This window comes from Delphinus delphis, chromosome 16 (assembly GCF_949987515.2).
Source record: "Delphinus delphis chromosome 16, mDelDel1.2, whole genome shotgun sequence".
Taxonomy (NCBI): Eukaryota; Metazoa; Chordata; class Mammalia; order Artiodactyla; family Delphinidae; genus Delphinus; species Delphinus delphis.
Window position 1 is genome coordinate 19057164 of NC_082698.1, and position 237306 is coordinate 19294469.

General features: G+C 44.7%; 1 protein-coding gene across 1 annotated transcript; it reads right to left on the bottom strand.

The window, feature by feature from the left end:
* Positions 1 to 5119: 5119 nt before the first annotated feature.
* On the bottom strand, positions 5120 to 221674 carry RBM20 (RNA binding motif protein 20). The gene is made up of 14 exons (XM_060033566.1): positions 221517 to 221674; positions 64922 to 66008; positions 63467 to 63528; positions 61526 to 61617; positions 60623 to 60720; positions 48790 to 48924; positions 43911 to 44042; positions 35168 to 35247; positions 32457 to 33105; positions 25737 to 25841; positions 23690 to 24350; positions 22011 to 22145; positions 9491 to 9612; positions 5120 to 5548 (listed from the first exon to the last, which is right to left on the bottom strand). Exons 1-14 carry the CDS (start codon positions 221672 to 221674, stop codon positions 5438 to 5440), a joined length of 3627 nt encoding a protein of 1208 aa, XP_059889549.1. The 3' UTR covers positions 5120 to 5437.
* Positions 221675 to 237306: the final 15632 nt, after the last annotated feature.

The window sequence follows — 237306 nt, forward strand, 5'->3', positions numbered from 1 at the left end:
GTGGCGTGCAGACAGGCTTAATAATCTGCAGGGCTAATACTGGTATTCGTGGTGGCTCATGGAGCGTGGGACAGTGTGTGACCCCAGGGTTCCCCACCAGCAGTGACAAGGCCCTGGGGAACTCCCCTGCTGCCTGTGCCTCCAGTCTCCTCAAAAGGCCTGCTGACTGCACAACGCTCTGCCCTGAGGGGGCCAGCCTATCACCAGGAGTCTTCTTAATAATCACAGTGCGTTCAGCCATTAACGAGGGTAAAGAGACCTTTGGAAGACTTTTGCCTAACCACAGTAAGTATGAATTCAACTGAAAAAAATCCTGACACATGCTCCAAACCCAGCCCCCTCCCACCACCAGCTCCCACCATCTCCATCTGCCATGGCGAGACCATAGCTCCTCCCCACTCTGTCTCCCATCTTGAAGCCTTTTCCACACTGGAGTCTTCCCTACCTTGAATGCTTTCCATTCACTTCTGTTCTGCCCTTCCCCCCAGCAAAATAAATGTCCCTTCTATTCCAGGAGCTGCTGGGGAAGTCCCCGGTTGACATCTAGGGCAGCGTTTTTTAAAAGCGCCAGCAGCGGACTCCACCTGCACTGAATCACCCAGGAGGCTTGCTGAGATGCAAATGCCTCGCCCCCAGCCCCCATGACCTAGCGTGAGGCAGAACCTCCACGCAGGAGGCAGGGAATCTGTAGTTCTAACGAGGTTCCCCAGGTGATTCAGATCCACGCAAAGCACAAAAATCAAGGGTTTGTTTTGAGTCCTTGCTGATCGCTGGAGTCCAGCTACAGCTAGACCTAGAAAATTCATGAAAGAATTTGGCTGAAAAAATCCAGGCTCCCCATGTGTTCCCAGTAGGACCTCCCAGGACATCTGGATTCCATTCTTACCTTATACCAATAAGTGGTGTTACCTTAAACAAGTCACTTCCCCTCTCTGGGCCTGTTTTCTCATCTGTAAAAGGAAGGGCCAGGACTTGGGGGTCTCTGGGGCCATCCTGCTCTAACATGTTTGGAAATCCACTTGGGTTAGGCTGCTTTGTAGGGTCAGTGTGGTGGGAAAGGAGAATGGGGAGCTGTTGAGGGTGAGCCCAGATGTCCCATGACTGGCTTGGGGGACAGTCAGCAGTTGCTGTTGATGTTCAGAGGGGCACAGAGATCTCAGGCCAGATGAGGGCCAAGGTCAGTCCCTAAGTGGCCTGGCCTGCGAGGGCCGTGGCAGAGTCAGGCTGGGGCGGTCTGGTGCCGATCCTTGGGGGAAGGAGGGAGCCTGGAGAATGGGTCTGAATGTCAGGGCTCCGGCCTGGTAGACTGGATCAGAACCTGGCTCTCAGGCCCTTAGGAACCCGAGAGAGCAAACGGGAACCCCCAGGCATGGCAAGGAACTGCAATTCAGGGAGGCCCCTGGCAGGATGCTCCATTGCACAGCTCCGGGGGGCGGGTCATCTCACAGAATACAACGTGCGTCGTGCCCCCAAGAGTTGGGCCACGTGGAGGGACGCGCTGGGACCAGGCACCAGGGTACCGCCAGCCATTCTGGATCCTGAACTTAGGGCAGCAGGACGAGCTCCAGGCCCACCCACTGCCTTGGCCTGCTAGGGCGCAGCCAGCACTTGCGGGGAAGGATGTTTCTCCACCCCTCCTGGTTGGGAACTGGAGGCCTGAGCTCAGCCCTCCCATGGCCACAATAGGTGGGTGGGGCGGGGGAGGGGTGGCAGCAGCAGGCTTGACGGGAACTTACCTCAGATGGACCAATCTGCTCCCACTAATTACAGGCAGCCCCAGTCACTCTGCCCTCTGGGGCCAGACTGCCCAGCCCCTCCCCGTTGACTCAGGAGCACTGCCAACAGGAGGGGAAGGCCCAGAGAAGGTTCCAGGCCATTCAAAGGACTTGCTAACTGGTCCCAGGAGATTGGCATTGTTTTGCTAGAAGAAATGGTTGAGAAAGAACTTAAGAACCACTGAAAATTGGAGAGTTGTTGTCCTGAGCACAGACTCCCGAAACAAAAAAGATTCAGGGCTGTGCAGCAGAGCAAGTGCTTTCACCAGCAATCATCTTAACCCTGAAACAACCAGAGAGGTGATTAATACCATTACCTGCCCTTACACCCAAGCAAGCCGGAATTCGGAAGCCACAGAGCTAACAAGTGCCCAAGCTAGGCGCTGACCACTTCACAATGATGGAACCTCCAGAAACAGCCTGACCCTGGTGTAGGACAACGAAGTTTGGCCACTAGAAGATCCGAGAGTGCTGGGTAGAAGGGCCGGGGGGTATAAGAGGCCAAGAGGTTTTTCTATCTGACCCTTCTGGGGTGGGGAACAGCAGCTCCCCACTTTCCCGCACTCAACCCTCCTGGAGGTTCACCCCTGAGAAGCTCTGATCCCCCGAGGCCTGAGTGGAACCTCTTGTGTCCTCTTTTTTCCACTCTTCAGAAACATTCTAGATTCAGAGAGGGACCAAATCCCAACTTCCGTGCTCGCTGAGCATCCCCCAGCCAAAGGTTGAGGGATCCCTGTGTGACAGAGGGCTACTCACTCAAGAGCTTTCAAATTCCCTTTATTAAAAATCTTTTTTTTTCCTTTTGTAAAAACGAACACTTGCTGTCAGTTATATAGATTGGGAAAAGTGGTGACGATTTATGGGACACTCAGCAAATTCCAATACTTTACAAATTCAAACTTAAGTGAACTAATGTTTTTCTTTTTTTCATAAGCTCAAAAGTCAAACTCTGGTCCAGTTCAAGTATAATCTAACAGATCACAGCCTCAGTGTCAAAGGAAACCCTGATACTAACAGCTGCTGCTCACAACAACATCAAATTTACCAAATTCTTTGGGAATACTCTGTGGATACACTTTATTTCAGGTGTTTACGGTAAGAGACAGTATACAGGCCTTTTGTTATGTTAACCCCGGGGTACGAATACATTTGTTGCAGCAGTTGCTCTTGAACGACCTTTTCGGGGAGACATTTTGAAATGGTTAACAAACACTGAAGAAAAGCTTTAAAAAAAAAAAAATCAGTATTTTCCTGGTTGCTTTTAATACTGCGCTGTGTATGACACACGGAATAAAAAGTGCAAATTATAGAGTGGGTGAAACTATGCCAATGGAATTGTATAAAAATAAATAAAAATAAATATATATATATACACACAAAAAAAGGATCTTAGATGATTTTTTAAACTAAAGGTTCTGATTGACCGCAAAGAGCCTCTTCTCTCTCCTTCACAGGGCCATTCTCCAGCTGTAAAATATGGGGAAGGTCAGCCTATCAGCAAGGGAGACGTTACATTACTAGGGAATTCAGCTGTTGGAACAGCCATCCAGATTTCCATGGAAACGCTGCTTGGGGGGATGAGCTGGCAGGGTCAGCTTCCACTTTGCTGGGAGAAAAGACTGCCAGCATCTCTGAAAATGCAGTTTTAGCCTTTAGGTTTTTCCCAGCAAGGTTCAGTAAAGGAGGCCAGAGAGCTGTCTCCTGACTTCCCACCAGTGGGAAGGAAGACACACAGGGTCAGAGGTTTCCGAAAAATGGAGGAGGTGGGTTTCCAGAGCACCAGGTAAAAAAAAACAGAGGAGTCAGCCCGGGGACCAGGTCTGGGCTGAGTCACCACTTTCAAACTCTACTCTCTTTGAGACACTCACCTTGCTGAGGCCCCCAGCTGCTTGATGCCAAGTTCAGGTTCCCTGCTGCCTCCAGCCTCTCCCTATACCTGTCCAAGCTGGTCTGTTTGCCTCTGGTGCTCGCCTGAACTCTTCCCTCTCACAGGTCCCCAACAGTTGTCTCCTTGCCAGCGACCACTTGCCCCAAGCCTTACACGTGATCCTCTTATGTTCTGTTTTTCCTTACTTTCTGCGCCTCAGTTCCCTCACTGATAAAACATCAGTGTCCAACTCAGATAATCTCTCTACCCTTCTGCCTTTAGTGCGGAGGACAGAATGTGCAGTATAGTCTTATCTACCATTGAAAGAAAAAAGCAAAAAATTAAAATAAAACACACAATCTCGACCCAGTCTACCTGCCTGTGGTCAGGAATAGAACAGGAACGGTCTTCCAGGGGCAGAGCTGGGGCGGCCGCCTCCGGGCAAGTGTCTCAGCTTGAGGCAATAGCACCAGGCTCCCCTCTGACCTTCTCAAGGGTTTCTCCAGGGCTGCAGCTGAGCCTCATTTTCCCCCAGCACCTTTCCCCAGACCCTTCCAATGGATGGCAGACCCTGCAGCTTTTTCTGTCTGGGGCCTGAAGCCACTGACCTTTCAGTATCGCAGAGCCTGGTGGGAAGGAGCCCTGTGCTGCATTAACATTTAATATCAAAGTCTGCACACGGGGTCAACTCTCAGATGCCCTTAACCTTCTGCCCAGTTGGAAAGGGTCCACCTACAAACACCTGGCAACCCTCAAATGCTCCGCAGTCCTGCAGTCTTCTCTCTCATTTGTGTCCCCTGCCTCCAAGAGACCATTTAAAAACCATCCCGCTATGAGGCTGCTGGGGCCCAGAGTGTAGGCTCCAAAGGGCGAGTCAAGGGCAGATGCCACTTCCTCGTTTTGGTGTCTCCCAAGCCAACCATTTACGGCTGGGAGGCCAACCTTCAACGGAAGCCCTGACCTTCTGCTGTTTTAACCGGAGGGGGAAGACGCTTCTGTTTTCATTTTTACTTAAAGTGAGTCTAGACCAAATTCAATGTCCAGAGTAGAACAAACCCTGGCATCTCCTGAAATCAAGAGGAAGGAAATACATTGGGGGGAACTTATCAGAGCTTCCAAAATGAAGGGCTCTTTTCCTCCTCAAATTTTATTCTAAGGCATGAATCTGGTGGGCTTCTAGAACGACAGAGAGGATGAAAGAGTTATGAAAATCAGGGCTTTTCAGAAAGGTGGTCCAGCTGGAGGAACTCCCAGCTTCTGCCCCACTGACTGTCTAGGGTCCCCCCCTCCAGGACTGCAGGACCCGACTCAGCTCCCCGCACACACAGGATGCCAGGCAGAGAAACGGCTCCAGGTTCACTGGCGTGGTTCTCAACCCAGGAGTCTCCGTGAAATCTTTTTTTTTTTTTGGAAGACTCAGCCTGGCTTGACCTGTCCTATCCCATCAAGAATCGGAACACTGTAAAAATCCCTGAGAAGTTGGATTTTATGAAAAGGAAATGACACTGGGCACAGAAGGAGGGGGTGGGATGGGGAGGAAGAGAGAAGCAAACTGAAAGACTGAAGGAAACAGGAGTCGACAGGGAGCGAGTGGGTGCCCCTCAGCAGACTGGACACACCGCGGTGAGGCCTCCGGCAGGCACTGCAGGGGCATCTCGTGAGTCTCTGAGGACGGACCCAGGCCACGTGGCCTGCCTGGTCTTCCTTCCTCTCTGGCCTTAGTTCCTGTCCCGGAGGGTGGGAAGGCCCCACCTCTCAGACCCTCCTCTCCCCGCTTGCAGCAGTGGCAGGGATGTCAGAGCTTTTTCCTTTCAAAGTGCGGCACGATTCCACTGTCCTCGGGCCGAGGGCTGCCTGCCCCCTCGGTCTCCATCAGGCCCTCCTGGGCCAGCTGGGACAAGTACTTCTGTGGGACAAAGACGGGGGGCAGAGAGAGTGGTGAGCTGGCGGGAGAGGAAGGGAGGTGTGCCTCGGCCCCCTCTCCTATCACCTTGCCCAGTGGGTGGGACCCCTCTTCTTCCTCCCCAGATCCTTCCAGGGCTCCAGGACCCATGCTGAGTGGTGAGCTCCGCCCCCTTTATGTTAGTTTACAAATGACCCATAGAGAAGGTAGAAAGTACAGATCCTAACCATAGCAAACACATCCACAGGCCTTATCCCAGACCAAGTGCTGTTCTAACTGTTTTTCTTCTATAAACTCATTTAATGCCCACAACAACTCTACTTGTTTTCCAGAAAGATTTCTAGTTCTAGTTCCAGATTCTCAGGCCCCATGCTAGAGAGAGAATGAATAAGCAAGTATAGGGTAGGCCCAAGAAGCTACATTTTTAAAAGATTCCAGCTGGTGTGAAGACCAAGGTTTGGGTTCCAGGCAGCACATCACGTGTAAAAGGCAGAGTGACGAGAGGGAGGCTGGAAGTGTGGGGACGGCAGCAGCTCTGTCCTATAGCGACTGTGAAAGACAAAACCGCAGCCTGATGTTGGAGACTCCAGCAGACAGGCTGGCAGGCTCAGTGTCTCGGAGGTTCCATGGTGGGGGCCTACCTCCGCCCCACCCCACAGCACTCACTGCTCCCGCTGGCCCCCAGCCCAACTCGGCGAGCCTGTCGGGCTGCTCCTGGGAGTCTGGATTCAACGCAGTGAGGTGGAACCGGAAAATGCCTGGCGCCCCAGCTGCATATCCTCTGATGGCTGGGACAGCCAAGGGCGGTGCAAAGAGCACTGGATTAAGAGTCAGCAGGGTTAAGTCCCCTGCAGTGGTCAGGTGTGTGGGCTTTGCCATCAGATGACCCCGGTTCAAATGCTACCTCTCAGCAGGCAAGTTCTCCAATATCTTCGACTGTGAAGTGTGAGTAATATAGTAACTACTGCATAAGGTTGCTGTGAAGTCCAAGAGAGGTACCATAAAGGATTGGGCACACTGCCTGGCATGGAATAAACACTCAGCAATGTTGCCCTTTATCATGAGTGGCACCAGCTGTCTGATTTGGGGAAAGTCACTCATCTTTTCCCAGCTTCAGACCCGAAACCGTTGAATGGGAGAAATGATATCTTCCTCCTTCCTCCTCCAGGGTTGATTTTGAGGGTCAGACAAGATGATGTGCTTGAGGTGACGGGGTTGACCTGCTTTCTTTAGGAGAGACAGTGGTTGGCTTTGAGTGGTGGGTGAGACTGACGGGGAGAAGGGCAGACCGTGGATCTCTCTGGGCCAGGCTGCTGATGGAGGGCCAGGTTTCTCCTCCACCTCGTCTCAGGAAAGGCATGCGGGTGGGTGTACCACCAATGGACCGAGCAGGCGTCTAGTTTTCCCATCTAGCACTGACTCCACCTGCTATTCCGATAACTCTGGTGGGTTCTCTCAGAGCATTGCCCAGCAGCGGGCACAGCCGGGATTGCAGAGAGAAAACGAAGGATACTTCTACCTTGCCTCAAAGAACAACCCAACTCCTACTTCAAGGCCTCCTGGGGATGCTAGGTTTACAAGTTGCCTGACTTAGGTGTCAGCCAGCACCTGCTACTTGGGGCTGAATTCCTCCCTTTTCACACGTGTAACACGGAGTGCGGTGCAGTAGGTGTGACTGTGTGGACAGAGACATTCTGTCAAGGCCACTTCCCAGATAGGAAGAAACCCTATCTGGGTAGCCTGCAATGGAGGCTCCCATCTTCAGGACAGGTGCGCCAGGGCAACCTGAACTGCAGTTGGCGGGCGTAAGGGGCTTAGCCAGCATCTGGATCTGACGTGCCTGGGACCACAGGAATGGTCTGCTGTGGGGAGGCGAGTCTGCCTGGGGGTTTGGCCCGGAGGCCCTGAACATAGTGCAGTCGGCTGCCCTGCAAAAAGCACAGGGTTTAGAATTCAAGGCCCTGGCAAGTCTGCACTCACTCTTCCTACCTTCCTGGTTGACCTTGAGCTGTGTGTCTCCCTGGGGGCTACACAATCCAGCCGAGAATGCCGGATGAGATCACAGGTTCTCATGTTGAAGCATCATAATCTGCTGGAAAGACTTTTTAAAATGCAGATTCTCAGGCCCCACGCTAGAGAGAGAATGAATAAGCAAGTATACGGTAGGTCCAAGAAGCTACATTTTAAAAAGATTCCAGCTGGTGTGAAGACCAAGGTTTGGGAAAATCAGGACCTGATGATCTTCAAGACCCCATCCAGCCGTGCCGTTCTAGAGGTTTAATCTTCTTGCGGGTGAGGGATGATGATGTCTTCAGGGTAGACAGCTGCCCTCGGCTGGCGCCGGGTAGCCCATTCTGAACCCTTGGCCTGGCCAAGTCACTGCCTGCCCCCAGGAGAGGCTGGGACCTGGGCCCCAGACCTCGTGGCTTCCTTGGTCATAGAAGAGCTGCTTTCCAGGGGGAAATCAAGAGGCTTAAATGACCTGAGTTTGGGCATAGCCAAGGACAGTCCCTTGCAGATGGTGACCCAGGCCATGACATGGGTCTCAGTTTGCAAGACCAGCTTAGTAGAGTGAGAAGAGGAAAGGGGTTAAGAATTAGGCAATCTGGCCCCAGGCCTAGTAACTCACCATCTACATGGCCTTGGACAAATCCAAAGCTTGGACGAATCCTTGGCTTCTCTGGGCCCCAGTTTCCTCAATTATAAAACAAGAGAACTGGCCCATATCCGAGTTTTCTTAACTGGGGTACACATTCAAATCATTTGGAGAAATTTCTCAAATTACATATTTGAGAAAGTTCTCAAATTCTACTGAACACCTGGCCTAAGTAGTATAAATACTTTTGAAACACTGTCTAGGGATTTTGGTTCACATCCCAAGAACCACCAGAGCAGCCATTCTTTAACAATTAAACTGATAATAATGCCTGCTCTGGAATTACGGCATGCTGCTACCACAAGGATGTTCTAATGTCAAGGCCTTGTGCCTCAAAAATGTAGTTTGATTCCTTGTAGTAAAAACAGGAGGTGCCTTGATATACTTACCCCTGAGTGTCTGATCTTCCATGGTTTGTATTACATTACTAATCCCCAGCTTATACCAGAAGTTATATGAAAATCACATTCTAATATGCTATATATTGTATAGGTAAATATTATAGGATATATTGCTATATCTTGTGATTTTAAGAAGTGTTTTTTCCACACATTAACAGTTCTGAAATTGAGATGCGTTTTACAGTTGATGGAGTCTCACCGTTTAATTTGTAACATGTTTTTGCTTGTTGATATCAAAAAATAGTGATGTGTCTTACCACTGATGGTACGTTAGATTAGATAAAATATGGTATATAGGGTATTTTTTACATGCCACGGTTAATATACTATGAAACGTACTTATTTTATTTTTTGCTTATCTCCTACGCTAGATGGAAGGTCCATGAGCGCAGGGATTACTGTCTGCTTTTTTCATTGTTGTCTATCCAGTGCCTAGAATAGTGCCTGGTCCATGGTATGCCTGTGATAATAGCTGCAGTATGGACGGACATTTCAATAGAACATAATAGTGGGTTTTATTCTAGCAAACAAGGATAGTGCACAGGGGAAGAGAAACATAGAGAAACATCTGCATCTGGAATATCCAGGTGAAAAGGGACCAGACCCAACCAGGGGCCAGGTGAACACTAACACGTCATTCGGTCTAGAGGGAGAGGCAGTTACAAAAAAAACCCAAGCCAAACAGAATGCTTTGTACCAAGGTGGAGACAGATGCTCTGAGAGCACGTGGGAAGCAGCTACCATACGGAGCCACCTGGTGGAGTCAGGACAGAGACAACAGGAGGAGTTTTCCATGAAACGGAAGGAGACAGCAACGCACAGAAACTGAGACCAGGGAGTACTCCCCACACCCTCCCCGGGCGCTAGGCAAGGAAGGCCGACGGTTACCTGTAAGTTCCGGTAGTGGACAGCACTGCGACAGTGGCTCATCTTTGCCATCTCCTCGCTCGTGTAGAACAGCCCACACAGTTTGCAATAAAAGCCGGTCCTGGGCACCACGAACTCCACCCCTGCAGAAGGATTGGAGGTGGACAGGTAGGCAATTAGGAAGGTGGAGGGAGGCCCCCGGCGTCCAGACAGCAGTCAGGTGGTAACAGGAGCAGTGCACTCCAGCCCTTGATTACTGTGGACTTTGGCTGGTTACCCAGTTTCTTCAGGCCTCAGTTGCCTCATTTGCAAAACAGGCAGGAAGAAAATAGCATCAACTTCATTCACAGGCTGCTGTGAATGTGAGGGATGTACTCCCTCAAGTGTGATGGAGGGCTTAGCAATTATATGCTCTGCACCTGCCTTTGGGAAGTAGGTCCAGGCTCTACTACAATCAGCCTATTTCCAGGGAAAGGAGAAGGAAGGAGGTTTCTTACATTTCCCTGGGTGGATTTTGTTTCTCCACACTGTACCCCTCTCTGCAGCTGTTGTGGCCAGGACTCTGGAAAAATGCTCTCTCTCTTTTTTTTAATAAAGTGAATGGTGTTTTTTTTTAATTTATTTAATTAATTTATTTTTGGTTGTGTTGTGTCTTCGTTGCTGCACCCGGGCTTCCTCTGGTTGCAGCGAGCGGTGGCTACTCTTCGTTGTGGTGCACAGGCTTCTCATTGCGGTGGCTTCTCTTGTTGCGGAGCACGGGCTCTAGGCGCGTGGGCTTCAGTAGTTGTGGCACGTGGGCTCAGTAGCTGTGGCTCATGGGCTCTAGAGCGCGGGCTCAGTAGTTGTGGCGCACGAGCTTAGCTGCTCTGTGGCATGTGGGATCTTTCCGGACCAGGGCTTGAACCCATGTCCCCTGCATTGGCAGGCGGATTCTTAACCACGGTGCCACCAGGGAAGTCCAAAAATGCTCTCATTTTTGTTTGCTTATTTTAGAATTATGTTCATTAAAGAAAAATTTTAAAGATAAAATTGAGGAAAAATCACCCAGAGTCATTCCAATCAAAATACTTTCTTCCACACTATCTACATAGAGAGCCTTTTTTGGGGGGAGGGGGACATTTTTAATCACACCCTAAGTGTAATCCTATCTCCTCCTTTTTTCATGTGATGATCTATCATAAACATTTTTCCATCTTTCTCCAGTCTTTACATCTGAACCATTAATTGGTAGCATTTTATTTATGATGCGTTAAATAAAAGTCCCAGGATTCTGGGAGGCGTTTTGATTCTGAGGAAGGGAAATGGTGGCCCAACAGCCAGACAAGTGACAGTGTCACAGCCCAGAGGATTCGTCTTTGAAGTGGGACGGTGGCCACTCCAGCCTCCACCAAGGTGTTTGAGCGTCACAGTTCTCCTCTTGAAGACACAGACAGCAGACTGGAAAGAGCCCAGGTCTGAGAAGGCACAGACCAGAGGCTAAGAATCTGTGTAGCCTGGGGAGAGCTGGCTGAACCCCTCCTGGGTCTCAGTTTCCTCAGGCACCTGATCGTGAAGCACCAGCTAAAGAACAGGGTGTGAGGGCCATGATGAGCAGGACCCACTGCAGCACTAAAGGAAAGGGGCTGTGGCCACTCAGGACACCCAGATCCCGCCTTCAGACTGGGGCCGCTCCCTGCGTGCTGACACACTTCAGCTGGGCTTTGCTGCTGCCCATCTGGTTGGTTCTGCTGGGGGTGGGGGAAGGTTGGAGATCTGGCCTCAAGGGGTGGCAAGGAGAGCGGGGCTGTGAGCGGCACACCAGGGCCAGAGTGGCTTCTTGCAGAGAGGGGAACAAGCCAAGGCACTACGTGTGACCACAAGCCTGGGCCTTGCTTCACTTTCCTTCTCCTGCCTCCTGACAGACAGAGCTAAGTGCACAGGAGACCCTGTCATAGAGGAGCAGCTTAGACTTGTAATAACTTTTTTTTTCCATTGCAAAAGAGCCATTTATCAGGGCCTTCCCTGGTGGTGTAGTGGTTGAGAATCTGCTTGCCAATGCAGGGGATATGGGTTCGAGCCCTGGTCTGGGAAGATCCCACATGCCGTGGAGCAACTAGGCCCGTGAGCCACAACTACTGAGCCTGCGCTCTAGAGCCTGTAAGCCACAACTACTGAGCCCACGTGCTGCAACTGCTAAAGTCCGCGTGCCTAGAGCCCATGCTCTGCAACAAGAGAAGCCACTGTAGTGAGAAGTCCGTGTGCCGCAACAAAGGGTAGCCCCCGCTCGTCGCCACTAGAGAAAGCCCACGTGCAGTAATGAAGACCCAATGCGGCCAAAAATAAATAAATAAATATAAAGTTTTTTTTTTTTAAATAAAGTTTTTAAAAAAGCATTAAAAGAATATTAGTTTCCAGACACATGTTAAACCTTTCTGCACAGGGGCCAGAAGGCCCTCCAGCCTTTCACCAGAGCCGCCTAGAGAACCCAGACTCCACGGCTGCCAGCAACTCTCCTCCCTGCCTCCACTGGCCTCTGGGGCTCGTTGGGCAGGTGGTCAGAGACGGCTCTGAGGAAGGAGAAGCTGGGGCAGGATCCCCAAACACCTGGGAACTCACCCTTGAGTAACCGGCGGTTGCACGGCCACTAGGATACCAACACTGCCTCGGGATGCCTCTGGAATGTGAGGGCCAGGGGAAGCAGCAGCGTCAAGAAAAAACTGCCACGGTCCCAGTGAGTTCTGGAGCGACCTGGTCCTCCCATTTTTCAGCCTCTACTAAGTACAATAACTAAAGCTACATCTGCCTTCTAGTAATAGCTCCTGGCACTGGTAATTACAACTCTGTCATCCCAGCAAAGCCTGGGATGGGTGGCGGGGGAGCTTGCATTTTGCAGGCAATGCCCTTTGGTTCTGGGAAGAGCAGGCCTTGGCAGGCTCACACTGGCTGGGGTCACCCAGAGCTGGCCTGAAACACATAGGGTGCCCTTCCCCACCCCCATGCCCAAGCCAGCCCCTAAGCAGCAGGACTCTGCCCCCCTCTCCTCCTCATTCTTCCCCTCTGCTCTCCACAGGGACCAAGCCTGAGTTGTTCCCCCACGCCCAGAAGTCTCTCTGCTGGGAACAGACCATGGAGGGTGAAGAGTTATGTAGCCCCAGTGAGAGGAAGCATAGTAGGTCTCAATAACTATTTCATAAATGAGTAACAATAGACAATGTGTATTAAGTACCTTCTACTGGAAGACACTGAGACCTTACCAGTACTCATTCAGCTAATCCTCAAAATAACCCTACATGGTAGGCATCTATTACCAGCCCTTATTTAGAGATGAAGAAAGCCAAGGAGAGAGGTTAAATAAGCAGCTTTTTGTCCCGCAGCCAGCTGGGATTTGAACCCAGGGAGTCAGATTCCACAGTCTGTGCTCTTAACCACTGCACCCAATTGCCTTCCCTCCACTGTGCTGCCTGAACTGGAGGAACAAGAGGGTCTCCAATTAGGAATCCTCAGTTCTGACATGAGCTTGCTGTGTGATCTTAGGTAAGAAAGTCTCTGGGCTTCAGTTTCCTCACCTGTCAAATGCAGAAAATAGTACCGTATGCCCGCTACTGAGAGGGATGAGACAATAGGTCTCAAAGCTAATCAGAGGGGAGACCTTCAAGATGCGGGAGGAGTAAGACCTGGAGATCACCTTCCTCCCCACAAATACATCTACATGTGGAACAACTCCTATAGAACACCTACTGAATGCTGGCAGAAGACCTCAGACTTCCCAAAAGGGAACAGACACCTGAGGGCGGCCTACATGCAGAGGTGGGGCCAAACCAAAGCTGAACCCCAGGTGCTGTGCGAACAAAGAAGAGAAAGGGAAATTTTTTGGTGCAGCCTCAGGAGCAGCGGATTAAATCTCCACAATCAACTTGATGAAACCCGCATCTGCGGAATACCTGAATGGACAACAAATGTTCCCAGAATTGAGGCGGTGGACTTTGGGAGCAACTGTAGACTTGGGGTTTGCTTTCTGTGTCTGATTTGTTTCTGGTTTTTATGTTCCTCTTAGTTTAGTTTTTAGTGCTTGTCATCATTGGTGGATTTGTTTATCGGTTTGGTTGCTCTCTTCTTCTTTTTTTAAAAATTATTATTTTTTTTTCCATTTTTTCTCTTTTTGTGAGTGTGTCTGTATATGTTTCTTTGTGTTGTTTTATCTGTTTAGATTTGCTCTTACCATTTGTCCTAGGGTTCTAACTGTTTGGGGTTTTTTTTTGTTGTTGTTTTCTTTTTATGAGTGTGTGTGTATATGATTCTTTGTGTGATTTTGTCTGTTTAGTTTTGCTTTTACCATTTTGTTTGGGGTTCTATCTGTTCATTTTTTTTTCTCCTATTTTTTTCTTCCTTTTATTCCGAGCTGTGTGGCTGGCAGGGTCTTGGTGCTCCAGCTGGGTGTCAGGCCTGACCTCAGAGGTGGGAGAGCCGAGCCCAGAAGATTGGACCACCAGAGACCTCCCAGCCCCATGTAATATCAATCAGCGAGAGCTCTCCCAGAGATCTCTGTCTCAACACTAAGACCCAGCTCCACCCAATGGCCAGCAAGCTCCAGTGCTGGATGCCCCATGCCAAACAACTAGCAAGACAGGAACACAACCCCCTCCATTAGCAGAGAGGCTTCCCGAAGTCATACTAAGTTTACAGACACCCCAAAACACACCACTGGACGTGGCCCTGCCCACCAGAAGGACAAGATCCAGCCCCACCCACCAGAAAACAGGCACCCGTCCCCTCCAGCAGGAAACCTACACAAGCCACTGAACCAACCTTACCCACTGGGGGCAGACACCAGAAACAATGGGAATTATGAACCTGCAGCCTGCAAAAAGAAGACCCCAAACACAGTAAGTTAAACAAAAACAGAAGACAGAGAAATATGCAGCACGTGAAGGAGCAATGTAAAAACCCACCAGACCAAACAAATGAGGAGGAAATAGGCAGTCTCCCTGAAAAAGAATTCAGAGTAATGATAGTAAAGATGATCCAAAATCTTGGGAATAGAATGGAGAAAAAACAAGAAACATTTAACAAGAACCTAGAAGAACTAAAGAGCAAACAAACAATGATGAACAACACAATAAATGAAATTAAAAATTCTCTAGAAGGAATCAATAGCAGAATAACTGAGGCAGAAGAATGAATAAGTGACCAGGAAGATAAAATAGTGGAAATAACTGCCACAGAGCAAAATAAAGAAAAAAGAATGAAAAGAATTGAGGACAGTCTTAGAGACTCTGGGACAACACTAAATGTACCAACATTCGAATAACAGGAGTCCCAGAAGAAGAAGAGAAGAGAAAGCGTCTGAGAAAATATTGAAAGAGATTATAGCTGAAAGCTTCCCTAACGTGGGAAAGGAAATAGTCAGGTCCAGGAAGCACAGAGTCCCATGCAGGATAAATCCAAGGAGAAACACATCAAGACACATATTAATCAATCTATCAAAAATTACATACAAAGAAAAATATTAAAAGCAGCAAGGGAAAAGAAACAAATAACATACAAGGGAATCCCCATAAGATTAACAGCTGATCTTTCAGCAGAAACTCTGCAAGCCAAAAGGGAGTGGCAGGACACATTTACAGTGATGAAAGGGAAAAACCTACAACCAAGATTACTCCACCCAGCAAGCATCTCACTCAGATTCAACAGAGAAATTAAAACCTTTACAGACAAGCAAAAGTTAAGAGAATTCGGCACCGCCAAACCTGATTTACAACAAATGCTAAAGGAACGTCTCCAGGCAGGAAACACAAGAGAAGGAAAAGACCTACAAAAACAAACCTAAAACAATTAAGAAAATGTTAATAAGAACATACATATCGATAATTACCTTAAATGTAAATGGATTAAATGCTCCAACCAAAAGACATAGACTGGCTGAATGGATACAAAAACAAGACCCATATATATGCTGTCTACAAGAGACCCACTTCAGACCTAGGGACATGTACAGACTGAAAGTGAGGGGATGGAAAAAGACATTCCATGCAAATGGAAATCAAAAGAAAGCTGGAGTAGCAATACTCATATCAGACAAAACAGACTTTAAAATAAAGACTATTACAAGAGACAAAGAAGGACAATACATAATGATCAAGGAATCAATCCAAGAAGAAGATATAACAATTGCAAATATTTATGCACCCAACATAGGAGCACCTCAATACATAAGGCAAATGCTAACAGCCATAAAAAGAGAAATCGACAGTAACACAGTAAGAATAGGGGACTTTAACACTTCACTTTCACCGATGGACAGATGATACAGAATGAAAATAAATAAGGAAACACAGCTTTAAATGGCACATTAGACCAGATGGACTTAATTGATATTTATAGGACATTCCATCCAAAAACAACAGAATACACTTTCCTCTCAAGTGCACATGGAACATTCTCCAGGATAGATCATATCTTGGGTTACAAATCAAGCCTTGGTAAACTTAAGAAAACTGAAATTGTATCAAGTATCTTTTCTGACTACTACACTATGACACTAGATATCAATTACAGGAAAAAAACTGTAAAAAATACAAACATATGGAGGCTGAACAATACGCTACTAAATAACCAAGAGATCACTGAAGAAATCAAAGAGGAAATCAAAAATACCTAGAAACAAATGACAATGAAAACACAACGACCCAAAATCTATGGGATACAGCAAAAGCAGTTCTAAGAGGGAAGTTTATAGCAATAAAACCTGACCTCAAGAAACAAGAAAAATCTCAAATAAACAACCTAAACTCACACCTAAAGCAATTAGAGAAAGAAGAACAAAAAACACGCCACAGTTAGCAGAAGGAAAGAAATCATAAAGATAAGATCTGAAATAAATGAAAAAGAAATGAAGGAAATGATAGCAAAGATCAATAAAACTAAAAGCTGGTTCTTTGAGAAGAAAAACAAAATTGATAAACCATTAGCCAGATTCATCAAGAAAAAAAGGGAGAAGACTCAAATCAACAGAATTAGAAATGAAAAAGAAATAACTGACACTGCAAAAATACAAAGGATCATGAGAGATTACTACAAGCAACTATATGCCAATAAAATGGACAACCTGGAAGAAATGGACAAATTCTTAGAAAAGTACAACCTTCCAAGGCTGAACCATGAAGAAATAGAAAATATGAACAGACCAATCATAAGCACTGAAATTGAAACTGTGATTAAAAATCTTCCAACAAACAAAAGCCCAGGAAGAGATGGCTTCACAGGTGAATTTTATCAAACATTTAGAGAAAAGCTAACACCCATCCTTCTCAAACTCTTCCAAAATATAGCAGAGGGAGGAACATTCTGAAACTCATTCTACGAGGTCACCATCACCCTGATACCAAAACCAGACAAATATGTCACAAAAAAAGAAAACTACAGGCCAATATCACTGATGAACATAGATGCAAAAATCCTCAACAAAATACTAGCAAACAGAATCCAACAGCACATTAAAAGGATCATATACCATGATCAAGTGGGGTTTATCCCAGGAATGCAAGGATTCTTCAATATACGCAATTCAGTCAATGTGATACACCATATTAACAAATTGAAGGATAAAAACCATATGATAATCTCAATAGATGCAGAAAAAGCTTTGGAAAAAATTCAACACACATTTATGATAAAAAATCTACAGAAAGTAGGCATAGAGAGAACCTACCTCAACATAATAAAGGCCATATATGATAAACCCACAGCCAACATCATTCTCAATGGTGAAAAATTGAAACCATTTCCACTAAGATCAGGCACAAGACAACGCTGCCTACTCTCATTGCTATTATTCAACATAGTTTTGGAAGCTTTAGCCATGGCAATCAGAGAAGAAAAAGAAATAAAAGGAATACAAATCAGAAAAGAAGAAGTAAAACTGTCACTGTTTGCAGATGACATGATACTATACATAGAGGATTCTAAAGATGCTACCAGAAAATTACTAGAGCTAATCAATGAATTTGGTAAAGTAACAAGATACAAAATTAATGCACAGAAATCTCTTACATTCGTATACACTAATGGATGAAATATCTGAAAGAGAAATTAAGGGAACACTCCCATTTACCATTGCAACAAAAGGAATAAAATACCTAGGAATAAACCTACCCAAGGAGACAAAAGTACTGTATGCAGAAAACTATAAGACACTGATGAAAGAAATTAAAGACGATACAAACAGATGGAGAGATATACCATGTTCTTGGATTGGAAGAATCCACATTGAGAAAATGACTATACTACCCAAAGCAATCTACAGACTCAATGCAATCCCTATCAAACTACCAATGGCATTTTTCACAGAACTAGAACAAAACACTTTACAATTTGTATGGAAACACAAAAGACCCTGAATAGCCAAAGCAATCCTGAGAAAGAAAAACGGACCTGGAGGAATCAGACTCCCTGACTTCAGACTATACTACAAAGCTACAGTAATCAAGACAGTATGGTACTGGCACAAAAACAGAAATATAGATAATGGAACAGGATTGAAAGCCCAGAGATAAGCCCATGCACATACGGTCACCTTATCTTTGATAAAGGAGGCAAGAATATACAATGGAGAAAAGACAGCCTCTTCAATAAGTGGTGCTGGGAAACTGGACAGCTACATGTAAAAGAATAAAATTAGAACACTCCCTAACACCATCCACAAAAATAAACTCAAAATGGATTAAAGATCTAAATGTAATGCCAGAGAGCATAAAACTCTTAGAGGATAACATAGGCAGAACACTCTATGACATAAATCACAGCAAGACCCTTTTGACCCACCTCCTAGAGAAATGGAAATAAAAGCAAAAATTAATGAATGGGACCTAATGAAACTTAAAAGCTTTTGCATAGCAAAGGAAACCATAAACGAGACAAAAAGACAACTCTCAGAATGGGCGAAAATATTTGCAAACGAAGCAACTGAGAAAGGATTAATCTCCCCAATATACAAGCAGCTCATACAGCTCAATATCAAAAAAACAAACAACCCAATCCAAAAATGGGCAGAAGACCTAAACAGACATTTCTCCAAAGAAGACATACAGATTGCCAACAAACAAATGAAAAGATGCTCAACATCACCCATCATTAGAGAAATGCAAATCAAAACTACAATGAGGTATCACCTCACACCAGTCAGAATGGCCATTGTAAAAAAATCTACAAACAATAAATGCTGGAGAGGGTGTGGAGAAAAGGGAACACTCTTGCACTGTTGGTGGGAATGTAAATTGATACAGCCACTATGGAGAACAGTATGGAGGTTCCTTAAAAAACTAAAAATAGAACTACCATAGGACTCAGCAATCCCACTACTGGGCATATACCCTGAGAAAACCATAATTAAAAAAGAGTCATGTACCACAGTGTTCACTGCAGCACTATTTACAATAGCCAGGCCATGGAAGCAACCTAAGTGTCCATCGACAGATGGATGGATAAAGAAGATGTGGCACATATATACAATGCAATATTACTCAGCCATAAAAAGAAACGAAATTGAGCTATTTGTAATGAGGTGGATAGACCTAGAGTCTGTCATACAGAGTGAAGTAAGTCAGAAAGAAAAAGACAAATACCGTATGCTAACACATATATATGGAATTTAAGGAAAAAAAGTGTCATGAAGAACCTAGGGGTAAGACAGGAATAAAGACGCAGACCTACTGGAGAACGGACTTGAGGATATGGGGAGGGGGAAGGGTGAGCTGTGACAGGGCGAGAGAGAGTCATGGACATATACACACTAACAAACGTAAGGTAGATAGCTAGTGGGAAGCAGCCACATGGCACAGGGAGATCAGCTTGGTGCTCTGTGACCACCTAGAGAGGTGGGATAAGGAGGGTGGGAGGGAGACGTAAAAGGGAGGGGTTATGGGGATATATGTATACATATAGCTGACTCACTTTGTTATACAGCAGAAACTAACATGACATTGTAAAGCAATTACACTCCGATAAAGATGTTAAAAAAAAAATCTAATCAGAGACTATGATCAAGAATAAAAGTACAATATGTAATAGCCCCCAAGCCAGAAACAACCCAAATGCCCAAGAACAGCTGAATGAATAAACAAGATGTGATCTACCCATAACCACAATGCAATACTCCTCAACAACAAATAGAAGCCAACTATCCATACATCCAACAATTTGGATGAATCTCAGAATAATTATTGAGTGAAAAAAGCCCGACAACAAGAGTACATACAGTATAATTCCCTTTACATAAAATTCTAGAATGCAAACTAATATTTAGTGACAGGAAGGAGGGCAGTGGTTCCTTGGGGACTGCGGGTGGGAGCGAGGGATTACAAAGGAGTATCAGGAAATATGGGGGGTGAGGAATATGTTCACTACGTTGGTTGTGGTGATGGTCTCACAGGTGCATACATGTGTCAAAATTCATCAAATTGTGCACCTTATGTGCACTTCATTAACATCAATTATACCTCAATAGAGCTGTGTTTTAAAAACTAAAATGAGCTACCATTTTCCTCCTAACATGTTGGTAAAGATTAAAAACTGATAAGATCCAAAGTTGGCGAGGATGTGGGGAATGAGTACTCTCACTTGAGGTAGCACTGAAAACTGGTATAATCTTTTTGGGGAGCAATTTAGTGGCAATTATGAAAATATGAAATACAAATATATATGGACATCCCCCCTCCCCTGGGCTAGGACATTATCCTCCAGAAATCCTGGTTCACACGCAAAGGTGACAGTGCGTTTGGAAGGCAACCAAGCTCAGAGGCAGCATGGCACAGGGACTCTAAGTGCTGGGGTTTGAATCCTGACTCCAGTCTGGGCTGTTCGTTAGCTCTGCAACCCTGCATCTCATTTCTTATCTGTGATCTAGGGATAAAAATATTACTTACCTCACAGGTGTTTTGAGAGTTCAATGAGAAGAATACTAGAAGTGGCACCTACATGGTAAATGGTAAAAGCCTAACTATTATAGCATTTTAATAATGGAAAAAAAAAAAAAGAAAACATAATGTTCATCAGTAGACGAACGGATCGAGAATGTATGGTACAGCTTTTAAGATGGAATATTTGCAGTGGTTAAGAAGAATGCATTCTCTATGTACTGATGTGAAGAGATCTCTAAGACCCACTGTTACGTTATAAAAGCAAATCGCACAACATCATGTGTATAGTTTGAGCCTATTTTTGTGGGAGAAGAACTATCTGTGGGTATGACAGTGGCTACCTCTGGCGAGGGGGAGAGACTGGAGGGAAGAGATACAACATTTAATATTTACTTCATATGGTTTTTTAAATTGGTTATAATAATCTTTCACACTTTTTATAATAAAAAATAAAATAAAACATGAATTATAAGGTAGCAGAATTTATTCTTAATTTTTGCCTGTGTGTGTCATACAGATTTCTAAGTTCCTAGATGCCAAGAGACTTGTGTTCCATTTTTCAGTTCCCCCTGAGTGTCTCATGGAGTGCCACGTTATCCAGGAGGGGCTGCTGACTAAGTGAGTGCATAAATGAACTGTCTGGCACCTTTTTCCTGAAAGGCAGACTTTGCAACTATTTTCCAACATTAAAAAAACCCAGGGCCTTCTGGCAATCATCTTAGTTCATTCTAAGGTCAGTGTGTATTTGCTTTTTTTAGTTTTTGTCCTGGAGCATACTGGACGCTATGCAGCAAACTCATCCTTTAAAAAAAAAGAAAGTTTGCTCTTCGAATCTGACTAAATGGCGTACTTGGAGGACTGGAAACAGAACGAAATTTTAAAAAGCAGATGAAAAGGAAAAAAGGAAACTTGATGGAAAGGGTGAGCCTCCATGTTGACTAGCCCCTCGGGGGCTAATTGACTTGTTAATAAAGGACTTGCAGTGACTGGAAAAAAAAAAACCCCAAAACATTCCTGGGTATGACTCGTTTGAGGACATGCAGTTACCCAGCATGGGAAGGACAGGGGCCCACGTCTCTTTTCAGTGCTCTTCTATCAACTATATAGGGTCTGCCCAAGACGCAGTCTATTCAGCATCTATGGCTCAGAGAAGCTGATCTCTCAAAGAGAAAACAATGCAGCGTTGTTTTGAGAAGGGCTGGGGCCAGGAGGGCAGGGAAGACCTTAGCAGAAGAGGTGCGTTTCTTTTTTTTTTAACATCTTTATTGGAGTATAATTGCTTTACAATGTTGTGTTGGTTTCTGCTGTATAACGAAGTGAGTCAGCTATTGGCCTTACGGCAGCTGCTGGCCTCTCTGCTTCCCTGGCTGAATAAGGGCTGTATGGTCAGGAATAAAGCATTTCCTGACAGGGAAAACAAGGCTCTGCTCTGGCTCCCAGGGCAGTGCCGTCTGGCCCCATGAGGTATCTGGTCTACTGTGGGAGACTGAAATTTCAAGAAACTTTAAGGCAGCACGCACATCTAGGTAATTGCATCAGACACGAAAGACAACAAAATGACAAAAAGCCCTCTCAAGCTCTTAGATGTTATTACAGGACTATCCTTTCCTGGAGCCAAATTCTCAGGAAGGACTGTGTATTTCACCCACCTAGAGGAATGCTAAGTTCACTGAACACATCCTCAGGTTCCCAGGAAGGCAAAGAAAGGGGCTGTTTCAGCTCCACTTCAGCGTATTCCAGTGACCTCACGTCCAGAGATTTCATTTCCATGTACCTGGAGTTATCTGCAAAACATGAGCCAGGGCAAAGCGGTAATGAAACACAACATGCCTCAAAGAATCCCTGCAATTGTACTCCTTGCGCTGTGTGATGGGAAACAGTCCCTTGTGCTGCTTAATAACGTGAGACTAGGCCAGGGCTGCTAATTAGAACCAAAGTGCTATAACAAAGAGCTTTTTCCGCTGCCAAAAGAATGCCACACGCAAGAAAACTTGGCAAGCAGCAGCATCAGGTCTGTGGGGGGATGGGCTGCTGCTGCCTTCGGTTGGGATGATCTATCCCCGTGTCCCCGGTTCAGTAACAACTCCATCTCTGCAGGCAGAAGAATTATCGAAGTGCAAAAATTGTGCTGATGTCCACAGAAGCACTGAGGCGGGCAGAAAAGGCAATGCCATTCCCACCCCAAGCCTGTCGAGCAGTGTTATTAAATATGAACTCCAAACACTGGCTAAGCTAATAAGCCATTAACACCAGTGCATGTCGAGACCTATACCGCAAAATACAAGGGGTTCAATCAGAGCAAGGTGAACAACACTTCGCTCCTTTATTCTTGCCTTCTGTAGACACAGCCCAGGCCTCAGTGTTTCTCTAGCAACAAGGCGGCTCACAGCAGCGTTTCCATGGAGACTCAGATCCACACAGGTGAAAAATAGCTCAGGTCAGCTTGACATGGAGGGAAGTCCAAGCCCGCCTACCAGCTCGTGCCAACCACAGAGCACTGGGTTGACATGTTTATTTTTAAGCCTTTCCTCTATATTTTCTGCCCTCGACTCTTATCCCCCTGACTTCAAACTCTGGAATGCTGCAGGCTTTCTGCAAAATGAATTTCTAGCTATTTTCATTGAGAGAAAATTGAGGACTACTCTCTCCTCCCCCACAGCCCTTGATGGATGTTTAGTTTCCACTTGGCACAGAAGACAGGGCTTAGCCTATTTTAAACTCTGTCTTTCATGATGTCACAGTGCCAGGCACAGACACACATCACCTCCACTGGAGGTGGAGGAGCTCCCGGGACAAGTCTTGCTTCACTGTCAGACGCTGGAGAAAAGTGGGTCTGAGGTGGTGAGAATGGGAACCGGCCATGCCCCTTCGTGAACCCCTCATTCTTCCCTCTGCCGGTTCCTTTCTCGGCCTCCCACGCTCCCGCCCCCTCACTCAGGCCTCACAGAAACAACGGCCTGGGTGGTCCTCGGTGGTGCAGGCAAGAGAGGCTGCTTGCCGATCCTTAGGAACCAAAGCTCCTTTGATAACTCCAAACATTTGCTAATTTAGTTGGCACAGTCCATCTGGGATCCCGTAAATTCAGAGAAGTACGTCCTATCTGAGCTTGCTTCTCAGAAACGTGTGGCCACCCATCCGACTTCCTTTACACCAATTGCCTAAAAGCTCTAACAATTTAGCCAGGCTGTTAAGCTTGCCTTCTGCACCAGCTTTCAGGCTGGCTGAAACCTTACTTCTGTTCGTTCCAGCCTGCACACGCCTCTACGCTGCTCTAGGGAAGTAGTGGTCCGATCAACCCAACCGCACAGGAGAAAAAGGAGGTAGTTACCCTGGGTCGACACTCCGTGGCAAGCCTGGCTTTGGAGGTCTGTTTCGGTGAGGGGGCTGGCTTTCTCCTCCAAGGGGCTGCCTTCACCAGCCCCATCTTCCAGGGTCCCCCTGGCCTTACAGTCATCAAGAAAGGGGCCAGGCTGCCAGGCCCTCTCCTCTGCTGGCCTGGGGGAAGACATTTGCTGGAGTGTAGGGGCCAGACGAACATCTGAGCTCTCTGCTCCCTTTGCCTGCATCTCGTAGCAATCTGAGCCCTCCAGTGCAAGGCCCGTCTCACATTCAGATGGCTTCCGCTCAACATCCAGATTTAGGCCAGGCGTTTCCACATCCACGTCACTGGGGCAGCTCACGGAAGCAGACGGCAGTTCTTTGGGCGACTCGAGGCTGATTTCCGCAGCCTCCTTACCTACGGTCTTGACTCCCTCCTTGGTGAACTCTTTGGTTAAGTCCAGGTCTAAGGTGGTTGTCACACAGGGACATATCTCTGGACAGATTGTGTCCTTCTGTTCGATGGGCACAGTTTCCTCCAGTTCTGGGATGTCCGGTTCCATGATAAAATCTTCTTCCTCCCCCACCTCGTCCACTGTAACCAGCTCCTCCATGTTCGTGGGGCACCAGCTCTCCCCCTCTGCCTCACTTCCACTTTCTGAATCTTGCTCCTGAATACAAATGAGGAATGGAGGTCAGAGGGTGGCTGAGGAATGGGTCTTGGTATTTAACCAGAAGAGGGTGCAAACCTTGACCACAGGACCCCTCAAACCAGAAAGATGCTGAGCAATCTTACTCCTACCTGGGAACATTTACTGGGTAACTAGCAGCTGTAAATCACTGTGATGAGCGATGAGAAGTCTCTCATCATTGATTTATCCCTAGGATGAGGCTCCGAACAGCACAGGAGTTGGAATAAGCCCTTAATGTTTAACCCACCAAGTGGACAAAGAATTTCCACTCCTGGTATACAGTAGGTGCTCAATGAATAGTTTTTTTCTTTTGTTTTGTTTAGGTGTTTTTTTAGTTGTGGGCAACACATTTTTATTCAGGAATGTGGCTTAGAGGTGTTTCTATATCATCGGATCTACATCTACACCTTAACTGTTAATGCCCATATAGGATTCCAATGAAAGTTACTTAGCCTGCTTCCTATTAATAGATATCAATCTCTGCTCATCCTTTTCTGATCAATTTCTGGAAATTTTATTTTTTTAATTCTGAAAAATAAATAGTTTTTGAACAAATGAATGATTGAGTTGTAAGTGCTACACACATCAACCTTCTGGAGCTATTTCCTTGCAAGTAGGGCATCACTAAATGTTAAGTGCAGCAAAGTCCCTACAAAATTCTCCCAAACAACCTCTCCCAGCAAGGGTGCAACCCTCCGTAGCCATGGCTCAAACTTGGCCCCTCCTGAAACTTTCCCCTTGCTTCCCCAGCAGCCCATGGACCCAGCAGCCAGCTTTAGGAGATCAGTTTCCCTGCCAGCGATACTCATCTCTCTGCCTCTCCTGGCCGGAAAGGCACGAAGCTGGCCACGTTCCAAGGACACTTCTTTTTGCTGTGGCAGCCCCAGCCCTGTAACTGGGTTTTTCATTTTAATTAAGTAAAATAATCTTTACAAGCACGGTAGATGTTTTGTTAATCCCAGGGTCAGGGCCTGCTGAGGTTCAGGACCCCAGCTTGAGTACCCAAAGCCCCCTTCCTCCTCCAGCCCCTCCCAAGGCAGCTGCCTATTTTGGGAGCCTGGCTCTGAAGGCTGAGTCTTTTTTGGGCACATGTTTTCTCTTATAAGCGCAGCCAAGTTACTGAAGACTGAGGCAGAGCCCAGGCATGTGGTAAAGATTTCCTCAATAAAGACTGTGCAAGGATCCCAGGCAAAGCCATTCCTCCAAGAAGTGCTGGCTTCATTCACAGACCCGCTGGTGGGGTCTCAGGCACATCCCATGCAGCAAGCAGGTCATCACCCGGCAGGATGGGGAGGCCTGTGACTTGGAGCCCAGTGGCTGTTGTGTTGATGCGGCTACACTGCCAGCATCTGGGACAAACTTTACCTTCCTCGCCTTTGTGTTCGCTGCATCAGAGGACTCTGTTTCTTTCTCCTGCCTGCCCAGATGCAGGGGGCTCTCTTCCATGCTGTCCTGTTCCTCTTTTTCAGCCTTACCAGAGGAAGAGCAGAACAAATCAAGTCAACAGTGAGAAGTAGCAGAGGGCACGCCAAGAGGAAAGCAACACTATTGAGCACAGCTAATGCTGTCGGATGTGTTTCACACACATCACTTCCTTTATCCTCACAGAACCCCTCAGAGGCAGGTGCTATTATCATCTTCATTATATAGATGGGGAAACTGAGGCTCAGAGAGGTTAAGTAACTTGTTCAAGGTCACACAAACGGAGGCACAGAAATGTCTTCACAGCTTTAGGGAGGCAGACGTCCCTGGCAAACTGGGTACTTTTTGCAGCTGTATAATCTGTAGACAGTGAGGGTGAGTAAAGGGGCCAAGGGGGAACCGACCCTGGGGTTCACAACCATCATGGTGACACCTCACCAACAGATCAGTCTTAGCCATAAAAAAAATCACCTCCAGGCCACTTATGGGTAGGAAGGGTGTTGTCACCCAATCAGGGCCCCTCTCACCTCTGTTTTGCCTTATCTCTGTCGTAGAGCTATAGCCCCAACTAGCAATCCCGCCCCGTCTTCCTTCCTCCTATTCCCTCCCTCAGATTAAGTCCCTCACACTAGTACTCATGTCTGGGAAATTGAACAACTGAAAGCAGATGTTTGCTTTGAGAATTAGGGTCTCTGACCAGCCTTGAAAACAGGGGTCAGCCAACTATAGTCCTCAAGCCAAATCTGATTCAGCTCCTCTTTTTTGTACAGTCTGCAAATTAACAATGCTTCTCATGTCTCTAAATGGCTGTATGTTAAATGCTTATATCATATTAGCTACATAATATCCTCAATTTTGCCTCGTGGCCCATATGCCTAAAATAGTTACTCTCTGGTGTTTTGTAGAAAAAGTTTGCCAATTCCCATTTCAGAAGGTTGAGGAGGACGTTCTCCCACGACAAACTCTGGCCACCAAATCAGTCACTGTTCCTGGGCATTCTTGGGAGGAAGTTGCATTTGCTCGACAATTTTGGCCGAGGTTGGCTCAAAGTAAACCACTCTCGCTCTGATTTCTTAAGAGAAGACACACCCGTCTTTGCCGACAAGGAGGCAGCCGGGGCAGGAGCTCAGGGCTGACGGGTTTAACCAGTTGTTATGGAACAGGAGAAGACGGTTTAAATCCTCGAGTCTTTGCTCTTTCCGGTGTTCAGAGCGGAAGCTCTGCTCCAGCCTTCTGAGCCGACCTGAGCTCAAAGCAGCTCCAAATGCCTTTTTAGCCCTCAGAATCCAGAGCTTCTACCAACAGGGGACCCCTTTTCTTTATTTTTGTCTTCCTGAATAAATTATCCATGGCCCTCCCTTGTCAAAATAAATAGCCCTTACCCTTCCCAGGCACTTCCGGCAGCACACGCCCAGGTCAACACAGTAAAGAGACTCCCTCCAGTTCAAGCTGGGAGAGGCAGGGACAGCCTGGCCGCCAAAAGCCCCCCCGCCAGGCGGACCTGCTCTCCCTCCCTGCAGGCAAAGGAGATAGAGCAGTGCCTTTCAGCGCACCCCTGGCCCTGGGAGCATTTCCAGGTGACAGCAGCTTACAGGGAACAGACAAATGCAACCAAGGCACTCATCCCATCCCGCCACCAAGCAGCTCAGGGAGCAATGTGTTAGGTCCCAACTGCTGCAAGCAGGGCTGCCACCACAGGGCCGGGGTTACTGCTAAACCACCTCCTAGGTGGTCTTCCACTTCTGCTCTGTAGCCCCCTCCCAAGTGTATTCTCCCCGAGGCGATGAGGAATGATGACTCCAAAATGCAAAATCTATCATATCCTCACTGCACCTTCTTGCTTGAACATTTCGTTCTCTTCCCCTTTGCTTCACCCAGTAAATACCCACCTTTCCTTTCAATCCCAGCAGCCGCACATCCTAACCAAGGAGAGCCTCTGATTCGTTACAGGCAGTGGTCCCCAACCTTTTTGGCACCAGGGACTGGTTTCGTGGAAGACAGTTTTTCCATGGACGGGGAGGGATGGGGGGGGCGGGGGATGGCTCAGGCGGTAACGCCAGTGACGGGAGCCGCAGGTGAAGCTTTGCTCGCCCGCCCGCCACTCACCTCCTGCTGTGCAGCCGGGTTCCTAACCAGAGGTTAGGGGACCCCTGCTTACCGGCACTGAGAGCACTGTATCCTCCATCTCCTTAGCACTTCACACTCACACTCGTGTACTCATTTAAGGAATTATTTGATTAGCATGCTTTTCATTAGACCATGAGCTCCATGAGATCAAGAGTCATTTTAGCTTTGGCTCACAACTGCAGCCCCAGTGCTAGGTGCTCCACGAACACTGGTCAGTACAAGAATGGAGACAGGTAGGAGAGGGTGGAGTGAATAACAAGTACACACCTGCCTCCCAGCATGCTTGGGTCTCTGTCTGGGCTTTGAACTGAACATACGTGGGTTTGCTATTTCTGTCTCCTAGGGATTGTTTATACTGGGGGCTGCATTCTGGGGACACCTGGGGCTCCATCTGGCCCACAGACATGTTTTGTTCTATACAGTTTCTAAAACGTGGGAAATTTCATACAGATACCTGCATCTGGACTTTGGTCTTGCTCTAAGAAATGGGAAATCTGACAACACAGGGCAGCTGTGCCTGAATGGCAGCCACAGAATGGAGCTGATCAGTGGCTGCCCCAGCAGACAGGTACCTCCTGCTTGGTCCACCACGGTCCCAGCTCTCCACCTTGGCTTCAATCATGCTGCCTGGCTTCCCTTCTCTAGGCACCTGGTTCTGTAAACCCTGATGCCCCTTCCAGGAAAGTGGGGGAGCGCTTCTTTCCAAGTCTCCCTATTCAGTGACTTGACTTCTTTCTTTTACCTCTGGTCTCATGGTCAGGGCTGGGCCTCATGTCTGGCTGTGGCCACCCAGAAACACTGAGCAGCGCACACACTGGCTTCCCCAGCACTGGGCACTCTCTCCAGAATCTCCCAGGGTTTCCCGTGAGCACAAGCTTGTTAAAGTCCTACAGCAGCCTTGTGATCACACCCATTTCACAAACAAGAAAACTGAGGCTGAGAAGAACAGGGTGTGACTTGGTTCTCAGATGCCAGGCCTCTACCTCCAGAGTCTGGGTTCAGTCATTCATTCCTTCAACAAATACTTATTGAATGCCCACTCTGGGCCAAACCCTAATCTAGGAGCTGGGGGCAGGGCAGTGAGCACAGCAGACAAAAATTCCTGCCCTCATGGAGGTTACATGGGGGATGGGGGTAGGGGAGGGTTGGGAGGGAGAGCAGACTCTAAATAAATAAAGACATTAGGGGATAGGTCAGAAGGAGACAGATGCCACCGAGAAAAAGAAAGCAGGGAAGGAAAAGAAGTGGGTTGGGATGTCGTGATTTTATGTGGTGGCCAAGAATAAACGTTGGAGACTGCGACAGTGAGTAGGGAGCCACATGGACTTTGGTGGGGGAGGAGCTCCCAGGCAGGGGAACATGTGCAAAGGCCCTGTGGTGGGAGGTGCCTGGTATATCATAAGAAAGGCAGGGACCCTGTCCGCAGCCCTGCTGCCTTCATTCCCCAAGTTTAGTCACTGCCTGTTCTCGGACTCCTGGAGCAACCCTGTGGGTTCTAGGTTGTTTTCAAGCTTGTGATGAGAAGTTTGAGATCAGTGAGGAAAACTCTTTGTTCTGCTGTTATTCCATCAAATGGTATTGGCTGCCTGGCTCCAAACCCACAGAAACAATCTGCTGGGGACCCCAACAAGTCCCTACTGACCCCACTCTAGGGCTATTAGAGGCGGAACCTACTAGAAGGACAGAATTGTGGGGAAACCCACGGGGCCTTTCTGGGAAGCTTTTTTTGCATCAGGGGCTCTTGGGATGGTCACAGCATGCGTCACCATGAATGAGCAATGTTGTGCAAACCAGTGAAAGTAGGGTGGGTACAACAGGAGAAGTTACCAAAGAGTCTCAGAAGTGTGGGTAGGAGGGCAAAGGGGCAGCTCCGCCCCTTTGCCATGGGGGACAGAGGGTTCCAGACTGGTGGTATGTGTATGAGGCCTTGAGGCCCTGCTAACTCTCACTCTCTTTCCTTCTTTTCTCAAGGTACTGACCCATCACCAGCCCCTTGGACACCTCCGAGCATAGACACTCTTCTTAAAAACATCCACTAGTTCACAGCTTCTCTGGATCCAGTTCAAGTACAAACAAGAGGTCCTTCATGGGCCCACCCCACCCACTTCCCTAATCTCATCTCCTGTGCTTCCCCTGCTCTGCCAGGGGAAGTTGTGGCAGACTTTGAGATGGGCAAAAAAGATTGCTGGGAGTCCTTCCAATGGAAGGCTGGGCATTTGTCTAGCACCCTTCCAGGGTACTTGATTCTATCGGAGTCCGCACCTTTCATTAGCTTGAACTGAGCTATTTCACAACTTTGTAAACTGCAGAAATGTGATAATAGTACAAATGATTCTTGTTCATAGAGATGCGAAGGAACTTTATCTGCTGGAGATGCCACTGATTCCCACAGAAGAGGCCAGTTTCACATCTATTAGCAAATTCACCTCAGCATTACTGAGTGCCTCTATATGCCTGCTCTTTGGATTCTCCTCTGAACAGCCTTTCACATCTTACTGGTTCCCTCATTAATTAATGAGTTAAACAATACCTTTGACATGTATTCATTTTATGTTTGTATGAGAGCCATGATTTTACTTCTTAAAAACATTACCCTTTAATATGCCCTAAAGGTACAGCCACGTTGAGTATCTCCAGGTTCTTCAAAACAGTCTTCCCTGTTATGAAGAACCTGGAGTATTACTCGGCCATAAAAAAGAATGAAATAACGCCATTTGCAACAACATAGATAGACCCGGGGAGAATTATGTTTAGTGAAATAAGTCAGACAGAGAAAGACAAGTACTGTATGTTATCACTTATATGTGGAATCTAAAAAATAAAATGAATGAATATAACAAAACAGAAAAGAACTCACAGATACAGAGAACAAAAGAGTAGTTACCAGTAGGGACTGGGAAGGTGGGAGGGTCAAGATAGGGGTAGGGGATTAAGGGGTATAAACTGCTATGTATAAAATAAGTAAGCAACAAGGATATATTGTAAAGCACAGGGAATACAGCCAATATTTTATAATAACTTTAAATGAAGTGTAATCTATAAAATAGCAAATCACTACGTTGTAAACCTGAAACTAATATATTATAAATCAGCAATAATAAAAGTCTTCCTTTCTCACTTTTGCCCTTGCTGCTTCCCATACTGCCTTTTTCCCCACTTTCGATGTCCAGCTCAAATGCCACCTCCTCTGTGCAGCTCTCCTTCTCTCCTGTGCAGAGCTGACTGTCCACTTGACTCCAGCAGGGGCCCCACTGTATGTAAATTATTTTTGTAGGTTAGCTTCCACCACTAGAACTTAATCTCTGCCATAACATGACTACTTCCTACTCATCTTTGAACCCCTGTGCCTAGCACACCCCCCGGCAATGCATGTAGGAATAAAGTCGTGGCCAAAGCACGGCCCTTCAGTGTTCATGGAGTTGAGGCCTGGGATTCTTATTCGGACTTAGTCATTGTCAACAGCTCCTGGGTCAGACTAGAAGATATGCATGTAGGATTTTTTTTTTTTCTTTTTGCGGTACGCGGGCCTCTCACTGTTGTGGCCTCTCCCGTTACGGAGCACAGGCTCCAGACGCACAGCTCACGGGCCCAGCTGCTCCACGGCATGTGGGATCTTCCCGGACCGGGGCACGAACCCGTGTCCCCTGCATCGGCAGGCAGACTCTCAACCACTGCGCCACCAGGGAAGCCCGCATGTAGGATTTTTTAAGTGGATTCTTTATGCAGGCCACCCCCACCTCCTCGCCAACCTCCACCATCCCACTCCTACTTAAATGCAGGCGGCTCTGGCAAGAAAGAAGCGCAAGCCAAACTAGAGTATAAACCTGGTACCCAGAGTCCTCCTTGTGACCCCCTGTGTGAACTGAAGTCGTGCAGCACGTTGTGAGCCCTGGCTGAAGCACTTGGATGAAAGGTGCCAGCCAGCTACTGAGCATTTTTATTCCAGTGGAAGGAAAACACTGTGGACTGGGTCTAGAGAAACACATCAAGCCCTGGGTGCCCAGTATCACTGAATGGGTGGTGGCTGCTTCTCCTTTACCACCTCTCATCAAAGCTCCAACACTGGTAGACGTTTTCGGCAGGAGAGAGGATGGAGCGAACCGAAGGTCTAATCTCCCCCGGCACGGTCTGTGGGTACAAACACCTCAGGGCCGTGCCACTCTAGACAAACAGACAAAATAGAAGGACTTTGCATCACGTCACCGCCTAATTTCTAGTAAAGGCAGCAGGGTGCTGTGGAGCCAGATCACCATTCCAGCTCCACCATTTCCTGACTGTGTGTCCTTGGGCAACTAACTTAAACTCTCTGTGCCTCGGTTTCCTCATCTATAGCAATGATAGTATCATTACTAGTATTACCTCATAGGCTTGCCGTGAGGATTAAATTGAGATAAAGTGTTTAGCACAGTGCCTGGTACAGAGTAAACATTCAGTAAATCTTTCATTCACTCAATAAACGTTCATCACCATTCTATTAATAGTATTCTCCCGTGGGACCTGCCTCTCCTTACCTGGCGGAAGGGATTACATTATTACCTCATTCTCTGCCATTTTGCTTTCTTTACTATCAGCTCCGTCTTGGTCTCTATCAGGTCTCTTGGTTCTGGTTTTCTCACTCTGCTTCGACTTGGTGCCCTTCGGTTCCAGCCCGTCTTCCCTGCCCGAGCCGTCAGGGGGGGCGTGTCTGCCTTCCCGCAGCCTGGCCTCATCTTTCCTCCTGGACCTCCCAGGGACATCCTGCTGCTGCTTCAGATACTTGTCCGATTTGCCCTTGGACTCTTTGCGGTAGTAGCCGTCTTCTCGGCTTTTGTATCCCGACGCGGAGTGGAGCAGGTTGGGGGACCCAGACCTCGGGTGCCTTTCTCGGTAGCCCCTCCCTCCTTCCAGCCGTTCATCTAACTCGGCCTTGTCCAGTTGCCGGGGGTACTGTTTGCGGTCATGCGCCCACGTGTCCATCCTGTCCCTCTTGTCCTCCCCGTTCTCCCTCCAGGGGACCGGGCCTCGCTCTTCCTCCCTCCTGGCGTAGGGCGAGTGCTCCCACGAGTCTCGGCCGCTGCCCCAGTCAGCCCGAGAGGGGCCTGGGGGGCTGTGAGAAGAGCTGCAAGAGGTGAAGCTCGGAGTGTGGGACCTCGGGGACAATGACCGGCTCACCGGACTTCGAGATCTCGGCCTTTCTGGGCCGTATCTGTGAGGGAGCAAAGGAGCCGTTTTAGAATCTGCACCTTCCTCAGCCTCCATCCCCAGATACACCCCGTCTCTGCAACAGACATACTGTGCGCGTGACCCCACCTGGCCATAACACGCTTCACCACAACTGCGCAGAGCGCACAGAAAGGTCCAGGAACAAGCTTTTCCTCCCTCCAGGCTTCTGGGAGGGATTTTCCCTGAGCACAGTCCTGGGGGCTTTCTGCCCCTTTACTCATTCTGCTCCTGGGAACTGGGATGAAAAATTGGCCTGTTCTGGCTCACCCCAGCTCTCTTCCTCTTGGAAATGAGCTACGCTCAGGGAGGAGGAGACTCTCCTGGTGGGCGGGGGCGGGGTGCGCCGAGTTGCCCTGGTCCAGCCTGGTAGGCAAGACTGCCTAACCCCGGGGTTCAATCAGCCGACCTCTTGACTATGAGACTGAAGCCGCCCCTCCACCTGGCCTCTACCGAAATAAAGGCCACCTATTGGGTTCCATTTTTCTAGGAAGGCATTTTGGGGTTGGAAGAATCCTTAGAGCCCTGACCTGCTCATGTATCAGATGAAGAAACAGAAACACAGAAAAAGACCCCAGCCTGTATAGGGTTCAGAGCAAGACCCCTTGGTCACCTGCACCCCGACTCTACCACAGAACTGCAGGGTCACGGTGTGGCTTCACAGTCTTTTAAAAACCCAAACAACTATAATATTAAAAACAAACAGACGAACAAAAATCCCAAACTTGAAACAGCTACATAAAAGATACACATACACACACACACACACACACACACACACACACACACACACAGGTTGTTATTAAGCAGGTCAACTGAGTCATCCACCTGACATTCTAAAAGGACAGGCAACTTTCATTTGGTTCCCAAATACAGGAAAACCACGCAGTCCTCACTGACCAGGGGACAAGAGACGTGGATCACTGGGACCAGCCTTGACCTCCACTGGGGAAGCAGCCTGGGCCGGGCCCTCTGCAGCGAGGTTAGGGTGCCATCTGCGGCAGCCCTGGGTAAGAGCCACAGAATGTGCCGGCCAGGTGCCGCTCCTGCTTTTTCCACAGTGGCCTCTGCAGGGACTGTCTCCATAGGGCAGTGACAGTGGTGAACTTGTAGCCCGGGCTTGGCAGGGTCACAACTTCAGCTGGGAGAAATGAGTTGGAAATGTGACTGCACTCGATGTTCAGAGTAAATGACTGGTCAGGTCATGGATGTTTCTACACCTACATTCAGCTCAAGAAAAATCAAGGGCTGGCTCTAAACAGAAGACACACACACCACACATACACCCACACCACACATACACACCACACACATACACCCACATATGTACCACATACACACACCACACACACTACAACACAACACACACCAAACACACACACCACACAATACAACCACACACCACACACACCAAACACAACACACTACACACACCACACGCACAATACAACCACACAACACACACCAAACACACACACCCCAAACACAACACACACACAATACAGCCACACTACACACACTAAACACACACAGAACACACCACACACAAACACACCACATACACAATACAACCACACAACACACAATACAAACACACACACACACCAAACACAACACACACACAGTACAACCACACACCAAACACACACACACACAACACACCACAAACACAGTACAACCACAACACACACCAAACACACATGCACAACACACACAACACACAGACACACTTTCAGGCTGTTTTAGCAGAGTGAACATTTGCCCTTGAGAGCTGTATATCAGCAGATCCCCTCCTATACTCCTTGACAACAAAGGAGGCGCAGCTGAGGGGAAGCTTAGCATCTTGAACTTTTCTGAGGTTTAACCTGAGCACTGGACTGGACTGATGCGTTCCATCAGGCACATGGAAATATAGGGCCCAGAGAGGCTGATGGACAGGGCAGAGGCAAGGGCAGAGCACAGAGTGACTCAAATACCCCTGAGAAAGAGAAAGGGGAGAATGTTCCAATGACGCAGAATCTGCCCTGAGACCTGAGACCGGGCCTCACCTGTCTGCTTCCCGGAACATGTCCCTCTCCCTCTGGGAATGGATGTCCTGGATGATGGCAGCCACGGCTTTCCCAGGTTTCTAGGCAAAGTCAGAGGGGTCACCATCAGACCAGAGATGGTCTTGCAAACACCAGAAGGAAGCAGCTAGGACTTGGGTTCATTGCCCTGTCCACCAAAGGGGGAAAAGTGCCTTTTTAGGGGAAGAAAAAGTTTAATCCAGAGGATGAAGAGTATGACCATAATGCTGAATGGTGGTGGGGCTGCGTGGTCCAGGGCACGTGGCATCCCTTGAGCTGGGAAGCAAGGAGCCTGAGGCTCACCACCCACATGCTGGGAAAAAGCATGTGTTAATACCCACCTCCCACCTCCTTCCAAATAAAAGCAAATATCTAAAATGTGAAAGGAAGGAAGGGAAAGAGGGCGGGAGGGAGGAAGGCATTATAACTTGGAAAGAGACTTGAAGATCACTAACATGCAGCCTCCACATTTTACACCTGAGGAAACTGAGACCCAGAGAGGTCATTGAGGCAGAGTTCTGCCTGGCACAGTTCCAGCCGCCAGCCACATTGTGTTCTACGGTGACTCCTGGGGTTGTGCTGTGTTAAGGAACACATTCAAGGTCACAGAGATCATTAGAAAATCAGGACCTGACAACAGGCATTTTAACTCCAAGGTCCCTTCTATGCCCCATGCTTCCTGCAACTCCTGACTTCAGTGCGGGGATCCACAGGGGTCATTTGGTGCTCAACGTAAATCTGCAAGGTGGGCAGCGCAGGCTGTGAGCCAGGCTTCCCAGCTGAGGAGGCCAGGCACCCAAAGGCTCTGCCCTTCCCAGAAGTTACTGTGGGATGACTGTGCCAGGACAGGACCACGCCAGCTCCCAAATCCCAACCCAAGCCCTTTCCTAAACCCACACTGGCCAAACATTAACAAAACAATAAAAAATAAATGATTAAAAAAAGAAATTCATGAGCACAGAAGGATGGAAGCATTTTCCAAAAGACTACACAAAATTCATCCAATTAAAGTGTATGGAACAGGCTGAATTTATGGTATATGAATTATATCTCAGTAATACTGAGGTTAAAAAAGACCTAAAAACCCTCAGTCTATGATGTCAACTTTTTTTTTTTTTTTTTTTGCGGTATGCGGGCCCCTCACTGTTGCGGCCTCTCCCGTTGTGGAGCACAGGCTCCGGACGCGCAGGCTCAGCGGCCATGGCTCACGGGCCCAGCCGCTCTGCGGCATGTGGGATCCTCCCGGACCGGGGCACGAACCCGCGTCCCCTGCATCGGCAGGTGGACCCTCGACCACTGCGCCACCAGGGAAGCCTGGTGATGTCAACTTTTGATAAAGAATTTTATTAAGAAACTTAATCAACTGCTCTTTTTATCCTCAATTTTTTTTCCTACGTACTTAACAAAGGATTATGAAATCTTAGAGCTACACAAATGTTAGGTACCATCAAATATCTCATTTTATAGGTGTGAAACCCAGGACCAGAGATATGAATTGAGCTCTGTGATTAGCTGGGACTAGAATTCTGTAGTCCTCTGAGTGCACAGCTGCTTATCTGTGTTATTGTTAAGATTGAAGCTCGGGCTGGGAAAACAGTTCAGGAGAGAATAAAGGAGGAGCTGCCTGTGGGTTCAGGGGAGAAGTCAGAGCTCGGACTTAGGGAAAGGATGTAAAATGTTCAAGCCAGGGAGGGATCTCTTGTCAACTCGAAATGCAAGAGGAGAGAACGTCAAAGAGAAGGAAGTGACCGCTAGCCCTGTGGTTGTGAAGAAGGAGGAGGTCAAGAAGGTAGTCAATCCCCGTTCAAGAAAAGGCCCAGGAACTGAGCACTGGTCAGGATACCCACCCGAAAGGAGCCTCACACTTTTGGCAAATGGTCCCTTTCATCTGACTGTAGCTATAAAGGTTGACCCTCTGTAAGCACATGGAAGTGTCACCTACAAGTAACAAGATCACCCAAGCCCTGCACTGTCAACTAGCACCTGAGCTGCTTAAACTGGACCAGAAGCAGAGACCGAAGGCCAAGCAACAAAAGAGCTGGGGCTGTGGGCCTGGGCGGAGAAGAAGGCTACTGCCCAGGATGCTTCCTTCCACCCCACCCGAGACCATCTGTCCTCCCACCAGCGTTGTTGGTCACCACCTGTGGGTAGAACAAGAAGGTTCACGTGGAGGTGATTCCACTGAGTGGGTCTTCCTTCTGCCTCCCCACCTTGGGCCACAAGGTGGAAGTTGCCTACTGCACCATCATGGGAGAGGCCCGCCTGGGATGGCTGGTCCGCAGGAGACCCACTGCAGCACTGCCTCCATGCGGGCCAGCTTGGGAAAGCCGGAGGGAGCCATCAGGATCCAGTGCAGGGACGTGTGATAAGATCTCCTGGCACCGGGGAGGCCACATCCCAAGTCCCAAATCTGTCCTCATCCTGCCAAGCTGGAACAGGCGAAGGCTAAAGAATGTGCCCCCAAGCTGAGTACAATGTACCATGGCGACTTTTCAGAGCACACAAATTCCCTGAGGGGGTTGGATCAGGGACTTTCTGTGGCAAAAAAGAGTCCCCAGAGTCCCCAACACTTTTCTTCTGCTCTCTGGAATCTCATATCCTCGTGACTGTTCCTTCCAGTCCAGATCCAGGAGAGCCTGGGGTGAGAGGAGGGGGCCTGGTCAGGGAGCAGCTGAGGTTCTGCCGGTTACCCAGGGGTAGCATGGGTGGTGGGGTTAAGACCTGCAGGGACGGGCAGGTCAGGCCAGGGTCAGAGCCAGAGGTGTTCTAGGAGCTCATGGTGCCTTCTGCATCTCCACCACCACAGACAGCAGCCCCTCGGACCCTTCCCCTCCGGGTGCCGCCTGATGAGGGCAGAGCAGCCAGTCAAGCACCACAGATGGAAACACCCTCTAGTGGCCCAATGTGGTCCCCTGGGGGTCAAAGAGATGCATCCAGAGTTCTTTGGGGGCTAGAAGAGCCTCTTCTGGGCTTAACTATTTCCTTGCCCCTTATTTTCCCAATCACAGAACAGCCTCCTGGGGCCATTGTCAGCCCAGCACCCCCTGAAGTTCCTTCTGTTCAGGTCACACGGCCCCAGTGAGGCAGGGAATGAGCGCTCCACGATGACTGGCTGGAGAGATGGAGGGATGGGCTGACGAGAAAGGACATGACGATCTGCAAATGCTATACGCTGGGGCTGGCGGTCACAGGCACTGTGACCCCCCTCTGAGGACCAGAGGTCAGTGTCTCTCTTTTAAGTGATAATTCCAAATTGTTGGCACTCTCTGGCCCAAACACCCTGCCAGCTGCCATCTGAGAAGGAGTCAGAAGTGGCCAAAGATTTTCAAATAACAGAATCAACTTTTCACTCTAAGAAAATCCTCCCCATCTTCCTCTTCAGGCCTGGCCTCGTTATCCTGTGGTTAAAGGTATAAAGGAGGCAGGTACAATAAAGCTGTACTCGCTGCAGAGGAGTAGAAACGGAAGAGAACGGAGTAGGCCTGCGATGATGTTTGGGGGAACCTTTTTATTGCAGAACATTTCAAACACACACAAAAGTAGACAGAATTGTATATTGAACCCCCCCCTGCCACCCACGGTGAATCCATTTCCACTGTCAACAAGCCCCCAGGGGACCATCCACAGTGCTCTTGGTCAACACATCTTGCTACTTTAGGACAAGGGTGAGCTTCCAAGCCCCATACAGTCCCAGGAAAGTGTGCCCTCAGAGGGAGGCAGATGCTGGGCCAGCATAAAGGAAGCTGCCAGAGAGTTTTGTGCCTCCGGACCCCTCCGCGGCTGTTCTACATGTCTCCAGAGTCCCAGGAAGATGCTGAAACCTTCCAGATGAGCCCTGAACTTGTCAGAGCCAGATCCTGTCCCAGCAGCCCTGACTGTTTCTGACATGAGTGTGCTTTCCAGGCTCTACATCTCTTCTCACCCGACTGCTGCCCAGAAACCCCCTCTCTGTTTCATTAAGTTGCCTCACCCCTCAAGGCCCTACTCAGGAATCTCTCCCTTCTTTACACAAGCAAGTCACACTGCCTTTTGCCACTGAACTTCTAGGAGCTCCATACGTACGCACTCAGGTTGAAATCACGAGAATTGTTTATCTCCCCAGTTTACCTCCGCCAACCCCAGCATATAGTATTTGTAGACTGTCATGTCCTTTCTCGTCAGCCCATCCCTCCATCGCTCCAGCCAGTCATCGTGGAGCGCTCATTCCACGCGGGGCCCTGTGCCACTAACGGCTGCGATCCATAACCCCATTCCCTGCCTCACCGGGGCCGTGCGACCTGAACAGAAGGAACTTCGGGGGGCGCTGGGCTGACAGGGGCCCCAGGAGGCTGTTCTGTGATTGGGAAAATAATCACAAGTGAGACGGCAAACTTTCCCCAAGTGAGGACTATTCTCATATTCATTGTAGCTCTCGGCACCACATGTTATATGGAAAAGACCCTCAATCATCATTTGCTGATTTATTCTTCCTAACCAAGAGCATCATGGACCACTCACAAGACTGCTTCCCAGGGCCAGGGACCATCTCTGTGGCCAGGAGGGCTGGCAACTTACCAGTGACACTGAAACCAGGCCCGCTGTCCCCAAACCACCTGGGAGCTTCAGTCCCACCCCAATCCACTAAATGAGAACATCTGGGCAAGAGGACTTGAAAACTCCCCTGACAGTTTTCTGATGGAGTGACTGGAACACACAGATTTAAACTATTCCAAGTTCCCTTCTGCCGGTAAGACACTGTGACTCTGGGGAAGTCTCTATAGAATAACCAATCTTGTCACGCAGGTCTGCAGGCAGGAAAACACTCACTTTTTTACTGTTCCTTCAGATTTTCTCTTTCTCATTCATTTCACACATTTGTTGGACACCTATTACGTGAAAGTTTCTGCCCCAAACGCCCTGAGGAATAAAATCTCTGCCACAAAGAGTGAGACAAGATTACTGGCATGAGGAAATATTCAAGAGAGGAGAGGAGAAAATGCCTTAAAATCTCTCCTTCTTCTCCCTCCACTTTGCCTGGTGAGCAAAAGGTAAAGTTCCAGGACACAGACCCATCAAAACGTCCCCCACCTCTGCAAGCCCTGGCGGGACCCCATGTGGTAGCCCTTTGGCCCAGAGACACATGAGGATACAGTGACACATGTGGATACAGCGCTTCGCTGTCTGCCTCCCCAGGAACCATCCTCTCTTCTGCAGCCTGCTCCCAGGACATAGCAGGTGACACAGGCCTGGCCAGTCACAGCATGGCCACAGAGACTGGCTCAGGGAAGAGCACGTGTCCAAAGCTAGCCTGATTGGAATGACTTTCAGGACTTCTGTGGGAGCTACTAGGAAAAACTCCAGCTTTCTCTTGGTGAAGGAAATGGGAGGCTGAGGCGCCAGAGCTGCTGGAATCACTGAAGCCATCGCGCCGCCTAGAGGAGAGAGCCGGGGGCTGTCAGGGGCCACCGCAGGGAGACCCCAATGACAAAGCCAAGCGAACCGAAAGCAGAGTGGAGAGAAACCAAGTCCTCATGAGAGCATTTGGGCCCTGAAAGCAGCCCTGCCTGCAGCCAGGGCTACTCCTGGTCTTTTTAGTTACATGAGTGAAAACATTCCTTTTTTTACTTTAGCCATTATGCTAAAGTTCTAGCTGATTCAGGTCAACATAGGGACCACAAGGCACATATTTCTATGTAGTGGAAACATGCCTTGAGATGCCTGCACATAGAGGCAGTGTGACTGCTTGGGAAGCAGAAAATCCTTACTAAAGGTCAGGAAAAATGTTTTCTAGCCACTCAAAGTGTGCTCTGAGGACCAGAAACAACAGCATCTCCTGGGAGCTTGTGAGAAACGCAGAATCACCACCCTGCCTCAGACCTACTGATTCAGAAATTTTAATGAGATCCATAAGTGATTTGTACGCACACTGAAGTTTGATAAGCTCTATTAGAATACCATCTCTGCTGCTTACTGACTGGATGACTGTAAGCAAATTACCTGATTTCTCTGTTTTTCACATGGACAATAGAGATTATAAAAACACAATATAGAGATGCAAATACAGTACAAAACCAAAGCAGTCCTAGGTTTTAATCATGGCTCTTCCAGTAACTATGATCTTGGGTAAGTTACTGAACTTCTATGAGGCTCAGTTTCCTCATCTGTAAAACTGAGATAATAATACCTGTCTGACAGTACTGACGCCAGGATCGCAGTAGATAATGTATTGAAGTGCTTGGCACATTACTTGACCCAGGACTCAATTAAAGGTATATATTCTTGTTATTATTGTTGTACTATTTTAATTACTGTTATTATTCACCCTACACACCTCATAGGGGAGAGTGATTGTGAGCCTCAGAGAGACCATGTATGAAAAAAAATGCTTAAAATCAAAGAACACAAGTTATAGTCCTTTACTGATCTGGAAACTGAGGTTCACAGAGGTCAAGCAATTTGCCCAAGGTCATCAAAGAGGGAAGGCATAGAGGCTAGGCTGGCCCTAGCACTCTACAATCTAGCGTAGGTCACATAGCTGTTGATGGTTCTATGTTATGTGTTCTACCTCCCCAGACTTGCTACCTCCAAATCCGTGGGGCCTGGCCCAGTTCCCACCCACAGTGAGCACTCAGAACATTTGCTGAATGCAAACTTTGACCATCTGACCTCTTTAACCCACAGTTTTGGCACCACCCCAAAGGACCTCTCTTGATAAGGGACTACAAACACCTTGGTACTTTAAGAAGGAGAGTACTGCAGTTAATCCTAATTAGAACCTTATGACAACATCTCATTTGGAGACCAAAGCTCCCCTGGGAATTCAGTACAGTAATTCAATTCTAAGCCCCAGGGCAGAATCCAGGAGAACAAGAACTTTGGGTACAGAATGGGGTGGGATCGTTGACTTGTCTGAGAAAAGCAACAGGCTTTCATGAGCTGGAAAAAAAAAGTGCCAGGTTCTGCCTGAAGCAGAACTGTTGACAAACGAACTTCAGAAGCAATAATGCAAGTAAAGCAGAATCAGGACTTTGACAACTGGTTGACATATTACCGATCTACATCTGTAGACTTGTCAGAATGCTAGTCCTAGCTAGAAACAACCACTGAGGCTTTGGCTTCTGACTTGAACCTTGAAGGCAGATTAAGAGCTGTGAGCCTTGAACAAAATGGACCCTAACTAAATATGGAATGAGCTGAAGTCAACTGGAAAATCCCATTAACTAGGACAGTAGAAAGCACAAAATAAGAAGTTAGATTTAACCACAAATGTGGCACTAAATACAATAAATCCAAACGGACTCATGGCTCCAGCCAAGAGAACTCCTGCAAACCAATAGGAAGATACAATCCAAAAGAAAAGCATGGGCAAATGGCTTAAAAAGAAATTTCCCACTGGAGAAGACCTAGATGGAATAACCAACAAACACATGAAAAACTGCTCAACCTCAATTAATATAGAAAATAAAAAATAAAATCATGATAAACCATTACACTCTCTCCAGAGAGGCAAAAATTTTAAAGTTGGACAAGACAAAGTGCTAGCAAGAAGGTGAGCTATTGAAAACTCTCAGACACTACTAGTAGGAATGCTATCATCTAGTACAGTTGAGGGTAAGCATGCCTTGTGATCCAGCAATTCTACTTCTAGTTATGTACATTCCCTGGTTATACGCACATGTACATGGGTACTGGGATAACATGTTTGAAAATGTTCATAGTAGCCGTGTCTCTAATACCCTAAAACTGGAACAACCCAAATGTCCATCAACAGTGGAATGGCTAAACAAATTTATAGTCACACAATGGAAATTTATATAACAATGAAAATAAAGATGCACCCAACATAGATGGCATAACGTTGAATGAAAGAACACAGTATGATTCCATTCACATAAAGTTCAAAAATAGGTAAAACTAAACTATAATGTTAAAAAAGGCATAGAGAGGGGGTAGAATAATAAGGAAAAGCAAGGAAATGGTTATCTCAGGGTCAGGAGAGTGGAGAGGGAGGGGTTGAGCACAAGAAGGGACTTACAAATCTTCTTGGTGCTGTCCGTGTCCTATTTCTTGACTTTGGTGGCGGTTTTGTGGGACTTATGGGAGTTCACCCATTATTACTTTTTCAACTGTGCAATACAAAATTAGTCACTTTTCTGTCTGTATGTTATACTTCACGATAAAACAAAAAAGAAGAGAATGGTAGAGCAAGCTAAAACGAAAACAAAAGCCCTGTTTGGAATTACCTCAATTCAATCCTTATTTCGGACAATGGCCAACTCAGTCATGTGCTGCATAGAAGGCTTTCTATGGGGCTTAAGACAATAAACATAGAGAGGATGGAGGAGAGAATAAAAGATCAAGGGGGCGACAGATGAAGAAAAAGTTACTGAAGACCTGTCTGGGTTTCATTCAGGGGTTTATGCTTGGAACTCTCACCTCTGAAAAGCAACCACCTTTCCCTTCTTTCTTCATCTTTCAAGACTTCTCTTAAAATCCTCCTTGGGTCCCAGGTAGGTAGTCACCTTGCCCCAAGCACCCCTTTGCATCTTGTACTTACCTCAATGAGCACTTTTCTTGCCATGTTTAATGGGTTTGCCTTTCCATGTGATATCCTCAAAGGCAGTGGGTAATTTTTGGATCTTTTCCTGTGCTCTCCTTCCCACCAGCACTTAGGCAAGTGGCTGACAAGGAGGAGACACTTAGCTGTTGCTTGTTGAATGACTGAATGAAGGAGAGAATGCTTTACCTTCAGCTGCAATTCCTTGTATCTCTTGGACATCCGAATGAGCAACTTCTCACCATTGATCATGGCAGATTTTTCTTGGTAATACTGGACCATGGCCTGGGCAGCCTCTGTGTAAGCCATCTCTAAAAAGGCCTAGGAAAGAAAGGAAGGACAGACATTGGACTTGACTTGAATGGTCTTAAAGAAAATTCTGTTCAAGGTATGACTCCATGTATATGAAGTTCAAGAATTAGGCAAAACAAACTGATGGTGGTAAAAGTTAGAGCTGAGCTTCCCTCGGGCTTGGGGGTGAGATACTGACTGGGAAGGGAAAAGAGGAAACCTTCTGGGGTTCTGGAAATGTTCTATATCTTGACCTGCATAGCAAATACATAGGTGTACACATGTAAAAAATTAATGGAGTACATTTAAGACGAGTGCATTTTAGAGTATGTGTTTTATACCTCCATAAAAAGGAAAAAATTCAGTACAAGGAAGAACTTTCTTTGATCCCATCTGTTCAAAGAGACTTATTTATTAACTTCAGCAAAAGAGCTCATTATAAGATGGCCCCTCTCCTGATCCCCCTGGTTACCAAACATTATTCTTAATTACATATGTCCATCCTGGGCTACATCATGCCACAGGAGTCCCTCTGGATGGGAGGGTCCATTAACCCACAGTTCCCCCGAGGGAAGGGGGTGTGGGGGAGTGAGTCTGCTGCACAAGTGACCTTGGGCTCATCCCTGAAAAACTTGCTATTCGGTGGTGGTGATGACAGGAGACAGACACAAGCCCTGGGTACCTGAGCTCTCAATTTCTTTGCAAAGAAAGAAATACACTAAAAAACTAGGGGGCTCCCTAGGCTTGAAGGAAGGCCATGTCTTTGTAAGATGGAGAGAGAGGAGACCCTCAGTTACGTTTCCACAGCATCTCTCCTCTTTAACTTTTCTGATAAAAACCCTTACAAAGAAATGGGTTTTCCACTCAGTCAGTGCCTACAGGGAGTTTCTAAATAGCCTGTTTTGACTGACCTGTCAGCTGACCCCAGGAGCCGCTGTGGCAGATTCGTCACTGTTATTGTCTTAGATTTGTTGGATTTGTACTATACTGATGCTGCAATGATCTGGTCCCTCAGTGTTGAAAAAGAAACATGGTTTGTGGTAAGGGAGCCCTTGCTGTGGGCCCTCATCTCCCATTTCCTTGAACTGCATGGGCTTAACAAGCTCATCCTCCCTCCTTCCCTCACATGTGCTTTTGAATTTCAGACATGCCTTTCTCCGTGCTGTCACAGTCTATGCCAGAAGCCCGGGAAACCAAAAAGTGAGGGTTCTTTTACTCTAAGATCAGGAACAAGACAAGGTTGCCCACCCTCACTGCTATTATTCAACATAGTTTTGGAAGTTTTAGCCACAGCAATCAGAGAAGAAAAAGAAATAAAAGGAATCCAAATCAGAAAAGAAGAAGTAAAACTGTCATTGTTTGCAGATAACATGATACTATACATAGAGAATCCTAAAGATGCTACCAGAAAACTACTAGAGCTAATCAATGAATTTGGTAAAGTAGCAGGATACAAAATTAATGCACAGAAGTCTCTTGCATTCCTATACACTAATGCTGAAAAATCTGAAAGACAAATTAAGGAAATACTCCCATTTACCATTGCAACAAAAAGAATAAAATACCTAGGAATAAACCTACCTAAGGAGAAAAAAGACCTGTATGCAGAAAACTATAAGACACAAATGAAAGCAATTAAAGACCATACAAACAGATGGAGAGATATACCATGTTCTTGGATTGAAAGAATCAACATTGTGAAAATGACTATACTACCCAAAGCAATCTACAGACTCAATGCAATCCCCATCAAACTACCAATGGCATTTTTCACAGAACTAGAACAAAAAATTTCACAATTTGTATGGAAAGACAAAAGACCCTGAATAGCCAAAGAAAAAGAAAAGAGAAAGAGAGAGAAAGAGAAAGAAAAACGGAGTGGGAGAAATCAGGCTCCTGGACTTCAACTATACTACAAAGCTACAGTAATCAAGATAGTATGGTACTGGCACAAAAATAGAAATATAGATCAATGGAACAGGATAGAAAGCCCAGAGATAAACCCACACGCATATGGTCACCTTATCTTTGATAAAGGAGGCAAGAGTATACAATGGAGAAAAGACAGTCTCTTCAATGAGTGGTGCTAGGAAAACTGGACAGCTACATATAAAAGAATGAAATTAGAACACTCCCTAACACCATCCACAAAAATAAACTCAAAATGGATTAAAGACCAAAATGTAAGGCCAGACACTATCAAACTCTTAGAGGCAAACATAGGCAGAACACTCTATGACATAAATCACAGCAAGATCCTTTTTGACTCACCTCCTAGAGAAATGGAAATAAAAACAAAAATAAACAAATGGGACCTAATGAAACTTAAAAGCTTTTGCACAGCAAAGGAAACCATAAACAAGACCAAAAGACAACCCTCAGAATGGGAGAAAATATTTGCAAATGAAGCAACTGACAAAGGATTAATCTTCCAAGTATACAAGCAGCTCAGGCAGCTCAATATCAAAAAAACAAACAACCCAATCCAAAAATAGGCAGAAGACCTAAATAGACATTTCTCCAAAGAAGATATACAGATTGCCAACAAACACATGAAAGGATGCTCAACACCACTAGTCATTAGAGAAATGCAAATCAAAACTACAATGAGGTATCACCTCACACCTGTCAGAATGGCCATCGTCAAAAAGTTTACAAACAATAAATGCTGGAGAGGGTGTGGAGAAAAGGGAACCCTCCTGCACTGTTGGTGGGAATGTAAATTGGTATAGCCACTATGGAGAACAGTATCGAGGTTCCTTAAAAAACTAAAAATAGAACTACCATAGGACCCAGCAATCCCACTACTGGGCATATACCCTGAGAAAACCATAATTCAAAAAGAGTCATGTACCACAGTGTTCACTGCAGCACTATTTACACTAGCCAGGACATGGAAGCAACCTAAGTGTCCATCGACAGATGAATGGATAAAGATGTGGCACATATATACAATGGAATTTTACTCAGCCATAAAAAGAAACGAAATTGAGTTATTTGTAGTGAGCTGGATGGACCTAGAGTCTGTCATACAGAGAGAAGTAAGTCAAAAAGAGAAAAACAAATACCATATGCTAACACATATATATGGAATCTAGAAAAAAAAAATGGTTCTGATGAACCTAGGGGCCGGACAGGAATAAAGACGCAGAGGTAGAGAATGGACTTGAGGACATGGGGAGGGGAAAGGGTAAGCTGGGACGAAGTGAGAGAGTAGCATTGACATATATACCAAATGTAAAAAAGATAGCTAGTGGGAAGCAGCCGCATCGCACAGGGAGATCAGCTTGGTGCTTTGTGACCACCTAGAGAGGTGGGATAGGGAGGGTGGGAGGGAGACTCAAGAAGGAGGGGATATGGGGATATATGTATATGTATGGCTGATTCACTTTGTTATACAGCAGAAACTAACACAACATTGTAAAGCAATTATACTCCAATAAAGATGTTTAAAAAATAAAAAGTCAGGGTTCTTTCAAATTCCGCCACTCAGCTTTCTAGGTGCCTCTTTTTTTTTTAAATATTCTTAAATTTTTTATTTTTATACAATTTTTAAAGGTTACTTTCCATTTAGTTATTACAAAATATTGGCTGTATTTCCCGTGTTGTACAATACATCCTTGAGCCTATTGTACACCCAATAGTTTGTACCTCCCACTTGCCCACCCCTATATTGCCCCTTCCCCTGCCCCACTTGTAACCACTAGTTTTTTCTCTATATCTGTGAGTCTGCTTCTTTTATGTTATATTCATTAGTTTCTTGTATATTTTAGATTCCACAGTATAAGTGATATCATACAGTATTTATCTTTCTCTGTCTGACTCTAAGTGCCTGTTTCTTCATGCAAACATTTTAGCACCTCAAGCTCTCACTGGTCACATGGGAATGAAACAAATTCAGTGAATCTCACTGCATTCATGTTGCAAGCTGAATTTTGGAAATTTGCCCAAAATAGAATTCTGAGAAGGAGGAATGAAGAGACTAAATGGGTAGTCTAAGCCCAGGTTGACAGAGGAAGACCACTGATGATCCAACGTGGCTTTGAGTCTCCAAAGTTCAGGCCTTAATTAAGAAAAGAATTTCTCCTATGCCTGTTCCTGATTCCTGAAGTTAAAATATTTATTAAAAATAAAGACTAAATATTGTTACTTCTGACCAGTCACTGTATAAACTACCCCCTTTGACTTTAGAAATGAAGACAAACATATTAACCCCCAAAGGTTCAGTCAATCCTCATAGGTTAAGGGTTCTTAGTTCTGTAGATTCACCAGGCATCCATTAATTCCCACCTACTCTTCTGCTCTGAGAACCAAGAACCTCAGTTGCTAACACCAAGGATCAGTGAAAATAACCTGTTCCCCGTCAGTTGTTGGCTGGCTCAAAAATCCATACCCTCAGAGATGAGAAACTCAGAAGGTAAGAAAGACAGTGGCATTAGCTCAGGGGGTGGGTAACACAGTGAAAAGACTCAAGTGCATGGATTTCTGTTTTAGGGACCTGCTAGCTTTTCTGTGATAATGAGCACCTCATTCCAAAGCACATCCTCACTTCTAGGTAACTCACAAAGGCCTGGATCCATCACAAGAAGGGTCAGGGGAAATAAGAGGAAACAAAACACCATCATCAATGAAAACCTCTGTGCTGTACCAGCAGGAGGCCAGCTGTGTATTACCCCTTTATGTTATGAACAGCTGCTTTTTAAAAAAATTATGTAGTTTCCCTCCACCAATGTGTGGTCTATCTGGTACATACCAGTGTGAAAGTGCCCAGACCTACCTGATTAGTAGACTTCATGAGGATGTAATTAGTGACCTTTCCAAAGGGCAGCCCCAGGTTAATGACGTCATTCTCCGTGCAGCTTCCCTCCGGCAGATTGCAGATGTGTACCACGCGGCCAGCACCCGTTTTCCGCTGCGCAAACGGGAACAAAGAGCAGTGGTTTGGTCTTCAAAAGACATTTCCTCCTTGCCCTCTATCTATTCTAGATGCTCCTATTGGCTATCTTCCCCCAAATAATGATCAAAAAACTATAATTTACAAAATGAATGCAGAAAAATAGTCCATTTTCAGAGATATATAAAACATTGATTTTATGCCATCTCCTTACACAAAAGATTCGTAACAATTTTAACGAGAAATCACATCCAGGGCTGTCGAAGAGATAAGGAAATGGGCATAACATATGTTGCTGGTGGGAGGTTGTGTATCTACAATCTTCTGAGAAGATACTTTAGCATGTTGAATAAAACTTAAAATATATATAGCACAGGATCCTGCCATCCCATTTTTGGAAATCTAGCCTACAGAAATAAATACACCAATATGTAAATACTTATGTACAAGGACATTTATTGCAGTTAATTTATTATAATAAATTTATAATTTATTGCAAAAAGTTTTGGAAACAGCCTGAATGTCCAAGCATAGGATAATGATTGAGTAATTGATGGTTCACACCTACAAAGGAAAACGATGTAGCCATTGAAAGAAGGTGGTAAATGAGCTGATCAGGAAAACATTTTTAAGATAAAGTAAAAACCAGGTTGCCAAGTACAGGTGTAATATGATGCTATTCTTGTAAAACAAAGCAAAAATCCAAAAAACTATAAGAAAAAGATGAAGCAAATGTAAAATTTTGATAATTATTGGAATTGGGGGATGAGTACACAGGGGTTAATTACACTTGTCTCTACTGTTCTGTATGTTTGAAATTTTTCACAATGGAAACATTTTAAGGGATATCAGCACAGACACAGAAAGGTATGGGACAATACATATCAACCTATCAGTACTGGTTATCTTCAAAGGGTAGAACTGGAAGGGAGTAAGGGGGAGATGTTTAACCTATTTCTTGTATGTCTCATATTGTTTGACTTATAATTTTTTAAAAACCCAATAAAGAAAATGAACATAGAAAGGATTTCTGAACTTAATACATATACATAGACATTCACAGCGACAACCTTTGGTCTAGGGCAGTGGTTTCCAAAACTTTTGTTAGCCTTGAAATCCTTTCTTCAAACAAAAGCTTGCCCACCAGCCCAACATATTCAACAAATAAAGAGGTGCTGCTCTAGACAAACCTTGCGATCCAACACCCTGCCACCAACCCCCATCCAGCAGTCCCAAAGGCATCTCTAAGGAACACAGTTTAGAAAGGAAGACCCGGGCCTAATCAAAGCTCCTGGAGGGAGGAAGTGTGTCTGTTTGGTCTGTGCAAACCTTAATCAGACTGGAGTCTCCAGGAGGTTCAAGAGTTAGTAGCCATAAGCCAACCCAATGTGGAAGAGAAGGATGCAATTTTCTAAACCCATACTAATAGCATAGCCCACATTTGCATAATCAATATCTTCTTTCTATGATAAAGTGAACTTCAACATCTAATTACATTTGATGTGGGTCCTACTCTGCTATAGTAATACAGTGGGAAAGTCTGAGGTCTCATCCCTAACAAGGGCTAATAATTGGGTAATTCTACCATGAAAAGCCCTCGTTTGTCTCATCTGGGCTGAGGACAGTAAGAGTCAATAAGAATTTCCTTGGATGGTTCAGCCCTGAATTGGAGAAACCCAAGTGCCCCTTGCAGACCTCCCTCTCTACTGTGTCCAGACGTCAAGCACTTTCCCAAAGGGAAACAGTCTCCAGTGTGTGGCCCAGGCCGCTCCCAGAGCATGCCCACACCTCCCTAAAGTGCAAACGGTGCTCTCCATCAGCTGGGAGACTTTGAGTACGAACCTGGCTAAGGAGGACCGAGCCCTTCTCCAGGGAAGACAGGAGGAGGGCTAAGAGGCAGGATCTTTGCCTCTCATTAGGGTGAGGGGTCACACAAAAACGCAGACCCCACTGAGCTCTCGGGCTGGGCAAAGTGGCCAGTCCTCTGAGTTCATCAACAGGAGGGCTGAGGCTGGGTGCTCTGCTGGCTCCTCTGAGCCAGGCACGTTTCTGCCCATGTGACTCTGCTGTGGCCGGCCCGGGCTCACGCGTGCTTGGACAACAGAGCAGACACGCAGGGTAGTTCTGGACCGACCCTGCTCCTTGCCTGTCCCGTTGCCTAGTGACTGGGCACGAGGGCCAGCGCCTCTCTCATTGTGTCCTCCAGCTGAAAGAGCAACTCAAGAGGCTTTTATCCAAGTGTAAGTGTAGCAAGTACTGCTGAGAGCAGAGCATGCCTCCCGAGGAATAAACACCCTCACCGCTGCTGGTCACCAAAGAACGATATGAAGTCACACTGCAGACAAGTTAGAAAGGTGCTAAAATGAGTGAGTCTAAATTAAGATTTTCATTTAAATTTTAAAAGTACATTGCAGCAACATGGATGGACCTAGAGGATTGTGACACTAAGTGAAGTAAGTCAGAGAAAGACAAATATCATATGATATCACTTATATGTGCAATCTAAAAAAAAATGATACAAATGAACTTATTTACAAAACAGAAATAGACTCAGACATAGAAAACAAATTTACGGTGACCAAAGGGGAAAGGGGGTAGGGATAAATTAGGAGTTTGGGATTAGCAGATACACACTACTATATATAAAACAAATAAACAACAAGGACCTACTATATGGCAGAGGGAACTATATTCAATATCTTGTAATAAACTATAATGGAAAAGAATCTGAAAAAGAATAGACATATATATGTATAACTGAATCATTTTGCTGTACACCTGAAACTAATACAACATGTAAATCAACTCTACTTCAATAGAAAGTTGTTTGTTTTGAAAAACTAAAAAAAAAAGTATCTATTTACATAGAAAAAAAAGTACATTTCATTGGCTCTTTTTCCTCCCAAGATTTTAATCAGCAATAGAAATTGGATTTTATTGACACCCTTGTCGTCACTTAAAATACTCATGAGATTTTTAGTAATCTTCCAATTAATCATATTAATCTGGAGTTTCTCCACTGGTGAACTGCAGATGGGTTACAGGTATGCCAAGATACTGGCCCCTTGGGGCAAAGCACCTCCAGTGGCCACAAGCAGCTTCTTCACTTTAACCAGTTCCCTTCAGCGTATCATTTTCTAAGGGACCCATGAAATGAAAATCTTGCCCATCAAAAATCTGTGCTGTGTCTGGTGTCAGGGCATGTGAGAAATCTTAACCAGTTAGAAACATTTTTTATGTGTGGTATTCTTTTGCAAATATTTGAGTTAGGGTAGTTCAGTCTACTTTCCTTTCTGTCACTGAACTAAAGTATCTTTTTGTTAAACTCAACTAGGTTCAAAATCATATTTGATTCATAAAGGGTGTGGGGTTATATGTATAATCACTCTATCCTTGAACAGTTCATATAAACATGGCTATTATTTGCCTTACATCCTATGGGAACTCTGGACGATGGGGGAGAAGGGGTGAGAGGACGCAGAATACGGTCTAGGTGGTACTCTTCTAGAGTAAAATCTGTCCACTGGGGTCACAGACGATCCTGAGTGCCTTGGAGCAGACAGCATGATGCCTTATGCTAATTCCCAACCTGGGTTCTCTAAGAAGTCCAAGTCCTGAAGGGTCTTTGAAGGTAATATATCAAGGAAGAATTGTTATTTTTGACATTTAAAAAACCGGAGTTGAGGGACTTCCCTGGCGGTCCAGTGGTTCAGACTTTGCCTTCCAATGCAGGGGGTGTGGGTTTCATCCCTGGTCAGGGAGCTAAGATCCCACATGCCCGGCGGCCAAAACACCAAAGCATAAAACAGAAGCAATATTGTAACAAATTCAATAAAGACTTTAAAAACTTTAAAAACAAACAAACAAAAGAACCTGAGTCGAGATCATACTTTGAGTTTCTTTACTGAGATGCTAATCTTGGTTAGATCCTTACCCTGATGAGAAAGTCTGTTTGGTGTGTCTGTGTTTTTCGATTCATAAAAATGGGGAGCTAGTTAATTACTCACTAATGTAAGTACTTTGGCAGATACAGTACTTTTGCCAAACATGAAATGCAGGACAGGTGCTGCTCGAGGTAGGAGTAATAACCGAAAACGGTTTGGGCTGTAAAAAGCACAAGACTTCCTGATGTAGTGAAAGAACCTGATCTTGGAAGACAGAGGGCTGGGTTTCAGTCCCAGCTCAGCGACCGATTAGGTACACGACAAGGACAAACCAGTTTTCCTTTCTGGGCCTTAGTTCCCCAGTGTCTGGAATGAGGAAGTTAGTCTATACGTCTTAAGTCCTCTCCAGATGTAAAATATCCATGCTTATGTGGCTCAAAGTTCTAAAATTCCACTCCTCTCAGAAGCCTTGCCAAGCTAAACCCTAAGATCCAGGTTAATGATAAGTTTCCCCAACTGTGTTGGGCAAAAACAGGAAGTCTGTGTTTTTCCCACTCCCTGTCCCAATGAATGTAATGTTTGTCCTCCCACTCTGTGTGCTCAGCCGTTTCAGCATGCATGCATATGTGCACAAGCACGGCCACTGTTCAGACAGGCCTGTATGTGCTGGTGCTGGTTTCATCTTTACAGGGCTGAAGATAAGCTCCAAGCAGTGAGCACCTTGCCAATGTGCTCTGCCCTGAGAAAGACTCTGCTCCCTGAATGAACGAGGGGAGTTGAGATCATATACCGAGATAAACTAAAGACACGTGGGAACGCTGCCTCTCTGAGGACAGACACACATCAGGTGTGTGCCGCCTCACGGTCTTCAGGCACCAGTGCCAGGCCAGTGGGAATATCAGACAGACCTGGGTCTGTGTCCCTGCTCCCCAGTGACTACCGTGGGCAAGTTACTGAATTTCTCCAAGCCTGAGTTTGTTTGTCTATAAACCAGGGAAAATAAACATTGATTCCACAGGACCGTTTAGAAGACAAAAATGCCACAATGTATGTAAAGTGCCTTTGTGCAAGGCCTGGCATCAGCAGGCTTCCATAAATAAATATTTGTCTCCTTCTTTCCTCCAATGGTTAAAGGATGTGCTATGATGCTCCTGGACTGGGGAAAAAAAAGTAACTGTACTGTGATTATGTAAGAGAAAGTCTGTGTTCTTAGGAAATTCATGCTGAGGTAGTTAGGAGTGAAGAGGTACCATGTCTCCAATGGTTCAGGAGAAATACGCATAGATCATTAGATGGATGGATGGATGGATGAATGGATGGATGGATGAACAGATAAAGATAGAGATGGTTGGAGAGACAGATGATAAAGAGACAGAGACAGAAGAGACACAGAGAGAGAATGATGAAGTAAATGGGCCAAAATGTAAAAACAGTAGTAAATCTAGGCAAAAGGTATATGTGGGGGGAGTGTTCCTTATACCTTTCTTGCAACTTTTCTGTAAGTCTGAATTATATTAAAATTAAAAGTTACTAAAATAAATTTTAAAAGATGTGCTCTGGGGCAGAAGAGCAGCTGGGTTTAGAGAGAATTGTGAGACCTGGTGTTGATGAGCTCCGCTAACATCCCACCTCATGGTCTGCCTGCTGAGCTCCCAGGAGGCACACATGCGACAGTGCATTTGGAACTTCCCAGTCCAAGGTCAAATCTCTAAGAGAGCTAAGGCGTCTGGGCTGTAACTGAAGCCCTCATTACTAACCTAAGGGGACAATCGTCCTTCACCAGCCCGGAGGACACTTCAGTCCGCTCGTAGACCAGCACGACCCGAATGCGCCTACGTGCAATCAGGCGCCTGGGCTGTACATTTTCACAGGCTGGGGTCACTCATTTAAAACCAGATGCTGCTCCCAATGGTTCACGCAGCCGAGTCCAAGACCTCTCAAGTCACCCACAAATCTTTTATAGATGGGTGGAAATGTGAAAAGAGCAGACTTGTGTAGGAAGATTCTGAGACCTTTCAATGCCCCCCGACGCAGGTGGGAACGGGCTTCGCAGATGAGTTCAAAGAACAGCACCAGTTCAAATAACTCACAGAGCTGCAATAAAAATGTGGCTCAGGGCAAGAGGCCTGCGGGGTGAGAGAAGTCTCTCAAAGTGCTTCTTAGAGCTTCTAAGTGCTTCTACGAAATGTAGATTCGATCTTCAGTAAACAATAAACAATTTTCTCTGCTCCAGCCTGATCTCCTTTAGATGTGACCTAATTTCCTCTGGCACACAGTCTGTGGGCCTCTGCTGGGTTTGTGCTAAACAAACCTGAGGACAGACACAGGGCAAATGTTTATTTCTCATGATGTTGATTTCGAACATACTATGCAGAGATTGAATGGGCATGAGTTCCAAAGCTATGGACCTTGGTGTAACTTGGAGGATAGAAAGATGTCTTTATTGATACTTTCAAATATTTTATAAAGTATATTACCTTTGACTTAGAGAAAATCTACTTTTATTGGTGCCGGATTGCCTACGGGTCTTGGGTGGCTCATGTGATGAGCAACTTCAACATTACTGTAAACTTTAGAGTCATGGAACCTTAAAACCAGGAGGTCATCTGGTCCACACTCATCAATGTGTATGCAGACACTGATGCCTGGGAGAAGGTAAGGAACTTAATCTGTGGGCAATGAAGTAGGGGTAGATGTGTGATAACAACTCTCACTGAAAAACCAATCAATCACAGACTTGATAAATTACGGTAAACGTACACAATAGACGGTGTTACAACATCTGAGAGTGTTTTATGTTCAGATGTGAAAAGATGTCTATAAATCAATTAAAATATGTCTTGAGAGTTTATGTTTAGTGAAAAAAAACCAAGTTGCACAACAGATGATATGGGGTAATCTGACTTTCCCCAAAATATATACTTTTAGTAAATGAACATGCACATGTCCACTAGCTAGAGATAGATAGCTATAGGCAAAGACATTTACCTTTGGCTTTCTCTGCAGAGTTAGAGTTTCTATTTTTTATATCTCTGTTACCGTTTAAAATTTTTTACATCATTTTACTGGCTTTGCAACAAGAAAAAATAATTCAGATTTGTAAAAAGAAAAGGAAAAAACCCAGAAAACAAAACCTACCCAGGTCTCCTGTTTCCCCACTCGTTGCTCTTTTCGAAAATGTACAAGGTGACCCCTGCCCAGGGGACAAGAGCGAGGACAGAGCTGGAATGGTGAGGGAGGGTGCCACATCAGTTAAGAACTCTCCATGCTCTTTGGCGGTCAGGAGACCAGAGTGCTCTGAGCCACGGACCCAGAAGGCCAAGCTGGACAGACAGATGTTCAAGAAACAGCCAGCAATCTGAGGGACAACGTATGACTTAAACCTCTGGTCTTTCAAAAACATTTCTATTTTCCTGTGCCTCAGTTTCCTTATTTATACACGTTTTCTGGTGTGCAGGGTCCTGGAGAGAAAGAAACCATAAAAACAATGTGTATCGTCCCAGGCCAGGGAGGCCCCATCTGAGGCACCAGCACTAAATAAACTCCAAGGTGGCTGTGAAAACTACAAGGCGGTTTTCCGGGGACAGCCAGCAGGCAAAGTGCATCTCAGGCAGGCGCAAGAAAACGATTTACAGCCTGAGAAGGCCCCTATGGCCCCTTCTAGAAACCTGATTACTCTGTTTATGACAACTCAGGCAGCAAAGGATAAAGTGCGTCTGCTCTGTCAAATGGCAGAAGCTTAAGTGAAAGTGAATGCTCCTCTCCCAGGACCCTGGGGCTGGAGGACCCTGGGGTTGGAGGGGACAGACACAAAGCACCCACCCTCGGCAAATGCAGCACACGACTGTCACTTCAGTGCCCCCATCTCTGTCAGAAATAAACATGGAAACAAAGGGCTTGCATTCCCACCGAGCTGAGACAAATGTAAATTCAGCCAAGCCTGGGCTTGGGGGAGGCCGTAGATGCGTCATGTGGTCATTATAGATGTCGTGGCAGTTCAGATACCCTCTGAAGCCTCAGTCATGACACGGAGCACCCTGTCACTGTGTTCCCCTGCTTAAAAACAGAGGGCTTTAGAAGGAAAAACTGCTCTTTGCTCCATAAACAATAGTGATATGACAATGGCTGAGTCCTGGCTGTTCCAGCTTTTTCTCAACGAAATGTGTTTCTGAAAAGACTCATGTAAACGGAATCAGGCAGAAAAAGCCCTGGCACTGGACTGGAACACACTCCTGGAGGAAAAGGCATCAAAGACTTTATGGGTTCTCTATAGTAGCTGGAAGGGGGGAAGTGGGAGGAATTTCACTGTCCTCCTTAAATATTTCTTTTCTGTTTGAATTTTCACAAAAAGCAGAAATATGTAAACAGAAAAAACCAACAGAATGCAAAAGGAGCTCGCTGGCCACTCGTGGAGCCCAGAAAAGCATCCTCTGGTAACACAGTAACCACCCCTTGATGTATCTACTTATCTTGGTAGGTCAGCATTTGTAGGCAGAAAAAAACCCAATAATTTTTCTGAGGAACTCTCCTGCTACTTAAAGGAGCCTCGCAGAGCATCGTAGCAGATTCATCAGCTCTTCATTTCTCGGCTCTTCTCCAGAGGTCAATATTTTTGGATTTCAGGTTTTTCCAAAGTGACATACCCACATTCGATAGCATTTGCCAGAAATGGCAACAAGAGGACCAGAAGCCGACAGAAGGATGTGAACATCTAGGCACTGATGATGCAGGGAGTGGCTGGGACAAACTGTGTCCTCATCCCCCAGATTATCCTTGGGAAGCTCACGTGACCAGCAAGGCTTCGTAGCACTTGTAACGATAAAACCAGTCAGATGAGAGCTCTTCACCTCCAATGGGTATATAGAAATGCCTCCAAATGTCGGGTTCATCTTGGGAGACACTGTCACGGTACAGGAGAATTCGGCTGCTGGGTCTGATGGCCTTTTCACCTTTTGCTCCACGGCTGCTGGCCAAAGCCTGAGAAGTCCTCATCGCCCCAGGCAGCCTCAGAGCCTGCTAAGCAGCTTGTGGAGTGGGAGTAGGGGAGGAGGGAACTTACTAATGAGAGAATCATCACGAGGGAGAGAAGTCAGAGACCCTCAGAGCTGGGTAGCAGCACTTAGCGGTTAAAAATGAGGCTTCTAGATAGAGCCGGGTTCCCTGGGTTCAAATCCCAGTGTTGCCATTTACCAGCTGTGTGACCTTAGGCAGGTTACTTAGTGTCTCTGTGCCTCAGTTTCCTCCCCTCACAGAGTTGTCTGGAGGATTAAATGAGCTAATACATACAAAAAAATGCTAAGAATGTGTTGGGCACTATGTAAATGTGCTATTATGATCATATCCGACAATTTCTGGGCTCTCCATCATCTTCCTGCTGCTGCCAGTGCTGAAAGCAAAATGTTCCTTGTGTTGCTTCTCAGGCTCAAGCCAGATGAATGCCCATCTCTAGGCGTCTGGAGGAAACTGTACTCATGAATGGTCACGTGTCAGCAGATCGCTCGTGCCTGCCCCTCACCTAAGGAAAGCCCTTCCGTGGGAGCCTCTCAGCATCTCCCGGGCTGGGGAGGGCAGATATGACTACAGGGATTCCCAGACAGATTCGCACAGGAGGAACGCTGACACTGAGACTGGCCCCAAATCACATGACCAGCGGACAGAGCTGGCCTTAGCACAGGTTCCCCACAGCAGGCTAAACAGACTCGTTACACAAAAATAGCCATTATTACTTCTTACACACTGCACGGTTCACAAAGCATTGTCACCTACATGGTCTCATTTGACCCTCACGAGGGCAGGACGATGCTGGTCTACCCTCAGACCATCGAATCAGGAGACTGTGCTCAAATGGCCACATAAGATGTTCCGAGATTAGAGGCATAATCAGAAGGATCAAAGCCAAGTGAAAACCTAACTTCAAAAGTCATTATTAGGAGAGTATTTTCCCCATTTAAGGAAATAGAGCCTCAGAGAAGTAAAGCCATTTGCCCAAGGCCTCTCAGCTGCAGGATCCGGAACTGGGACATGAACTTAGGGCCTCTTGCCTCCCTATCCACAGCAAAGGGCCTCTGGTTCACTGGTCAGTGCCGGAGGACGCAGTTGAGGCACAGACAGACACAGAGTCACCCTGCCCTTGCCTCTCCTCGCTCCCTCAGCCCCTGCCCCTTCATAAAGGGACCCAGTTGACACGGGCTCTCTTTCCCGTGCCCAGACCCCTGGCCCATCTGGCACCCAGCCCTGCCTCCCCTGTCTGGGTCACAGCCCCTTTCCGCTCAGTGCTGGGGTCTCAGAACTGGCTCCGTGGTCCACAGTGTGGGAAACAGGCCCTGGGGTAGGTGGTGCTGGAGCGGACAGCGCCCCCATGGGACACAAGGTCAAGTCATCGGGCGTCTGACTCCAAGACAAATGCCAGGTTCACTGAACCCAGCCATTCTGCTCTCCTAGGACTGACCCCAAGCTGTCACTGACGGGCCGTGGCTCTCAGCCTGAAGACTGAAGAGGGAAACCACAACATTCCTTCACACACGGGCTTGCAGACAGGGGCTCCCTCTTGAAGCACGTCTCCCCGAAACACAAATAAACAGACACAAACAAATGGAAATCTCGGCCCAGACAGGCCTCACTTCTCATCATGAACCTCTTCGCCTCCCCACTCACTCAGCCCCCAGGGTCTAAAACCTACACTTCTCTGCTTGCTCTTCCTGAGTTTTGCTCAAATGCCCCGACAGACACGTGGAAGGGACGGCACGTGGAGGCCCGCTCTGCTGAGCGCAAGAAGAAAGAGCCTGCAGCTGCTCACATCACGAATTGGAAAAATACAGGCACAGGCAAAACCACACAGACACGCGCCCTCGAGCAGGGTTCAGTCAAACACAGTTTGCTTTACAGGTGGCTCTGCGGCTCCCACCCCCTTCCCCACATTTGCCAGGGAGGAAGAGAAGCTGGGCAGCTCCTGGGGGACCAGGCTACACGCAGGGGGAAAACTGAGGTGGGGAGAGCGAGTTGTCACAATTGCTGGAAAAAGGAGGAATGAATCTTTAGAGCTTTGGGGGACGAAAGTGCCCGTTGTAGAGAGGAAGGAACACAAACACAACTAAAAACGAAGTATTGATATTATGCAGACGTCACCATTTCCCCAAGGGGTCAAAAATACCACTAGTGCACGGTCCGTACTTTTCAAACACATTTTCTCTTTCTGTTCAAGTTTCAGAATTACCCACTCACAGGAAATGGTCCACTTCAATAAAATGTCCAAGTCTTAGAAAACACACAGCACACACACACACACACACACACACACACACACACACACACACACACACATATACACACACACACACAAAACCCTCATACTTATTTTTTTCTAAACCAGTGCTGAATGCTAGAAAATCTTTGAGTGCTTTCAATTTTAAGAAATTATGTCAGCTTTTTAATCTATGTGTTTCAACACCAGCTGGACTGAATTAAACAACTCTTTTTTAAAAAAAATATTCATCCATTTATTTATTTATTTGGCTGTGCCGGGTCCCAGTTGTGGCATGTGGGATCTCCAGTTGCGGCATGCAAACTCCCAGCTGTGGCACACAGGATCCAGTTCCCTGACCAGGGACTGAACCCAGGCCCCCTGCACTGGGAGCGTGGAGCCCCAGCCTGTGGACCACCAGGGAAAACCCTGAATTAAACAACTCTTGACCTTTGCTTTCCTGCTCTGCACTAAGCCCCATCTGTGCCAGCTTCACCCCAGCCCCTTCTGTACCTCTACACCCAGGCAGAGCAGGTGATACAAATGCGTTGATGATGACAAATGACAGCGGAGAAAATGCTTCTGTACTCACATTTGTCCCTGGGGAAGCTGAAGGGAATGCGGGATTTGACTGAGTAAATGACCTCGCAGGAATGGCCGCATATGATGTTCCAAGATTTGAGGAGTAATCTAGACGGTAAATTACACAAAACTGGGTGAAAACCTAGTCATTTCCTTGACCTTCAAAAGTCATTATTTATGGATATGTGCAAGAGCAATGTTCCTCCTATTTAAAACTAAAAATGACATTTTACTAAATGTTCTTTTAAAAAATATTAAATTTAGCTTTTCTTTCTTGAAATAAATCATTCTTTTTCATAAATGTTTAAAAGTCGTAAGGCAAACATAATAAAATAACTGGTTTAAGCCCCCCAAAATAAAGTCATTATTAGGACAGAAGTGGGAAGAGAAAAGTGAAAATTCCATTTTAACACAGTGATTAGTGATTGGCATGATTATACTTCTGGGCATGCTGATAACCAGCAAAGCTTTACATCTAAAACACGTAGAAAGCACTGAGGAGGCCAGAGAGCAGGCCCAATGCATTTTAGCATCTTGGGATCTGTTTGCTTTATAGATGTGTCCACAAAGGCACATCGGGGACATTTGGTTATTAAAGATGGGGAGTAAATGTCAAACAGATAGCTAGTGGGAAGCAGCCGCATAGCACAGGGAGATCAGCTCGGTGCTGTGTGTCCCCTAGAGGGGTGGGATAGGGAGGGTGGGAGGGAGACGCAAGAGGCAGGAGATATGGGGATATATGTATATGTATAGCTGATTCACTTTGTTATACAGCAGAAACTAACACACCATTGTAAAGCAATTACACTCCAATAAAGATGTTGAAAAAATAAATAAATAAAGGTGGAGAGTAAGAAGCCTTTGGAAAACTGATTTCTGCTTCAAGCTGCTGATCTGTGCGGCCCTTTCTCACCTTCGTTCCCAGCAGGGTTATAAACGGCTGTGCTGTTGGGAGAGGCACACAGTGTTCCCTCTGCAGAACCAAGTACACACCGGACAGCGGCGCTGGAGAGGGGTGAAAAAGGGGAACCAGTTACTCAATAAGTTAAACAAAGAATTGCCATGTGACCCAGAAATTCCACTCCAAGGCTTAGACCCCAAATAGCAGAAAATAAATGTTCAAACAGAGATGTTCACAGCAGCCCTATGCATAATAACCAAAAGGTAGAAACACCCCAAATACAGATCAAAAGATGAATGGATAAACACAATGTTTATATATATATATATATAATATTATTCAGCCATTAAAAGGCTACATACGCTACAATGTGGGTGAACCTTGAAAATATTATGCTAAGTGAAAAAGTCAGTCACAAAAGGTCACATGTTATATGATTCTATTCATATTCAATGCTCAGAAGAAGCAAATCCATGAAGACAGAAAGCAGAGTAGTGGTTGCCAGGGGCGGGGGGTAGGGAGGGGGAATGGGGAGTGACTGCCTAATGGATATGTGTTTCCTCTGGGGGTGATGAAAATGTTCTGGAACTAGAGACTGGTAGTATTTGCAAAACCTTGTGAATGTGCTAAATACCATTGAACTGTGCACCTTAAAGTGGTTAACATGGTGAGTCTTATCACAATGAAACAATGGGGAGCCAGAAAAGAAATGCCTTTTTAAAATCACTTTTTAAATTGTGGTAAAATACACAGAACATAAAACGTACCATCTTAGCCATTTTTAAGTGTACGGTTCGGTGGCATTGAGTACATTCACACTGTTTGGCAACCATCGCTACCCTCCATCTTCCGAAGAACTCTTTCCCATCTTGTAAAACGGAAGCTCTGTACTACCTCCCCAGCCCCTTCTCCCCGCCCCTGGCAGCCACCCTTCTACTTTCTGTCTCTATGAATCTGACGACTCTCAGTACTTCCTGGAAGTGGAATCACACAGCATTTGTCCTTTTGTGACTGGCTTATCTCACTTAGAGTAACGTCCTCAAGGTTCACCCATGTTGTTGCCTGTGTCAGAAATTCCTTCCTTTTGAAGGCTGAATAATATCCCACTGTAAACACAGACCACATGTGTTTATCTATTTACCTGGCCTGGACATTTGGGTTGCTTCTACCTGTTGGTTACTGTAAATAAGGAAGGGAGGCCTTTTGGATGAGCTCATTTCAAAACACTTAACCCCATCCTCTGTTCTACACCCCTGGGCCCAGGCTCCTCTCTTCTGTGTGGGTATCTGGAACCCCTTCCTCACTGGTCTCCCCGAGTCTGCCTTTGCCCCCATCACCTATTCTCAGCATGGCAGCCAGGGTCCCAGTCAGTGAAGCCAGAGCACATCCCTTCTCTGCTCAGCCCTCCAGGGCTCCAGTCCCATTCAAATCAAAAGTGAAAGTCCTCTCCACAAGCCCCAGTGCTCAGGATGCAGCCCCACTACTTCCCTGGCTCCTCCCCCCAGGTACTCCGCACTGCTCACACTGATGCTGCCTGAGCATCCCTGGACCACGCCAGGGCCCTCAAACTCGCTGTTCCTTCTGCTGGGAGTGCATGTCCCCCAGACGGCCACAGTTCATTCCATGCCCTCCTGGGATGTCCTCAGTGAGGCCTTCCCATCACCAGCCCCTCTGAGTGTGCACACACACACACACACACACACACTTCCTGCCTCTGCCCTGATGCCGTTTTCTGCTTAGCGTTTAGCACCAGAGATGCTATAGAGTTCACTAGTTTATCATCTGACACTGCCCCACCCCCCTGCCATTAAGTGTAAAGCTCCTTGAGAACAGAGATTTGCTTGTTTTGTCCTCTGCTCTTTCCCCAGCAAGAACAAAGCAAGGCACACAGTAAGTGCTCAGTGAACGTGCGCTGAGTGCATGCATGAACCTGTCCTCCTGGACAGCACTTACTTTTCAGAGAAGAGCAGGCATTTCTGAGCATGGAGTTTCCCTTTTACATGCAGCTCCCAGTCCTAGGCCAGAAGGAGAGAAAAATGACCGAAGGAGAACTGAGCCCCCAGGAAGGCAGTGGATGAGTACAGATTTCCTCCTAAGGGCAGGGAGGGCAGAGTGCCCAGATGCCGGACCAGCCCTGCTGATGCCTCTCCCTCCCCTGCTCCCCTCCCATCCAGGCTCCTCCCCCGTTCCTGCCTCCCTAACCAGCCGTCACTGTCATCATCATCATCATCGGCCTCCACCTGCACATCCCATGCCTATCTTGGACAGGAGCCCAGATTCACAAGTCCGATTTTCTCTTCCCCTCTCAGGGGGCCCCTGGTCCCACCACACCTCCGATGTACTTCCATATGAGAAGCTGGCAGGTGGACTCCCAGGGAGTTGCAAAGCCTTAGAAAAGACTTGAGAGACAAAATCCTCCATCACCTCCCACGTTAGCCGGCCCCCTCCTGAGACAGGAGGTGAGAGGGTATGGTCCACCCAAGTGACAGGGATGCGTTTGCATGACATAACCCAAGCAGGGGTGAATGACACACTGTGGTGTGTTGCCCGCTAAACAAGGATTACTGTGCTCTGCAGACAAGATGAGAGACGAGAGGCCGTACAGCTCAGTGATAAGAGGCACAGGCTCTGGGAGGGTCAGACCCACGTTTGAATCTCCACTCCACCACTTTCTGGCTATGGGGCCCTGGACAAGTCATTTCATCTCTCTGGGCCTCAGTTTTTGCATCTGTAAAATGAGTATAATAATAGTATCTACCTTGGAGAGTTACTGCTGACACAGAGAAAGGGTTTAATATCTGCTAACTGCAATTATTCTTGCTTTGGAATATTTTACTGCATCATCAATACATCTTGGGGGAAAATTTATACTACCATGGACTTTTGTTTGCAGGGGCCCAAAGCACTTTACAACCACTGAAAAGGTGTAATAAGGCTCTACCTCCATTTTGCAGATGCAGAAGCTGAGGCCTCTATAACAATTTGTCTAGGTCCCACCTGAGAATTACTCCCTTGCCCAACTCAAAATTCTGCTAACACTTTCCCCCTTTTGTACTCAGTACAGTATACGTTCTCAAGGAATGTAGGCAAGGAGGCAGAGGCTAATTCCTGAGTCTCTTTTCCATAACCCAAGTGGGGTCACTTGGTGCTCCACTCACCCTCATCTCTCACCTATAACCATGGGTAAGAATCTCTTATTTGCCTTAAAGCAAGGGACTGGCCCTGATACATTTCTGAAATTCCTTCTGGTTCTAATACTTAGGCTTTTCGTCAAGGGTACCGATGGCAAAATTCTGTTACCCAGTCCCCAAATGTCACAGTTCCTTGCCCGTGAGCAGCAGGAGTTGGGCTGTGGTGGAGAGCCCACAAGGCTCCGCTGTGGCTCCCAGCCGGTCCTGGATGACTCACCTTCAGATCAAACACCTTCTTGTCGCAGATGCTACAGACGTGGGGCAGGTGGAGGGGGGTCACACCGTGAAAGTCATTCAGCTCGTGCGCCTGCAAGGGCTGCACAGACAGCATCGCCTGCTCCTCCGTGGCCCGCCGCCAGGCTCCGCTGAAACCCTGTTTGCTGTTGTTGAGCCGACCCCCAAAGGAAGGAGGGGTCCTGTCTGGGGTGGGCTCCTCGGGGTCATACAGCTCATAGGGCTGGCTGGGGGCTGGAGGCCACAGGTTGGGGACTGCTCTAAGGTCGGGCTTGCTTTGGCCAGAGAATCCATGGGGGCTCTCCCACTGGCTGTTCGGACCCTGCAGCAGCGGACCTACCTCGCCTTTCAAGCCCCCGGCCGGCTCAGCCGCAAATCCACCTGCCACCTGTGACCCTTGGGCGTTGGGTCCGTAGAAGTCCGTGGGAAAGGCGGCTTGGCCATCTTGCCCTGAGTGGCTGTAGTGCCCTTCATAGGTCACGCCGCCCGAGGTAGAGGCCGAGGCTGGCAGGAAACTGGGCTGACCATCAGTTTCAGAGCCATATGCCTGGCCCGAGTTGGCTTTACCATACTCGTAGAATCCCGCTGCAGCAGGGGCGGGCCCAGTCTTGCCGATGTCCAAGATGACTGCTGGCTGGGCAGGGGTCTGAGGCATGACCCCGCTGAAAGGGTGCATCACAATGGCATTGGGGGGCTGGCTGGGGAGACTCACAGAGGGCCCTGGGCCTCGTGTCTGACCCTGGGGCGAGAAGGCAATTGCATTAGAGGGAAACCGGGCACTGGGCATGGTTGCTGCGTGTTGGGGCACCCCGGTGTGGCCATGGGGGGAGCTGATCATGGACGGATGCCTCAACTGGTTGAAGAGAGGCTGGGACATGGCCACTTTGGAGAGGACTTGGTTCAGGACGGTGGCGGCCGCGGTGTTGTTGGTGACGGCCGTCTGTGCCAGCTTTAGCCGGTGGAGGGTGAGCTGAGCTTGCAGCTGAGCCAGCTGGAGGCTCGCGGGCGAAGGAAGCAGCGGGTTTGCGTTACTGACCGAGAACGGGGTCTTGTCCAGGAGCTTGGCGGCACTGCAGGGAGACAAAGGCCTAGATGCACAGCTGTTTTCCACCCAGGGGGACAACAGGCTGTTTGTTTGCTCATCCGTGGTCGCCCCTCCCATACAAATAAGACCCTCCCACACAGGCCCCACATGTAATCGAGTCTGCAAAAACCTATACTCATACACATCAATTAAACAATTATTCTAAAACTCCAACAGAAAAATTCTTATATGGTATAATGTTCAATCTCACTGGTAATCAAAGAGATACAAGTAAAACCATTAGAAACAAATATTTGCCTAGCGAAGTAGCAAATATATATATATACACGTATATATAACTATATAGCCATATATATATCTCACAGCACTCAGTGCTGGTGAGATAAAGCAGAATGGATACGATATCAATGATAGTCTAAACTCGTGCGACTTTGTCCAAAGGTAGTCTGGCGACATGCATTCATTACAGCCATACTCTTTGACCCAATAATTCAATTCTATAAATCTAGCCTAAGAAAATGAGCTAAAATGCAGACAAAACTTGATACCCAAAGGTGTTTAATGATACTACATTATTTAAGAGTCCAACATTGAAAGTTACAAATAACTGATAATAGTAGGGAGGGGAGTTTTAAAGTGAGTAAATTATAACATATTTATAGAATGAAATGTTCAGTAACCATTCACTACTGGTGCGTACATTTCTATTGTATCATGTAATATTTAAGACATTCAAAAAAGTGTTCCCGGGCTTCCCTGGTGGCGCAGTGGTTGGGAGTCCGCCTGCTGATGCGGGGGACACGGGTTCATGCCCTGGTCCGGGAAGATCCCACATGCCGCGGAGCGGCTGGGCCCGTGAGCCATGGCCTCTGAGCCTGTGCGTCCGGAGCCTGTGCTCCGCAACGGGAGGGGCCACAACAGTGAGAGGCCCGCGTACCGCAAAAAAAAAAAAAAAAAAAAAAAGAGTAGGTTACATAACACGTCAATATGTAGAGCAGGATCCATTTCTGTATATATATGAAGCGTATATGCATAAAATGCTAATTAGCATGCTCAGAGGATATCACGTCTATAAAAATTAAGAGGGCTTCCCTGGTGGCGCAGTGGTTGAGAGTCCGCCTGCCGATGCAGGGGACACGGGTTCATGCCCTGGTCCGGGAAGATCCCACATGCCGCGGAGCGGCTGGGCCCGTGAGCCATGGCCGCTGAGCCTGTGCGTCCAGAGCCTGTGCTCCGCGACGGGAGGGGCCACGGCAGTGAGAGGCCCGCGTAACGCAAAAAAGCCCAAAACAAACAAAAAAGTGTTCCCATCACCGAGCTTAAGACAGAAAACATGCCACCACACTAAGTCCTCCTTGGGTATCTGCTCTCCCATCCTCATCCCACACTCATCCTTGCCGGTCATAGGCTCCATTTTGAATTTGGTAAGGTCATCGTTTACAAAGGAAAGAAAAATTAGTGACACGAGAAAAATCCATAGACTCTAATGTTAAATGAAAAAAGTAGTCTTCAAAATTGCACACAGAGTGAATCGTGTGTGTATATTTCTGCCTAACACATTTTCATCCTTGTCCTCATTTCACATCCAAAAGCAACAAGAATCATGTGCCCTTCAGTTCACTCTCAAACCCAACTAGCACAGGAAAAAATCAAAAAATTACAAGTGAAGAATCTGAATTTGAGATCACAGGCAGTGGTGGGCTCTCACAGAATCTTATTTCGGGGGTGTTCTGTCTGACACGTGCCTTTCACGTGACCCCTGTTGGTTGGTTACGGTGTTTTCTAGACCAAAAATCAGGACCCGTGGACTGGAAAGGGAACAGACTTTCCCAGAAAATCTGGGACACGTGGTTACCATTGTCATGGCTCTTTTGTAAGACCCTATATTTCCTGGTCTTAAAGTCCCCTTCCGAGGAGTGGGTGCAATCAGGAAATGTGTTCGGGATGTTGATAAACTGGAATTCTCAGGACATTTTAATGGGAAGAATGGGACCGTGCAATTGAGATTGGGATTGCCATGGACAGCCCAGGCTGCACGTTCAGCATGTCTACGGCAGTGTGGGATAGAAACTGCAAAGCTGGGACACTTTAGACAAGGTGTCCACTGTCACATGCTCTGTCCCATACAAGTCTGATGACAATGAAACAAAGGAGAAGGGCCAGAGGTAGGGACAGGCGAGGGAAAAAAGGGAGGCATGTGGCATGTCACTCCTCTCCCACTTTGGGTTGGCGCATTACATTGGTCCGAGAGAATGAGGGGAGGCAGGTGGGGGAGGCAGGTGAGTGTGAGAGATTCTCACATGTACTGCGACACTGTGTGGCCAGTGCTTTGCCTATGTTATCTCATGGGATCTCGCCATTAGTCCTATGGGCTATGGGTAACCTCACCCCAGTTTTGCAGGGCAAGAACCTAAAGCTCAGAGAGATTAGGTGATCTACTTAACGAATAGCCATTGTTGGTGAGTACAGACCAGGGAGTCAAACCCCAGCCAGGCTTTGCAAAGAAGAGAAGGGGCACAAGTGGTTAAGTACACAGCTCCTCAGCCCTCCCCGAGGACTTCTTCATGGCCTGCTTCACTGTTTTGCCTGAAGTGAGTTCTCAGAACATTAGGCACACCCACATTCAAATTCAAGTACAAAACACACTTCGCAGCCAGACAAAAACGACTTTGTCTTACTCTTTCTCATTCTATGAGAGATCAAGAATTTGCTGTAAGTCATTAAAGAGACAGGACCTTCACCCAGCCGGCAGCCCTGCTGTGCTCCAAGGACAACACAGGCTGGCTGCGTTTTAAGATACTGGGGGGCTGGTTAAAGGTCGTGACAGACCTTTTCTCCTCTGGGTAGTTGTGCTGGTTGCAGCCAAGCCTTGGTGGCCCCAGTGTGGCCCGGGCACAAACCATGGCAGCAGCAGAGTTGCGAAAGTGCTAACTGTCCACGTAGGCAAGAATATGAAAGGAAAGGGAGGATGCTCTAGAGTCTGGTGATAGGTTTCTACTTGTGTAGTATTAAGTAGCTGAGCTTTGGAGGAGCAATTAAGCTTAACTCAAAACCCTGCCCACACAGTGCCAACCCTTCCTACCAGGGTTGTCCTGCAACGCAGCCTGTCCTTGCTAACAAGGCAATGATGAGGTGCCAACTTGGTTTCCATGAGAGAGTAGGACAAGGTTGGTTCCGTTTTTCCCAGAGAAGTCAACTGTGTTTTCTAAAACTGTGTTCTGGGCTGGAGGGAGCTCTTGCTGGAGTTTCCCCTTTGCCTCTGAAAGGACACGCAAGGAAGAGCCGTCTTTCCAACTAGGAGAGCCAACCTCGCTGGGTATTTGTAGGTCAGCCACGGGAAACGAGTGCTTTTCTGAGGACAGTCCAGGTTACAGAAGTTTACTCATTCACATGCAGCATGAATTAAGAAGACTGGCTAGATTTTCTTCCCAACTTCTGCTTTGCCTAGCAAATTCCTATTGTCCTTAACTTGAATCAACCTTGAATGGAAGTGATTTCACAGGAATCATCAGAGCTAGATAACTTTATGAACCAAAGACCCTTCGATAAAAAAGAAAAGGCACTTTATCCTACTTATAAAAAGCCTTAAAATTCTTAGCCTATCAGCATTAATAACTTAAAATTCAGGTGCATATAACAATCATACTTCTGAGCCAAAAATTGGGGCATGTCTACCCTAAAGGGTAGAACAGAGGTCACCCTCCTGTCTTCCTTGGTTTTTCACTGTCACATCACTGTCTTATATTGAAAATAACTGCTTATGTGCCTCTCTCCCTCCACTAAACGTAAGCTCCACCAGGGCAGGGAGCACGTCTCGGAGATTCTCGCATTTTCCGGGCACACTGCCTCGCACTTGGTGGGTACTTGGTAACCGCCACGAACAGAATGAAGAAGGAAGATAATGGATGCATTATAGGAAGGAGAATCTAAATATATGCAGAAAACAAATGGATTTTGCTGTTGTATACAGCTTACACTTCACTCAGGTACAGAGCCACCGGCCTAGGGAGCTGTCTACAATTCCCCATTCCAAAGCAAGAGTTCCAATACTTTCACTCCCTGTCCAAATCTAGGTTTTGAAATCAAATGGATAATCCCTGTGGTAGGCTGAATAATGAACACCCCCCCACAAAAAAAATATCTCTACATCCTAATCCCCAGAACCTGTGAATCTTACCTAAAATGGTAAAGGGGACTGTACAGATGTGATTAAATTAAGGATCTTGAGATGGAGAGATTATCCTGGATTATCTGAGTTGACCCAATGTAATCACAAGAATCCTTATAAAATAGAGGCAGGGGGATCAGAGTCAGAGAGAGAAGGTGTAAGGATGGAAGCAGAGTCAGAGAGGAGAAAAGATGCTATGCTGCTGGCTTGGAAGATAGGGGGAGGGGCCGTGAGCCACGGAAATGCAAGTGGTCTCTAGAAACTGGAAAAGACAAGGAAACAAAATTTCCCCTCGAGCCTCCAGAAGGAACCAGCCTTGCTGACACCCTGACTTTGGCCCCGTGAGACTGATTTCGGACTTCTGATCCCCAGAACTGTAAGAAATTTAAATTTAACTGTAAATTACTAAATTTGTGGTAACATGTTACAGAAGCAATAGGAAATTTATAAAATCCACCAAGAAAATTAGATGCAAAAGAGGCTTCCACTCAGAGAGGCAGCAGTGGGTGTGGGGACATTGGCTGGATCTTTCTGGTATGAACTCTTGCCCCCAGAGATCCTGGGGAGCACAGACCATCTGACCCAGGATCTGGACACCCTCTGGGAACTTAGCCAAGAGCCAGAAAAACCCAGAAGTCTCTTCCTTTTCCGAGTCACATTTCTCTAAGCAGCTGGAGCAATGGCACCCTGGGAGAATTACAGACCCTTAGCGATCAAGTCATCCACCCCTCTCATTAACAAAGAAAGTGACTTGCCCAAAGGCACACAGTTGGGTGGCAGTAAAACCTCAATGAAAACCCAGAGCTTTCAAACCAGCTTCTAGTGCCTGACAGAATAGCCTTGCCTCCAAAAGCCTTAAGTTCCAGAACTATCTATTTCATCACCAAATTATCATCTCCACCCATATTTCCCTGTGGTCCTCCCCTCTGTTCAGTGAGATGCTGACTACCTTCCATATGCAAGGCACTTGCTGAGCCCTGGGGAGGTGCAGAGATACAGGCCCTTTCTGGAACCCCTGTCAGCTCCAGAAGTGAGAGCAGGGATGCCCCCTTGTCTGGGGAACAGGTGGGGGGCAGGGTTCTATGCACCTGCCACATCCTCTCTTCTTCTAGGTCTTGTGCAGCAGCTCTGTTTGCAGTCATATGGTCAAACCTCATCTCTCGGCAGGAGGGAGTGCAGCCCAGTCAGGCACATGACCTGGGCATCCGGCACAGAGCTAGAATACCTACCACACAACCCCACAGAGGGCCGGTCCACATTTGCAAAAGAAACAGCACAGCCGCTCTGATCCATCCAGGCCTCCATGAGGCTCACTTCCCCCAGGGCTGAGGTTTCTTTTCCTTTCCTGAGCCGTTAATTGTAACAAAGAATTCACAGTGCAAAAAAAAAAGGAATTCACAGCGAGTAATTACATTAAAAACTTTGGTTCCCTGCTCACTTAGAAAGTTGGTTTTTTTGTTTGTTTTTTGTTTTGTTTTTCAGTTAAAGCAGAATTTCTCTCAAGAGTTTTAGAAATAAAATACAACATAAAGGAGAACGAGTTGCCTTTATAATACTGGGAGATTTAGGAGCTCCAGATGAACACTGTTTCTAATGGTTTAATCCCATAGTGTCAAATGGATGTGTGACATATTGCACCCCCTGGGACAGCCAACATCTGTCTCTAACCCTCACTCTTTGTCCCAAAGCTCTTTCACATTTTATTCTGAGTCCCCAGCAGGATGTCATGATGGATTAGTATTTGGGCACAAGAAGTGAGGCACTGTCCTTCTTCAGTTTGAGTCGGGGTGCTGGAAATTCAGCAAGAGTTTTGTGACATAATCCATCCTGTTCTGAAAGGAAGGGAGGGTACCCATGACACAGACGGGCCGCAGGGCCTCTGCTCTGAAACAGACTCCAGCAAAGGGGCCAACGGGGCTTCACGAGTTTGATTCAGCCCACAGGGACTGAGCATCTATTCTGTGCCAGGCAAAGGTGCTAGAGATGGAAAAAGAGAAATCTTCCCGAAACCACAGGGGAGACAGGTCAACACAGAGAGGATGAATGTTCCGAGGTAAGCACAAAACAGTAAGGTACATCAGGAAGTGGTTCAAGCCTCAGACATTTCACAGAAATGTAACAAGCGAAAGAAAAGGCCAACTCAAGGGCCTTCCCTGAACTCTGAGCAAAAACTTGCAAACATTCTGGGTTTATTAATCAACGTACAGATGCAAAGATGCATCAGCTGTTGGTGAAAGGCAGCAATAGGGTGAGTTGTGGTCAGAGACCCGGCTTCCGTCTGCCTGTTACTGGTTGTATGATGAGGGAAAGTCGCTTAATTTTTCCAACCCTCAGAATTTTCTCATCTATGCAAGAAGAATAGTAATGCCCACCCAATGTGACCCAGTCCTGGACAGTCAGAGCCCCTGGCCACAGTGACTGGCTCAGGAATGGACACTCCTGGATACTGCTGGAGCTGTCAAGAGAGGGACACTTGTCTTCTTGTCAGGCCACGGCCAGGTTGCTCAACTGGCAGAATTTAAGCCACCACTTAAGGATGCCTGAGAATAAAGCCCACCCAAAGACACTGGCCTGGAGACAGGGGCACAGGCCACTCCTAAATGTCTGCATAGAGATGCCTCATGCCGGCTTCCCCTGGATCTGCTTGGACTTTTCTTTCCATGAGCCAATGCATTTCCTTTATGTGCTTAATAAAAATAACAATGTAAAAAGAAAGCCAACCTCCTTGAACCACCTGCATGGAATTCAGACGGTTCCCTCCATGGCCTCACGTTGACTCAAGAGCTCCCTGTCACGCCCCAGCTCCTTCTGCAGAGCAGAATGACCATACGGACCCAGCGGCTGGAGGCGAGGGGTTACTCAGGGGACGCTCGGGCAGGTACTTTGGTGTATCTGCTGACCAGAGAGACCTGCTTCCTGGAGGTTCGGGAAACAGAACGCTCCTCCATCCTCCGTGGACTAAGGGCCCCGCACCGTGGTCACGAGGCCACGTATGAATAGGGTGCCAGGGGAGAGGCCCCGCAAGGGTGTGGGCTGCAGGACTTTCTACAGGTTTGGAGAGCCGGCTCTGGCCACACAGGTGCTCCCGTGCGAGGGGACATAATGCCTCGGCCCTCACCTGGGAGCAGTTTCTAAGCCATGCCTTTCATTCCTCAGCACCTAACAAGCCATTTTTTGTTGTACTAAGAACTGGCTTTATTATGCAAGGCATTCATTTATCCCCCAGGAGGAAAAGTTCTTTATTACAGATATGATGGTTCTCTGGTCTTCTTTCACTTGGAGGAGAGGTAAGTGTACATATTGGGCTGTGGGCTGCCCTGTACAAACCAGGGTGGGAAATCAGGCATCCTGGGTTCCAGTCGTAACTCAGCGCTTGTCAACTGAGTCACAGTGGACAACAGACCTTACCTCCCTGAGCCTCAGCGTCCTCAACTATGAAAAGAGAAGTCACAGTCTTTCCTCATTTACATTATGAGGGTTGATGCGGGATTCACTAAGGAGTTGTCAGAACGCTCTGGAAACTGTGCCGTACAGACGTAAGGACGTGGCATTGGCCGAAGATTACTGGAAAGAGAACATCTTCTGTGTGATCACAGCACACTCTTCCCTTTCAGAAAACATTCCTCTACAGAGGAAGTGATATTTGTCACTCACGTCCTCGGAGATAATCTCATTGCCACTAGGATTCAGAGTAGAAAGAGGTAAAATCGATTCAGCCATATTAATGGAATACCAAGCATACCGATGTGATTGAGCTCTGCATCACACATGGGGGGCGGGGATGGGAAGGGGCATTGCCCAGAGGCTAAGGGCACAGGTTTCAGAGTTTGTATCAACCTGGGTATGAATTCTAGTTTGCCACGTATCAGCTGGTGACTGTGGGCAAATACTTATTCTCTCTCAGCCTCAGTCCTCATTATTAAAGCAAAGATGGTTATATCTGAGCTGTAACCTAAGCTATAGGTTTGTTCTGAGAGTTAAATGACAGGGTAGGCATAAACTGTTCCACACAGCTCCTACACACAGTAATCAGTCGCTAAACCAATGCAGCAGCGAGCGGCACAACTACTAGACTTCTTACCACTGTCATTACCATTACTATTACTACCATCACCGTCATTGTAGTCATCATCAGGGCAAAGGGCAGGTGAGCTCTGCCAAGGCAGAGTGACAAATCTTCCTCAAAGACAGACAGAGATGGATGACAGAGAATACAAAGAGATGTAAACACAGAGAGAAAGGAAGTAAAAAAAAAATAGAGTGGACATGTGCTGGGAGAGGAGAGAGCAGGAGTGCGGACTGGCACTTGGGGGGACACAGAGCGTTACCACAGCTGCTTGGTGAACTGGATAAGGAGTCAACAGTAGATCTGAAGGCCATGCAATAACGCAAGGACGCAGCTGAAGTTCAGTGGTATGAATGTGTGTGGACTCACAGCAAGCTCTGCCCTGATAACGTTTGGCCATCCAGAAGCAGAAGCCAAGAACCGCAGCTCAGAGCATGGTGGCACCTACCCCAACGGGACCGGTCACATTTTCAGTAAGCACCATAACTTCCAAGATACACAATCAGGAATTTAAATTTACTTCCAGTTCAACACAGTCCCAATGAATATGCCATTTCTTCTCACATGGTAAGATACAAAATACCATCCGGGTGAGAGAGCTCATGACCAGGCAAGAGAAGGTTTTCCAGGTTTGTTCACACTTTACGGAGCAACCAAATCAAATCAAGTGCACTGGTCAGGGTCAGGGTCAGGCTCAGGCTCAGGGTCAGGCCTTTGCTGGGTCCTGCCCTTCCACTGCCTCCTGGGAGCTGAACCTCAAATCATAAATTCTCAACTCGCTGTAACACTCTTAGAAGCTAGGTCAGGATATGAACCACAGGGAACAGCCCTAAGTGTCAGGTTACAAAGATGACGATGATGATACCACAGTAATATTGGGGCTGAAGTTTACCCTGTAGCTAATTATCACAAGTGTTAAGAGCAAGAAGAGATCTCAGAGACTAGTTTAACACACTCATTCTACAGAGGAAAAAAGGGAAGCCCAAAGGACTTGCCATACCATGTGAATCACACAGCGAGATAGAGGAGAGCTGGGACTGGAAGCCAGCGCTCATCCTCGTTCCTCGGGGCTCATGCAGGCACTAGGGTGTACCGTCCCCATCAGCATGCAACAGGTGAGTCTTCTTTCTGGGAGAAGAGTGAGATCACACACGTTTTTGACAGTGCTGTCTTCCTGGTAACAAGAGAGCTCCTGGATTATCACTTGAGAGGCCTCTGTGACTAATTTTGAGATGACTGGGTTCATGCTGGCATTATCCCATGTTTGGGTTTTAGCCTGACATTATCATATGATGATTCATATCACCATGACACCTCTTGGAATGATTCATAACAGCAATGATAATCCTATCATCTCTCTTTTGTTTCATATTTTTTAGTTGGAGTCTTAGTGTTTTCACCTCATTGGCTATCTGACCTCTAGGACAACCATATGGGTAGGTAAATCAAATATGACCATTTCCAGTTTATATTAAGAAGACTGAGTGAGACCAAGAAAGGTCAGAAGAATCACCAAAGGGCATCCAGGGACTAGGCTGGGACTTGAATGAGGGTCTCTTTACCGTAAGGCCAGTTTTCTATCCTCGGTTTCCACATTCATGAAAGGGAGCTTCTAAAACCACATTCCTGTACCTACTTCCTTGGGTGCAGTTTTTTTGCTTGGGGGGGAGTTGTTTGTTTAAAGGTACTAAATATAAAGCTATTTCCTTTATTTTGTGTTTTTTTCTCCCAATTTATCATTTTCCAGCTTTATGAGTATATAATTAACATATAACATTGTACAAGTTTAAGGTACACATGTAATGATTTGATACATGTATATACTGCAAAATGATCACCACAGTAAGTTTAGCTAACACATCTAGGATGTGACGTTAAATAACACATTTGATACCAGATCACCAGCCTTTTGGTCCATTGCACTCTGTACCACTTCAATCAGTCAGAATAAGATTCTAGGAACCTGTGGGACGTGCAGTCACAAAGGGGCAGCTAGTGATTTTATAACTGACAAGAGAGGGCCTGCCTTTCCTGCCGGAGTTATTAGAAGTGCTCAAAATGTGCAAAAGAGACCTGATAATGCAGCAACTGCAGAGAAAAGAATACACATCCTGCTAGTGTCATAACAGGAAAAGACTTAAAGCAGAGAGAATTAACGTCAACTTAACCACCAAGAGCCAGATATTAGCTTTGTTTTTTCTTTTCCTTCCTTCTGTACCAATTTTCTTTCTTTAAAATATCCTTTATTTTATAAAACGATGGTATTGTAGGTGGTAATTTATTTTTCATATTCATATTTGTTTTGTTTTGAATTATAAAACTACAAAAATCTAAACAATATAACCAATACTTACTAATTAATTGCTCATCACTCCAAATTAACAAATGCTACCATTATGGGCATTTTGGGCCCAGATGTTTTTTATCAAAAAAATAAAATTATACAGATAAAGCTGATATCCTACTTTGAGACACTGCCTAATTCCACCTTCATCTCACCAATAACATCTACATATGTGTGTATATCTATTTATCTATATATCTGTCAGTTTACCCATCTATATATAGAAAAATTATAAAAGTAAGAGACTTTTTCTGTACCTGCATGAGCTCATAAAACAGCATGTAAGACTGGTTTCAGCATTTCCCTTAAAGAAACAAATGCATATTCTTCCAAGTTTCTTTTCACACACTGAAGATTGAAAGCAGTGTGGTGGAGTGAAGAAATTGGCGAGCTAGAACTCGGAAGACCCAGGCCAGGTCCCACAGCCGCCATTTACTCCCAGTGGGATTACATGTCAGTCAACTTCCCTTTTTGTGTAACATGAGAAAGCTGGATGAAAGGATCTCCAAGGCCTCTTCCACCTTTGAAATCTGATGACTCTAAAGTTTAACTTCCTCGTCTGTCAAACGGAGATAATAATGTCCACCCTGCTAGCTGTTACAAAGATCAAACATGATGTACAGGTGTTCTGCAAAGCACAGTGATGATAATAATAGCAGTTGAATAATACTGAATTATTATTATTATCATTACTTACAAATTGAACTATTTTTAAGCTCCTGGGAATGCTTTTAAAGAAACTATTGTTATACTATAATTGTTATATATATCTTGGTTCAGATAGATGTGCTGCAGTCCAGCCAGCATGAAATAATTTAATTTCTTCTAACCCTCCTTTCTTGGGCAGGCAGTTCTACACAAGGAGAGGCTCTCAACTCTGTCCGTGAAGACTAAGTGAATGAAATACTAAAAGCGCCTCGCCATAAGACGCTCTCCTCTACGAAGCATGCCACAGACAGAACCAGCTTTCACAGTAAAATGCAGCTCAGAGCCATTCGGGACTGGAGTTGGTTTGCCTGAGACACAATTCTTCAGGAAATTCATGCAGAATTTCACTCATTTTGTGCAGGCTGAAATCAAGGCGGGTGATTTCACTTCCAGGGGTTAGGAGAGATCTGTTTTCTCAGTGACATAAGATACGGTGACCTCTCAACCCACAAACTTTTCCAGGGAACATCAGGGTCTTTGGGGATGGAAAAAGAAGCTGTTTTTTTTAAGAAGCTGTTTGAAATGTATATTTAAGGGAATTCCCTGGCGGTCCAGTGTATAGGACTTGGTGCTTTCACTGCAGCACTTTCACTGCTGTGGTTCAAGTGCAATCCCTGATTGGGAACTAAGACCCTGCAAGCCGTGGGCGTGGCCAAAAAAAAAAGTTGAAATGTATATTTTTAAACTGCTATATAAGTTCTCTATGAAGCCAAATGTTAATGTTTATACAAGCAAATGAAATAATTCGGGGTTTATAGGCCACTCCAGCCCCAGGGAAGAACAATGGGCACACGAACACCTTTGCAATATACTGCTCCCTGCAGCTGGACAACCTCCCCGCTACTCTCCCTCACCTGGGTAACTACCATCCTTCAACACGCAGCTTAGATGGCACCTCCTCCAGGCAGCCTCCTCTGACTCCTGCCCCCATCCAGTGTGTGCTCGTGCCCCTTCGGTGAGCCCCCACAATGCCCCGCCGTTCTGCTAAGCCTCAGTTACACTCTAAAGCCTACCACCCTCGCTACTAATTGTCTACTCCATCACGCATCTGATGTCCTCACACCCAACGGTAATTTTGAAGGCAGAAACTACATGGCCATTTCACGTCACAGTGCCTGGTACACAGTACGTGTGTGGAGCCAATAAACACATCTATACATGTACACACCTGCTCCGTATGTGTGTGTGTGTGCAGAGATAATAGCTGTGTATCACATTCTCAATTTGTTTCCCTAGCTAAATGTGCCACGTGTACGCTGCTAAAAGGCTTTGAAGATGAAGCTCCGTGGAGAATGTAGATTAGACTCTGTCTTTGAACACTGTCAAAATTATGTAAATACCACCACCACATCAAGGATAAAATTCTAAAATATTCAACAAACAGACTTGTTGCCACATTTTTCCTTTTAACTAAGTCTGAAGAAAATGCAATTTCAGTGTGTGATCTGAGGAGATATGTGCCTAATCTACATGATTCTGAAATGAAACACATGTTCCAGGAATGGTCCCTATGTTTTCTAAACTTTATTTTCAGTAGTTTATACCACTGAGATTTTTCTGGTAAATGTACAAGGATGATTATAAAACTCAAGCCAATTTTAAATCAAAATAAAAATTTAGATTAATTTTAAAGAATTTAAGTTCTCGCTCAGTAAAGCTGGTCTTTTCCTAGAGTTGCCTGATTATTACCTGGACATATTAATCAATGTGATTTAAGCCAAATACTAGGAGTCCACATGAAACTGAAGAGGCAGTGTGGGGTATTTGGGGAGGAGGCCAGGAGAGACACTACTTTGGTTGTTAAGTAGACCCCCTTCTTAGACAGGCTCTGTCACCAATAATCGTACATCTTATTGCAGTCAGTTTACCCTGCAGACCTTAGTTTTCTCATCTGTGAAATGGGAGGGTCAGATGAGATAACATTTAAGGTTCCTTTATGCCTTGTGATTTCAGGATGGTGGGTGTTTTTCTAAAGCTGTTATTTATGGACACATGGAAAAGCAAGGATGATCTGGCCACAGTGTAGAGACAGGTTTCAGCCCGAGAGATCTGAGTTTCTAGCCTCTGTTGCTCCTCTAGTCCTGGATGACTTCAGAGGCACTTAATCTCCACTTCGATCTGTCTGTGAAATAACAAGGTGAAACCAGAACAGTGATTTTCGAGTGTTGAAAATCAGAACATCAGGAAAATCAGGGGCATCAGGAAAGTTTCAAAACACAGATGCTGAGCTCACCCCAGTCTCTATCTTAGGAGGTCTGGGTTGGGACCTGAGAATTTGCATTTCTAACAAGTCCAGGTGCTTCTGATGCTGCACTTTGAGAACCACTGAACTAGATGATCTTGAACCAGTCTTCCAACTCTAAGAGTCTATGGTGAGTTATAAGGAATTTAGTAACAGCTGTATTTTTTAGGAGCCGCCTCTATCTACTAGTTGTGCAGTACCCCAGGAAGGAGCTTCCTTTTCCATGCAAAGGAAAAATGTGATTATTCTTATACCTATCTTCCTTTAAGAGACTCAGCCCACATGTTCAACAACATTTGGCCTCCTGGAATCAAAACACTCAAGGTTCACAAACCTCAGGTAATTTAGTTGGTAGACTGATTGGCTCAGTGTCATGTTATCTTTGTTGAACAGGAAGAAAACATGCCTCCATTTACACTGAGTTCACTAACACAGAGAACAGAAGAATCAGACTGCAGAATGTCAAAAGTTCTTTAGTCAAAAGCAACATCATCATGAGAAAGTCCACCTTCCAACTCACCCTAGGCTTAAAAAAAAAAAAAGTCTTTGATAAAATCATCTATATCACTAGATTTCAATGGCACTGCAATTACTTGAGGTGTTTTTTAATGTACTGATGCCCATTTAATGTACTGGGTCCCATTTCCGGAGACTCCTTTTCACGCTAGGCATTGGAATTTTTAATAGCTACCCGGGAGACATTGTGAAACAAAGTTTGAGATTCACCAATTTCTAAAGGAATAGAATCAATCTGTTCTTCATTACTCTGATCCCCACAAGCCGTTTTTGTCACTACAAACAGCATGACCATTTGTCTTAAATTATACTTAAGAATAAACACCGAATTTTTTATATGCCCACAAAGGGTCACAAACACGGTGGGTGATCCGTCGATATTTCTTAGCTATACTGAAGTGTCTTTCACACAGTTCAAAAAATATTTTTTGTGGCAAGACTGCCCCAGAGTACATATACAGTTCCTGCTGTAGGAAGCCGGGTGAGGTTTGCTGGGGGATGACTGTTGCCTTCTAAATTATAAGCTCCTTGAAGACATCCACATCCTAAAATCTTTCAAATTCCTGAGTGTCTGTCTGGCTCAGGGCCGGGCAAATTAGAGGCACTGAACAAACACCTATTCAACTCACTTGAATTTACGACTGTCTCTAGGCCTATGGGAACAGAGACCTTAGCAGAATATGCTAAGTGATTCATCATGGAATATGAGGTATATGTTTCAGTGCATGTGCTGGGAATGTGCCCTTTTTAATTCCTTAGAGTAAATTCCTTAGAGTAAATGAGAATCTTATGGTTGGGACTTTTTAAAACACCATGTAACTATTTATTCGAGAAAGTAGATGGAAGTTTCTGGTGCCTTAAGAAACATACCTTTATGACTACAGCCAACTAAACACAGGTGCCACCCAAGGCAGAGAATATTCTATGTAGGTGACTTCTGGCTTTTGCCTCTGTTTTGCAAAGCGGTGGTCGTATGAAAGTTACTGTGGAGAGGAAACTGAAAGCAGCCACAGAGGGACAGGCCCATCTCGGTTTCACGTGCACATGCCCTTGTAGATATTTTCTCAAATCGCCACAAATTAAACCTGTGGTTCGGATCCAAGCAGATTGAGAACTGCCTTGGCTGAAGCAAAAAAAGAATGGTTAAAACCTGATGGCTGGCTTTTCACTCAAAACTGCTCTCCAGCCCTTTCCTCTGCTACCCCCATTGCTAATTAGGGGCAGCCGAGGCTTGACATGTACACAGTTCTCTATAGTAAAATTGATTATTATATTACTATGGAAAATAAGGAAGTCATTTCGTTCAAAATATCAAATTCCACAAAATCATACGTGGCAGCTGTTAGTGTACGCATGTGGGGGAGGGGTGAGTGTGTGAAAGTATTAACCTCTCCCCTTCAGTTTTCTGACATCTTGGCAAAAACGTGCAAAAAAGAAAGAAAGGAAAAAAAAAAGATTCCAACACATGGAAGGCAGAAACCAATGGCAAAGCTACACATGGATTTTTTTAAGGTTAAAAACATTCCCATGATGTAAGATACATCATACACACCATTTTACGAGAGTGTGGATTTACTTTGACACGCTTGCAAGCAGAGAACCAGCATTCCTCTCCCGAATATGTCAAAGCGACTTTTAATTGCATCAGATAAAGAAACGAGGTGAGTCACATTTGGTTGTGCTTGAGCCTGCTAACAGATCATCACATCCATGTCCAAATACGTCCCCTGAACCTCATGACAGAAGCTTATATACTTGCTTGTTTGCTTGCTTGGGGACTATTAAAATAGTTGTATTTTGAAATGTAATTTACTTAAAGATCCCTAAAGTTGCTGAAATGCATATCACGGCTCCTTCAGAGGTGCTCAGAAGCAACTTTCATGCATTCTTTTCCGGCAAAATATTCCTGCTCATGAATCCTAACACAGCACTCCCCTCCGGTTCATGAGTCTGCCTCTATACTCAACAGATACGAGACATTTCAAATGCCTTAAGGTTCATTTTCCATCATAGACAAATTCCAGCAATTAACACAAAACACCTCAACCTTAGGAAACCCCCATTATTCATAAGATTTCAGGATTTCGAAAATGTCCCCTTACATTCCCTCCGATCTGGTGATAATGCGATCTGGTGTTAATGCAATCTGTTTTCCCATAGCCGTACGACTTTTCTTTATAAAGAGTTTAGTAACCAGCATAAAAAAAGCATCTACACTTCCTTCATACTGGGATCGCTGATTTCACTGGGGTCATGAGGAGCTGTTGTAGGTCACATTTACCCTGCTGTTGTGAATCATTTATTACAACTTTTTTAAACAGGAAGGGGTGGGGATACAGGCAAATAGCATACTCATGCACAAATGCTTAGCGCCAAGAACATCGTCAGAAGTGCTGCCCGGAGTAAAGAATTAAACAAAACAAAACAAAACAAAAAACAAAAAACCCCACCAAACCCTTGATTTCCTGCTTGGGCTGGGGAAAGGTAGGATGACGTCATGCAACCTTACCTTTTGGAAAAAAGAGCAGGGCTCCTGGCATGGAGCGCTCACCTGAGGCCACTGAAGCCGGGAATCATTTTGGGTGTCGCGCATGTGCCTCCCTAGAAAATTCCAATAACATTCTACCAGCTTTCCGCATGCCAGTCATGACAAGCGTCCACTTAGACTCTCCCTCCCGAGTCTGGGAAGGGGCAGAGGAGGGGGAATATGAACGAGGGAGCTGGCGAAAGAGAAAGAGAGGTCCCAGGCACCGCGCACCCGGCTGGAAGGGCAGTCACATGCCGCCAGGAGCCATTCCTGCTGCATTACACATGCTGAGTGTAAATGGCAAACAATATCAGTCGATGTTTATGCCACATGTTCTCAGCCTCTTCACATATCAACACCCAGGCCAGCTCTATGCAGACAGGACTCCTGAGACCGCTTCGGAAGGAGGGAGTCTGGTGCTAACCATGAGTCCATCTTTAATAAAACTCCAAAGCCTTCAGTCCTGGTTTACTTTCCTATTTTTGGTGGGTGGTGGTGGTGATGGTGGTTTGTCTGTTTGTTTGTTTACTTGCTTGTTTTTGACTGTGGGTTTTCACGTGTGGCGATTTAGTCCTGAAGGTCCCCCAAAGGACCCCATAAGGACCCTTAGCGATGTAGCCACCTCAGACAGCACGGTCACACTGACTCCCAACCCACAAAACTCCTGAACAGCTGGCCCCTCTTTTTTATATTTTTCTGGAGCAGGAAGAGATGGGGTGAGGTGACCCACCGTTTCACCTTCCCAAGTAGTAACTGCAACACTTTGCAGCAGGAAAAACCGGCTGCCTTCTGCTCTAAGCAGGGGCCCTTAACTGGGGGAGAATTTCCCCCAGGGTATGCTGCAGACATTTTGTTTCAGAATTGGGGGCGCTACTGGTGTCTACTGGGCAGAGGCCAGTGGTGCTGCTAAAATCCTAAACGCTCAGGACAGACCCATAAGCAAGGATTACCAGCCCAAGATGTCAACAGTGCTGCAGCTGAGAAAATATCCTACAGCTAAGTACTTCTGAAAGTCTTGCCAAAAATATGACACCAAGAAAAAAAAAAAAAAGGAAGAAGGAAAGAAAGGAAGAGAAGAAAACAAAGCCAAGAAGCCCCTCTCTGTGAGGCACTGACTGAAGTTCATGGGTCCCGTGATGGGCTTGGCCTGACTTACAGTTTAATTACTTAGGAACTTGCTCACTTTTCTCTTCCGGAGCCATCGTTCTCCTGCCACTTTTCTTCCTCTTCTCTTTCCAAATCTCACACTGTCATACTTAATCAAACCAACTAAACCTTCACGTGATTTTCTAAGTCAAAAGCTGCTGTCTGCAGGTACCTAATTGCCAGGTTACATAGAGCAGCCATCGCCCCTTTGTGCCCTGTCCGGACCATCTGATGTTCATCTGTGATGGCCACAATCCAGTATAACACCCTCTCAAAACTATTCAGGAGGGCACACCTTTTACAGGGCAAAACCTCCCCGAAAGAGCTTAGAAAGGACTAGAAATTAAAGCTCACAACATTCTCCTATTTGACTGAGACTCCTTGCGGGGGGGTGGGGGATGGTCACCAGCATCAGGGAGGCTGCCCTCCTGTTAGGACTCAGTGTGTGACGTTCCTGCAGCCACTGAGAAGCCTGTCTGAACAAACGGCTCCCAACTGCCCACCAAAAGCCAGTCCACCGCCCACTTGCCCACTGAGCTCCTGGAGAGCCTGAGGGCTCTTTCTTCCTAATTTAGTCACAGCCCACAGGCTGCCCCAGGCACCCTGGCTCTCTGCCGCTCGCTCAGTCACAGACACCTAAAAGCGCCAGTCCCAGATCCTGACCCACGGGATCCAGCCAACCTGGCCACAGCCGCACTTCTGCTCAGGCCTTGGGCCCCTTCCATGATCTACTAGGTCTCCCCAAGGCACAAGGCTAGGCTCCAACCAACCATTGAACATTTTGCCCTACCTCTGTCTCTGTCTCATTTCATTATACTTGGGACTTTCTTAGAATAAGAGTTTACTAAAAGGCACTCCACCACACACATCTCCCGAAACCCGTATCTAAGCCTCTGCCCTCGCTTGTCCCGAAGGAGAAGCAGTGGTGTGTGGTTAAGAACGCAGGCCCTGGAGCCAGACAGCGCAGGCGGCCACAGGAAATGGGACGAGGACTGTGCCTACCTCCAGGGTTATGGAGGAAGGTGTGTGTCCAACAGCCCAGGGCCTGGGGCAATCAGCGCCGGCTGAGGATGTGCAATTGTGAGCTCCACGGCATGATACACTGATGGTGAACTTAATTATTAAGGAAAAAAGTGCCCTATACATGGCCTGGAATGCAATTCCCAGGAGAAGGAAAGTCAGTCCTTAGAATGAGCCCCTGTGATGGTGCAGTCCTAGCTCTTACCCAGAGATTAGGACACAAACCCTGGCCCCACTTGGAAATGAAGAGGCACAAACTGACCATCACAAACTGAAATGTAGTGAGCATATGTTGAGCACCTACTGTATACCAGCACTGGGCCAGGCAAGGAGGGAAGGAGGAACAAGAGGTAATACTGAGGGTGGATATGCAAGGCATTACACTACCCACACATTCTCTTGATCTTCACAAGTCTTAAAAAAATAAGATCACTATCCCCACTTTATAGGTGAGAACACTGAGGCGCCAACGACTGGGTAACTTACCCGAAGTCCCAAAGTCAGTATGTGGTGTTTTGAAAAAGGTCTGCTTGATTCCAAAGGCCTTGTCCTTCCACTAAAACACCTTCCGGTGTGCAAGGTGAGTTGTAAGTGTGAATAATAGAGTAAAATAAGATGAATGCTGCAGGTAAGGTGTGTTCCAAGTGTCATAAGAGCAGGACGGGCTCATAATTTGCGGGGCCCAGTGAAAAATGAAAATATAGGATCACTGTTCAAAAATTGTTAAGAATTTCAAGATGGCAGCAGAGGAGCGTTAAACCTTCTAAGCAAAGGGCCCTGTGTGAACCCATACCCACGAAGCCTGTCCTGAAAAGGAGGAAAGAGCTCAGAGAGGGAAGAGGAGGGGTAGGAGACTCACCATCCACCCACCTTGACGGCAGCGATTCCCAGAGCACCACAGCCCAAGGCCGTTGGCTGGACATCCAAGCCTGTCCTTGTTTTCTCGGCTAATCCTTCCTCCTGCTACAGAGCCAGCATGAACACAGCGGATGGGAAGGGTTCAGTGGTGGACCTTGGGCTGGGAGAAGCAGAAGGCAAATCTGGCCGAGATGAATGCTGCTACTTATTATGAGACTATGAGTTCCTTGAGGTGACATGATGGAAGGGGATGATTTGGCCCCCACTCCTGGGGCGACGTGCCAAAGGGGGTGGTGTAGTGACCCTCAGTGGAAGGTGGGTGAGGGGTTACACACAGTAACATAACAAGAGACACACCTGACAGGGGTATACAACCCATGGGTGAGGGATGAAGGCCGTGGAAGGTTGAGAACCGAGTGTAAGGAACTCTCACCTGGGAGGAGGGAAACGTGGGGTCTGCACCTGGCTTCAGTGTGTGACCTCCAGCCCATTACAGAGTCCTTGTGGCTCAAAACACCCAAAGTGCCAAGCACACAGGAACTTAAGGGCATACCACGTGGCCATGAAACGTGAAGTCTGCGGTCCACTTGCTATGTAATGTAAAATTAAAAACCAGTGCTGTTGGGAAAGCTAGACAGATGCATGTAACTCAATGAAGTTAGAACACTCCCTCACACCATACACAAAAATAAACTCAAAATGGCTGAAAGACTTAAATATAAGACAGGACACCATAAAACTCCTAGAAGAGAACCTAGGCAAAACATTCTCTGACATAAATCACAGCAATGTTTCTGTAGGTCAGTCTCCCAAAGATAAAAAAAAAAAAGCAAAAATACACAAATGGGACCTAATCAAACTTATAAGGTTTTGCACAGTAAAGGAAACCATATACACAATGAAATGATGACCTATGGACTGGGAGAAAATATTTGCAAATGATGCCACTAACGAGGGCTTAATTTCCAAAATAACAAGCAGCTCATACAACTCAATAACAAAAAAAACCAAACAACCCAATCAAAAATGGGCAGAAGACCTAAATAGACATTTCTCCAAAGAAGACATACAAATGGCCAACAGGCACATGAAAAGACGCTCAACATCGCTAATTATCAGAGAAATACAAATAAAAACTACAATGAGGTATCACCTGACACCAATCAGAATGGCCATCATCAGAAAGTCTACAAATAGTAAGTGCTGGAGAGAGTATGGGAAAAAAGGAACCCTCCTACACTGTTGGTGGGAATGTAAATCGGTGTAACCACTATGGAAAACAGTATGGAGGTTCCTTAAAAAACTAAAAATAGAGCTACCATATGATCCTGCAGTCCCACTCCTGGGCATATCCGGAGAAAACTCTATTCGAAAAGATACATGCACCCCAAGGTTCACAGTAGCACTATTTACAAAAGTCAAGACATGGAAGCAACCTAAGTGTCCATCAACAGATGCATGGATAAAGATGTGGTACATATATGCAATGGAATATTACTCAGTCATAAAAAAGAATGAAATAATGCCATTTGCAGGAATATGGATGGACCTAGGAATTATCATATTAAGTGAAGTCAGCCAGAGAAAGACAAGAATCATATGACATCACTTATATGTGGAATCTAAAATGTGATACAAATGAACTTATTTACAAAACAAACAGACTCACAGACATAGAAAACAAACTTATGGTTACCAAAGCGGAAAGGGCAGAGGAGAGATCTAGATAAATTAGCAGTTTGGGATTAGTAGTACAAACTACTATATGTAAAATAGATAAACAGCAAGGTCCTACTGTATAGCACAGGGAACTTGTAACAACCTATAATGGAAAAGAATATGAAAAAGAATATTTATGTATATGTATAACTGAATCACTCCGTTGTACATCAGAAATGAACACATTATAAATCAAATGTACTTCAATAAAAATAAATAAAAATTTTTTTTAATTAAAAGCCAGTGCACAAAATTGCATATATGCTATGGTTCCGGACATGTAAAAGGCAAAATAACCCTTAGGTAGGAAGAAAAAATATTAAAGAACACACCAAAATGTTAACAGGAGTGGCTGTGTTTAGATGGTAGAATCTCAGGTAACTGTTTCCTCCTTTCTCCTTTTGTAAATGTTCCAATTTTTCTCTAATAAACATGTTTATTTTTCAGGGCATAAAAGTAATTTTTTAGAGACAAATGAATTCAGTTGGGCAGATACTGCCCCATCTAGCTTATAAGGACCTTCTAATGAGTTCCTGTATATTAAGTTGTCTATCACAGCCTCTTTGCCAGAGCACACACCTCTCTCCTGGAGAACCATATGCCAGAAGGTAAGGGCAAGACACCTGGAGAAGCAAGGCATCCGCGTTTGTCCTCTCATTAAGGCCAAGCGCACAATCCAGGTGCGTTTTCACACTTGTACCGGGAAGGCACTTGTACAAAGCAGGCAGAGCAAGCAGCACGTTGCTCAGGGGTCAGCACGTTGCTCAGGGGTCAACAACGGCGCATTTTATGACCTCAGACTCCTCACTAGAGAGATCAAGGTCGCCAGCATCAAGACAGCTTCGTGGCACATGCCGCAGTTCAAAGTCCGCAGCCTCCTGCCCTTTCCCACTGCTGGCTTGGGGGTGGGGAGGGGAGCTCTGAGTTCACTGCAGACGGCCAGGCAGAACCGAGGGGAAAAGGCAGGGTCACAGCTCAACCCCCGGAAGCTGGCTTGGACCCATGGCCTCAGTCCTATGTACCTGTCAGGGTGGTACTAAGTAACTGTACCTCCTTTGGGGTGTGCAAATGCAGAGAGAGTGGTCACCAATGACTAGTCCAGGCTGGACCTGGACTAGAGACTATAGCTGGGCCTCCTCTAATCTTCAGCACGTTGACCCTGGAGCGGCCACCTCATCTCTGTTTTCAGCTGAGAATCTTGCTGGAGACGAATCTCCACCTGCACTGGAGGGGCAGAGCTGGTCCCTGCCACTCCCCGCCCCCCTCCCCCGCCCCAGCCCCGGGATAAGCCAAGAGCTGCTTGGAATAGCCCGATGCTTGCAATCGGTACAGAGGCTTCCATGGCCTAGGAGATCCCAGTGCATGTGCGGCATGTGAGAAAACCACTGCAGACGTTCCCGGAGCCTTTCTTTGTCACTCTTCTCCTCTCCTCTCCTCTTTCTTAACCCTTTCAACAGAAGTGGAAAATCACAGTGAAACTCTCTCGAAAGACCAGTTTCTCTTTATAAGCAGGGCTGACTGTGCCATCTTTAGCAACAGGGTTGGGGGAGGGGGAGCTAAGCCAGAAAAGATGGGGCCTCAGGCCCCTGGGATGAATGGAAGGCAGTAAGAAGAATGCAGAGGGACCCCTTAAAAGAGCAATAGCAGAGGTTCCAGCCTCTGGTTACAAAAAGATGCAAGGAAAGAACAAAGACAGGATTCATTCCCAGAGTGAACAAGCAAGGTCTAAGTAACAGCTACATCCTGCACAGACAAAGGCCAGCCCCAGCCCCTGAGTCGAGGAAACCAGTTAAGAGTTGTGAGTCAGACAATGTGGGAATGAGCCCTTCTTAAAGGAAACAGGTTCTTTGTTGGGCCGGGGTTTTTAATTCCCATCTGGTTAACTGTTGTTCCTCTGTGGGTTCTCCAGTGACCCACAAAACACAGGCAGGAAGCAATTTTTTTTTTTTTTTTTGCGGTACGCGGGCCTCTCACGGTTGTGGCCTCTCCCATTGCAGAGCACAGACTCCGGACGCGCAGGCTCAGCGGCCATGGCTCACGGGTCCAGCCGCTCCGCGGCATGTGGGATCTTCCCAGACCGGGGCACGAACCCGTGTCCCCTGCATCGGCAGGCGGGCTCTCAACCACTGCGCCACCAGGGAAGCCCAGGAAGCAATTTTAAGTTTTCCAGATTTGCTCTTTGAAGACTGAGCCCAGTTTCCAGACATAGATCCCATGCTGGGTTCTCAGGGGGACCATGTCCTCAGGACCTTTGCACAATCTGTTCCCGGTCCTTGAAAGTCCTTCCTCTAGATCTGCACTGTTCAAGAGGACAGCTATTAACACACGAAGCTGTTTAAGTTATTAATATTAAATACAACTTAAAACTCAGTTCCTCAGTTGTACTAGCCACATTTCAAGCATTCAATAGCCACATGGGACGAGCAGCTACCACACTGGATGGTACGTAACATCGCCAGCACTCAGAAGGTTCTACAGGACAGCACTGCTTCAGATCTTCATGTGACTGGTCCCTTCTCAACCTCAGGCTCCTGTGCTACCGTCCCCTTCCCAAAAAGGCCACCTCAGACCTGGGAACCTAAAGGACATATGGTCACTCTGTCCCCTTATCCTACCTTTGTCAATATCTGAAATTATCTTGTTTGTTTTGTGCTTTATTGCCTATCCTTCCCCTGGAATATAAGCTCCATGAGAACAGGGAGCTTACCTGCCTCTTCTGTTGCTGCCTGCCCAACGCCCGTACCTGGCACAAGCAGAAGCTCAGTAAATACTGTTGTATAAATGACTCACAGTAGGGTTTACCCCAACACTCAGGGATCAGAGAACACCAGCCACCCAACAGAGCTGCAGCTTATCTTCCAATGGGCCAAGATGACGTCCAAGCATGGGCCCATAAGAGCACCTGGGGAGACTGAGTGTTGCAGGGGTGCCCAGGTAGTAGCAGAGAAGCCCAAACCCAACCTTGTCCTGATTCTCCTCCAAGAACACTGGTTACCTTGTGTCACTGCTATCAACCCGTCAACAGCGCCCAACACACTTGCACTGTCTTCCTTCTCTGCTTTTGTAAAAGATCAAAATAACCTCTAACATAGTATTAGATACTCTCCAACAGGTGATCACTTTTCCTCCACATGTACATACAAAAGCAATGAGATTTATCCTAAGTTTAAGGAGATGATATTTTAAGACTCTGCATACTCTATGAGTGCTTTCTGATGCCTCCTCCGGGAGAAGAGAAGAAGGAAAGGGAGGAGGAGGAGGGGGAGGGAGAGGGAGGTAGAGGGAGGGGGGAGAGGAGGAGGGGGAGGTAGAGGGGGGAGAGGAGGAGGGGGAGGTAGAGGGAGTAGGTGGGGAGAGGAGGAGGGGGAGGTAGAGGGAGGGGGAGAGGAGGAGGGGGAGGTAGAGGGAGGAGAGGGAGAGAGGAGGAGGGGGAGGGAGAGGGAGGAGGGGGAGAGGAGGAGGGGGAGGGAGAGGGAGGAGGGGGAGAGGAGGAAGGGGAGGTAGAGGGAGGAGGTAGGGAGAGGAGGAGGGGGAGGTAGAGGGTCCAGTCTACTACAAGTGTGTTTTGCTATTTACATCAATTAAAATTTAAATGGCAAGAGTATTACATTCAGCAAAACATGATCCCCATGGCCAAACGCCAGAGGAGTATAAAGATATAAAAGTTGGACAACATACCACATGTCACATGTTACTGAACTTCCACAACAAGCTGAGTACAGAAGTCGCCCTTGTTTGGGATCAAAAGACTCAGCAGGACAATCAGAGGAGCAGGACATGGAAAATAGCATGTGCAATGAAAGAAGAGTAACGAGCAAACAGAAAACAAAAATAAAAGCAAGCGGAATCTGTGCTCAGAATCAAACTAGGAAGGAATTCCCATTGTCAAGGAAGTTGGCGGCTGGAAACTAACAGCCTGATGAGTGCTTGCCAAGAAAGAGAGGGGCAGCTTGGTGAAGCTTTTGAGTGTATCCTCTAATTCTTGCTGAAGAAACAAATCTGATTTTAAGCTGGTTTCTCCTTAAAGGCACATGTGGCATTTGTCTAGTGAAGTTCTACCTGCTCTCTTAGTGGCATTAATTAAAAAGTGCATCAAACTCATCTGTGTAGAACAATGCAGAACAGTGACTTTTGAGCGAGCTGGTGAAGAGAACACATCTTTCACTCCAGCCATGTTTTATTAATCAAATTCCAATATCCATTCTAAGATGATTTCCAGGAAATTGAGTCTATTGTGATGCATAAATCATGAATCAATTTTTGTTTCTTTGCGTGAAGCTTGGTGATAGGGAGCAAGATTGGTTTCCACCTTTCTCCACTTTGTCTTTTACTAAGTCTTAAAAAGAGAAGCACAGCCACCTTTATACTTGACCAAAGGACGGGCCTCCTCCAGGTGGAAAGGTCACACTCACAGATATGAACCCAGATTGGGGAGGGATGCTCACTGAAGTGTGGGGAAGGAAAAGAACCCCAGCCAGCCCGGCCAGCCAAATCAAACCTCATGAGCAATGGGATGACAAGCATCACAGGTGGCTCTCACAGTCAGCCTCAGGGGCCCCCCCTAAATCTCAGTTTCTTTCTTAGGTGACCATTCTTACTTAATTCTTTGCAAGATTTTAAGCATCCTGGGGGCAAGGATACCACAATACCCAGCATGCTGCTTTCCAGACAGTAGAAGTCCATTAAATGTTTTATGAATCAACAAATGATTTACAAGCTTTTCCTCATGTTGACTGTCATTTCAGAGGCTTCCATCCAAATCTGGGATTGGAGGACCAAGGGGTCAAAAATTCATTCCTGACATTTGGGATTTAAAGTTTTGAAAGCTTGATCCAAGACTAACTGGCCAAAGCGTGATGCTGAGCGTTGGCCAAAGACTGGACTCGCAAACCTGGCCCGGGCATATCTACTTATCCACGGCCAGAGTCAGGAGTCCACCTTCACTGTCATAGACACACGTTGCAGTGCTAAGGCATCAGGCCATGAGAGAGGAGGCTGCTGACTAATGCTGTCTCTACCATCTGAATCAAAGCCAGCTGCCCTCACAGCTGCCCCGGATTTGAAAAAGCTGGACCTTGGCCATCACAGGGCAGCTCAGGACCAGGCTGAGGTGTCAGGGAAACCAGCTAAGAGTGGTTTTCCTTTGGTGGTTATTTTTTCAAGGCAAGGATGAAACTTATTAGCCAACCAACTGAAGTTACCCCTTGAGGAAAGAACAAGTGGTGTCAAGCAAGATGAGCTCTTCAATTTCATAGTGTCACTGGAACAGTCCATCAAAGTCTCACACCTTTTTTCCCCCAAATCTACACCAGACCAGTCTTCCACAGGATGACTACTAATCTCTTAACACACACACGCACACACAAAACTTGTGGGCCCACCTTCCCTTGATCTTTTGGCACTATAAATCTCCTAAAGGTAAATACAGTGCATAATTGTACACAATAAACATATAAACATGGAACAGCTGTTTCCCACAGGGAAGACTAGGTAGGGGATTATTCAGCTAAATCCTCTGGCTGAAAAACACTCTGGATAATCACCTTTAAGCACTCAGGAGTGGAAAAGATAGTGCAGCCCTGCCAGGCCAATTTGCGGGGGAAGCTTGAACTCAAAGAAACTAGAGAATTATTTGAGTGCCCAAGTTGCTTTCACCTTGAAGACACTGGAGGGGTAAGGGTGACAGGCAACCAGGCAAGGAGTACATTCAGTGTAAAGACTTATAGGACACTTTTTCCTGCATGAAGCAGGGTCCCAGAGTACACTCTCAGAATTAGGGTAAACCTGAACTAATCTGCTACTTCCTATTCCTCCCCAACCCCACAGGCCAAGAGAAGGTTGCTCTGTACTTAAGTAGAGCAGGAGAAGGAAAAGGAAGGGGGATAAAACAATCTTGAGAAAATGTGGCCATAGACCTGTCCTCACACACACTTCACCCCAGGAATGTACAGCACACATGGGCAATGAATTTGGTTTGATGTGGTCCCCAACTTGTAGCGCCCCTAAAAGCCAGCCATAAGGAGGAAAGTACACTTATGCCAAGCCTCAGAAAATCCCCACAAATAGTTTTAAGGGCAATGACTAGCAAAACAGTTAATGATAATTGGATGCATAGGGAAATAAGGCAACATTAGTGAGAACCAGTATAAACAGCTGAGAACAGAAACACACCTGGACAGGCTTCAGATATAGACTTATTAAGTTTAAACATGCTTACCACATGAAAAAAGGAAACTACAAGTTTGCAAATATCTGCAGGGAAAAAAGCAGTAGAACGTGACTTAGCAGATCTGGAAGAGGATCAAACAAAACTTCTGGAAAGGAAAAATACAATAACAAATTAAAATTTCTATAGAAGTGTTTGGCAGCAAACTGAAAACAACAGAAGAGAGAATTATAAACCAGAGGTTAGATCAGAGGAAAATGTCCAGAATATAGCAGAGAAGAGTAAAAGTATGGAAAACAGAGAAGAGTGAGTTTACAACGTGAAGGATACAGTAAAAAGGTCCAACATACATTTCACTGGAGTCCCAGAAGAGGAAGAGAGTGAGGTCGGGCTGAGATAATTCTGAGGAGATAATAGCTAAGGATTTTCCTGAGCTATTGAAGGACACCACAGATTCAAAAGACCCACAGACTCCCAAACAGAATAAATATAAAGAAATGTACACCTAGACGCATCATGGTGACCAGCAGTCACAGCTATCAAAACCAAGATTAAAATACAGATTACCTTAAAACAAATGATGGTTAGACTGAGATGATGTCTCAACATCAAAAATGGAAGCCAGCAAAAATATACAATGGAGAAAAGACAGTCTCTTCAATAAGTGGTGCTAGGAAAACAGGACAGCTGCATGTAAAAGAATGAAATTAGAACATTCTCTAACACCATATACAAAAATAAACTCAAGATGGATTAAAGGCCTAAATGTAAGATGGATACTATAAAACTCCTAGAGGAAAACTTAGGCAGAAGAGTCTTTAACATAAATTGAAGCAATATTTTTTTGGATCTGTCTCCTAGAATAATGGAAATAAAAACAAAAATAAACAAATGGAACCTAATTAAACTTAAAAGCTTTTGCGCAGCAAAGGAAATGATAAGTGAAATGAAAAGACAACTTACAGAATGGGAGAAAATATTTTCAAATGATGCTACCAACAAGGACTTAATTTCCAAAATATACACACAGCTCATACAGCTTAATATAAAAAATAAACCCAATCAAAAAACGGGCAAAAGACCTAAATAGACATTTCTCCAAAGAAGACAAACACATGGCCAATGGACACTAGAAAAGATGCTCAACATCACTAACTTTTAGAGATATGCAAATCAAAAGTACAATGAGGTATCACCTCACACTGGTCAGAATGGCCATCATCAAAAAGTCTACAAATAATAAATGCTGGAGAGGGTATGGAAAAAAAGGAACCCTCCTACACTGTGGTGGGAATGTAAATTGGTGTAGTCACTATGGAAAACAGTATGGAGGTTCCTTAAAAAACTAAAAATAGAGCTACCATATGATCCTGCAATCCCACTCCTGTGCATATATCTAGAGAAAACTCTAATTCGAAAAGATATATGCACCCCCAATGTTCATATCATCACTATTTAAAGTAGCCAAGACATGGAAGCAAACTAAGTGTCCATCAACAGATGCATGGATAAAGATGTGGTACATATATGCAATGGAATACTACTCAGTCATAAAAAAAGAATGAAATAATGCCATATGCAGAAATATGGATGGACCTAGAAATTATCATATTAAGTGAAGTAAGTCAGCCAGAGAAAGACAAAAATCATATGATATCACTTATATGTGGAATCTTAACAAATGACATAAATGAACTCATTTGCAAAATAGAAATAGACTCACAGACATAGAAAACAAACTTATGGTTACCAAAGGGGAAAGGGGGAGGTAAATTAGGAGTTTGGGATTAACATATATACATTACTATATAAAAAACAGGTAAACAACAAGGGCCTAGTGTATAGCACAGGGGACTATATTCAATCTCTTGTAATAACCTATAATGGAAAAGAACCTGAGAAAGAACTGAATCACTTTGCTGTACACCTGAAACTAACACAACATTGTAAACTAACTATCCTTCAATTTTTTTTTAATGGTTAAAAAAAGTGGAAGCCAGAAGACAGTTGAATCATATCTTTAATGTAGAAAATAATTATCAACCTATAGTTTTATACAGTCCTGTGCAAAGATGAATAATGGCCTCCAAAGATGGTGAGGTCCTACGTAGTCCCTGGAACCTGTTGCCTTATATGGCAAAAAAGACTTTGCAGATATGATTAAATTAAGCATCCCCAGATGGGTGGATTATCCTGGATTATCTGGGGAGGCCCTCAATGCAATCACAGGTGTCACTACAAGAGAGAGGCAGAGGGAGACTCAACACAGAGGAGAAGGTGATGTGAAAGAAGGTGGAGATTTGAAGATGCTACAATGCTGGCCCTGAAGATTCGGGAAGGAGTCATGAACCGAAGTATTACAAGGAATGCAGCTCTAGAAGCTGGAAAAGGCAAGGAAACAGATTCTCCCCTAGAGCCTCTGGAAGGAGCACAGCTCTGCTAACACCTAGACTTTAGCCCAGTGACATGGGGTTCGGGTGTCTGGCCTACAGAACTATACAAGAATAAATTCTTATTGTTTTAAGTCACCACGTTTGTACAGCAGCCACAGGAAACTAATATAACTGCCAAGCCTACCCTTCCACAATGAAGGTGAAATTCAGGAGTTTTCAGGCATGTAAGACCTGAGAGAGTTCATTACCAGCAAAGGAAATTCTAAAGGTTGTACATCAGGCAGATGGAAGACTGGAAACACAAAAAAGAATGAAAAGCAAAGACAGTAACAAATGCATGAATAAATCTAATTGAACGCTGACTGTGTAGAACAATATGTTTTGCAATGTTCTTAAAAATGTACAGAATTAAAACACACAGCAATGAGAGAAAATAAGTGAGAAGGGGGTAAATGTTTTAGATTGTTCCAAGGACCTGGTATTACCCAATGGGAAATGAAAGTTTTGCTCAACTTTAAACTCCAAGTACAAATATTGTAATTTTTAGAATACAAAGAGCATATAACTTTCAAAGCAGTAGAGGGAAACACGGGTGGTAAAACTATAGAGAAAAGTAGGCATTTACCATAAAAGTGTAAGTGAGGGAGGAGGCTGGGATGGGTCAGGGCCCCTCAGAGACCCTGGGAGTCAGTAGCATCCCATTCATCGACCGGGTGATAGTTACACAGGTGTTTATTTGTCAACCTCTGCATATACGTTTTAATTATTTTTTTGGTATATACACAATATTTTACAATGGAAAATAACTGCAAACAACAATCACAGATGTATCCCTTTCAACTATACTCTATGTCCAGACTCTTCTATCCCAGCTCAGTGTTCAGCAAATCAAAACTCCATAGGTGAGTTCTCCAGGGACCATCTCATCCACCCTCCTGTCTACAGACAAGTATATTCTTATTCTACGTAGGTTACAGGTGAGCAACTGAAGTCTAATGAAGTTGAACGATTTGTCCAAGACCATAGTGATTTTACCCAGACAGTTAACTGAGAATAACTTTTACTTCTGCTTTTCAAAAACAAGCAGATTCTAGGGGCTTTCCTAGTGGCGCAGTGGTTGAGAGTCCGCCTGCCGATGCAGGGGACACGGGTTCATGCCCCGGTCCGGGAGGATCCCACATGCCGCGGAGCAGCTGGGCCCGTGAGCCATGGCCGCTGAGCCTGCGCGTCCGGAGCCTGTGCTCCACAACGGAAGAGGCCACAACAGTGAGAGGCCCGCGTACTGCAAACAAACAAACAAACAAACAAAAAGCAAGCAGGTTCTATTTTTCACTTGCCTCCCCCCAGACACATACTCCATTTGTCACAAACACATCTGAAAATTTCCCAGGGTTGTATCTGTTGCACTGAAAGAGCCCCAGAACAGAGTCTGAATCCTCTTGCCTCTAACTATTCTGCATATTTAAGAGAGACATGCTAGTGGCCAAAAACGTGAGAGCGCCTGTAATTAACAGTGCTTTTGCAAGACTCTCCCTTAATATTGATGCAACAGTGCAAGACCAGGGATTAAAAAAACAGGACACATAATCAAGCCTGGACTTGAGGTGGATTCCCAGTGAGATGCTCACCAAAAACAGCACTGCTAAAACCGCAAGTCATGCATCAAACCGAAGGAAAACAGCACCATAGTAGGTGGAAGCTGCCACTGCCCCAGACCAAGGCATTCGCTCAGGGAGGAAGTATCACACAGCCCTGGGAGAGGGGTGGGGAGAGGTGGGCAGGGAGAGTGGTGGAGAAGGAGAAGCACAAACAGTAGCAGTGGCTTAAGAAATAAATCCGGGGATTGCCCTGGTGGCGCAGTGGTTAGGACTCCGCCTGCCAATGCAGGGGACATGGGTTCGAGCCCTGGTCCAGGAAGATCCCACGTGCCGCAGAGCAACTAAACCGTGAGCCACAACTACTGAGCCCGTGTGCCACAACTACTGAATCCCGCGTGCCTAGAGCCCGTGCTCTGCAACAAGAGAAGCCGCCGCCATGAGAAGCCTGCGCACCGCAACAAAGAGTAGCCCCCGCTCGCCGCAACTAGAGAAAGCCCACACGCAGCAACTAAGAAGACTCAACACAGCCTAAATAAATAAATAAATTTAAAAAAAAAAAAGAAAGAAATCCGTACTCTTTTAAAGAAATCAATTTCATCTTAATACTAATACTTAGGGAGCAACTTCATTATTGCTAATTTTTGTGTGTGTGTGTGTGTGTGTGTGTGTGTGTGTGTGTGGTACACAGGCCCCTCACTGTTGTGGCCTCTCCCGTTGCGGAGCACAGGCTCCGGACACGCAGGCTCAGCGGCCATGGCTCACGAGCCCAGCCGCTCCGCGGCATGTGGGATCCTCCCGGACCGGGGCACGAACCTGTGTCCCCTGCATCGGCAGGCGGACTCTCAACCACTGCGCCACCAGGGAAGCCCAATTGCTAATTTTTAATTATAATCTCCTAACAGATCAAAACAACTGCCATAAAACACAAGATTTTCAACACTGGTCACTGAAAACAGGAACTTCACATTTGCCTCTGGGCAATGTCTACTTTCCCCAGGTCCCTCTCACTCTCAGCCTCTGCTATGCAAGTGCTATCCCTTCACTGAACTCGCTCAAAAAAGGACGCTCTCCTCATTGATGTCAACAAGCTAGTGATGAAGCTTAAAAGCTACAAAGTCAAATCACAGCCAGTACTTTGGGAACCACGGGTTTCAAAACGCGTGGCCGTTTTCGCTCCAATCGTTCAGGTCACAGAAAGACACAGTGGATTTGTTTTAGGGCATCTCTAGAGCCTACCCTACAAAACACTGTTGTGACGACAGAATGAAGCCTCTGAAGGATTTCTCAAACCACCTCGCAAGGAAAGAACCCAGAAGATGCAAAGAGGAGATGGCTAAATGAAGTAAAGAGTGTAAGAAACAGAGGAGAGAGAAGATAGGAGTTAGTCTGTGGCAGAAAATGAATTTCTTTAGTACTTGCAGCGGAAAGATCAAGATGAATGTAGGGAGACTGTGTGCCTACACTCCCAATCTGATCCTGCTACAACCAGCTCTCCATTTAGATCAACTGAGTCTCTTAAAATTCATTCCTGTGGCAAAGAGGGGCCATTAGAGGATGCCCTGCCTTTGCATTCTGATTTTCTTGTCATTAAGCACCCAGACGGGTTTTACAAGGACATCATGTAAAGTCTGAAGCATGTGTCCACACACAGAAATTATTTAAGATGACTGAGATCTTGGTTACACTCCCTACTGGGATTGAGAGCAGTGATAACTGTAATTATAAATACTCAGCCAGTGGAAAACTGTTCCCCATCCTCTCCCCCGCCCCCCACCTTCTTCTTGTTTGCAAAGCCCTCTCTCTCTTTGCAGGTAAAAAGGAAAGGATCCCCTACATCACTCTGGTCTCATTTGGTCAGCTCCATTTCACAGGTGAGAAAACTGAGGCTGACAGGCCAGCAGATCCATAAGTGAGAGGTAGGATTCCAAGACTCCTGTTTCTAAATGACCAGCCCATAGACAACCACCTTGATCAAAGCACTGGTACCTCCTTGGAGACCCCTGACATTCTTCCTTGCTCCACCCCACCATACCCGGGTGAATTTCTTATCTCTTTTTCAGGCTCTGACTCCAGAACAATAATGGAGACCAATTAAGCTGAGACATCCATGTCAGCAACATGCCGCTCCTATTCAGTCCCAGCTAATTAAGAATCTCTGCCACTTGATAGGGAACACACTTATCATTACAGGGCACCCAGATCCACCCTGTGGAGGAAAACAGCAAGGTCAAGGGTTTAACAGAAATCAGGCACGGCCCATGAATTAAGAGGTCAGGCAAACAGGAACTGAATGCAGTGATAATCACCTCCCTGAGCTCATACAGAACTTCTGCTTGTGAAAATGCTCTTCCCTGTGCATCTTCCTTTCCTGCTCCTCCAGCAGCTGTAACCTCTCCCAAGAAAAGAAGAAAAAATGTAAGAGCTGGTAAGGGAGAGGACATTAGCAGACTTTTGTTTTCCAGAGTGAAAAGCCCTGGAGACAGAAGGTCTTACCCATGGACACAGCTTGCTGATGGCAGTGCCAGGATCAGAGTCAGACTTTTGGGTCCAGGCAACTTCCGTAATACAACTGTACCTTCCACGTTGGTTGCCGATTTGGGTTGGGAGTTGCTATGTGTTTTCTTGAAAACAATTTTAAATACAAAAATACTTATAAATAGGTGGATAGGGAGGGTAAACTGGAAGACGGCAGTCAAAAGGTACAAACTTCCAGTTATACGGTAAATAAGTACTAGGGATGTAACGTACAACTCTGTTGTATGTTATATACGAAAGTTGTTAGAGTAAATCACAAGCAGAAGCTTTTTTTCTATTTCTTTTATTTTGCACCTATTTGAGACGATAGATGTTTACTAAACTTACTGTGACAATCATTTCATCACGTATGTAAGTCAAATCATTAGGCTGTACACCTTAAACTTATACAGTGCGGTATGTCAATTTATCTCAATAAAACTGGAAGAAAAAAAACTTTTAAACTTTATAAAAAATATTTATAAATATAATAAGTTTTATGTTCCCACCATCCAAAATTAACCAATGTTAACATTTCCTCGCTTTTTTAAAATAAATTTATTTATTTATTTATTTTTGGCTGTGTTGGGTCTTCATTTCTGTGCGAGGGCTTTCTCTAGTTGCGGCGAGTGGGGGCCACTCTTCATCGCGGTGCGCAGGCCTCTCACTGTCGCGGCCTGTCTTGTTGCGGAGCACAGGCTCCAGACGCGCAGGCTCAGTAGTTGGGGCTCACGGGCCCAGTTACTCCGCGGCATGTGGGATCCTCCCAGACCAGGGCTCGAACCCGTGTCCCCTGCATTGGCAGGTAGATTCTCAACCACTGCACCACCAGGGAAGCCCCTTGCTTTTAACATTATGGATAAAGTTGAGTTCCCTGTCTCATCTTCCCCTCTCCGTCACTGACCAGAGACAACATCTATGTGTATACTTCTAAGCCATATCCTTATACTACACATCAGTAAATAATAATACTTTAACATAGTCAAATTTATCAACCTTTTTACTTCTGAGTTGTGTGTTTTGGGTCTTTTCTAAGAAATTCTTTTTAACCCCTGAGGTCATAAAGGAATTCCCCTGGGGTTATCTTCTAACAATGACTTTTAAAGTTTTGATTTTCACATTTAGGCGTGGCCAAAATTTATCTTTGTATATGTTGTGTGATAAGGATCTAATATTTTTCTATAGAAAGCCAGTTATCTCAGCATGAGTCACTGAAGGACGCAGACTTTCCCACTGATTTATAATGCACTGCTACCCCACGCCAAGTTACAGGAATCCTTAGGTCTGGTTTTTTGCTCTCTAATCTGTTTTATTGATCTCCTTGTTCCTTTTTTTCCCAAAAAAATCAGACCTATTTATGTACCTTACTTTTCCAAAATAATTTTAGAATTGGTTTTTGTAGTTCTAAGAGAAATTCTGTTGGGATTTTTATTAGAATTGTCTTAAATGAGATGCTTTTATGCTAATAAGTTGTCCTGTCTATGAACATATCATTGTTTATTTATTTTATACTCCAATAATGTTTTACAATTTCTCCACTAAAGCCTTATATATGTCTTATTTAATTGATTCCTAGGCACCATACAGTTTAGTTGTTATTATGAATAATATCTTTTTTCCTACAGCATTTCCTATAGGTTATTGCTATACTGAAATGCTATTGCTGTTTGTATGCTGATACTGTACTTTGAAACTATGTTTACCTCTTTTGTTATATATAATGTTTTCAAAATTCTTGAATTTTGAAGGTAAGAAATCATATAATCTTCACATAACAAAAACTTTGTCTCTTATTTTCCATCCTTATGCTTCACTTACCTTTCTTGTCTTGTTGCATTGGCTAGGTCCTCCAGCACAATGCTGAACAGTGGTGATAGCTAGTATCCTTATCTTTGACTTTAGTTGGGAAGGTAACTAAGGTTACCCTAGTAAGTATGATGTTGGCCACAGGATGACAGTTGCCTTTTTTATGTTCTCAGATGGCATCTTCTCAACTAGTAAGCTCCTTCAGAGCAAGGCCTAAATGGCATACATCTTTCCACCCATTATAGCACAGTGCTTGTCACAGAGTAAGTGCACAGTAAATGTTTGCTGTTGTCTATATACATTTAAACTCTACTAATTGGTGTTTATTTTGACACTTCCTGCTTCTCTAACCCTAGTGAATGTGGTAGACACTGCAGCAACATTTGGCTAGATGGTTTTAAGATGAGTGTTCTTCGTGTGTGTGTGTGTGGGTGTGTGTGTGTGGGTGTGTGTGTACTTAACTTTATGAAGATGATAGCTTTAGTAGTGAGGCTCTGAGGGTTCATGAAGAAAACAAAGGATTCTGGTTTTTAAAAAGTGAATTCTTTCAAGGATTTGGGATTTGATTACCCGCTGGAAACTGTTTATCTGCTCGTTCCTTGTTCATCCCATATAAGAGAGGATTAATTGAAAAGACTAACTGTCCCCTGAACGGGTCACTGACTTTTTCGGATACACAAGGACCTATTCCTTTGTGTAGAGCAGCAACTCCACAGGCAGGAGGGAGCTGCCCTCACAGTTCAGTTGGAGTGATGCCACACACCTCTGGCTTCTCAGCAAAAATGCAATTCCTGGGAATGTGGCCAGCATAGTCCCCCTGAGGCTATGCCCACAAAACCACCAGGAACTCCATTCAGTCCTGATGAGAAAATGCCTATGGTGAGGAAGAGAGAAACAGAACTGCAGTCTGTGCTTCCTTCTCACGCTCAAGTTCCTGCTCCCTTTGCCGCTGGCTGAGCCATTGGCTGCGACCCCAAGTCATTTCCCCAGCGATAAGCTCACTTGCCTGACATACACGGAGGAACGTGAATGTCGGGAGATGGGATGACTTTCACCGCCACCCCAAACTCTCCTTAGCCTTGTCCAAGCAAACAGCTGGAAAGGGAAAACGGGAGTGATGCTGCACATCTGGGGTAAAATGAGAAAGACTGAAGGCAGTGACCCGCTCCTTGGCAGCAGGGTGCAAAGGCAGGAGCAGGCACAGGTGGTGAACAGAGGATCGGGCTCCTCTGCAGGCAGGGCGCCTGGGTTCAGGTCTTGACCTGACCACTTACTTGTCATATCACCATAGGCAAACTTTCAGTCTCTAAGTACCTCATCTGTAAAACGGGGACAGGCACTATGGTCCCAAGTTCAACTGCAGCATGGGCCAGGGTCAAAGGACAGTCTGCTTAGTCCCTGAAACGTCTGAAGCCCCTGAAGGAAGTTTGCACTGAGGCTAGAGATTGAAAATCCCTTAATGGTTGGCTTGAAGGACCAGGGCAAGCTGAGAAGACCGGGGATAGGTTATTAGCTGGGCTCCGCCAGAAAGACCCATAAAGCCTTCCCTCACAGTGTCATGAAAACTCCTTTATTACTTAGCAACCTGTCTCAGGATACGTCCAGCTCAATGTGGAACAAAGCAGAAATGAGAGAAGCTGAACAGCATGGCTGGACAGGGCCTCCTTCAGGATCCCCTTGGGCCCACCTTCACTTCCTTACCTCCCTCAGACCCCAGAGCCGCGCAGAGGCCAAATCCTTTTGAGTCCACCTCCACTACGAACGGCAAAGTCATCTGCTCCTCGCTGTTCCCACTGCCAAGTCACCACTCGGTATTCTTGCCTGAATGATTCTAATACCCCTTCCCATCACTCCCACTCCCAGACGGAGCTCCATAATGCCGCCACGCTGTCCTCCTAAAGAGCAGGGTGGAGCACGTCACTCCTCTGCTCAAAACCTTCAATGGCTCCTACTTGACATTGAATGAATCCAGACATTCCAGAAAGGCATTCAGCTCTGAGCTGGGTTCATCTCCCACCTTGTTTCCCTATAGGCCTCATGCGTCAGCCACCCAGGCCGTCGGCAGTTACCCAAACACACCTTTCACCCCTGAACTTGAGTGCTCTTTCCTGTATCACCAGTGTCACCACTTTGTGACAGAATGAACCAGACACACGCCTCTCTTCTCCAGCAGACAAGCACCCTTAAGGGCAGGAACTATGTTTCATTCTTCTAGTCATACCCCACAGTGCCCTTTACGTGGTGATCTTTCAGGAAGTAAAACTAAGGTTAAACAACATGGATGGCCTTTGAACACACTATGCAGAGTGAAAGAAGCCAGACACAAAAAGTACGATTCCATATAGGAAACAGCCACAGTAGGCAAATCCACAGGGACCGAAATCAGATCAGTCGTTACTAGGGGCTGAGGCAGGAGGGAGTGATTGTTAAATGGGTGCAGGGTCGCCTTTGTGGGTGATGAAAAGGTTCTGGAACTAGACAGTGGTGATGTTACACAACAGTATAACACTGAAATGTATACCTTAAAATAGCAAATGTATACCACACCCACAAAACTGAGTCTGACAGATGAAAACTCTAAAGATACATGCACTCCGATGTTCATAGCAACACTATTGACAATAGCCAAGATATGGAAGCAACCTAAGTGCCAATCAACAGATGAATGGATAAGGAAGATGTGGTATATACACACAATGGAATATTACTCAGCCATAAAAAAGAATGAAATTTTGCCATTTGCAGCAACATGGATGGACCTAGAGATTATCATACTAAGTGAAGTAAGTCAGAGAAAGACAAATATTATATGATATCACTTATATGTGGAATCTAAGAAATAATACTAATGATTTACAAAATAGAAACAGACTCACAGATAAAGAAAACAAACTTATGGTTACCAAAGGGGAAAGCCAGTGGAGAGGGATAGTAAATTAGGAGTATGGAATTAACAGATACACACTATAATATATAAAACAGATAAACAATAAGGATTTACGGTATAACACAAGGAACAATATTCAGTATCTTGTAATAACCTACGATGGAATAGAATCAGAAAAAAATATATATATATATATACACACATAACTGAATCACTTTGCTATACAACTGAAACTAACACAATATTGTAATTCGACTATACTTCAATTTTTAAAAACTGAGGCTGAAAAGATATAAATTATTCTGAGGGCACAGGGCCAGTAAATATGACTGTAAGAGGTGATTTTTAAGAGTCTAGTTTTTCACTGCAATTTTAAGAGTCAACAGACAGCTATCCTCCTACATCTCCACATCCTGCCCAAGTCCAGGGCATTCTCTCTGACGCCCCCTCTGAGTGATCCAGGCCTCAGGAGCCTCTGTTTCCAGAATCGCCCATGGTACACAGCTCAGCACAAAGGCATCACTACTCTGTGTTACTCTCTGGCGGCTTCATGCACACTGGTCTGGGTCTCCACAGCTAAACCCTGAGGTCTTTGAGGGCAGGACCCGTGGCACAGCCTTCCCACCCAGCTTACTGACCTCACTGGTGTGGCGGATACTGACAAGCATGCTGGGCACTGTTATATGTTTTCAAGGTTTTGACTTGCATTTTAACGGAAAAGTTCCCATGCTCTTTGGTCAGCAGAACCTCACAGTCTCCTTTTGCCAGTGAGTCAATCTCAGGAAATACCTTTTTGCCACAGATCTACTAAGCCAATTGCTACCTATTGTTTTCTCATTGGTGGGAAAAACAAAAGTTAACACCACTTTCTCCACTTATTCATAAAAGAAAGTTTCATTTCTCTACTTCAAACACTGGGTGAACATCACAGGCTGCGTTTTTGTAGAGCAAGCCAATAAATAAAAACATGTGAAATAATGGCTTAGAGTTTAAACATGGAAACTTCAAAACAAGTTTTATTACTTCACTTGAAAAAGTTTTTTCTCGTTTTACTCTATTTAGGAATTGGCAAGGAAAACCTAGGTTAAAGGTTAAGACTCACATGTTAGCCTTGGATCCGTCTCTTATGACCTAGGGCAAGTCCCTCACCCATCAGAGTTAGTTTTCCTATCCACAAAATGGGACTAAAAGTGCCTTCCTATGAGCCTTGGAGGAGTGTTGTAAGACACTATTAATACTCCAAATGGGAAAGTGCTTAATAAAAGGCAGAGCCCTGAATGTAGGAGGCACCCGGAACAGGACCTCAGTCCAGAGGGGAATAAGGAAGGTGAAAGCACCTCCACGTCCTTGGCTCTAGCCCCTGTGCACAGTTGGTCAGCTGGTCTAGCAGGTGCTCTGCGGAAATGGCCAGTGGATCTGAGGGGGGAGGAGAGGATGCTACTCTGGCAGAACAAGCAAAAAAATTTTTTTAAATCGAGGCTCAACTCTCTTCTCTCAAACAATAATGCAAATACGAGTAAAACACAAGCAGGTGGGGGTTATTTATAGAGAGGATTTTTTTCTCACTTTCTATTCTGAAATAATTATAGGCTTACAAGTTGCAAAAATAGCACAGAGAGGTCTCTGTCCCCATTACTCAGCTTCCCCCAGTGGTAACATCTTATGTAACTGAATTACATTATCAAAACCAGGACATGACCTTGGCTCAATACGATGAACTAGACTACAGATCTCAATCAGATGTCATCAGTTTTTGCTCACACTGTCCCTTTTTTTTTAATAGATCTTTATTGGAGTATAATTGCTTTACAATACTGTGTTAGTTTCTGTTGCACAACAAAGCAAATCAGCCATGTGCATACACACGTCCCCATATCCCTTCCCTCTTGAGCCTCCCTCCCACCCTCCTATCCCACCCCTCTAGGTCATCGCAAAGCACCGAGCTGATCTCCCTGTGCTATGCTGCTGCTTCCCACCAGCCAACTATTTTACATTCGGTAGTGTATATATGTTGATGCTACCCTTACTTCGCCCCAGCTTTGCCCTCCCACCCCAAGTCCTCAAATCCATTCTTTATGTCTACCTCATTTATTCCTGCCCTGCAACTAGGTTCATCAGTACCATTTATTTTTTTTTTTAGATTCCATATATATGTGTTTGCATACGGTATTTGTTTTTCTCTTTCTGACTTACTTCACTCTGTATGACAGACTCTATCTAGGTCCATCCACCTCACTACAAATAAGTTTACAAACAGCTATAATGGTAGAGGATAGAGAAAACACTGCTACAGAATAATTTGCAACACTGTAATGAAATCAATACAATGTAATTTTGATAGGTAGCTCATGAGTACACAATTACAAACAATATTACAAACAGTATTTCTTCGTGTTGTGCCCATTGTGATGGGATGATATTTGAAGCATCTTATTTGCTTATATTTACAGAATCTCCCATCCTAGGAGGTAAAGAGGCTTCACTGATCTTTGTTCCCACAACAGTTCTGTAAGAATAAGGAAGAGGTGGTGTTCCCTTTTCCAAAGGGGTAGCCAACACCCATCTAGGTTCTCATTCCAGGCCCCCTCTGCGATCAGCACCACCCAGCCCAATTATAGGAGTCCTCCGCTTTAAGGGCATGTCTAGGTGGAATTTGGTGCTGACCTTGAAAACTCCAGGTTGATTTAGCAATGCCGCCATCTGGTGGTCAAAGAACTAAGAAAATCGGTGATAATGGGTAGCTCTTTGTAGACCTTGAGTTACCTACTCACTTTTTAAATCTACTCCAGGAGGCTCTACTTAAGGCACTGAATATTCTAATAAGGAATGTTTTGTAATGAGAAGTTACTCTGCTGTAGATTAAACATGGCCACAAATTCTTTGAAGCCCTTTCCGTGAAGAGGTGGCATCTGTCTCTTGACTCTGGGCTGGGCTGGTGACGATGCACAGGAAGTGATGCTGCTTGACTTCCAAGCTGCTGCTTCAAGAGGCTTCAGAGCTTCCCACCTCCTTCTCTTGGAACACTGCCACTTTTTGAACAAGCCCAGGTTAGCTTCCTTAAGTATGGGACTCCACGCGCGGGGAGAGAGAGAGAGGAACGGCTATCTCAGTCATTTCTTCTAAGGTCCCAGACATGTGAATGAGGCCATCCAAGACCAGGCAGTTCCAGCCAAACCACTACCAAGTGTAGTGATGAATAAGTGCAGGCAAGACCAGCTGAAGCCAACGCAATCATGAGAAACAGTAAATTGTTCTAAGCCACTAAATTCTGGCGTGGCTTGTAAGAGAGCAACAGATGACTAACACACACTCTCAAATTTATGTTGTAAAAATATGTATTCTGAACTGTAAGCTTAAGGTTTCTTATTACTATTTTAAACTGGGTGGGGGGAGCATACATCAATATTTTCACATGATGAATCTTGACTCACACAAATTCTGAATGTTGTATATGCTTTGATTGTCTCATGCATTTTTCGGACCCTGCCATGTGTTATCATTCATTCATTCATCAAATATTAACTGAGCATGTCACAAGTAATAGCTACAGGGGAGGCATGAAAGACTTGGCATTGAATTAGATATGATGCCTACCCTTAAGGTCACGGCTATTGGAGAATACACATATACGAATGCATCATAACAGTGTGGTATGTGTTAGGTTAGAACAGAGGAGCAACTACCCGAACAGGGTAGGGAGAGGGGTGGTTGGACAGATATATTAGTCAAAACCCAATTAGGAAAAGAGAAACCACTCCAAGTATTTAGAACAAAGAGGATTTAATCCAGGGAGTCTGTTATACAGGTGAGAAGGCAAACAAAAGATGGTGGGACGGGAAGAGGTGGGTAGAGCCCTGGAAGATAGTCAGTTACTGCCAAAGATGCCACCAGCCATAGTGAAGGAAAGGCAGAAATGCCTGGGTATCTCCCTTTCTCCACCCTCCAATCTCCCACCAGTGCTTGTCACTGGTCAAACCCAGCAGGAGCCAAAGAGATGCTACCTGCAGGGATCAGCGTCCTGGGATGTGGAACACAGCACTGGAAGAACAAGGAAAGAATGCCAGCAAACAGGCTTAGGATTTGCCACACGAGGTGCTGTGGGCTAGAAAAGCTTTGCAACTGAGGAGATGATCAGATTATTTCATGCCATCCATCCATTTCTCTACCTGCCTCTCCCTCACCCCCGGAGCAGCACCAGGGTCTCTGATGATCTTTCATCCTGGTGCAATTCTAGCTCTGCCAGGAAAGATGGTCAAAGGCCACCACAGTAGAGATGACATGATTCCTTTTGTGTCTACACGGGCCCTTTTCAAAGGAGAATCTCAGTGAACACTTGAATAAGAAGCATTAAACTATGTGGGATAAAGGACAGAGTACTTGGCTGAGTCAAGATCTCAGCCAGAAGAGAAACCTTGGGGAAACATGGGCAGCTCCCTGAACGATGGCAGTCTGGGCTAAGAAGGGTTAAGGGCTCTTTTGGGTCTCACGTTCTTAGACAAACCTGGAAGAGGACCCCGAGCACCTCCACAGCCTGTGCAACTCGTGAGATCTGGGAGACACTGTGGCTTGATGGTGGACAGCGGCTACCAGGGCTGTGGGTTCAAATCCTAGCTCTGGTGCACACTATCCATGTCCTGCAGCAATCTGTTCTCTCCCCTAGCCTTTGTTTTCTTGTCTGTAAAATGGGGCAATAATTCCTGACTTACAGGGTGTTGTGAGGATGAAGTTAATCCGCTGAGCACCTGTCAGATGATCTAGGTCTGTGGCTTTCAGAGTGGGGTCCCTGGACCAAAAGCATCAGCATCACCTGGGAACTTGTTAGAACTGAAACTTCTGGGGCTCCAGCCCAGACATACTGAATCAGAAACTCTGGGGTGAGTCCAGCGATCTGTGTCTGATTCTACCCTCTAGGGATTCTGATGCCTGCTAAAGTTTGACAACAAATGATCTAGCTAGAACATAATGGACCCTCAATAAATGGTAGCTGTACTGTTACAGCTTTAAGGAATGATTTTGGAAAAGGAACATCCGGATGTATCAGCAACTGCTGGAGTCATCTGGGAGGAGCTGGAACATGAGGACACCCAAACCTTTAAGCTCCAACACCAACTGTGAGTGGGATGGGGAATCCCCCTGCCACCCCCACAGACAGGCCCCACTGCCCAGATAACCTCAGAGCCACCCTTCCCAGGTCCCAGCTGTAACAGGCCTGCCCAGGGCTGTTACTGATCCTACCTGCTCAAGATGAGATGTTCTTTCACATCCCGGAGGAGTCTGGGAATATCTCAAATCAGGGAGGGGGAAAGGGACAGAGAGGCTTTCTGAGGGAGGGAGAAGATATGAAAGAAAAAAAAAAGAAATATTCAGCCTTAATAAAGTAGAAGAACATCTGAGCAGAGAAAGATCTCAACCCAGAGATTTGGGGGGTAAGAACATTGATAGAAGAGGAAGAAGAAAAAGGGAACAAGTAGCCTAAAAGATTCATGACACCCAAAGAAAGTATAAGAGGGTGATGTGATGGCTTCAGAGGAGCAGGAAGCAACAGAGACAACATACAAGGAGTTAAAGAAAATAATGTTCCATTCCTTAATTGCCCCTTCCTTGCAGATCTTGTATTAGGAGGGTCTTATCTTCTGTGGAGAGCATTGTGATATTTGTTGTGTCACAGGTACAGCCTGATTCCACCAATTATTGTGCAATCGACACTCATGGGTGCTCAGACAACTCCACTGCCACTAGATGGGGGTATTTTGCTGAACTAGGTGGGAGACGCTGAGATAAAGGTAACTATTTTGAGATGTTCTGCAGTCACCATTTGGACTTGCCCAGGAAGAACAAAGATGACAAGGCAGAAGGTCTGTAATTGAGCAACTGCTTACAACACTGACCCCAAGAACAACAGTGAGAGAGAAGGTGCAGAAGGAAGATGCTGGCACACCAAAGAAGCAGAAAGAACCTCTCACCCCGGGCTCTCGTCGGCGCTGGGAACAGGCGAGTTTGAGGCCACTGTTCAGTGTCCCAACTGCGGCTTCTCTGGTCCACACGCCGGCCACTGTGCTTCACCACAAGACAAGCAAAGGATGGACTCACTGCCTTTGCTAGAAACAGAGCTGAGCCCCCTATGCACAGATTCCTTTCTTTTCTCGTCTTGGTACAAGTGAACGTATCTTTAGATTTCTTCCTCAACTGCTACATGTACATTTAAACTTATTTGAAATGAAATAAAGGATTGGCTCAATTCTAATGCATGGCTGACAAATTTCAGCAGGCATCAGAATCACCTGGAGGGTGCGTTAAAGCACAGTATTGCTAGCATCCACCCCAAGAGTTTGTGAGTCAGGAAGCCTGGAATAAGGTCCAAGAATTTGAATTCTATCAAGTTTCCAGGGGACGATGCTGCTGCCCCAGGACCACACTTTGAAAAAGAATGTTCTACGGTAATAGCTTCCCTCCAAGTTCTTTTACTTTATATATCAAGTCACCTTCATATTCTCATCCCATTGGTAGCCACCCCCATCATCCAGATAATAAATAAGCATCAGCCGGCTGCTTGTGAAACTACACTTTCCTGCCACTTTCTCCCCACAACAGGATGTGAGAGTCTGGAATGCCCTCCTCATGGGCTCCTGGTTAGCTGCATCAGGACCACGGGCGTCCTGCAAGCCTACCCGTGTGCCAGGCATTTGCTAAGGGACTGACAGGCGCTACTTCATTTAATCCTCCTCGGACTCCTACTTGCATTTCCTCTTAATGCATGAGGTATCTGAGACTCACAGAGGTGAAGTAACTTGCCCAAAGTCACACAGCTGGCAAGTAGAGAAGCTGGGGTTCAAACTCAGGATATGTGGCACCACGGCACCAAAGTCCCAAGATCTTGATAATTCTGTTCTATTTCCTCCACATTAAAAGGGGTCTGGTTCTCCACCTGCTCGGAGCCACCTTGTCTTCTTCCAGCTGACTTCACATCTTTGAAGTTGAGAGAGAAGGCGTCACAGTGTCTGCTAGGTTCATGCATGTTGTTGCATGCTTCAGCAGTTCGTTCCTTTTTATGAAAATCCCAGATTACAGGAGGATCTTCAAGATGGCGGGGGAGTAAGACATGGAGATCACCTTCCTCCCCACAAATACAGCAAAAATATATCTACATGTGGAACAACTCCTACAGAACACCAACTGAATGCTGGCAGAAGACCTCAGACTTCCCAAAAGGCAAGGAACCCCCCACGTACCTGGCCGTGTGTCTGACAGGGTCTTGGTGCTCCAGCCAGGTGTCAGGCCTGAGCCTCTGAGGTGGGAGAGCCAAGTTCAGGACATTGGACCACCAGAGACCTCCCAGCGCCACGTAATATCAATCAGCGAGAGATCTCCCAGAGATCTCTGTCTCAACACTAAGACCCAGCTCCACTCAACAACCAGCAAGCTCCAGTGCTGGACACCCCATGCCAAACAACTAGCAAGACAAGAACAGAACCTCACCCATTGGCAGAGAGGCTGCCTATAATCATAATAAGGTCACAGACACCCCAAAACACATCACCAGACGCACTCCTGCCCACCAGAAAGAAAAGATCCAGCCTCATCCACCAGAACACAGGCACCAGTCCCCTCTACCAGGCAACCTACACAACCCACTGAACCAACCTTACCCACTTGGGGCAGACATCAAAAACAATGGGAACTACGAACATGCAGCCTGCGAAAAGGAAACCCCAAACACAGTAAGTTAAGCAAAATGAGAAGACAGAGAAATATGCAGCACATAAAGGAGCAAGGTAAAAACCCACCAGACCAAACAAATGAAGAGGAAATAGGCAGTCTACCTGAAAAAGAATTCAGAGTAATGATAGTAAAGATGATCTAAAATCTTGGGAATAGAATGGAGAAAGTACAAGAAACATTTAACAAGGACCTAGAAGAACTAAAGAACAAACAAACAAAGATGAACAGCACAATAAATGAAATTTAAAATTCTCTAGAAGGAATCAATAGCAGAATAACTGAGGCAGAACAAATGGATAAGTGACCTGGAAGATAAAATAGTGGAAATAACTACTGCAGAGCAGACTAAAGAAAAAAGAATGAAAAGAATTGAGGACAGTCTCAGACCTCTGGGACAACATTAAACACACCAACATTCCAATTATAGGAGTCCCAGAAGATGAAGAGAAAAAGAAAGGGACTGAGAAAATATTTCAAGAGATTATAGTTGAAAACTTCCCTAATATGGGAAAGGAAATAGTCAAGTCCAGGAAGCACAGAGAGTTCCATACAGCATAAATCCAAGGAGAAACACGCCAAGACACATATTAATCAACCGATCAAAAATTAAATACAGGGCTTCCCTGGTATTGCAGTGGTTGAGAGTCTGCCTGCCGACGCAGGGGACGCAGGTTCGTGCCCCGGTCCGGGAAGATCCCACATGCCGCAGAGTGGCTAGGCCCGTGAGCCGTGGCTGCTGAGCCTGCGCATCTGGAGACTGTGCTCCACAACGGGAGAGGCCACAACAGTGAGAGGCCCATGTACCGCAAATAAATAAATAAATACAAAGAAAAAATATTAAAAGCAGCAAGGGAAAAGCAACAAATAACATACAAGGGACAGATAGCCTCATCCACCAGAGGGCAGACAGCAGAAGCAAGAAGAACTACAATCCTGCAGCCTGTGGAACTAAAACCACATTCACAGGAAGACAAACAAGACGAAAAGGCAGAGGGCTATGGACCAGATGAAGGAACAAGATAAAACCCCAGAAAAACAATGAAATGAAGTGGAGATAGGAAACCTTCCAGAAAAAGAATTCAGAATAATGATAGTGAAGATGATCCAGGACCTCAGAAAAAGAATGGAGGCAAAGACCGAGAAGATGCAAGAAATGTTTAACAAAGACCTAGAAGAATTAAAGAACCAACAAACAGAGATGAACAATACAATAACTGAAATGAAAACTACACTAGAAGGAATCAATAGCAGAATAACTGAGGCAGAAGAATGGATAAGTGACCTGGAAGACAGAATGGTGGAATTCACTGCTGCAGAACAGAATAAAGAAAAAAGAATGAAAAGAAATGAAGAAAGCCTAAGAGACCTCTGGGAAAACATGAAACGCAACAATATTCACATCATAGGGATCCCAGAAGAAGAAGAGAGAGAGAAAGGACCCGAGAAAATATTGGAAGAGATTATAGTCGAAAACTTCCCTAACATGGGAAAGGAAATAGCCACCCAGGTCCAGGAAGCACAGCGAGTCCCATACAGGATAAATCCAAGTAGAAACATGCTGAGACAAATAGTAATCAAATTGGAAAAAATTAAAGACAAAAAAAATCATTGAAAGCAGCAAGGGAAAAATGACAAATAACATACAAGGGAACTCCCATGAGGTTAACAGCTGATTTCTTGGCAGATACTCTACAAGCCAGAAGGGAGTGGAATGACATATTTAAAGTGATGAAAGGGAAGAACCCACAACCAAGATTACTCTACCTGGCAAGGATCTCATTCAGATTTGATGGAGAAATCAAAAGCTTTACAGACAAGCAAAAGCTAAGAGAATTCAGCACCACCAAACCAGCTCTACAACAAATGCTAAAGGAACTTCTCTAAGTGGGAGACATAAGAGAAGAAAAGGACCTACAAAAACAAAAACAAAACAATTAAGAAAATGGTAATAGGAACACACATATTGATAATTACCTTAAACATAAATGGATTAAATGCTCCAACCAAAAGACACAGGCTTGCTGAATAGATACAAAAACAAGACCCATATATATGCTGTCTAAAAGAGACCCACTTCAGACCTAGGGGCACATACAGACTGAAAGTGAGGGGATGGAAAAAGATATTCCATGAAAATGGAAATCAAAAGAAAGCTGGAGTAGCAATACTCATGTCAGATAAAATAGATTAAATTAAAGAATGTTACAAGAGACAAGGAAGGACACTATATAATGATCAAGGGATCAATCCAAGAAGAAGATATAACAAGGGCTTCCCTGGTGGCGCAGTGGTTGAGAGTCCGCCTGCCGATGCAGGGGACACAGGTTCGTGCCCCGGTCCAGGAGGATCCCACATGTCATGGAGCGGCTGCACCCATGGGCCATGGCCGCTGAGCCTGTGCGTCCAGAGCCTGTTGCTCCGCAATGGGAGAGGCCACAACAGTGAGAGGCCCACGTACCGCAAAACAAAAAACAAAAAACAAAAAAACAAACAAAAAGAAGATATAACAACTATAAATATATATGCACCCAACATAGGAGCACATCAATACATAAGGCAACTGGTAACAGCTAAAGAAGAGAAAATCGACAGTAACACAGTAATAGTGGGGGACTTTAACACCTCACTAACACCAATGGACAGATCATCCAAACAGAAAATTACTAAGGAAACACAAGCTTTAAATGACACAATAGACCAGACAGATTTAATTGATATTTATAGGACATTCCATCCAAAAAGAGCAGATTACACTTTCTTCTTAAGTGTGCATGGAACATTCTCCAGGATAGATCACATCTTGGGTCACAAATCAAGCCTCAGTAAATTTAAGAAAATTGAAATCATATCAAGCATCTTTTCTGAACACAACGCTATGAGATTAGAAATCAATTACAGGGAAAAAAACGTAAAAAACACAAACACATGTAGGCTAAACAATAAACTACTAAATAACCAAGAGATCAGTGAAGAAATCAAAGAGGAAATCAAAAAATACCTAGAGACAAATGACAAAGAAAACACGACGATCCAAAACCTATGGGATGCAGCAAAAGCAGGTCTAAGAGGGAAGTTTATAGCAATACAATCCTACCTCAAGAAACAACAAACATCTCAAATAAACAATCTTTGTTTCTACTGCAATCTAACCTTACACCTAAAGGAAACAGAGAAACAAGAACAAACAAAACCCAAAGTTAGCAGAAGGAAAGAAATCACAAAGATCCATAAAACTGAAAGCTGGTTCTTTTTTTAAAAAATTTTATTTATATATCTATTTATTTATTTATTTATTTTTGGCTGCGTTGGGTCTTCGTTGTTGTGCACGGGCTTTCTCTAGTTGCGGCGAGCGGGGGCTACTCTTCGTTGCAGTGCGCAGGCTTCTCATTGCAGTGGCTTCTCTTGTTGCAGAGCATGGGGTCTAGGCGCACGGGCTTCAGTAGTTGTGGCACGTGGGCTCAGTAGTTGTGGCTCGCAGGCTCTACACTGCAGGCTCAGTAGTTGTGGCCCACGGGCTTAGTTGCTCCACGGCATGTAGGATCTTCCCGGAGCTGGGCTCGAACCCGTGTCCCCTGCATTGGCAGGCGGATTCTTAACCACTGTGCTACCAGGGAAGCCCCCTAAAAGCTGGTTCTTTGAGAAGATAAACAAAATTGATAAACCATTAGCCAGACTCAGCAAGAAAAAAAGGGAGAAGACTCAAATCAACAGAATTAGAAATGAAAAAGGAGAAGTAACAACTGATGCTGCAGAAATACAAAGGCTCATGAGAGATTACTACAAGCAACTATATGCCAATAAAATGGACAACCTGGAAGAAATGGACAAATTCTTAGAAAAGCACCGAAACTGAACCAGGAAGAAATAGAAAATATAAACAGACCAATAATAAGCACTGAAATTGAAACTGTGATTAAAAATCTTCCAACTAACGAAAGCCCAGGACCAGGTAGCTTCACAGGCGGATTCTATCAAACATTTAGAGAAGAGCTAACACCTATCCTTCTCAAACTCTTCCAAAATATAGCAGAGGGAGGAACTTTCCAAAACTCATTCTACGAGGCCACCATCACCCTGATACCAAAACCAGACAAATATGTCACAAAAAAATAAAACTACAGGCCAATATCACTGATGCACATAGAGGCAAAACCTCAACAAAATACTAGCAAACAGAATCTGACAGCACATTAAATGGATCATACACCATGATCAAGTGCAGTTTATCTCATGAATGCAAGGATTCATCAATATACGCAAACCAATCAATGTGATACACCATATTAACAAATTGAAGGAAAAAATCCATATGATAATTTCAATAGATGCAGAAAAAGCTTTGGGCAAAATCCAACACCCATTTATGATAAAAACTCTACAGAAAGTAGGCATAGAGGCAACTTACCTCAACATAATAAAGGCCATATATGACAAACCCACAGCCAACATTGTTCTCAATGGTGAAAAACTGAAACCATTTCTACTAAGATCAGGCACAAGACAAGGCTGCCCACTCTCATTGCTATTATTCAACATAGTTTTGCAAGTTTTAGCCACAGCAATCAGAGAAGAAAAAGAAATAAAAAGAATCCAAATCAGAAAAGAAGTAAAACTGTCACTGTTTGCAGATGACATGATACTATACATAGAGAATCCTAAAGATGCTACCAGAGAAGTTCTAGAGCTAATCAGTGAATTTGGTAAAGTAGCAGAACACAAAATCAATGCACAGAAGTCTCTTGCATTCCTATACACTAATGATGAAAAATCTGAAAGACAAATTAAGGAAACACTCCCATTTACCAATGCAACAAAAAGAATAAAATACCTAGGAATAAACCTACCTAAGGAGACAAAAGACCTGTATGCAGAAAACTATAAGACACTGATGAAAGAAATTAAAGACGATACAAACAGATGGAGAGATATACCATGTTCTTGGATTGGAAGAATCAACATTGTGAAAATGACTATACTACCCAAAGCAATCTACAAATTCAAAGCAATCCCTATCAAACTACCAATGGCATTTTTCACAGAACTAGAACAAAAAATTGCACAATTTGTATGGAAACACAAAAGACCCCGAATAGCCAAAGCAATCTTGAGAACGAAAGAAGGAACGGGAGGAATCAGGCTCCCTGACTTCAGACTCTACTACAAAGCTACAGTCATCAAGACGGTATGGTACTGGCACAAAAACAGAAAGATAGATCAATGGAACAGGATAGAAAGTCCAGAGATAAACCCATGCACATATGGACACCTTATCTTTGATAAAGGTGGCAGTAATGTACAATGGAGAAAGGACAGCCTCTTCAATAAGTGGTGCTGGGAAAACTGGACAGGTACATGTAAAAGTATGAGATTAGATCACTCCCTAACACCATACACAAAAATAAACTCAAAATGGATTAAAGACCTAAATGTAAGGCCAGAAACTATCAAACTCTTAGAGGAAAACATAGGCAGAACACTCTATGACATAAATCAAAGCAAGATCCTTTCTGACCCACCTCCTAGAGTAATGGAAATAAAAACAAAAATAAACAAATGGGACCTAATGAAACTTCAAAGCTTTTGCACAGCAAAGGAAACCATAAACAAGACCAAAAGACAACCCTCAGAATGGGAGAAAATATTTGCAAATGAAGCAACCGACAAAGGATTAATCACCAAAATTTACAAGCAGCTCATGCAGCTCAATAACAAGAAAACAAACAACCCAATCCAAAAATGGGCAGAAGACCTAAATAGACATTTCTCCAAAGAAGATATACAGAGTGCCAACAAACACATGAAAGAATGCTCAACATCATTAATCATTAGAGAAATGCAAATCAAAACTACAATGAGATATCATCTCACACCAGTCAGAATGGCCATCATCAAAAAATCTAGAAACAATAAATGCTGGAGAGGGTGTGGAGAAAAGGGAACACTCTTGCACTGCTGGTGGGAATGTGAATTGGTTCAGCCACTATGGAGAACAGTATGGAGGTTCCTTAAAAAACTACAAATAGAACTACCATATGACCCAGCAATCCCACTACTGGGCATATACCCTGAGAAAACCAAAATTCAAAAAGAGTCATGTACCAAAATGTTCATTGCAGCTCTATTTACAATAGCCCGGAGGTGGAAACAACCTAAGTGCCTGTCATCGGATGAATGGATAAAGAAGATGTGGCACATATATACAATGGAATATTACTCAGCCATAAAAAGAAACGAAATTGAGCTATTTGTAATGAGGTGGATAGACGTAGAGTCTGTCATACAGAGTGAAGTAAGTCAGAAAGAAAAAGACAAATACCGTATGCTAACACATATATATGGAATTTAAGAAAACAATGTCATGAAGAACCTAGGGGTAAAGCAGGAATAAAGACGCAGACCTCTTAGAGAACGGACTTGAGGTTATGGGGAGGGGGAAGGGTGAGCTGTGACAGGGCGAGAGAGAGTCATGGGCATATACACACTAACAAACGCAGTAAGGTAGATAGCTAGTGGGAAGCAGCCGCATGGCACAGGGATATTGGCTCGGTGCTTTGTGACAGCCTGGAGGGGTGGGATGGGGAGGGTGGGAGGGAGGGAGACGCAACAGGGAAGACATATGGGAACATATGTTTATGTATGACTGATTCACTTTGTTATAAAGCAGAAACTAACACACCATTGTAAAGAAATTATACCCCAATAAAGATGTTAAAAAAAAAAAAAAAAAAAACAACCCAATCCAAAAATGGGCAGAAGACCTAAACAGACATTTCTCCAAAGAAGATATACAGATTGCCAACAAACAAATGAAAAGATGCTCAACATCACCAATCATTAGGGAAATGCAAATCAAAACTACAATGAGGTATCACCTCACACTGGTCAGAATGGCCATCACCAAAAAAATCTACAAACAATAAATCCTGGAGAGGGTGTTGGGAAAAAGGAACCCTCTTGCACTGTTGGTGGGAATGTAAATTGATACAGCCACTATGGAAAACAGTACGGAGGTTCCTTAAAAAACTAAAAACAGAACTACCATATGACCCAGCAGTCCCACTACTGGGCATATACCCTGAGAAAACCATAACTCAAAAAGAGTCATGTACCACAGTGTTCATTGCAGCTCTATTTACAATAGCCAGGACATGGGAGCAACCTAAGTGTCCATCGACAGATGAATGGATAAAGAAGATGTGGCACATATATACAATGGAATATTACTCCGCCATAAAAAGAAATGAAATTGGGGCTTCCCTGGTGGCGCAGTGGTTGAGAGTCCGCCTGCCGATGCAGGGAACATGGGTTCGTGCCCCGGTCCGGGAAGATCCCACATGCCGCGGAGCGGCTAGGCCCGTGAGCCGTGGCCGCTGAGCCTGCGCGTCCAGAGCCTGTGCTCCACAACGGGAGAGGCCACAACAGTGAGACGCACGCGTACCGCAAAAAAAAAAAAAAAAAAGGAAATGAAATTGAGTTATTTGTAGTGAGGTGGGTGGACCTAGAGTCTATCATACAGAGTGAGGTAAGTCAGAAAGAGAGAAACAAATACCGTATGCTAACAGATATATAAGGAATCTTAAAAAAAAAAAAAAAGGTTCTGAAGAACCTAGGGGCAGGACAGGAATAAAGAGCAGACATAGAGAATGGACTTGAGGACACGGGGAGGGGGAAGGGTAAGCTGGGATGAAGTGAGAGAGTGGCACGGAATTATATATACTACCAAATGTAAAATAGATAGCTAGTGGATAGCTATGTATAGCTCAGTGCTTTGTAACCACCTAGTGGGGTGGGAGGGAGATGCAAGAGGCAGGGGATAGGAGGATACACGTATACGTGTAGCTGATTCACTTTGTTGTACAGCAGAAACTAACACAGCAATGTAAAGCAATTATACTTCAATAAAGATGTTGAAAAAAAAGAAATCCCAGATTAGAGCCACAATAACCTTGTAACATCTTTATGTAGATATCAACCTCCAAACTTGTATATCTACATATATGCATAAATAAATAAATATGTGTGTATAAAAAAAGGGGAGTCTGGAGCCCCCAGTGGCAGACATTTGGATGACTGACAAATCTCTCTGGGGACGAGAAGTTGATTTCTTCCAGCAAGGAACACCTAAGGAAAATATAACAAAGGGACAATGCAGGCACTGAGTGTGTCTGTGTGTGTGCCTGTGTGTGTCTGTGTGTGTCTGTGCGTGTGTGTGTAAACTCTGGGTCAGCAGGCTGTAAAAAAGTGGGAAGTGGGCTGTAAGAAAGCTGACCAGAGTTCGAAACCCAGTTAGTTCATGAATACTCTCACACCCTTGGGCAAGCCGCTTAACCTCTCTGTGCCTTGGTATAATGATCTATAAAATGGGATTCTTTTTCCCCATTGGAGGTTAAGAGAATGAAGTGAGATAATGTATGTGAAAGTTTCTATTTAGCTCATAAGCCATTAAAAATCTTTTTCTGGTAAAATACACATAACATAAAATTTACCACGTTATCATAAACCTTTCAAAAATAGTTTTTAAAATTCAGTTTGTCTTAGCTCCCCAAACAAAGCAGTGATTAAATCATGAGGTTCTCAGAACCTCTCGCAGGCCTGAGCTGCTCTGAGAGGGATGGCTTGTGTCAGCAAGGAAGTGTCCAGAACCTCATGTGACAGCCCAGGCCTGTTCCCAGCTAACAGGTCTTTCCTTGGATCTGGGGGATCCAAGCCCCCCAGAAAGCAGATCTTCCATGGGGGGAGATGGAGGCAAAGAATGTGGTTGAAGAAGATGGAAATGAATGTTTTTGTGTTTCTGGTATCAGCCCTGCGCTCAATAATCAGAGGAGTCTCTGCTTTCTGCACATGCAGCTTGGGGCAGGGGGTGGTAACACATTAACAGAGCCTCCCAGCTACCACCAGGTGCTTTTAAAACAGAAAATGCTAAGAAGAGTTACTAAAATATAGTTACTGGACCAGCTGTGCCTGAGCAGTGGAAGACTACAGTACTTGGATTTCGGTCTAAAGTTGGGGTTCATTTTCTTTCAATATGTCCTTTGTAAAAGAAAGAAATAGTTGTGAGAAACTAGAACTTTTATACAAGGAAGTTTGTGGATGAAGGAAAAACGCTAGTTCAGCTTCTTTCCTTTTTTTTTTTTTTTGCCTTAACAGATCCAGAAAAAGTCCAGATGAGTATACTGCAAAGGAACTGGCCCAGGCCACACCCTCTAGACAAAGGTCCAGGGGTTCACCTTGCTAAGGTTCCAGACTTCAGTTGCTCAAGCAGCAACGCTATCTATGTCCTCTGTCTTGGAGCTTGTATATGGGGTACCTGGGGAAGGGTCTCCAGGCTGGGAGCTAAGGAAGGAACGGCTCAGGAAGCTAATGAAAGGCCAAGGTCTCCCCTCTCCCCAGCCCCTGATCTGGGCGAAGGTGGTGCAGAAGGCTTCTCTGACGACGAAGAGCAGATGGAAGAGTCCAACTGGCAGCAGTGGACACCCACTGGCAGAATCTCAGAACATGAGGACAGGAAGGGACTTTGGAGCTGCTCCTTGGTCTATATGGTCAACCAAAATGGACAGGCGTTCTCTAGGTGGCTCCAGGGTCCAGGCAGCACCTGGTGTCCCAACTTTCCATCCACTGGTTTTTCCTCTACATTCCCCTGCCTCCCTTGAATCAGGCAAAGACAACTTTAGCCACTTCTGGGCTCTGCCCTGGAGGAGTGGCTGATCTGGGGGGAGGCAGGTCTGTAAACTGACCATTCCCACAGCAGTGGGCATCTAGAGGAGCAGGAGCCTGGAAGAGGGTCCCCACTGGATGCTCCTGGGGAGAGAGCAGGGAACATGGGCTTTTAGTCCAGGAGGGCTCCCTAGAGGAGGTAAGGTCTGAGCTGAGGCTTGGTGAAAGAGTAGGACAAAGACAGGCAAGAAGCAGGGTTTGGGCATCTGGGGAAAGGAAGGGAAGTAAGGGGGGAGTAGGTGGACAGTGCAGGCACGGGGTGCAGCACCTGCACAGCTGCAGGGAATTGAAAACAATTTCAGCCTGCTGCAGAGCTGTGAGTCGGCGAATGCCAGGGGGTGGGGTGGGGGTGGGTGGGCAGTCCTGCTGAAGAGATGGATTCATGAAATATTTAGGACAAAAAGCTGGCAGAACTTGGACGTGGAGGAGTGGGGTAGAGGGAAAGAGATAAAGAGATAAAGGAAGGAGTCCAGGATGACTTGTAGAGCTCTGGCCTTCTGAGTTGGCGGTGGTATCGTGTGGAATAGGAGGACAGGGGCCAAGAGCATGATGAGCTCAAGTTCAGACACGTGAAGTTTTTGGTGCCAGGGGACATAAGGTGGAAATGGCTGCAGGCCCCTGGATGCCCAAATCACAAGCTCAGGAAGATCACAGAGCCCATGTTTCCTTAATATTTGTGCTTTCCGTGGTACCTGACAGTGTACAGTTTCTTCTCATTTGTATCCACTCTAAGGTAACTTAAATACCTGTGCTATACGATCTAGCAAATCCACTTCTGGGTATATACCCAAAGGAAATGAAAACAGGACAGTGAAGAGATAGCTGCACTCCAATGCTGACTGCACCATTATTCATAAATAGCCAAGATAAGGAAACAACCTAAGTACCTATCAACGGATGAATGGTTAAAGGTGCGGTGTGTGTATATATATACATATATTATATATTATATATATGTGTGTGTGTGTGTGTGTGTGTGTGTATATATATATATATAATGAAATATTTTTCAGCCATAATAAGAAAAACGATATGCCCTTTGTGACAACATGGATGGACCTTGAGCACACTATGTTAATGAGCACATTATGTTAAGTCAGACAGAGAAAAGTGAGTACGGTGTGATATCACTTATATGTGAATCTAAAGAAGCCCAACATAAAAACAGAGTAAAATGGTGGTCGGGGTTGAGGGCTAGGACAGATGCTGTTTAAAGGTACAAACTTACAATGAGTAGTAAATACGCTCTAGAGATCTAATAAGCAGAACGGTGAATACGGACAACGATACTGTATTATAAGCATCAAACGTGCTAAGAGACTAGAGCTTGATGATTCTAATCACTAAAAAGAAAGGATAATTATGTAACTTGATAGAGGTGCTAATTATCACTACAATGGTCATCATATTACAATATATAAATGCAACATATTAACAAGTTGTACACCTTAGATTTACACAATGTTATATGTCCAATATATTTCAATTAAAAAATTATTTTAATGTGTGTGCTTTTCAGCTTATTCACAGGAGCCTCTGGCATGGGGAGGGGTGGAAGAGGCCCCAGATGAAAAATGGTGTGGAAGGCAAAGACAAAGAATGCACTGAGGGGGATGGGAGACACTGGAGAAGCAAGACGAGCCGGAGGACGGGCCGGGGAGCTGCTGAGGGAAGCACAGCCTACCCAGAGGAGGAAGTTAAGGAAAGCCCAGCTGAATACCACAGAATCAAAGGAAAAGACAGGTGCAGATAGTAAGGGAGAGAAGGACCTGGACTTCAGATATGAGAGCCACGTTACCCAAGACAGAAGCTCCCAACACGGGGACCACAGAGGATCCAGCTGGCTTCTGAGTCCTCTCTCTGAACTCACAAGAGCTAAAGTGCATGTCCTGTGCATCTGCTGAGCACCATCTGCTGGGTTCACTGTGTTACAGGTTTTCACACGAATAAGGATATCATACCTGCTGCTGTTCTCCTGAGTAAGGTGAGGAAACCAAATCATCTTAGCCCAGGAAGGAGCTCCCCCGTCCATTCCCAGTGGAGGTCAGGTTGGCCACAAATTGCCCTCCAACACTCCCCACCGAGTCCCATGGGAGAGGAAGCTGTGGAGGGGAGAGGAGGGAGGGTGGGCTCCATCTCTCTGGCAGATGCTTATCCTGGCTCTGCAGAAGGCAGCCTCCACCCTGGGTTCCCACCAGCCCCCCTGCAGCCTTCCTCTCCAGCTGGACCTTGGCCGACCTCCTCTCCCCAGACCCCACCCTCACCCATGAAACACTCACACCGGCTGGTACCAAGTCAGGGGCCCGGGTCTGCCTGGCCCATTCGGGTTTGGCTGGCTCAAAAACACCCAAGCTCAGAAAAAACATTCATGTTCTCTCCAGCACACAAGCCTGGTGACCTACACTGGGCAATTCCATCAGAGACAAAAGCATCCTCACCTTCCAAGGTCAACACTATTCCACGCCAAGACCATCAAACACACACCCAAGCAACAGATTTTTACAAAATCCTGAACAGCAATCTTTCCAGAACTCTGAGGCGAGCAGCCCTGGGGCCGCCGACCAGACTTCCTTCCTTGGCCCCAGCATTGACTGCAAACCTTGTCTCAGCTCAGCATTTGGCCGGAAATGCCAAGCTGCTTTAGCGCCCAAGTTCCCAGACAAGCCTGCATTGCTGAGGATCAGGGGAGGCTGGAGCAGGCCTGGGCACTGGAGCAGGGAGCAGTGGAGGACAGCCCAGCCTGGGCTGAGAACAGCAAGAACAGGTGGGGCCACTGGGTGAGGTTTCCTTGTTGCTATGAGGGGTGCATTTGCAAAGCCCCGTAACGTGACGGCCAAGAGAGCCGCCCACCAGTCCTCAGGCCAGAGTCTTGACCTACCTCTGCAATCTCGGTTCATCTTCGTAACAATCCTGCCAGTGGGGATTACTTTGCCTTTTACAGACCAAAGGTGGCCTAAACCATACCTCCAGGAAGTCACCCCCTGAAGTTTAAACGGACGCCAATGTTCTTTCCTCTACTCTGCCTTCCCACACAGATGGGTCCTCTGAGTTCTATCTGGAAGGCTTTCTAATTTCTTCCCTACTTTCTTTCTTCCTTATGCATATACATAAGCACTGTTTCCTAATGTAAAGTTGTCTGAGATGTTAAGAAATCAGGCAGTTCAACAAAACACCCCTATTCTGAGAGAAGACTGTGGATGAATGCAGCATCACAAGGATGGGAATTTTGTGTTTTCTCCACTTCGGAATGTCTGGTGTCCAAGACAGCGCCCAGCACATACCGACATGGAGAAGGCAAAAAGGCACCCAATCAACGTTTGCTGAACAAACACCCTCCTAGATTGCAGATTCTTGCAAAGATACCATGGCTCCTGGTCAATCCCCTTCCTGAAAACAAGGCAAGGTTTAAAGCACCCTCAGCTGGGCTAAAGCAGCCACACGCCAGCCTAACTCAGACGTGTGCAGACACCAGTCCTCATGAGGCCAGCCTACACTCAACAAACAGAAAGACGTCTATCTGACTTCCCCTATCTGGCTTCCCTTGTCCAGCCAGAAAGGCCCCCCGCAACAGTGGGATCCTGGGAGGACACTGACAAGCCCCACCCCCTTTCAGTTATGTGTCAGCTCCTGAAGGATTCTAAGCGGTTGTGGAAAACTTCAAACACTTCCCACTAATTCTGCAGCAAATGGGCTCTGCCCACCCAGTCAGTGCTGGGCTCCCAACACAGGTCTCCTGAGTCCCCTGGGGAAATGACAGATAGATGGGCCCCTCACATCTCACAAAGTCCCTGAGCCAGATTCCCTGTAGGGCTGCTGTGGTTGAAGACCCTGCAACACCACTTATTTCCTTTAGCAGAAGAGCAGCCTGATTGCTCTGAACCCCCTGAAACTGAGCAAGCTGCCCTGGCCCCCACATTATTTCTGCTGACCTGCAGGAAAACCACACCTAAGGGGCTGGGCCACCCGTCAGCTTGGGAACGGCCCCCAGATAGGACTAAACTAAGGTCCTGGTCTCAGGCAGCTTGCAACTAGTGTGAAGACCAAGACAATTTTTAAATTGGTTTACAAATGTTTTAAATTTAATGAAAACTTTAAAAAATATATTTTAAAATAATGTTAAATTTTTAATAAAATAAAATAATGTTTAATTTTTTATTGTGAAATAATAAATGTACAATAAACTACATAAAAGGCACTAATTTTGTTAACATGTATATACATCTAACCACCATGCAGATCAGGATATATAAAATAGTTCCAGTACCTCAAAAGATTCTCTCACATATCTCCCTCCTGCTTTAAACCTCCCCAACAAGGTAACCATTTTTCTAATGTCAGGTATTAGTTTTGCCTGACTGTGAACTTCATATCACTAGGCTTATGTCATACATATTGAGTCTGGCTTCTTTCATTTAACGTATCTGTGAGATTCATTCATATTAAGTGTGTGCCAGTAGTCTGTTCTTTTACATTTCTGAGTGATATTCCATCATATAAATATACTACAATTTCTTTATCCATTTGCCAGTTGATGGAAACAACTAAGTTGCTTCCCAAATGGAACTATTATGAATAAAGTTGCCATAAACATTCTTGCACAAGGCTTTTTGTGGATGTATGTACTCAGTGCTCTCGATACATAACTAGCAATAGACTGACATGGTTATAGGGTAGCTATATATTTAACTTCAGTAGACATTGCCTGTGTCCCTAAATGGTTGTATCATTTTACCTTCCCACAGCAGTGTATGAGAGTTCCAGCTGCATGGTTGAGTATTTCATTCCTTTTTTCTGGCCAAATAATATTTCACTGTGTGGACAGATTGCATCGTTTATGCATTCATCAATTGATATTTATTTGAGTTGTTTCTGCTATTACTATGAATAATGCTGCTATGAACAATCATGTACAAGTTTTTATGTGGACATATGTTTTCATTTTGCTTGGGATATACCTAGGAGTGGACTTCGCTGGGCCGTATGGTAAATCTGTGAGGAACTGCCAGACTGTTTTCCAAAGTGGCTGCACCATTTTTTACCATCTCACCACCAATGAATGATGGTTCCAATTTCTCCACATCCTCACCAACGGTTGGTATTGTCAGTCTTTCTAAATTTCAGTCATTCTGGTGGGTGTTTAGTAATATCTTATATACGACTGTAATTTGCATTTTCCGATAAGCACCTTTTCATATTCTATACTTTCCAGCTCCCCTTATGCCCTACACAGAGGAGCTAATACCCATCCACCCCACTGAGAATCACTAGACAAGAATATCTGCCTGGTTTTAATTCCTACAGGCTCTACTATAAAAGTGGGGGTTGTTTCATTAATCAGAATTTATGTTAAAATACAAACAGATTGTTTTCAAAACCTCCCTTAGGAAATTCAGCTAATCACCCATCCAAAGAAATGTTCCAACACTGCTTCTGTCCCCAGTCACAACAGTAGTTGTTAGCAATAGGAAAGGGGCAAATAAGCATGAGTGGGAGTAATCAGGGAAGGCTTCCGGTGGAAGTAACCTCACCTGGGACTTGAACAGGTTAAATGAATAAACAGGGACACATTCTATGCAAGGGAACATTGTGAAGGAAGGCAGAAAGTGGACTCTGGGAATGCTGGGGCCAGGAAGGAGCCTCGCTTTGGCAGGAATGCTGCAGAGGGGGTGTGGGACCAGGTAAAGTGGAAGGGGTTTATCAATGTGAGATCTGTAAAGACATTTTCATGTCGCAGGTGCAGCTAGGTTTTAGGATGGGAGTCAGTTGCCTTTTTTATGGGGAACGTGCCAGAACAAAACACACAAACAAAGTCCAGTGGGAGAGGTAAGAAACAGAAGAAAGACGAAAAATGCCTTGATTACGTCCACACGGCGACACATAAAACCCACACAGACCTAAAAGGGTCATTAGCCAACACCCGGTCCAGATAAGTCGGGCCCAAGAGAGGTCATCCAGTTGGCTGATGGTCCCTTCTGAGAGCTGCCATTCTTATACTCAGAGCTGCCAGCCCAGCCTCATCTTGTTTCAGAGGAGGACAAACAAACAGAAGAATAAGGGGAGAGGTCCTCATGGCTCCTACAGGATCACGTGACTGCCTACTCAAACACCTCAATGGCTTCCCGTTGCTCTCAGAAAAACACAAAGGCCTGCAACCCCCATGCCCGCCCCAATCTCAGCCTTACTCTCTCTCTACCACCTAATCCCAGCTCTGTGCTCTGGCCATCCCGGCACTCCTTCAGCTTCAGGAATGTGGCCCACACGCTCTCCCAAATGCTTGGAAAGCTTCTCTCATCCCCAGCTTACTCCTCTTCAATTTTCAAATCCCAGCTGGTGTCAATTCTTTAGGGAAGGCTTCCCTTACATACCACTCCTTGTCTGAGTCCAGATCTATTTCCCATGTTGTACGTTCTCTTGGAATCCTGCTTCCTTCCCCTTTAACACTCATCTCTGTTGGGATTACACCACCTCGTCTTGGTGTATTTGATTAATGTCTGCACAAGAGCAGAAGCCGCATCAGTTTCTGCTCATTACCACATCCCAGTGTCCTGCACAGGGCCTGCCACATGAACGAACGAATGAATGAATGACCACAGAGAGTCTAGTGATGGGCAAGACCTGGTCACCTAGTAAGACACCCAAAGACCCAGCAATTCTACAACCTGGCAGAAACGTGTACATATGTTCTCCAAAAGGCATGTACAAAAAATGTTCATGACCACATGATTCGTAACAGCCAGAAATTAGGACAGCCTAAATATCCGTGAACAATAAAATAAATAAATAGATTGCGGGTATGTTCATTCAATGGGATACTATACCACAGCGAAAATTCACAAAGTAACTGCTTACAACATGATGCATGGCACAAACGTAACACTGAGCAAAAGAAAGTCAGACACAAAAGAGGACATACAATATAATTCCAATTATGTGAAATTCAAAATCAGGCAAACTAAACTATGGTCAGAATGGTCAAAATTGTAATGACCTTTGGAGGGAAAGGGGCAAAGGGGCTTCTGGGGTGCTGGCAATGTTCTGTTTCTTGATCTGGGTGTGGGATTTTCAGGATGTGTTCATTGCATGAAATCTATCGAATTTACTTACTATTTCTGTAGGTATGTTATACTTGCAGTAAAAAGCTTACCGAAAAAAATGGAAGGACAACTCCTTCATTAGTTGGGGCTGGATCTCAACAAGCCAAGAGGGTGTTTGAGCCGTTTCGGAGCACAGCCTCCAGGGCTGCTGGTGTGTTCCTATGCTCCCAGCACATGTGGGTACTTGCAGACACCATGCTCCTCTCTGTTTCTGTCATCTAGGTTGGCCCTTCCTTTTTTTTTTTTTTTAAGATGGGGGGAAAATGTTTAAACTTGCTTTCCCAAGAAAGACAAAATAGAAACAGGATTATTCTTGAATGACCTAATCCAAAAATGTATGAAATTTAATGCAAAAAATAAAACACAACACTTTCTCCTATACAGCTGTAAATGCGTTGACAAACACAAATGGTGTGTGATTGGGAAAGGAGCAAGTAATGGAATTCAGTGTGAACTGGGTATATTTTGTGCAAACCGCATGGTAGAGAAGCAAGCAAGCGACAGACTGTAATCTGGGCAAGTGGACTTCAATCTCATTAATTTTTGTAAAAACTGCATTATGATCTTCTTGGTAAACTTCGTCCCAAATCCTATGGCTAAAAAGAAGTTGTGACTTTGTGATCCTAAATGCATGTTATTTAGTATTTGCTGCCCAAAGATTGAGTTTCATCCTCTCTGGGTCTGAAAGTGTGAATGTTTTGTGCAAATGCATTTGTGCTCTAACGCAGACCAGCTGGCATGGGGAAGGGACAGGTTTGCCCACGGCCCAGTTAATCAGCAGTTAGGACAAAGGGGAGGAAATAGTGTTTCCTCATAGCTGTGATACTGTGATTTATAATAAGAAATATATATTGGGTCTTTACCCAGTTTCTGGCACAGAGCTCCTAAAACTCTTGGAATTCCCTGAAGAAGCCTTGTAATGAAGAAGCCTATGTAATGAAGCCTTGATCCAAAAAGGATAGGGTTTGGAGAGCTTCCAGGCTGGTGAACACACAGAGATTCAGTGAAAGTGGCGGCCTGGAAAGGGCATGGAAGCTCCGCAATCTTTCCCTGTACCTTGCTCTATGCATCTCTTCCATCAGGTCTGTGAGCTGCTGGAGCTAATTAATCAAACCCAAGGAGGGGGTTGCTGGAACCTCCAATCTATAGCCAGTTGGTTAGAAGCACAGGTGACAACATGGCATCTAAAGGTGGATGACATTGTGAGGGGACAGTCTTGTGGGACTAAGCCCTTCACCTGTGGGATCTGACACTATCTCCAAGTACAAAGTGTCAGAATTGAGTTGAAATTGTAAGGCACCCAGCTGGTACCAGAGAACCATACACGCACAGACACCTATTGTGCTGAACCTTTAACAGCCTAAGCTTGTGGTTAAATTCCTAAGTCTTTCACTCCCTGGGCTGAATGCTCAAGCCATGAAATTGGCAATCCTAGGCAATCATGCCAAACTCCTACTAAGATGCATGTTAATCAGCAACTTTGCTTATATACCTTTTGTATGTGGGTCAGTGTCCTGGGTTCTATATATGGTAGCAGGTGTTTAGAAGGCATAAAATCTAGAGACAATGGCAGACTGGGGGGCAGACAGGCACTCTCATACCTTGGATAGTTATTTTTATCAAACTAGAGAAGCATATCCCTTCCACCCAGTAATCCTACTTATAGAAATATATCCTCCAAGTAGACGCATACAAAAATGCATGTGCTAGCATGCTCACTGCAGCCCTGTCAACAGCAAAATATTAGAAACCTAAATCAACAGGGACTCTGCAAATAAATTACGGTAACTCCTACAGTGGAACACATTCAATCAAGACAAAAGCACAATGTGCCCACAGGCAAATTCTTCAGAGACATATTGTTAAAGCAAAGTGAAATAAGGTGGCTAAATAGTGTGCATATGTTACTTTTTGCATAAAAAAGATATGCATGCAGATACATGTTTTTATAAGTAGAGAAGAATATCTCTAGAAAGAGACCCAAGAAACCAAAGAGGGGAAACAGAGAAATGAACAATGTCTCAGAAAGAAGGAAGATTTACTGATTACTATTTATACCTTTGCACCATTTGCATTTTTATCATACGTATGCAAGTTTTTCAAATAATACATTTAGTTTAGTTTTATTCACTGGAAAAATATACATAACAGAAAACAGAAACTTGATTTTTGCCCAAATCAATATGACCCAAATAATAACTTAGATACACAGCTTGTGAGGAGACATAAAAGCAAGTGGAGTTATCTGGGGTATTTGGGGATGACTCCAGAAGTAAGTCAGGGGCCAGAGGGATACAACAAAATGAGATGCCCCTCCCTCCCCAAAATATATAATAAATCTCTGAAATGTTTTATACCTTTGGTCTGCCTGTGAAAGAGCTCAACCCACTTTCCCTCCTGGCCTCAGGTATCTTGGTGTTATTATTATATTCATTAAATATACATTTCTCTAGGAACTAGTTAAGATCACACGTTTAAAGCCAGACGGGCTCGGGTTGAAATCCTGGTTTGGCCCCTTACTCGTCATGTGTCATCAGGCAGATGACCCTTTCTGTTTCCTCATCTGTAAAGTGCAGACAGTAACACTTCCTTGTAGGGTCCTCTGTGAAGGTTAAATGAGGTTTTGGAGGTAAACTTGGTTAGCCCAGTGCCCTGATCACCAGGGCAAAGTGAGCGCTTAGTAAATGGTAGGGAGTGATCACCGTCACTTTCCCCATTTTGCCTCTCACTGAACCAGCCACTCGTGAGGACAGTGGCGGTTAAAATGGAAGCATGCCTGGCTTCCAACGTTTTTCCATTTGGCTTTCCAGTGAGGTAGGCAGGTGGAGTCTGAGCGCTGTCCCAGGGGCCTCGTAAGAGGTAAGGAGCATCACTGCGCCAACCCCATCAAGGAGCCCCTGAGGCAGTTGGGCACCCAGTTCTGACACTCAAGCTTCAGAGAGGCAGGAAGGGACAACTGTGCCCTGCCATGGATGTGTCTCAAGGGCCACCTGAGGCCAGCCCGATGCCCACAGGGCAGACAGCCTGGCCTGGACTTCCCTCGCTATAATGGCTGAGCTGGGCTGAGCAGGGGCCACTGTGGGGAAGATGATGACAGAGCTACCTGAGAGGTGTGCGGGCACACGCATAACCTCATCCCATCCTCTCAGTAACTCTCTTTTACAAATGAGAAAATGTCCACCATTAAGATTAAGAGCACTACTCACCTCAGTGGGTTGGGGTCTAGGTATATTTAGGACCTGCTTGAAATGGAAATATGAGGGAATTTTTATACAGGATCCATGCCAAAGTTTTAACATCTTGGCCTATAGGATAAAATGAATTCACCCACAGGACTGAATAAAGTAAGCTAGAACGTAAAAAAAATTTTTAAATCTCCATACTTTGGTTTATTTTAGAAAACAGTTTTCTTACATGTATGTAAACTGGCTTTAAGGAAGAAGATTACACTGGTAAATATTTTAAAGAATCGAGATTAATACAAAGTTTAGGGAATTAATGGAATGTAGTATCTGCTGAAAATGTCCTCTATTGAGGTGCATTCCCTCCTATTTGAGGAGTTGTCAATTTGGGGTTTATTTCTCTCCCTTTAGCTTTCAATTTCTTCCCATACTTTTTGCCCCAACAACTGTCTTCCCACCAACAGTGCACAAGGGTTCCCTATTCTCTGCATCCTAGCCAACACTTGTCTCTTGTCCTTTTTTTTTTTTTTTTTTTTTTGTGGTACGCGGACCTCTCACTGTTGTGGCCTCTCCCCATGCGGAGCACAGGCTTAGGACACGCAGGCTCAGCGGCCATGGCTCACGGGCCCAGCCGCTCCATGGCATGTGGGATCTTCCCGGACCGGGGCACAAACCCGTGTCCCCCGCATCGGGCAGTCAGACTCTCAACCACTGCACCACCAGGGAAGCACTCTCTTGTCCTTTTTTTTTTTTTTTTTTTTTGGTACGCGGGCCTCTCACCGCCGCGGCCCCTCCCATTGCGGAGCACAGGCTCCGGACGCACAGGCCCAGCAGCCATGGCCCACGGGCCCAGCCGCCCCGCGGCATGCGGGATCCTCCCGGACCGGGGCACGAACCCGCGCCCCCCGCCTCGGCAGGTGGACTCCCAACCACTGCGCCACCAGGGAAGCCCCTCTCTTGTCTTTTTGATGGCAGCCATTCTAACAGGTGTGAGGTGATAGCTCATTGTGGTTTTGATTTGCATTTCACTGATTAGTGAATGTTCAGCATCTTTTCATGTACCTGTTGGCCATCTGTATGCTTTGTTTGGAAAAATGTCTATTCAGGTCCTCTGCCCGTTTTTAGATCGTATTATTTGGGTTTTGTTTGTTTGTTTTTGTTTTGTATTTTATTTTTTTTGCTATTGAGTTGTATGAGTTCTTTATGTATTTTGGATATCAACCCCTTATCAGATACATAATTTGCAAATATTTTCTCCCATTTCACAGGCTGCCTTTTCATTTTGTTGATTGTTTCTTTTGCTGTGCAGAAGTTTTAGTTTGATGTAGTTCCAATTGTTGATTTTTGCTTTTGCTGCTTGTGCTTTTGGTGTCATATCCAAAAATCATTGCCAAGACCAATGTCAAGGAGATTTTTCCCTTTTTTATGGTTCGAGGTCTTACATTTGTCCTTTGTCAATTACAAGTTATTTTTTGTGAGAGGTGTAAGATAGGTGTCCAATTTCATTTTTTTGCATGTGAGTATCCAGTTTTCCCAGCGCTATTTATTGAAGAGACTATTCTTTCCCCATTGAGTATCCTTGGCTTCCTTGCCAAATATTAGTTGACTGTGTGTGTGGATTTATTTCTGGGCTCTAGATTCTGTTCCATTGGTCTACGTATCTGTTTTCGTGCTGGCATTATATTGTGCTGATTGCTACAGTTCTGTAACATAGTTGGAAACCAGGAAGTATGATGCCTCCAGCTTTGTTCTTCTTTCTCCAGATTGCTTTGGCTCTTTGGGGTCTTTTGTGGTGCCACACACATTTTCGGATTGTTTTCCTATTATTGTGAAAAGTGCCATTGGAATTTCGATAGGGATTACCTTGAATGTGTAGATCACTTTGGGTAGTATGGATATTTTAACAATTATTCTGATCCATGAGCACAGACTCTTTTCCCATTTATTTGTGTCTTCCTCAGTTGTTTTCATCAGTGCCTCATAGTTTTCAGTGTACAGATCTTTTGCTTACTTGGTTAAATTTATTCCTACGTATTTAATCGTTTTTTTGTTTGATTTTTCGTTTTTTTTAACATCTTTATTGGAGTATAATTGCTTTACAGTGGTGTGTTAGTTTCTGCTTTATACCAAAGTGAATCAGTTATACATATACATGTGTTCCCATATCTCTTCCCTGTTGCGTCTCCCTCCCTCCCATCCTCCCTATCCCACCCCTCTAGGTGGTCACAAAGCACCGAGCTCATCTCCCTGTGCTATGCGGCTGCTTCCCACTAGCTATTTTACATTTGGTAGTGTATATATGTCAATGTCACTCTCTCACTTCGTCCCAGCTTACCCCTCCCCCTCCCCGTGTCCTCAAGTCCATTCTCTATGTCTGCCTCTTTATTCCTGTCCTGCCCCTAGGTTCTTTAGAACCTTTTTTTTTCTTAGATTCCATATATATGTGTTAGCATATGGTATTTGTTTTTCTTTTTCTGACTTACTTCACATTGTATGACAGGCTCTAGGTCCATCCACCTCATTACAAATAACTCAATTTCGTTTCTTTTTATGGCTGAGTAATATTCCATTGTATATATGTGCCACATCTTCTTTATCCATTCATCTGTCGATGGACACTTAGGTTGCTTCCATGTCCTGGCTATTGTAAATAGAGCTGCAATGAACATTGTGGTACATGACTCTTTTTGAATTATGGTTTTCTCACGGTATATGCCCAGTAGTGGGATTGCTGGGTAGTTAAAATGTAAAATTTGGTGCAGATGCAAATCCAGTTTTAATGGGGGGAAAGATTAAACAGAGGGAATCATTCCCAATGACACCTGAAGTTCAAAAAATACTCAAAACCATACCTGAAAGTAAATTACTTAAAAATTACAAATATGGTATATATATAACTGATTCATTTTGTTGTAAAGCAGAAACTAACACACCACTGTAAAGCAATTATACTCCAATAAAGATGTTAAAAAAAATTACAAATATGTATGAGCTCCTTGAGCCAAGTCTTGAGTTCATTTCTAAACTGATAAGGCAGTATCTCTGGCCCCAATTTTCCCTGTTTCAGTCTCTTCTCCCTTCCTCTTTCTTCTCCCACAATCTCACCATCCTTTTTGCTCAATATCTCGAGTAGGTCAGCATCAAAGGAAACACAAATCAATTTCTTCAAGGACACAGATGAGACCTTCTTATCACACTCTATGACATTATAAAACCTAAATCCATCAAGAAGAGATTTTTGAGTTAGCATGCTTCTTTCAAGTTCTTGCCCAAAGACCAATAATTCAAGACAGAATGAAGACTTTCAGTAAACCATGAAAATGATCACTTCATCCAACAGAACGAAGGGGTTGGTTTTAGTTTTATGAAAAAAGGGAAGGAATGAATCTAGTGAATGTGGTTTAACAGACAGTTCCAGGTACACTGAAAAGACAAGGAAGACAGGTATGGCTAAATATCACACCCACACAAGCTGCTTAGCTGAAGTCACATGGGAGACTGCTTTTTTGAGAAAGCATTCCAGAAGGGAAAACCAAATTACTGAGAATAAAATATGCCCATTACCTTGCTTTAGAGGCAATAATCTTTAATGGGAGAGTGAAGGTAGCTGAGCGAGCAGTTCTTGGTCATTCTTGGGCATCAGGTGGCCAGAAAGTGCTGAGTCACGAAATTGTGGGCAAAGCGTAGCCAGAGCAAAGCCAATATTTCTATGGCTAAACAGAAACCCCAGACAAGATCCCCAGGGATCATACAAGGGGCTGCACCCCTGATTTTCCATGACCTTAATCAAGGCGCACACACCAAAGAGCTTGCCATGCATGGGTACCTCTACTCATAGTAACCACAAATCACAGTGTTTGCCTCCTCAGTGTATCTGGAGATGTTTTGCCCAGAGGCTGCTTCCTCCAAAAGACACCCACCTGGGTAGACATTTGGAAGCCACATGGACAATCCTCTCGTCCGTACACCTGGCTCTGTGCTTTGTGGTTTCATTTCGTAGTTCTGCTCATCCCTACACAAGAAGCATCCCCAGCAAGAAGTGAAGGATGTGAGGGGGTCACCGATTCGGCCCTAGAAGAAATGTCAGGGTGGGACAGGGATGGATAGAATTGAGACACCATGACCCAGCTGTGGAGCTAAAAGGCTGGAAAGAGGCCCCAAGAATGGCTTCAAAAAGAACTCCATTTGCTGCGAGCAAATGGCCTGGTCAAGGCACATCTCATGGACAGGCAGTCAGCAGAAAGGGGGATGAAACTTCGGTCTTTGATGGTAGCAGTAGTAGCAGTAGCAGTGGTGGCAAGTTTCGGAGCAAATAACATTTGGGTGAATAGTTGTGGAATTCTCTGATCTTAAGAAAGTACATCTGATTCAACCTTTATTAGTAATAACGTATTAGAAGTCACAAAAACCAAATCTCTGCACATGAGTAAGTACCTCCTGATACTGCTGGATTTTGCAGGTGATTGAGAACCCCAGGGAACCCTCAGGCTTCCCTGCCACTTTGGATAGAAATGCACTCTGGGGTTGTTATTGTAGAGTGACATTGTTTATTCCCCAAACTAGTATGGATGACACTACAGTTCCTCTATCAACATCATCATCCCTTAACCATTACCATCATCGTTATGCTCATAATTGCTTTGTGAGAAGAGTAAATTTGCATTATTTTACTGAGACATTATCGGGTATTGACATTTTAAAGACTTAAAACAGTGAAGACAATAACATAATATCTTACTATAATAAATTGGCCCTTTATTTATGTTGTTTCAAAAAACAAAAAAAACCTCCATTTGCCAAAAAGGCATTGTTTGTCAAGGGTGCATCGCTTTAGAGCCTTACCAGCTTCCCTATTGCTGTATTTTTAAGTGGTGATGATGCTAAGACAGAGACAGGAAGGGAGCAAAGAATCTTGACTGAGGTAGGATATCCAGCAGGGATTCTGGTACCCACAGAAATTGATTCCATAAAGGAAGTACTGACTTAAAGGAAGTCTTCTGAGCCTGATGAATAGACCTGATAATACAGGGAACTGAGATTGGTCATCACTGATTTCAGGCCAGATCCTGCTGCCTGGGAAGGTTTACTAGGGCTTCCTGGGGTCTGTTATAGGGAACTAGGTACTGCGGGGGAAAGGACTGCTGATGGTTCCAAGGGTGAGAGATTTCCAGCAAGGTCCTCAAGTCTCCTAGGCTCAGAAGGCCAGGTTCCCACCCTTACCACCAGCTCAGTCTTCTTGGGGCAAGAAAAAGAGCAAGCCTCTGCCACAGAATTTCTGCTCCAGAATCCAACAATGGGGTGTCAGCAACCGGCAAGGACAGACTCAGTGTCAGGGATTCACACTCAGCCCAGAAGGCCCCTGGGCCCCAGGATGGGAAAACTGGCATTTGGGAAATAAAAGAAATTTAGAGAATGATTTCAGAACCTACCAAAGAATGAACCCCAACTCTTGGGGACAAACAGGGGACTGAATGTGCCCTTGAAAACCCAATGTTACCTTTGTCAGAAGTCGGTGGCCAAATGACATTGCTTATACCTGGTGAAGAAATGAAAGCTTCCCCCAAATTCTTAACAGAAATCTGAGAGAGGAGACTAAGGGCAGAGATGCCTGTCAACACAAGAAATGCTTCTTGCAGAAGCAAGTACAGACTAACGGTGGGTCAGGGAAAGAGAGTCTGCGCTAACTGCCCAAAAAGCAAAGGCAGGGAAGAATAGGAAAAGGCAGACATAACAACCATTAAAGAGATAAGCAAACAAAACTGCAATATAGAAATGCTGGAGGCTGCTGCGTAAAAGAAATACCCTGGAGAAAAGACAGAAAGGGGAGGAAAAGACCGTCAGAATCAGAAATAAAGCGTGATTATGAACTCATCAAAAGTGGCCGTTATTTGAGATACACTGTCCTTTTAGAAAAAACTAGGTGGGAAGCTTAAGACAAGAAATGGCTCTCGAGGTGATGAAGGTAAACCCATGGGGTGAGATCCATCTTCTGTGAGATTAAAAGGCATCTAATGCCAAGTGCATTGAGTGAGCATTCACTGGATGAAAGAAGACCAGGTTTATACCTCAAATCTTACATTTTGCAAATTCAGCTGAAGAGAACACTATACTCAGTATGAAACTACAGAAAATTCCTGCAGAAGCCCAAACCCTAAGGAAAGCAATTTGAGGCGGACAAAGAAAGGTAGCTTTTGCCTTTGGAAGCCATTCGACCATAAAGATTTCTATCTTCATTAGCACATTCTCCGAAAAGTCTAAGTTGAGTCAGCCTAGACAACAAAACGAAGGGGGAAAAAGGTACTCTCTACAGGGACCTCCCTGGCGGTCCAGTGGTTAAGACTTTGCCTGCCAATGCAGGGGGTATGGGTTCAATCCCTGGTTGGGGAGCTAAGATCCCACATGCCTTGAGGCCAAAAAAACAAAACACAAAACAGAAGCAATATTGTAACAAATTCAATAAAGACTTAAAAAAAATGGTCCACATCAAAAAAAGATCTATAAAAAAAAAGATATTACCTACAAATGTGTAAGATACAGGGCTGCTGAAATATCATTTTAAGGATCAGGATGGTAGCACATATAAAAATGAAAGAACTGTAACTAAAGCAGATTTATAAATTCAGCTAAAAAGCCCGGACTCCTGGATTTTTCAGAAAGATATGGGATATGACAAAGGAAATCTGTGGCCTCGTGAACAAGTGTAAGATAATATGGAGGGGACATCACTGCTCTAACTGAAATTCCAAACACGCTTTCAACTTTTCCCCTCATCCATCATCCATCCCATCCTTTCATTGTTAGCCGAGAAATCAAATGAGATGCCTCCTCTTCCTTCTTTCATTCTCTCAAGGAAAGGAATAAAGCAGGGAGACTAGCAGCTCCTTGGCTGGCTTGCCTGTGTTGTGTCTGAGTTTGAGGACAGGCATGGGGAAGGCGAGAGGAAAGCAGGAAGGAGCCTGGCTATTTTCCAACAGGGTTAGTAACCAGCTCCCGAATATTGAGAACTGGCCGCACTCAGAGTAACTGAGAGGATGATGACCTTTCATACCAAGAAAGGATAAAACAAAACAACTGCATGCCTAAAACTTACCTTAGTCATTGAATGAAATACTAGGAGACTTAGAGACCACTCAACACAAAGCGCGTACGCTACACGTTGAAGAACAGATCTAGCACGCTGGTTTACTAGGACAGTACGGGGTGACTACGCCTACGTGCCCACCCTAAGCAGGAGGGGGGTGCAGGGGGAAGGCAGGTGGCACTTCAAGTACAAGTGTGCGGAGGGAGGAAGAAACCAAAAAGGACGCCTCCCTTCTTTCCTCCTGTTTTCCCTGCCTGCCGGCCTCTGACACATGATTTTGCCCTTGCATTGCTGTTAAATAGGAAGAAGAGAGAAGAAAGGGGAAGCAGGCACTGAGCACAGGGTCCCAGGGCTCTTTGTCCTGGCTCAGGAAACTGAGAAGGACTGGAGGGGGGCATCTCCATCCCACTGTGACGAGCTTTGGAGGGGAGGACATGGTGACATGGCCCGAGGGCCAGCCACAGGCCGGACGCTCTGTCCATTTTACAGATGAAGCTCTGAGCAGCTTAGAGCTTATTCAAAGCGCAGATGTACCAGCACAGCCAGAAGGGAACCCCAGCTTGTCTGAATCCAAAGTCGGCACAGCACTGCCGCCCCTTCCGAGGCTGGAGAAGGAGCGCTCAGGACCAAGCTATGTTCATTCTGCCAGCGGACTTGCAGAAGGGGTGGAGGTGTTAACGGAGTTAAGACACCCAGGGTAGGGAGTGGGGTGGACAAGCCAGGATTCACGAGGTTATAATTGGGAGCCTTCAATTTGGATGTTCTTAAATCTTTGTGGAGGCTTTGCCTGGGCGCTGCTATGTGAACGCACAACGGGGAGGACACCAGTGGTAGGAAACCATGTCAAATGCGGTACAAGCAACCACCTAGCTGCTGTCTCCCATCCAGGAAGCTGCTCCTCCCGGGCAGCATGCAGAGCTAAGAGCCAGCACAGGCGAGCACCTGGCATTTGGGGCTCCTCGAAAAGGAAAGGAAATGATGATAACATTCCCCAGAGAGAGGAGGTCAGCAGAGCATTCCAACCTCCTACATGGGGTGCAGTCCCCCTAGGGCTGTGGGCACTGCAGCCAGGGCGCCAAGGCCAATGTCTCCCAAATGGGAATCAAGCCCTGGAGCCTGGAAGAGATGCCCCCTGCCCCGGCCATTATGACTGCAGCACATCACGATGGATCTGGGAGATCACATCCCAGCTTCCTCCCGCGAGGGGCTCAGAGCCTAGCAGAAGAGATAGATATTAATCAAACTGTCAAAGAAATGTGAAACTGTGACTGGATAAATGTTTCAAAGGAAAGTGTAAAATGTCGGGGTGTGAGCCTCCACTGGGGTCAGAGTTGGGCGAGGAGGAGGCAGTGGAGTTTCCCAGGAGAGAGGAGAGGCCAGGTGCCTGGAGCTGAAGGTAGACACACCTGGTAGCAGGACGGAGGTTTGGGAGCAACAAATATTGTTTCACAGACTATTTAGCTAATTACCTGGTAATTATCTAAAAAGGAGGAATGACTGTGCCATGAGCTGCCTTCTTTGTTTTCAAGGTAACTTCTCATACTGAATTCCTTACGCACTTAGCAAAACACTTAAGTTATTCCTGTCATTGTGACAGTAGCAATAATAGTGCCAAGTGTTACTGTGAGTACCGATGTTCCACCTCAGCTACCAGTATTATGAGTCTAGCCTTTACCTGCTTGCCCTCACGTGATTCTGACAACAATCCTACTGGGCAGGGGAGCAATGAAGGAATCTGCCCAAGATCACGCAGCCTGGGTGTGGCAGGGACCAGATCTGAACCCAGGCCCACCTGGTTTGCAGCCGTGCACATGAACCAGAGAGGCACTACTTTGGGGATTGGCAGGAGAAGCTGATAGATACCCCAGCCTCCTACCCTTGTCCCTACGGTCTGTCCTGAGTCCTGGAAACTCAGCAAGCCTCCTATGACCTCACTGCGTCACCTGTAAAATCAGGATAATAACACCTATCTACCCACCTCGTCAGGTTATTGTGAGGCTCAAACAAGCACAGGTGAACCTCACAGGTTCAAAGCACCAAGTGAACAAGAGGCCTGATTATTTGGCAAAAACATACCCCATATTAACTTCAAATAGGCAAGGTGAATGACACCCTCGCAAGACCACAGACACAATCAAAGAGAAGGGAGAAAGAAGGAGAATTGAGGCCACGCCCCCTCACCTTGACCCTGAGGCATAAAAATGAGAGCCAACAGCAATTTGCTGAAGTCTACCCCATAGCAGGCACTGTCTCTGTGTAGTGAAGAATCAAGCTTTGGGCTTTCCTGGTGGCGCAGTGGTTGAGAGTCCGCCTGCCGATGCAGGGGACACGGGTTCGTGCCCCGGTCCGGGAAGATCCCACATGCCGCGGAGCGGCTGGGCCCATGAGCCATGGCCCCTGAGCCTGCGCGTCCAGAGCCTGTGCTCCACAACGGGAGAGGCCACACAAAGAGAGGGCTGGCCTTCATCTTGCTCTTGGTTCTGAGAGGCAAACTTTAAGCCCTTGCATTGTCCTGCTTAATAAAAGTGTCTGTTACCTGGGCGCCCGGGGCCTCACCGGCCAGTCTAACAACGTGACTTATGGTGGGGGCTCTGGCCCATATGGTATCAGCTTGACCTTCAAGAGGCTGGAGACTTGAGGTCAGCCTCGCAGGCGGACGACTGTGTCTACAGCGGGAGACGACAATCAGAAGCTCTGCGCATGGAATTTTCCTGGACTCTGCCCTGTGTTTCTCTTCCTTTGGCTTATTTTAATCTGTAAACTTTCAACATAACTGTAATTATCACAGCTTCCAGTAAGTTCTGTAAGTCTTTCTAATGAATTATTGTACCTGAGGGTAGTCTTGGGCTCCGCGGAATTTGCAGCTGGTGTCAGAAGTGAGGGTAGGGTCTTGGCAACCTCCGAACTTTCGAGTCCCTCTGCATTGTCATTTCATTCGCACATAAACCCAAAGAAGTAGGTGTTATCATTCCCACCTCACAGACAAGGAAACTGCGTAGCTGAGAGAGGCCATCACTTGCCCACAATCCCATATCCAGCAGGTGGGGGACCTGGGATTAATCACTAAGCTGCAGCATTAGTGAAACTCTCACCTGGGCACGAGTGGTCCTGCCGCCACCTGCCAGACCACATCTCAGGCTACCGCGAGAGCTGCAGACCCATGAATAGAGGGCCTCTCTTTGAACAGCAGGCCACACCGTGGGAGGATAAGGGGAGAACTTAGAAAGTGTTTTAGTAGGAAAAATAAAATACTATGCTGTTTATAGATGCTGGGTGGTATTGTGACCTTACCATTGCAACCTTGAGACATGCCACCTAGGACAGAGACACCACAGCAGCCCTGAAACCCAAACCTCAGCCCTTTCATGGTCAGAGTCACACCAGCCCTGGGAAGCAGGAGTCTGGACAGAGTGATGCAATGCCTCCCAGGACAGGACATTCCACCAAGAGGCCGGTCGAGGGGCTGTGTCAGGGGAGCAGAGAGGAGGGAGTGCGGAGGGAGGACTCCGGCAGGAGGGGGGCAGATAGGGTGGCCAACGGTGGCACCAACGCCTGCCAGCATGGGGAGGGGCAGGAAGGAGGCTGCACACACAGCAGATTCCCCCCCAGCACCGAGACCAAGCTGTGCCTGTCAATCCTGCCCCCGCGTCTCAGGAAGCCTGGCATGGCCAATGCCCTTGGCCTCCCACGTACACGCCACCCCAGCTCTGTGCCATACAATCAGGTTGACAAGAGCAGTAGATTTAACACTGTCCCCTCCAAAAACAGTTCTGTGGGCTCTGCAGCCCCCAAAATACACAACCAAGCAGGATGTCATACCTAAAATCCAGATTTATGCGCTTTGTATATATTCTTTTTAAAAGTCTGCTCCTATGCCATTGTCTTCTACTTTATTTTATACATGTATACAAGGACAGAAGAAAAACCTGGTCAATCAGATTACCCTGCTTTTGCTTTATCCTTGGGGTTCAAGAATCTACAATAAGTAATATCTCGTCATAAGGAACATTTAGAAAATGGTATTTTGAAGAAGAAAGCTTTCTGACAAAGAAATAACTGGGCATCAGTATTCTAAATAACAGTAATATGAATTATCATCTGGGATCTTAAAAACACCCTTCAGGAAATAAGCTCTGAAACAGGTGTTAACCTCATGGGGGTCCGTGGATGGGTTTCAAGATATGCATGAAAGCCATGCAACTGAAATTGTCTGCAAAATCACATGGGTGTGTGCCCCAGAGTAATTTTTCTGAGGTGAAAGTCCAAAGTTTTCATCATCTCTTTAAAGGGATCTCTGACCCCAAAATGTAAGCGCTACTAGCACATTCAGCGCTGACACATCCTTGGTCTCATTTGCTCTCAAGACATCCCTGTGAATTAAACAGGGAAAGAATGGGCAGGAGGGAAAGGGCAGTGAGGGTCCAAGTTCACAAGGTTATGTCTGTCACTTTATCAGCAGCTCAGGACCTCTTTATCACAGCGGTGGTCCACAGACGTTTCTCCAAACCAAAGACTTAACACTTCTTGAAAACAGAGACTGGGCCTCAGTCACCAAACACCCAGCACATGCTAGGTGTGCGATCAAGGGCCGACAGGTCAGGCTCCTGGTGGTGGGGAGAAGCCGGGCACAGCCATACTAAACCAGGCGCACGCACACAGCGTGCCGGATAAATGCTTTTCTGTGACCATGGTGATCCTGCCTTCCTTGCCTGCTGCTCTGACTCCTCACACGCAGCAAAAATATCTGCTTTGGCTACAGAAAAACAATGTACCCTCTCTCAGTCTCCATATTGCTGCCCGCAGGGCGACAATATGACCCAGCATACCAGTGGCGGCAGGGACGTCACCAGGCATTCATTGCAGGGCAAATATTTGGGAGGAAGAGCCCAAGAGTCAATGGAAGGATGCTGCGCAGCCTGAATACTGACCACTCTCTCCACTCACAACGGTAAAGTGAGTCAATGATCGAATGACCCAACAATCTGTCTTCTGCCCTAGAAACAGAACTGAGGACATCCTGACAAAGCACCCCTGCAGAGCAGCAAGGAAACACCTTCACACTCCCTCCCCTTCAACAGAGAAGTGGTGACGGGCTGTAAAGCCACCTCGGTGCTACAGCTCCCAGCTTTGAGCTGTTCCAGCTGGAGCAGCCTGCAACCCGTGGGAACAACTTACACGCCACAATTTCCTTCTGGGTATGAAAATGTTTAGGAATGAGACAGCAGTGATGGATGTAGAACTTGGTGAATATACAAAAAAAAAAAAAAGAAAACACTGAACGGCAAACTTTAAAAGGGCGAATTTTATAGTATAGCGTGTGACATGTATTCCAGTAGAGCTGTTACCAACTGTAGGGTACCCACCTCCTACCTCCCAGGGTTGCTGGGAGAATTACCGAGCCTGTTGCTGCATCACCCCTGGAACCCGGGTCCAGGGGCTCCTTTGTCAACAGTACTCAAGGTGGAATTAGTACTAAAACCCTGTGCTCCAGGCTCCCTGCGGAGCAAAGTGAAGGATACACAGGGGTAAGAGGATTGGTACTGGGACAGGTTCTGAGATTGTGGGTGGTGGTGAAAAAACAACACCTTAGCTTTATATGTAATGTTTTATATTTTAAAGCAGAATATATTCACATACTACTTGAGTAATTAATTTTTTTTTTTTTTGCGGTACGCGGGCCTCTCACTGTTGTGGCCTCTCCCATTGCGGAGCACGGGCTCCGGATGCGCAGGCTCAGTGGCCATGGCTCACGGGCCCAGCCACTCCGCGCAGCATGTGGGATCCTCCCGGACCGGGGCACGAACCCGCGTCCCCTGCATAGTCAGGCAGACTCTCAACCACTGCGCCACCAGGGAAGCCCAAAATTAAATTTTAAAATGCCCGCTACTATACTTAAAATACCTTTTTCTATTAATCATTTCAAATCGTCTGTCCTAACAGTCATTTAAGCACTAATAGCAACTAAGAGCCAGGAAGGCTCTACGGAGGAAACACTGCCACCGAAAGAAATACAACTAAATTCATTGCTCCGAACTACTGACAACAGTCCTCCCCAGCCACCAAAACTAACCAAAGGCAGAGAAGAGGAATCGGTCAGAGGTAGAGGCAGGAACAGGTGCCCAGTGGGAAGCCCTCCCCTCCCCAAATGGGAGGGTAGACGAGACTCTGCCCGCCACATGCCTCATTCTGACATCTGAGGTCTTGGGATGCATGAACTGAGAAGGTGTGGGAGATCCAAATACCTGGCTACATTAAAATGTCTCATGAGAAGCAGGGAGACGCTTTCACAAGCAAAACCAGAGTCAGATGCCACAGGGTGTTTTTGAAGATGACACCAATTAGGGAGGCTGCTGAAGAGCTTGCTGATTTGCCGTTTGGTCATGTGGGCGGGCATGGTCTGGGCAGCGATGATTTACTGCTGGGAGGACTCTGCCTGCACAGACCCAAACATGGGCAGACACACGCAAACACCAACCCCTTCTGTCCCAACCGAGCCTACCTGAGCCCAGAGCCCGCGGGAAATGGCGTTACCAAGAGCAAGCGTTCCCATAGCCTGCATCCCCCAGCTGACCGATGAGAAGGCAGCCAAGCTTCTAACAGCAGCCTTGGCCCTCATCAGGAAGAGCCCAGGTTGGACATGTTCATTCAGCAAATAAGTGAGGGACTTGGATATGCCAGGCATTGCTCTGTGTGCTGGAGACTCATTCGACAGGAAACAAAATCTCTCTTCTCATGGAAGTTACATTGCAGTACAGAAAAATTGATAAATGCATAATGTGTCAGGCATTGGTAAACGATAAGAGAAAAACCGAAAATGGAAAAAGGGCCTCTGGATAAGGTGACAGTTGAGCAGATGCCCGCATGAAACAAGGGAGTGAGCGCAGCAGGCATCCGGAAGGAGAGGGCTCCGGACAGCAGGCACAAAGGCCCTGGGGCACCGGAGGAAGAGCAAGACACCCAGTGGAGAGTGTCAGAGAGAAGACAGGAATGAAAGAAGAGGACCGTAGGTAAAAACCATGGAGGGCCTCCAGGCAAGACCTCTGGATTCTATTCTGAGTCACCTGGGGAGGGGCTGGAGGGTTTTCAGCAGAGGAAGGAAGTGACTGGACTTGCATTTTAAATGGTCCCTCTGGCTGCTACTGGAGAGCAGACTGCAGGGGGAGAGGATGGGAAGGACACCGCCGTGTCTGGGTAAGAGGCCATGGTGGCCTGGCCCCGGTGGTGGCAGAGGAGGTGGTGAGAAGTGGTAGGTTCTGACTGTGTTTTAAGGTAAAGCTAATGGGATCCGCTGATGGATTGGATGTGGGGGAGAAAGATGAAAGTCCGAGATGACTTTAAGGTCTGGGGTCTGAGAATATGTTTGAGTCTCAAAGTTAGGGTGCAATCTGTGCACTAAGAGAGCGGACATGAGAAGAGTTTTGCTTTCTGAGGATAGCAAGTGAGGTCTTGGGTACTCCCTGGAAGCAGCTAGTCACCCACTAGTGGCAGGATGGACACAGGATTCCCAAACATTGTGCCCAAACTCCGTGGCATCAGAGAAACAACTCTGACAACACCATTATGAAGAAAGGAGGCTTCAATGCAGTGCTTGGAAAAGTAGGAGGTCGGAGGGGGAGACAGGAGCCTTTGCACATTATCTCATTCAACCCTCAGGAGGTACATATGTCTTCATCTATAGATGACGATGACAGTGCTGGATGAAATATCTGAAGTTTTAAAAAATACCCATAGGAGAAACTGTTTGTAATCCGGGATAGGAAAGGCCTTCCCAAGCAAGATGCAAAACTCTGAAGCCATAAAGAAAAAGATTGACAAATTTGAATTCATAAAAATGTAACAGGTCTGCCTGATCAAAGGTAAAAAAAAAAAAAAAGACGAAACTTAAGGCTACATACACATACCCAATAGACAAAAACAAACACAAACTCAAACCCATTTGTAAACAAAACTAAAAACAATACCTATGAGAAAATATTTACAACGTCAATAACATAGGGTTGGTTATCTATAATATGCAAAGAATTTATTCAAATCAATAAGAAAAAGACAAAGAACCACATTTTGAACAAGCAAAAACTATGGATATCAACTAACACAAAGGAGAAATTCAGAACTTCTGTGAAAGGATGCTCACCTTGCCAGCATTCAGAGGAATTCACGAGAGCAAGGACCTCATGTTTTCACTTTGGAGATTAGGAAAACGGAAGGGTTCTCAGCTTCAGTGTTGGGAAGGGGGTGGGAAACACTCTACTCTGAGTAATCAGTCTTCCCTTTTAGTAACATGATTTGGCAGAATCTGTCCAAACATTTCACGAGTATGTCCTATGACTCAGCCATTTTACTAGAAGGCTCTACCTACAGATATATCTCCGTATGTATGCAAGAAAACACACCAAATTATTCACTGCAGCAGTGCTGTAACAGAAAGAAAAAGGCATGACAGTAATAATTAAATGTCCATCGACATGGGATTATTTAAGCAAATTATCCATGCTATCAAATACAATGAAATCTTTTAAAAAGAATGAAGCAGAACTATGCGTAGTAGCATTAAAGACTTCCTAAAAAAGCTGAAAAAAGTTACAGAACAATATACATAGTGTGTTACTCTACATGTTAAAAAATAAAACACAAAGTATATGTGTGTGCATACATGTATACGGATGTAAATGCAAAGAAAAAAGGCTAGAAGTATATACCCCAAACTGTTCCCAGCAGTTAGACTTTGGGAGAGGGGGCTCATATCAGGCAGGGGTGGGGAAGAACGGAGCCCCCCACTTATTACTCAATGCCTCTAAGGAAACACTAAGTTGTTTGAATGTTTCTAATTAGGAATTCATACTGCTTATACATTTGTTTAAAAACTAGAGGATGATGATACTTGTTCAAACTCTTTTAACTGCACATAACAGAAACCCAGCACAAAGTCACTGAAACAAAAAGAGGAGGTGATGGAACTTGGGAAGCTGGAGTAGCACCGACCCCAGGCCCGCTTCGTGCAGGGGCTGAGACAGCGTGGCCAAGCCTCTATCTCCTGCCCCAGCTCTCAATCTCCTCCTCTCAGCTCCTCATCATCCTCAGAGGATAACACCACGTGACAAACAAGTGGGCTGCCTAAGCCCCAGACACACATCCTCTCTGCAGAGCAGCCCTAGTGCAAAAGGAACTGTTTCTCTCCATCGATAAGTCCCAGGGGAAACTTGACAACGGAGTACTTTGGGTCACCAGCCCACTCCAGTGAGTGAGGAAGCCCCTCTTCCAGATTCCATGATTGACAGCCCCCAGGACCATGTGGAATGAATGGGTGAGGCATGTCCCCAAAGGAACCCCAACCAGAGGAAGTGTGACAGGCAGACCAAGCAACAGACAACACGATCCACGACAGACTAGAAATGAACAAGATCTGAAATTACTGCCCAATGTTGCACAGCTAGTCAATGGCCAAGGGACGCCACTCTCAGAAAGCCCTGTGTGTGTGAAGGGGATGCTGGGAGCTTGTCATCCAAGAACTCAAGCAAACCCATCACATTCCTTAAACTTCCCTCAAGATTATTACCCTTAGAACAAAATGAAATTTGTACAGATAGAATTTTGCTGGAAAAAGAGAAGTGAAGGGCGAGAGAGGGCAGTAGAATATTTATGAGCTAGGAGGGAAAAAGATGAGATGGGTCCCAAAATTCTTTGAAAGAATAGTAAAGTATGAGGGTGTAGTGAATTAAACATAAAGACCACCTCACCAACTTCATCATTTATTAAACACTGCGTTTTGCATTGCAGAAGTAGCTGTGTAAAGAGAATGGAGCAGGTATATCACTGCTCTGTCTCCAGAAGCTTGCACTGAAGATGGTCACACGGATGCACGTGACCATCACGGGATACCCAGACAAGATAAGCATGACATCAGTATAGCCAACCAGCTTTTCTTCATACAGAATCCAAATGCAAAAGGAAGAAAGCCCAGCCAACAGACAATTTCAAATACACTTACAGGAAGGATAACAGGCACAGTTGCAAATTCAAGTTTTCCATATTGTTTAATCCTTTTACTCCCATACTCCAGACATTTATTTAACAGATATTTGCTTACTCAAATACTCACTGCCTTCTGAAATCCTGACCCCTTTCATGCTTCATTCTAAATTAGGACATAATCTACTTCTTGTATTATGGAACCAACCAGATTACCCCAAACCCAAACCACACTCTTTCAGTGGTGGTTGAACGTATAAAGGTAAACAAGGCATTTTTTAATTACGTTGGCTGCCACGTAATTAAGATTGGTTTCACCCAGGCCTGGAGAGCAAGAGAAGCCAGCACTCTGGTGTCCAGGCGTGTGGTGATGCTGCAGTGCCTGCCCTTGTTCCATGGTAGGAAATGAGGTCAAACCTTGCCTTGGATCAAGGGATCTGGGCCTGCTCTAACCACCCTCCTCTCTGTTAGTAGGAAAGATACCATCACACAGAGGATGCCTAAACTACTTGTTACTAGTCTTTTCCAAACTGGGCAATTAGCAATGTATACTTCATTCTTCTTACTTCTTCTTACTTACTTACCCTTTTGCAAATCGTACAATATATTAAATATATTATATTTTAAATATAATAATATATTTAATGTATTTAATATATTTAGCAATATATTAAATATATTTAATTTTTAAAATCCCTTATCAATATCATAATTACTCAGATTAAGGTACTAAATTATTAAATAACTATTCCGGCCCTTAAGTATGCAAAGTATCACAAGAGACCCAGAGAGGTTGAAGGCCTGGTCCTTGTTCTTTAGTGACTTATCCTCATCAGGGTTATAATCTAATTTAAAATATGAGTGGAGAAGACTCAGGATATCATCCCAGCCATGTCCCTCACTTAACAGGGAGGGAAACTGAGGCCCAGAATGGTTGACTAATAACCAACAGCAGCTATAATGCTAACACTGCATGTTACTCTGTGTCGGAGACTTGCTTAGGATGGCGCAGCAGGACTGAGGCCCAGCCTGGGACCCAAGTGTCCAGACTGCTTGGCCGGGACTACTCCTATGTACCTACAAATCCGCTTCTGTGCCTCTGCCCTGTTAGTCCAGCCTCTATGTCCACTACTTACCTTTTGTGATTCTCATATTGAAAGTCCCAAAGAACAGAGAAGAAAAAAGCAAGAACTGAGATAGTGGGCAGAACAAAAGAAGATCACAGGAGGTAGCCCAGAGGAACCGAGGCACTCAAAGAGGACGAAAGAAACACTCAAAATAGGGAAGCCGAAGTGCAGATGACCAAAATGACTGGAAATCATTTTAAGATACTCTACAGAGAGTATGATAGATGTACTAATAGATGTGCTGGGGAATTACAGAAAAGCCAAAAAACTGTTTCTGCCAAAGAGAAACATATATTTGAGTCCAGGTGATAAAGTATACACCTATGACATAACAGAAGAGTAATTTATTGGGGCCTCCAGAACAATTTATTAGCCTCAATCAATAAAGGCTGAAAAATTCTAAAAAGTCTTCTCATGCCATGACTGGACTATTATAGTAGCTGCTCAATTGCAGTAGCCTTTAGTTTAAAAGGACTCGGCTCTGTTCACAATTACTACAACTACTACGACTACACACACACACACACACACACACACACACACACACACACACACACACACACACCGACCTCATCTGTGGTCTCTGGCCTCAGGGACACTGACAAAAGCCTCCCTCCCAAGCCACTCCTCTAGAGGAACCTTGGGAAATCTGGATGCACCCTTCCAGGGGTGACATCTCACGACAGCATGTGGGCGCCTCCTTGTTTCTCAAGCAATGTCAGTCCCACAGACTGTGGCCCCAATGTCACCTGCCCGCCTCCACATTCTAGGGTCTGGGGCTCATGTTGGACCTGTCCTGGAGGTGGGGGACCTGTCCTATCCCTGCTTCTCCCCCTGGGCCAGGAGCCCAGGGCAGGTAGCAGTTCCTGAGGAAGCAGATATCCAACTGCGAAGCCAGCCTCTTGGGTGCCTGGTCTCCATGAGAGACTTTGGGAAAAGGAAGCCCTGCCCCTTCTCCCCCAAACCCAGAGAGGGAGGGAGGGGCCAGCCTCTCTTGAAGAAAACCTGCACTGCCCCAAATGTGAGCTTCTCTCTCCCTCCTCAGCCCTCTCCCTATTGGTGAAGTAGGCTCCAATGGGGCTGGGGGCTTGGCTGGGAGGCAGAGAACTGAAAGTGGAAAGCACCTCTCAGGAGCCCCCATATTCAGTTACTCTCTAAACTCAGAACCAGAGGTGCTGTGAAATGGGGATAAAAACACTATTTACCTCGTGGGGTTGTTGTGAGGATTAAGTGAGTGAAATGGCAAGTGCTTAGGCCAGTGCCGAGCACACAGTAAAAAAGCACAGCATGGACCAAAGCATTTCTGCCCACAGACAAAAAAATAAAAGATGACCCCAGGGCAGAACTTCCCTTTAGCAAAGGAACTGGACAGAGGCTGCCTGGAGTGGGGGTTATCCCAGACTGGCCTGGTGTCTGGTCCAGTGTTCCCAGCACGCCCGCAGGGTTGCCCTCTCGCAGGCAGGCGTCCAGCAGAAGAACGACCCTGGTTACCCCCTAGTGCTTTTACTCTCAACCCGCCTGCCAATGCAGGGGACACGGGTTCGAGCCCTGGTCCGGGAAGATTCCACAGGCTGCGGAGCAACTAAGAAGTGTTCGCGTTATTGTCCTCCTCACTGGAGTCCTGGCTACATTTCCAGACTATTGGGGGAAAATATCCTGCTCAGCTTGACCACCAACCTGCTGTGCTAAAAGCCACCGCAAATACAAAGCACAGTGTTCAATACGGTCACAGCCCAACTGTTGGTATCTGCTTTCACTCATCAGCACAAGTGTTAGTGCTAGAGTGATGGCAGATGTTACTAAGGGTCAAACAGCATCATTAACAGATGGGTCAAATTCTGTAGTTTTCACACGTCCTGCTTTTTAGCAATGAACACTTTCCTCATGTGAAATAGTAGGTGGAAGACTAAAATATAATGCTGATGTGATTGAAGGAGTTCTGGGAAATGTGAGGGGCAAGAACCTAGAGGGGACTCTTACCCTACCCGGTCCCTTTGCAGCAGCCCCCAGGGCTCCAGGGGACACAAGGTAAAAAAACAAACTAGCTGAATGGATCGAACATGACATTCTCTTAACCTCAGATGGGTTTTCATTCTGCTCTACTTTGAGCCTTGTAATTTTTGAAATTATAATTTATCTTTAAAAGGCACAGCAAAATATCCATTGGCAGTTGAATGGGTAAAGAAGATGTGGCACATATATACAATAGAATATTACTCAGCCATAAAAAGCAACGGAATTGAGTTATTTGTAGTGAGGTGGAGGGACCTAGAGTCTGTCATACAGAGTGAAGTAAGCCAGAAAGAAAAAAAACAATTACCATATTCGAACACATATATATGGAATCTAAAAAAAAAAAATGGTACTGATGAACCTAGTTGCAGGGCAGGAATAAAGACACAGAAAATGGACTTGAGGACATGGGTTGGGAGGTCAAACCTGGGGCGAAGTGAGAGTAGCATCGACATATATACACTACCCAAATGTAAAATAGTTGGCTGGTGGGAAGCAGCAGCATAGCACAGGGAGATCGACTTGGTGCTTTGTGATGACCTAGAGGGGTGGGAGGGAGGCTCAAGAGGGAGGGGATATGGGGACATGTATATGCATACGGCTGATTCACTTTGTTGTGCAACAGAAACTAACACAGTCTTGTGAAGCAATTATACTCCAATAAAGATCTATTTTTTAAAAAATCAAAAATAGAGAAATTAAAAAAAGAAAAGCACAGCATAGGGCTTCCCTGGTGGCGCAGTGGTTAAGAATCCACCTGCCAATGCAGGAGACATGGGTTCGAGCCCTGGTCCGGGAAGATTCCACAGGCCGCAGAGCAACTAAGCCTGTGCGCCACAGCTACTGAACCTGCGCTCTAGAGCCCATGAGCCACAACTCCTGAGCCCACATGCCACAACTACTGAAGCTCACGTGCCTAGAGCCCGTGCTCTGCAACAAGAGAAGCCACAGCAGTGAGAAGCCCGTGCACCACAACGAAGAGTAGCCCCCACTCACTGCAACTAGAGAAAGCCCGCGCGCAGCAATGAAGACCCAACGCAGCCAAAAATAAATAAATGAATAAAATAAATGTATTTAAAAAAAAATCACAGCATAGACCAAAGCATTTCTGCCCACAAACAAAAAATAAAAGATGACCCCGGGGCAGAACTTCCCTTTAGCAAAGGGACTGGACAGAGGCTGGCTGCTGGAGCGGGGGTTATCCCAGACTGGCCTGGTGTCTGGTCCAGTGTTCCCAGCACGCCTGCAGGGCTGCTCTCTCGCAGGAAGGCGTCCAGCAGAAGAACGACCCCCGGTTACCCCCTTGTTCTTTTACTCTCAACCCGGCATTTAATTCCTGGCCATTTCACATGCAGCAGGAGGGCTTTAGGGGTGTCACCATGCATAGCAGTGGGGTGAGATGTCAACAAGAATTTTGAAGCCAAAGCTGTTTATCTCACACTGAATCTGACCACACATCAGAAGAAGGACAGCCCTGCCCTGGTACAAAGGCCAGCTGCAGCTCTGGCCAAAAGCAATGCATTTCTGACCTGCTATTAAACTGTGAGAGGAGCATTTAAAACAAGAAAAACACATACAAGACTATAGTTGATACACACACACACACACACACACACACACACAAGAAAAACCAAGAAACACAAGAGTTGATAGCCAAGGACTGAAAATGAAATAAGATTCCATCAGTGCCTCATGTAAAATTGGATACCAGGTCCAGATTATCCCCAAGTTTACTAACACGCACTGAACATTTCTGCCAAAACAGTACCACTCGCTCTCAGCCACACTCAATCCAAGCCACCTTTTGACCCCTGCTAACATTTCTGTAACTTCTGGGACTGCCCTGCAGGAATGGGGACCCCAGCACCCCAACTCTGCCAGGCTGCCTGCCAGAATCAAAAGGAGCTGTTCTTCTTTTTAAAGCTACAACGAATGAATCCGGTTGGGTTTTTTTTAGCTTTATCGTTTCTCCCCCCTTCCCACATTACAAAAATAATTCCTGCTGGTCGTAGAAACTCGAATTTGAGCCATAAAACAGAGAAAGTGAAAATCCTCTGAAATCTCAGCCTCCAGAAACAGCCACTATTAATAATTCGAGAAACAAGAGTGTCCACTTTTTTTAATCTAGCAAAAATATACGGAACCTACATATTTTAATAGATATTAGTCAAGAAATGGGATTTTGGTTTTATATCATATAACAAAATTAAAATGTTCAAAAACACAGCCTTATCCATTACTTAGAACTTTGAAAATAGTTGAAAAGAAATATATCTAAATGAAAGGTCATTAGTCCTTTATGGTCCTGGTCCTCACAAATTCATATTTAGGGAAAAAGAGCTGGTAAACATCTGGTTAGGATTAAGGTGGAAATTCGAAAGCCCCAAACTAGTTTAAGGTGAGTTACCAGGTGGCTGAGTCATGGGACCAGCTACCTAATTTGCAGAGCTCAGTGCAAAATAAAAACGTGGGGTCCCTTGTTCAAAAATGATTAAGAATTTCCAAACAGTGACAAAGGAGCATAAAGAAGCATAGGACCCTTCTAAGCATGGGGCCCTGTGTGACTGCACATGTCACATGCCAGTGAAGCCGGCCCTGAATACGCATGTTAATTTAACCATATGATTACCAAATGTTTACTTTTCTTTGTATTTTTAAGGCTTCAGATCTATCACGTTTGCCTTTAAGACCATTCGTTCTGTTTTCTAAAAATGTTTACCATTCTTTAAAGAATGAATAAGAATAAGATGAGAATAAGGCCAGGAAGAATGTTGAAAAAAACAAAACAAAAAAACAGTATATTTTTAGCTTGACCTTGATTAAGTTATATGTTTTCTGACGTATTTTCCAGTCAAAAGGCACTGGCCATGCAGCTAACACTGGAGAAACACAAACCATTCTGGAATATCAAGTTAGCAAAAATAAAATCTTAAGCTCCATTTCACATTCAAAATTCTACATTTGAGATTATTTACAACATGAGATAATTTTCTAGGATAAATTTTGTAATATGCTTTCAGCTTTTTAAAAACAACAAGATATGTACTTCCTTTCCTATACTCCAATAAGCCATCACTAAACAGATTTCCCCTAAAAGCAAAGGAAAAGAAAACCTTATCGCTTGGCAGATTAAACTGTATAAAATTAAGAATTCTCTTTAGTCCCTTTAAAGTGCAACAGGTTCACTGTACAACGAAAAAAAATTGCTACATAAAATAGTCACCCTAGCCCCTCCCTGGGTCATTTAAAGGTATTTCCATGTTTAGCATGAGCTGGGTCCTGAATAAAAATAGCTTGATCTTTTAATACATGATAAGAATACCAAAAATTCTTTCTAAACTTCTATAAAAGGCTCACAAAAGCCACCCAAAGGCCTGGACCATATTCCTTGGCAATTATCAGTATGAGGAGGTGGCAGAGAAGGAGGGGGAAAGTAGTTTGTAAAAGGCCTCGACTATACCCAAGCCTCTTCATTTAAGAGAAACGGCTGCAGAACCTCTTCTCTCCCCAGCAAAGGAGAATCACTTGTGTTCCTGAGGGTTACCCTTCAGACAGACAAGCTGGACACACTGTCCTGACATTCCCCACCTTTCAGCCCAGGAGAGACCAGAATAGCTGTCCACACCCAAACCCGCATTCTGATGGACTCTTCTGGGAATCCCAGGGAATGTGTTCAGGCTTCTCCTGGGCTTCAATAGAGTGGCTCAACGAACACTGCTTAACCAGAACAGCGGCTTTTCCTGGGGGAACGTCAGAAACAGGACGAGAAGGGAGGCAGGTCTGTGACTGGCCGGCCCCAGCTCCCTTCTCAGGGTCCAGGGCTAGTCCCAGAGACACACAGATGTTGCCCATTCCAGATGGAGGAGGGAAGACAACTCACATTTCTTAAGAACGTACTGTGCCCCAGAGCCTACTCCAGGTGCTCTCTGCAGATTACAGTATCAATATTCACCTGCACAAAACCTTACCATTTTGCAGATAAGCAAGCTGACTATGGCTAGTAAAGTAACTTGCTCTAAGTCACAGGGCTACAAACAGGCAATGCCGGGCTTCAAGACCTGTTCAACCGAACTCGAAAAGCCCCCGCTTTTCATCAGTGCTGAAACCCAATGTGGGCCTTGCCCAGTGCAGGCCATAAGGCAGGACTTTGTCTCTAGAGAATTTAAAACAAAAACCATGAAAAGTCACCTGCTTTTCCATATCACCAAGCATCAGCAATTCTAAACAATGTCAATGAGAAGCTACTCCTCCTGGAAAGTATATTTTGCTGGCTTAAGTTCTAAAATACCCCCGCAGTTACTGCTGAGTTTGAGTAATATATTTGTAAGCTTCAAATGAGCTTATTTGTATTATTTATCCTTTGATAAACATTGTATTTACATGAAAGGTAATCTGGAGCATCCCTAGCTTTGCAGTTGGCCCCCATCCATGCAAACCAGACTCCTATTGATTTCAAAAATAAATTCATGGGCTTCCCTGGTGGCACAGTGGTTGAGAGTCTGCCTGCCGATGCAGGGGACACAGGTTCGTGCCCCGGTCTGGGAAGATCCCACATGCATCCGGAGCCTGTGCTCCGCAATGGGAGAGGCCACAACAGTGAGAGGCCCGCGTACCACAAAAAAAAATAATAATAAATAAAAAATAAATTCATAATAGGTCAGAATCTTTTGATTCCAATTCAGACACAGTCCATGTCTGCAATCCCTGCAGTACTATATATTCCTGTGTTTAAGCCGATTTAAAATAAACAGCGATAGCAGTGCTTGTAAAAACAAAGAAACAGAACTTGAGTTACTTCAATTCAGTCACACTACGGGACCACTTGGAGCTTTTGTTCATGTTTAAAATTCAAAACAGTAAAACAGCAAACTGCAAGACGTGATAATTTTGCTTGGAAGCATAAACTTTAATTCAGATGTGAAATATCTTATTAAATTTGAGTAGTATCTTTAAGCTTTAAATTATTCTTTTTCAATCTTTCACTGTTTACAAACTAAAGAAAACGATCAAGAAAATAATGACTACTGATTACATGGTTTTTACTGGAAATAATTTTGTCATTCAGAGGATAGAAATGTGAAAAATTATCTGCTCCAGATGTCAGACATGCTAGGTGAGCTTTCACTGCACTCCGTCGAACCGACCCCCCTCCACAGGATGAACCAGCGTCCTTCTAGGGCCTGGGAAAACCAGCGAGTGACCTGGACAGGAGTCCAGCCTCTTTGTCCACAACGGTGAAATGTGAAATCCAGCTGGTTTTCCAGCAATGCCATGCTTCTATTCTCTCTTGTAAGTAAAGAATGCCCTTATGAAGGAAGTTATGATTCTATAATGATCCTATCTTTGAACAAAACAAATATTTCATGCAAAATTGATGCTTTTCCTCAAATTCAAATATTTCCAAATTTTTCTCAAATACAAAAGACCATGAAATTCCTGATTTCAAGCACTGGTGGCACTGACATTGACAACCCTTTCCCAAACCTCCACTCTCTCCCCATCCTGCACCTCCCACCTCTGCACTGTCCACTGGGCTTTTCCAAACTGTCTATAGTCAGGCAGTACACAATTTTTATATTTGGGCTCTTATTTGCAACTACTCAATTCCCACACCCAAGATGAAACATCTCCTAAAGACAAGAACCAGTCACCATACCCTTGCCTGTCTCTTACACGTCTTGGATACACTGTAAAAGTCAGTGGCCCATTTTTACTTATTTAACACATACTAATACAGTGCTTACTATAAGTCAAAGAATTGAACATAAATTTATTGTTGGAGGTGCAAATTTAAATAACAAAGTGTTATACCTATTACAGTAGCAAACCTAACATATACCATACAATCCAACAACTGCACTCTTGGGCATTCCTCCCAGAGAAATGAAAACTTACATTCACACAACAACCTGTACACAAATGTTCACAGCAGCTCTACTTGTAATAGCCAAAAATTGAGAAAAGCCTAGATGTCCTTCATTGGGTGAATGGTTAAACATCTATGCCATGGAATTCTATTCAGCAAGAAAAAGGAATGAACTATTGATATACTCAAGAACTTGGGTCAGTCTCCAGGAAATTAATGCTGAGTGAATAAAGCTAATCCCAAAAGGTTGCAAACTGTATGATTCCATTTATATAACATTTTTTTCTTTTTAAGGCTGCACCACACATCTTACAGGATCTCAGTTCCCCGACCAGGAATCGAACCCATGCCCCCTTCAGTGGAAGCCTGGAGTCTTAACCACTGGACCACAAGGGAAGTCTCTAACATTCTTAAAATGACAAAATTTTAGAAATGGAGAACAGATTAGTCTTTGCCAGGGGTTGCTGGAAAAGGAGGGATGTGGGTGTAGTTACAAAAGGGCAACATGAAGAATCCTTTTGATGATGGAGCTGTTCAGTATCTTGACTGTGGTGGTACAAACATGAACCTACACATGTGATAAAACTGTACAGAACTAAATGCATACACACATACAAATGAGTACACATAACAGTGGGGAAATCTGAATAAGAGAAGTGGATTGCATCAATATTAATTTTCTGGTTGTGATATTGTATTACAGTTTTGCAAAATGTTACCATTGGGGGAAACACGATAAATGGAACATGTAACATGAGAACTCTGTATTATTTCTTACAACTGCATCTGAATTTACAATCATCTCAGAAAAGTTGTAAGCCAACAAAAATATCTCAAACTAATAAGATTTATTTATTTAACACTTATAAGGAGCTTACTAATTGCCAGGTAACATTATAAGTGCTTAAATGTTAACTCCTTGACTCCTCCTAACCACCATAGGGTGTCATGACTATTACTATTCCCATTTTACAGACAGAAAAACTAAAGTACAGAGGAGTTAAATAACTTGTCCAAAGGACACATAGCAAGTAGGTTAACTGATTGAATTGATCCCAAGGCAGGCAATTAAGATCCAAAACTCTGGGACTTCCCTAGTGGCGCAGTGGTTAAGAATCCGCCTGCCAATGCAGGGGACACGAGTTTGATCCCTGGTCTGGGAAGATCTCACATACCGCAGAGCAACTAAGCCCATGCGCACAACTACTGAAGCCTGCCTGCCTAGGGCCCGAGCTCCGCAACAAGAGAAGACACCGCAACTAGAAGCCTGCGCACCGCACGAAAAGTAGTCCCCGCTCGCAGCAACTGGAGAAAGCCTGTGCACAGCAACGAAGACCCAACACAGCCAAAAATAAATAAAAAATAAAATGTTAAAAAAAAAAAAAAAGATCCAGATCCAGAACTCTCCCCTCAGAGATATTTGCATTTCACCCTAGAAGTCTGGGGACCACCAAGCAAACTAGATCCTGAATGCTGACAGTGGCTCTTCTGGCAGATTCCCCAAATCCAGGCCGAAGGTTTGACAAATCCTTCTGACCATAAAGCCAATCATAAATTTCACATGCTGTCAACTTTAAAGGCAGTAAACAGAATGATCAGATTCTAGTGTAAAAATCTTCCACCGGGTGAGGGGATGAAAACTTTTAACACAAGAACAACTTGCCACAGAGTAAAATCTACTCTTGCCTTCGTCACTTTTGCCAGCAGAGGTTGGAAAATGGAGAGAAGTGTTGGGCACATTTGGGAGCACATTTCAGGGAAAGAGTGAGGAGCTATCAATAGCAACATGTACCTGGGAGTAGATGAAAGAGGAAAGCTGAAACAAGACCACGGGACTGAATCAAGCTCCACACACCCTGGCCCCAGCTCTCGCAGTCCTGCTGCCCTATCTCTGGCATCGTGTCTTTCCTGGCGCTCTGGGAATGGCCCTCCGTAAGCTCCCCACCTTATCAGCTTCAAGCCCACCAGCTCTTACAAATGCGAGCCAATGAGGACCCTGGCGATTGAAACCCAGAACCTATGTGGCATTCCAGAGTCGCAGGTCTATAGCAAGGCAATCTGTCTTGGAAGATTTTCAGATTATCAAGTGGGGAAAGCAGGAATGTCACGGCCTCTGTGGGTGGACATGGGGACATCCATCAAAAAGACAGCTACCATGAAACCGCAGTCTCCCTTTCCCGCTGGAGCGGCTCAGAGCTGGGGTATGTGAATGTGCATGTGGGTGTGGACATGCACGCGTGCATACAAACCAAAGTTATTTTAGCAGAGAAATCATTTCCCAAGATTCAATGCTAGAAAGGGCAAAGGGAGGGCTAGACCCAAACTTTTCAAAAGACAGACTCCCAACCAGAGGGCACTGTAACTTAACACTAATCGTGAGAGCTGTGGCTCAGAGTTCCCACTGGGTAAACGATGTGAACAGTATGTTAACCGTGGTCCAGGCTGATACGATGCACCATTCAGAAAAGAGGGAATGGGTACCAGACCTTAGGGGCCAGACTTTATTGGTTTCTAAGGCAAGGGCTCATAGCCATTCTTGGGTGAGCCTTGGCTCATCAGTTGATGAAAATTAAGCCCAACTATGAATTCTGGGCTGGAAGAAACTAGCAGAAGATAAAGTTCTCCTCAATCTGTGATTTTGAGAAAGAAGAATTGGGAATGGAGTTGGAAAGGGGCACAGGAAAACGGAGTCTCAGCTCACTCTGTCACAGATAGCCCCAAATGACTCAGATCCACGTCAGTTTTCACATTTAAACAGCATCTCCTTTGCAATAAGGATCCAAAATTTTCTGCTCCCAATTAAGAGAGAGGTAAACAAAGAGATCATTCTGTTGCCCACCCTCCATCCCCACTTCCTGCTTTGGTTGCTGGCATAAAAGTACTGTACCTGATACTTGGAATCTGTGTCAGCCACCCTGGGAAGAGGAGGCCACGGACATGAGAAGAAACACACCATTGCACACGGAGAGGTGGAGGGATGGACAGACCCTGGGGTCCCTGAAGACCCTGTTGAACCACTAAAGCAACCCTGGGCCACCTGCCTCCAGGCTTCTTGTTAAGGAGATGATAAATGTCCCTCTGGTTTAACCCAGCGTTTGTTGGGTTTTCTGTTATCAGTCAAACATTTGTTAATTGGCATAAAGCTCCCATAATGACTTTGCTCAACAACTGTATTATAGCTTCCAAAGTCACATTCCCTAACTGGCCCATGGCTGAAACTTGGATGAAACCTGTAGATCTCTCGATCCTTGTAACTAAATCTGAAGCTCCCAAGTAACAGAATGTAGCACCTATAAACCTAGTCAGCATTGTCACCTGGACATCGGGGGTTAGTGCCAAAGGCGCAACGAATAAACACAAAGACATGGAAAGGAGGGGGAAAAGGAGAGTGGAGAGTGGGGAGAAACAGGAAGGCCCAAGTATAAGGGAAGAAAGAGAGACAGGAAACAAGTGCGCTTTAAGGATGTGCATTATTGTTTTTGAGGGATGCCCTCACACTTTCAAAATCAGCACACTCTAAGTCAAAAACCACTGTGTGCCTGACCTCCATCGTCACAGAGCTCTGGAAAGGCCAGATCCCATCAGCGGAGCCCCTTGGCCACATGGTGCAGACATGTGAATGACCGATGGGCTTCTTGCACTGCCTGTGCATGACTTGGCGGGGCAAAGCATATTTTACATTAGCTTAGGTCCTGACATTCTATCATGTTCCCTGTCAAGAGACCAAGTAGTTCTTGGAACCTTGCACACCAAGCGACATATAACAGAACCCTAGCAAATGAGATGGCTATTTGCCAAGCGTCCTTAAATTAAAGGCTCCTCTTACCTCTCCCACCTCCACTGCAGTGGTCTGGCTGGCTGAGCTGGGCACAGAAGTCCACTAAAGAAAGGTCATCATCCTTTGCCAACATCTAAGGTACTTTTCAAGGAGGCAATGTTACAAGGTGTAACCTATTTGCCATTAGGTTGCCGTTAGCGATCAGTATCACCAAGTTAGGAACTAAAAGTGGGACAGAGTGAGGCACCCAGGCTCTTGATGGAGCACAGCTGGGGGTACAGCCATCAAAATGCTACTTTCCCTTTCTAGCCACTGGCTGTCTTCAGTGAACCTTGTCCTGCCACCCCCAGGGACACTCTGTCAGGCTGTAAGGGGAGAACCTCAAAGGCCACCTCACATGACACTGCTCGGAATGCCTGCAGCCTGATGGCCAGCTGGAGTGTGTGTCTCTCCATGTGTGTGTCAATGCTCTCACAAGGACAAGCGGTCCTCACAGGCCGGATTCCTACCAGGCGACTGCCAGTGAGGGCATCTCCTAGTGTTTTCCCCTCTGCCCCCTCACCCCAGGTGCTGCCATCTGCAGCCTCTTCTTTTGGGGCTCCACTTACTTTCCCAGACCATCTCCTGTATTTACTGGGCACCTTCTGTATGCTCAGAACCATGCAGGGCATTATGCAGCTATGTCAGGAATTATGAGGCAAAGCCTTTGCCCACAGGCCATGCCACCTATAGTTTAAGAAAAAAGGCCTTTCTTTTTTAATGTGAGGGAATCAATGACACAGTCCATTGTTTGGTGGTATAAGAAACACATTGATAAGGAATTCAGAGGAGGAAGATGTCCCAGGAGAAAGGGATGGTCAGCGAAGACTTCTTGGAAGAGACAGGACTTGAGCAAATGCTTGAAGGATGGGTGAGGTCCAGACAGGGAGGAAAGAGAGAGGGGGATGGTGATGACAGAAGTGGGACAGTTATAAGTCCCTGGGCTCAGGGACCAGGACACAGCCAGCATGGGTGGCACCCAAGGGGGTAGTGAGAAGTGAACTCACAAAGATGGGACATGCCACACATCTGGTGAGCTTCACCGCAAGCTAACGAACAATGCATCATCTTTCTTCCCATGAACGCCTCTGTATTCCCAACACCTGGCATGTGCCTGACTCACAGTCTGTGCTTAATAAGTGCTGATGAATCAACGAATAAAAATTATTAAGTACCCTCAGCCATGCTAGAGGCCCCAAACCAAACAATACCTAATGGCAGGGACTGCAAAGTCAAATGCCCACAGGACCAGGCAGGCAACAAGCGTAGCCAGCTAGGAGTGAGCAACGGGGGCAGTGGGAGTTACTAAAGAGGGGACACCCATCTTCTGGGGGGACAGTCCCCACCCAACTGCAGCCCAGCATCACTGCCAAGGTACGTGAGCCCTGTGTTATCAGAGCTTTTGATTGTTATGAGAAATCCCCCATTTTTTTGGCAGTAAATTTTTTTTAAAACAACTGTATAGTCCAAACAAAACATAATTTGGAGGCATATCCAGCCTGTTAGTGACCTCTGACTATCCAGGATAAAGTTTCTGTTCAAGAAGTTTATAATCTAAAAAAGTCCCCAATTAAAAAACAAAAGAAGTCCCCCACAGAAATTAACCTGTGGTGACAGAGGTGAGAATGGGGTTTCCTTTGGGATCAGGGGCCTATGCACTAGAATGAGTACAGGGAGGCTAGAAATGTCCCATATTTTGATCTGGGTGGTGGGTTATAAGAGTGAGAACACATTTAAAAATTCATCAAGCTGCAAATCAAAGAGCCGTACCCTTTACTATATGTACTTTTTAACTCGATTTAAATATAGAGTCCCCGAATCTGACTAAAGCACTCTCTAGAGTGCGATTTCGGCGGTGCCGCTCCTTCCACCCAAAGTTCCCTTCTGCCCCTCCCTCTTTGCACCCTGCTGCCACCCTGCCTATCCAATAAGAGGTGGCCCAGGCAGAACTTCTTCCAGGAAGGCTCTCCTATCCCAGGCTGGCCCAGGTCTGAGCTGGGCTCATCTGGCTACTCCCAGGCACAGCCCAGTGACTGTCATCTTCACACCCCACCCCCAGCACCTGTCACCTCCTTGTCTGCCTCCTTGGGAGCTCCCGAGGTCGTGGCGACAGAGGCTGTGTACTGTTCACTGGGGTCCAGGCCTAGCACACAATGGGCGTTCAGCAAGTGTCTGACATTATAGCTCATCCTCCATCTGGCAATCAGCAAATAGTAGGATGCCTCCCAGCTCACCCCATCTCTATTTTCCTAAAGAGACAACATAGAATCTGGAAACATGAGATCTGCAGAGAAAAGCCAGGAGACTAGCTGCATCCTGGGTGGGAAGCTGTGGGGGGTGAAGAAACACATGCATGTAAGGATTTTAAACGTGATTCTCTTGCAACCAGCTGTGGTGACTTCCTACTGAGAGAGGAAGTGGGTATGTGTAAGATTATTAAGTCACCTCTCCAGCTGAAGCACCTCTAGGCCAGGGGTGCTCAAACTTTAGCGGGCAACAGAATCTCTGGAGGGTCTGTTAACAGTAGATTACTGGGCTCACCCCAGAGATACGGATCAGTAGGTCTGGAACAGGGTCTGAGAATTTTGATTCCTAACTAGCTCCCAGGTGATGTGCTAGTGCTGTGGCCCGGGGACCTCCCTGGGAGTGGCACCAGACAAGACCACAGCTGGGAAGTGTGAAACATCACGATGCATCGGTGTTCTTTCCTTTGCACATTTAACAAACTTTCATTAAGTCTCTACCAGGAGCAAAGCCATATAAAAGATGCAGACATAATTAGAACGAGTAGCTGTCTTCTCACCTTTGGTCACCAGAAAATGGATTGCTACTCCTCTGTGCCCTTCACAAGATTTGCTGTTGAAACAGAAAATGACACCAACTTTTTTTTTTTTTCAGCCATTCCCCAATGCTCAAATGGTCTCAGGTTCAAACTCCTGACTCTGAGAATAAAGTTTTCAAGGTCCACTCCCATCAGTGAACTCATCTGCTTCTCCAAAGGTCTCCAATTAAATGAGCGATTTTCCTGGGTCTCCCTTCAATATATCACCTCCTTAATTTAATCAGAAGAGGAGATGGTTATAGTTTTTTGGACTCAGGGCTAGATGCAGGGAAGATGAATTTCCCTGGAGACCAAGCCAGCAAAGGGTCTCCGGAAGAGTCAGAGGGTAGAGGCAGTCTTCCAGCAGACAGGCAAGCACACTTCTCTGAAATAGCACCCTCTCCCTGTCTCAGGCAGGAGCCACATTCTGACATATTCAGTGACAAGTGAGTGCCTGGGCATTAAATCGAAATGGCCCACGGTATGGAATGCCCGGGCAGCATGCGGTTGGATTATTTATGCCCTCTGCACTTGTGGAAGCCGAGATTTAATTATTTATCTCGTGTTAGATTTCCAATCCTGGGCTTCCAGTCTGCAGACGAATAAAGCACCTCAGTTAAACTGCAGGGGGACTCTGGGTCACCACTCGGCAGGGGCCAGGAAACTTAGCAATTTCAGCACCCTGGGATATCATCTCACTCTCTAAGGATGTCCTCACGAAATTCGATCATGTGTGGAAGAGTTTTAAGAGTGCTTTGAAGTGACAACCCTGAAAAATTCAATTCTGTTCTCTCAATGACAATGTGACTCAGGACGTAAAGCACAATGTTTCAACCACGGACACAGTACTCTTGCTGAAATGTCTTTCCTGACGCTCTCCTGACTCGTGGTAGGAGGCCACTGGCCAGACGTACTCTGATTCCTTGGGTAGAAGGTTTTTCAAAATTGTAGGAATTCTCAAATTAAACGCCAGTCAGCTTCTCATGGACTGTGATTAAAATGCAAAACTAAGGTCTGTTCTAACAGAACGAGTTCTCTTAGCGTAAGATCCAATTCGCCGTTGTTGAAAGGCCTATGGCTTGGAAATTACTTTCTAACCCAAACCATCCCCAGCTCTTCACTTCAAGCAGAGCAACTCAGAATTCAAACCTCAACTCTTCTCCATCGGTCTGTCCCTGAATTTGTAGCTTGAATCCAATCTTCTGTTTCAGTGAAACGGTTAGATTCTCATTTTGCCATATTTCGCTCTGTGGTGACAATATCACTTTTCACATATAATTCTGGAAGGCTTCCAAGGCCCTGCACAAATTTACCTACTACTTCATCACAGTCTTCTTCCCCTTTAAGGGGCCACTCAAGCTTCCAACACAAGGGCCAACCCAGCACCAACCAAGATGACAGTGCCTGGGGATGGAGTCAGTTCATTAACAGGAACAGGACAAAAAGGTTCTAGACTTTACTGTTTGCATGGCAGAATCATCTTCTTTTTGAGGACCAACCCTGCCTTTTGGTTTTGGTTTTATCCCTTGGTTCTCCCAAGACACAGGAAGTTGCTCTTTTTGTGTGCTTCTGTGTTTTGCATCATCAGGAGAACTATGGTTACAAAAGTGTGTGGCACACAGCAGGTGCTCAGTAATTAACTCTGAACGAATGACTTTCTACCAGAAAACACCCAGCCTGAGGACCAGATGGAAGCACAGGGGAAAGTCACAAGCTCTCATGCCACACAGATGGGAGCTGCTTCTCTTGGCTCTGTCAGACCCAGTTACTGAAAAGAAACTTAAGAAATTGAAACTTGAGCCAAATATATAACTGGTTCATTCTGTTGTACCAATTAAATGGGCTAAAACAAACTACACGAAAACAGTCAGTTTATAAGAGTAAGAATAATTTTTAGTCTATTCTGATATTGTACCAAAAACTCCACAGAAACCCTGTAATCTAAACTATAAGTAATTAGTATGTTGGAAATAGTTTCATATACCCTGATAATCTTATGTATACTTTTTCACCTTTAATGAGTCACAAAACACAAAGTATTTTATTAAGTATCTGACAAAAATAGAATACACATCAACAATAATATATACAACCAAAACTCTCATATTCCTTTGGTACTTTACTTTGTAAAGAAACAACATGTCATTTAAAATGAGAGTTTCACTCAGGCAAGAAAGTAATAAATCAGACAGAAATAATCTGCCAAAAGTTCAATTTTTAAATGGTCATAACTGAGATGGACAAATACCTAGCAACATACAATTTGCCCAAACTGACCCATGAAGAAACAGAAAATCTGAGAAGACCTATAAAAAGTAGGAGATTGAATCATTAATCTAAAACCTCCCAACAAAGAAAATCCCAGGACAAAATAACTTTATTGGTGAATTCTATCAAACATTTTAAGAATTAACATCAATCTTTCTCAAATTCTTCCCAGAAAAATGATGAGGAGGGAACACTTCCTAACTCATTCAATGAGGCCAGCATATCCCTGATACCATAGCCAGACAAAGACACTACAAGAAAAGAAAACAACAGGCCAACAATATCCCTTATGAATATTGATGCAAAATCTTCAATAAAATACTAGCAAAGTAAATTCAGCGGCATAATAAAAAAACTCTGCACCATGACCAAATGGGATTTATTCCCAGAATATAAGAATGGTGCACTGTAAAACAGCATCAGTGTAATATACGGCATTAAAAATATGAAAGAAAAAAACCACATGATCACCTCAATTGATGCAGAAAAGTATTTGACAAAATTCAACACTCTTTAATGATAAAAACATTCAGTAAACTACTAACAAAAGACAACTTCCTCAACATGATAAAGGCATTTATGAAAAACCCATAGCATGGGACTTCCCTGGTGGCACAGTGGTTGGGAATCCGCGTGCCAATGCAGGGGACACAGGTTCAGGCCCTGGTCCGGGAAGATCCCACATGCCACAGAGCAACTAAGCCCATGCGCCACAACTACTGAGCCTGCACTCTAGAGCACGCAAGTCACAACTACTGAGCCCATGTGCCACAGCTACTGAAGCCCACGTACCTAGAGCCCATGCTCCACACCACCGCAATGAGAAGTCTGCGCACCGCAATGTAGAGTAGCCCCTGCTCAGCACAACTAGAGAAAGCCCACGTGCAGCAACAAAGACCCGATGCAGCGAAAAATAAATAAATAAATAAATTTATTTTAAAAAAAACCGAAAAACCCATAGCTAACATCATACTCAATGGTGAAAGGCTGAAAGCTTTTTCCCTAAGATCAGGAACAAGACAACGATGCCTGCTTTCACCATTTCTGTTTAACACAGTACTGGAAGTTCTAGTCGAAGCAATTAGGCAAGAAAAAAATGTAAGAAGCACTCTAATTGGAAAGGAAAAAGTAAAATTATTTCTGTGTGCAGAGAGTATGATCTTATATGTAGAAAATACTAAATAGTCCATGAATAAAACTGTTAATGCTAATCAACAAGTCTGCAAAGTTGCATGATACAAAACCAACAAAATCATTTGCAGTAGCAATGAACAAACCATAAAGGAAATTATTAAAATAATTCAATTTACAGTAGCATCAAAAAGAATAAGATACTTAGGAATAAACCTAACAAAGAAGGTAAAAGATTTGTACACTGAAAACTACAAAGTATTGCTGAAAGAAATTAAAGAAGACAGAAATAAATAGAAAAACATTCCATGCTCATGGATTGGAAAACTTAATAAAATTGTTAAGATGTTAATACTACCCAAAGTGATCTACAGATTCAATGCAATTTCTATCAAACTCCCAATGAAATTTTTGGTAGAAATAGAAAAATCCATCATAAAATTCATATGGAACCTCAAGGAACCTTGAATAGCAAAAACAGGGCAGACTAACACTTCCTGATTGCAAAACTTACTACAAAGCTATAGTAATCAAAATAAAACTGGCATAAGGACAGACATATATACCAAAGGAACAAAACAGAGAGTCCAGGGAAAAACTCTCACATCTATGGGGGAAAGGCCATCTTTTCAACAAATGGTGCTGGGAAAACTGGATATCCACATGAAAAAGAATGAAGTTGGACCCTTACCTTATATAACATACAAAAACTAACTCAAAATGGATCAAAGATCTAAACTTAAGAGCTAAAACTATAAAACTCTTAGAAGAAAACATAGGGGAAAGCTTCACGACATTGGATTTGTCAATGATTTTGTGGATATGACACCAAAAGCACAAGCAACAGAGAAAAAAAATGGACAGGACTCCAAAATTTAACTGTTTTGTGCACTGAAGGACATCATCAAGAGAGTGAGGAGAAAACCCACAGAATGGGAGAAAATATATGCAAATCATATATCTGATAAGTGGTTAACATGCAGAATATATAAAGAAATCCTACCATTCAACAACAAAAAAACAAGCAACCCAATTCAAAAATGGGCAAAGGACAAAGGACTTGAATAGACATTTCTCCAAAGAAGATATGTGTGTGGCCAATAAGCATATGAAAAGATTCTCAACATCATTAGTCATTATAGAAATGCACATCAAAACCATAATGAGGTATCATTTCATACCCACTAGGATGGCCATAATAAAAACAAACAAGCAAAACAGCAAGCATTTTTTGAGGATGTGGAGAAGTCAGAACCCTTGTTCATTGCTAGTGGGAATGTACGATGGTACAGCCACTGCAGAAAACAATTCAGCAATTCCTCAAAAACCTTACCATAGAACTGTCATATGATCCAGCAATTCCATTCCTAGGTATATACCCAAAAGAACTGAAAGCAGGAACCCAAACAGATGCTTTTACACCAGTGGTCATGTCAGCATTATATTCACAATAACCAAAAGATGGAAACAACCCATGTGTCCACCAACAGATGAATGGATAAACATAATACATACAATGCATGTACAATGGAATATTATCCAGCCGAAAAATGGAATGAAATTCTGACACATGCGACAATGTGGGTGAACCTTGAAAACATTATGCTAGGTAAAATAAGCCAGACACAAAAGGACAAATACTGTATGATTCCACTTATACAAGATACCTAAAATAGGCAAATTCATAGAGAAGAAAGTAGACTAGAGCTTACCAGGGGTTGGGGGAAGGAAGGAATGGAGAGTTATTGTCTAATGGATTCAAAGTTTCTATTAGGGATGATGAAAAAGTCCAGGAAATAGATAGTGTGGATAGTTATACGTTACAAACGTATATAACGCCACTGAATTGTACACTTAAAAATGGTTATGTAAAAAAAATGCTTATGTTATGTATATCTTACCACAATTAAAAAAATGGCTTGAGTGCATTTGAAATCACTCATTTCCAGGGCTGTAAAATGACTGACATCATTCAGTTTACTGAGCTGAAAACCCCTTTTCAGTATTTTTAATACCCATGATGTGGAAGCGCTTAAAATGACGAAATCACTTTTAGAGAGTGACACAATTTGACAGTCAGATGAAAAGCCCATTCTAAATATTTGCAATCCAAAACCTTCCCCTTCCCTCTGATCGTGCCACAACCTCCTTAGGTACCAAGAATACTAAGAAGTAAAAACACAGTAACAGGCTTTTTACACTTTGTCTGTTGTCACTAAATACACAAAACGCCGTCACTGTGAGGCCAGACCCTACACTGTGGGACGAGAAGCAATGGAAGCAAGGCTCTCCCTGGAGTTTCACTTAAAGATTTTTAAAGACTCACTACCCCCCACAGAACACCAAGGATTTCCAACAAATGGGGTGTAAAATAGTTATACATGATTTTAATGAGAAACACAGATTAAACAGTTACCCTGTCAAAAGCAAGCAGCTGCTCTGAGGCTCCCGCCCCATGTGACCAGGGCTCTGGATTCTCACAGGAAGCTGGAATTCTGGATTTCCTCCTCTTTCTCAGTCCACAGCCTCTTGATTTTTCTTCATGGCACTGATTAGCTGCCATCCTATTATCTCTGCATGTGTTTCCTTGTTCATGTCTGGGTCCCGGAAGCTAAGCCCCAAGAGGGTGGGTTTGTCTCTCTTTTCAGCCCTGTCGCCCCAGGACTCCAGCAGGGCCTGACCCACAGGAGACCTCAGTCAACATGCACTGAACCAAGAGGCTCCAAGAGTTGGGCTGGATGACAGATACTTGTGTGGGTGGGAATGTTCTGTAACTTGACTGTATCCACATCCTGGTTGTGATATCAGACTGTGGTTTTCAAGGTGTTGCCATTGAGGAAAACTGGGTAAAGGGTCTCTCTGTATTATGTCATACAACTGCATGTGAATCTACAATGATTTCAAAATAAAAAGTTTAATTTTAAGAAGCTTACCAAAATTGAAGCAAATAACACAAATGCCTAAATGACATCCTACGAAACACCTGGCCAGTATTCTTCAAAGATATCAAGGGTATGAAAAATAAGGAAAGACTGAGAAACCGTCACTGGAGGAGACCAGAGACATGATGACTAAATGTCATGTGGGATCCTGGACTGAATCCTGGAACAGAAAAAGGACATTAGTGCAAAAACTGGGGAAATTTGAATAATGTCTATAATCTAGTCAATAGGATCGTACCCAATGTTATCTTCTTAGTTTTGACAAATGTAAGCTGGTAACATTAGGGAAGCTGGGTGAAGGCCATATGACAACTCTCTGTAGTATCTTTGCAACTTTTTATTAAATCTAAAACTATTCCAAAAGAAAAGTTTATTTTTTTAAAATGTAGTGTGATAAAAAAAAATGTGTGTTGGAGGAGAAACATCTGATAATGCACCAGGTAGTTAACTAGAAATGCACCTGCTTACTTTTCAGATAAAATCATGTAAATTTAAGCAATAAAAAAGTCGAGGTGTCCGCTCTTATAAATAATTATGCTGTGGTTTGAATCCACAATCCTTCACCCCAAATCCTTGGGGCCAGATTTGTTTTGGAATTTAGAATCTATCTGATTTCGAAGAACATGACACATGTGCTGTAGTGAAACCCCCAGCAGAGTCCAGACAGCAGTTTATTATCAAACATATGAAGAGTTCTTCAGCAAGATGCATGAACAGTCACACCATGCAGGGTAAATGAACACCACAAACAGCCACCGTTCTTCAGGTAAGATTTTGTTGCCAAAAAATTTTGCTAAAAACTTTCAGTTTTCAGAGCTATTTGGATTTCAGAATAGCAGATAGGGGATTATGGATTGCATTACTAGGATTCCAAATGAAAAAAGTTTTGACTTTTAATGTTAGACTTCCAAATTTCTAAAAATTATTACCACCTCAATTCTTTTTTCTCCCTCTCTCTCCTTCTCTCTCTCTCTCTTTTTTCCTACATTTAGGAGTCGCACTCAAGCCCCAGGGTGGCTTCTAGAATGCTGATAATATCAACACTTTATCTCATAATCCATGGCTGGTTAGAAGTGTGAAAATTCAACGAGCTATGCACGTATGATTTGGCCACTTTTCTGTGTGCACGTTAAATGTTGACAACATTTTTTTTTTCAAAAGCAGCAATCACAGAATTAAATTCAAAGTCACAAAATGTTAACACCGCAAGAAATCTTCTCTCATTTAAGATATGTAGTCCCATGTCCTGCATTCCACAGCTCTGGAGTGGTGAAGTGAGCTGCCCAAGGTCACAAAGCAATGCAGTGAGAGAGCTAAGACTCCCAGCTTGACTCCTAGTGCAGGGTTCTTTCCATTTTGCAAAAACATGAGATTTCTGTTTCAAACATTTGTTCTACAATATTTGTTACTAATTAACTGGGAAAACTGGTAATATCATCACATTGGAGTTAATACCAAAACACTTTTTGCTCATTTAGATTTATTTTTTCCCTTGGAATTACTGAACTGATGTCTGGATCAGATGCCCCTGTCTAATTTGGTGTAACTATGCTTCTCTCTAATAATGTGTAAAACCATCAATGACCATAAATACAATTTAAGTGTTTTGTCACGTCATCCAACTCAATCATTCAGCTATAAATATATCATGGATGACTTAAATCACACTGATTGGGCTCGTCACTAAAAAAAAACAAAAATAAAAAACCCTCTGGTTAACTATGACTTTTTTTTTTTTTTCGGTACGTGGGCCTCTCACTGTTGTGGCCTCTCCCGCCGCGGAGCACAGGCTCCGGATGCGCAGGCTCAGCGGCCATGGCTCACGGGCCCAGCCGCTCCGCGGCATGTGGGATCCTCCCGGACCAGGGCACAAACCCGTGTCCCCTGCATCGGCAGGCGGACTCTCAACCACTGCGCCACAAGGGAAGCCCAGCTATGACATTTTAAGGATGGAGAGGGAAACATGATTTGGGGGCCTTTGATTTATGTACTTTTAATTTCATACTACTTTCCTGGTCAGCACCATATGACTCAGCTTTTCCTTTCGTTGCATTTACAATCTTGCTCTTGATAGTTTATAATAGTATGCAGCTGAACTGGGGCAGTCCTGGAAAAAGCACTGAGCTTGTAAGGACACAATTTAATGATTTCTTCTCCGAGAGAAATAAACGATCTAGAAAGATGCAGAAAATTCCAAATGCCAGGCATCTGTAAAAACCTAGTTCTCTCAGATGGAATTATAATTTCCATAAAAGAAAAGCACAGTCACATCAGAGGTTCTCAACTGGGCTTCAAACTATGAACCCTTGACATCAATGCTAAATTGTGTGTGTGTGTGTGTGTGTGTGTGTGTGTGTCTGGAAAGGAGGCCCATACGTCAGAATCTCAAAGGGAGCCATGACCTTAAATAAAGGAGGGGTGAGGGAAGACTCACTAGCTACTATAAATAGCAGAAAATGAGGTCTGGGCATGAGACCCCTAGGTTCTATTACAGGTTTTACGAAATATCTAAAGAGCCCTGACAACGTAGTATAGCACTGTACTGTGGACCCTCTAGCAGCTCTGTGAGGCAGGCAGGAAGACCTGGCTCTGTTTCACAGATGAGGAAAGCAAAGAACTTTGATTAGCTCCATGGCTAGTAATTGTGGATGCAAGATGATGGGAATTCATACAGCATTTAAACTGATCCCCATCAGAGCTATACGCACATTTATGTTAAAGTACAGCTGAGGAGTTAAAAGTGTTCCCATCATATCAACCCGCACCACCATTCTTGAAACAAAATCTTACATTATGTAAAAGAATTACAGAAATGCAATTTTCAGTACATGAGTTTTAATTTTGTCTTATACAGCATGCAAAAAAAAAAAAAAAAAAAGCCCTGCTTTCTCATCCCCTCTATCCCCTCTCCATCCCTTTCCACTACCCAAGGCTACCTCAAATCCAACCTTTATTTTCCATTTTCCTTCCAGTCATCCCCTTCCCAGGCGCTAAATCCACCAAAGGTAGAAATGTCTCTCTCTGTGCTTTCCAAACCAGAAGTAGGGTGTCTTTTCCTGCCCACCCTCCTGGAGGTCTCCCCCTCACCTCTTTACCTCTCATTATGGATGACTAGGGACTTGCTAACCAAAATAGAAAAGAAAAATACATTCCATGGCTCCTTCCTATCTAGGTGTTTAAATGCCAGAGCTATCTTCCAGCTACCCTATGACCATCCTGCACACGGACACAGCTGTCAACAGAAGAAGAGAAAACAAGAAAGTCCGTGTGAGTTTGACCTGACAGAAGACAGGTTTGTCACCAGTCTCTAAGTCAAAAATAGATCACCCACCTCTCAGAAGGGCACAAGGCACTTTTCCACTCTTATCTCAGTGGCCTCCAGCAGTTAGGTGAAATGCACTGAGCGCCTGATGGAATGAAATGTACAATCAGCGATATGCTTTCAAAATAACTTCTCTTTGACAGGCCTGCCAAGGACAAGAGGACAATGAATCCATAATGTTGCAAGTAAAAGCACTGAGCTTCCACTGTGATCACAAACCCCAGAAAGGCCAGGAGTGGCCCACACAACGGCTTCCCCAAATCCACAGCTGGTCCAATCACCTCATTTTACAAACAGCATCCCCAGTCTGCACCTCACTTCAGACAAAGAAGCAGATCCAGGAACCCGAGCTAGAGCTTTTGTGAATCAAGTCACTTCCCAAGATGGTAGGAGCTACCACGATCATCCACAGATGTCACCAGCAGTTCTCTTTACTTGTCTCCTTCACAGTATTTTTTGGGAGTAATTGTTTGGGGGGCTCTAAGTTTCAAAAGATCTACATCTGACTCACGAGTGTGACTTTATTAGGCTGCTTCACAGACATTGATAAGGATACCTGGTGACAAAGTTATGATTCCCTTTTGTAAAGTTTTTAAAGTATTAATATCTTGGCTTTCCATTTAATCCTACAAGCAGGCAAGATGAACAACTTATGGAGAAATGGCATGCCAGCGTTTTGGATGCATTTTCTCAGTACTGGTGGGAACCTGCCTAAGCTTCCCCAAGACTTGGAGCACACATGTTTCTACCCTAAAGAAGGTAGGAATTTAGCTGCAGTTTTTGAGGCTCTGTCTCTTAGTGAATTCTGTCCAGGACAAGATCAGAAGCTCCCATATTTCTTGACTCTAACAATGTCTTGGGCAAATGAAAATTCTTTTCTTTCTGTTTTGTTTTTTTTTAAAGTAATACTGTAGAAGAATTCTTTCTATGCATTTCTTTAAAATCTGAGTTAACTTAACTATTTCCCCCAAAATTAGTTAGTTAAAAAATCTTTCAAAGTGAGGAATACAACTCCGTTCCTTGTTACAGGACATACCTTGATTTTTCTCTCTTCTTTCTATCATCATTGACTGAAGAGCCCTAAGAACATTTTCTGAAATCATCTAAAGGACTAACAAAAATGGAAGAGCCACACTCACCATTGTTCACTTAATCTTTCGTGTGGTGCTAAAGAAATAAGTTTTACAGGGAAAAACGAAGTTTCTCCTAGTTTAGAAAGCTGACTCAACATACTCATTTTGCGTTTAAAAGCAGATCAGACGGCTTACATTTTGGGAGCCTGTTTAACTTTCTAACTGAGGCAAAATCATTTAAAATGACATTTTACTTTAATCTAGTAACGTGCATGCAAAAGCAATGAAACTCTGTTTACTTTCAACTCTGTTCCTAAGCCAGCTTTTTCACCCTTAAAGTTTCCCAACAAGTAGAATAAAAAGAAAGCTCTTAGCGAACAAGAAGGGAGGAGGAGCTAGTAACTTGGACCACACTCACAATTCAAACCTGATCTAGAATGTACCAGTAAATACTACAAACTCCTCCTCCAGCCAACAAGATGAATGAAAACCAGCTGCCAGCTCCCAACCAGCTCCAATCGCCCTAAGGCTGACACTCCCACTGCAATTCAACCAGCTGTGGGGTAGACTCAGAGTGTAAACTTGGCCCGTGCTTTGGGCTGAAAAGTAAAATTGCCTCTGCCATTAAAAAGTTAATGAGGGCTTCCCTGGTGGCGCAGTGGTTGAGAGTCCGCCTGCCCATGCAGGGGACGCGGGTTCGTCCCCCGGTCTGGGAGGATCCCACATGCCACGGAGCGGCTGGGCCCGTGAGCCATGGCCGCTGAGCCTGCGCGTCCGGAGCCTGTGCTCCACAATGGGAGAGGCCACAACAGTGAGAGGCCTGCGTACCGCAAAAAAAAAAAAAAAAAAGTTAATGAAATGCAAACCTATTAGGTCTGAGTACACCAGATGCCCACAAAGTGGAAATCAGATAGAATAAAGCCAGCTATGAAATCAAGAGGGTGGTCAAGAGTTAGATGAGACCAAAGAAGTCCAAAAGAGGAGATTGTGCAGCCACCTCAAAAATCATGACCACCGTAATCCAAAATATAAAAGAAATATCTAGGAGTCCATACTGAGGTAAAGGAACGGCTCTTCCTTACAGAAGAATTCCAATTAATAAAGGTAAAAGAAATGAGTGAAATGGAAACTCATCATTAGAATACCAGTGATAATTGTTACAGGCAAGATCCACTAACGGAAGCTAAAATGAACAGGTGACACTTTGAGGAGAAACAGGACATCTGCATAATCTTAGAGTATCTGGCTTGAGACAGTCTTAATTACATAGTGGGGGGGAAACACTCTGCCTGTTTTCATAAACGAAGTTATATTGGACCACAGCCAAGCTCATTCATTTAATAGTGTCTAAAGCTGCTTTGGGGTTACAACCGTAAAGCTGAAGACTTGCAACAGAGACCATACAGCCTGCAAAGTCACAAATATTTACTATCCGACCCTTGACAGAAAACCTTGGCTGATCCTTGTTTTTTTTTTTTTTTTTTTTTTGCGGTACGCGGGCCTCTCACTGTTGTGGCCTCTCCCGTTGCGGAGCACAGGCTCCAGACGCGCAGGCTCAGCCGCCATGGCTCACGGGCCCAGCCGCTCCGTGGCATGTGGGATCTTCCCGGACCGGGGCACGAACCCATGTCCCCTGCATTGGCAGGCGGACTCTCAACCACTGTGCCACCAGAGAAACCCCTGATCCTTGTTTTTAAAAAATAACTGACACTTCAAAAGTGTCGAGGCCATGAAAGGCAAGGCAAGAGTGAGGATTTGTCACACACTGCAGTAGACTACAGAGACATCACAACTAAATGCCATGTGAGACCCTGGATGGTCTCCTGGAATAGAAATAACATGCGTGGGAAAGCTGCTAAAATCTGAAAGAAACTCTATAACTTGATTTCAAATATTGTACCAATATTCCTTTCTCAGTTTTAATAAGTGGATTGTGCTTATGTAAGATATGAACACTAGGGGAAGCTGGGTGAAAAGTATACAGGAATTCTCTGTATAGCTACTTGCTATTTTTGCAAATTTTCTGTAAGTCTAAAATCATTTCAAAATAAAAAGTTAAAGAATTGTGATGAACTCCTCAGCCTTGATCTGAGGCTGAGGGAGCAGCAGCGGCCGTCTCGAGGCCAGCAGCACCTTCCAAAGTTAGTCCTTTTGGGGCTTAAAGGCAACTGTGAAAATAATTCCACTGTCACTCACACTTCATGCCAGCGACCTGAAGGCAGACGGGATTAGCAGAGTATTATCAATACTGCCTTTAAAAGTATATTATAGCTTGGATATTCCTGTACTTAAATACAAAGTACTTAATAAAAGGATGAACTTAGACATCTACATCTCTCCCATGAGGTCTGTCAAAGGCTAAAGCAACTCTAAGAGGTAGGTAGACAGGAAGATGGTCTTGGAAGAGTCACAGGGAAAGGTTCAGAGCGGACCCCACCGCAGAGGACACGGGTCTGACAGCAGGGGGAGATGGTGTGTTCCAAGGATGCAGGGCCAGTTCTGTCACCAGCTCCTCATGCAGCCCTGATGAGGGAGGGAAATGCCTCCAGCAGAGATGTCCCTCTTCATTTACTCAAGGGCTTATCCCTGCAGGGTCAGCGAGGAGCGTTGAGGGTAGGGACCCCTGCTTCTCGCCCATCAAGCAACTGCCCCCCGACAGAAACAAGCCAAAGAGTCAGGATTTCCCATGAATTTTAACAAATCACATCTTATGATTTGCCACAAATTATGCCACAACAGAGAGAGAGAATCAGAGACAGAGATTACAAGAAAGAGAAGCAAAAAGAAGCAAAGGGGAGCAGGTGTGAGGTCAGGGGGAGCACACGTGTGGAGCAGGAAGGAGAAGTGTGGGTGCAGCTCTTCCCTGCAAGAAGCAAACGGACAAACGGACCCTCAAGGACCACCTGTCTGCCCCCAGCCTTAGGATCAGCCCTGAGCAAGTGGACGAAACTGGGCGGAGGGGAAGGTCCAGACAAACCGGGCCAGGCGGATCTGGCCTCCCCCAGGGGCCCACTGCCCCGGGCCCCCATGTGAGCTGCCTCTGTGACAAGCACCACGGGACAGAGTCCCGGAGCCTGGGCTGGGGCACTGTGTGTGTCAGTCCTGGAGCTGGCCAGGCACCCAGGGCAGATGCTGGCTCCCAGCTGACCCCGCGGCCCACAAGGCCAGGCCATCTATCACCACGAGTCTGCTGGGAGCGACCCGGTAGAGCCTGGAGAACCAGGCTCTAAGCGCCTTTTCAGCTGACAGTATTCCTCCTCCCCCCCGGAGAGAAATGAAGCCTTGAGGTGGGGAAAACCGGGCCGTGGCCAGGGCCAGGCGGAAAGAAAGAGGAGGCGTTTTATGAATGGGCCATCTGGACAGGAAAACAGCCCTTCGGGCCCTCCCCGGGTGGGGCCGTCCCTCCTCCCTCTGGAAATTCTTTGAGTCCCATCTGCTCCGAAGGAGGCAACACACCCAGGGAGCAAACCCACCACCCACTCCCCAGCTTCCGCCCCCACCAGGAACATTCCAGTGGTTCTGCCAAACAAACTAATTGCTGTCTGCCCCGGGCCAGGCTGTGTGACAACAGGTGCCCAGCTCCAGGGCCACCACTCACAGTTTCTGGATTTTATTGTTGTTAACTAGCCTATATAATTGTTTTGAAAGTCATTTAAAAACAGCACTGTCCTACTATGTCCTTCTCTGGAAGCTTCAGACAAAGAGGCTAGAGGGGGCAGGGTCAGTCTGGAGATGAAATTGAGATGGAGGTGTCCTCCGACTGCCTCTGGCCTGAGACGGCAGGAGCTGTGAATGACAATCACCAAGTGAATGACTCAGTGGCCATCTGTGGGCTGGGCCTGTCTGTCTGGATGGGAAGTGTGTCTGCATGTGCCCCAGTCCATCAGGGCAGGGGGAAGACAGACCTGCTTTCCAGTCTCGGCCAAGCCCTCCCTCAGAAAACAGCCACCCTGCAGATACACAGACCTCCAGCCTCCTGCTTTTACCTGCCCAGTCCTACCAACTGGCCCTCGGAGAGGATCTCAGCGTTCACAAAGCACGTTCACAAAGCACGTTCACATAATCACATCTGACTTTCCAAACAATCCCGAGAGACAGGCACCACAGGCAGGACACCAAGACAAAGGGGGTTATGTGACGTGCCCAACTGGAGAACTACAATAACTGAAGCCATAATAATTATTAATAAGAAAAATGACAGCAGTAATGGACATTTATCGGGACGAACATTATGAGGAAGAGAAGTGGATTTACAGATGAAAAATGCAGGCTCCATTTCATTGATGCAAAAGCCAACGCTCAAGAAGGCCAAGTTTCCCACCCAAGTCCACACGGCTACTTAGTGCAGTGTTCTGGATTTGAACCCAGAGCCTGCAAGCATACCCACTACGGAGCCCCCTTGTCTCGGAACATGGGCTGCAGCTGACCACAAGCTCATCTGTGCTCTGGGCCTGAATGAGCACAAACGAAGTCATTCCAGGAGTCCGTGGTATTGTTGAGCCTGGAACTTTCACACTTCTGGTCCAGGGCTCCCTCTACTGCATCGCACCATGAAAACGTCTTAAGTATGAATAAGTGATTCTACTCAAACATTCTCCTACTGCCCATTTCTTCTAAAATAAAATTTGGACCTAGAAAGATCCTTTAAGGACAGCAAGTTCAACCCCTTCATATTCCAACTCCCCTAGTCTCAGGGAAGCCAAGCTCCTTGAATAAAGCAGATGCAGCAGAGTGGAGAGTAGACCCCCATACCCTCCGGGCTTGCATGCTCAAGGGTGCTTTCCAGAACCAAACTGCACTTTACCAGAAATAAACAATGAGGGGTAGTCACCCAACCGATGTTTTCCATGATGGCCCTGACTCCAGTGAAGGACATTCTCCAATGACACTGCAGTAGGTACGATGCTGCTTTAACTAAAATGAACCAAACTATGAGAAGATTCACTGCTAAACGGTCTCAGCATGGCCATGGACTCAAATGCGTCTTGAATTCATTTACTGACACATTCATGGCCAATTAATGACAACTTGATGTATTTAAACACCTTGAAGCTCACATTTTTTGCATAATCATTCTTAATCTTTGTTCTTTGTTTAGACTTTCATAGGAAATTTCTTTTATACAAATAAACTTTTTAGTTTTAGTTCCCATAGCTCTATTTTCCCACGTTGGGAAGAAAGAACTCCTTTCTTTTCCTTCCTATTACTTATCTCAATTAATGCTTTTATAGTTATCTGTATTTATTTTGTTTGGTTTATATTGGTTTTCTCCATTAGACTGTAGTTTCCACCCACAAAGACCACACCTGTTCTGTTCATCACTCAGCACCTAGCACTAGTAAGTGTTCAATAAATATTTCTCTTAGTTGAATGAAGTGTCCCATGTGTTAGATGGGGAAGCAGCAGGCTCTGGAGGATGTGAACCCCCTTTTTCTTAAAGCAAAGCAATTCAGAAAGCCATTATTTTACCAACCAGGTTGACATTATTAACTTTGGTCAGTCATCCATTACATGAAGACAAGCAATGTGCGATACATGCCCATCAAAATAACCAACTATTTAAGACCCCCTGTTTTAAAATGTACCTATCAGGAAATTTGGAAAATGAAACAGTGGGCAACACTCCGGTTTTTCCAAAATACCCCTTAGCACCAAATAGATTTAGCAAGTAGCAATCTGACTCTAGCTGTATTCGAAAACTTAAAAATTCTACAGCGACTCTGGAGTTTTAATAACTTTTCACATTTTCAGAAACACTACGTATTTTTTTAACACTTATTTCCCTTTATACCTTCTTGCATTCCCAAATTTCAAAACCAATAGTGGATTAAGAGCAACGAAGAACATTTGACAGTTCCAAAGAAACCAAATTGGATTATACCAAGGATATAGGCAAGAACAAACAGACTTATCACAACCAAGGAGACTGAAAATCAGAAAAAAACTAGAAACTGTTCTTTTTTGTAGCCCCTTGCATTGAGGCTTTTGCAATTCTTCGAAGAAGTAATGTTAAGAAAAACTACAGCCACAGAATATGACAGAGAAAAACTACCACGTGAACAGTTTGAAATGTGCAGGGATTCAAGCATGAGAAGCACGAAGTGCTGTTTCTTCATTAGTTCTGAGAGTCATATTTCTAAACAGCATTTCATCTTAGTGCACGGTTTTTCTTCTACTGTTCCTTTTAAATATTTTGTTCAAATGTGTCTTAGTTATAATTATTCTATGCATCATTTAACTTTATAGACAATTAAATATGCAGCTTTCACATATTTATGGTTCTTTCTAAGATGCAACCCAATTATCTGCGGTCAGCACCATCAAGAAGCAGGAAGTAGCAGAGCAAGGTTTCCCATAATTTCAGCAGATCCCAATGTCAGCCCCTGGAATGTACAACTGGCACCTTCCCTGTGCCAAATTTCAGTACAATGGCAATGTCCTGGTTTTACCCTCCAAGTTTTGGAGGACAAAGAGAAATGCAGTCTGTTCACGGAGTAATGCAGAACCACCTTTGGAATTTTTTTTTTTTTTTATGTTCCCATATCTCTTCCCGCTTGCGTCTCCCTCCCTCCCACCCTCCCTATCCCACCCCTCCAGGCGGTCACATAGCACCAAGCTGATCTCCCTGTGCTATGTGGCTGCTTCCCACTAGCTATCTACCTTACGTTTGGTAGTGTATATATGTCCATGCCTCTCTCTCGCTTTGTCACCGTTTACCCTTCCCCCTCGCCATAGCCTCAAGTCCATTCTCTAGTAAGTCTGTGTCTTTATTCCTGTTTCACCCCTAGCTTTTTCATGACATTTTTTTTTTCTTAAATTCCATATATATGTGTTAGCATACGGTATTTGTCTCTCTCTTTCTGACTTACTTCACTCTGTATGATAGACTCTAGGTCTATCCACCTCATTACAAATAGCTCAATTTCATTTCTTTTTATGGCTGAGTAATATTCCATTGTATATATGTGCCACATCTTCTTTATCCATTCATCCGATGATGGACACTTAGGTTGTTTCCATCTCTGGGCTATTGTAAATAGAGCTGCAATGAACATTTTGGTACATGACTCTTTTTGAATTATGGTTTTCTCAGGGTATATGCCCAGTAGTGGGATTGCTGGGTCATATGGTAGTTCTATTTGTAGTTTTTTAAGGAACCTCCATACTGTTCTCCATAGTGGCTGTATCAATTTACATTCCCACCAACAGTGTAAGAGGGTTCCCTTTTCTCCGCACCCTCTCCAGCATTTATTGTTTCTAGATTTTTTGATGATGGCCATTCTGACTGGTGTGAGATGATATCTCATTGTAGTTTTGATTTGCATTTCTCTAATGATTAGTGATGTTGAGCATTCTTTCATGTGTTTGTTGGCACTCTGTATATCTTCTTTGGAAAAATGTCTATTTAGGTCTTCTGCCCATTTTTGGATTGGGTTGTTTTTTTGTTATTAAGCTGCATGAGCTGCTTATAAATTTTGGAGATTAATCCTTTGTCAGTTGCTTCATTTGCAAATATTTTCTCCCATTCTGAGGGTTGTCTTTTGGTCTTCTTTATGGTTTCCTTTGCTGCGCAAAAGCTTTTAAGTTTCATTAGGTCCCATTTGTTTCCTTTTGTTTTTATTTCCATTTCTCTAGGAGGTGGGTCAAAAAGGACCTTGCTGTGATTTATGTCATAGAGTGTCCTGCCTATGTTTTCCTCTAAGAGTTTGATAGTTTCTGGCCTTACATTTAGGTCTTTAATCCATTTTGAGCTTATTTTTGTGGATGGTGTTAGGGAGTGATCTAATCTCATACTTTTACATGTAGCTGTCCAGTTTTCCCAGCACCACTTATTGAATAGGCTGTCCTTTCTCCACTGTACATTCCTGCCTCTTTTGTCAAAGATAAGGTGACCATATGTGCGTGGGTTTATCTCTGGGCTTTCTATCCTGTTCCATTGATCTATATTTCTGTTTTTGTGCCAGTACCATACTGTCTTCATTACTGTAGCTTTGTAGTATAGTCTGAAGTCAGGGAGCCTGATTCCTCCAGCTCCGTTTTTTGTTCTCAAGATTGCTTTGGCTATTCGGGGTCTTTTGTGTTTCCATACAAATTGTGAAATTTTTTGTTCTAGTTCTGTGAAAAATGCCAGTGGTAGTTTGATAGGGATTGCATTGAATCTGTAGATTGCTTTGGGTAGTAGAGTCATTTTCACAATGTTGATTCTTCCAATCCAAGAACGTGGTATGTCTCTCCATCTATTTGTATCATCTTTAATTTCTTTCATCAGTGTTTTATAATTTCCTGCATACAGGTCTTTTGTCTCCTTAGGTAGGTTTATTCCTAGATATTTTATTCTTTTTGTTGCAATGGTAAATGGGAGTGTTTTCTTGATTTCACTTTCAGATTTTTCACCCTTAGTGTATAGGAATGCCAGAGATTTCTGTGCATTAATTTTGTATCCTGCTACTTTACCAAATTCATTGATTAGCTCTAGTAGTTTTCTGGTAGCATCTTTAGAATTCTCTATGTATAGTATCATGTCATCTGCAAACAGTGACAGCTTTACTTCTTCTTTTCCGATTCGGATTCTTTTTATTTCCTTTTCTTCTCTGATTGCTGTGGCTAAAACTTCCAAAACTATGTTGAATAAGAGTGGTGAGAGTGGGCAACCTTGTCTTGTTCCTGATCTTAGTGGAAATGCTTTCAGTTTTTCACCATTGAGGACGATGTTGGCTGTGGGTTTGTCATATATGGCCTTTCTTATGTTGAGGAAAGTTCCCTCTATGCCTACTTTCTGCAGGGTTTTTATCATAAATGGGTGTTGAATTTTGTCAAAAGCTTTCTCTGCATCTATTGAGATGATCATATGGTTTTTCTCCTTCAATTTGTTAATATGGTGTATCACGTTGATTGATTTGCGTATATTGAAGAATCCTTGCATTCCTGGAATAAACCCCACTTGATCATGGTGTATGATCCGTTTAATGTGCTGTTGGGTTCTGTTTGCAAGTATTCTGTTGAGGATTTTTGCATCTGTGTTCATCAGTGATATTGGCCTGTAGTCTTCTTTCTTTGTGACATCCTTGTCTGGTTTTGGTATCAGGGTGATGGTGGCCTCGTAGAATGAGTTTTGGAAAGTTCCTCCCTCTGCTATATTTTGGAAGAGTTTGAGGAGGATAGGTGATAGCTCTTCTCTAAATGTTTGATAGAATTCGCCTGTGAAGCCATCTGGTCCTGGGCTTTTGCTTGTTGGAAGATTTTTAATCACAGTTTCAATTTCAGTGCTTGTGATTGGTCTGTTCATATTTTCTATTTCTTCCTGATTCAGTCTTGGCAGGTTGTGCCTTTCTAAGGATTTGTCCATTTCTTCCAGGTTGTCCATTTTATTGGCATAGAGTTGCTTGTAGTAATCTCTCATGATCTTTTGTATTTCTGCAGTGTCAGGTGTTACTTCTCCTTTTTCATTTCTAATTCTACTGATTTGCGTCTTCTCCCTTTTTTTCTTGATGAGTCTGGCTAATGGTTTATCAATTTTGTTTATCCTTTCAAAGAACCAGCTTTTAGTTTTATTGACCTTTGCTATCGTTTCCTTCATTTCTTTTTCATTTATTTCTGATCTGATTTTTATGATTTCTTTCCTTCTGCTAACTTTGGGGTTTTTTTATTCTTCTTTCTCTAATTGCTTTAGGTGCAAGGTTAGGTTGTTTATTCGAGATGTTTCCTGTTTCTTAAGGTAGGATTGTATTGCTATAAACTTCCCTCTTAGAACTGCTTTTGCTGCATCCCATAGATTTTGAGTCGTCGTGTCTCCATTGTCATTTGTTTCTAGGTATTTTTTGATTTCCTCTTTGATTTCTTCAGTGATCACTTCGTTATTAAGTAGTGTATTGTTTAGCCTCCATGTGTTTGTGTTTTTTACAGATCTTTTCCTGTAACTGATATCGAGTCTCATAGCGTTGTGGTCGGAAAAGATACTTGATACAATTTCAATTTTCTTAAATTTACCAAGGCTTGATTTGTGACCCAAGATATGATCTATCCTGGAGAATGTTCCATGAGCACTTGAGAAAAATGTGTATTCTGCTGTTTTGGGATGGAATGTCCTATAAATATCAATTAACTCCATCTCGTTTAATGTATCATTTAAAGCTTGTGTTTCCTTATTTATTTTCATTTTGGATGATCTGTCCATTGGTGAAAGTGGGGTGTTAAAGTCCCCTATTATGAATGTGTTACTGTCGATTTCCCCTTTTATGGCTGTCAGTATTTGCCTTATGTATTGAGGTGCTCCTATGTTGGGTGCATAAATATTTACAATTGTTATATCTTCTTCTTGGATCGATCCCTTGATCATTATGTAGTGTCCTTCTTTGTCTCTTCTAATAGTCCTTATTTTAAAGTCTATTTTGTCTGATATGAGAATTGCTACTCCAGCTTTCTTTTGGTTTCCATTTGCATGGAATATCTTTTTCCATCCCCTTACTTTCAATCTGTATGTGTCTCTAGGTCTGAAGTGTGTCTCTTGTAGACAGCAAATATATGCGTCTTGTTTTTGTATCCATTCAGCCAATCTGTGTCTTTTGGTGGGAGCATTTAGTCCATTTACGTTTAAGGTAATTATCGATATGTGTGTTCCCATTCCCATTTTCTTAATTGTTTTGGGTTCATTATTGTAGGTCTTTTCCTTCTTTTGTGTTTCTTGCCTAGAGAAGTTCCTTTAGCAGTTGTAGAGCTGGTTTGGTGGTGCTGAACTCTCTCAGCTTTTGCTTGTTTGTAAAGGTTTTAATTTCTCCATCAAATCTGAATGAGATCCTTGCTGGGTAGAGTAATCTTGGTTGCAGGTTTTTCTCCTTCAACACTTTCAATATGTCCTGCCACTCCCTTCTGGCTTGCAGAGGTTCTGCTGAAAGATCAGCTGTTAACCTTATGGGGATTCCCTTATGTGTTATTTGTTGTTTTTCCCTTGCTGCTTTTAATATGTTTTCTTTGTATTTAATTTTTGACAGTTTGATTAATATGTGTGTAGGCATATTTTTCCTTGGATTTATCCTGTATGGGACTCTCTGTGCTTCCTGGACTTGATTAACTATTTCCTTTCCCATATTAGGGAAGTTTTCAACTATAATCTCTTCAAATATTTCTCAGTCCCTTTCTTTTTCTCTTCTTCTTCTGGAACCCCTATAATTCGAATGTTGGTGCGTTTAATGTTGTCCCAGAGGTCTCTGAGACTGTCCTCAGTTCTTTTCATTCTTTTCTCTTTATTCTGCTCTGCAGTAGTTATTTCCACTATTTTATCTTCCAGGTCACTTATCCGTTCTTCTGCCTCAGTTATTCTGCTATTGATCCCATCTAGAGTATTTTTCATTTCATTTATTGTGTTGTTCATCATTGTTTGTTTCATCTTTAGTTCTTCTAGGTCCTTGTTAACTGATTCTTGCATTTTGTCTATTCTATTTCCAAGATTTTGGATCATCTTTACTATCATTATTCTGAATTCTTTTTCAGGTAGACTGCCTATTTCCTCTTCATTTGTTAGGTCTGGTGGGTTTTTATCTTGCTCCTTCATCTGCCGTGTGTTTTTCTGGCTTTTCATTTTGCTTATCTTACTGTGTTTGGGGTCTCCTTTTTGCAGGCTGCGAGCTTGTAGTTCCTGTTGTTTTTTGTGTCTGTCCCCAGTGGCTAAGGTTGGTTCCGTGGGTTGTGTAGGCTTCCTGGTGGAGGGTACTAGTGCCTGTGTTCTGGTGGATGAGGCTGGATCTTGTCTTTCTGGTGGGCAGGTCCACGTCCGGTGGTGTGTTTTGGGGTGTCTGTAGACTTATTATGATTTTGGGCAGCCTCTCTGCTAATGGGTGGGGCTGTGTTCCTGTCTTGCTAGTTGTTTGGCATAGGATGTCCAGCACTGTAGCCTGCTGGTCGTTGAGTGAAGCTGGGTGCTGGCGCTGAGATGGAGATCTCTGGGAGATTTTCGCTGTTTGATAGTATGTGCAGCTAGGAGGCCTCTTGTGGACCAGTGTCCTGAAGTTGGCTCTCCCACCTCAGAGGCACAGCACTGACTCCTGGCTGCAGCACCAAGAGCCTTTCATCCACAGGGCTCCTTAATTTGGGATGATTCGTTGTCTATTCATGTATTCCACAGATGCGGGGTACATCAAGTTGATTGTGGAGCTTTAATCCGCTGCTTCTGAGGCTGCTGGGAGAGATTTCCCTTTCTCTTCTTTGTTCTCACAGCTCCCAGGGGCTCATCTTTGGATTTGGCCCCGCCTGTGCGTGTAGGTCGCCGGAGGGCGTCTCTTCTTTGCTCAGACAGGACGGGGTTAAAGGGGCCGCCGATTCGGAGACTCTGGCTCACTCAGGCCGGGGGGTAGGGAGGGTCACGGAGTGCGGGGCGGGCCTGAGGCGGCAGAGGCCGGCGTGACGCTGCTAGCCTGAGGCGTGCCGTGCGTTCTCCCGGGGGAGCCGTCCCTGGATCCTGGGACCCCGGCAGCGGCGGGCTGCACAGGCTCCCCGGAAGGGGGTGTGGATAGTGACCTGTGTTCGCACACAGGCTTCTCGGTGGCGGCAGCAGCGGCCCCAGAGTCTCACGTCCGTCTCGGGTCCGCACCCTTAGCCGCGGCCCGCGCCCGTCTCTGGAGCTCCTTTAAGCAGCGCTCTTAATCCCCTCTCCTCGCGCACCAGGAAACAAAGAGGGAAGAAAAAGTCTCCTGCCTCTTCGGCAGGTCCAGACCCCTCCCCGGACTCCCTCCCGGCTAGCGCGGCGCACCAACGCCCTGCAGGCCGTGTTCAGGCCGCCAACCCCAGTCCTCTCCCGGCGCTCCGACAGAAGCCGGAGCCTCAGCTCCCAGCCCCGCCCGCCCCCGCGGGCGAGCAGACAAGCCTCTCGGCTGGTGAGTGCCGGTCGGCCCGATCCTCTGCGCTGGAATCTCTCCGCTTTGCCCTCCGCACCCCTGTTGCTGTGCTCTCCGCAAGCTCCCCCACTCCGCCACCCGAAGTCTCCGCCCGCGAAGGGGCTTCCTAGTGTGTGGACACTTTTCCTCCTTCACAGCTCTCTCCCGCTGGTGCAGGAGCCGTCCCTATCCTTTTGTCTCTGTTTAGTTTTTTCTTTTGCCCTAACCAGGTACGTGGGGGGTTCCTTGCCTTTTGGGAGGTCTGAGGTCTTCCGCCAGCGTTCAGTAGGTGCTCCGTAGGAGTTGTTCCACGCGTAGATGTATTTCTGGTGTATCTGTGGGGAGGAAGGTGATCTCCGCGTCTTACTCTTCCGCCATCTTCCCGGAAGTCCCTCCCCCTTTGGAATTTATAGTCCATTCCTGGAATGCTCCAGAAGGAATTCAGCACCTGGTATCTGTGTTGGCTAATTATGATTGCAAGTGACACCAAATAAATTCTACCTGAATCATGTCTTACCCTCATTCCTCCTTCTCAGAGGCCTCTTTATAGCCCAAGTATATCTGAGAAATATAAGCCCATAGTATCTATCATTTCCCGCCTGCTTACTCCCTGCTGGGTATTCTGCTAGGTGATATATATATTTATTATCTCATTTAATCTTCCCAACAACCCTGAAGTAAATATTACTATCCCTCCTTCATAAATGATGAAATCCAGGTTCAGAGAAATGACTTGCAAAGTTATAGCTACTAAGTAGTAGAGCTAGAATGTGATGAGCCCAGGTCTGTCTGACTTGAAAGGCTGGGATCCTCCAGAACCCAAGGAGAAGCAGGGACCATGTTAATCTCATCAAGAGCTCTTAACTATTACAAAGAGGTAGTAACACACTGTGGTGAAAACACAGACTCTAAAATCAGGCTGCCTGATTCAGTCCATTGGAATCCCAACTCTATCACATACCAGCTGGAAGTTACTTAACTTCTTTACATCTCCGTTCCTCTGCTGTAAAGTGGACATATTGGCAATTGTTTCATAAGGTTGTCTGAGGGTTAAATAAGATAACATATGTGAAGTCCTTAGAACTATGTAGTAAGCACACAATAAAGGCTAGCTGCTAACACTACACTGTTGATGATGATGGCGACGGGAGTTTCAAGGATCAGCCTCTCTTCCTGACCTTGGGCTCCTCCCAAACCTAGACCTACCATCCTATCGAACCTTTCACCCACAAAAATTAACAAAAATCTTACTCTCCTAACCAGGCTCTCATCTCCTTTATTCCACAACAGTCTCCTCTGAGTATAACTTCAGTTAACTTCACTTCCGCTATCCAAAACCTGCTCATTCCTTCAAGGCCCCTCAAAATTCCTCCCCCTCCAGGAAGTCTTCCCCAAACACTGAGGCCCCACTGGTCTTCTCCTTCCAGACCATTTGCACCCCGTTAACATTGGCACTTAGATATCATCATCAATCTGCAATGCCCCATGAATACAAAATTATATCCTGTCTTGAAGCATTCATTTAATATTTTAGCTTTATTTGCCTTATTCCCACAACCTGGTTGCAAACTCCTTGAGGACAGTACGTGAGATACTTCTGTATCTTCTACAAGCAATGACACAGAGAGCTAGTGTACACACACACACACACAGCAATATAAAATGGGCATATCCCCTGGTGGGGGAATCCTAAAACTACTGGCTTAAATTATTTTAAGATACTTGACATACTTATTTGAGATAATTAAATTATCTCCAAGAGTGGAGAATGAACTCAAGAAAGAGTCTAAAGAGTTTCGTTCATTGACAGCCTCAAAAATACCAGACACTATGTTTGATCTTGAAGCCTTCAGCAGTATCAAGCTTAATGCCTGCTCTTACTATCATCTTGTTAATATGCTAGCTTCCTTTATGCAATTGAAATTATGTGGATTAAAAAGCTTCATTAATCCAGTGAGTTTCTAAGTGTTCCACAAAGACTTGAGAGACACTGTTGAGCTTGTGTAGTCATGACACAGACATCCAGCTACAGGTTACATAATTCAAGTCTGCCCATCATTGGACATGGGCTGGGAATTGAGAATAACTCTAAGAAGATACTCGCAACTTGTTTAAAATGCAGAACATTGAACCCCAACTCCAACTCAAAAGCAGTAGGGCAAATACAGCAGCCTTGGATTGAAGAGCTCACAGTTGCAAGCAAAGTCCCAGGAACGTGAGAGCCAGGCACAGAATATGTGAACTGCTGATACAGTTACAGGTTTTCTAGTGGATTTTACAGAAAATAAGAATTGACCATGAACAATTCAAACAAGAATACCATCCTACACAGTTCACTTGTTATTAAACTCAGCCCTTCTGAGACAGGCTGGGACCTGGGACCTGGGACTGTTTGCTGCAGGGCTTGCACCTAGACAAACATCTCCTCCAGCAGTAAAATACAAAGAAACTATAAGGGACTAAAAAGTACTGCGTGCATGGGCAGTTGGGGAAAATTATGAACAAGATACAAAAAACCCCCAAAACCCAACTGCCACTTCTGAGGTACTGGGAGCAAAAGCAGGGTACTGCGCATGCCCCCTGCACACACCACCACCAGAGGGGTGGGCAAACTACCTAAGCCACCCTTCCAGCAGGACCCCTGGACCCGCCCCTACCCTCACCCCACATAAAGAACCAACTTGCCCCCCACTCAGAGAACAAGCAAGGGAACCTGTTACTTGTTTTCGCTCCGCACTGCTGCAGCAGGAGCCCCAGTAAAGCCTTGCCTGAATTTCTCATCTGGCCTCTTATCAACTTCTACTGGTGAAGGAAGGCTAAGCACCCTGGTTGGTAACACTTACAAGATATTTGCAGACTGATGGCTGTAAGTGATTTCTGCATTTCTTCCCATCGACCTGACACACAAAAGGACTGACGTGCACCCTTGAAGGGAGACCCTCTCTCTCCAGGCAACAGTTGTAACAAGCAACTGCAGTATAAACCTCTGGGGCTGGTTAGGGTTGGGAGAGCGCACATAACAATGTCAGATCCAGCCCCTGCCCCAAGAAGACACATCCTCAAACTGCGGAGGGAAAGCCAAGCCCCCAGAGGTGTGTCACACACAGAAAACGGTATTCCCTTTATATGTAACTCAAGCTCCTGCCTTACCAAGCCATGACAATTTCAGATGGTACCCTATTTTAGACACATCAATCCAAGAAAACCTCTAGAACCACTTCAGTCCCTGACACACAACTAAACCTCATTTCCTCGGGTTCAGTATAGGCTGATGTCCTCAAAAGGCAGGGAGTTGGAAATAAGTGGGTTACAGAATGCAGGCTTCCACTGTCAGCACTTCCTAATACTCTTTGCCTGTGGCCTTGGCCTCAGTATCTGATGAGGATTCTCATAATACTCAGGGCTGGTGAGGCTGGCACAGAACATACATTCAGGCATAGCTAACAGAAGTGAAAGTTGGTACAAACTTTTTGGAAAGCCACTTGAAATACACACACACACACACACACAGAGAGAGCTTAAAAATATCCCCACACTTTGCTCCAAAAAATTACAGTAATGAGACTACAACCTAATACAGAGAAGGCTTTAGGCAAAAAGATGTTTACCACAGAATTATTTTTTTTAAATAGCAAGAAAACCCCAACCATCTAAATATCCAACAGAGGAATGGCAGTTACACAGCCAATATGCATGTTTGTAAGAGAATGTTAAGTGAAAAAAAGCAGACTTCAAAATTCAACATTATAGTACAATTAAAACCAGGAAAAAAGGAAAAACTAATCTACGGATGGAAAAGGCAGGCAAAGGGACCATCCCAAACAGCAGCTGATTTTGGAGAGTGGACCGGTAAGAGTTTTTTTGCCTTCTTTTCTACTGTCCTATATTAAGCACCTGTTAAGCCCTATTTGCAAAACTGGCAAGGTACAGGTCCATGGTATGTCCCAGCAGGCTGGGGGCATTGGCGCCCCAAAAGCAAGAAGCTGTTTTCCCAATCCAGGAGGAAAGACCATCTCTCTGGGGCCACTATGCCCGTCCAGGCCTGGAAAGGTCTCCAAGCAGGGGGCAGAAGCTGCGGATGCAGCAGCTTCGGGGCGATGGCGAACAGTGCGGGCATGCGCGCACACCTCCCGGCGCCCTCCCAGGAAAATGTCAGGGCCCAGACCACCATCCGGGGCTTTCGACCGACGACCCCCGAAAGCTCCGCGGGTCCGAGAGAGGGCGCCCGCCAGCCGGTAGAGGCAGTCTCGGCGGAGAGAGGAAGCAGAGTCCCGGCACAAATGACACACGGCGCATGGGAAGTCTCGCCTTCGACCGGCTCGCGGACATTTCTCAGGCTTCCAGAGCTTTTAAACACACACAAGGATTGAATTATTCGGAGAGCTCAGCAGAAACAATCAGGATTAAGGAGAGGAAAGCTGATGGAGCCATAAAGTGACAAGTGCTGCCACTTCTCCCACCCTCCAACCCTGGCCGCCCAGTTCGAGCTGAAACCCCACCACCGCCGGCACCCGCAGGGTCCAGGGCGTCGCCACCTGGCGCGGAAGAACCCGCTCCACGTGCGCCAAGAAACGCGGGAGCAGCAAGGAGGGTCCCCTGCATTTTCCCAGGTAAAAGCAATCTTGGACACCCAAACCTGGATTCTACATTAACAGCCATCCATCCAACAAGAGAGGAAGAAGATTCCCTAATACAGGCCCTAAAATACCCATGTGTTTGCCCACTCCACTCCACTCCCAGCGTGGTGGAAGGAGAGGGGGAAGTCCCATTTAAGCATTCCAATTCCTCAGAGATGGGTGGCTGACCTTCAGCCTCGGCACCTTTCCCACCCAGCTGACATCTGACCTTCAGACCGGAACCTAAAGGGATACAGGATCTCTATTTTAAAAGTTTAAGGACTCCTGGGACTCCCCTGGTGACGCAGAGGTTAAGAATCTGCCTGCCAATTCAGGGGATATGGGTTTGAGCTCTGGTCCAGGAAGATCCCACATGCCCTGGAGCAACTAAGCCCATGCTCAGCAACTACTGAGCCTGCGCTCTAGAGCCCGCGTGCCACAACTACTGAGCCCATGTGCCACAACTACTGAGCCTGTGCTCTAGAGCCCACCAGCCAAAACTACTGAAGCCCATGCGCTTAGAGCCTGTGCTCTGCAACAAAGAGAAGCCACCGCAATGAGAAAGCCCGCACACCACAACAAAGAGTAGCCCCCACTCGCCACAACTAGAGAAAGACCGCCAGCAGCAATGAAGACCCAACACAGCCAAAAATAAATAAATTTATTTTTTAAAAAAATTAAGAACTCCTAAATAATGTGAATAATCCCACCAGAATGGGTCTGTTCTGTAAATTAACATTATAAAATCTACCTTTTCCAAAAAAGAGATTTTAAAGGGGGTGTTACTTAGAAATACTGTCAATAAACACGTTTAAATATAAAAACAAAGTGTTAACATTATTTCTATTAATTTTTAAAACCTTGAACTAGAGAGATGTGTTTTACAAACAAGCAGTGCATAATACTTTGAATACTCTCTTCTAGGCACTATACAAATATTAACTCATTCCTAATAATAGCCCCATGAGGTAGGTACTATGGTTATCCCCACACATGGTTATATAGAAGATGTAACTGAGGCAGAGAGAGGTTAAATAACTTGCCCAAGGACACACAGCTGGTAAGTGGCAAGTGGAAAAGCTGGGATTCAACCCCAGGCAAAGTGGTTTTCCTACCCCCTCATGAAAATCATGAGTTTCATATGCAATTCATACCCTCATAAGTTACTGCTGACTTGGTAAACTGGTAAAACTTTACTGTAAAGCAACATGGCAAATATATCAAGAGCAAGGAAGATACTCATACCCTCTGACCTAGTAATCCCATTCCTGGGAAATATTCCAAGGCTCCATGTATGAAGATATCCATTACTATAGTATTAAGAGTGAAAAAGTGAAACCATAATTTTCTATCAGTTGGTGAATAATTAGATGCAATTTTGGTAGATCAGCTCAGTGGGATACCAAGCAGTCATGGAAAATTAAATTATGAAGATGATGCAGCTGAAAAAAAAATACTTTTACAATATATTGTTAAGTAGAAAAATCTAAAGTTGCATGTACTATTTCAAAATATATGCACATGACCGAACATTAAAGGAATGAAGACAAAACAGGCAAATAAATGAGACTGACAGATCACTGGTAATTGTTTTCTTTCAAAAATTTCCCTTTATATTGTTACAGTAGAGCTGTTATAAATAAAATCTGGAGAAAGGGAAGTATGTCTTAAAGTATTTATGAGAATAAGCCAGATTTGCACAAGCCTCGAGCATTCAGAAGGAAACTACTGAATCCTCAGAAGCTTCAAAGGGATGGTTCTATTGTATGTAAATGGTCCCTGAGCCTGGCTCCCCCTAGCTAGGGAAGGAGGAGGATCCTGCTGGCAGCTGGAATTAGCACCACTCTCAGCAGCTGTGCTAGGGAACTCCAGCTGAGACAACACTGTGGGGATTCCAGGCCTAGCCTCAATCCCACAAATCATGATAACAGTGAAATAAGCAAAGGCTAATGCCAGAGGCTTTTCACATACAAGCCCACGATCTAAAGTGAGAAATTTCGGACAATTTCAGAATGTGCCACATTCTTCACTTCCTGATCTATCTGTGATCTATCTGCCAGGCACCACCCAACAGTCCCTGGGAAAGAGATAAGAGTGATCCTGACCATTTCTTGGATCCACCCTGAAACTCCAAGATGTGAAATCCTTAGCTTCTCTAAGGGGTCAAGTTGAGGCAAAGAAAAAACAAGACAAAAATGCTCTCCTTAACAAGAACAACCAAAGTGACACTGAAAGGTTTCATAGGATGAATCATTAAATTCACTAAAGAATAATGTTGAGACAAGGTCAAAAGTAAGACAGAAATATCTGGAACAATTGAATAGGGTAAAATTGAATGGTTTCAAAGAAATGGCAGGGAGTTCCCTGGAAGTCCAGTGGTTAGGACTCCAAGCTTTCTCTGCCAGGGCCCGGGTTCAATCCCTGGTCTGGGAACTAAGATCCAACGAGCTGCACAGTGTGGCCAGAAAAAGGAAAGAAAGAAAGAAAGAAAAGAAATGGATGTTATTTTGAATTCAGGAAGTCTGTTTATGAGGGGTTTGTCTGTTCACCAAATCCCAAGCAACTGCCTTATTCAGACCAGAAGAGCATCTTTCAGTCACTGTACTTAAAGACCGAGGCAATGTACCTCTTCCCACCCCTGCCCCTACCTTCTTTCACTAAATGGATGGCTGGGAGAGCCTGTCCCTTAAAATTTACTGCAACCAAGTGAAGGTACAAAGTTTTCAGAATTGAAAACAGCCTTCTGAGCCTATAAGTGTTGTAATTTAATCCAAAATTTTATTGCAAAGATCATTAAAGCATGCAAATGGCTTGTTGAACTGCAGGCAAAAACCCATAAGAGATTTTTTCTGACAGATGGTAGTGGTCTATAAACACATCATACTTCATTTTGATTGCTTTTAACAGAAAATGCAAATAATATACGGAAGGAGCTCATTGGTCAAATATCTTTCCTATTCCCCAAAGTAAAATGACCACACACACACATACACACCCCCCACACACCTCTTCCCCATGCTCCCCTCTCAGACTCCACCTGGAAACATTTTCAAAGTTCTCTAGCCATAAACAACCTCACCATCAGCGGATTAGCAAAAGTAACTGGTATTTTAAATTAATCTTCTGCTTAGCCTCAACGATGGCTTTGCTGCCATACCAAAAAAAGAGAAGAAAGTTTTCCCTCTGCTTAAAAATGACAACACCTTAGGGGTTCAGGACAACAGGAGCTGAATTCATGTAAAAGTGCAAAGAGAAATGACACAACCTGTACAAACTGTCAATGTTTTTTCACATAAAATCACCATTTAAAAAATCGCTTTTTGTGAATTCCCTGGCGGTCCAGTGGTTAGGACTCTGCGCTTTCACTGTCGAGGGCACGGGTTCAATCCCTGGTCCAGACCTAAGATCCCGCAAACCTCGCAGCACGGCCAAAAAAAAAGAAAAAAAAATCACTTTTCAAAAAAAAAAAACCAAACAAACAAGGGCTAGGATTTATCATGATAAATGGGCTTCTCTTCCAAAAAATGTCCACAGAGAACTGCCCTAGCAGGAAGTTCAAAAAAGAGCCTTTGTCAGTCCCTGCCTTCCAGTGAAACTTTAGGCCAAAGAAGAGTTAGGATCAACTCTGCCCTCTGCCCTCCCCTCCCTTCACAGTCCTCAAAGAGCAGACATTAAAAAGATTTCAAAGAGAGAATTTAAGAGGGTTTCTGAAAGTTTTCCCTAGCACTCTCATCACTCATCATGAATTCTCTGGACAGGAATGACACTTGTTAAGTTTTTTTCCCTCTCCCTCCCTCCACCTGTTGTCCCAAGTCTCTGTTGGTATGCTGGGGCCCATCACACTTTCTGCTTGAATGACAAAGTCTCCCCTGAAATCCCATGTCTCCCCTTCCACCCAAGTGGCTGCTTCTAAATTGGGGCCCGTAGAAAAATATGTACCAATTAGGGGCTACGTGATAGCTAAGCATCACAGAATAACCATAGGTTGGCTGGTGGGGTTTTCCCTTTGTTTTATTTTTTTCAGTATAATGACTAGCTCCACCTTGACCTTCCCTAATAACTTTCTGTGGAGTTGGGATGGGCAAAGACAGGCAAACTCAGATAGCTGGGGATCAGCAAGGTGCCCCTAATTTCCCTTTGGGCCTCCCCCTGTAGGTAGACCCAGCCACAGCTCAGAAATTCCAGGCGGGATGCTTGGCATAAGTAAGTAATTGAGTTAAGGGAGATCTAAAGAAAGACTTCACGTTCACATTCATATGCTAAACTTGGTTAAAAATAGGCTCAAGGAGGACCTGACTTCACTTTTAATTTTAGCCTGGTGATGAACATGCCCTAAAGACAGAAAGTCACCAGGCATTTTCCTGAGGGCAGCGATCTTCATGTTTTTATAAAAAGGAAATGCAGCATGTTCTATTAATAAAAGTGCTGTAGCCTCAGTTAAATCTGGACAGTTCGTAAATCAGGGCTCCCGCTGGCTGAGCTCCCCCAGGCCAGCAGCTCCCTCACACCCAAGCTCCCAGCAAGGGGGCCGGTCACATGCAGCGGGGGAAAGTGAGCCCGACACCCAGGGATCAGAGGCCACACTCGATCAAAGACCACAAGGTATGGTTCCTGGACACTTCACAGGGAACCAAGTGCCTCAACCAAGAGCATTCGCCAGGGACTCTTTTAAAGGGCTCCTGCAAAGGTCCTCATTGCCAGGATGGAGCCCGGTGTGTTATGAGATTTACTGAGGCAAGGGGGACAGGTTGTGATTGTAGGAGGTGCACAGGGTAGAAGGCAGAGAAAATGTGAGGCTTCCTTCAGAAAGGACAAGCAATTTCACCTTTTCCTTCCGATCTCAAAGATGGAGAAGTTAAAACTGGCCTCTGGCTATCCAGCTGGACCTTTCCATGGACCCACGGAAGAAGGATCCTCTCAAGCTGCATTGGCTATCAAGCCGCGTGACAAAATAAAATGTGGCCAGGTGGGAAAATTACCACCCCTAGAGCACTGAGCCTCCTCACCCAGGCTAACTGGTAATTCCAAACTTGGGCAAGGCTGCACCAGGTCCTGGAGAAAGTGCTAGGGCTAGGGTGTGTGTGTGCGTCCAGGTCACAAGGCACTTCCAAACACACAATCCCCAGCCCAGCTTAGGGATTCTTAGGACCTCAGTGAATTGCTCTTCTGCTTTCTTGTCTGAGTAAACATTTGAGGGCTTATAAACTCACATAATCCTCCCAACAACCAGATGAGATTGGCTGAAGAAACCGAGGCACAGAACAGTAAGGTCACACAGTCAGTAAGGGATGGGCCATGCTTTAACCAGGTCTCTCTCAATCCAAACCCCAGGGGAGTGCAACAGAAAAGGCCCAACAAAGTCAAGGTGGAAGGTATGCCGTCTTTTTCCAACTTCTTGCCTTTCACTTGGGTAAATTTCCCTCCCTCAAAGGAAGACAGCTCTAATGTTTTGGTTCTGATTTTTGTTCTTATTTTTCTTTCGCCCCCAGTTTTCCACGTTTATATTTTGGCCACTTGTCAAATCCTATAAACCCTCAATCTAAACAATGTCACGATAGCCTGAGCCATAGAAGGTCATAACATACAGGGGAAAATGGAGAGACCTTGATTTGAGCTTTGTGGCCAGACAGATGTGAGTTTGCATCCCAGCTCTTCTCCTTGCTAGCCAAGTGACTTCAACAAGGGTATCCTCCACAGCCCCAAATTAAATTCAGGAGCAGCTGAAATCAGAACTGGCCAAACGACTGAGCTGGTAGCTTTTTTTTTTTTTTAACTTTTATTATGGAAATTTTCTAACTATACAAAGGTAGAGAAAACAGTATAATGAAGTCCCATGTACCCATCACCCAGCTTCAACAATTACTAACTTTAGGTCCGCCTTGTTTATTACTCTGTGCCCCTACCCATTCCCACCCTCCACACGATTATTTTGAAGCCAATTCCAGATACATCATTTCATCTATAAATTGGTATCTAGCTCTAAAATATAGTATCATTTCAATTTTAACATAATTTCAGTATATTTATCACAACTATAAATAAATCAATAATTCTTTAGCATCAATATCCAGTCTGTTCAAACGTCCTAAGTGATTTCTGTTTTGGATACTACTTTATTCATATGTGCATACTACACTTAATTTCCACCCCATAGCAAGCACCAGCCAGAATGAAAAACTGTAGAAATCAAAGTCAATTCTATAACCTGTAAAAATAAAGGCCTTTATTTAATCAAACCTAACCAGTAGCTTTCATGGGAGCTTTTGATATTTTAAAATTTTTACCTTTAGATCTTGTGTTTCTCTGGTAGAGCAATTTTTAAAATATTTATTTAACACCTACTATGTGTTAGGTATTCTAGACCTGGGGCATAGTTTGTTTTTTAATAGTTGGTTTGTTACAGCTAAGATCCAAAGATTATAGGCCCCATAGATAAAACCACCTGCAGTTCTTACTCTTATAATTTATTTGTTGAAGAAAACGGGTCTCCTGGCCTAAAGAATGTCCACATTCCAATTGGTGGATTTTTACCTCCATGGTGTTTTTTGTTTTTTTTTTTCCTTGCTGTACACGGGCCTCTCACTGTTGTGGCCTCTCCCGTTGCAGAGCACAGGCTCCGGACGTGCAGGCTCAGCGGCCATGGCTCACGGGCCCAGCCGCTCCATGGCATGTGGGATCTTCCCAGACCGGGGCACGAACCCGTGTCCCCTGCATCGGCAGGCGGACTCTCAACCACCGCGCCACCAGGGAAGCCCCATGGTGTTGCTTTAACGTGTTCCTCTGTCCTCCGTATTTCCTATACACAGACAGTTAGATCTCAAGCCTGGCGTAGATTCAGGTTCTATTTTTGATGGTGCTGTGTACTTCCTGCTGCATCAGTAGGCACATGATGCCTGGAAGTCTTTCTTTTTTGTGACATTAAGATTGATCAGTAGGTTTAAATGTCATCAGCCTGATCCATCCATTACAGTTTCCCATCAGCTTCACCTAATGTTTTAGCAGCCATTTAATAACCATGTTCTCTAAATTCATTATTTCACTAGGGGTTACAAAATAGTGATGTTCCAATTCTATAATTCCTTCTGCATTTATTAGATAGAATTCTTCTACAAAAAAGAACTTTTCCTCATTTACAGTTTGGATACCCTAAGGTAACCAATAAGAAAGGACAGAATGAATGTCTGATTCTTTCCCTTTCTTGGCCAGTGTTCAGAATGAGTTGGTTTCCCAACCTTCTCCAGTGAAAAATCACTGAATTTTTAACACATGAATTTTACACTTTGGAACATGTTTGATATATTTGAATCCACTATAGTTATTCTTTTTAATGCTCAAATTATTCCATATTTGGGCACCAGGAGGCCCTTCAACTCATCTCCAAAGTGCTTCTGACATGACACAAGTGGTCTTTGACTGCTTCTTTGCTTTCTGATGCAAGATATGCCCACTCATATTGTACATTTCCTGTTCCAGACCTGGAATCAGCCATTTTTCTCAGGATTCTTAGTCCCTTTTAGTGGGGAATTGTATTTAAGAGTCCACAATCCAGATGTTACAAGTGCTCATTGTCACTGAATTGGTCCTTATTTCTAGGCTTTTCATTGGACAAAGTTAGGAAATACTTTTTCACTTGTTAAAGAGAAAAATACATCAGGAGTTCATACCAAAATTTTCAATTCAAATTTAAGATTACAGGGTTTTTACTTAACATCTTTTTTTTTTTTTTTTTTTTCAGTACGTGGGCCTCTCACTGTTGTGGCCTCTCCCGTTGTGGAGCACAGGCTCCAGACGCGCAGGCTCAGCCGCCATGGCTCACGGGCCCAGCCGCTCCGCGGCATGTGGGATCGTCCCGGACCGGGGCACGAACCCGTGTCCCCTGCATCGGCAGGCAGACTCTCAACCACTGAGCCACCAGGGGAGCCCAACATCTTTGATTATAAAATTGCTATCTCTTTTCTATTATGATAAAAATATTGCTTTCTGATGATTTTAACATAATTACTATATATATATATATATACATACATACACACACACATATAAGTGATCGATTCCAAATAGTAATACCAATATTATTACTAACAGTACTACTGACAACAGCTTAAGATTCTTTTGCATTTGTTTTGCCCTTAAGATATATTCCACTCGAGATGTATAATCAAATTACTGCGTTTTAAAGTTGTGTGGAATAATTCTTTGTGTGATTAAGCTACCAACTTGACACATAAATTTATTTCATTTTAATCTTGATTTGGGGGAGTTATTTTTTCTATTTTAATTAAAGTTTGTTTGTAGTTAAGGAAAACATCTATAGGGTTCCAAAGTCAAATCTATAAAACAAAATACATTTTAAAAAGTCTAGATTCTATCCCTGACCCATCCATCCATTTCCTCCCTCCCTCTATTTTATTGGTTTACTCTTTCATTTCTTTTAATTACAAGCAAATATATATGTATTTCTCAGATAAAAGGTAACAGGCTATCTATTATTTCTGCACCATGCTTTTTTACACTTAACAATATACCCAGGAGATCATCCCACAGCTGTAGCTGGATACAGAGATCATTCTCCTTCCTTTCTATAGCTCTATAGAAACCCACCGTATGGATGTCCCATAGCTGACTTAACCCATTCCCTATTGATGGACATTTGGGTTGTTTCCAGTCTTCTGCTATTACAAATAATGCCACCACAGAAAGGCTTCTGCATATGTCTTTTCCTATTTTTGCCTGTGTATTTTGGGGATAGATCTTATAAACAGGATTGTGTGGTCAAAAGAAAATATACATGTAATTTTGCTAAATATTGCCAAATTCCCCTCCTTAGAAGTGGTACCATTTTTATATACCCACCATGAGTTGATAATTTTTACATGCTGACTTTAATATTAAAAAATCTCTGAAATCTCAGGGGCCTTAATTAAAAATCCCTGAAAGGGGTTTTCATGAAGCCCATCTAATTCAATTCTCCATGTTCTGGACAAAGGAAATTTCTTTTGAGAAAAGGCAATGACCTGCTCAAGGAACTGCCTTCACCCCTTGCCTTTCTGACCTAAATACACAGTTTACACATAATTCTTTCTATGTCAGAGAAGTTAGGCACAGTATTAAATATTCGGATTGAAAATATCATAGGTTAGTTTAGGTCTTTGTGAACTACAAGTAGTTCCCTGAAATGAAAACTCGAAGTTCGTGGGTGGCAAGCAGGGGGCTTCTCAGTGCTCTCTCCTTTCCTGGTCCCCTTTCCTCCTTTTAACAAATCACAGATTTGATGAGGATTGCGACGGTACCACAGGCAGGTGCTGGCTCCTATCCGCACCCACACCGCTGAAGAGCATCTCCCCTGAGCGCCCCTTTCCCTACAGTACCCTGCCAGCGTCTGAGATTAGGCACTTATCTCATTCACTCCTCACAATAACACTATGAGGTGGATGCCCTAACAGCCCCATTTCACACCTGAAGAAATGAAAGAGCAGAGAGGTTAAGTAATTTGTTCAAGGTCACACAGCTAGCAAGCAAGTAGGGAGCCAGGATGCACACCAGGCATTCCAACTCCAATACCTACCTTTAACGGCTGTGCTGCGGTGCTTCTATGTTTCAGACCCTCATCACCTGTCGCCCAACTAGTGCAGGAGCCTCCCAACTGACATTCCCCATCTCTAGGGGCACGCCTACACACACACACACACACACGTGCACACAACTCTGCCAATTATCCTCGCTTCTCCAATACCCATGTAATCTTTCCAGAACACCAATCGCATTACATCAGACCCCTGCTTACAAATGACTACTCAAAAGATAACATCCAAACTCCTTACCTTGAGAAACACAGTTCTGTATCACCAGCATCCTGCCTTTTTTTTACGTCCTCAGCTCTCGCCATTCCCAGCCACTCCATCCCATACCCGTGCCCATTAGTTAAAAACATACTCTGACCTCCAGTCAAGTGGAATTACTCTGAGGCTCCCAGTTCACCAAGTTTTTTCTTATCTCTGAAAATGCATCTCTTCTCCCACCTCCATCTAGACCCCACCCTCCCCCATTCACTTGACAAGCCCTTAGGCACAGACTCAGAATCAGCTCAGGATGACCTCCTCAGATATCTGGGCTGGTCCTTCCTGGACCCTTCTCCTCCACCCTCCATCCCCCCTACAGCACCTGCTACGACAGAGTCTCACTCTCACATCCTCTACCCACTCAACCCTCTTCTCCACTTGCACTCAGAGGTAATCATTTTATCAGGTCTTCTTTTTGTTTATTCTTCCAGTAATTTTTATGCAACAAAGGAAGATGTGAATATATATTTATATATTTAAGAATATATAAATGTTATACATAATATATACATATATTTTACATAATAATATTATATATATTCCTATTCTCCCCTTTTCTTACACAAAAGCTAGCCAACTATGCACACGTCCTGCACCCTGCTTTTTTCTCTTGATATATCTTCGGGATTTCTCTGTTACAGCACACAGAGATGATCCTCCCAGTATGGGAGGATACAGCCATATTTGTTTATTAATCCCCTGTTGCTGGACATGGAATAGAGTACATCCCCTGTTTCAAGGGACTGAGTGAGACCCAGTCCTGCTGCTTTTCGTCCAACATCAAGATTCCACCAAGCGCGCAGCTCTGATCTCTGCCAAAGAGAGTCCAATGGGACTGGCCACTGCTGGAGCCAAGCCATGATAAGAGCACCAAGTCATGATGCAGGTCCAGGGGGAGCAGCCCACGTTCTGCACCTTCTTTTACTTCCAAGAACCACACAGGAGTGGAGGTTAGGATCCTCTAACTTCTTGCACCTTCATTTCAGTTTCCTGAATCACAGAACTCATATCCTGCAGCCCACAGAGTTCACATCTTAGGTGGGCTCAGACAGGAAACAGATGCCACCATGTGTCAATGACTAAGCTTGGCATTTCATCTAGTCATTCAACAAATATTTGGTGAACTGCTTCTAGCAACCAGGTATTGTTCTTGGGGGCTGGGGGTGGAAATCACTGGATAAAACTCCCCAGCATAGGCAGGATGGGAGGAAATGTAATAGACAATAAAAACATAATAAATAAGTAAAATAAGTAAATGATAGTTTGTTTGAAGATAACAAGTGCTATGGAAAAAACAGAACAAAGTAAGGGAGTTTGGACTGGAAGATGCAGGATGCAATTTAAATAGGGTGGTCAGAGTGGATCTCACTGGCAAATCGTGGCACATAACTTATTTTCTGGGCAACTCCTTTTTGCAGCTGCCACAGGTCAACTGTCATTACCATTGCCACAATTAAACTGTTGTTATCACAATGTCAAGGTAATAATAAAGTATCCAAATGCTGCAGTTGTCTTGTGTTGTTCTAGAAATTGCTTGAAATAAGTAGAGTGTTCACTTAGGGCTTAAAAACCTTTTTTGTCATAAGAATTTCTGTTGTTGAAAACTTTGATGCCATGGGGCTTAAGGGGTGTTCCAGGTGGTCATGTCCACCATCTCCCCTATTTGAACTGAATCTCACAGAAGAAATTCAGCCTGGAAACTGCCTGTACCTTTAAAGGCACAATTACGCCCCTGGCTGGAGATGGCCAAGTGAGACAGAAAGCCAGGTTACGCTACGACAAACATGTATTCAGCGTGTCCTTCCTATATTCCTGTCCCTGTGTCATGTCGCTGACTGTTACACTCAACCCCGCGTCCTGTAAGAAGCCCACACTCTCTCAGAAACCCTGCACCTCGGCGCACGTGTGCCTTGAAGGTGGAGCCCAGACCAGAGCTTGGGCTTCTTGCTGCCTGAGTTTGTGGCTCACACACACACCACCACCACCACTTATCCCACCTCTCCAAACACAAAGGCAGACTAGCTGTGTCTCTCTAGCCCTTTCAGACTGGCAACCCAAAGAAAGCGTAAGTTGGAGAAAACCAAGCTTTGGTCTCACATCAATTCTCAGCCATGAGACCCTCCTGTGATGAGTGGATTTTCTCATCACAAAGTCACTGAGATCAAAAGTTAGGTTGCAGGTAACTTGCTCCTTCTCTCAGGTGTTCAACAAACTAGGTGTCAGGGACCCTGCCAGATGCTGAGGACACCAAGATGAACAACAGTGGCCCTGCCTGCAGGGACGTGGCAGGGCCTTTAGAGGAGATCCACAGAGGTGAGCACGGGGAGGCCATGGAGCATGCTAGGAAACAGGCACCCAACGCCCCCTTCCTGCCTGGGGCCAGGGAAATCTCCCTAGAAGAGGGGAGTCAGCAGAATCCATGAAGACAAAAGGCATGTTCCAGTTGAGGACAGGGACGAAGCAGGAGGGCAGCCAAGACAGAACAGCAAGTCCAGACTGGAGAGCTAGTGGGGGCAGGGCCAGAAGGGGCTTCTCAGCATCCGAATCTCGAGCTACAGGCAATGAGAAGGCACCGCAGGGCTTTAAGTAAGCAGATGACAAGGCGAAGGCTGTGCTGGTATGGAGAAAAGAACAGTCTGAGGACAGGCTCCATCGGAGGCAGGGGAGAAGCTGAGAGGCCTGAGGCAGCGGCAGTGGGCACGAAATGTGGGTAGGGTGTTCTGAAGGAAGGGGACGGCGCACGTTGGAATGGGTCAGAGGGCCTGGCTCTGAGCCTGGGCTCTCCAGTCGCTGGCTTGAGGACCCTGAACTACTAGGACTTGTTTAATCCCTACCTACTTCACAGGGTTGTTGGAGGATTAACAGTGCCTTGTGAACCGTACAGCATGGCAGGAAAGCAGAGCTATCCACTCACCCCCTGCACTGCTGCATCTGTAGACCCCTCGTCGCTAGGAGACTTAAAGTTACCCTCACAGGCATGTATGTTTTCTCTGCTCACTTAGCTTCTCTGGCAGCTGAGTGGTCTTTGGTAAATCTGGTCTTCCTTCTGAACCTGGCTTCCTTTTCTACAAAACAAGATCACTGAATTAGAGGATCTCTAGGGCGCCTTTCAGCTTGAAGTTTTGTTTTCTTATTCATCTTGTATCCCAATTTCCAGGGTAATAATTATTTGTCAAATGAAAAATTATTGAAAGATGAGTCACCAATAGAAGGAAAATAAGCTAATGAGTAACTGACACTGAAAACTTAGATGATAAAGTGTGTGTTCTTTAAAAGCCTTGAAGGCTCATATTAATAAGTTCCATTCAAAGACACAGTCATAAAAATTCAAAGGTGTTTTCAACCAAAAAAAAAATGATTCTTATGTATAACATCTGTGCTCCCAAAAGGTTAAATTATCATTGGCCTAGATGTTTACCCAAGAAATCTAAAAGACATGTCCACTTTAAAACTTGCAAAGGAATATTCATATCGCTTTATTTGTAATAGCCAAAAAATTAGAAACATCCTAAATGTCCATCAACAGGTGAGTGGATAAATAATTTATGACGTATCCGTAAAATAGAATACCACTCAGCAATAAAAAGGACCAAACTTTTGATATATGCAAAAGAACAGACGAACCTTAAAATCGTATGCAGAAAGAAAACCCACAGAATGGGAGAAAGTACTTGCAAATCATCTATCTGATAAGGGTCTTGTATCCAGAATTTATAAAGGACACACAATTTCACATCAAAAAGATAAACATCTCAATTTAAAAAGAGACAGGACTTGAATTGACATTTCTCTAAAGAAGATATAAATACAACAAGCACATGAAAAGATGCTCAACATCATTAGTCATTAGGGAAATGCAAATCAAAACCACCATGAGATACTACTTCATACCCACTAGGATGGCCATGATTTTTTAAAAATAACAGAAAATAACAAGTGTTGGCAAGGTTGTGGAGAAACTGGAACCCTCATTCACTGCTGGTGGGAATGTAAAATTGTGCAGCCACTTGGAAAACAGTTTGGAAGTTCCTCAATAAATTAAACACAGAATTACCATATGACTCAGCAACTCCACTTCAAGATACATACCCAAAAGAATTGGAAACAGATGTTCAAGCAAACACTTGCACACAAAATTCATAGCAGCATTACTCACAATAGTCCAAAGGTGGAAACAGCTGAAATCCATCAACTGATGGATGGAAAAACAAAACACTGTCTCTCCATAAAATGGAATTTTACTCAGCAATAAAAAGGAATGAAGTACTGATACATGTTACAACATCGATGAACCTTGAAAACATTATGCTAAGTGAAAGAAAGCCTGATACAAAAGGCCACATATTGTATGATTCCATTTATATGAACTGTCTAGAATAGGCAAGTCCATAGAGACAGTAAAAAGCAGATTAGTGGTTACCAAAGGCCTGGGAGAGGAGGGAATGGGGAATAATTGCTTAATGGAGACAGGGCTTCCCTTCGGGGTGATGCAAATGTTCTGGAACTAAATAGTAGTAGCTGTTAAACAACATTGTGAATGTACTTAAAACCACTAAATTACACTTTAAAATAGTTAAAATGGTTAATGTTACACGTATTTTATCACAGTTTTTAAAAATACTATTTCCCCAGAAATCATTATGCTGAGTGAAAGAGCCAGGCAACAAAAGGAGTACATACTGTGATTCCATTTGTATGAAATTCTAGAAAATGCAGGTCACTAGTAGCTTGAGAGGAAGGGGCTTAAGGGAAAGAGAGAAGGATAAATTATAAAAGGCATGAAGAAACTCTTACTATCTCTATTGTTTGATTGATGCTTTAAACATGTACAGCTTAGTGTACTTCCATTATACCTCTGTAAAATTGAAAAAAAAAAAGACCAAAAAATGTTTTAAAAATTATCACTGGACGTCTAAATTCTTAGACTTATTAAATTTCTAAATATACTGCGGAACTCACTGTTTAAAGGATCTTTGCTATAACCCCTTTTGAAGGTCAAAAGCAAACAGTCTTTCCCTGATTTATTGATTCTATTAAGTCTGCTTTTTACATTCAACAGTTTCTTAAAGCAAAAGAACACCTGTAACAATGTCTGCTAAAACCATTCAAGAGTATGTCTGGTGGAGACTAAGCGAGCTTGATGTGGCCATGTTTCAAGTCAGAAATTCTTTTTGCTATTAATAGGAGCCTAGGACACTTTAATCATTGCTGAATCCTGGTTTTTTGAATTGGTTCAAAAATGGTCTGGCAGAGGCTCACTTTGCAAATCAAACGATCATATGTTATCATTTTAGCACACGCTGAGTGATTAGTGTTTATATACTCTCCATAAGCATCAAATTCAGATCTTGCCTGACATGTATAACAAGCAGAATAAGACAGTGAATCAAACGCCAGAGTCAGATTTGCTCATGGAATTTAAGTTGGGATGTGGATTTCAAAACCAAAAAGGAATACTTAAAGCTACAAAAAACGGAAAAAGGCGTTTTTTAATTGGACTGCTTAGTTTGTCTCAAATTAAATTTGGCCTAGTTTCACATTTATTTCCGCAGTTTTTTCCATAATATTTTCTTTGCAAATAATAGGTTTTCTATAAATTATTTTGAGGATGTAGATATTTACATAGAGATGACATGATCACCTGTATTATATAACATCCTCCCATCCCAGCCCCACCCCACCAGTTCTTTCATAAATACTATTTTTCTTAGCTTTGTTGAGTCCTTTTAAGCTTGTGACTTGATTTCTTCATTTGTAAAATGGGGAGAATAACTAGCCTCACAGGATTATTGTTGGATTAAATGATTAAATGGATTATACATATATAAAGTGCTTAGACTAGTAGCTGACACACAGGAATCACTCAATGAATGTTAGTTGTTATTCATGTTATTATTACTATTCCCTTTTCCAGATGAGAACACTGAGGCTCAGGGTTAGTGGTGGCAAAGCTGAACATAGAACATACAGCATGCCTGCTCCTGATTCTTTTCATTACTCCACACCACTTTCCCCACCCATACATATTTTGTGCATGAAAATAAGAGTACCAATCTGGAAAAGGCAAAAATAGCTGTGTAATTTAAATCTGAAAAACATGAATAAACCGGTAGTCACAGAGCAGCTCAAGGACTCATCCAGTTTAGGTTCCAGGGCAAGTCATCAGTCATTTTTAAAATCGCCTTCACATAGTGATTTCGAAAAGGGGGATAAAAGGTTTCTGCAAAGAGTCAACAGAGCTTTGAGGATGCCCCCAAAATTGTGCAAGCTAGCAAAAATTACATACTGCCCATTCACTGCCTTCAGCATTAAAACAGATTTATATATTCACTTTGTATGGACATTAAAAAGTACTGCAGCCCGGGATAGAATGTCTGCTGGAGGGGTTAAATGGAAAGTGGCAGGCCCATCAATTAAGTTCCTATCAAGTCAAGACGAGAAAAAAACAGAGGATGCAAATCATATCTACGGGCTGGTACAAGGCAAACATATTTGCAAGGCTGTCTGATTTAACCTACATATACAAACTAATCCATTCTAAAGTGATATGTAGTTATTGCTCCAGTTCCACATATTTCATTGAGGAGTTTTTTTTTAAACATGGTCAAATTAAAAGATAACACCACTAGCTGAAAGTTAGTTGGGAAACAGGATATTCAGAGGGTCTCACGGTATCACTCCCAAAGACAACTTACTAATCACAAAGAGAAAAATGTCCCGTAGTGATAGAGAGATCTGGCAATGACCGTGTTAACCAAGGGATGAAACTTAGCGGAACACACATTACCCGTTGTATGTGGATCCTTGCCAAAGTGCTTCACCTGAATCTGGTCATGAGGAAACAACAGACACATCCAGATCATGGTTCATTCTACAAGACAACCAGTAGGGAATCTTTGGTCACGAAGAGTAGAAAAGAGCAGGTACACTTGCTACATTAAAAGAGACATCATAGGGCTTCCCTGGTGGTGCAGTGGTTGAGAGTCCGCCTGCTGATGCAGGGGACATGGGTTCGTGCCCCGGTTCGGGACAATCCCACATGCCGCAGAGCGGCTGGGCCCCTGAGCCGCTGAGCTTTCGTGTCTGGAGCCTGTGCTCCGCAACGGGAGAGACCACAACAGTGAGAGGCCTGCGTACCACAAAAAAAAAGAGACATCATAAACAAACAAATGCCCTGTGAACTTGAACCAGGGGGGTTTAAAAATCGTTATATGAGACATTTTTCTGACAACTGGAAAAAGTTAAAAATCAAGTGTTTATTAGAAAACTCATTTAACTAAGACTAATTTTCTTAGATATGATAACAGGATTATGGTGATGCAATTTACTTTCAAATGCTCAGGAGAAAAATATGTGATGCTCTGCTTCTGTTTGGAAGGATGGAACAGAGCATGAGATGCCCCAGAGAGACCCAGTCTACCCCCACGTGCAGAAAGACCTTTGGGGGGAGATATGGGAGGAGATAACGTACCCAAAGATGCTTTTCAAAATTCTCTTTTGGGGGCTGAGCAGACTACAGCCGGCAGATAAAAGGTCAGTTTATGAATGTTCTCCATTTCTCTCTCTCCCATTTCCAGGCAGAAAAAAGGGCAAACAGCAGAAAACGCAACAGACGGAAATATGAGGATGCTTATCCCAGCCTGCCCATTACCTTGCTGTGTGACCTCAAACAATTCTCTTGACTTCTCCCATGCTCACTTGCCTTACCTAGAAAAACAGGAGGGCTGGGCTAAAGCAGCTTTCAGATGCCTCCCAGGTCTAAAATCTAAGATGCTAATGGCTCATTCAGTCTTAAAGACAATGTGCAATGCCAACGTGAAAAGTCTATTCCTATTTTTGTTTTTAATAATGCAGGTAGTGGGCTTCCCTGTTGGCGCAGTGGTTAAGAATCCGCCTGCCAATGCACGGGACACGGGTTCGAGCCCGGGTCTGGGAAGATCCCACATGCCACGGAGCAACTAAGCCCATGCGCCACAACTACTGAGCCTGCGCTCTAGAGCCCACGAGCCACGACTATTGAAGCCCGCGTGCCTAAAGCCCGTGCTCCGCAACAAGAGAAGCCACCGCAATGAGAAGCCCGCGCACCACAACGAAGGGTAGCCCCCACTCACCGCAACTATAGAGAAAGCCCGCGTGCAGCAACGAAGACCCAATGCAGCCAAAAATAAATAAATAAAATAAATACATTTATATAAAAAAAGAAACAGTTTTAGAAGAATAGAGTTCATTAAAAAAAAAATTAAATAAATAAATAAAAATGCAAGTAGTTTTTTTCCTCTGATTAGAAAATTAATACATGCTCACGAAAAAAAAAAAGTACAAAAAGAAGGGATTCCCTGGTGGCACAGTGGTTAAGAATCTGCCTGCCAATGCAGGGGGACACAGGTTCAAGCCCTGGTCTGGGAAGATCCCACATGCCGCAGAGCAACTGGGCCTGTGAGCCACGACTACTAAGCCTGCGCTCTAGAGCCTACGAGCCACAACTATTGAGCCCGCAAGCCACAACTACTGAAGCCTGAGTGCCTAGAGCCCGTGCTCTGCAACAAGAGAAGCTACCACAATGAGAAGCCTGCGTACCTCAACGAAGAGTAGCCACCGCTCACCCCAACTAGAAATAGCCCACGTGCAGCAACAAAGACCCAACGCAGCCAAAAAATTAAGTTAATTAATTAATTTTTTTAAAAAAACGGAAAAAAAAGACAAACCACTATAATTACGCCACCTAGAGTTAGCACCCCTGTTACTGTCTTTATATTTATTCTTTAGATGCTTTTCCAGGCTTGCAGGCACTGGCACATGCTCATACACGTTTTTTAAAGAACATGAGATCCCTGTACACATGCTGCTTGTAATTTTTTTTAGTTAACAACATTATATGGTTTACATTCCATATTAATAAATACAGAATAATGGCACCATTCTAATGGCTGAATGGCACACGATATTATACCTGCACATGATTTATTTTCTCAGTGAGAAACATCTGGGTGGTTTCTAATTCTCTGCTCTTCTAGACAATGCTGCAATAAATATCTTACGTTCATCCTCATTATGTAAAGTCTCTAAATCAAGATTTAATCACACAACCCCTCTCCCGTTTCATATAGAAAGTAAAAAAAATCTCTTTTCAAGTATCAAATAAAGGTTCTCCATAACTCCAGCCTATCAGCAACCCTGCCAGCCCGGGAGGACGTAGGGGCCCGAGGAGACCCGGTCTTTAGAAGGCTCTGGAAACAATGTTTGGTCTCGTCAATTCAAGGAGGCCACACGGAAACCTGAGGCCCAGCTTTTGGATAACCGTGATCTCTTTGCAAAGTGTTTTTTGGCCGTGAGCTCTGGGTGCAGCCCACGCTGTGATAACTGAACACACAGCATCGTTTACCGAGTCCTACTTGGGGCAGCTGGTAGCCTCTCAGAAACATCTGTCAGCCTATGCTTATGTTTTCTGCCTCTAAAAATAATAACATCACCAAACAGACTCCCACCTGCCTGTGTTTAATACAATCAAATTTAGACACGTGAAAATTACTGGATCTGTCTCCGAATTGAGAACAGTACTCTTTTTGCAAACTCAACTATTCACTTTAAGATTCCAGAATAATTAACATTCCAAAATAATTGTTTTTATTTTTTAAAGTTTGTAATAATTAGAAAACAGTATAAAACGCCCTCCTTTTCACTGACATGAGTGGCTACTTTTCCGTCTTAAAATTATGTCACTGATCCAAATATACTTTGCAAGTGTTGGAGGAAGCTTTTAATTCTCTTTTTGTCGTTATTGTTTCTGTGAGTGATCCATCTCACAAACATGTACCTATGCCCTTGATTAAAACGTAACTCATTCTCCATCAGATGTCTAGGAGGCGAGGGGAGGCATTCTACAGTGATAATCACTCAGCGATATTCCTGGGGAGTCACATAATTTTATTCTTGGAAGGAACTGACACCGATCATTTCCAATCCCTGGAGAAGCAGGATTAGGAAGGTTAATTGGCTTGTCCAGATCACCTACTCCCAATCCAGGGTTTCCTTTTCCTCTCTGACCCTCTTTGTCAGAAACCCAATAATTAATTTACAAAGATGCTCATTTTACACTTGACAACACTGGGAAGATCCTACCTATCGTTCTATTCAATAATGAATTCAAAATAAAGCAAAAGAAGTAACTTCGTGAAACGAACACATCTTTAAAATATATATTACCTAGTCTACTCTTTCAGCATCATGACACTGGAGGTCAGGTTTAAGGGCGGGTCCAATAAGAACCAAAAACATATCTGGAAGACCGTCTATAGACAAGCTGCACAACTGAAAAGCATTTAAGATGTTCAGACAGCTGTGAATGGAGGTTTCTAGGTTCGGACCAGAGTGGAAGCGGCAACTGAGAACTGGTGGGTCATTACTGTGATGGAGAGAAAGCAGGTGCAAAGAAAGGGCAGTAGCAAATGGCCCTGGTGCATCCCCGAAGCAAATACCCACATAAAAGAAGGGGAAAGTGGCGTGAAAACTATCTTCGCGAGGTGAAAACCACCCCCAAACACAGGCACGACCCCAGGCCTTTTCTTTCTGAACACATGGAAAGATTTATTTGGCAAACTGAGCTACAAGTTATTACCACATCCTCATACAACTTGCTTAACAGCTCCCTTTTTGCTCATAAAGTACATTCACATCAATATGTACCCTCCCCCTGACGGAGCTGCTGTCAGCGAGTTGGAAAAGTTGCCTTGTAAACCATCAGGGGACTTATTTATCTTATAAAATCCAGCAGGAATTATAGGAAAGGGGAGGATGAATTAACTTGGCTGTAACTTCTGCCACTGTAAAGACTTTATCCTATTAGATGGACATACGCATTAAATCCAAAATACCCCAAACTTGCTGTCTTGTAAATGTCGAAGACTGAAACCTTAGTTGGGTGGAATTTAAACAGTGACCACGGTTGAGCCAGGCAAAATACCAGCCCACCGCCAATACCCCCTTGGTGGCGGCTGGAAACCAAATTCACATTCCTGATGGAAAAATGTGCCTTCTCAATTAAAGTCAGGATTTCCCAGTCTTCTCACTGGTGGGAACAAGAAATATGAGCTTCCATAACAACACACACATCATCAAGACCCAGCCAGGTTCATTAACCAGAAAGGGAATTGCCATGTGCTCCTTTCTACAAGCGACTAAGTACGGTCTTTTGCCCCGATTCTGGAATAAGGACCACTTTACTTTCTGCAAAATTTTTCAACGTGCTATTCTGAACACAGCTACCATGTCACTCACAGCAGCTGTGGACCTACAGCAACCTCCCCTGTTAAAATACACGAAATTGTATCAGCTAGACCATCCCAAGCAAAATAATTACTGTGGCAGGAAATAAAAAATCAGATTAAGTGGGATTTTTGTGGCACAGGAGACCCCTTCAAGCTTTTGCCTAACAGGGGGACCAAGGAGGATGAAGGGAGGGGGAGCCCTACCTCTGAATTTGTCTTTGGGGTTTTAACTCCACTATCTCAAGCTTCTTCCATTCTTGCTTTCCAAGTTTAGTTCAGTCTGTTTTGATTCTATCCCTTGGTTAGATCTCAGTTCCTAACATTTTGTAGACTCTTGTTTATCAAAGCCTTGAATTGAGCTATATTGGTTTGTTTACTTGAGGACTAGCTGTTGTGGGCAGGGAAGAAATATTAGTTTAGTTGGAGTCAAGAACCTACAGCCGGGACTTCCCTGGTGGCGCTGTGGTTAAGAATCTGCCTGTTGGGCTTCCCTGGTGGCGCCGTGGTTGAGAATCTGCTTGCTAATGCAGGGGACACGGGTTCGAGCCCTGGTCTGGGAGGATCCCACATGCCGCAGAGCAACTAGGCCCGTGAGCCACAACTACTGAGCCTGCGCGTCTGGAGACCGTGCTCCGCAACAAGAGAGGCTGCGATAGTGAGAGGCCCGCGCACCGCGATGAAGAGTGGCCCCCGCTTGCCACAACTAGAGAAAGCCCTCGCACAGAAATGAAGATGCAACACAGCAAAAATAAATAAATTAATTAATAAACTCCTACCCCCAACATCTTCTAAAAAATCCACATATCTTAAAATTCTTAATTCTAAAAAAAAAAAAAAAAAACAATCCGCCTGCCAATGCCAATGCAGGGGACACGGGTTCAAGCCCTGGTCCGGGAAGATCCCACATGCCACGGAGCAACTAAGCTCGTGCACCACAACTACTGAGCCTGTGCTCTAGAGCCTGCGAGCTACAACTACTGAGCCTGCATGCCAGAACTACTGAAGCCCGCGTGCCTAGAGCCCGTGCTCTGCAACAAAGAGAAGCCAACAGAATGAGAAGCCGGCGCAACGCATTGAAGGGTAGCCCCCGCTCGCCACAACTAGAGAAAGCCTGTGTGCAGCAACGAAAACCCAACACAGCCAAAAAAAAAAAAAAAAAAAGAACCTACAGCCGCAAGAAAAATAAATCAGAGAGAGAGAGAGAGAGAAACTGGATGATGGGGCATCATTTCACTGTGAGTCAATCCTGGTGGGGTTATTTTTCCCCCCTGGTGACTTATATGCATAGGCAAAGAGATCTTAACAGATCAGAGTCCACATTCCAACGGACAGATATGGGCTTTTTAAATTATTAATTTGATAAACTGCTAAACCAGTAACAAAAGAATAAGTGGATAGAAGAATAAAATGGGTAACAAAATTTGACTTTTTTTTTTCTCCTGCAGCAATGGCATTAGAACTACTCTTCGTATACCACAGGTATAGTCATTTACTGTGACTAATGGGAATAATGTACTACATTTCATAATACTGATCTCTTTGGCAATTTGAGAAAAACTCATAACTGGATGGCTACACTTACTATCTAAAAATACTTATCACAACAAACCCTCAAGCAAAATTTCTTAAAAAAAAGACAAAAACCCTTAATAGGCTTTCTAATGAAGCAAAGAAACTTTTCAGAATGCTAAGAAAAGAACCCACCCTCTCTCCTTCCCTGTTTTGGGTAAACGCTTAATCTTCTCAGATGTTTTTCTCCTGCTGAATGCTTGTCTTAGTGCAGTTTAAGATGGTGTTTAAAATTTTCAAAATTCCTTCTAAAATGTATCCCTGTTTCCCCTAAAAACGGACTCAAACTAATGTTAGAAAGTGGCACTGATGTTAGAAATTCCATCCTTCTTCCAGAAAAGGACCAACTTTGAGTTGAGATAATGTCCCTTTTTGGCAAATTCTTATTTCCTCTCCGATTCTGGATGTAATTGTCAGCATGCCCATCACAGTGGGTGGACATCACACACAACTTGCCTGTGTATCACTCTCTAAGAGTTACATGGAGATCCTTCCAAATGCAAAATGTCTGTAGAATTATCTGCGATCAGAGTGACTACTTGTAACATTTTCGAGACTGAATTAAGGAGCACTTTGCTCTGAAAACACAGTTGGCCAGTGTCCTAACGCGATGCAGAAGACTATAAACTTCAGCAATCAAAGCTGGATTTATATCTTCGTAAGTCACAAACACATGCAGGTGACGCTAACTATCAAATGCTAAACCAAAACTTTTTCTATTTTCATAATTGATTTTTATTCATTTCATACCAAAATCATCTGTAAAGGAAAAAATAAGTCATCTATATGCAAATTAAATATGCAACCTGATATCAAGCATTAGCCAAGAGTATTTCACGGCAAATCAAATAATTTAGGAAGATCACCTGTGTGCTCACCTCATAGATGTGTGTGCTTGTTTGGTTTTCACCATGATTAGTACCACACTTTCTAACTGCATCCGACAAATGAATTCAACACAGCACACAGAACTAATGGCTGTGTTTTCATTCTGAAGAGAGTTTTAGAACTTACAACCTAAAATTGTAATTTCTAATGTTCATCATAGTTAATAAATAACTTGTTATAAACCAAGAATTAGGTTTGATTAAAATTAAAATATAAAATACTTTTGGAAATAAAATATTGTGAATATTTGAGGAGATAAATCCGTGTAAAATGTTCACCAACAACAGCAATGTCTTACTTCTGCTTATATGAAGATTTTTTTTAAGCTTTCAAGTTATTCTGATTTCCTAAACTCATCCCAAATCTCTTCTTAAGGTGTTATTTATATTAGTTGTTGCCCAAATGGCTTACATAATGCTTCACATTTTATCCAATAATGTCTCCACATTGGCCATCTTAGAGAGTGCAAGTTTAAAACAAATATCTTACAAGATATTAGTTATATGTGTCTAACATGGCTGATAATCTTCATAGGTAATGCGAATATTGGCCCGGATTCAGAGGTTAACAAGAGCAGAGAGGTCATGGACCATGCTTGACTGAAGCTAAAAATGCAACAATGAGAAAACTAAATATACCTGAACAGGCCAAAGGAACTCCACAGTAGTTAACTTTTGGCACGATCTTCGTCAATACTGAGACTGGGTTCCATAAGACAAACACCAAAGTCAGTCACATTATTCACTGTCACACCTCATTCTCTTAAGACCAAACATAACATAGGTGAATAGGATTCTGTTTTTATTATGATCATGACTATACCCAAAATGAAAACCGTGATTAATGAAGATCAGTAAATAGAGACATTAAGAAGTGAAAAAGGGACTTCCCTGGTGGCGCAGTGGTTAAGAATCCTCCTGCCGATGCAGGGGACACGGGTTCGAGCCCTGGTCTGGGAAGATCCCACATGCCGCGGAGCAACTGAGCCCGTGAGCCACAACTATTGAGCCTGCGCTCTAGAGCCCGCAAGCCACAACTACTGAAGCCCACATGCCACAACTACTGAAGCCCACATGCCACAACTACTGAAGCCCACCCGCCTAGAGACTGTGCTCTGCAACAGGAGAAGCCACTGCAATAAGAAGCCTGCGCACCACAAGAAAGGGTAGCCCCTGCTCGCCACAACTAGAGAAAGCCCACGCGCAGCAATGAAGACCCAACGCAGCCATAAATAAATAAATAAATTTATTTTTTAAAAAAGTGAAAAAATTCTTGTAATCCTTAAATGCTATGTAACATGAAGAATATTGATATCTTCATCATTTTGAAAGCGATCAAAACTTCTCCGCTTGGGCTTCCCTGGTGGCACAGTGGTTAAGAATTGCCTGCCAGGGCTTCCCTGGTGGCGCAGTGGTTTAAGAATCCGCCTGCCAATGCAGGGGACACGGGCTCGAGCCTTGGTCTGGGAAGATCCCACATGCCATGGAGCAACTAAGCCCGTGTGCCACAACTACTGAGCCTGTTCTCTAGAGCATGCAGGCCACAACTACTGAGCCCACGTGCCTAGAGCCCTGCTCCTCAATAAGAGAAGCCACTGCAATAAGAAGCCCACGCAGTGCAACGAAGAGTAGCCCCTGCTCGACGCAACTAAAGAAAGCCCGCCTGCAGCAATGAAAACCTAATGCAGCCAAAAATAAATAAATAAATTAAAAAAAAAAAAAAAAAGAATTGGCTGCCAATGCAGGGGACACAGGTGTGAGCACTGGTCCAGGAAGATCCCACATGCCACAGAGCAACTAAGTCTGTGCACCACAACTACTGAGCCTGCTCTCTAGAGCCCATGAGCCACAACTACTGAAGCCTGTGGGCCTAGAGCCCGTGCTCCACAACAAGAGAAGCCCCCAGTAACGAAGGGTAGCCCCCAGTCGCCACAACTAGAGAAAGCCATGCGCAGCAACAAAGACCCAATGCAGTCAAAAATAATAAATAAATTAATTTAAAAAACACAAAACTTCTCCTCTTATGAATTACATTATAACCTTACTCAAATAACTAGAAAAAGTGCAGGTTCCCCAATACAATGTATTTAACATGCCATCCACTAGAGGAGAATTTCACCCAAAGCTCTAGCTCACACAATTCTCAAATCAAGAGGAGGACACCTCATTTTGCAGCTGAGGGCAATCTCCCGGCTACATTTTCTCAAAGATGGCTGATACAAACAGTACCTCATAACTACATAAAAATGGTTGCTCTGACTAAATTATGCAGTTTCAAAATAACCTGCTCAAGTTTCAGCCCATTAAAGATGGACCTGCAAGGCGTTTGCCATGTTATGTCTGCTTCCCATGGAATTTCAGTGGATACTGAGGGGAGTGCAAACCCCAAATCATCCTTATAAATAAAGACTTTGAAACATAAGCGCAAGGACATGGGGAGGGGGAAGGGTAAACTGGTACAAAGTGAGAGAGTGGCACTGACATATATACACTACCAAATGTAAAATAGATAGCTAGTAAGAAACAGCCGCATAGCACAGGGAGATCAGCACAGTGCTTTGTGACCACCTAAAAGGGTGGGATAGGGAGGGTGGGAGGGAGACACAAGAGGGGGGGATATGGGGATACAAGTATATGTATAGCTGATTCACTTTTTTATACAGCAGAAACTAACACAACAATGTAAAGCAATTATACTGCAATAAAGATGTATAAAAAAAAATAAATAAACATAAGTGCACAAACATCAAATCCCATGAGCACATTCACCAGCTTTGGACCTGGTGCCTGAACACTGATCTGTCACCAATGCAAAACAAGCCAGACACCTCTTTGAGGTCTCTCTATCCTGGACTGCTAGCCGAAGGGGCCATCTTTGAAGAGCTCAGGCTTATCTACTAAAGTAAAATATTCCAGGGATGGAATTTTCAAAATGGGGGTGAATTTACAGGGTCAATTACTTATTACATGAGGTAACTGAAATACACTTGAAATGATCCATCTCCCACAAAAACGGCCTTTATTTTCAACCTGGCAACATTTCAAAATCAGTCACCGCTCTACAAAGATTTTTCTATGAACATAAAATTCTTAGTTTTTTCCTAATTAAAAGTAAATGATAGGAAAATGCAGGGTGACTACAATACCAAAGCAAACTCAATGTGCACCCTAGCTTCAAGCCACAAGACACTGGCCAGTAAGAAGAACATGAGATGTTTCCCAGTTAATAATCAGTCAATTAGATTTTTTTTTTCTCTTTCACTAAATAAACCTCAGGTTTTAAACATTTTTTTCTCTGTTAGTTTATATTTATGTTAAGGACTAAAGAGAAATTTTAAGCAATGATGTACTTAAACTGTCCATCATATTTAGTAAATCTTAGCTGAAATTTGCAAAACAAAGGGAATAGAATAACAATATAAAATATTTTCAGTTTCAAATAGTTAGCTACTTGTTAGTAGTTGAAAGTTATATAAAATCAAACTAAAGCAAAAAGTTGTCATAAATGGAGCTTTTAATATTCTACCAGTCAAAAACAAGGGAACCATTTTGTTCTGAAATACGATACCAGCGTTCTTTGATGTCAAACTTAAATTTTCACTATTCTATTACATAAGTCAGTCTTAAAAACAATATTTACTTCCATTTATGCTCCATCACTGGTTATTTCTCTTATTACATTTTAATAAGTTTATGTAACTCAAAGCAGTGCCGAAAAACTCCTGCTCGGTTCCATAGGATTGATTTTGCTGTGCTTGTGTGTATTTCTTTAATTTTCTCCAGTTTCGCCCGCTCATCATTCAGACTTTCCAACACTAACTACACTAGTTTTGAGGACTTCATTACAAGCTGAGGGAAACTTTTCGGAGAATAAAGATCCTTCAAACAAACCAACATTCTAGGCCTTAAACTGTCAAACAAAATTTCGAAAGAATGAACGAAGCCTCACCGTTTTACTTTTACGTCTCCCAAATGGGCTGAAAGAGCTTCTCAGAGCCTACTGACCACCCCCAATCTACTCGACGCATTGGGACAGCCGGCCCGGAAAACTCGCGACCCAAGTCGCACAGTTTCCCCCTAATCACAAGATGGTAACCTTAATGGAAAACGGTTCCGCGGCTAGAAACTCTTCGCAAGGGCCTTCTTGGAAAGTGTAAACACTTCTTGCAGGACAAAGCAAAAATACGTTGTCTACAAACCCTCACCACCCTTTTCACCCAATATCACTGTTTGACTTCATGGGCACCATTAAGGGTGGTTTCTTCGCGCGGCGTTTTACTTACACGCCCTCCAGCACGCGCGCGCACACACGCACGGCTCTCCATACGTTCCAGCGGCCTCTTGGGACTAGAAAGATGAAATATAGTCCCTGGGCCATTTCCCCCCAGTTTGAGTTAATTTAGTTCAAAATACCCGGTAACGTCCCCGAAGAGAAGAGACAGGGGATGAGGAAGAACAAAATTATTTTCCCCAAATAGCTTGGCTTCCCTCTCCCCAAACTCACAAAAGGCCAGAATGACACCGACTCTGCCGAGAGGGCGGGCAAGAAAACTTCAAACGCAAGGCGGCCGAGAGAAGTTTAGCGGGAACGGGAGAGAGGAAGCCACAAAAGGGGGCGCCCGGGGCTTGTCCCCCAAGCGCACCCGGGGCCCCGCTCCCCCTTTCCTCCTCTTACTTTTGGATGATCTGGGTTAGGCCGGCTTGGGGCGGAGGCGGTGGCGGCGGCTGCATCCCTCTCGGGCCTGGGGGCGCCGGGGGCGCCGGGGCACCGGGCACGCTGCGGGCATCTCTGTCCGGTTGCTCGGGGCCGCTGGGCTCGGCGTCCTGGCTCATGGCTGCGGCCAGCACCTTGCGAAACAAGACCGGCCCGGGCTCGCGGCGGGAGAGCGCGAGCGAGGGGCGACCCCGGGGCGCGGGCGCTCACTGGCCGGGGTCCCCGTGCCCAGTCCCCTTGTCCTTCCCGGTGGCGCGGGGAGGAGACGCGAGGGGCGGGGAGGAGGCAGTCCCGGCGGCCCCACCTCCTCCTCCTCCTCCCGCCGGTCCCGCTCGCCCGGGCGGGCCAAACAGAGGTAGGGGCCAGGGGGCGTCTCCCAGCCAGCAGGAGCCCCTGGGCGCCCGGGTGGTCGGGGGAGCTCTGCCTGCCGCCCGCCGCCGCGCGCCCTCTGGGTCCCCGGTCCGGCGCCCCGCAGCTCAGTGCAACCGCGTGAGGCGGCGAGACGCACGCCAGTCCGCCGCCGGACGCCGAGTTCTCGCCTCTCCCGCTAGCGGGGCGGCCTCCGGGCTATCCCCCGGGACCGCGCGCGCGGCTTCGCGCGCTCCTGCCAAGCGGGGCGGACCGAGCGCGCCCCGGGCGTCTGCGCTCTTCGCCAGCGCAAAGTGCGCGGGGCTTGGCACCTTCCCGCGACTGGAGCCGGGCCAGCGCCACTGGTGGCTGAGGGGCCCGACCCCGCGGGGGAAAAGCCCGGAATTCCCGCAGGTCGGTGGGACTGGTAACCCCAGGTCTTAGATGACCGGACCCGAGGGCTCTCCAAACTGGCCATTCCAGCTGCTGATTTCAGGGGTCCCCAGAAGTAGCCGGCGAGGCCGCCGTGATTTCTCTTCATTTATTTCCTCACTTCTCTAAAGGACCTGCCACGATCCCGCGAGCGCAAAGACAAAACCACGTATATGTTTTATTCTTGTTATTTATTGCCCAGATCTCAGTAGGAATGTAAAGGATGAAAAGGAGTTCGGTGACATCGCACCCCCAAGTTCACCGCTTCTGAAGCTCTGTTGGTTGCTGGGGAGCCAGTGTGCGCCACTTCACCTGCACACACCAGTTCACAGTTGTGGACACAGGCATCCTGCGCGGAGGAGTCACCCCGCAAAGTGCAATGTGATGTCCTGGAGCACGGGTAGAGGTCTGGGGAGTCACCTGGTGCCGCAGAAACATCTAGAAGCTGGGCAAAGACCTCGGAGAGTGGTTACTCTGGAGATCCTTACCCTCCGTCGGGCACACGGCTTTTTAAATCCTGACACGGGCAGCACCGAAAAGCGTCCCTTGGGTGCGTTGGAAGCCAGAGCGCGCGTCAGGGTGCCCCACGGCCTGGAAAGAAGTTTGCTGAAGGTCTCAAGCCAACCCATCCTCCTCCCGCAGCCACGTGAAGGAAAATTCTGGAGATGGGTTCTCCGGGACCGGCAACTAATTGAATTCCCTGAAAGATCCTTTCTTCTCTCCCTAGACTGTGAGTTTCTGTCAACTTCCCTGCCAGTTTCAGGAAGGTAAGCCTCCCTTGATTGCTGTCATCCTACTTATATCTTTCCCGCTCCCTCCCTCTCTCTCTCCTATACATAAAATGCCCTGTCCACTCTCACCTTTCTTCTGTCTCTCTCTCTCCCTCCTTCACCTACAGATAAAATGGTACATCAGTTCCTTGTATTCATAAAAGTAATAACAATTCGCAAAATTGAATCTCACCAGAAAACCCAGGTAAAGAGGTACTGATTGTTTATTCATTTCACAAATGAGGCAAGTCAGGGTGATTTTTTTCCAACTATATATGGCTAGTAAGAGGCCATCCCAAAGAGTCTTCTCGGGCTCTGGGAGTGGTTAGTTCATCATCTTTAGTTTCTATCACTGAAGTCCTGACTATGGTTTCCATAAAACTCCACCTTCCATTGCTCCCCTACCTCCTTGGTTGAGGGAAATTATCTGAAATTAACATTGCAACTGTCCCAGAAACTAAAACTTTCCATATGCTTACATTAAAATATCACTCTGAGAATCCCCCAAAACCTTTGTGAAAAAAGCTTTGTAGTCAAAAAAAGACAGATCAGCAGTTTTTACCAGAGAGGTTGAGTGACTCAGTCTCTGAGTGTCAGTTACCAAATATGTAAACTGGCAGGGATGAGACCCGGACTTGCACAGTCACTGTTAGGATTAGAGATAATGTATCTTGCACATTTGGTGCAAGAGATATTCAGTCTGGCAGGTATCACAAACATGATTCCTTATATTCCAAACTTGTAGCCAAATAGAACAACAGACCTCAAACTCCAGGAAGCTGAATGCCTGGAAGTCACAATATTAATATAACTTAATCCATTCTCATAACATTTTTACTGGCACAAAAAAACAAAGGAAGAAAGGAAGGAAAGAAGGGAGGGAGGGAGAAAATAAAGAAGGGAGGGAGAGAGGAAAGGAAATTCGTATTATACAAATGCACCTCTCTACATCTCAAAAATGATGTATTAGTTTTGTGACAAAATAATAACAGTGGGTAAATCTTGGGTATTCATTAGACTTTTCTTTCATCCTTTCTGTAAGTTGAAATTTTCAAAACAAAAAAGGAAAAAAATAATAATTCACAAGGTGTTTTTAAGAAGCCCCATTTCCATGAGTATAGCTTAATGTTTGCAGTTTATGTAAGAACTGAAATTTGAATTGAAGCAGATGTGAAGGGTGAGGGAAACACTGCAGCAAAAACCTAAAGCTAGTTCCTGTCTTATCTCAGATCCCCCAAAATGTTGTCCAGGATAATAATGAACAAGACTTTCCATTTTGCAAGTCAAACATTAAGTGTATTAAGCAATTCCAATGAAAACTATTAACTTAATGTCGTTTCACTCCTTTCCAGGAAAAATGAGAAAGACCCCTGGCTGGGGTTGCAGCCATGTAAGAATCTTTAGCAGTCTTGCTTTTGTGGGTCTGTCCTGTGTCATCACCACCCCCATCACACTAGGATGTGCTTTACAGTTACTGAAGTGAGGGAAAGGCTGGGGAGGGTGTGTGTGTGGTCACCCGACTTGACAAATGGGGAGGGGAGGGCTGGTAACATCTCTGTTCCACTCTGCAGAAGCATTCTGTCCCTGCTGACATACCAGTAAACAGTGATCAGGAAGTGAGGCTTTTGCTGTCTATGAATATATTGAACATTTCACAGGAGTCAGCTGCTAAGTGCTTTCATAGATTATTATTTACTTCATACTCCCAATAATCTCATGACGTAGCTACTGTTGTTACCTTGTTTTAGAATTGAGGAAGCTGAGGCTAGAGGGCTATAAGAACTTGCCCCAGGTCACCTGGCTTTTAAGAGGCAGAAGCAGGACTGCAGTTAGGTCAGTCTGACCCCAAACCTCTCCCACTGCCTCAGTGGCACACCTAGACCTAAGATGCCACCTGTCTTCTTTTGCTGTGATGCTGCCTACATCTTCCAGTGAATGTAAAATGCCCCCTGCATTGTGATTCAACTCTGCCACTCATATTTATCCGAATCAGTAAATTAATAGGCAGGATCCAAATTGACGCCTTATAAACAAGAAAATTTAAAGAAATTAAGCAGCCTAGCAGTGGGTAGTAGAAAGGAGCAGGAAATCGAAACTAGGTCTCTGTCACTCTCAAACTTGCCAGGGACTCTGGTTTGTTTTGTAATATTAATAAATGTTTACTGGGTTCCAGACAGTGGTTCTAGGAGCTTTCTTATGCCTTATTTCATTTAATATCACCAGTTTGCAGACATAGAAGCTTGATGAACCTGTCCGAGGTCACAGGGATAATAAATAGTGGAGCTGAAGTTCAGACCCTGGTCTGACTCCCTGCAACTCCCTGCCCTCTGTTCAAGGTGATGTGAGCATTCATCTCTGCGGATGGAATCATTTAATCTGTACTGCTATTCCATATATGTATATTACTACTATTTTTTAATGACAATTTACTTAGTAGATTATAAAGTTTGATAATACTCAGAACTGGTGAAAATGCAGGACACAAACATTCTCATATACTGTGGGTGAAATTATCAGTTGCTGCAACCTCTTTGGAAGTGAGTTGGCACTGTCTATTACAGTTACAACAAAGGAAACTGATTCAGTAGTTACCCTTTTAGGAATTTATCCTATAGGTTTATTTGTAGCAACAACTAAAGTTCCATGTTCAAGGAAGTTTATTGTGGCATTGTTCATAATAGCAAACCAGAGACGACCAGAATGCTAAGCAAAGGGACTGGTTACATAAAGGATGGTCCCTACATGGAAGGGATTACAAGGTAGCTCTCAAAAAGAAGGGGGCAGGTCTGTATGCACTGCTAAGAAGTTGCCAAGACCTGTTACTAAGGAGAAAATACAAGTTCCTCAGCAGTATTGCAGTATGATTAAATTTGTATAAAACCAAAGAGTATAAAACATTCCAGGAAAATTATACAAGTAATTAATTATTAACAGTAATTACCTCTGGAAATTGGGATGGGGCAGGAACCTTTTTCTTTTATGACCTTTTATATCGTTTTTATTTGAAATAAAATTTAATCGAAGTACAATATATATACTGTTTGAAATTTTTTTACTATAAACATGTGGTTTTTTTAATTAACTAACAACAAAACCTTTCTTTCTTCAACTAATAATTCTTAATAGCACTTAGCACATGAATAGGATTTTATTTTTAAGGTAAAACTTCGTCTGGAAGAATGAAGGAGAAACACACTGGACAATGTATTTTCCAGAGTAGCCTTTTGTTATTCTAACAACCCAAGTAGAGACAATTGAATAATTAACTCATTAAGTTGCCGTCAGTCATCTTGATACAGTTACAACCTACTAGTTTGATAATTGTGGATAAATATTAAGCAACCTATCAACATTAGCCATAACATATTAACTGTTATCTGGGTATTAATAACAACAGTTATCATTTCTTGAGTATTACTCTATGCCAGACTGTCTTGAGCACATAATATTTCTCATTTAATCCTCACAATTACCTTATTAGGTGGCTGTGTTTATGCCCATTTTAAGAATAGGAAAACTAAGGCTCAAAGAAGTTAAGCCACTCAACAGCTACTAAGTGGAGGAAGTGCAAATCTAACCCCAGTCTCTATTCCCCCTAGGATAGAGCTTTTAACTGCTCTGCATAGTGGCATGATGTTTCTTGGTATAATGGGGCTTCTGAGACCAGACATTTCCTCTGCTAAATGCTGGCTGGTTTGACACTCTCTGCTGTCTCCAGTATCTCATCCTTTATTTTCCTATCTCTCCACAAGACCTGGCTTCTCTTTTCTATCCCCCTGAGGTGAGCTTTACCTGTTTGCTGGCTTCTCTCTCAGAGCTACACCCTAATCTTTTACTTAAACTCCATGGAATCCCCGCAGATGTCTCAAAACAATCATAAAATAAAATCCTGTGCTAGCTTCATAAAGGATTGCCTCTCTGAAAACGCAGGAGAGGCAGTGGCTGAAGGATGCTGTTTAAAAATAATATGGTTACTCATGGATCTGGATGCACGTTTGAATTTGAAGGAGACAGTCAGGGAACTTTAGCTGAGCAAAAGTGAGGACATGACCCAAGAGGTTCTTTTCTGCCTAACAACTCATGGAAAGCATCCCTCATTGGCTGTAGGGACAGGCTTAGCCTCCATCTCTCTGGTGGTGGATTTATCAGCCAGGCCCCTTGCCCTGTGATGAGCCGCACAGGTATTGTACTATAATCAAAGTAACAGTTGGCTGGGAGTCAGAAAATCTGGGTTCTGGACCACTAGGTGTATCCAGTGTTCCTGAACAGAAAAGCAGTCATCCCAAACCAGGAGTGACATCAACATCTTTGCCTTCCCTAAAAGCATCACTGCCCCAAGCCTAGGTAGCTTGACCTCTGTCTTTCCACAGCTTGCTCAGTACCTGGCCATGAACCAACAGTGGATTGAGTTAGAATCCTAGGCGCTCAGAGCCGGGTAGGGCAGGGTTACCTGCATCTGGCTTCCAGGAAAAGAAGAATTTTGAGCTGTGCTTTGAAGGATCCAGAGAATGGCTTTATCTCTTTTGCTATTACCAAGAGAAAGCAAAGCAGCAGGGTACAATAAGGGGTGTTATAAAACAAGTTGCAGCTGAATTTTCTTGGAGGGGGGATGGGAAGTGATGGAGGTATGAAATGAATGTGGCAGAAATGTTAGCTGGTGGCTAGTTGCATGATTTAACTTCCATGGGGCCCCGCACCCCCTGTGGAGACCCAGCTTCTACACTGCAAGCTTAATCCCTGGGGAATGTCACTGTCATTCAGAAGCTGGTAGTGTGACTCGGGCCCCAGCCAAGCAAAACAGCACTTCTCAGAGGCAGGGGATTCCTTTATCCAGCCCCTCCCTCCAGGTGCCTCCTCCGTCTTCCCTTATCACCAGGGCTGTCTGTCTGTCAGGCCAGTTGGTCGGCAGGGAATAAACATCTCAGGCTGTTTGCCTACTGGCTTGGGGATCAGGTGACCATTATGGAAAGCAACACCGGAGGCCTTTGCATGCCAGTGTGATGCCAGGAACAGTGAGAACCTGTGATATGCTGACCTCACTGAGTGGGCACCCATGCAGCTGGCCTGGAGTGGGGAGACTGGTGCTACTCCCCGATGTGGCACCTATGGTCATCCCAGGGTCACCCGAAGCAGGATGCCCTGCCCAGCCACCTCTCAGCATAGACTCTGGAGTCAGAATAGCTGGATGAGAAACCCAGCCCCATGACCTGTTAGCTGCATGGCTTTAGGCTACCTTACCTCTCTGAGCCTCAGTGTTCCCATCTGAAAAATGGGAAGAATAGTGCCCCCATCATAAGTGGGCCCTGATCCAATATGACTGGTGTCTTACAAAAAGAGGGCAATTGAGACACAGATTACACAGGGTGAATGCTGTGTGATGACAGAGGCAGAGACTGGCATGACACAGCTGCAAGGCTGGGAACACCAAAGACTGGCAGCCACCACCAGAAGCTAGGGAGAGGCAAGGAAGGATTTCCCCAGAGGCTCAGATGGCCCTGCTGACACCCGGATTTCTGACTTCTGGCCTCCAGAACTGTGAGAGGATACATTTCTTTTGTGGTAAACCACCTAGTTTGTGGTGCTCTGTTACAACAGCCTGAGGAAAGTAACACAGGGAGGAAAGGGACTGGTGGAGAGGGAGGGGCTGAGGGATTTTGTTCCCTTGGTCTGACAGCCCAGTAAGCCAGGTGAAGGGACGCACAACCAGAGGGGACTCGGGGGCTCCCCACCTTATCCCCCAGTCCCTGAGGGCTTGAGCTCAACTCCAATCCCAGGGCCACCAGGGAAGGCAAGTTGTTTGCACCCCGTGAGAATAGGAAGTGGGGAGGAGCCAGGAAACAAGGATCCATGGTCCAAGAAGGAAGGACTCTGACATCCAGAAACCTTCACAGCCTCCCCCCTGGTCCAGCCTCCAGGCTCAGCTCCTTTCACACTTGAGTCTGGCCAGGCTGGTCTAATCCTTTCCCTGGAAAACACCTTATGCGTTTTGCCCCCCTGCACCTCTTCTTCTGTGCCCTTCTCCCTCTGTGCCCTGCCTGACTGAGCCCATTTCCATCCCAGGAGCGCCTTCTAGCCCAGGAATGTCTCCCTTCTTGGAGAGCATATCGCACTGCTGGTCTGCACATCTCACTTGGCAATTAATCACGTACTCCCAGTAAGTGTGTATATTTTTTATTTGATAATGTGATCCTTCTTTACTGTTCTGTGGTTTAAGTTTTCATGTGTCGTGCCTCATTCTCCTGACTTTATCAGCAATGCCTGGGCTGCAGGGACTGGGCATGCCTCTCTGAGTAGCCCTTTCATCCTCAAACGTGGAGATTTGCCGACAATAGAATGTATATTTGTTTCTTTGATTCAGCACAAGAATGTTGGCTTTGAAGACTTGGAAATCTGGAGCGGTTTTTAGTTCTGCCATTGGCTTGTTTGTAGCAGTATCATTAAGGGCATGGCCTTTAGAACCAGACAGACCTGGGCTTGAATCCTGACTCTGTCACTTTATAGCTGTGTGACCTTCGGTAAGTTACCTAACCTTTGCGTGCTTCAGTTTCCTCACCTCTAAAATGAGGTTCATAGGTTGTGAGTGTCATAGCGCCATGTGTCTGGCACATAGTATGCCTTCAGAGTTCATCTGCGGATGAACAATATATGTAAGTGCTTGGCACCACGCCTGCCAAAATTCCCTGGGAAGCAGACTCTGAGACGGAAATGGGCTACGGCAGGTTTGTTAGGGCCTGCTCATGGGATCTATACATGTGGAAGAGAAAAGAAGGAAGCAGGATTGGGCAGAAAGAGAAGTCAGGCTATAAGAAAGTCTCATGGGAGACCTCAGCCAACCCCATGGAAATTCTGAGGCTGGGGTGACCCATCAGAAGAGGCAAATGGCTCTCAGCATTTCCACATCGACACTCCCCCTTGGTTCAAGTGAGTGTGCCTCTCCCTGTCATCTAACAAAATCCTTGTTGCACTTCTTTGGCTCTGATTGAGTCCTGTGCCTATTTGTGAACCAATCTACAGCCAAAACATGTGATAATCTCACTGGCTGAGCCAGAGACTCATGCTCACCCCTGGTGCCAGATGCCACGTCCACTCCACCTGAAGCAGGCACTTTGGAGAGCCTGTGATTCCCCTAGTGGAAAATCTGAGGGTGCCAGGAATAGGTGGATGCTGGACTGTGAAAGCCTGACAAACATCTATTCTTTAACCGAAAAGGATGTTAGCATAGGAACAGCCTCTGGTAGGGCAGGTGTGTACTGAGAATGAAGGACATGATGATGTGTGATGCAACATGCATGGCAGGGTGTCTGGCTCAGAGCAAGGTACTAAAAAATGTTTGCTGAAAAAAATTAAATAAATATTCCAAGTAAATGGGGGAAAAAAAGCATCCCCTGAGTGATCCCCAAGCTGAGTTTTCAATCTGAGCCCTAGAGAGGCTTCTGAGCTGTTGCATGTTCTGTGTCTGGATCTGGATGGTTTCATAGATGTATTCACTTTGTGGAAATTCAACAAGCTATACATTTATGATTTGTGTCTCTTTCTACACATATGTTATACTTTAGTGAAAATGTTCCTTAAAAAGTAAAAGAAAAAAAAGAAATCTCACATAGTCTAAGGCTACATAATAAGACTGCATTCTTTCTTCATATTCTAGTCTTTTCTTTCTGTCCATAATCTTTGACAAGTTACAACCACTCCATTCCTAGGTGTTCATTGCCTGAAGAACTATTTCATCCAGAATGATTTTTATGATAATTGAGTGTCTCTACAACCTTCACCCCAGACCTCCAACAACTAGAATTCAGATTTCTAAGGGTGTGTCATGAAGATGAAGATCATTACTAAAGCAACAGGTTTTTTGGTTTTTTTTCTTTTCTTGGCTGTACTGCGCGGCTTACAGGATCTCAGTTCCCTGACCAGGGATTGAACCTGGGCCATGGCAGGGAAAGCCCGGAATCCTAACCCCTAGGCCACCGGGGAACACCAAGCAACATTTTTTTAAATGTGTGTTTCATATTAAGCGTCAAGGATTCAGATAATTATCTAATATTTTTGTTGTTCCTGAACTAGTTAAAAATAAGTGGTAGAAACGATGACAGTTCAATCCTAAATTCCAAGTATTCCCAAAGAACAAGGATGTTCTCCTCTACAACCACAATATCATTAAGACACCCAAGAAATATAACGTTGATACAATAATATATAATTTTCATTTCATATGCAAATTTTCCCAGTCGTCTAAATAATGTCCTTTATATTTGCTTTTTTGTTTCAGTCTAAGATTCAACCAAATTTTTGCATTGTATTTGTTATTCTCTTTAGTCTGCTTTATCCTAGAACAGTTTCCACACCATTTTTTTCCCATCATTCATGACATTGACATTTTTAAAGAGTCCAGGTGAATTGATTTGTAGAGTTCATATTCTATATTCTGAATTTGTCTTATCATTTTCTCATTACTAGATTCAGGTTAAGATTTTTTAGCAAGACTACATATGTGATGTTGTATGTTTTCCATTCCTCACATGAAAGGCCCAATTTTTTCAGATCGTACCATTATTAGTGATACTAAGTGGTTTTGCTTGGTTAAAGCAGGTCTCATCTCTTTCCCTTTGTAATTAGAAATCATCTGGGCTTCCCTGGTGGTGCAGTGGTTGAGAGTCCGCCTGCCGACGCAGGGGACACGGGTTCGTGCCCCGGTCCGGGAGGATCCCACATGCCGCGGAGCAGCTGGGCCCGTGAGCCATGGCCGCTGAGCCTGCGCGTCCGGAGCCTCTGCTCCGCAGCGGGAGAGGCCACAACAGTGAGAGGACCGTGTACCGCAAAAAAAAAAAGAAAAAGAAATCATCTGTGCGCTGACACTTTGAGACTATGTAAGTGTCTTGGTCACCAGTAGTCATTCACCCAATGGTTTTAGCATCCACTAATGACCCTTGCCAGAAGCTGTTATAAATGAAGCCTTTTCTAATTGAATCAATCCTTCTATGCTTGTTAGTTGATTCTGTTTTCTTCTAGTACCTGTATGATTTTATTTTTTATGCTTAGACCTCTGATTCATTTTGAGTTTATTCTGGTGTACAGTGTAAGGCGTGGATCCAACTTTATCTGTCTCCAAATAGCCATCCAGTTGCTCCAACACCACTTATTAAAAGAACCAGCTTTTCCTCAGTGATTAGAGACAATATCTTTATCATATGCTAAATTCCCATGTGCACTAAGGTCTATTCCCGGACTTGCTATTTTATTCTAATAGTCTGTCTATTTATTTACCAGTTTTAATCATAGATCTTTTATAATATCATTTACTATTTGAGAAGCCTAGTCTCTTCTCACAACTCTTCTTTTGACGGTGTTTTTTTGTTGTTGTTTTGTTTTGTTTTTGGCTGCATTGGGTCTTTGTTGCTGCACGTGGGCTTTCTCTAGTTGCAGCAAGCAGGGGCTTCTCTTCTTGTGGCGCATGGGCTCTAGGGCACACAGGCTTCAGTAGTTGTGGCACACGGGCTCAGTAGTTGTGGCGCACAGGCTTAGTTGCTCCGCGGCATGTGGGCTCTTCCCTGACCAGGGCTTGAACCCGTGTCCCCTGCATTGGCAGGCAGATTCTTAACCACTGTGCCACCAGGGAAGTCCCTTTTGAGGGGTTTTATAGCTATTCTTGCATGTTTATTTTTCTACATGATTTCTGGAGTTGACTCCTCTAGAAAAGAATATGATATTTTTATTAGGATCATGTTAAAATTATATATTAACTTCAGGAGAATTAGAGCTTTATGATGTTGAATGGTCCTGTCAGAGAACAAGGGATGTCTCTTGCTTTGTTCAAGTCTCCTATTATGCCTTTTGGGAGCATTTTACCGTTTTCCTCAGAGAGGTGTCGATTATTTTAGTGGTAGCAAATAAAACACTTGACACTCCAGCAGATCAAAGTAAAAGTTTTATTACAGAAAAAGTGATACCAGAAGAGAGGACAGAGCCAAGAAAATCACCACATTGACACCAGCTGCCAGTCTCATAGCGCAGAGGCACAAGAGACCTGGAGCCAGATGGATAAAACCAGCCAAGGCAGAAAGTGCAGCTATAGCACCTCTCCTGAGACTAGACGCCGCCCTCCTGATACCTGCACTTGTGATAAACAAGGGATTCAAAATTACTTACATAGGTGGCTACAAGGAAAATATCTGCCTTTGGTTTCTGTAGACACTACATAGAAAAATATAGCCTGTTCCCTGTTTCCAGGAACAGGGATTTATGTTCCTGTCATTGCTTTTGTGTATTTTGCCTTGCTCCTTTTTCATATTAGGTTAACTAGAGGTTTAAGTATTTTGTTGATTTTTCAAAGAACAAGCATTTGGGAATGTTTACTACTTCTGCCGTTTTTCTACTTTTTAAACTCATTAATTTTTGCTTTAATAGTTCCGCTTTTGGCCTGGTGGGCTGAGCCCACTGTAGCCTACGTAGACTATTAAAAGTAGTTTTCATTCACGTGGGGCAGTCAGCAGTATACATGAATGGTCTCGCTCCAGAACTTTAACTCTCCTGTCATCTGTCATACAATAGCCCAAAGGATCTTGGACAAGCTGGAAATTCTGCAGGATTTCACAAGAGTCCTCTATTTTGATAATATCATATTAATAATAGCAGATGAGCAAGAAATATGTTGGAGTCCAAATGGTGAGATAGTGAACCTTATAAAGATTCAGGGGCCTGCCACATTAGTGAACTGTTAAGGATCCAGTGGTCTGAGGCCTGCCAGACATCCCCTCCAAAGTAACAGACAAATTACTGCATCTTGCATCACCCACCACCAAAAAGGAAACACAACACTTGCTTGACCTCTTTCTGTTCTAGAGGCAGCATATTTATTTCACACTTGGGATACTGCTCTGACCCATCATCTGTCAAGTGATACAGAAGGCTGCCAGCTTTGACCAAGGCACCGACTAAGAATGGATTCTGCAGTTATGTCCAGGCTGCTGCTTGGGTCACATGACACAGAAGACCCTATGGTGCTGGAGGGGTTTCTGTAAGGAGGAGATGCTGTGTTGAATTCATTACAAACCCCAATAGGAGAATCATAATGTATACACCTGAGTTCTGGAATAAGCCATGACATGTGCAGCAGAGAATTATATATGTAAGAAAAGTAGCTGGGCCCTGGTAGAGACAGAATCTCTGACCTTGCTGACCATGGAGTAACAAGCGCTTATGTGGCCAGAGATGCTGTAATCTATTTTTATTGATGTGTGACAAATCACCACAGATGTAATGGCTTAAAGGAACACACATTTATTTGCTTACAGCTGTATAGGTCAGAAGTCCCGAATGGCTCAGATGGGTTCTCTGCTTAGCATATCACAAGGCCAAAATCAAGGTGTTGACCAGGCTAAGTACTTATCTGGAGGCTCTAGGTAAGAATCTGCTTCCAACCAGGTTGTTGGCCAAATTCAGTTCCTTGCGGTTGTAGGACTGTTCTTGTTGGCTGCCAACTGAGGGCTTTTCTCAGCTCCTTAAGGCCCCTACATTCCTTCTAATGTGGCCCCATCATCCTAAAGCCAGCAAGAGTACATCTAATTCCCCTCCCACTTCAAATCTCTCTGACTTCCTCTTTTGCTACCAGCCAAAGAAAGCTCTCCACTTTGAAAGGCTCATGTGATTAGATCAGACCCACCTGGATAATCTTTTTTGTTTGTTTGTTTGTTTGTTTGTCTGTTGCGGTACGCGGGCCTCTCACTGCTGTGGCCTCTCCCGCTGCAGAGCACAGGCTCCGGACGTGCAGGCCCAGCAGCCATGGCTCACGGGCCCAGCGGCTCCGCGGCATGTGGGATCCTCCTGGGCCAGGGCACGAACCCGTGTCCCCTGCATCAGCAGGCGGACTCTCAACCACCGCGCCACCAGGGAAGCCCCCGCCTGGATAATCTTATCTTAAGGTTCAATGTGCTGGATAGCATAATAGAATTACAGGAGGCATAGCTCATCATATTCACAAATTCTGAGGATTAAGATAGGACATTTGGGGGCCATTTTAGAAATGGTCCTTACCACAGCTGCCTATCATGAACTGGGTTATCTTAAACCCACTAAGTCAAAAGCTCAGGTAGGTCCACCAGCAATCCATTGAAAGATGGAAGTAGTATGGCCGGTCTGGGCATGACCAACACCTGAGCACACAAGTAAGCTGCACCAGCAGGTGGCTGAGACCCCTTGTCATCCATCACTGTTGCACCAGTGCCTCTCCCTCAGCTCACATCTATGTTCACAAGGGAAGGTCCTTTATGACCAGCTGACAGAGAAGGAAAAGTCCTCATAAAGGGTTGTTTGGTACATGGAGCCAAAAATGAACTGCTGCCCATGTAGCTCCGCTCTGGTGTAGCACTGAGAGGAAGTCCTCCCAGTGGGAAGAGCTTCAAATGGTACACTTGGTCATTCACTTTCTGTGGACACACAAGTAGCCCAAGACAAGAATATGCATAGACTCATGGGCAGTGGTGAGTGAGCTGGGTCATTTGACAGGGTCCTGGAAAGAGAAGGACTGGAATATTAGGCACATGGAAGTCTAGGGTAGAGGCAGATGGGTGGAGCTATGGAAGTGGGCATAAAGTGTGGAGATCATTGTATCATATGTTAAGTGCTCACCAGAAAGCATTCACCATAGAAAAGGCAGGGAACATCCAAGTACCCAGAAAGACTTGGCCAGTTAATAGCAGTCAGCCTCTGTCATCAGCCACCCTGGTACTGTCACAATGAGTACATCAACGAAATATCTAGAGTACCAGGAATGGAGGTCATTTATCAACTCAACAGCATGGGCTCCCAATCATTAAGGATGATCTAGCTAATGCATTGCTGAATATCCAACCTGCCCAAAACTGAGACCAAAGCTGAGTCCCAGATATAGCACCATCCCTGAAAAGAGAACAAAAACTTGCAGGCAAGTCATCTTTTGTGGGGTCGTTATTCTGCGTAGCATGGATGAAGTGTGTCAGTTGCAGCTTTAAGACCATTTCTAGCAGTGGGGTCTGTACTTTGTCTCACTAACATTTCTCTTGTAAGTTTTCCCCTCAAAGAAACCACTAGAGTCTTGGAGGAGCTGTTCCATGCTGCGATAAGTTTGTTATACAAAGCAGGTGCAACTGAGAGATACGAGGGGTGGACTGAAATAGTTGCTTCCTATAGGCTCAGAAGGATGACGCCTCTGTGGCAATTGCACAGCAGTTTAACTTCCCCTCTGCACGGTCCTGCTTCTCACATCCCTCACAGATTTTGTTACTGAGAGCACTTCTCTTGTACACAGATATCAGTCTTAGAGTCTTTTTTTGGGGAAACCCAACTGAAAATATCTGCCTTTGGTTTCTATAGACGCTACATAGAAGAATATAGCCATGGGGAATCACCTTCTGCTTTTCCAAAAAAATTGTTGAGGATATTATGCTTTACATAATTTAGTGCCATCATAAAAAATTGCTTTTCTAAGTTAGTGCCAGGAAAAACATGCATTGTATTCTCCATAATAACAGCTTTGCAACTTACAATACCTCCATTTTTACCATGGCTGCCACGAAGCTCAGAGCCTATCTGAGCAATCCCAGCAACAGTTAGCACATTGGCTTTAATTCCCACTCAGTAGTACCTATTTTTAAGCCATATTGTAATGCTTTTATTGTAAGCTACCTCAAGCACTTTATTAAGAGCAGCAGGGTATATATAATTTAAACACGATAACCCACCACTAGTACCCTTAGGGGAAAACCAGCACACTCTCACTACCCTTAACCGTCTGAATGGTATAACTCTTGAGGTTCGAGAATTGGTTCCTTCTGTTTATTAGTAAGTTGAGCTCGAGCAAGTTACCTAACCTCTCTGGTTTAGTTTCTTACCTAAAGAAATGAGGGTAACAATACTATCTATAGGACTGCTGTGAAGATCAATGAAATAACATTCACAAAGTGAGCATGTAGCTGCTCAGTTATTGAAAGCTGTCAGAACCAGCACCAGCACCACCATCATTGTCATCACCAGTGTCATCACCACAAGGACAATAGAGGCATGCCCATTGCTGTTTTAGGCCCCTTTGGCCTAGGGAATGGCAAACAAGACTCTGATGAAATTACCATGGAATGAAAATAGTCTGGGGCTCCAAATCCTAAAGTACCTGAACCCCTGAGACCCCTAAATTTCCAAGTTCTATCAAAGGGTCATGGATGGCTCATGTC

Bases quoted from the DNA above. Each gene is read 5' to 3' on its own strand.
- RBM20 (XM_060033566.1), bottom strand. From the start codon at position 221,674: ATGAGCCAGGACGCCGAGCCCAGCGGCCCCGAGCAACCGGACAGAGAT. The intron at 35,248-43,910 runs GTAAAGCATTCT...GACTTTGCCTAG, and splicing joins ACAAGGAATTGCAGCTGAAG to AAACCTGGGAAAGCCGTGGC. The intron at 24,351-25,736 runs GTAAAGTTTGTC...ATTTGTATTCAG, and splicing joins CGAACACAAAGGCGAGGAAG to GAGCAAGATTCAGAAAGTGG.